General features: G+C 40.2%; 2 protein-coding genes across 2 annotated transcripts; one reads left to right on the top strand and one right to left on the bottom strand.

Annotated features, from left to right (window-relative positions):
- Positions 1-52,694: 52,694 nt before the first annotated feature.
- Positions 52,695-252,014, bottom strand: LOC149277366 (voltage-dependent calcium channel subunit alpha-2/delta-3-like). The gene is made up of 38 exons (XM_089503037.1): positions 251,902-252,014; positions 251,400-251,481; positions 215,737-215,853; positions 197,311-197,370; positions 184,638-184,800; positions 172,424-172,555; positions 171,723-171,783; positions 171,468-171,618; positions 169,067-169,141; positions 165,965-166,054; positions 164,492-164,605; positions 143,238-143,316; positions 140,507-140,640; positions 134,635-134,652; positions 130,555-130,626; positions 128,227-128,307; positions 126,914-126,988; positions 116,751-116,834; positions 114,352-114,423; positions 114,183-114,244; positions 113,940-114,007; positions 113,543-113,588; positions 113,361-113,458; positions 113,031-113,124; positions 112,492-112,587; positions 111,303-111,424; positions 107,002-107,082; positions 83,856-83,917; positions 83,322-83,366; positions 79,121-79,183; positions 72,008-72,078; positions 66,233-66,308; positions 65,941-65,993; positions 64,083-64,138; positions 63,380-63,491; positions 54,975-55,087; positions 53,202-53,284; positions 52,695-52,787 (listed from the first exon to the last, which is right to left on the bottom strand). The coding sequence occupies exons 1-38, from the start codon at positions 252,012-252,014 to the stop codon at positions 52,695-52,697; spliced, it is 3,267 nt and encodes a 1,088-aa protein (XP_089359163.1).
- LOC149277367 (leucine-rich repeat and transmembrane domain-containing protein 1-like) lies at positions 95,964-100,873 on the top strand. Its single transcript, XM_089503016.1, has 2 exons — positions 95,964-96,534; positions 100,422-100,873. Exons 1-2 carry the CDS (start codon positions 95,964-95,966, stop codon positions 100,871-100,873), a joined length of 1,023 nt encoding a protein of 340 aa, XP_089359142.1.
- Positions 252,015-288,358: the final 36,344 nt, after the last annotated feature.

Genomic DNA, 288,358 nt, shown 5'->3' with positions numbered 1-288,358 from the left:
TCTGGAATCCAAAGCTGCTTTTGCATTGTTGAGACCCCTCAATGAATATATAAACCCCATGTAGAGTTCATGTACATATTATTAGGTGTCACCCATGTCTAGAAGTCATGTTTTTGACTCAAATCAGCTTAAATTGGTTTTGTTTTAGTTTTTTCAGCCAACAAAATCTGAGCAGTGTTTGCAGATAATTAAATCATTCAGCACTTGGCGAACTTGATACCGGTTATCACAGAATGGAACGGTTACTGTTTACATTCTGATAACGACTTTCCCAATAACACGGGAACAGAAATCAAAGACCTATTAACCAAAACACGGCCTTAGATATCTTTCGAAAGTGTTGATTTTTAATTAATCACAAAATTATACTACTTTTTGTTTTTCTTTTCCTATTTGCAAAGGTGTCCCTACTCCAAAAACTTTGTGGCTGACGTGATTATAGAATTAAGGCAGATTAATGACGACTAATTCATTCTGCTTCTGGGTTATAAAATCCGAATAAAAGGAGTCCCTTGGTTTTCGTGAGGCAGCGAAACGCGTTAACTTCTCCTCTTCCTACTTCTGTTTCCTGCCTGCATTTCTATGTCTTTATTTCCCGCTGGAAATCCTTAAAGAATAGGTTGAAGGGGAACACTCACTGCTTTATTCATTCCTAGCATTAGATTCAAATATAGTTTCAAAAGTAACAAAAACTTTTTTAAAACCAGTTGTAGTTTTTTTCCCCGTAATATAATGTTTTCCGTCAGCTGCATATCAGCCGTTTGTATGATTCTCGCTCTGTTATCTGATCCCCAATCTACTAAACACCCCAACTCCTTATCATACTGCCTGTGGGGAACAATAGAATGGCTCAGTCTTAATCACCCAGCTGGACTCTTCGACTAATGAAAGTCTATGGAGGAACGGACTTCATTAGCATCGCCATAAAGCATCAGCTCAGTGTGGTGTTTGAGCCGGGAAAGTCACCCAAAATATCACATGACTGACAGCAACGGCGGCTCCAGGTCTGCAGATAAAGGGAGTTTAATGGGGACAAAATTAGATAAAATTATGTTTTTATACAGGGCTGGAGGGCTATTAGTGTATACAGTGCTGGGGGGTATATTACTGTATACTGTGGGGGGGGGGGTTCTTACTCTATACACTGCTGGGGAGTTATATTTCTGTATACAGCGCTGGGGGGGTTAAGGCTCACAGAGAAAAACATTTTTTATGAGACTTCCCCTTAAAAGTATATATTAACTTTGTAACAATGATAAGTAAATACACATTTCTCTGTTTGACGTTTTCTTATTGCTTATTTTGTAGATATATTTATTTTGTAAAGTTTCAATCCTTTTTTTTTATTGCTTTTATTTTTTTTACATGGTTAACAGTCATCATCTGGGTATATAATCTTTAATGGAATTTAGAGATTTTTTCAAATTTAGAAACATTTTGCTATCGTAACGACGTTACAAGGAACACAAGGAGAAATGATAAAATAATTGTGTGATTTAATAGAGACCCCCTTAAGAGACGGGAATGAATCCGCCGAGGTGGGACAGCTGGTTTTCTGTATACAGCGAGAAGTCATAGTGAAATCCGGCTTCTCAGCTCCAGCTGAATGTCGTCATTTAAACAAAAATGTTTTAAAACGACTGGAAATTGTTTTATTCCCCCATATTTAAAAGTGAACTGTTTATTCCACGTAACATATACAAGAGCAGGTGGTTTGGGTTCCTGCATGAAAAATGACACATTTTATTGTTTATATGATCTCAGGGCTCTAGAAAACAATGGAAAATTGATTTAAAAAATAAATATTTTCCATTATTTTTAATAGTTAAAAAAATATTATTGAAATATTCCTGCACAAATACAACAAGAAAGCCATAAATGTGCATTCTGTAAAATGTTATGGATGTTTCGTCGTCCTTTTTTTAATAAAATCATGTTTAAACTCAGCTTTTGTATAATATTTTCATGTTTAATTTCAAGTTGTTTTTTTTTATAAATATATTTGTTCTGTCCTTGGAATAAAACGCGTCGAGGAGGATGTTTGGAATTCTGATCTTCTCGTCATTGGAAACTAACGGCAGGTTATTCCAATATTCTCAGCGGAGGATTCTCTAAACCGGGAATATCATAAGTGAAGAGGGAGACCTAAAAATAGACAAAACGATGAATTATGCCAATTGTGCTTTAAATGGCGACTGATTTGAAAGCCAATAACATCAGTATTTTTCTAAAGCCGGACGAAATATGCCGTGCAGCACTGCGGAATATTACGGCTAAAGCAATAAATACTAATAATAATACTACAAATAATAACAATAATAATGATAACAATAATAATAATAACATTAATAATAATTGTGATGATGATGATAATAATAATACTACTAATAATAGCATTAATAGCAATAATAATAATAATGATAGTAATAATAACAGAAATAATAATAACAATAAGAGTAACATTAATAATAATGATTCTAATGATGATAATAATAATATAATAACAATAATATAATATAATAATAATAGTAATAATAACAAAAATAAAAACAATAATAATAATAATAACAGAAATAATAATAATTACGATAATGATAATAATAATAAAAATAATGATAATAACAATAATAATAATTGTGTATTTGATGCTTTCAAAGGCATTTAACGCAAAGAATATCTAACTAAGAAATTGTGCTTTAACATTTATAAGCCAGACTCACCTGTGTTCAAGCAGGAATGCCTGGGGACAATAAGCCCTCATTCCTCACTCAATTCTTGTTTTCTTAATATATACCGTATATATATAAATAGTATTTAACCCTTTGTGAGAATTATGGCCCCTCCAGTACAGAATTGGGTAAAGCACTGACCTCCAACCTTCCCCATACATTTGGGTGCATTTTTGGTTGATAATTGAGTCCGGATATTATGATGTCATCTATCGACGCAATCTGTATGTCATAGAAAATAAGCGCCCGAGACGGAGACTGGCACCGGATTGGTGATAAAACCCCGAAGCCTTTACATCGCCTCTACAATAAAGTATTTATAAGCTTTGATAATGGATTAAAAGCATTTTCATTCCCTCCGTTTAGACGGCCGGCGCAGAAATCCTTTATATTCTAAACTGAATTTCAAAATGAAAAGCACATGGAATAAAAACCCAAATCCCAACAAATCCCACAATCATTCCAACGTTTTTTACGCTTTAAAGCTTCCGGCTCGATTTTTATTGGAGATAACGGAGCCGCCGGATTAGCCCCGCACTTTGTGACCTTGTGAGCGCCGTGTGTTATTTCGGGGCCGATAGGGCCACCCTCGCATACAAGCTGGCTAACCCCGGAGACGTCAGAGTTACTGCTTGGAGAGCGTCCGCAGACCGTGACAGGCTGGCACGGGGCCGGATACTTGACGGCCTGGCTTCGGGCCCCGGGCTCTAGCTGACAGACGTCTCTGCAAAGCTCTGATGAATAGGATCTGGCAGGTCACGCCGCGCGTAGACTGACTTACTGAGAAAAATGCGTAGCAGCCTCCCTGAGCCTGACCCGGCTGGCCTGCCGCCCAAAACACAGATCAACTCCTTTTCGCACCTCTCCTCCCCGCGCGGCTCGCACAGCACATATACGGCTAGCATGTAGGTGCGACTGACGCTTTTACACCGAGCTACCAGAACGTTCTGCACGACGAGTCTATAAGAACAAAATAATCAACCTTTCTGGGTCGTCCTGCCGATTTCTCGTTGGAAACAAAGACATAAAATTAGATTTTTACCACTAGAATCAGAATAAAAAAGTTGTAGTTTTTGCCCCGTAATATAAAGTTTCCAGGCAGCCGCATATCAGCCGTTTGTATGATTCTCGCTCTGTTATCTGACCCCCGATCTACTAAACCCCCGACTCCTTATCATACTGCCTGTGGGGAATAATAGAATGGCTCAGTCTTAATCACCCAGTCTGTTACAGGGTCACCGTACCCAAGGCTGGGACCCCTGTTTGAGGGCTGAGGAATCACCAGTCAGTCCCTCATACGGATAGCACTCAGCTATCCACGGATCATCCAGACCACCATTCGTAGCAAACCAAGAAGAACTCTCTTTATTACAAACACACAGAACTTTATACAATCTCAATGCAATGTGTACCGAACCCAACCCCCAATCCCATCACTCACATCCCATCACAAATCCCATCAGTATACAGGGGATGTATCAGGTGAGGGGATTACAGAATACAATGGGTTCCCCCACCTGTGTTATCCCCCCTGTAGTGCAGGTGCCGTCTGGGCAGACAGGGCTGTGCTGGCTGATTAAGAGCCCCAGCCAGATTATAGGATCGTCTCTTTGAAGGCTGGGGCTGCAGCCACATCAGTCTCTGGGCCGGTTACACAATAAACACAATATAATATATTACCGGGTCACAGTATACAGAACCGGACACAAAAGTGCTCCGTGACCCGGCTAAACTTCATATGACACATGAGCCAGCTAGCCTGGCCCTGTCACAGGGTTATATTACTGTATACAGTGCTAGGGGGGTTATATTACTGTATACAGCGCTAGGGTTATATTACTGTATACAGCGCTGGGGGTTATATTACTGTATACAGTGCTGGGGGGTTATATTACTGTATACAGCGCTAGGGTTATATTACTGTATACAGCGCTAGGGTTATATTATTGTATACAGCGCTGGGGGTTATATTACTGTATACAGCGCTAGGGTTATATTACTGTATACAGCGCTGGGGGTTATATTATTGTATACAGCGCTGGGGGGTTATATTACTGTATACAGCGCTGGGGGTTATATTACTGTATACAGTGCTAGGGGGGTTATATTACTGTATACAGCGCTAGGGTTATATTACTGTATACAGCGCTGGGGGTTATATTACTGTATACAGTGCTGGGGGGTTATATTACTGTATACAGCGCTAGGGTTATATTACTGTATACAGCGCTAGGGTTATATTATTGTATACAGCGCTGGGGGTTATATTACTGTATACAGCGCTAGGGTTATATTACTGTATACAGCGCTGGGGGTTATATTATTGTATACAGCGCTGGGGGGTTATATTACTGTATACAGCGCTGGGGGTTATATTACTGTATACAGTGCTTTGGGTTTTATTACTGTATACAGCGCTGGGGGGTTATATTACTGTATACAGCGCTGGGGGTTATATTACTGTATACAGCGCTGGGGGTTATATTACTGTATACAGCGCTGGGGGTTATATTACTGTATACAGCGCTGGGGGTTATATTACTGTATACAGTGCTGGGGGGTTATATTACTGTATACAGCGCTAGGGTTATATTACTGTATACAGCGCTAGGGTTATATTATTGTATACAGCGCTGGGGGTTATATTACTGTATACAGCGCTAGGGTTATATTACTGTATACAGCGCTGGGGGTTATATTATTGTATACAGCGCTGGGGGGTTATATTACTGTATACAGCGCTGGGGGTTATATTACTGTATACAGTGCTTTGGGTTTTATTACTGTATACAGCGCTGGGGGGTTATATTACTGTATACAGCGTGGGGGGTTATATTACTGTATACAGCGCTGGGGGTTATATTACTGTATACAGCGCTGGGGGGTTATATTACTGTATACAGCACTGGGGGGGTTATATTACTGTATACAGTGCTGGGGGTTATATTACTGTATACAGCGCTGGGGGTTATATTACTGTATACAGCACTGGGGGGGTTATATTACTGTATACAGTGCTGGGGGTTATATTACTGTATACAGCACTGGGGGGGTTATATTACTGTATACAGTGCTAGGGGGGTTATATTACTGTATACAGCGCTAGGGTTATATTACTGTATACAGTGCTGGGGGTTATATTACTGTATACAGTGCTGGGGGGTTATATTACTGTATACAGCGCTAGGGTTATATTACTGTATACAGCGCTAGGGTTATATTATTGTATACAGCGCTGGGGGTTATATTACTGTATACAGCGCTAGGGTTATATTACTGTATACAGCGCTGGGGGTTATATTATTGTATACAGCGCTGGGGGGTTATATTACTGTATACAGCGCTGGGGGTTATATTACTGTATACAGTGCTTTGGGTTTTATTACTGTATACAGCGCTGGGGGGTTATATTACTGTATACAGCGTGGGGGGTTATATTACTGTATACAGCGCTGGGGGTTATATTACTGTATACAGCGCTGGGGGGTTATATTACTGTATACAGTGCTTTGGGTTTTATTACTGTATACAGCGCTGGGGGGTTATATTACTGTATACAGCGTGGGGGGTTATATTACTGTATACAGTGCTGGGGGTTATATTACTGTATACAGCGCTGGGGGTTATATTACTGTATACAGCACTGGGGGGGTTATATTACTGTATACAGTGCTGGGGGTTATATTACTGTATACAGCGCTGAGGGTTATATTACTGTATACAGCACTGGGGGGGTTATATTATTGTATACAGCGCTAGGGGGGTTATATTACTGTATACAGCGCTAGGGTTATATTACTGTATACAGCGCTGGGGGTTATATTATTGTATACAGCGCTGAGGGTTATATTACTGTATACAGCACTGGGGGGGTTATATTACTGTATACAGCGCTGGGGGTTATATTACTGTATACAGCGCTGGGGGTTATATTACTGTATACAGCGCTGGGGGTTATATTACTGTATACAGCGCTGGGGGTTATATTACTGTATACAGCGCTAGGGTTATATTACTGTATACAGCGCTGGGGGGTATATTACTGTATACAGTGCTGGGGGTTATTACTGTATACAGCGCTAGGGGGGTTATATTACTGTATACAGCGCTAGGGTTATATTACTGTATACAGCGCTGGGGGTTATATTATTGTATACAGCGCTGGGGGTTATATTACTGTATACAGTGCTGGGGGGTTATATTACTGTATACAGCGCTAGGGTTATATTACTGTATACAGCGCTGGGGGTTATATTATTGTATACAGCGCTGGGGGTTATATTACTGTATACAGTGCTGGGGGGTTATATTACTGTATACAGCGCTAGGGTTATATTACTGTATACAGCGCTGGGGGTTATATTACTGTATACAGCGCTGGGGGTTATATTACTGTATACAGCGCTGGGGGGGTTATATTACTGTATACAGCGCTGGGGGGTTATATTACTGTATACAGCGCTAGGGTTATATTACTGTATACAGCGCTGGGGGTTATATTATTGTATACAGCGCTGGGGGTTATATTACTGTATACAGTGCTGGGGGGTTATATTACTGTATACAGCGCTAGGGTTATATTACTGTATACAGCGCTGGGGGTTATATTATTGTATACAGCGCTGGGGGTTATATTACTGTATACAGTGCTGGGGGGTTATATTACTGTATACAGCGCTAGGGTTATATTACTGTATACAGCGCTATACAGCGGTTTGTGATAAACGTGGCGATTGTAGTCGCTATGGTGATTCTTCATAACACCTCCCCCCCCCGTCCGTCTATCAATCTGTCCGTCATCTTTCTATCCCGTGTGTCAGAAGAGTTGCTTTTACATTCAGATGGTGAAATCTCCGGGGATTACGGTGGAATTTAGAACCCAATCCATTCTTTAAAATAAATCTCGAAAGTAATTTCTGAATCGTTATTTCAAGTAGCTGTTGATAAATATGTTTGGCGAGCGCACGCATTCCTGGCTGATTTAGCCTTAGAAATAACAGTCACTTCAGACGGTTTAGGATAATCCCTGCGCGGATACGCGGGGTGAGCCGTCACAAAAACACGGGATTAAGAAAAAGTTACTTTAAAAGGGATATTAATGGATAAATAAGAGGGCGTTTCCCGCACTCATTTACAGCACTTTTTGGATCAAACCGCGCTTAGTTACAAAACTGGAAACATCTGAGCGGCTTAATGCACTCGTTCCGGGGCGCTTGGGCATCTGGCGTGCCGGGGCTTTAAAGCGGAGCCTAAACGAGGACTTAATATTATACAGAAAGCTACGCGAAGGTTTTATTTTATGTAAATAAACCGATTTCAATGGAAACTGCGCCAAAATCTATAAAAGAGAAGAGTATTTACTAAACAGAGCCCCGTTTTTAACTGTCTGGGGCTTATTCGCTAAACGGTGAACGGGAGGAGGTTTGAGGCGTTTCACCTCCACAGTTACATCTAAAATAAGATAATTCATAAAATTTTACATAAATGAGAAGAGCCGATCCTGGTGAATTTCTTTGATTAAAGGAACATAATATTTTAACCCCCTCCCTCCCTAATGATTCGCTGGCGGCTGAATGAACCTGTCCGCTGTAATGTAAAGAAATATATATTATCCAGCCGCCCGTAGCGGAGACCCCCGATGCCCTTCTCAGGGACCCCAGGAGCTGTGAGCCTCACGGGAATTGCCAGCTCTGGGGCTGCCGGCTCTCCAGTTCCCCGTTTCGGTATTTTTTATCTCGTTTCGTTGATCCCATAAAGTAACCAAATAACAATAAGTATTCACAGGCAACAATCAGTGACTGGAGGGAGGGCAGCGGGAGAAACGAATGGAAGAAGCGCCTACGTCCACAGCAACCAATAGAATTGTCCGTTCGGATTCGTACAAATCTTAATCTTGATGAGTTTTGGTAAATTCATCAATTGAAATGTCCGAAAAAACAGAGGAGGGAGAAGGAAGTTTCTGCACTCCAAGGATCCATCTTATTTATTCTGGGGGAGCCTCGGTGGGCAACGGCTGTCCCATTTCTCTACTCGGGGAGAGGGTGTACGCCGGAGAGGACGGGATAAGGGAGAGGAGAGCTGGGAGAAGAAGACATAGAAGAACGAGAAGAGGAGCTGCAGAGAAGGAAGCAGAGATGCGGAAGCGGCGGTCGGAGGAGGTAGGGAGACATTGAGAGAATGTAAGAGAAAGTGTGAGTGAATGAAAGTGAATTTGGTTTCCGAATGAAAAGGAAGGGATCAAGAAACAAAAACAACATTTTTGGTCCATTTCACAAGTCTAGTAACCAATAAGAGGGGCACCTACTATCTCCATGTTATTCTGTGGACCAATCAGAGGAGCACCTGCCTCTTCCATGTTACGCTATGGGCATCGACACAAGCTTAACCTCTGTATGTGGCCACCTGGTCCCGGAGATTCCTCTTCCCTCCTCTGGCATCCCTCTCTCCCCACCCTCCACTCGGTGAGATATCTATATATAATAAGCTGGGAGAGATATGAAGCCTTTATGTCTTATTATATATATATATATACTGGGCAGACAGAACTTGCCCCAAAGTCTCCATTTGGGGCATCCACGATTACCCTGACAATGCCCCTGTCTCGGAGGGTCTTAGCAACATTACGAGTGCTGCGCCCCTATCGTACACTCAGTAACCCAAAGCCGGCACTGCGGGTCACACTAGACTCCTGCAGAACCTCTTGATGGGCAGAAATCCCAAGTGAGACGGGTCGCCAGCCGCGTGTATCCGGGCTCGATTAACTCGACTGACGTAAGCGCTTTTGGCGCAATCGCAGCCTGGTCTATAACCATTAGAGCGTTACACGAAAAAGGCTTGTTTTAGGTTTGGCAATAAATGCTAAATTATTTATAACAAACTGTGAAATATGTTGTAAACACGCCGAAAATAAAACAGTCGAGTCCGCCTGGGGTTCTTCCAAAAAATTCTACAATGTTTACTTCAAGAAATAATGCGTTTAACCCTAAAATCGCAGGGCGGGCGGCAGGTTCATCGGAGAGCCAAGCTTCAAAAAAAAAAACCTCCCGGGATTAATTATGTCTCTTTATGCAACTTTTTAACATAAAAGCTTCAGTTTTTCAGATGACTGAACAAACCACAAGCAGCGTTTCAGCCTGAGCCAAATTATACGGGAGAGAAGTAATGTGAGGGTAATTACAGGAGGGGCAATAGATTTCCTGGAATAGAGGTGTTTTTTTAATGTCCGCTCCCAGCTTTATGTGACCTCTCTCGGCGTCCTCATTTTGGGTTAAACATATCAAAAAATCCAGAAAAGAACCACCTGATTCCCGCAATATTTCACAATTCGCTGCGTAAGAAAAAAAAACTATTTCTATCAAAAACAGAACCTGCCTGATCGGCCCCATCTGGCCCCCGTCTAGTCGCCCGTTTCCCCTGCTGTAAAGACTCAAACCTTAATCAGTCGTCGGTCTCGTCTTAGATTCAGGAGCCGTATGTCTATCCCGCGCATGTTTAATACCCTCACTGTATTACCCTCTACCACTTCTGCTGGGAGGCTGTTCCACTTATCTACCACCCTCTCAGTAGAAAAACTATTTAGAAGGGTGGAACCAAAGCAAGTATTACTGAAAACATCCAGGAATGGGTTTAATGCATTTGCTGAAAGTCGTTAATATGTAAGTGATGCGTCGCGGTGCATTCAATGCTCTTTTGAACTTAATACTAAGAAGAATGGCTTTATTAAGTGCTGTGCGAAGTATCACGTCTAATCTTTTCTAGGAATCTCGCTGCTTATGGGTTCACAGGCGACTTTTTGGTCTCTAATTTGCTTCCCCTAATTATCTGTCACTTTCTACGCCGACTCTTCTTCAAATTCCTTCTGGGTTTTCCAAAGTCACCTAAAATAAGCAAAAACCCGAAATGTATTTTAGATTCTAAAATTCTATCTGCAGTCTCTCATCCAATATTTATATTTAAAGTACAAAATCACCAAACCAGTGCCTATGGAGTCGTTGGTACATGCACCGGCAACAGATCAGAGAAGGGAGAGGTCACTGCAGGGGCAGAAGGTGCGGGGATCTCCTAAAAAGTATTGATGCTTCTGAATTGAAAAGAAGATAATATTCCCTTTAATAAGTATCCCTGGGGCTCACAAAGGCATCTACTCACTAAAGTGCTTGCAGATTGGCAAGTAAATGACAGCAGCAATCTCGCACGAGTTGGACAAAAGTTTTACTGGCCTTTACGCCCAGTAGATTTCTATACAAACTTGCATGCCCTCGCCCGTAACTCACAAAATGTAAAGTTGCAGGCACTTGCACGAGCTCACAAACAGCTTGCTGTTAGTGAATTGTTTTGGCCATATGGGGAAGGGGGCAAATGCTGGATATGCCCTGCCACTCTACATGAGCTACATGGGCATAAAAACATTTAGGATACAGGACGTTTAGGGTACAGGTGAGGGGCATAAACTTCAATCAATCTATGAATTTAACTGACATAAAAATGCAGAGTCACAGGGATAACGAGATCAAAACACGAGGATTCCTTTCAGTATCGCCCCTTTAATGTGCTTTTTCTATTACAATGCAACTGAATTATACTCAAAATGTCAATTACATTTTATTAATTTCCTTGAAAACAGTTTTGTCCGTTCTTATTTTGCAGGAGGAAGGTGATTTTTGGGGACTGTTTGGTTTAGACGGGGATTTATAGTAGGGCCTTGTGTAGCGAACGATGCTTCGAGGCTGTTTATTGCGCGTATCAGTGCGGCCGTTGTAAATTGTAGCAGAATTCTAAAAGTGGAAAATCTTAAAATATTTTTGTGGGAGAGACCGGCTACTTGTATTATCCAATAATACCAAATTTGTTCCATTTATGTGGCAGTTTCGTTCTGGAATCTATCTGCCTTCCCATAACCGACTTCTGAATTTTCCGCTGTGCCAATTGGCCGGCGTTCCCCCCGGCGCTCTCTCTCCCCGCTCCCGGAGGTGAGAATACTGGAGACGCGACCAACTCTGACACCCATTTCTCACATCTGTTTATATCGCTTGCTACAGTTTCATGTTTCTCCCGGAGAACTGAATAATCTGCCATTCATCCGAACTTCCACCAGTAAGAGGCATTTGGAAATTGTGCCACTGTTTAAAATCTGGGTCACAAATGAAAATTATTAAAATAATTAAAAATAACAATCAATATTAACGAAGAAACTCATTTACCCCTCCTGGGCATCGGAGAAAAATCCTGGCTAATGAGCTGACTTATTGTCAATTTTGTAACATTGTATTATTTGAGGTTGCACATTTTTTGTTGTTGATTTTTTTTGGTGATTTAAATGCTTGTAGGTGACCCATATGCCGCAAAACTAAAAATAACATGTTTTTTCCTTTTGCCTTATGTGCCGTGTTCTGTTCGTTCTTTGACCGGGAGAAGTCAGAAGGAGCAGCTTCCGTGTTTCCATTCCTGATGGTCCACAGTACTCAGTAGCGATGGTAGAGTTGTATTGTTCCAGTGTTCCGTGGTATAAAAGGCTCATTGCTATGTCTCTAATTGCCTGGTTGGATGCAGGAACATCTCCAGCCATTGGGGACGTGCGACTTCTTATCATCACGAGTTCCGGCCATTAGGTGGAAGCCACGATCTGGGCCCTCAAGGCTTTCTTGACACTTAAACAGAAGCCCCAAAAAGTTGGTGATTGGGGACAATTATGTGACATCACTTTCTGCTTCTGGAAGGCAGCTTCACTAAACAGGAGTGAATGCCAACGTCCATAAGGCTTTAGTCTTTACCTTCGACACAGAAATTTGGAGATCCATCACTATTGGGATCCCGTGTGGAGTACATGATATCCTAGACAGGGGTGGCCTTTTCTGGCTCCCCCATAGGCAGCTGTATATATTTCCTATAGGTAGAGCCAGCTCTGGCCACTAGGCATCTGCTGTCTTCAATAAAACCTCGTTGGACAGGTGCGTGATACTTTACAACGAGAAACAGGTTAGGGTTTCATCCTTAATGGACAACGGTATTGTCAGGGATAATAACAGTTAATAATAATAATAATAATAACAATAATAATAATAATATTTGAATGGCTCTAAAGAAGGAATATGCTGGGATATGGAATAATGCGTAATGTGGTTTTAATGAACCCAAAATATTTCTTGTATTGTTCATAATTTATAATAAATTTAAAAGTTTGAACAATAAAGCAAAAATCTCAACAAAAATGACAGCACTTCTTATCATCCAATTCGTGATTCAAGTAGAGAACCTACCAGTCTGTATCATCCATGTATTCAAAACCTCTAAGAATCGCTCATTATTCCTAAATTTAAATAAACATCACTATTTTACATTTATTTTGGAAAGACGGTAGGACTATCAGAGCTTCTTACATTTTGGGATAAAAAAGGAATTCTAAGAAGTATTTTTTTTAGAGTATATTGGAATAACTCAATATTTGGAGCAGCTGAAATAAATTTACATACAGTAGTGAAGCCTCGCGAGGGTGGAAGGTCCACTTTAACTGATTTCTTACTCCGGCGTTATGACGACTTCTGTTTCTCTTTAGGAAAGAGTAGGCATGAAATAAAATGTCTACGGTCCTGGTAGTATCAGGTAATTGCATTATAATCTGTGGATAAATCCCATATGATTCCAGTCCCAGTCTCCTTTGAAATCTACTTTTTAAAAATATGTCAACAATTTTCAAAATATGATTTTATTTCCTCAATAACCAATTAAGTATCGTTACGTTTCGGGTTGACGTTGAACATTTGCGATTTGCTCGTGGCTCGTATGTTACAAAGTAATTTCTGGGTTCAGAGGGAAATCGGGTACAGCCCTTAAATATACGTGATATTATACAGATGGTAACCTGGATCGCAACCTTCAAAATTAATTTCAGATATTTGGGCTTTTGAACTTTTAGTAATTCCAGATTCGCTGAAATCAGGAGGCAAAACCGTTAATTTCTTCCCCTATATTTTAAAACCATTGGAGGGGGGAAATAATTCCTCTGCTTTCCTCTTTGTAAGGGAATCATCTGATGATGTTACGTAATGCGACAGGAGGCTTTAAGTAAATTTTTGGGATATTTATAGAATATTAGTCATTTCCCCCCCCTTTTTTTGCCTTAATTTAAAAAATATTTCCAATTTTCTTTTTATAATCAATATTATTGCTTACTGTGGATATTCTGCATTCTGTGTTCTTCTCAAAATGTACAAATAGATAAAATTAAAAAAAATTGAAATTCCGAATCTTTTTAGAAAAATAATTTTTTTTCAATTTAGAATTTTTTGGAAAACATACATTTCTTTAATTTAGTTTGCATTTATTGAAGATTGGCTGAAAAGCCTTATTTGCCTTTATAATCCTAGAAGACCTGGGTCTAAGTAGCGTCTATAGAGGCAAAGCCATTACAGGAAGAACTTTGATATTTGGGTAAGGATTTTATTTTCGGGATAGGGAACCTTTTGTTCCGATCTAGAAGTTCTGCTATATATACAGCAGATTCCGCTGTATTATTCATTGCCGTAAGTTTGGAATTCTTTTCCAAAATGTTCCATTTTCTGAAACATACTTTGTTTTTCTTCGAGGGTTTATTCTCGGACAGCCTGTCGCAGCCTAAGACTTGTTCTGGCTCTGAAGGCAAACATTTATCAGATCGTGCAATTCGTGTTTTTAATTCGTGTTCCTTTACAGAAAGTAAATTTCTCAATTACTCCAAATAAATGACCCGTCATCTTTTATGGTATAAAAAGGGTGGCATTTCCCACGGGATAATTCTCTTCCCGCTGAATCACGTACAGCATTATTTTTAGTCCAGAAACTCATTATTTTGTGTTTTTGCTGCCTCGTTAATCTATCATTCTATTACCCAAAGTGAAATTTGAGCGATCGAGACCCAACAGCTTCCCTTTTGCTTAGTGAATATAGCAAGCGTTAACCAACATGGCCTGCTCACCTCTCATGACACTCAGCCAGATGCAATAAGGCACCCAACACACATCCGCAGTACTGTACCACCTGCGATCTCATAGGTCAGCCTGGGTTGACCTTTTTTTAGGTTATGTTAAAATATTCTTTAAAATAAAAAGTTTTTTTCTCCAAGGGATTTCTGGCTTCTCTGCTGTTTTTGGCCAAGTTTTGCAGCCAGAAGAAGCTTAGAGAAGCTCTCCGAGGTGTCTTCACCATGCATTATCCTTATAATACGGTTACATTGTTTAAAGGACACTTGTTATTATTCCTATAAATATGTATTCCCACACCTGCCCCGGGTTTATCCTGCAAACACAAACATATAAATCTCAGCGACGTTTTGGCAGAAGGTAACCCCGTTTAATACGTCCTCGAGGATGCGAAAACACAGGTGGTGCCGATCACTCCGAAAATTGTGACCTCTCACATCATGACTGTTTCTAAAAATGGGGGAGTTCCAAATAATAATAATAATAATCATAATGAGACAATATGTGTTGTTTCATATAAAGATCAAATTAACTATGGCACCTACAGCATCAAACGTGAGTGATCTACTCTGTATGTGTTTGGACGCATGTGCTTGAGCTTTATATTGTTTGAAGTACAGTAGCGAAGTAACGAAGGCACCACTTAAGGTTTATGAAAAATAAATTCTTCCTCCTAAACCTGGTCCTGAAGGGACATCATAATTAAGCTTCAATGAGAAGCTGGTAACCTGCAAAGAATTTGAATTCTGCATGAAATCCAAAAAGTTTGTTGTGTTGGGGAAGTAAAATCCACCGTCTTTGACCCCTGCCGAGCAGACATCACCCAAGTGTTGGGGTCGGATTTGACTCTACTGGCCCAAGTCCTTTGTCAGCCAGGCTTTGCCTCCCACTTGAGGTTTGGTTAAGATACAATATCTCGTGGTGCACAATATCTCCAAGACACGTGAGCTCATTGAGTTGGGGAAGAAAGCTCACTGGTCTCGGACCCTTCTGAACCGGCATCACCAGAATACCGAGGACAGATCCTACTCTACTGGTCTAAGATCCTCAGTCTGCCGGTCTTTGCCTCCTGTTAATTATCGAGGTTTGGTTGAAATGCTGGTGTCTACAATCCCCCCACGATGAAGAAGGTCCCATGCCTTGGATCTCCACCACAACTGAGGTTGTTTGAGGACCGTATTATTCAAAATAAAACAAAATAAGGGAAACTGCGGTCGAATGAAAAGAAAAATCAGCGATCTCAAACGAAAACTATAAAAAGCTGAATAGTAGTATTGGGCAAAGTTACAAAACTTTGATCAATCATTCCATCTTCCAGACTACAATTCCCACCATCAGGCTGCTGACCAACAAGGACGATGCTCGGCATCCCAGTCCTACTATCCCCAACGACATTAACCTGGATACTCAAAGAATGTTCTTTGCTAATTATTTAATATTTGCTAATCAACGAGAAGTTAGAAACGAGCAATCAGATGTTTCCAGGCTGACGCGCAGCTTGAGTTTAAGTAGATGCTTTTTTTTTTTTTTTTTTTTTTTGTTTAATTGCTAAACCTTCTTTAAAGTTTTGGCTAGACCGAGTATTATTCACAGATGTTTCGTAAACTGAAGACCACATGAAACTCTTCTTCAGAGACACTGACATAAAATAAATTCCTCTGCAATCAGAGCATTGGAGGGAAGACAGATGATTTGGGGTAAAAATGTACCGGTGGTGAAATGCGTGGTATTAATAGGAACTGGAAAAAAGGTCTTTAAAATCATAGGAAAATGCCCCAAAAATATATGTATAGAATGGTGTCCATTAAACTCTGATATCAAACATAGAATCTGCCGGCAGATCGGCCCCATCCGGCCCCCGTCTAGTCGCCCGTTTCTCCTGCTGTAACGACGCAAACCTTAATCAGTCGTTGGTCTCGTCTTAGATTCAGGAGCCGTATGTCTATCCCATGCATGTTTAATACCCTCACTGTATTACCCTCTACCACCTCTGCTGGGAGGCTGTTCCGCTTAGCTACTCACAGTAACTCAAGCAGTCGCTGACCAATGGAGATTAACCTTTGACCTGAAGAGTTTGCTCTCACTAGATATATTTCTCAAAGCGTAATCAGAATCTTGATCAGCACGTTAAGTGTTCTTGCCACTTTTAATGATGTTGAATTGCAGATCATTTCGGAGCGAAACGCTTGAGTGGCTGTTGGTCCAAAACCAGCTCCTTGTCCTGAAATCATCACCGGCTAATATGATTGGGATACTTTGTGCGGAGCGATGATGTCATTGCACTAATCAGAAAACCTGGAATTTTGGATCATTAGAAAGGAAGATAAAGCCAAAAATTAATGGAAAAAACAACAAACAGATGTGCATGAAAAACAGACAAAATCGAATTAAAAAATTTCATTATCTGCGCTCAAAAATCTATGCCAGAGAAGCCAAAAGATAATATTTTAAAGTCAAAAAGCTTGATGAGAAAACGTTTTCTGATGATGTGATATAAAAAGACTCTTTTTTTAGAGGAAGAATTCTTTTTGGCTGTGATTATTTATCAGAGAGTTAAATAGTAACGAGATATAATGCGGTCCGAGAACAAAGTGAAATCACTGCTGGGAGGAGGAATAAAGAGAGCTTAGCGGAGAGTGACCTCCAAACCCCCCCCCCCCCCGTCTGACACGCCATCTCCCAAACTAGATTTTTTTGCAACTCAAGAGGGGACTTTTCTCCCATTTGGAGCAATCCACGGAATCCGCAATAATAAGATTTTTTTAATTTTTCCCCCCCAAAATAACTACTTTTTAAAATAGTATAAAATGCAAAGGATTAATGTAACAAAATCTAGATTTATTTCAAATGCTGGGAAGACTTAGATTCAGAAGCCTCATGCCATGGGATAGCCTTTACCTCTTCTGTATATAGTCTTTTAAATAATAATCCTAAAATAATAGTGGGAAAACGTATATGAAATATGCTCACTGCAGGGTGCATCATTTAAATATTATCCAGATTCCTCTCCGCAGCCCTAGAAATCTCCCGTATCCTTAAATTTATTTGTCATTTGCCGATTATAAATTCTCTGGAAAGTCCTCCAGGGAAATGTTAGTCTCATGACGTATAACTGAATTACTTTTCTACATTTTGATGCATTTTAGGGGAAATGTATGAAATTTATTGTACGAAAATCAAAATTGCATTAATGATGTGCAGGCGAAGGGTTTTTTTTTGCATAAAATCTATCACCTTTATGTTTTTTTGTTTTTTTTTACCGATCCTCTGTGGTCTGTGGCTGTAATAATCGCTTTGATTAATGTGACTGACCACTGGATGTCACCAGAAGCCATAAATAACCTCACGCTATTGAGGGTAAAATATTTATTTTATTTTAAAAATAAATAATATGGAACTGGTAAAAAAAACCAAAATCACAACGAGCTCTTAGAAAAATCTAAAAAAAACCCCCAACCAATTCTAAAAAAGTTCAAAATAAAAATATATAATAATAAGTTTTTTCATTGCTATGACTTGGGACTGATACAGAACACAGAAGATAAAAGGTATCGGTATGACAGCAAAAAGTATCCAGACCATAACGCCTTTCACAATATATATGTTGAAATGAAAGCAATTTTTTAAAATGTTTTTTGACTTTTTTTTTTTTACAAACTTTGAAATTCTTCCGAACTTCTGATGATAAGTTCATTTTAACCCATTCCTGGTGAATAAACCTCTAAACCATTTAAAGTGTGTGTTTATAACATTTGTATATTTTTGTTGTGCAGAGAGTAGTTTTGTATATAAAAAAAATGTAATTGAAAATTTTTGCCTTTTTTTTTTTTTTTTTTTTTTTTTTTTTTTTTTTTTTTTTTTAACCAGGTAAAGTCATGGAATTTCCACAAATGTTTAAGGGGGTATTTTGGAGGAACGTAAAGCTTTGAGTATAAAATATAAATGGGTAACTCTAAACTTTCTTTTCCAATAAAGAAAATAGTTAGTGTGTGTATGTGTGTTCTGCAGAGTACATCACACCTTTGCACAGTTCAGGAAAAGTTCATCCGTTGCGTTGTGGAACCCGAGCAGCAGATACTCTGTAACATTTATCGCACGCAGTGTTACATATTTCTAATGCTACATATTTATAGGTATGATTTAAAGCAAAAGAAACATTCAGGAAACAAATGTATTTCCGCTGCCAAGAAATGAAATTTGTTATTCTGCTAAAGTGTTTAAACGGAGCTGTAGATTCCAGAGCGCAGCCCGTTTTTAGGGTGCAAACCTTGGAGCGATTATGGAGTGTAGAACATTAGTAACTGTCAGCTTATAGAGACATTTTTCTTATGTGAAACCCGAGTCAAAAATTCTCTTTCTGTGGAAACCTACAGCTGGGCGACACATCGTTCAACTACTGCGAGGGATGATCCGCCGGCGAGCGAGAACGTCTCTGTTATTCTATTCTCAAGTCAAAGCAGGGATTCCGGCCAAGATGTCTTCTCGCTTGGGCTTAGAAGACACGTAACACCATGAATTGGAGCGCTCCCTCCAACCACCCTCTGCAGAGTATAATGGTGGAGTGGGAGATACCCTCATCCGTGACATTGCCGTACCTGTGAACGAGCGGACCCCGAGACTCTTGACACATTAACCCTTTAATAACATATTGTGATGATGCTATGTAGAGAGTCATCGAATGTGTTACCCAAATGGCTCTAATACTGGTCGTCATGGAAACCTTGACTTGTCATTATTGAGTCACCTGCTTTTAAGCGGAGAGATCAACCATAACATACTGGGAGAAAAAGCAACAACTGAGAGTCAACTCCAGACTTGAGATTGGGGCAAAAACTCTGAGACTCTGGGTCAAACCCCGAGAGTTTCCAGGTATGGACATTTCCCTTCGATGTCACGACTTATTTTTAGGGAATGGGTGAGGCTATAAACCGGATAGGCAGGATTTCATGAGACGTTGAATGACCAAACAGACAATCATATGTCTACTGTCTCTGCATGAAGATTGACAATCTCTCTGGATGTCTAATATCCATCAGTCCCAGCCTTGGCTTTCGGTAGACCAGGTGTTGTTCCTTAAGACAAATACAATGAATAATTTTCTCTGGAGATTAAATGAACACTGGATGGCGTGGAGTCTAGAATACAGTTTTTGAGCCTTTTGGTAGAAAAGAGGAGTTTTCATGAAATTTGATATCATCTCAATTGAAGATTTGTGAAGGTTTCCCAGTCATTCATAGACCAAGCCTCTTTCTCATCGGAATATTCCGGCACAAAACAATCCAACCTTCCTTTCTAGGAATTTGAGTGCTTTTACCAGTATGGCTTATCTTAAATACTGTGACCCAAGGGCAGTGAAACGCAAGGCTTAAACTCAATGGATCTGGAATCCGTTTGAATTAAAACCTAACGTTCTAGACCTGAAAATTAGGCAGAGATGAAAGTAGAAGCAGTAGTGGAGTCCGCAGGATGGGAGAAGACTTCAAAAGAGAATAAAAAACATAATGGAGAGGATAAGAGATGGGCTGATACATTTATTTAAGTGCCCATCATAAATGATGTCAATTTAGACTAAGCTCTACAGATAGAAATAAGCATGCAGAAAGGTTAATGTAACCATCGTATCTGCCACATATAATCAGGGAAAATGATGCCACATGATGCATTTGGTAGATCTGCAAATTACTGGGATTTTGGAAATAGACTTCGTGGCTCCGGGGAGAAGAATTGGAACAATTTCCCAGATAAAGAACATACTGGTCTGGGAAGCGATGCTGGGTTATTTCCACGGTCACCCGTATATCAACTCGTTATATTTGGCGTAATGTATGTAATAAGGATAAGCTAGAATAAGTTATGAGTGAGATCACGGAGCTCCGAGGGGCAACTTGTGATGTAGTTACTGCATTCAGATGGGATCTTTGTCACGTACACATCTGGTACTAAAAGGGTTAAGAGCAAATTTTAAGGGACACCCTATACTTGATGATATGATATAGCCAATTTCTTAAGTTGGAACAAAATTATCCTGCTTATCTGAAAGCATATAGGCCTAAATGGGGGAAGACGTTACCTGTTGCGCACATCACTTCCTGTGGAGTCCGTAGGCATGTTTCCGAGAGTGGAAAATGTATCAAACAGGAGAGTAATACATTGATACATTGGATAATTTACCTTTGGGTTCTATGATGGTCTCAGTGGGTGAGACTGTAACAATGGGGTGATAATGTCAATCCATTGTACAGCGCAGCGGAATATGATGGCGATATGTAAATCAATAAATAACAATAATAGATATTAATATTTATTTAAGGGACAGACCACATCCCGTCACACTGATCTGAGGGTGTATATTTGACCTCATTTTAAAGCCAGCAAATATGGCTAGAGGGGAATATTATCCTTGATAATAAATATAATAAATGTTATGCTGATAAAAAAATATTTTTCATTTTTTTTTATAGCAAATTAAACTACAGATATTCACCAAAAAAGAATGTCCCATAAAAAATTCTTTATATTATTCATGCACCAGGATAGACAAATAATCAGATTTAGACTTGAAAAGGATTATTTCCACAATACTGGAAAAAATATATATATACATCATTAATCACTACAAGAAAGACTAATTACCCGGCGTAATTACTGAGGAATTGTTGCTGCGAATGTTTTAATTGTTAGTTTTGGAATAACGCTGTTAATAATTTGGACAGTAAAGCTATATGAATGCATCGTACGTTTTTTTGGGGGGGTCAATATGTTTTATTTCAGGAGCGGCCAATCCTCTGTAAGAAATGATTTATTTGATATTTGGAATTTGATATAAAAATATGTTGGATTTCTTCTTCTATAATTAGCCTTACAAAGTGATGTCATCACAGATGTGAATTTGTATTTCCTTTAGATCGAAAGGGGAGGATGACTTAACTGCGAGAGGAGAAAATGCAGCATTTTTGGAGGAGCAAAATTACAAAGAATCCTTTAGAAGTAGAAGATTGCCTGACAATCCATCGTGAATGGCGACATCCCAATTCCTTCTCTTCGATGACATCACAGCAGTGAACTGGAGCTGCCATTAATGGAAGTTCATTGAACGTTCATTTATAGGAATAGAAAGGCATACAAAGAGAGACCCCCGTCTAGTCACCCGTTTCCCTGCTGTAACGACGCAAACCTTTTTCAGTCGTTGGTCTCACCTTAGATTCAGGAGCCGTATGTCTATCCCATGCATGCGCGGGGGGGGGAGGGCGCAGGTGACTCCGCAGTAGTAGGTTGGGATCTTCCATATAGGATGTGGCCTGCAGTGTAGATACGACTCCACACCATGTAAGAGAGGGAAGGGGGGCGACGGACAGAATGAGGAGGTGAGGGAGAGAGTGAATTTGTATGTGTATTGTGTTAGAGTGTGTTAGAGTGTTAGAGTGTGTGTGTCAGTGTAGAATGTTAGCATGTATGTGTAAGCATATGGTGTTCAAGTATGCATGATACTATAAAGTATATGATATTATAGTGTGTGTGTGTGAACGTATGGTGTAATTATGTGTTAATGTATGGTGTAAGCACGACTATGTGTGTCAGCATACAGTGTTTGTGTGTATTTGTGTCTGGTGTTAGCATGTGTGTGTTAGTGTATGCTTTTAGAGTGTCAGGGATGAGGCGAGTGAGAAGAGAAGAGGGGTAATTAAGTATCGTGTTAGAATGATTGTCAACAAAATGTCTCAAACTGTATGAGTTTAATCAAACATGTCGTAAGAACGTATACAGCAGATATATTTCTCCCAGGTAATGGTTTCTGCCGTAATGGTTTTATTTTGAATCCATGAGGCTTAAAGGGGGGTCCCGCTAACTTTACAGCCACATTTTTATTATGTAAATCGCTGAATCAGGCGGATATTATTCATATTTCATATGGTTAAAGGAGCAAAACTGTTTTCTATTTCTTATTATCGTTTCCTCCTTTTTATTGTATTTCATTTCCTTATTTCATGGCTTAGGGATAATATAACCGATTATTTGTTATATTCCTAAAATAGAATAACGAGTCCAATTCCCTTAGATTGTAAGCTTTTACGAACACATTGTTTTGTTAGATTTCTCCATTTTGGGATATGATCATTAAAATAATTAAAACACCTGGTGAGATCATCTCCAATGTTTAAAAATCGCCATTAACTTTTAATAGTTTAAAGCTGCTGTTCCACCAACGCTATCGAAATACAGCATTAGAAACCTAATTTCTATTACTTTTGAAAGCTGAGAATTATTTTAAGGAATAATTCTTTAATCATTCAAAATTTGGCCTCACGTATAATTTTTGCCTGGCGTATTTAATTGCCACGTGATCTACAAGGCAAGCACTGATAGGCTGTTGCCATACAAACTGAAGCAACCTTCTTACAAAAAGTGTTGTTTCTATGCAATTAAACATACAGATTGTAGAATAAAGTGGCAGATCTGATGATTTTTGGTGTCTTAGTGCACTAGGGGGCAATTTATCTTTAAATAGCACCTTAAAGACGTCACCCAAGTTCCCTTCAGCCTTCGAGTGATTAAAACGTTTCTCCATAGGAGTTGTTTTTGTGACAATGGGGACGGGATAAACGGTATAAACTCTGTTTGCGAATAACAGAACAGGGGAGTTGTTATGGCATCGTACCCGCTGAGCCAAGTTTCTCCGGTAATGATATGCTCAGCATCTGTTTTCTGGGCGTTTGTGTAAATAGTGTGCGTTTCTCTTGTTTTCTCATAAAATTTGATTAGTTCTTACTGTTTTTTTCCCCCTCAGCCTTCTCTGGAATCAATTTCTTACATGGAGGCTGCCTTTCTTTGATATTGAAGTCCATTGTATTTCATGTAACTTTAAACAGACACAAAGCAGCTTCACGGAAGACGCAATTATTGTAGCGAAGGATTCCTTTCTGCATGTGATTTACCCTTTGGTTATAAACCTGTATTTCGTTGAATTCTATAAACAAAAACAGCACGGAACTGGCATCTTTTATACCCCCCCCTCCCCACCAGGATAGCCATTATAACATGACTTAGACAAAAGATCTCTTTTTGGGGACAATGAAAGCCTTATTTTGCTTCTATTTTCTGTGTTTTCTGCAATAATACATTTTTGTTTTCGGGGAAAATGTCAGCCGGGTGAATTCTCGATACTGTATCAGTTCTGCTTCCAATTAAATCCATGGCAGGCACACAGCCGTAGCTACAGAATGGTTAATGTAAGCGCTTGTTGTCATTAATTACATAATACATGATTAATGAGCTTCCTTGCAGGTAATTGGAGGGAGTAGCGGAATAACATATTTCCCTCGATATGGAATTATGATCCATCGAGTGACCGCCCGTGGAATGATAATATTTGATTTGCGGCAGAAATCGGTTTACATTAAAGTCAAAAATGTTAATGATGCTAAGACTCTAATCTGAGGGGTGAGGGGCGTTACAGGTTCAGAGGGATCCGTGTTTCGCAGGGGGAGAGGGGGCAGATTTTTTTGGCAGGGGGTCACATTGAATACCTGTCTATTTTCTGCTGTGCTTGGAGGCAGCAAGGACCAGAGAACCGACCATGAAGTCTAAGAGTTGGGAATTGGGTAACAATGTGTCATTTTCCTCTTCTGTTGGTTGGTGGGTAGAATGTGGCGGGTCCAGAAATCTGTGAGGATACAGCTGCCATCAGCCTAGAATAATCCATTTCATGATATGAAGCCTCTCCTTTATCTCACTTCTCCTAATGGCCTGCTCTACTATGAACATAGAGTGTTTTGTACCCTTAGTCCCCCCCTAGGGGCAGGGACCACCAAGGAGGAACAGTTCTTGACCATGACACCGTCAACTGTGCATTATGTAGGGCCAGATCAGTCCTTCTCGAAGGAGAACCTCATTTGGGTCGAACCTTCTCTCCAGCTGAAATCGGGAACTCGAAGTCTTCTGCATCTCCCGCTTTAGTGAATAAACCCTGTAGACTTGGTCTGCTTTGGTTGTAAGCAGCATGCATGGCCGAGCGCCCTCTGTTTACTTACACACTTCTCATGAGTGGCAGATGTACAGTGAAGGAGAACAGGCGCTTGCATCTAGGGGCAACAAGGCATTTAAATGTATGTTGTGAAGACACGATCTTTAAAGCAATGCGAGGTTCTCACTCTGATTCTGAAGGGGTTAAAAAAATACAATCATTCCATAGGGAAAATCTACCTGTTTAAATACATGGGTTCAGAAAGGGTTAATATCGCAATTATTCTGTATAAAAAAAACACCTAATTAAAACACCGTATTAAATTGTAATTTTCAGTAATTAGAGGCATTTTCGTGTCCCGGTTTCACGCATTTACCCCGAATAAACTTCAAATAACTTTTCTCACTGATCTGCAGCCAATCTGCTGATTACAGCCGTTGCACAATATGATATATGTTCTTATGTCACAAATACGTCTCGATTTCAGCATTTTATTTTTCCTGTTTATACATTAAGTGAAGTGGAGATCAGCCAAGGTAAAGTATATACAGGTAATATATAATGTGCGATACAATCTGACGGTTAAACCGGCTAAAAACAGCTCTTAAAATTTCGATCGATCCCAACATTAATCTCTGCTTTGGATTGCAAGTTTAACTATTTCACTGCCAGCGACGAGATCTGACCAAATGTAACACGATTAAAGAATTTTTCCTAAAGAAAGATCTGGGCATTTAAAAAAATCTGCTGAAATCTTGTTTGTGATATCTTTGCCTTGATTTCTAATGGAGCTGGACAAGATGGCGTCGGCCAACAGCTGGCTCAATCCAGCTCAACGAGAGTGGAAGAATGCAGGAGCCAGGTGGCTCTTGTGGCTCTAAAGTCTCTGGTGGCTCTGGAGTTTCTGGTGGCTCTGGTGGCTATCGAGGCTCTGGTGGCTCCGGAGACTCAGGAGCCTCTGGTGGCTCTGGTGCCTCTGAAGGCTCTTGTAATAAATATAAATCAACTATTAATCTCCAAGGACAAGGTTATATATCCCGGGATTTAAAGGTGCTTTCTACAGCTCTGGTGACTATCGAGGCTCTGGTGGCTCTGGAGTCTCTGGTGGCTCTGAAGGCTCTGGAGTCTCTGGTGGCTCTGGTGCCTCTGAAGGCTCTGGTGACTATTGAGGTTCTGGTGGCTCTGGAGTCTCTGGTGGCTCTGAAGGCTCTGGAGTCTCTGGTGGCTATGGAGGCTCCTCCAATTTAAGACCTTTCAACCAATCAAAAAGTGTCTGCTTTTGTGTCACATGGTAAAAAAAAATATTCCTCACAAAATGTATAAACTAGGCAAAATTCTACATGATTAAAAAATTATTTAAAAAAGGATCTGGGAAATTGGGAGAAATCTTACTTGCTTTATATGTTGGCGTTGGTTTCTAACTTAGTTGGAGAAGATGCCGGGAGGCTCTGGTGGCTCCTCTCATTTTCCCAGCTTGCGTGATGTTTAATGTTTAATGACGTTTAATGTGTCGCTCAACCAGGAAGTGTACTTTAGTCGAATGTTTCAAAGGATCAACTTGACTTTGATTCCTCTTTAAGGATACTCGGTTTATTTTTCTGCACTTTGCTTTTGGACTCTTTACAAATAATTCACTTTTTGGCCATAAATCGCTGTAAGGTTTTGAGCCATTCTTATGCCAAAACTTTATGTATTATTTTCCCACAAAATATAGAATTCCTCTTATGGGGTTGTGTTGGAACCGGCAGTATAATTTAGGGAAGTTATTTGCTGGATCAAAACATCAAACTTTTTCAATTCAGTTTTTTGTAATTGTAGCTGGATTTCTAAATCACTGTAAAAATCCATGTGTTAGCGCCCTGGAGGATTTTTCCAATAAATCTCCAATATGTGTGCATTTTTTATAAATAAATTAAACTTATTGTAAAAAAAAATGTTCTTTTACCCATAAAGTTATTTCTAGCTGTTAAACTTTACAAATATTTGCAAAAGTGAAAATTAATAAATTTCCCCATTTCTGATTGGAAAAGAAATTGAGCACATGTGTGATTTCATTGGATTAATAGAAACATAAAGCAGTGAACATTTTTCCTAAATTCTTTAAGAATACAAATATTTATAACATTCACGTGAGATCCAAAATCATTTTTGTTAAATTAAGCTGTAAACCAATACTTTTTGGCAACCATTCCTACCTACAAAACAAAACACCCATTACTTCTCCAACTGGTTTATTCTCAAGATTTCTTGAAATGCCCCCAGGTGGAGGGGGGGGGGGGGATTGCTGATTAAAGGGCCATTTCTTTTTTTCCCTATTGCCAAAAAAACAATGACCGCCGGGGTAAGGTTTAGCTGGATTTACTGCTGATAATTCTTTATATAAGAAACTCGGTGTATTTTTTCTACTTTTTTATTTACTTATAAAAAAAAAAAGTTATGAAACTGGTCTGGAGAAACCTGATCTCTGCATTATTAATAAAATAATTTAATCATCTTGTAATTCTGTGAGTAAACTTTGGCCACACACGTTTGTTTCAAAATTCATTTGTGGAGACATTTTTTTCCCACTTATTTGCTTGCATTGGCTAAACTAAATATATACCATAATTAATAATAATAAAAAAAAATGTGTGCCCCTGGCGCCCCTATCGAGAATAAAAATAACAGAAGGAAATGGGTCGGTTTCAATCTGGTGCTCAGCTGAGGGGACTTGGTGCCACCAACCACGGCTAGAAGTCTGAAGCCAACCCAACTACTACTAGAATATAAACCCCATCATGGAAGAACGTTCATACCATAAACTTTGGGGGTATAAAGCCAATCTAATTACCACTGGAATCAAAACCCCATTATCAAAGACCATTGATACCCCAAATTTATGGAGGCATAAAGCCTGCCAGTCCTCCTCACATCAAAGCATGTTAGTTCCATTACTGGTGACCCTCATGGGTGGTCTTGGGTCACCATTTATTCTTATTTCATTGCCTATGGCTTTTTCCCATTAAAAGCTCTGTAATCATCACTCTCTGTCATTATCCCTCATTTACATTTCACATTTATCTCCATAACTTTATCTCCCAGATGGTAAACATTGCCATGCAGCAGAGGATCATAGGAACGTTAGTCCATCGGCCGGAGGACAGGCACAGCTTGCTACAAGAGAGAAGAGGAATTAGTGATGACCCCACGTTACAGACTTTAACATGTATGTGACATGTCAGATTACACATTATCGATACTGCATGGGGCATACGCTGAGTATTTTGGGGCCATTTCCACATTTTTGGATATTATGGACCAGGCTGGCAGGCAGGTTTGGGATTTAATGATAAATGTATAGCCCGGTCTGATCGTTATCATCCTACGGTTCACGTAGTAACGCACACACTGGGCTTTCCTTCTCACCCGGCCGCTCGTAGAAATCATTTACATTGTGGACGCGCGGGGCGTCTCGCGCTCGACTCCGCTGTTTACCAATCATATTTTGGCTTTGTTGCCGTGACCGGAAGGAATCCGGAACGAAACGAGCAGCATTTCTACGACACAAGCGTTTTGGCTCCCACAGAACTCGCATTACTTTCTAGAAACCTGGTTTTATTAGATTAAGCCGGCTTTTCTGGCAGCCATAAAGTAGGAAAAAACCCTAAAATCAAGGTGCGTTAAAATATGCCGAGCCGCGGCTCATTCCCTGACATACGGAATGTTATTAATAATAATAATAATAATAAGATAAAGCGCTACAATGTGACAAACAAGATCTTTTGCTGCAATTGACACTGATACCCCATTGTCTTTATTACTTATGAGCTCATGCCTGTTACCCCAGCTACATACCTGATGATGGAATAATGTGCTTATATGCTCACATATATATCATACATATGCAGGGTAGTAGTGGGTGATGGTGGGGCAGATGAAGACCCTTGGTGGTAACCAGAATACAAAATATTTGCCATGGTTTTACTTTGATGGGGTGGTGGTGGAGAAGTGGAACAGCATCCCAGCAGAGGTGGTAGAGGGTAATACAGTGAGGGTATTAAACATGCATGGGACAGACATACGGCTCCTGAATCTAAGACGAGACCGACGACTGATTAAATTTTGAGTCGTTACAGCAGGAGAAACGGGCGACTAGACGGGGGCCGGATGGGGCCGACCTGTTGGTAAATTCGAAGTATCCACTGTTATTTTAAGGTGTTTTATCATCGGTAGAACTGCAGGGACGTTCCTGGGGCGACCTGCCCTCTGATACTGTACAGCGCTGTGTATATGGAGCTCATAGCAGGAGTACGGGGCTGGCGCGTCTCTCTCTCGATGCCCGGCCCAGATACCGAATCTGCAACTGCTTTAAATTTCATTCTGGGCTGGAAGAGGATAATTTATGACTTCTGGCACGAAACAAAACACTGGTATATTTCAGCTTCTCTAAACAAAATGCGGCGTTCGAGACGTTGTGAGGGATGGAGAGGTCGTGAGAATTTATTCCGCCCTCCGGTAAAAAGGGCTTTAAAGGAACAATATCAAAAAATCATTTACAAGATTCCGTTACATTTAAACATCTTCTTCCCAAACGCCAGAAAAACTAAATCCGTAAAGCTTTCCTCTACTAAACGCGGCGTCACGATGAGACGGGGTCTGTGTGACTTCAAAGGGAGTTATTGTTACTTTGTAATCCAGAAATGCAATTTGTAATCTGTAGTAAATATGAGGGAAAAAAGGGGAAAATGCATTATGATGATGTTTTTTTTTGACATATTATACCCATCATTTTTAATACATTTTTTATAGCTTTTACTTAAAGCTCATAAAAGTTATAAGGTGGGGGGAAGGTGGGGTTATAACAAAATAGGTGGGGCTTCGTGAGCTAAGGGTGGGGTTAATATTAAACTCCACCCCCACACCCAGTGACGTATTCTGGCTTGAGCCTAGGGTATAAGTTTTAGGGAGAGGCAGCATATTAGGGAGCCAATCACCTTCTTGTGCAACCAGGGCCCCTGTGACGCCATTGCTCGATGTGCCGGTTAGAAGAGATGTCACCCCAGGCGGCTCATTAACTCCGTGCTGGAGTAGCCCTCACTGTTCACCTTCACCCAGCCCCACATGTCCTTAAAAGGAGAAGCGACAGGGTATGATGTCATCTGCAGGCGCTAAGCAGTAACGATGACAGCGTGGTGTGAGCTTTGGTCTAGAGCAGCACTAAAGTCCACAAGTCACTTCTCATATCCAGTAAAAGGGGGTCCTCTAGGCAGCGAGTGATTTACATTATGGGGGGTCAATGTGACCCAAAGACATTTACTCTCCTTAATCTTCCGTCACTAAACCTAAAACAAATATTAATAATAACCTCCGCGTTTTCAGGAGCTTCAGCTGTTTGCTTGAAATACATAAATATGAAATTTCAGTAGAAACGTCGCAATTTGACCCAACACGACTCCTGCCTAGAACTCGATATTTATGTTTGGGTAACTCAATTATATTCTTCGGATCCCCTCACAATAATATTACAACAGCTGTTTACCAGATACTAACAACCTCCAACTTTGCAAGGAGCATCCAAGATTTTATATAACTATCTGTGACCCTTTTCCGCGCAGGTCACTGTTTTTCCTGGCAGAAAGCGATATTTTTTTCTAATTTTTTTAAAAAAAAATTATTGATTTTCTGCAATTTTACTCATTATCACTGCAGATGTCCAAGTGAAGGAGGCTGATTGCAGTAGCGCTACCATATGGCTGAATCTTACAGATAATAATCATACATTTTCTTGGCTATCGCTGCCTTATTGTATCCTGATCTGTCCCGTTGGAGCCCTCAATCTCTTTTTTTTCATTTCTTTTTTTTTTCATTTCTTTTTTTTTTCTTTAACATTTTTTTTACAAAACAGTTACATTATAACGTGTCACTTCTATATTCACGTTCAGCTTCAAAATCGAATTAATTTAAATTAAAAAAGTCCCAAAAAAGAGAAAAATATGATCTTCTATGATATCTTGGACAGATATAAATCCTGGAATCAAACTCCCATCTTCTCAGCCAGCATGTGGTTAGTAGAACCCATACACACACATAAGATAATAATTCCATTTATTCTGATTAGATGTAGAGGACTATAATAGCACTCATCGAAAAAGATATGAGCCAGAAAAACTTCCCAAGAAAAGATTTTTTTTAAATGATTATTTTTCTTTAAAAGTAAAAAAATAAATAAATAAAAGTTTTAATCCTAATTTATATTACGTTTAAATACATTCATTTCTAGAGCACCAGTAAGGACGGTTACAATATGGAGACAATAAAAGTTAACAATAACATTAAACAAGATACGACTTAATGAGATTGATACAAGTTAATTTGTACTCATACAGAAGAGCTTACAATCTAATGACGCGAATGCTGAAATATTCCCAGTATAATATATTGCAATTTTCCAATGTTATTATTATATTTTTTATTTTCCATTATCTGGTTGGCACAGTCTCTTTATTAGCGAATAGCCTGATGCTCGCTGTCGGGTCAGGGTGTTGGGAGTTGGTCTCCTTGCATTCCTGCTGATTTGGGGAATCGTTTCAGACGGCGCAGGGGAGCCGCTGTTTATCCGGCTAGGAGTGATCTGGCATCGGAAAATGTCGGACCGTTGCTTTGGTTTAACGGTTGTTCACCCCTCTCCCTCTCTCTCTCTCTCTCTCTCTCTCTGCTGGGGGTTTCGGGGGGCCATTGACCTGACATCATTCTAGGAATTCTCTAATTAAAATAGCATTTTACTGCTTATTATAGTGCAGGTTGGATTAATGAGGACCTGGCATGTCCGCGATCACCTATAGCATTATATATATATATATATATATATATATATACAGAATACAGTATATACAGTATATGTGTGTGAATATCAATATTTAGCTTATTTATTTGTAAATAAACAAAAATATCCATTTGTGCCTTCATTTAAAAATAGTCAAATTTCATCTGTCTTGGAATTAAATCCCAGTCTAGCTGCTGTTGAACTTCTAATAGTATTTAGGACCTGCGTCGGCTTTTCTCCCTGTTTGCCGAGTCAAACACCACTTTAGATTGTAAGCTCTTTGAGCAAGGCCCTCCTCGCATTTTGTTTCTGTCCCAATTTGTTATTTGATACACTATTTGTCCTGTTTACCCATCGTACAGCACTGCGGAATATGACGGTCTTATATAAAACGATAAATAGTAAATAAATAATAATAATAATTCATAATAATAATTATAAAAAATAATTTCTCCCCAAAATACTTTTTTTCTCGTCATTTAATGAATCAGCTGGTTTATTAAAAGTAGGTTGGTGGGAGCTTTGTGATTGAGAAGGGATTATATATCTTGAATTATTCTCTCGGATTGGGCTGTCTCGGTCTCTAGGGTCATGTCTCCTAAACAGGACAGTCTTTCCGTGTTCTTCCTGCCAGATGATTCATCGACGTTTGCAGACTCCGAAGTAAATCCATATGGGCCGTGAGCCCAATAGGAGGATCCACGCTCAGCGCACTGCTCTATATGTTTGGGCTGCTTGTGATCGCCATTGATTTTTGAATTGGATTTCCTGGGGATTTTACTCTTCGGGGTCCAATCCGAACAAACATTTCACCCATATACTTTCTATTTTTCGACACAATTCTTCCTGTTTTTCTGGTATCCTATTTTACTTGCGGTTATAAACTTTGTGACACTTATTGATACAATCGCAATAAGAGTATTTGAAACAAAAATGTCACCGCCGCGTCGCCAGATGTTTTTGTTTCGGGTTTTCTGCTTCCCGGAGGGACCCCTGGTTCTCACAAACGCTGTTTGGTAGTATAACTCCCTGGGTGGCCTCCACGCAAAACTGTCATTTACTCCTCAAATTATGAATTGGTCTGCACGCTTATTAAATTATGTATTTTTAAAACTCTATAAATGGGTGCAGGCGCGTTGAAACCTATAAACCTGCGGTGTGTCTGCAATTTTAGTTCAGGTTGAATGAAACGTCTGGTTTAACAGCCTGTGTGAGAACGCAGGAACCCAACACTATTCTGCGACTCCATTTTTTGGTGTGTTAATAACGGAAGAAGCAATTGCCTTCAGCTGGGTTTCTGTAAATGCGATAAAGTCTCGTAAACGCTCATTACTTAGCAGGAAAGTTAAAATGGAGCCGTTTCCAAATTCCATTTGAAAACTACCCGCCAAGGGTGCCAATTAATGCCATATGCTGTGATGTTTATCCAGTGGTGTGGATACCTGTCCCCCGGGAGCCGTCTCCGGGCTACCGATCCATTTCATTAAAGACCGAAGAGCCAAATACCTCCTGATGTCTATTCGCTATTTGAATTGGCAGAGTGGAGGTGAGAAGGTCTGCGTGTCAATAACGGGACGCGTTTCGCTTCCGAGACTTTGATTTCCCTTAAATGAAATCATAAAGATTAATTTGTAAATTCTGCCAAAAGAAATGTTTTCATCTTCCTTTCGACAGCTTCTCATAAATCTCCCCGATGCCTCTTTATTAGTAAACGTATCCTGTAGGTGACTTCATTTTACAATCATATTTAACGAAACGAGCGACGTTTATAATAATGCATGGATATGGATACTTCTCTTGGTGGTTGGCAAAATGGTTCTTTTTTACTAAAACGTTCTATTTCTTCTTATAGCCCTTTTCTTATAGTTCTTTCAAAACCCATTTGGAAATTGACGATAAAGACGTCCAATAACATTTTCCAATAATATTCCATTTTTGGGGGTCATTCTTTAGTCACATATTACAATGTTCAGCTGCTCTTACGATGGGGGAAGAAATGGCATAAAGAAGGAAAAAGGGTTCCATAACACTGTTTGACCTATTTATAATAAGAAAGGGCATTAATTAGAATCCCACAAAACCTCTCCTTTTCCTATGAGCGCAAACCCAATTTCCTCGGCTATTCCTCATTACTAAATTCTTTGCCCGCGCGGCCACCACTTCTATAGCTTTTGTCATTTGACACATGGTATTAGCTGCTGTTACATATTGGCTTTGCTTCGACTGAGGTTTCAAGTAAAGTTTGCCTATAAATCCCAGCTGGCTCCTTTGCGCATGAAAAATCTACTTTCTTCTGGCTTCCGTTGGATCCGATTTTGCTTCCAAAGCAGATTTGTGAAGTTCCCACAGTTTAAAATTCCCTGAGATATCAAAAATGCACCAGTTTTATGCCATTGACATTAATGATAATAAGAAAGTGAGGCTCCAGTCCCTAGAGCGCGCTCAGAACGCTTTATGCAAATCATTACAAGCAATGCACTCCGAAGACGATAAACTCAACCTATTCCAAATTATAGGAGCCAACCATCATTCTTAATGACCACTGGAGCAAACAGAAGAAAGATAGAAGAAAGAAGAAACAGAGAACAAAAAGATGATTGAATGAGGAAAAGAAGACGCGGAGAAGGCAGAAGAAACAGAAGAAGAAAGAAAAACAGAGAACAAGAAGAAGAGCGAAGGAGAAGAAGAAGCGGAGACACAGAGAAGGCCAGAAGACATTGACAGAGAGTATGAGAGAGCGTGTGAGAGTGTGTGAGAGTATGAGAGAGCGTGTGAGAGTGTGTGAGAGTATGTGAGAGCGTGTGAGAGTATGTGAGAGCGTGTGAGAGTATGAGAGAGCGTGTGAGAGTGTGTGAGAGTATGAGAGAGCGTGTGAGAGCGTGTGAGAGTATGAGAGAGCGTGTGAGAGCGTGTGAGAGTGAGAGTGAAAAAGCCCAAAAAAATGCAAACAGAAATGAGTTTCATTGTGGCTCCTCCTTATTTTCCGACTTCGGAACAAATTGACAAATAAAAAATAAAGGAATGTACAACCTTTTGTGATTTAATAAATTATACTTTTTGCTTTATATGTAACAACTCTTTTTCGTGTGTTTTGCATGATCTGAAGATGAAAGAAGATGAAATTCTCTGTTTCGAAGCTGGAGGTTCTTGGAATTCCAGCCGGATTCGGAGAGGGTTACCGAAATCTTTTCTTCCTCTGTGTTTCAGGTGCCAGGAAGGAGAGCTGATACCCCTTCGGAACGGGATGTCTTTATTTTATTTTGCGTGTAATAAGGTAATAGAAGGGAAAGGTTCAAGCCAGAGGGTTAATGTAACCACACATTTTCATGTTTTGTATATAAACGGTAATTTTATTCTATACAGATTTCAGGCTGAAGTTAAGAGGTTTATAGTCAGTGTTATTTTGCCAAAATCGTCTAATTTTCTATTAAAATTGTACTACCCCACCCCTGTACACTGGATTGTCAGCGTTTCTGCCGTATTTATCCCCCTCTTAACTCAAAACAATTCACAGACGCAATCACTTCCAGATTGTAATACATGCAGAATTTATCTCTATTATCCTTTAAAAATGGTAAACGTTTCGAAAACGTTGTCAGTTTCCAGCCAACTGACTTATTCTCATCTGTGATAAAATAGGCTTCATATGGATGGCCTCGGTCACGCGGAAGAATATGGCAGACAAGGAAATCGGATGATAGAACCGGAAGGTTCTTCCGAGGTAAGACAATGTTTCTCTCCAGCTTATGTCCATTGGTGGAACAAAAATGATGTAAAAACAGCTAAAAGTTCAACCTTGATATTTTCCAGGATCCCTATGGTTAGTTTTTAACCCTCAATGCTCAATGATTCCCCGGGGAATATCTGCTGCCAACTGCAGAACGCACCTTAAAACTGTAACTTCCTAATCTAATGCCAACCCGATATCATTATTTATTTATTTCATTTATTTATTTATTTAATGTATTTATTATTTATATTTGTTAGAATTTTTTTTTTTTTTAACATTCGAATGCGTGCTTGTTTTAATAATGCCTTTAATATCGGGAGAAGCAGTCATTTGTACTTTACAGTTAATTAGCGTTAGCTCGGGGGATTTAATTAGTGGAACTTTCGAACTAAAAGGTTTTGACTTAGAAGATTTTTATATCCCTCTCTTTATATTAATTAATGCTGCGTTTGTAGCCGGGAGGGGAATGTAAGGCTTCCAGATGCAGCAGCCGCAAGGAGGCCATGTGAAAAAAGCGCTGTTGTGTGAGCATGAACACGATGTGATTCCATTAACACGTTCCTGGCGCATGAACTGGATGCGTGAGATGGAATGCAGGATGTCCATGTCATGTACTGACCCAGAGCTTCCCTAAAGGTCATAATTGGTTAATTTAAATGGTAACCAACCCATTCCCCTTATGGCAGAACCTTACTCTATAGCGCTACATGAATGAAGGACATGCGCATGAACAAATATTACATTAAAATAACTTGTTACACTGTTACAGGGAGCCGGTTGTATCAATGAAATGAATTACGGTGCTGCGTTTTGGCACGCGTGTGTTAATATGTAACATAACTTTATGCTGCTGAGAATTTAAAAGGCGATGGAGTAGAATTTCTATGCACAGGGACACACGGCGGTTCGTTTACTAAACCTGGAATTATTAGATGGAATTCCTCTTATTACCTGGCCCAGTATGGAGTCACGAGATAGGAAGAGACTTCATTAAAGGGATTGAGATTTCCAACCCATCAGCTGTCGATGAGCCAGAATTTAAAATTCCATGTGTTGCATCCTAAGCTGAACTTTATAGAATTCCAATTTATTCCAACTCGCTCTTGGCGAATAATCAGGCCGAGGACCAGGTTGTTGGACCAGATTCGTCGACATAGATTTCCCTCTAAAACTCAAGTGACAACCTTTGGTCGACCATCCCGCCATTCCGAAACCTCTAGACTGGCAATTAAAAGATTCTGTCTAAATAGCCTTTATTGTTCCGAGTCACAGAAGCTTCTGCAGTTCCCCTCCAGACCCCTGTTCTGGTTTGAATTTTTCTGGTGCTATCATCAAAGTTTCACGTTCCTTTCTTCTCCTTTAACATTTGATCCTTTCTGTTTGCAGCACAGAGTCTGTTTGCCAACTTAATAGTACTAATCTCAAATTGGACGGAATCCTTGGTTTATTCGATCATCCAAGTATCTTATATCCATAATAAAACATAATGGTCCCAGGCTAATAGTTCTGTTATTTCTGGGAAGCTTTTAGCTCTTACCATTTGTTTCCTTTCCGTCGGCCAGTGTCAAACGCACCAAACAAGCTTCTTTCGATTGTGTGGAAGAGAAATCCGATTATCCTGGAATTTTCCAAAGCTAAAAAAGATCCTTTATGTTATAAAAAAAGGAATATAATGTAAAAATTCACAAGATCACATTTTTGTTAAATATCGTGAGGGTCACTGAGAAATGATCACTACCTGTTTTCGCTGAAATGGGAGTTTTGGAGCAACAAAATGATTATAATATTATCAACAAAAAGTAACACAACACACACAATGGACTAAAATTAAATGAACACAAAGTGGGGTTCAGAGTTGTTTGGTAGACAAGGAACAAAAAGTCACAAAAGGCAAAAAAACACCTAAAACATTAGGTTTATATATAAAAGTTGCAAAAATAAAAAAATCCATTATGCAGTTAAAGTTAGGTTCCAGTCCCTAATTACTGGTGGGATTGCTGACTCTAAAGGCAAAAGGGCAAAGAATTCTGGTGGTTATAAATAATCTCTTGTCCCTTGACTTGGGTTTAATATCGGCAGAGATATCTGCGAGAGTGATTGGTTATTATGACAAGGATATTCCGTCAACTGAAGAGCTGTCTAAAGTCTAGAGACGCCTCCATAGATTTAGTTGATTGGGGAAGGACTTTCCATGCGCGCGTTTAACTTCCTGACTCTGCTAAACCACAGGAAGTGGGGAAGGCAACCTAAAACAGCTCCCCCATGGCAGCACGGATAGTGTTATGCACCTTATGAAAAAAAAGAACATTGCGTTGTTATTTTTAGATTGTGATTTTGCAAGAATTAATTAAAAGCAGGACCTCAAAAAAAGACACTTTATGTCAAACTGTCTTTTCACAATTGGTTTGAGACGAGTTGTTTGATGTAACAGTCAGGACATCATTAAAGATTGCATCTTGTTTCTGGGCATCTGCTCTGTTCAGATCCCAAAGTTGATGACTTCCTAAACGGGCAGTTTTTTGGTCCATTTGGTTTTCTCACTGTTGTTTTGTGTAAACCAATATACTTAAATTGGACACTTATCTGCTTCAATTATCTACTTCATCCAAACCACAAGACGTAACAGAGGGGTGGAAGCCACGCTGAATGCTTTCATGTGGTCGGCTCCCACAGGGGAATACGTTTGCTTAATATCCATATGTTTAATATCATCAATACGATTTAGGTTGGAGGGGAAGCATCAAGATCAACGGCCTGTTTAAGATATCAGAAAATGTCCTTAGAATGTTAATGATTCCGGTTACAAACTCTTAGAACTGGGATTCTTCATAAACAAATATTTTAGTTGCCCGAGAAGCAGTTGTGATGAAGGGATTTCAGGTATTAATGACTGGATCGTCTAATACCTCAAGGAGGTGTGTGGGTAGAAGACCACCGGGAGGTGAAGGGGGGGAAACAGGGCTGTAGAACCTCGTTGAAGTCTCCCCCCCCAGTATGTCTTGAAGATGATGAGGACCTTGGAACTATCCTTGGTGGATCTATAACAGCTGGAAATGGGATGAAAGAGTCTTCTCTATAAAATTAAAGAATGTTTACTTTCTCCAAAGAGACAAAGAAGCTCCTGAAATAATATTTTTTTTAAAAACATTTATAAAAGTTAATAATTTATGCTTTTATGGAATAGTCAGTGATTGTTAAGTTTTCTAATTTATTTATTTAAGTTTGGATATCCTGGCATGGGTCTCTGACACGGAAAGAGTTAAATGAATTCCATTTTTGAATACATTTTGTATATTTTGTTATTTTCCCCACTGGTTATAAAGTTTGCCATATTTCGAAGGCCCTAAACGTGTGCTTCTTTACTGATACAACGACTTTGTTCCAATAATGAAGCAAAGTAATGGAATCCCCAACATTCTAATAATACAAAAAGGATCGAGACCACAGCTTTCTGTTGACACAGAATCCATACCCTAATTTATCTTCCACATCCACCAAAAAAGTTCACCTTTCTACGGCGCGGTTACATATACATTGTAGCACGGAGAACAGGCAACGTGGCACCCAGAGGTTTGATGCTTCCGATGTCCGTGACATCATTCTGGAAATGCAGTGTCAACTTTCTCTGGAGCTCGCTGGGTTAATATTAATTCTTTGGGATGATAATTGCTTGAGAAACGATTTTTTTTCTCGGCATCTAACACAAAGTCCTTTTATCCTTTTCAGAAATCTAAAGATTGAATTTCGCCTTGTGGTATAGAAAACAAATACACAAACCACACCCAGACTTTCAGCCTCCGTGAAACAAAGTTACCGTATAGTTTGGCTTCACACAATAACTACTGTGCTGCTTTCTCAAGGAGTCCGAGCAGACGGGCCTCCCGATACCATTCCTTGAGTTTTTGGAGCCCTCGCTAGAGCTTTCAACAGATCCTCGAATCATTATTGGTCTTCTAAAGAGGAGAAGAAATGACTAAAACCCTTCGTTATCAGCAAATTTCAATCTCAATTTCTAGGTCATGGTAGCAAAATCCAAAATTAATGGGAAACAAATTCCAGCTTTAGCTCAACTTAAAACTACAGCCCCAAAGGTCAACGTCCAAGAGTCCACATTACGAACCGGTTAACTAAATACTCACAATGGTGGTCTGAGATTGTGTATGGAAAACAAAATATTGTTTTTTTCTATTATTTTTTCATTTGATTTTTTTTGTCTTGAGGCATAAAAACAAAACCACAAAAAGTAAAAAAAAAAAAGCCTGTGTAACAGTTTCCACTGTTAAAAAAAAAATAAATTAAAAAATAATCCACAACCTCTGGTCGACCGACAAAAAAATTTGACCACACGGACCTTCTCCGATTTAAAAAAAAAAAAAGGTAAAATCTGTCAATTGGAGTAGCAATCCAATAATATTTCAATGTTTTTCTCTGATCAGCCACTAATTGGATGCAGTCATGCGAACAAAAACATAAATAAAAAGCCAAACACAACAAAAAATATAATAACCGGAAAAAAAATGTTCAGGAAGTCCCATGGCAGCCTCCTGTAGTTTGACGGTACAATACACACAGAAGTACTCAATTATCACCCTTCTAGATTGACTGCAATTGCAGCCAAAAGAAAATCAAAACTTATTAACTTAAGCATTTATTTCCACTTTGGAGACCGAAGCTAAAGCGCGTCGTTGTTTTGATCATTAGCAATGCAGAATTCGTCAATCTCATGCAGTATTTTTTTTTTTTTTAAATGTTGCTTCCTGGTAAAATAATTTTATATTAGGGTCGTAAACATAGTTTTCATCTTCTTTCCACCAAAAGTGAAATATACTTTTCCAACTTGTCAAGATTTCCAATGATAAACTTCAAATTTTATAAACTCAGGCATCTGGAACCAAAAAAACAAAGAAAACTCAAATCGGTTAATGTTTTACAGATTTAAAGATTATCTAAATCCAACTGGAGGACATTTAGTAAATACGTCTTCCAGTGTTTTAAGGGCTCAAAGTAATAACAAATATATTGGCACAAAGAGACAGACTTTAGAAAGCGAGTTCATTAAATAAAAGACGCAGGATGATTAGTTAGTTACTTAATTTCTAGAGTCTGTGATGAGCGGAAAGAGCCGTTGGACGTGAAAGGAGGAGACCTCATGTTCCGGTCATGGTGGTGGTAGGACGCGATATATATGTCTCGGGCGGACAGCTAAACTCTGGCCAGGGGTGCTTTACCAAAACACTGTGTGTATTATTATTTGTGAAGATCCCAAAAAAGAGACAGAAAAAGTCAGGAATAGAGGAATAATTGTTTGATGTTTCGTGACATTGTAATCAGGCCGAAACCCAGCTGGGTTATGATGATATTCATGAATATGCTATAATATTTAATGTTGCACCAACACACTTCCGAGATCTCTTTAAGGTTTTGTTTGAGATCATACAAGATCGCAGCATGATAGAGGAGAAAGGGTTCTTCTCAGGGTAGATGAACTTTAAGGTTCAAGACAAATAAACTCTGGGTGCTCCTTGTCTGCACTCAATGAAAGGAGTATGTGAAGGAACTCCGGACATCTGTCTACAGGTCATAGGGGTTTAAAATACTTTGACGCCCTAGGATTTGGACCAAAACCATAGCTTCTGTCCATGTGAACTCACAGCACTGAATGTTATCAGTAATCATGTCGTGGGTAACTGATCTCAAACGCTTCCAATCCACGCACCATTCAGTATAAAACAATGTAGTTGTCTATATTATTTCTTCTTATGCGTGGAATCCCATCTTTCCAGCAGTTATCTCACACATTGATCGTTTCTAATGACCGGGTGACCTCCTGTTACCTGAGTTGATGTTGTTATTTAGGCTGTCATCTTTTTGCCCAAAAGCAAAGCCTTGTCAGCCCAAGTTCACTGTACGTTCTCCAGTCTATGACTCACAAACAGATCACATCGTAGAAGATTCCCTGAAGGGGCAGCTAAAAACTGCTGGATACATTTTTGGCTACAAATGATCCCGAGTTCCATAACCGTGAGGTCAGAGGTGGATGAGGACATGAGAAAAACACGATGACCCAAAACTGGCCCTCGAGCCGCTTGGCCCGTTTGGCCCCTTAGGCTCTTATCTCTCATCAATTTAACATCTTGACTTTTGTTGATTTGAGGTCTTTAAATCATTTAGCGATAATCGCAAGATTAAATACGTTTCAAAAGCCAAGGTTCTTTTGGTGGAAATCCTATTATTTAAGATAATAAATCTAATTTAAATTGAGTTTAAAATGCAGAAAAAAACCTTCTTTTCATATGTATTTGTTTGGTACTTAAAGTCCATGAAGAAGTCAACCTCTGTCAACCAAACTGAATCCCGACGATTCAAATCCCCAAATCCCCAAATCAGAACAGCATTTATGTAAAAGCCGTGGCTGCTTCACCAACAGCATTGTCTCCCAGTTTTGTGCCTTTAAAAAAAAAAAAAAAAGTATATATAAATGTAAACATTGTAGCCGTGGGCAAAGGGGCAATTAAGGACTCAGCCGAGGACCAACACTGTTGCATTTTGTAGGTGGGGGGCTGAGACTCCTATATGGAATTGAATATACATTGAGTGCAGATTTGTTGACTTGTCTGAGGTCAACATTAACGTAAAAGACTGAGTTCTCCGAGCTCAAAATGGCACTGATAGCGTTTCATGTCGGCCAATCAGTCCAAACATGTTTGGATTCCGCGTTACGAGGCAATCAAGAAAACCATTAGCATTAAATGTAAAGTCTGTATTCTTAGCATGATGGAAAGGATGGAAATCTCATTTTACATTGATAAAACGCACCCTCGTGTAAGAAAACCTCAAAGACGTTCGCACAGAACGAGGTTTTAGGAGCCGCCGAGCGCGGCTAAAGTGCATTTTTGAGCCATGAAATTCATTTAACATATGGCAACTATTATGTGTTGTTAACTGCACATCTTACAAGATTTTTAACAGAAAAGAATTTAGCAGCTATATATTTAACATACTTCACAATAACAAACCGCAAGCTCTTAAGGAGAAAACAAAAAAAAAAAGCCAAGACATTGGATTTACAAGTTGCGGAGAAGAAAGGTCTGAAACAGATTGCGGCTCCTAATCGCGGCTCTTTTGGCCCTATTCTGTTTCATGCTTTTTTTTTATAAGGCATATGCTTCCTGTTTTTATATAAAAGGCTCAATCCGTGTAGCATGAAAGGCCATTGTATTTTACCCCTTTTCATAGCTTCCCAATCCGTAAAAAGTGCCCCGGAGATCGGTGCGTCTAATAAACGCGGATATCGGAAAATTCCTGCTCGCTCTCTCCCTTCTGCTCCCAAAATATATCATTAACATCGGTGATTTGGAAAGACGCCCTGATGTTTTCCGCAGCTCTGTGTAACCGGCCAGCAATAAAGAAAGAGAGGAAGATGGATAAAGACCGATTCAAAGGGTGGGGAGTCATATTGGACAGTCTTGGACCGGCAGAGGTTTGCAGGAGGTCGCAGTGACTCATGGCAAATTCTCATTCATCCTAATACCCTTAGATAAGGGGGTATCATACATTTCATACCCTTAGATACGGGGTATCATTCCTTTCATACCTTTAGATACAGGGGTATCGTACCTTTTATACACTTAGATAAGGGGGTATCATACCTTTAATACCCTTAGATACGGGGTATCATTCCTTTCATACCTTTAGATACAGGGGTATCGTACCTTTTATACACTTAGATAAGGGGGTATCATACCTTTAATACCCTTAGATAAGGGGTATCGTACCTTTCATGCCCTTAGATATGAGGGTATCGTACCTTTCATACCTTTAGATACGGGTTATCGTACCTTTCATACCCTTAGATATGGGGGTATCGTACCTTTGATACCCCTAGATATGGGGTATCCTACCATTTATACCCTTAGATACGGGGGTATCATAGCTTTCATACCCTTGGATGCAATCTATTATATTTCTGTTAAATTGATCATATTGTTGATTTTAAATCTAATCCGTGTTCATCATCGGAGCGGCTTTACATGTTGATGAATGATGTGTTCTTCGTGTAAAAGGTTCTTTTCCGAGACACCCGCGCATGATGTGTTTGTTCATAGGAGGATGGGCGAGGAACTCATACAGCTTAGGCACAAGAAATATGCGAAGTCAGTAAAACTTAATGGAGAAACAACTCTGAATGCCAGTGCCCAGCGCTCTGCCAACTTGGTAAAATTTATCTGCTCAAGCCGGTCCGAGGCACGCTCGTTTAATGTTGTCCTTGTCTCATGTTGTAAAGCTGAATAAGTGCCCCCTGTGGTCTCTCCAATGTGGGAAAAACCACAAGGAAGTTGAAACGCGCTTCAATGAACTCTGGAGGGTCATCAAAAGAAGATGGAAACCACCAAGCTGTGAAAGTCTTGGACCCGGCGCATTCGCTCTACGATGGAAAGCTTGAACGCCCTTACGCTTTAATAGAAGAACAGCTGCCTTAATAGGACAAAAAGATGTCCAACAAAAAAAAAACTGAGTATTTTTGGAATATTGGCTAATGTTGCCTAATTTCTTTAACTACTTACTGCAAGTCAGATACCGTCAAAGCCATAGGCCTTCCTCAGCCATATATTCACCTTTCATGCTGCCTCCTCCCCGTTGGTTGGCGTCTACATCACATTAAAAGGCAAGCCATGTCTTTAAGACACAGTGTTCCAGTGTATGATGTCATATCCTGGCGCTCCATGTCTAAGCGGGGCGCGGCACCTGCTACTGCGAGTCTATGGAGGATGTGCTGAGTCGGCACGGCCTCCATAGTGTAAATGAGCCGGTTGGGGAGATCGAAGATCTCTCCTCTAACCAGCCATTGAGCAGCAGGACATTAGGGAGCCTGATCGCCCAAGGGGACAATTGGACCTGCCCCTCTAGGATTCTTCGCAAACACCTAATTAAAATAGAAATTTCACACTATAAAATGTAAATATTATATAAAAGTATCTTCACCGGCTAATTTTGCTCCCAATAACTGGTACATTTGCCTCCTACGAGTTGTTTCAGGCACCTGAAGTTCATCGATTCGTTCTGTACTTCTTCACCACTAACCGCGATGGAACTGGAGAACTTGGACACCAATTCATTAGAACTGCGCTTCCGCTCTGACGTTTATGAAAAGATTACATTTTTTTTATTGTATTTTTTTACACTTTGAAAGAGAACGTTACAGTCTAATATCTCACCATCTGTTTGGCAGACAGATCCATCGAGAAAAATTCTAGGCGGCTCGGTGTGATTTTCCTACTATTGACAGATCCAAGAAAGTTTTCTGTTAGTTTCCTACTGGGATCCATATTTCTATAAAATGGTGATGGTTTTAATAACCTCCCGCATGTTAATATTGCAGAATAAACGGATTGATTCAACGATCTCTACAGCAGACGCTCTACAGCGCTCTAAGCGAAGAAAACTAACACAGGTTGTCCGATAGCCGACGACTATATTACGTTTCCGAACTCTATGCTTAACCTTTAACTAGCCAGGTGGCTACTTGATGGCTTCAATCTATAAATTTAACCCGTCATTCCCCCCCCAAAAAAATAAAGCTACTATGATTCACCTAATCATGAATGGGTTAAAATGTAGGATAATCCATCTACCTTAAAAGTGGACGGAACTATAGCCGAAAACCGAGAAGAACCAAGAATCCAAAAACTAACATCCATGGCGGAGGATAAAATAATTTCTTGGAGGAAACTCAAATTTTAATGCATATATTTAGGTGATGGGCTGTGACATCATAGTAACCTTTTTATGGATTAAAAGTTACTCTACAATTGATTAAGTTCTGCAAAAAGTAATCGCGTGATGAAACAAGACCTTAAAAGTGTAGATACATTAAATACAGTAATAAAAAACAAATTATGATTGCCGTGGAGCTTTATAAGATACATAAATTAATCATAAACTCATAACCCGGACTGTCTCACCGGTGACTCTCACCAACCGGCTTCACTAATAACCCAACGCGTTTCTGAGCAGACGGTAACATTTCATTGTATTCGAAGATATAGAACACAAGATGGACTGGTATGTTTTTTACTATTAAAGGTTTTTCTATTAAAATTAGATTTTTAGCAGAGTTTTAGTCGAACAAAAATCATATATCTTTTCACCCGCTTGTGTTCCGATACCATGGAGCAACCGAAACGTCTTACTTGTTTCTACAAGGAACCAAATATATTAATTCCAAAGAGGTCCATGTGTTCTCTTTATCTGTTGATGAATAGTTTTGGGCTCGTATCCTCTGAAATACACGCCGCTTCCAGTAAGACCGACCACAAGGCAAACGCTCCTTTTATAGATGCAGAAATTCTCCTTTTCAGTAAAAGAAAACCTTTAAAAGTCTTGAGATCCAGGAATCCTAAAAAAAACCAAACGGATGATCCGGCCAATAAATCTTAGAAAGGCTCTGATGGGGCAGTTTAATAAACGAGGTCTCAATGAGTTGGTGAAATGTAAATAACGGTCATTCTCTATAACCGCGTGAATCCCGCTTTAATGCCCAAAGGATGGATACCCGGGTATTTTGGTGGTAACCGTACTTTTGGGTACCAAACCTCACGCAGGTTGGTTATTTATAGAAAGAGTGTTCGCTTTATGGGCCATCTATCCCAAGATGCTAGAGTAGTAAGGAGCTCCATCACATGCGCGGCTAAATCGCCCAAAGCATCAAAGTGCCGCAGGTCGATTGAGGACATGCTCTTATTCCAGGAGGATTATTTGGATTATCTCATGGTTTACGACTTTTATTCACAGATAGTTATTAAAATGGTTGAAACGCGAGCCGCCGGGTAATAATAACCTCCGATAATGTACAAAAACCATCAAATTGTTACATTCTGCAGCGCGATGTGGGGTTAATAAGAACAGATTAATATTATTCTTTTACTCCCATTAAGGTCTATTAAGGTTTGAGTCTTTACAGCAAGAGAAACGGCGAATGGACGGGGGCCGGACGGAGCCGATCTACCGGCAGGTTCTGGGTTTCAGTGCGGTTCTCTCTATATCATATCCATCGAGTGCTCAATGTTCCCATGACGGGCCGGTCGCCTTAGAGGTAACGCTGTTAATAAGTTAAACTACAAAGTGCTTTCTTTTTATTAGAATCCAGTAAATGTATAATATTTTGCAGCTTGAAATGAATAATCTCCCATCTGCGCCGAGACAATTAGATTAGACTTTTCTTGTCTCTTAAGGATCATTTTTCTGAAAACCGACTTTTTTAAAAAAAAAATGAAAAGACAATGACGAGATGTTGCGAGATGTGCTTTTATTTGAACGGATTTGCCCAATTTCCTCACTTGTAGCGAGTTCACTCGGAGTAAAGTACAAATTCTTCCGAGATGAAATCATAGTTTAATTAAGATAGAAATCTCTTGGATCGTATAGAAATTTGTATTTTTGTTCGGTTTGCGGAATGTCACGGCAATGAGTTCTCTGCTTATCTTAACGCGAAGATGTTTTTTGGATATTTCCCCTCAATCCGCTTCAACAGATACAACAAAAAAAAAAGAATAAAAAAAAAGAAACAATAAAAGAATACGAGGCGCAGAACGTTCAGGAAGCCGCTTCATTTTTTCCCGTCCTGTAATTAAATGTCTTTTTGTGCTTTTCGTGTCCTTTGAACGTTGTTTTGAAGTTCTATAAAAGAGAGGTGTTAATGCTGTTTAGTCTTTAATATGGAGATGCAGGGTTTGGGAGGAGAACGTTAAACACGCATTCCTCTCAATGCCAAAAAATGGTCATTTTGTCTTATTTTTTGTTTTTTGTCCCTTTTATATACATGAGGGGGTCATGCTAGACATTCGGCAGGACTATTGTTCCTGGACCTAAGATCCATGAGGCTACGCATGAGATTTAGGTCTCTATGAGACCACCGGCTTCTCTCCATCATGAGACCACCAGACTCAGGAGATGCTTATTGGTACCCCTGAGCCTATAACTTGTACCAAGACATAAAGTAAAGTGGATAAAAAGCTGATATTGGCGTAAGAAGTGTAAGCTCTCTGGCCAAAACACCAAGCAATATTACACTATATTATGTAAGGTTAGATATAAAGGGACTCAGGGTTTTCACATGCATTCTACCAGACCAATGGTTGGAAGGTTTCTAGGTGGTAGCATTTCTCATACCGCCGATATTTTTTGGGGGGCAAATTAGGACATCTATGTTTAGGGGGTATGGTAAGAGGTGGGGCAGGGCCAGAAGTGGGTGGGGTTGGAGGTGTGGCCAGTCACCTACTTTACCCAATGATTTACACCTCCATGCTCTGTGTCGCAAGGTGGCAACTAAGGAGCAGCAACTGCAGCCCCTGCTGTGACTTCATTGCTAGGAGCTCCCCGAAAAGGTCCATGACTCTAACTGCCCACAAAATTGGGATGGTGGGGCAACTATTGGGCGACAGAGGTGCATTCCCCAAAAATTAGGACCAACCTGTGACAACAGTGAGGTGACCTCTAAGCGCACGCTGCCCGGTCAGTCGGTGAATGCACGTGGCATATACTAATTTGGGGGGGCGTTTCTCTTTAAAACCACCAAGCAATATGGCGATCGCGATCAACAGGAACTCTCGGAGATGCACAAAGACAACACCATTAGGCCACCCACAAATGCGACGGCAACATTCAACCCAACCGTCGTTAACAACAAGATAATTATTCACAAAAATGTTTTATCCATTAAAATGTTAACATAATGAATCGCTCTTCCTCTAACAAATAAAATATTGGTCTGAAAAAATGTAATAAAGAAATTGGCAGTCATCTCCGTAAGACGGATTTACCCCTGTCGGATGCCCCGGGATTTATGAGACGCGCTGAGTCAGCGCCGATAGCTCCCATCGCACGGGACGTTTGTGGGTTTGGTAAAGCCATCGATAAATAACGCTGTCCCGGACGTAAAAGAATATACAGCCGGAGACGGACGCGTCAGATGGTTTCTTCATGAGGTTTCCTAATGCAGAATCATTCTGCTTGTGGGACATCATTTTAGAAAATCCAACTTAATTAAAGTACATGATTTTTTTTTTGTAGGATAAGAGGATTCATTACTTTTGTTTTTTTCCTCTGGGAAATAAGATTTCACATATTTCCTAACGTATAGGTTTTTTTTGTTGTTTTTCATTGAATGTGGTGTTGTCGGGGAAGCATTTCAACATTTAACCGACCAATTCAGGATCTGGTAAAATATTACTAGGCCTTCCTCTATACAACCGGGAACATCAAAACTTTTGCCCATTTTTACAAAAAAATCAAAATCAAGTGAATGAAAAAAAAAGAAAATTCTAATATAATACTAATAACTGTCCCAAAGTCTCCCAGCAATTTTTTTCCATGGCAAATAAAAAATTGTTGACATATTTTATGTTTATCATCATAAATTATGATACTTTTTGTGTGAATTGGGTTTAAGAAAACCAACAGTTTTTCGTCGATAAACAAAATGACCGGAATATTGGAAGAATTCCTCGTTTTAGCCGTAGAGTTATTTATTTGGACAAATGTGGATAATATAATCAGTTTGAGGGATTAGCGATACTTCCGCTCGAAGCATTGACTTCCTCCCAACGTCTTTCTTCATCAATTAGCGCAGATAAGCGAATAAATTCAGCTACAGAGCTCACGGCTGCATCGTGCTGTTTGGGGTCAAAGCAAAATGTATATTCGCCACATTAAAAGAGCGCGCACCTTTGATCGATAGGACGTTCTTTCAAAAGAACCCTGTGATTCATTCTAATTATTGCCGACCTTTGAGTTCTACCATGTTTATTAATCTAAACACGAACAAGAACTGCTTTCTTATCAAAACAGATATGACATTACAAGCAGAAAGACTTATAACTTCTCTCTGCTTTTTTTGGAAATCCAGCCAAATTTGGCTTTTGGAAACACTGCCCTAATTTCTCAGACAGAATCATTCCAGAAAAGAAAAAAAAAACAGAGTTTGCCAACAAACATATACAAAGTTCAAATGATGTCATGTTGTGTAGTTTCGTTGCTGTGTTTTTTTTCGCATACATCGCATAAACAGTCTGGGTTTCCATCGCAAGGAGCAGCCGAGTTCTTTAACTCCAAGTTTAACGGTCAAGCGTCGGCCGCTCTTTGCGTTCGTCACAAAATCAATCAAACGGCAACAATGTATTGGTTTTGGGGCGGCCAAGCATCATCGTGATGATGTCAGAATGTATTTAACCTCAAAGAAGAACAATGATGTCACAATGGCCGATAAAAGTAATATATGTATATATATATATATTAAACATCTAAATTAGAAAACCAAAAATATTATATGTATAATACAATAAAAGATATAATATAATATGAACACAAAGAAATGTATGCATTAAAGTGCAGTTATAGGATTGGGAAAGGATGAAACCCCACAGCCATTTAAATAAGGAAAAATTAAACTACCTCCGACATGTTACTCATACAAACACAAGTGTGAAACTTTAATAAAAAAATTGCTCTGTGATGAAATATATGTATTTGTTCCAAAATGTCATTTATTTAACCCATTTGGAAGGTCTATTTTTGGCTACATCAGATCCCCCAACAGCGTGGTTTATTATTATAGTTATGACTTTTTTTGCCCATTTTATGGTGTAATGATTTTTCTATTAGTCATATTTTTTTTCTCACGTAAAATTTATGCAACAACTTGGAAATTGCATTTATTGGTAGTTTAAGGTATTAGGGAAAGATGATTTAAAAAAAAAAAATGTAAAAAAAAAAAGAAGAGATTTTTTTTCTTAACCTAATTGGATCTTTCGACTTACCCTAAAAAAGCAAAAATTCTTAGTATATCAACTAACTCTGTGTGTCTAGATATACATTTTTATATATATATATATATATATGTATGTATCTTTTTTTTTTTCTTTAAAAATCCTCGTTCTGGAATTAAAACAAATGTGTTTATATCTTGGAAGGTATTTTGAATTTTGTTTGCCTACCTTCCCAACCGATATAATTTCTCTGATTCTGTGTAAATAAACTCATATAAAACACATTTTTTTTGTGGAATGTTTAAAAAAAAATTGAATCACATGTGGGGCACTTAAAATAGGTCTCACCAATTAGGAAATACTTCAGGTAACGTTTCGTATGAAGCCTGCTCCATATAAATAGTTTTTTTACAAGATTAGACAGCTGGTCCCACCTCTGTTTGGACTGGAAATAAACCAATTTTTGCCAAACAATTCCGTGTATTTCTAGTTGAATCCCACACAAATGGCCGGCGTTCAAATGACTCATAAGCCCATATTTTGAAAAATTGCCTAAATTTTGCCTTTATAAATAAAAATTTTTTGGGGGGGTGTTTGAGGTGAATGGATTTCAATCTGAAACATATCATGTGCGTTTTACGAATACGCCCAGAAATTGGAAAATTACCAAATTTCTGCCAAATCATTTCATGCCTATCACTAATCAAGTGGCTAAATAAATAATAAAATAATTATTTATACAAAAATACAATTTAAATTCTAGGAAGATTTACAATAACATTTCAGAGAATTCTCTAATGTAACATTTCCACTAAATAATAATTATTATATATATGATTTATTAAATTATAAAGCGTCATCATATTTCTTAATTATATATTATATTTATACTTTAATTACTACTTTGTTAAATAAGCCTTTAATTATACATTTTAACAAGATGAGCACAATGTTTAGCACTCTAATCAGATTAATGTGTTTCTGGCAATCTTTTTTACTGTAAAAATGCAATAAATAAAAATTCTTTTTTTTTATGCAAGGGTTCGTTATTTGATCTTTTTATTATACAATTATTTAAGTCTCAGTAGCAATGATGACAATAAAATATTAATGAATATATTAATAATTAATAGATGTAAACCGTTGATGCCTTTACGTGCGGAGTTTAAATTTTTGTGAATGTTTTAAGGCGTTGATTAAAAATGTATTAAAAATTAAACTAAAGAGAAAACCAGGAAATATATTTTTTTCTTAATAACAACATTTATTACACAACTATGTTAAAAAAGTTAGTAACTTCTAAAGACAGGTCAAGATAATTATTTTGTATTAAATGTATTAAGTATTTATTCTAATTATTTAATTACCATTAATACATTTTTTTAAAGGTGATTTTTAAACCAATTTATATAAAATGGCTATTTTTGGGCTGTCGTATTTTTGGGATGAAATTCTCTTTGTGGCCGGGTTTATAAGGATCAGCCGTCCCCAGCGCCACAATAAATATTTTTCATCTTTTTTTAACTGTTTAAAAACCAATATCCAGTTTCTATGTTTATTTTATATATATAATTGTTTAATAATTCTACTGATGGTTGTGGTTCATGTGAGTAGATATTCTCCAGCTCGCACTCAAACAAGGGAGATCATGATAAAAAATGATGAATTTTTGCCTGAACTCTCAGAGAGAACCTGAGAAAAGTGTTAAACCTGATGAGTTGCGACTTGATTTCACTTGAAACTTCACGTTTTTCGGTGTTTGCTTTTGGAGTTATTGTGGCCCCCCTTTTGAATGAAAAAGGCTCAGTGCGCAGGAACGGTGTATCTGCCCCGGGGTAAAGCTCAGAGATTGGTTAGTTTTGTCGTTCAACAATATAAACCGGCCAAATTGGGTGAAAAATAGTGAAGATATTTAAAAACAAAGTTAATTACAGAAATAGACATTCTACTCCTCGGATCCATCCAGACAACCCCCTCCTCGATCCTCATCACCATACCTGGGAGCTCTCAAGATTTCACCCTAAGTCTCACGCTTTTTGCCCCAATCTCAGGCTGAAGGGGCAGATTCTCGGGTCACACAGTCTGGGGCTATGACTCCTTCCTACCCCCCCTGCTGGGATCATATATAAGACTCCCTATTGGTGCTTTTGCTCCCGGTATGTTATGGCTGATATCCCTGCTTGAATGCAGGTGACTCAATTAAGTGTATCTTTAAATAGTGACTAGTCAAGGTTTCCATGACGACCGACCAGTATCAGAGCGAATTGGGTAGCACATCTGGTGAGTCGCTACATCGATTCTTCACAATGGGCTACTAAAGGGTTAATATGTCTCAGGGGCCGCTCATTTAGAAAGTTCCCAGCCCGTTGCCGTGACGCCTGTAAGAACGGAGTGAATGAAACGAATTGGCGGCAGCAGAGTTGTGATTTTGATATACTTTATTTATAAAGTACACCATTTTAAAGTATTGGATGGGCTGAAGCAGAGCATGATGATCGCCGGCGCCTGTCGTCCAGGGTATGATGGGAAGTGATTTAGTGAATTGAGAATTCACGTCTGCATGAGCTTCTCAGGGGGACGTAATAGTCTTGTGTTCTTTCAATATATCTTTCAGAGGTTTTTTTTCTCCCCCCAACAGTTTTAAAGTCATGAAATGCTGATGTTTTGACTTAATTTCTGTTCTTCTTTACGGCACCAACAGTCCCGAGTCACAGTTTCTCCGTGTGTCGCATGCCGCGTCTTTGTCTCCGTCAAGGTCACCTTGAGATGTACATCATTAGAAGAGATAGCAGCATCGTTAAGGGCTGAGAACTAAGGCCAAATGCTCCGCCACATTCTCTTGCGTTCTCCTAAAAAAAAACAAAAAACAGACTAAACACAGAATTTCCCGGCAGATCGGCCCCATTCGGCCCCCGTCTTGTCACCCGTTTCTCCTGCTGTAAAGATTCAAACCCTAATCAAGTTGTTGGTCTCGTTTTAGATTCAGGAGCCATACGCCTATCCCATGCATGTTTAATACCCTCACTGTATTACCCTCTACCACCTCTGCCGGGAGGCTGTTCCACTTATCCCCCACCGCTCAAACATATCTATACAGTCTTCACACGACTTGACTGCCTAATATTTTGTTAAAAAGGAGGTAGAAACCCCCTGTAGTTTTCCTTTAACAGCTCTGTCTGCTTGATTACTGTTCCTAATTTTATATAGAATCCTATATATTGTATAAAAGGTTTTTCAAGGCATTAAGATGAAGAAACGGTTACCTCGGGATGAAATCCATGACAGGATTCTGGCCGTCTGCGGATCTTCTGCGATTTTAAACGTTCACATTTGAGGGATTCATTATGTACAGAGGAGTTAAGGCAGAAATCACTGAATACGGATACTTTGTTATCTTACTTCAGAAGTCGATGGATTTGTTTAAATGAGACTCACATTAATAACTCTTCATTTCCTGATCTTATATTAAAGATGTCCGCTTGTGACATCATCAGGGATATAAAGCAATCGATTCTAGCAAATAAAATATCCTAGAAAAGCAGGAAAAAAAATCTAACAAATTAAAAGAATATTGTAAAGGATTCCTTTACCCATCTTACTGCCGATCGACAACCAGGAGAAGACGGCCAAAGATGAAAAGGATACAGAGTTACACAAGTTTTCCAAACTTCAGAGGTTTCTACCTGATTCCATCGTTACAAGAGACCTCTAAAGTCCTTAAATAACTTTGTATCCTTTTCAGTGATTGCCCAATAACTGGTAACATTGGTGCCAACCTCGACGGAAGACTCCAGAGTCACCTTTTCAAACAGATACTCATCAAGAGTCTACATGAAGAATGTCAGCGCCTGTGATGTGATCCAGAGAAATGATACAAAGTACCATGAAAGATGATTGTGTCATAGTCAGGTGTGTGGTTTAACCTTATGAGGGTCACAGCGGAGAAGTAACAAGTTCCAAAGACTTAAATATAGACTACATAGCATCAGGCGAGGTCTTCACCACCGACCAAGCCCAGAGGAAGCTCAAGCACTAACGTCCTCAAACTCCGGAGCATTTATTGCTTATTCCCACCGTAGGAAGATTGAACAAACCCAGAGCAATAATAGCTCCCGATGAATGCTTCCTTCTGTACTTAACCTCTTTTAACCTTGTTGATGATTATGTTGCCAGTCGAAACTGTGGTTTTGTGGTGTTGACACCTGTCGAACCAAATATGTTCACCGACTCAATGAAAATGAACAGCTGTCAGATAAACGTGGCCCCTGCACAGCCTGTTCTTCTGGAAGACCAAAGAAAAAAATGATCTGCCCACCGTCGGCTGATTTCCTTAGATCCAGATAACGACAGATACGTTAGATTTAATCAGCTTCTCATCACGTCAAGGAAGTTGCGAGGAAAATACTCACCGCTCTGTCACTAGCAAGTGTACAATAAACAGGCGGAAAATGATCTCATACGGCCTAAGGCTGAGGTCTAGATCCACGAAGGAGATGTCTCTCCAGAGAGAAGAATGACTGGAGTTCACCAGCTGGGAAAAGCTCCATGTATTAAACGTTTAGAGACCCCCTTCGACGAACCAGAAGACCTCCCCGTGGCAGTGAAAATAATGATACATATTACATTCATTTTGGAACTTGGAATTCAGACTTAATCAAATATAAATTAATTATTAATTAATTAATTTCTGAATGACCCCTACTGAAAAATGGATAAATGTAGCCTTATTGTATCGTTTACTAAGAAGCTCCAAGGTATTCCAACGTGGTGACTTTAAGGAGCCGCTATTTCGAAATAAGACTAAAGGAACTGATTATAGGTTTTAGTTATTATAGAAAAACGCATATCGTGGAATAATTTATTAGCGAGGATATCGGCTGCAACCCGGATCCCAAAATGCTAATTATTATATTTCCGCAGTTTATTAAGCGATGCCCCCCGAAGTGAAGAGCTGTGAGCGTCTTTAAATTCTCGGACGTTGGGTTTGATCTGATTGTAGCTTCTGAGGCTTCTGCTACATTTATAATAAAGGATATACCTAATTTCGATGGGTGCCATAGTAATGGGGGCGACGGAGCTGCAGCTGCATACATTGTCCACCACGACCATGAAGAGGTTGCTACTCGGAATTTGCTGGATCACAAAAGATCTGAAAAAACAAAAAAAAGTCAATCTACAAAAAAGCTGTTTTGCGTATGTTTTTAAAAATAACGTATGTGACGTGTGTGTATTGATTAGGTCAAATTCTAAGAGGGTAGAAAGCCGCCATTTTCATGGAAAAGGTTATGACATCACTAAGCAGATATTCACAGTCTCCACAAAACCTTTTCGGGAATGAGAGTTCCCTCTTGCTTTTGGTTCTGTTAAAAGTATCAGCAGATGTTACCTTCCAGTAAAAACATTTCCGTATTACCATACCATAAGTACATGATACGGTTTAGAATGAACCAATACATGTTTTTAGCTGGTTAATAAACAATACATAATCCGTAGGGAAAAAATAAAATTGGGGTAATTGAGAAAAATACCAAATGTGTTTCAAAAAGCAATAGTTATTTTGTGACATCAAATGACAAAAATCTCCTTAACCTGACTTAATGTGTTACATATTACGAATCACAGAGAATCATGGGAATTGTAGTCCAGTAGGGTTCGGAGACGCAGGCTGGCGACCCCCCCCCCTCACTTGTATAATTAATACATTCAGCCCTGGCAGCTGCAGCTTTAACGCTTTCTCTCTCGCGCTTTTCCGAAGGAAGTTCTATTTTGTTTCAAAATTGACTTCAAGCCAAGTAAAAAAAACATTTAAAAAAAAACGTGCAAATGCTTTCCTCCTAACGAGCGCGGCGGGAAAGCGAACCTCGGCATCTCGTTTAAATTGAGATAACTCCGATATTATCTTTTCAAAGTCAACACTTCATCAGAAACATATTACAAAGCAAAGAAACAGGGACTACGTCCAGTAGCCGGCAAAAAAAAAAAAAAGAAATAAGAAAAGAAAAATGTTCCGAAATTCCTCGCGCGTTCTTTTGGGGCGAAATTAGGGGAAATCTTAATTTAATGTCTTTGAGCGAGTGGAAGATGAAAGATTTTTTAAAATGTTTAAGAATCTTCTTTCTACCTCGAGACGTCTCTAATAAGTCAGCTAGGTGGCTGCGTGTGTTTTTTTCCGCATTTATGGCACAATGAGAGGAACTGTAGTTTATAAATGTACAAAAAGTGTAAATGGTGGAGCAGCCGAGCTGACATCATACGGCTGTAACTTGTGTGGTTTTGCGGATTTCTGTGTGGGTGAAAGGAGGCCGTTTCAAGGAAAGAGAAAAATTCCTTAAAGAGAAAAAAAAAGGTCAATTTTCATAAACTAGTGTACCCCACAGCGTTATAAATAAATCAGTAATTTACAAAAAAAAATCAGCATATTAAGCCAAAATTTGAAATAAACCAGTCCTTCTCTTAGACGTATTTGTTGTGCACGAAAATCTATCTATATCACAGGAGATATAATAATTGAATACATCTTTTGTGTTTTAGGCTTTTTTTTTGTTTATTAATTAGACTTGTCTATAAAACCGATTGAAAAAAAAATTGTAATTAATACCTTTGTAATTGTTACTAAAATAAAAGGATTTTATGAGCATTCAATTATTACTAAAACGTGGCATTTTTTTAAAAGAAATATATATATATATAATACGGACGTGTAAATATTAATTCTGTTCCCCCCCCCCCATAAAATTAAGGGAAAGTAAATTTTTTATATCTTTTTTTAACGCGCTCCTAAAAGCGTCGAAACAGAGCAATATTGCTACAGATTCCAAACACAAGTACGTGACCTTCAATAGCTTAGCTGTTATAGTTTTGGCTTTGTGCAAACATGGTCCCTGGTGCCAAACCATGTGGTGTTTTTCTACTGTAGGCGCATGTCCACGAGGGCCTAGCGGAGACCAACAAATTCATATTATATTAACCTAAGCTTGGATACGCTTGGATACGCCGGAACCCCGAGTCCCCTGAGAAGAAACCAGACTCGACTTCTAAGCTTGGATCACGCCGCAATGTTAGAAGCTTTATAATTATACTTTATTATTTTAATGTCTGTGTTCAACTCAATTGTACATTATTTTTATTATATTTTTTATATTTTTTTTGGGCGCTTTTAGCCAGGACACGCTGCGGCAGGACAATGAGCGCACTACCACCTCTTCCATTCATTTTCCATAAGCGCTAACAAGTTTTAACGCGGCCCTTGTTCATTTTGGTTCAATAATATAATCTGGGAAGGGAACTGGCAAACTTAACCGACCACTCTTCCAAAATCAGTAGAAACTGAAAAAAAAAAACGACCATAATTCCCTGGGTAGATTTTTTTTTTTCTATTCATAATGCATGCGCAGGGAACCGCTGTACACTACTGTTTAAAGTATATGGAACCGCTGGTGAGCCATAATTGCTAAAATTACATAGGGGCGTAAAACTGCACAAATATACAAATTGATAGAAGTGGATGACAGGGTCTGGGATATCCAGGACTCTCTGGGGATTATTGAAAGAGCGGATAAAATCTGCTAGAAATCTAAGCGTGATTCTAACATAGCTGGAGGATCGGGAGCGAACGTAGAAATGGGACAATATCGGGGAACGAGGTCAAGGATTTAGTCTCAGGAGAATCTGGCAGACTTGGTGTGAAGATTGGCAGAAAATGTTCTTTTCATTAACCTACCTAAAATAGGAACATTTTACATCGAATACTGGGGTTAAAAAGTATAAAAGGAGCGTCAATTAAAATAATTGTAAAATGGCGGGCTGGATCAGGGACAGAATGCTTAAAATAATTAGTAATTAGAAGATTGCGGAAATTATTTAAATTCTTTTTTTTTTAAGACTATGGTTTACCGCGGTTTAAGAATCAGAGTCATAGAAATCCTCGGAGGACTTAAAGGCCTTGGAGCAGAGGTGGCAGGGTAGGGATGAGTAACCCTAGAAAATCAATGTCATGACCACCATATTCTCCTAAACCTGTGAGGTTTAACTGTAACCATTGGCGGCTGTGTTGGCTACCATTTGGACGCATGGAATACAAGATGGATGGGACTGGACAAGACTAACCTTATATTGTACCCTCACCAGTCCTGGCTTAGGTCTAGGGCAGCAGGTCCTGGGTTGGCTGTCCCTATCCTGGGAAACGGACTACTGGGCTCCGCTGTATATTCATTCTTCTTCAGTATGTCGGACCCCAGTCCTTAGCCTTTGTGAGGAGGCGCACGAGAATATAATTTCATGACCCAACACTCCGCATACCCAGCAAGAGTAAGAGATCAAGATACCTTCCATGGGGTAGCAGGAAGCAACTGAGGACACAGCGGAGACCCCCAGTATACACCATTGACCCTCTAAGACATTCAAGGCTGGCCAAGGTTGTCATCATGGAAAAAGAAATGTTATTTATTAACGGAGACATCGTAGACATTGAGTTTTATCAGAAAGGCTTCCTCTTATGCTGTTTGTAGGTAAACAAGATGGCTGACCCCGTATTCTTACTTATGGTTGGAGTAATTACTTCACATTAACTCCATTTTTCAAACTTTCATGATGAAAGCAAATCATCAAAACACTGGATGTATTCTAAAGAAAAAAAAAAAGTTTCAGCGCCGGGGTATTTTGTTACAAAATATGAAGAAATATTTGAAAAGATGTCTTTTACATTTTGAATTGCATTCTAGTGTCTTGAATCGGCTACACGGCCAGCCAACGCTGCCAGGTTTAGAATTAACAGGAACGCATTCATTCATGGAGCCGTATTTAACCATCTGTAGAAAAATAATCTCCGCTTGAAAATTTTAATAAGCTAATATGATTTTGGAAACAACGGCGACTTTCTCTTTCTAAGGCACTTCAAAAACTTGGTCAGTGACACCGTCAAAGCGAAAACGTGTCTCCTCTAATACAGTCAGGTTTTTCACCGGCGTTGGCAATTAGGGCTGTTGGAGAACTGGAGTTTTGCCCAAAAAGCAAATTTGGCTCGTTCTGTCAGCTTCGCATGTTTGCTAATGCAAGCTGAGTGCGACACGAAGATCTGCTTCAATTTCAGGTCCAAACTACACAGGCTTACATTAACGAGGGACGGCAGATGAGACTACAAGGGAGGAGTAATGAATGAGACTACAAGGTCCCCTTGTGTTAGACCCACGAAAAACAAGTTTAAATCATCACATTCCTTTAAACGAGTTACTTTTTAAGACTCGCAGAGCATCCAAAATTTAGTTGACCCAGAAGAACTTGTAGAAGAACTAGATGGAAACTCTTTGAGTTCACCATTTTTTTTTCTAAAGCAGTTGCATGGAGGTAAGAGGGCATTAGATGTTGGCAGAAGGATTTGGCAGCTGTTATCTTTGGCCAGACCCAAAATAAGTGAATTTATCAGCGTCGGGGGACACCGATAATTAGTTTGTAGATAGCTCTGGGCAAGAAATAAAGCAAAGCAATGCTGAAGACCTGGTCAGAGTCAAGGAAGCACTTAGGGGAGCCCTAAGACACAACAGGAAGTTAACAAAACAAAATGGCTTCCTCTGGTCTGTTGAAGAAATCTGCCCCCGTTCCTGGTCCAGCGAACACACGCTAGTCTTTTCTTTTTATATAATGAGAGATATGTTTATGTGAATATTTCAATATTCTCCATCATGTTCCAAAAAACATATTTTATTTGCCGTTTTCTTTTACATTAGACCTCCCCTTCCTTCTCATTCTTCACGTTTGATGAGATGAAGGAGATCAGCTGTTCCATAAATGTTTCCTCCACCCGTGGAGCCGACAACTCAAGACAAGAAGACGCATCGGCTACCGACAAGCCGTGATCTATTGGAGCTGAAGATTTTTCGGAATGCAGTATTGATGAATAACATTTGGAGCTGAAGCCTTACAGAAATACCTCGGCTGGGCTTTTTACTTCAGTCTCGCGGAGAGAGAAGATATTTATTGTTGCTGTGTGAATAGAAGTTGTATTTTGTGCTTCTCTTCACATATAGTAATAGTAGCAGATCGATAAGATCATTTTCCCTCTTTTTCTTTGCCTTTGAGGACGGTGGGGTTCTTTTCAGAATAGGGGGGGGTTCTTTTCATAATCATTTATCACTTTGCGCTAATAAGGAGAGAGTCGGACTCTTCCTCAGACTTCGGAGAGATAACGAAGACTTTAAGTCAACAGGGAAGAGGAGAATAGGGGACATGGAAGGATTTGTGGCTATCCTAACCTAATAGAGCCCTATGGCACCTACCTTCTCCGTAAACCAAGTCACCCCACCCCACGTCGTCACTGATAAAGGATACGATGTTATTAATTATTTAAGCCAACTTTATGGAGACGTCATTTCACACACCAAGCATTTTTTGAGCCGGAAGCCTAAGTTGTTTCCTGTCCAAGTTGCCAGCCTTAATTATTTAAATGCCATTTGTCTAGAGAGCTAATTCCCATCGCAGACGAATAATGAAACTTATATTACACGACAAAAAGAAAATATTACCGAGACCGGCCAGCCCTTTAAATGTAATGAGGTTTTTATGTTAATTGATCTCATTTTACGTTCTGTCAATGTAATGAGACTGTACAGCATGTCTGATTGTACCATGCAGCTTGGCCAAAAGTCTGCCGGATCACGGACCGCATTCAGTGATAAATGTATGCATTCCGGACACCGGCTCTTTTACATTCCATTCAATGTGTGTTTTATTGCGGCCAATTAGAAAGCAGCTGTCTTATGAAAACCCCTAAAACCTGCAAAAATATAATATTTCAGCCAAACCAATCACATAAAATTTTTTGAAAAATCAGGAGTCTACGAGTAGTGAAGCCCGGATCATAGCTCCTTTGGTGACAGTCTTTCCAACTTTTTAAGGCAGTAACACATCCTAACGACTCCTTATCATACTGCCTGATGGAAACAATAGAATGGCTCGGTCTTAGCCAGGCACTCTGACTAATGAAAGTCTATGGAGGAATGGACTTCATTAGCATCGCCATAAAGCATCAGCTCAGTGTGGTGTTTGAGCCGGGAAAGCCACCCAAAATATCACATGACTGACAGCAAAGGCGGCTCCAGGTCTGCAGATAAAGGGAGTTTATTGGAACAAAATGAGATAAAACCAGACATTACTGTATACAGCGCTGGGGGTTATATTACTGTATACAGTGCTGGGGGTTATATTACTGTATACAGTGCTGGGGGGTTATATTACTGTATACAGCGCTGGGGGTTATATTACTGTATACAGTGCTGGGGGTTATATTACTGTATACAGCGCTGGGGGGGATTATATTACTGTATACAGCGCTGGGGGTTATATTACTGTATACAGCACTGGGGGTTATATTACTGTATACAGTGCTGGGGGTTATATTACTGTATACAGCGCTGGGGGTTATATTACTGTATACAGTGCTGGGGGTTATATTACTGTATACAGCGCTGGGGGGGATTATATTACTGTATACAGCGCTGGGGGTTATATTACTGTATACAGCACTGGGGGTTATATTACTGTATACAGCGCTGGGGGTTATATTACTGTATACAGCGCTGGGGGTTATTACTGTATACAGCGCTGGGGATTATATTACTGTATACAGCGCTGGGGGTTATATTACTGTATACAGCGCTGGGGGTTATTACTGTATACAGCGCTGGGGTTATATTACTGTATACAGCGCTGGGGGGGTTATATTACTGTATACAGTGCTGGGGGTTATTACTGTATACAGCGCTGGGGGTTATATTACTGTATACAGCGCTGGGGGTTATATTACTGTATACAGCGCTGGGGGTTATTACTGTATACAGCGCTGGGGGTTATATTACTGTATACAGGGCTGGGGGTTATATTACTGTATACAGCGCTGGGGGGGTTATATTACTGTATACAGGGCTGGGGGTTATCACTGTATACAGGGCTGGGGGTTATTACTGTATACAGCACTTTTTTTCCATGGGTCTTTTCACAATAAAAGCGTTTTTTTCTACATTTTTTACGTCTTGATGTATTTGGGTTGAAAGCTCATTATTTATTAATAGGACCAGTCGATAATTCTTCATTAGCCACGGCCTGTGGACTGCCCAACATTCTGAAATTTGTATTTGAATTTGTCTGCAGGTTTTTGTGCTGATTAATGCTTCAACTTCTCCCTGGCACCTAAAGGGTTAAATATGGATGCGATTGCGAAGAAATGGCTTTGTTCATCTTACGGTAATTAAACACATTAAACGGTGCTCCGTGGAGCTCGGTGGATCGGAGCGGAATGTGTCGGCTCGCCCGGAGGAGGCGCGAGGTTTTGTGGTTGCCTAAAATAGAGACGCATCGGGGCTTGGAATCTAGAATCTCGCGTTTGGTCAAAGGTAGAAAACGTCTCTATCGCAAAGAACAAGCGGCTCCGTTTATTTCAGGACCTTTCATGGATGCGGGGTCTGAAATGAAACGCGTTTCTGTTTATCTGAAAGACAATACGGCGATTGTTAAAGGCCGTCCCGAGAGTTTGGGCGATCATTGTGTTCCCATTAGAGGTTTATCGGGGGGGGGGGGGGGGCGGTGGTATAGTTTATGGCTTCCTGCTGGAATATTTGCAAATAATGGACGCCTTGAAGCCAGTTTGGTTGCGCTCTGAAAGACACAAATGTTTTCTTTACAAATAAAAAAAGATCTTAGTCCCCCTTAAATGCTATAATTTGCACTTGACTCCGTTTCCAACGACTCGCAGACCAAATGCTGAGTGGTTACTTTGGAAAGAGATTCTGTGACCTAAAATTACCCTAAAAAGCCAAGGTTTTAAATCTGTTCTGTTTATTCTGAATCAGGGATATATTTCCAGGCCTCGAAGAGATTCTCAATCAGAAATCATTATTATTATTATTATTATTATTATTATTATTATTTGTTTTTATTATTATTGTTATATATATATATATAGCGCCATCATATTCCGCAGCTTTGGCTTTAAGTGTAAAAAGGCGTTGGCCTTAAATGTAAAAATCCAATGTTTATTAGACTATTTTTTGCACTTGCTGTATAGAACGCTTCCTGTGCATCATGTGATGCAACAGGAAGTGATGAGTGATGCGTTAATGCTTCTTCATGTCTGATGCAAAATATTCATATAGTACACATCCAGCGCTTATTCACTAAACAGTGAGTTACATTAAAGCATGGTATCTTATTCAACTATAATTCATAGATCATATGTTTCAGCTCATTTGTAACAAATTCCATGGATTCCATGTTAGTTCAGGCGTCGGATCTTAACTCACAACTTCGATATTCTTATTGCTGCCTAAACTATATCTTCATTCTAACCTGTTCAGAAATTAACTAGTTATGTGCCATATAATTTTTACAGGAGTTTACCAGACCCTTCCATGCCTTAACCCCTCATACTATACGGTCTACGGCAGATGCTTACTTGGTACAATCATCACAAGCTATGGTGCCTGTGGTCTCTTTTATTGTGCGCTCGGATACAAACGCTGGATACTCTGTATCACACGGCTCCAGGGTCTGTTTCAGTCTTTGTGCTGCAAGAGAACAGAGAGAAGATCCCTCTAAGACTTTCTAAATAATAATCTACAAATGTGATGTTTTAGTGAACAGAAACTGTAATAGTTAAATATGTATTTTCTGGGTTTCGCCCCCAGGTGACCACTTTAGGGTACTGCAGCTTCATTTGCGTGATCCAAACATTAAAGCAATACTTAAAAACAAGTGCTTTAGCAGAAATCTAGGGTGCTGAGGGTCTTGGGATGCCAACATAACAGTCACTCATCAAATATCTTTATTCAATTTATTGCGCAAATCTGTTTCTCCCTGGGTGATATAATAGCATTTTTGTAGATTTATAGAATTATATTCTGAAGCATTAAATGACATAATTTTTAAGAAATATCTCCATTCACCATAATTTTAAAAAATATTCTACATCCACAGCGCCGATGCTGTTACAAAGTATCAAGGAGGCAGAGTTACTTTGGCCTTTTCTAAAATACGTTGGAATAAAACATTTAATTATTGGAAAATGACCAAATTATAATTATTACAAATAAACGGTACATAAACTGTAATAAGTCATTTAGTTTAGTATCCAATTAAATTGTAGGGAAATCTCTTACCTTTTACAGAATGCCCTGAATTCCACCAACTGCATAGATTAAATTCTACAAGAAATCTGAAAAAAAAATGTTTAGAATGACTCCCCCAATTCATCCAACATTGATGAAAATTCACACAGGCACGCTCGGCACCAAAAATACACAACGTAGATTTTATGGTTTTTAGGTTAATTCTAAATATGATAAACAAGCTCAATGTGGATCTAACCGAAACGGTGGCAATGCAGGCATTCTGCAAAAGTAATGCTCTATCTGCGTTGGCCGCGTAATTTGGTAGAAGCCGAGAATTTGGTGGGACCGGCATCATATAACGGAGAGAAAAATATTTACCAAGAGACCACAGTTCTCTAGAATATAATTTTGCCTGTTTTTCTAAAATGATTATTATTAGTTATTATTAGCACAGCTCACAATGGATTGATAAGGATGCATGGGCGCTGGTCTACTTAATATGGTGTAGGGCCAAAGGTCTAAGGTCTCCCTGTGCCAGTTGCTGTGTTGTGTACTTGTTTTTCATTAGTTTGACAAGAACTCAGATGGATAGATTGTTTCTGGCCAAGACACAAGACCTCGTATCAAATAGTCTCCACGAACAGTCTGGGTTCCCAACGTCTTCTTATATCAGCCGTTCACATATGATTAGCCTTCGCTACCCGAACACTGAAGGCTTATACATGTTTTGAGTAGATAAAGAATTGGGGAAAATATTAAATAAGACATTCTATAGAAATTCAATCTCTGAACTTGGCTTTGGTGTTCCTATAATTTGTAAGAGCTGATAGAAAAATGATATGCAGTGGGAATAGATTATATTTAAGAACCATGAAACCCAGTTTGTATGGCAGCGCGGAACGGGGTCAGATTATTGCAAGATGTTTGGAAGACGTAGACTTCCCATCCAATGGTCAAAGGCATTGCCGATTTCACGTACATTCTAAAGCTAAAGCAACCTATTTTGGGGACGTAAATATACTATTCCAATGCTATTAAAACACAGAAAATTAGCAACATTTTCAGAGCTCTCTTTTCCATAAAACGAATATCTGAATCTTATTATTTCTCAAAAAAATATAATATGAATAAGATACCCAAATATCTAATGTTCAACAAAGAGTTAATGCATGATTTGCGTGTTTGATCAACACCTGAGCAGTAGACATGGTTCTGGTTTAAAATTACCCATTTTAAGGAACACAAAATCACATAGTAAAGAAATGACTCACAGAGATGATAGAAGCCCACCCAGGCTGACAAAAACTGGCATTCATTACCCATCAGACAAACAACCTCAATAAATATATATTGCTTTCAATATTATCTCTAGGCAGGTCAAGACTCCAAGACTTAAAGAGCCATTCCAGCTTTAATGTCTCCCTCGTAAGACATCCTATTGTCAGATCTCCTGCATTATAGGGCTGTGAAAATTTCCTCATATCCAAAAAACAGCCAGAAATCGGGTTTTTCTACCATGTAGTTTCTGCCTCTGTAACCACGCTTGTAATGACTGAAATGTATTCCATGTGAGCGCTTGTGATGTCCACGTCCGCTTTTATGTCTTTGTTCCCGACAGAGTTATCATGGAAGACTAACCAGATACTAGACGTTTGCACATGGACCAAAAATTGATTCAGACACAATTTTTGTCCATTTCTTGGTCCATTGGAAGCAGAGATGGGGAAGCTCTTGTCAGAGAAAGTAGGGAGAAAGAAAAGAAAAAATACAGCAAAGAAAACATTCTAAGGGTTCTCCATCATTTCCTTTGGGGCTCCCTCTTCCTTTTCAGACATTCGTATGAATTAACCCCATTTACTAATAATCAGTGGGATCCGAAAAGACATGATATTTAGGTTATACTTACAAGATCAGCTCTGTCATTATCCATTTCACTGCAGCGAAAAATGCGTTATATGGCTGAAAATCAAAGAGAAATGCTTTATACTCCTTTAATAAATATTAAGAATTTAAAGCTCAGTAATATTTTGTATATGTGAACAATATTTAGGACCCATCAATCAACCAAATTCATAATCAAACAAAAAACTTTTCAAAAAATCATGTGAATAATGAGCTACTCGAGATACACAACATAAAAAACAAGGCTACGCAGTTGGTGATCTTTTAGCCACGGATTGTCCACTAATTATACTCACATCCAATAAACTATGGGCACTGTCGCTGCTCTCTTTATTAGTCCGACACATGGCTTGGTAATCATACAGCGTAATCCTAACAGAGGAAACAAAATCCAATTTTACAGCAGAAATAAATACAAAAATAAAAGCAGAGAATATATTTGTTACACCCAAATCCAACCAAATAGTGATATAAATAAATAAATATATATATATAAATACTGAAATAAAAATTCTATTTAATACATGAAATTGTTAACCAGAGCAGCAGTCAGCTAATGAATGAGCCTTCAATGAAGGATTTGTGAATGAGTTCATCTGGGAATGGATTTGAATGAAAGTAAGCGAGTTCTTAAGACGTCACTAATTGTCTGAAAATTGTTGATATGCTATTTAATTTCTCTAAAAATCTTAAAATGAGTCAACAGATTTGGTGAGTGGGACACTGGCCAAATGTTCGCAGCTGATGTAGAACGGACATCGAGTCGGAGAGTAACCCAACACCCAGTCCCTTAATTGTGTCTTTACTGGGACAACTTGATCCCAACTTGTTTTTTGTGCATAAAAATAAACGGAAGGGAAGTAACAGAGCCGAGCAGTTGTCTCCTTCTCAGATTATTGCTACTATGTGCTCCATGTGACTTGGATTCCAGTAGTTCAGAGGTTAAATCCATCCAGCCCTGTTGGATATTTTGATACAAGGAGCCAGAAGAGAAATGCGTGAGATTCTTGCATCCCGCATTACGCTCTTATTGCGATACATTGTATCCACCATTTCTGCATTTTCTGGAAACACAAATTCGATTGTTGTGCAGAAACATTATTGCTACAAAATAAAACACATTTACATTCCATTCCATTTATAGATCGCCAACGGGTTCTGTTCCTCTGTTACAAAAGGGGGAGTGAAAACTAACATTAAAAATATATAAAATGGACAATAATTAACGTGCGTTAAGACAGGAGGAGAAGGGAGCCCTGCTCTCCTAATATAATCTAACATTTCATTCTTAAAGCTTTTGTTATGTGATGACGTCACCTCTTCCAACTCTAAAAATCTACCATAATCATTTTAAACCTGAATTTAAAAAAAAAATATAAAAAAAAAAAAAAAGCTTAAATATAAGTTAGATAATTAACATTTTAGATAATACTTATCCCTTCTATTGATAGATGTCCTAGTCACTACTTTGTCTTCTGTCAATAGACTTTGTATTTAGGAAATAAATAAATCCAGTATATGTCACTTTAACAGAGAAAACTGAAATCGCTGCAATAGCATCAAAAAACTATAATTTTGTTATATTTTAATGATGGTTCTGCGGCAACCTGGCTCATTTCCTGTTGATTATAGCCGATGAACGTTATAATTGATGGTTTTTCTTTCAGAACTAAATATAAAACCATTAATGGAGTTTCAGCCCAGTCTGGGCAATGGCGGCGCACCCAGAGTGCCGCTTTGCGTTGTAATCATCGCCGCTGGCCTTTTAGTGGTTAATGATATGTTTGGGGGGGGAGTAAAACGCTTGCTTTCTTCAGACACGCAAAACCATAACCAAGAAACTTTTCATTATATATATATTTATAAATGATGACCTTATTATGACTGTAGGGTAAAAGATTAACCCTTCCCACCTCCTCCCAAAATGATAGGAAACAGGGGTCCAGTATAAGCATCATCAGTTTATAGGAGGGGGCAGCCTTCCCACGTCCCCCCCATTATATAGCTTAGACAAAAAGTAAAGCAACGTTAACCAAGTTTTATTGAGGATTTTTAGCTATTGTAAGCAAATTGGCATCCAGAGGCATTAGGATGTTTAGCAGCAAAAAGCTGATTTTTTAGAAATCCTCTCCAATCCTCGTTCTGATTTGTTGCCGACTCGAGATAATCTTCCATCTACCCCAAATATTATTGATTTCTCTTGCGGTATTAACCTTTGCCCGGGCTGCTGGAAAGTTAAGCCTCTCTTTGTATATAGAAGCACTTCGGTGGATGCCCCCCGGGATTTCCTTGCTTCAGTCTCACAGCCCGACCTCTTGTTCCACCGAAATCTCCCTCTTTGCGAAGTTATGGAATAATTATCTTTGAGTGGCTGAGTCTCGGTTTATGTTCTGAGATGTTTACAATGTTTACATATAAAGCCAAGATCGCTTTCGTTCATTAAAGCCATAATACTCCGCGTTAAGAAGCGCCACGTCAGTTTTACCCTAAAAGGGGTAAAAAAAATAGCATATTTCGCTGTCACCCAGCTGTGAAAACACCAAAAAGTTTATCACAGAAATCTTTAGGGTTCCTTCGAACATAACGGAATTCTGTGCAACATTTTTTCGCTTTTATAAATAGAATTCAGGATATTAATATATATTAGATATTTTTAGAGATTTGGGGGGGACAATGTTTTTCGTGCTCATCATATCACAAACGATGTTTCCAGAGCAGGATGTGGCCGGTGCCGAGGAAAATGTCTTCCCCCTGAAAATATTCCCACATCATTAGCTTGTTGTCTATAGATTTGTATCACGAGCCGGACTTTCTGGCAGACAAATTACTTTTTTCACATTAATTCCTCATTTACAATTATTTACACTGAAATCTACTCCCTATAGCTCCTTTCTACAATCCCCCCCAGTTCTCTCTTACACCTTTTAACCCATTCCAGCCCCTGATTCCAGTGCATTCTTCAACCCCACGACCATTTTTATGGCGCATAAAAAGTATCTTTTCCTCCTTGTCGCTTTTAACCCCTTCAGGACAAAGCCCGTGCATGTACGTGCTCACAATGCATTGTCATTAATGGCTTTAAGTACAACCCATTGTCCCTTGTGGGTTTTTAGAAAATTGAGCCCCCCAACCAAACTTTTATCGAACATCATTGGCCTCTCATAATCAATCAAAAGTAAGAGGGATGGATACTCATGTTTCATAGCATCAGGCACTCAAAGAGTTAATGTTTTTAAGCTAAGACGTGAAAGCGTTCATTGTGAGCGTCACATATGATATACATGAGTATCACGGCTGTGTCATGCTTGTCACTTTAAAATGCTTTTAAATCGGCATATTTGGGGATTACAGATTTTTTTTTTTACGATTTAAAGCCCCCGGGCAAATTCGGCATTTTTCTCCGTTCGCCGAGCCGGGTCTGATTGAAAGCTCTGACAAATTGCTGAGTAAGAAAGCGTGCCCCCGAGGAAAATACCTCGAGACGCAGATCAATGGCGAGGAAGACGTCTCCGCGCTGGCCGGGCCGCGTTCCTGCGCAGGAATGTTTACATTGAGCGCCGTGTAAAGACCTCAACGCCGCTTGACGGGGAGAATAAAGGAAATTTGAGTAATTAACCGACTACAAAGCCTTCCCCTCCCTTTGATGTGCGCTGACTTTTCAGCCGAGGATTGATCGGTGAATTGATTTAACGCAAAAATAAAAACTGCATGTTAATCCTCGCCTTGATGGATCCTCCAACCGCACTTTGTGGCAATAAAGTAAAAAAATGTATATCCCGGCTGCTGATTAAATAATATTACATAGAGATATTTACGTTTGCGCACAGTATGTACCCTTCCTTTTTTCTCTCCGTTTGATTTTTTGGTATTTTTTATTACATTGGATATTAAATCCCAGAGCAGACAGTCATTTGAAGACTCTTGAGTAACGCAGAGGTTTCTGCAGTCATAAAAGAGACTAATGTGTCAAACGAGGTCGTGCGTCTCAATCCATATCCACTCCTGCGAGGCATTTATTCCCTACGGCCTTCAAGGTGACTTTTTGTCCAGTAAAACATCTTTGATCTCCCCAACCGGCCCATTTCCACTAGACTTGGGAGCCGGCGAAGCCTTCGTGTTCGTCTTCGGGGGGGGGGGGGAATCTTCGGATTCTGTGAATATTTTCCCGTTCCTGCGTGTTTTGGGGCAAATATTCGAATATGTTCTTCGTATTCATTTTTCTCTTCGTTTTCTTCGTTTCCCAGTCTCTTTAGTGTGAATGGGAAAAGGGCAGCTGCTCTTCATTGGTTGCTGCCAGACGAGCCACCTGCCGGCGGCCAATAGAGTCGCTCTTACAGACCTTTAGCTCCTGGTGAGATCCTACGGATTCCCATATTAACCCCTGCTATACTACGGAAGACTTAAGATAGGGTAGACGCAGTGACTTGTATGGGGGGGGGACCAAGGAAGTTTATCTAGGAGATATTTAGGGATTTTGTAGGCTAGTATTTATATATATTTATATATAGAGGAACATAAAGAAACAAAGATTCTTTGTCATCGACCAATATCTTTAAGTACTTACCACCAAGAGAACCGACTAATTAATAATTAACGTTAATAATAAAAATTACAAGCAAAGGGCAACACTAAAAAAAAGCACCAAAAGTATAAGCACTATTATAAACCCTCAACTTTAGATAATTAGGAACAGATCTTTATTTTTTTTTTTTTAAACAAGATATTTTAATGCTTAGTTTTTGTGCACTTTAGATAAAAGCTTTACTAAAGTAAAGAATTTATATATTTATACACCGAAGATTTATGCAAAATCCAAAGCATGTAATAAGCCTCCATAATAACAAGAAAATCCGTGTGCAGCATTTTGGTGGATGATGGCTTGGTCTCATTCCAGGACCTCGCTAGGGAGCTGAGAATTATTTCCCACCATATAATAAGTGCATAATGTAAGATATTCCATGTAAGACTGCACACGGCGGCGATTACGCAACCTTTTCTTGGCTCTCGATACTTGGCTTTGCCTCTGCTCTTTTTTAAGGGTACACCAACAAAATCTATCCACTGACGTCAAATAATATATCTGCCAGGTTTGGGGGTTCAAATTAATTCACGAAGGAGGGAAATTAGAAATGTAAGATTAACAACGCCTGGTTAAATATATAGACTACAATTCCTATCATCCCCGGTGTAGCAATCCCTTTGAAATCCGTTATCTTGAATATCAGAGGCAGCAATTAGCTTCTTAGGTTTAATTATTCTTTGTATCCGAACGGTATTTGTGTTTGAGATTTACAAGCTTTGATATCGCGTCCAAGAAGATTCTTGTATAATAACATTATTACCTTTTTTTTGATCTTTCTTGATGATATCATCTTTGTTCTTGGATAATTGTGGTTAAGTTAAACTTGATGCCATTTTGTACAATGTTCCTTATGAGAATGTTCCTTTGATATTAGCATTTACCTGATTATAAAGAGTTTGGCCGACATAATAGTCATGGACTGAAGAGGACTTTAAATCAACATTGAAAGAAAGCATCCAGCTTGTGCGTTCAAGAAGTTGCAGCCAAAATATTACCTTCCCGCATGAAATATTATCTTGAGACGAACACAATGTAAAGACATATTTTCCAAACATTCCAAAATGCCAGGTATTTGAAATCTCGTTTTGCTTTTTACCATATGCTGCGGGAACAAATTATTCTTTGAACATTCTGAGCACTGGAGAGGAAGTTAAGAGCGCACAGCAGGAAGTTAAGAGCGCACATGGATATTGCTTCCCCCAGTCCAGAAACAAAATTTCAAACACATCACATTTTTGTTTTTTTTTTAAATATGTTCTTATATAACACTAATGGTTAGGACTTAATGGTCCTTTAGGCATGGAATATGAGTTAGATTAGTTTTTACTTTTTGTTCCATTTAGCAGATGAGGCAATCCACAAAAGCCAAGGGCTAGACGGGTGAACGTTGGCCCGTAAGCCAAATCTACGCTCATGGCCAATAGCCTGAAAATACAACAGGCCCTTGCCATCAAATGGGCATAATGTCCTAAATTCCAAAAAGTCTTACCTCTTAAACGAGCCCATTGTTAATAATTTACTCATCACTGCTCCTTCAACTTCACCAAAAAAGCTCCCAGTCTAAAAAAAAGCACAAAAGAACAAAATTAAGTGAGAAAAAAACAATATTAGAAGCCAAAATTCTATTAATCACTCTACTTGTGCTGACTAGACCTGGGCAGAAAGAGCTGGAAACCAAAATAACTTTTTTTTTTTTACATCAAAAAACAAAAACGGGGACCCACGGAGCAGAGGCAGGGGGGATATAGCAAAAAAATTTCCTTAATTTGGATTGTTTTAAATTAAAATAGTTAACATTGAAATCATGAAAGAATGTTGATAGTGCCGAGAAGATGAAATAAAATCTCCGGCTGTCATCTTGTTGTCAATATTAATTGTATGTGAGCAGCGTGATCCTCCTTGTTCTGAAGATGATTAACATGCGGGAGCAGCCAACGTTTCTGCCGCAGACAATGAGGAGCGTTGGGACTGATTATCCAATCAGCACGAAATGCCAGATATTCCTTTTTTCTTTAAATTACATTTTTTCTTGAAATTAATCTCTTCACGATGCTGTAGACATTATTGGAATTATACACAAAATAAAACGAGTTTCTCTGAAATAAATTATATTGTTTAAAAGATACCAACAAAGGCGTTCTTTGAAACGTTGGTTGGTATAGAATAGCAGAACATTCCTCCTCATTCATTTCTTATACCAGGGATGTTGTCATGAGGGCACCTGGGAACTTTCCTGGTTTCACCCGGAGTCTCCGGAGGAAGTGCTGCTACTCAGATCTCCGGGGCACCCTGCGCTTTATCCTGGGGGAGGAGCAGTGTTAAGCCATGCCCACTCCCCTGAAATTCTAGGAGGTCTGGAGCTAGCCCCGCCTTTATTGGCAGCCAGTCCTATCCTTATTTGTGGTTGGTCACATCTCTCACTAAGCCACTCCCTCGGAAGAGGGGGAGCTCTAGGTAGCCTTACCTGGAAAGTTCACAGGCATGGTCATGTGATATCTAGGCCCCACCCCTGCTTATAAACCAAACCACTTTATGGCAAGTCTCCTCCTCATAGACATTCATTAACCCTCAGGGGACACCAAGATGCAAAACAAATATAAAATACATATGCAAAAAGACATAAATATTTCTAACTATAACTAAAAATATGTTTTTGTGCAGAGGAGCTGAAATCTCCATGGGCTCGTTGGACCAGAATTTGCATTATTTAAAAAACAAGAATTACTGATTTTTTTTGTAATATTAATACAACTCTGGATATGTATAGCTGTGAAATGTAATATTTTTTGTAATATTAATACAACTCGTGAATAGTATAGCTGTGAAATGTTAATTATACCATTAGGGAATTAGGGTTGAATTTGTGGTTAATACAGAAAATCCTTTTTATGTGTTTATTCTCCCAAAGAGTTAATTGTGTCCTCTGCCACGAAAACATTCCAGAGTCAGGTTGATGAAGGAAGGTGCGCCCCGTCCTTCAAGATGAATGAATCCCTCGCTATTTGTGTATTCTAAGGAACGTCTCTCACCTGAGTTATTCTCTTACAGGTGGAGAAGCCTATTGGTCGATCTTCACAGGAGACACTTCGCATTTCAAAGAGAAAGTATTATCTTTTTACCAGGAAATAACTTAGATCGCTTTCCAACATACTCGGGTGGGGTGGCTGGTGGGCGCATGTCCAACCTCTCTGTTTTACGTGCATTTCAACTAAAGTTACTCTTTGAACAACGTGGATTAAAGTGATTGAGCAGAGAAATGCCAGGCCTTGTTAATTAAACAAAATGTAGCATTAATTAAATGTTTTATTAGGTAATCTTCCGTGTCTTCTTCACAATATGATGATGATGATGATGATGATGACTCATATTCATGGAATGTATTCATTAACACAGCTCTCTGTATATTTTTTTGATGTCACTGATGTCACATGTGTGAGGTGTGTGATGTCATAAGGTCCGATGCACAAGGTGTGTGATGTCCCATGCACAGGTTGTGTGATGTCATTGATGGCCCAGGCACAGCGTGTGTGATGTCATTGGTGCCGCAGACGCAGGGTGTGTGATGTCATTGACGCCCTATGTACAGGGTTTGTGATGTCATTGATGCCCCATACTCAGGGTGTGTAATGTCATTGATGCTCAATGCACAGGGTGTGTGATATCATGGATATCCCCTGTACAAGGTGTGTGTGATGTCACTGATGTTCCATTCACAGGGTGTTTGATATCACTGAGACACCATGCGTCGGGTGTGTGTGATGTCACTGATGCCCCATGCACAGCTTGTGTGTGATGTCACACGACTTATGGACAGACAGTGATTTCCTTCATTCCTGCAAACCTGTTCATCAAATTAACGGGGTCACCAACCTGCCACAACCAGGTGCTTATAGTGTGTGTGTCGAGCCCACCTTAACCCTAACAGCCCCTAAACCATCCTATTTCCTCCTCCGCCTTCTGCGCCTCTACGCGTATCTTCGATGAGAGGATTTTTTACTATCAGGAATTCCGAATATTCCGAAAAAAAGAAACTCCACTTAATTGGGAAAGGCCATGTTAGACGAGGTCCCGAATCCACATCATTTCTGAATATAAATGTCTGTCTTAATTAAGTATTTTCCGATGAGGGGCTTGACGAGCTCTTTGGGTGACGCTTGCGGATAATGTAAACGATCCACCCAGAACTGACAGCATAAACTATGAATTCCTACCACAGAAATCTCACGAAATCAGCCGTTCCATAGGAAAAAAAAAAACCCTACTTCTACTCGATATGGTTAATGTTTTCTGAAAAGGTTCATTGTTCCTTCCAAGTGAAATTTTTTGACCGGTATATCAAATGTCTCGTAATTTTTACAGGAGGAGCTCAGAAAAGGAAAGACCACCAAGCTTTGAATTGTTTATTAGTGACTGTCTGAGTAAGTCGCCTTCGGCAAAAGGAAATATCTCCTCTACCGCTAATAATTGGTTAAACAACATAAATTTGGGAGATTAAGTTTCCTCTGGAAGGTTATGTCATATTATGAATCTGCTCCATTGTCGCAGCCGAAAGCCTCCACCGTGCTCCTCGCAGCCAATGATTGGGATTTCTGTATAATTAAACGGCTAAATTAGAGACGTATTCCCGGGGTCGACTCCTTCTTAAGTGTAATAATTAAATGTATGTTTATATTAGAATCGGAATGCTATTTCAAGTCATTTTCGTTCACGTTTGACACTTCCTGTAAGCGTTAAGTAAATATTTAGGGCCCTGCTGAAATTCCAGTAAAGACAGCAAATTTTTTGTGCGTTTCACACAGAAGCGGTTCAGTGTATCAATTTTATTACGAGTTCTGGTCTCTTATATATATATATATATATATATATATATATATATATCTTTACTATCGAACAGGTGAGCTTTTTTCCCCACCTAGTTATTCATTACGGCTTAAAAACTGATGATGCGTCATTATTTTTTCAAGTAGATAACAATCTATCGTGAGCCTCATTATACAGGTTTTGCCCTCGTTTTGAGTCATCCGTAAAAGCAATTTGTAAAAAAGTTTTGAAAAAATACAAAATCAACAGCCAATTATGCATAACTGGTCATTTGTGCCATGTATCAATTAATCTTTTATAATTATTACTATTAATTTTTTTAAAACATATTTTTACTAATATATTTATAATTTTTACTCGAACAGCTGACCTTTGCCTTGTTTTTTTTTTACTGTTGGTGCTTAAAAGCTGATGATTTTATTTTCATGAATTTTTTGAGTAGCTGTAGTCTATCGTGAGCCTCATTATACTAACTATTTGTCAAAGGATCTAAAAAAAAATAATAAAAAAATCAACGGCCGATGATGAAAGACACGGTGGGGTGCATGATGGGCAATCCGGAGCCATGTAAAGTGTCGACGTGTCATTTACAGTTTTTTGTTGTTTTAAAAAAATGACATTTTTGTGCTGATTTAACATTTGCTTTAATCGACTGGTCTGTTTTAATTTAATGGGAGAAAGAAGAATTAGGTCAAAATGTCCTGGATTTTATCCCGACAGATGTAGAAAGGATTCCAAAAGCTGTAAATTATATATTTATTGAAAAGGCCGAGAAATTTATTGAATAAAGGCCATTTATTAAAATGTACGTGCTTCTGTCAGCACTCCCGCACTGAAATAAGTAAGAAGGGAAGTAAAAATCACCCTATTAACATATTGGAGGAATTTAATCTCTTAATCTCTGTTTTAGAATTTTAGCCTCGGAGAAGCAGAGGATTTCTAGCTACAAAATATCCAATTAAAAAGATTTTTATGTAACTGGTAAAAGAATGTTAGTGTAACAGGATAAAACTGGATACTTCGTCGCGTGTTTCTCTATCCAAGCTACATATAAATCTGCATGACTTGTAATTAAAGAAATGTCTCTTTATGATTATTTATCTGTGTTTACGGAGATGAAAGGAGAAGCGAAGCCTGGGTTGTTGGCACCGACTCGCTGGTTGTGATCGGCCCCGCTGGCGGACGTGCCCGTACAGGTGCGATGGGGTTCAGATGCTCAGAGATGCGGTCTGAAAAAAGGAAATCTCTATATTGGGGGAGAATTTTATATTTTTGGGGTTTCAGGTTGGTTAAGGATGGATTTATGTGACGTTCTCCCCAAAGACCATGTGTGACCCCTCTTTCTCTGAGACAAGAAATCCGCTTGATGAGTGTAATATGGCTGGGAAATTGATAAAACACCGTGGGGATTGAGTAAAATGCGAAGGACAGGGATTTTCCTGCGGGTAGAAAAGCATGTATGTGATATACGGCCCGTGGCATAATGTGACTTGGACATAGATATAAAATGTTGCCTATACTGTAGAGTCTTGGATCCAGGAGAGGGCAATAGCCAGGGCTAGCATGTTCTCATTGAAACCCAAGTTCTTTTCGACCCAGGATTTTCTGAAACTAATGAGTTTTTCCCCCAAAAATGGGTATTTTCCAGTTGGTGAGCAGACCTCCAGGGGGTAGAGTCTCTAAGAATACAGATTTCATCAGATTTGTACCCATAATAGAAGGGGGTGCCAATGAAATGCAATAACTCTGTCTAAGCATATTTAGTAATGGACTTCCAAACCAAGAGGGTGGCCTGAAAGGGGTTAAAACTAAGGAGCCTGAGGAAAAAAACATACATATCTTCAGATAAAAGGATCAGCCGGGGTCATGGTTTGCATTAAATCTATTAAGGTTATTATCTCTTGAGCAATCTTTGGGAGAGTCATTGATCAGACTCTGTGATTTGTAATCCTATCTGCCCTAATTTAGGAAATGTCCTTCAAAGAATGAAGAGGAGCCTCCGTCTCTGCCTCATGGGGGGGGGGTTTATACAAATGAGAAACAAACCTCTCTCCAACGGATACATCCCTGAGGTCACTGCCCCTGTGATGTCGCAGGACGCACCTTTCTACAGGTATACAACGTTTCATCAAAGTCAGAAGACATGAAATAACATTAAACCCTTAAAGGTGTAAAAGGTAAGCGTCAGCCAATCACAGGCTGGCATTAATGTTCTGGAAATAAGCGACCCCATTCAAAAACAGAAATGTTTTTTTTTCAAACATAACTATGGGGGTTCATTAAAGTGGACGCAGAATCACGAGCTCATACAATTAGGATTAAACAGAATAAAAGAATATGCGAAGTCACGGCGAGTGTGAGCAGGTGCGGGAGATGCTTAGCACTCGAATTCTCGCTACTACCAGTTTTCCCGCTGCTTACCCCTGAGTTTTATGGCTGCTAAACCAGTCCCTGTCTGAATATAACTGTGACTGGGGAAGAAATGGGTAAACTGGGGTGAAACTGGTGAAAAATGGGAGCGGCTCTAGGACCACTTCTGTCAAACGATACGAGGGCTTTAATTTGGAGGCTACAGGCCTTATACTTTGGGCCACATTATACCCAAATCTGCTTTTAACAAAGATACCCGTAAGAGTCTTCGCTCCGCCAGCAAGTTAATTAAAGGCATCTTCGCGTGCAGGGCTGTAATTATATGGATTTAAAATGTATATCAGATAGGAATTATCTTTCTGAGAGCGCAGAAATCATACGGCGGGGAAAAAGAAACCCTTATCCGCGATATGAGTGGCAGGAGCTTAACAACCGTATCGCTCATACGAAAAGGGGAGTGCGAGGCTTTAACACACGGGGCGATCGGAGAAGAGACGGGGAGAGCGGAGAAGTGATGGGGTGAGCGGAGAGGTGACGGGGTGAGCAGAGAAGAGACGGGGTGAGCGGAGAAGAGACGGGGCGAGTGGAGAAGTGACGGAGTGAGCAGAGAGGTGACGGGGCGAGCGGAGAAAAGACGGGGTGAGCGGAGAAGAGACGGGGGAGCGGAGAAGAGACGGGGCGAGCGGACAAGTGACGGGGCGAGCAGACAAGTGACGGGGCGAGCGGAGAAGAGATGGCGCTCGCTGCCCATTAACTTCACCCGCTAAATGTTACATTCCGCAGCAGTACGGCGACACGTCACCCCCAGAGACATGCTGATGTCTTCACGTGACAAAATACCAGATTCCGCTACAATGCGGCGGATCATCTCCCGCGGGGTTCATCAAACTGACACATGTGTCCTGATCATCAGAGACATGAGACCCCCGGCGTTATCCGGCTCTACTGTGCTGCTTACTGCAGAAATACAAGTAAAAATATTGTTGCTGATACAGAAAAGTAATGTTTTTCTAAAAAAAATAATAATAATAATTCTAACAACAGAATTTTAAGACTTCTTGGTCTAGAAAGTCCGAACCCTCCGTAGAAATAACAATCACGGCAAGTTCTGTCCTGTTAGTAGATATTTTTTTCAAAGACTCATTATCCTAAAGTCATGTGACGCAAGGAGAGAGCACTGATAGGTCACAAGAATTGATTGCCATAGCAACAGAATAGTAATTCATGCACCTTTCAGTAATATTATGACAAAAAAAATCCAAATGACCAGTATATTAAAAAATACTAAACAAGATGCCACAGAGATGAACCCGAGATCTTGTTAATAAAAGACAGTAACAGTCCGACCGCAGAATTTAGTTTGATCCAAAAAAATGAAGTATTTCTAAAATGTGACAGTTTTTTGCCTTACCTGTCTGTAATCCTCTGATACCAGAATAAATCCATTATTGTCAATGAGGTAACAGTTGATAACCTAAGGAAACATCACAAAAGTTCATTTTAGGGTTATTTAAAATTTTCATTATTTAGGAAGAATAAATTTTACGGTGAAATAGTGAAAATATGCCGCGTAGCTTCATAATTCAGGTTACAAGTTATTACCGCCAAGCTCTAAAATAGCTTCAATTAGGGCTTTATATTTATAAATATTTATACATTTATCTATCCGTTTGGAAATAAAATAAAAATATAAAATATATTTAAATACAATTTTACCACCAAAGAATATTTTTTTTCTTTATTTATTATATATATATATATATTATTATTTTTTTGTGGAGTGACTGTATTTCTTCACCTTGGGTGATATATGACGGCCGCTCATCCGGATTTGTCTCCGTTAATCAATGTATCCTTTCAAACAATGCGGAACGACCCGACGCAGACAATACGTCCATTTATTTATCGCTCTATCTCCGGGATTGAGCTGATTCAGCAAAATGGATCTGAGATTTTTTCGAAAATCGCCGTTTTTTTTTTGTGTGGGCTTTAATCACGGATATAATCGCTTTCCATAGATTGCGCAAAAGAATGTTTTCAATTTGTTTAGTAAGCGCTCGCGTCTGGAAGCGTTTCCTGTCTGTCGGCATGATTATATTAAAATATTCGGGAAGGAGCACTTAGCGCAGGAATGGAAGATAACTCGCAATTATCGGATGGGTCTTTTCTGAAAATGCTTGCATTTGTTAATCACGGTGGTTTTAATCACGTCGCCCAAAATGTTTCTTTTTTGGTCGCACAAAATGTTTCAATTTCATGCAGGACCTTAAAGAGAACGTCTGAAATGTTTCTTGCCTAAATAAGTCCTTATTTATAGAGCGAAGGGTATATTTACCACGGCTTACAGCCTCTTGGGTGTGCCACGAAAACTCACTTTGGGAGATTCTTCTTTGTTTGGTGTTTTTGTCCTTTTTGACTAAAAATGCTAAAAATTAAAGGGATGTGAAAGAACCAGAAGCGGCAGGGATAACTCGGTGGCGCTGGCACTTTAAGGCCAACGGCTGGCAAATGATACCCGTCCAACCACCGGCTGCATATAACCTTTTTATACTCGTGCACCGTGGGTATCCAACCGGTTGCCGCACATTGCTGGACCCGATCTGCCGCCGGCGGCGCACTGGGCACAGATGGCCAGACCCGAGAAGAGGCCACAACCATGATGTCATCAATCATTTTCCTCTTGACAAACAAGGCTACCTTGACAAAAAAATGTCCTCTAATTTTCATAAAGGTCAATTTAAAATCAGCTAAAATAATATATATTTTTATTTTTTTTAAAAAAGCTTTTTCCCACTTTTTGGTTGTTTCTAATAAGTTTTCAGCAGTCATGAATAATAAATTACTACACAAAAGGATCAGGACATTTCACGTCACCTGGCAAGTGGGCTACATCACCTTTATCTTAAAACCTCCGACCTCCTTAGCCAAAAAACTGAAAATTCAGCCCTAAAATGTGCGTATTAGTGATTTTTTTTAAATTAATCTTTGTGGACAGACTCTAGCTGAATGCCATTAGGTTAGCGGTAATAGCACATTAATGAAATCATTGTGTCAGCGCGGAGCCCTAACAAGGGGGAAGGTAATATTTTTTAAATGCCGGTGGAATGAGTGGGGTGCCGGGGGTTTATGGAAGGCGGGGGTCCCATAGGCCTCTTTAAGGCTTTCAAACTGTGTTTTTAATTGGACGCTGAAGTAAAGGCTGTCGCTGTACGGTTTCTGGTAGCTCGGGCCTATAAAAGTAGTTTAGCTTAATAACGTCTTTCACTGCTACTTAAACCACTTTGCGAGCTTAGAAGGACGGTAATGAAACACAAATGTATCATTTGCCGCAGGACGACTTCTCTGGGATTCAAAGGGTTACAGAGACCCTTAAATAGGACACGATGATTTCATCAACACGCTCCCTAAAAACCATTCTCCTCGATGACCCGGGATATATATTTTTTCTTTTGTTCCCAGAGAGGTAGACAAAGACTTTCACGTGGAAAAAAAAAAGTTTGCTTTTCAAAATAGCTTCCGCATTTGTGATTGAAACTGCAAGAAATCAACTTAAAAAAAAAGAAAGAAAGCAAAAATGAAAAAGGAAGTGGTTGATGGGGAATTATCCGTAAGATTTATTGGGGGGAATATTTTCTTACGTGGTCTTCCGGTTAAAGTGGAATTTTTATTGGTTCAACAATGCAAGCGGCGAGGGACACAATGTATCTCTGAAAACCGAAACGGCAACCTGTTTCTATCCGTCCTGAAAAGTGTGACCTACGGGTGTTATAGAATCAGCGTATTGTAAAGATTAGAACATTAGAATATTATTTATTATTGTTATTATTTCTTGATATAGCACCATCATATTCTGCAGCGCTGTACAGATACGGGATTCCATAACATACAAAGTAACTAAATATGTAGATATAGTATCAGTGGATTAAAACCCGTGTGACATGTTTTGATTTAGATCCCTTGGGTTGCCTTCTCTGGGGGGTTTTCCATTTCTAAAATCCCCATTGTTGGTGGTGGATGAGTTGCTTGGCTCGGGGCAAAGGAAGGGTTACTGCCGGTAATGTCTTATTTCGGGTCGGCAGATTCTCCAGCTGATGAACCGCAGCGGACGCGATCTAAAGTGAAAACCCGCGTTCTGTGTCGATTAGTGATAAACCTTGGCATGAACCCGCTGAAGAAACTATTTGAGGCCAAGAGACGACAGCCCTCGTAACGGGCAGGCGCTGGCAAAGAGAGAGGATCATTAGGAGGTGGAACGGTTGTGCAGGGAACCCCATGGACCCCAAGTTTAAATGGAGGCTTCATCCCATAATGGATTAGACTACCAGGAATTTATTAATCTGCCCCAACAGAACCGCTTACTAAACCGGACTGCTGATCGATCGTTTCCTCCTAGCTGTGGGATAAAATTGGATCAGACATCAAACCAAAGCTAAAGCCCTTCTAAAGGCATTTTTGATAATGGACCGGGTTATTTTTGGCCGGACCTGTCTCCTGCGGCTTTGCTCCGTGTAACATTATAGCTTTCATTGTACTTATTAATCTAAATGGAACTTTTGTTGGAAAAGAAAACCAGCGAATGATTCAAGAAATACTTTTCTGATCAAAACATAGCATTGCACAAATCTTTCTATAATTAATCATTTTATGGCCTAAAAAACACCTTCATTTGATATAATAACATCTTTTTGTGACATTCGTAAATGAGGGCTGTTTGTCAAGGTCAGTCAATGTTATAATATCATAAAAGTGATATCGCGGGGATTATGGGGAGGATATAATTAAACTGATTATTCTCGCTAATCAAAAGTAGATGACATATGAAAGGCGGGATAGAAGAATAATAATAACTCAACAGAACCGTCATGAAACGGGATATTTCAACAAGAGAATGAGATTAAAATACAGCTCGCCTATCGGCCCCTTATCTCCTTATCGCTAGCACCTGTAATAGGTTTGTGAAAAAAATATGTTTTCGGATGACAATTAGCATTTTTTATTGTTATTAATCCACATTGAGACTTTCTAACACGGAAGCACTATATATATATATATATATATATATATTGCTGTATGTTTTAACCTTTCGAGTGCCGTATGGTCAGCAGACTGTATAGATCAAAGTCACGTTTCTCTATAAACCTCAAGCAGAGGCATTTTTCCTTTAGAAGATAAATGGGCTGAGATGTGCAAATTAGAAATGGTCTAATTCTTGCATTTTACTATTATGTTTCTGTTTGTTGGTGGTGCTTCTTATCAGACGGTATCATGGGAGCCGCCATCTTGCTGCCCCGCCGCGGGGTATAAATCGCCCGTTGCCCTGAGGTATCTGTGATAATAGCGTTACGGAGGGACCTGCGGGGCCGGAAACAATCGCTAGTGCTAGAGGCTCATGCGCCGTCCACTAAAACAACGCGGGGAGAAAACAGGAAGTGGCTTCCAACTTCCTGCTTGGGCTGATGGGAGAGAACAGGAAGCGGCTTACAACTTCCTGCTCGGGCTGACCAATGGGATTCCAATGCTGTCTACACTGAAGGATCATGGGAAAGCATTGAAAATTTGCATGAAATTGCATGCCGCGATTATGATATATTTTATTACAATGTGATACTCACTTCATCATCGCAACTTTTAGAACATTTTCCATCGAGAGACGCGCACTGCAAAGAAGCAAACAGAGGTCACGAGTGTGCATATATGACAGCCAATTACGTCTTCTGGGTTTTTTTTTATACCCTTTTACAACATTTTACAAAAAAGAACAACACCTTTACCATCCTGAAAAAGTACGCATTTTGCATAAAAAAATAAAATGGTCGATCAAGATAAGATTTTCCCATTTTCAATCAGTTCAGGTACGAAAACTGAAGTAACATGCGTTCGGATGAAACCTTTAAAAGCAGAAGGGTCTTACGGACTCGATATAATCTGCTTAAACATCTACATATTGGTGATACGGGAAATTCCCAAATTGCGTTCCGTGTTTAAATAAATTCCCTGCAATAAGATTAGGTCACCTTCCAAATATGGGGAGAAACCAAACGTTTGTCGTAAAAAAAAAAATAGTTAAAAATTAGAATTTCTCTTGCTGTAATAAACTCGACGAATTTGAAAAATGCTTTGAAGACGGACATCTGATTTTAACTTACCTGTCTGCTGGCGATCCAAAATTTCCTCTGGAAAAATTCAAGTTTCATTTGAATACCAACAGCTGGAACAAATTAAAAAAAAAAGCTAAACGTCAGACATTAAAAGGGACCAAAAAATGCATGACAAAGCCGTTCCTGTACACCACTTAACGGGGAAAGGCATTTATTTTTTCCAGTTTTGTTGTGAGTCAAACTAATCACCTCATTTAAAGTGCGTGGATCGCTTTTTCTGTAGGAACCGGCGGGTGTTCTTATTTTTTTACTGGCGCTAAGCCGTTTATTGTAGATGCCGCGCCACTTACTACATTTACGTTGGCGCTGAATGATCTTGGCTTCTACAGAGCAAATAGTTACGTTTGGTCGGTAAAAACCTTCTTTTTACGTTACAATGTAAGCCGGTCAGTGGGGCATTCCCTGGACGGAGGGGTAAGACGCCCCTTTTATACCAACCCAATTCCGCCAATGCTGGCTCCATAGACTCTTTCTACCTTGAGGCTAAACAGTCCTGCCATCTTATGCCAGACTGGGCTGCGTTGGGTGCAGAGATGGCAATGACGGCCATGTTTTAAATTACCTTAATATTCAAAGTTGCTTTTTAATTAACCAAACCCCATCATTAAAGGCATCTTTGTATTAAAAAACAGGAAAGTTCCATGACCTATATACCCCCGTGCACTGGGGTAAGAACAAGAGGTGGGCAAGAACCTTCACTCATGATCTGTTCGATTACGTTACGAGCCATTAAGAATCGTTCTTTTGAATCAATTAACGAATAATCTCTCTCAGAAGCCTATTTTTTTCCCTTCTCTAATACACGGAAGGGTAAACACGGTGACGTCCAATCACATCGTCCAGCGTTATATCTGATGTGCGGATTATATTTTCATTTTTTTGATGGTTTTGCTGTAATGGTTATTAATCCCCAGCCATGACATTTTAAGACTGGATGGTAGCGCAGCAGAATTAGACAAATTAACGGGTTCCTGAAAACTGTAGGCAATAAAAATTCAACCGTACGACGCGGACCCTGAACTGGTTCTCAGGGTGCCTGTCAGGTACAAATAAGTTCACAGAATATCCTGAACCAAGGCGATAAATAACATTTGAAAGAGCAATATGTCTTCCTCGACTGCTTGGGACCCCATCCAGCCTGACGGACCAGTTACAGAGATACAGAAATATTCTGGATTACTACCCTCTGATTGGCCGTGGGTACATCACCCAGCCAATGAGAAGTTAAAGATAAAGCACACGGTGTCCCAAAAATAAAATGCCCGTTGCCCGTACATGCCTCAACTCGGGTGGAAGTGTTTTCGATCGCGGGTACCGCCTGCCAACGTGAGATACTTTGTATTAACCTACGGCAGGGAGCTGAATAATCTTTCAAAACGGGTGATATTTCCTCTTTGTTTGTGAAATTGTTACAAAGTGACATCGTTAATTTGGTTGAGAAAAAGACAAATAGTCCATCAAGTTCAACCATTCCACAAACCCATATTAGTGGATCCAGAAGAAGACCTTCGAGCAAAGCTGACGTATTTCCCCAAACCGAACACAACCGCTCTATGTACCCTGTTTAAAAACGCCATGTTATATTTGAACAATCACATCACTTTCTCTAATGAATCCTGTCATCGGAACATGTTTCTGTAAATCCTCTAACCCTCTTCAAAGCGACCCCAGCCCTCGCCGCGGAGGCCACTTGCATTTCAAATTTGTTTTACAGATCAAAGTTTAAGTGTAAACTCGCTGTTACCCTTTATGTCAAACATATGGGGCATTGTGCGTGCGCGGAAGCCCCCGTTACGAAAATATTTAACCAGATTCCTTTTGGAATCAGCGTCTTTCTTCACCTGGATTTGAATTTGTACATTCGTCGGGTTATGTGTTCCTTTAGAATGTTAGATCAAAAGGGGAGCGAGACGCGTTATGATTAAAAGAGACAGAGAAGAAATGGTTCCTCGTCACTTCTGAATAATCGTTACAGGAGATCTGTCTACGGAGCGTTTGTTCTGAGATTGTTCCGTTCTATCGCTCGCCGTAAAATGGAATGTTTCTGTTTAACTTTTGGAGACTTTTTGGAATGTTGATTGAAAATAGAGGAATACTCGGGAGATACTCGGTGAGCGCGGTGGACGTGACCTCATAAATAGGCAAGGCGTCGGGACGTGACCGAACGAGATCGCCCTCCGCTTCTCCAATGGCTCTTGGAGTTGGGTTATTATAGCTGAAAATTTTGTTGGAGAATTGTAACATTTCAGGAAAAAGGGGCAGCTGATGTTCTAGGTGGGTCCGGATCATTGCCTGAAGCCATAATTTGCTAGAACGGGGCTTTGAGGGTAAACACATTTTCCTTAAAAAAAAAAGTTCTTCATCCATGTGAAAACTTTTTTTTTCTACGATTGCATCTTGAATTGGGACATTGAGGTTTAAATGATTTGAAGATGTGCGTGCAATCCTTTCATCATCGCCATGGGAACGTGAATCAGTGGGTAAGGATGTCTACTCCAGAAAGACCTTCGGCGATCTGGCAGCGGCTGGGACTTGGTGTCCTGGCGAGGAGGTGAATCAGAACCCCCAGGATAGACACGAGAGAGGAAATTCACCGTCAGGTGGACAACGTCGCCGTCCATGACTACGACTCGTTCACTTCTCCTGTCTGGACTAAATTAACCATAATAAAACAATACTAGGCCAACAAGCCATTTAGAGCCAAAAAATCTCTGGCACACAGTGGGTTAAAAGGTTTGATATATAAATAATATAGATGATAGCTGTAAACGGCAAGTTTAGCAAGAAAGCAGGGGGAACAATTCGTTTCTTGCAGCGAAAATTTATATTCCCAGAGCTATTCCCAGGGAGAGAGAAAGAGAGGCGGAAAAACATCTTCGCTGATCATTCGATGCTCTGAACCGATCGCTTATTTTAGGGGAAATATTTATGAAATATTAACGGGGACACGCGATCTGGAGGTTATTGGGTTTAATTCCGTAACGAGTCTAAAAACCAAGTGCAAAGGTCCTGGAAATATTTTCAAGGCGATGGCAGAACTTATTTCCATATTTGGTGAAAGAGGTCTTCTCTATTTGCCCCAAAAACCAGCCGCCGTCGGAAAAGGGAGGCAGATAGAAGAGGCTCCGAAATAAAGAATCACAATGACTTCCAGAAGTTCGGTATAAACCAGATACGAGGATCGGGCAAAAAGATGATTCTGCAATTTACTCCAAGCCTCAAATGGTCTTAACATGACTTCCAACCACTCTAACAGAACCCGGCGGGTTGAGAGGACCCTTCATCTCGCGGGGCTCGGGGCATCTGCCCTTCTTACCCCACAGAACCGTCCCACCAGGTTCAGCGGCCACATCCAGAAGTATTTGGTTGTCTTTTGGTGGATACTTTTACTTACCAACAAGATTAAGATTAAGATTAATATTCCGTGATTATAAACATTTGATAAGATCTTTAAGAATTTCATATTTATTTATTTATTTATTTTTGTTACAATCACACTTAAACTCAGTTTTCGCATACTTTTTTTCGATTTCGCAGTCTTGGTTATATATCTCTGACGATTCCTTGAAGGCTTTTTTATTCCCTGATGAAAAGAGATTTTTAAGTGCTATAATTTGACTCGATCCGACCTCCAGCCACAAAAGGGCGAAGTCCAACTCGCTCCGTTCAAACCTCAGCCTGAGAGACTGTGCGTATTTATACGAGGTCTTCGCCGGCCTTAGAAAAACAAGCGAATATTTAATTTCCATGCGAAAGGCTAAAAAGCGGCGTTTGCTCAGAGTAAAACCTAAGCACTTCCAACTGGGACCGCGTACGGCATTTACAAATATTTTTTAAGTGCCACATGTGCCTAAACCCTGCGCAAACAAGATGATATCAACGAAACCTCATACAGACACAAGACGCTTCTTTCAGCCTCGACCCGCGTTTACTTTGGTAGAGCTGATCTCCTTTCATTCTACTATCGTTAAACTTTTTTTCATTATTATTATTATTTTTCCTTCAAATGATTTTATCCTAGCAGGGAAACGGTTTAAAATAGAGATTATATGGATGGAGACGTTGGACCGTTTATTGTTTGTGTTTATAAAGGAGATTATCATAATTTAGGCATATTTACTAAGAGCAGAAGCAAACAAATTCCTAGATACATTAGATTCTATCCTGACGATGAACCGCGGTCCGGATATCGGACCATAAAGGGGTCTGGCGCCCCGCGGAAAAGTTATAGCTCTGCCCCACGTAGCCTTATTTCCATAATTTTCATGTTTTTGGAATGTTCTCGAATTAAAGTCTAATTAATACTTTCCAATGTCTTGTTCATCCTGGTGGCATAGAAAGAGTTAATTCTGCATTACCCAAATTCAGCCCTTTTTGCAGTGTTTTCTAGTGAAATACTAGGTCCCCTTATATCCCGAGAGCGGCTGACAAGGCTTCGCCTGTTTGAGCCGTACTCAGTCCCATCGTGTTTTGTTTAAGCTCCACAAACTGCAGCCAAATGTTCCCTAATTACATTACTAAGGCAAACGTTTACGCCGCTCCTTACCGGCGGATCTCCGCCATCGAGTACAGCTTGGAACCCGTTGGCTGAACCAAAATCAAAGACGTCGACTATTTGAGTCCAAAGAGAGAGAAAAAAAATCCTCAATAGCCTTAAAAATGCAGAATATTAATTTCTTCGCTGGCAGAAGGTCCGGCCGGGCATCGTGGCAGCAAATGGATCTGAAACACGTGCCATGGAGACCGAATTCCTGGGCCTAACCCTGCACCTGCCTTCTAGAATATGGCTTTCCCGTGCTGTATGGGAATCGCAGGGTTAAAGAACCCATAGACATAACTATGAACGTTGGAAATTCTCTGTCCCCCCAATATTAACCGTTTAACAGCCAATCACACAGATCCTATTGCAGTGACCAAGGGTGACAGCCGAAGGGTTCTAATAATGGTCCACATGGACCATGAATGGTCAGAAGGTAAAGATATCGTGAACAATGTCACCTGTATTCAAGCAGGGATTCCAGCTGTGATATAGTAGGGAGGATGGTACCTCCGCATCACTCCCATGCGTATAATGGAAACCAGGAGCCTCCAGCACAGCGTCTGTAGAGAGATCGTTGTAGGACGGTGTGGACACGTCTAGGAACCAATGAGACCTAATCAACGGACCAACGAGGTCCAAGAGACAGTCAGTACTTTTACTCTCCAGATGGTTAAAGAGAATTCTCTCTTACGCACCTCTAAGGGGTTAAACAGAATCAGGTTTTGTTTGGAACGGAACCAAGTTCATCGCCATTCAAATTCATGTAAATAAAGCTTTGCCAGCCGGCTTCGCTGCCAAGGTAAAAGGTAGAGGGTCCGGCTCGGCCCCTGAGCTGATCTATAAAGGACACCTGCTGGGAGTCTTTGTGCCCAGAACACCTGCTCAGAGCCGTCTGCCAGGGCCGGGAGGACAGACAGGACGCAGAACGCGCCGGCTGCATACGTAACGTCACAGAAATCCTTGAGGGTAAATGAACGTTTTTCCTGATTACCGGTCGATCAACATGAAAAATGCATTCCGCGCTGTGATACAAAGTAACCCCGACACATCAACTTCACTGCGTCTCCACAGAGACATTAAGCTGCAGAACGCGCCGGCGGGGACTGCGGTTCACATATTTGTGACGGGTGTTGGATTTATGGTCAGTAATGATACAGTATCGGGGGAACTGCCGGGTCCCCTAAACAAAAACAAAGATTTCTTCGTGAAACATTTAGGAATTCTTTTTATGTAACCAAAGACAATAAGACTTCTGATGATATTATGAATATTCAACATGGAATTTAACAGTTTAGGGGTATTTGGGGAGGGGATTTACCCCTCAGCCCAACACACACACTTTCTCCTTAGCATTGAATATAATAAAAGAAAGTTTAAAAAAAAAAATATATGATTTAGAGCAGCTGTGTTAGTGTGTATGTGTGACTGTGTGTGTATATGACTGCGTGTGTGTATGTGACTGTGTGTGTATGTGACTGTGTGTGTATGTGACTGTGTGTGTGTAACTGTGCATGGAATTATGTGACTGTGTGTGTGTGATTATGTATGTGTATGTGTGACTGTGTGTGTATGTGACTGTGTGTGTGTGTGTAACTGTGCATGGGATTATGTGACTGTGTGTGATTATCTATGTGTATGTGTGACTGTGTGTGTATGTGACTGTGTGTGTATGTGACTGTGTGTGTGTGTGTGTGTGTAACTGTGCATGGGATAATGTGACTGTGTGTGTGTGATTATGTATGTGTATGTGTGACTGTGTGTGTATGTGACTGTGTGTGTGTGTTAGTGTGCATGTGTCACGAGAGGAGGTCCAATGGGATGGCACCATGAGTTACCGCACTGGGAGACACCAACCCTAGTGGCCCTACTGCCACTCAGCTGTCATACTCATTAAGTGTGGAGTGTCCCTTTAAATGTTATCGATCATAAGACAGGTGTACAAATTCATCATTCAAACACCTTCAAAGCGGGCATTTTTAAAAAAAACACAAATTCACGTTTTTTTTCAGCTATGATTATTCACATCATTTTTTTGGTGATGGATCGCTTTTTATAAAAAATAACCCTTAAAGTATTTCCTTTGTACCTAAAAAAAAAAAAAGTACCATAATTTCATTTTATTTTTTCTTTCTCTGGGAAAATTCACTTTTCTTGATGTCATTATTTTGAAATAATTAGGATTTATTTTTTTTTGGAATCTGCCAAATAAAACAATTAAAAGAAAGAAAATAATGAATATAATACACCTGTACACACAGTCTGCATGGGACGTCCGGGAAAAACTGTAAATCGGCCCAAATAAATTGGCTGCTATCGATACACATGGAACACGTTTACTGCGCATACTGCGGGCGTTCCAATTTGGCTAATAATTAAGTGCTTTTTAAACAATATTTAATATTTATATATTTCTGACCTAGGACTTTTGTTCAGGATGAATTCTAAGTTAATAATGCTGCTTAGTTTCATGGTAACAATGGTTCTTTTTAATCAGCTATTGGATTACATATTAAATGATATTTTAATATTTTTTGTTATATTTTGTATAATTATTTATATTCTTTTTTGTTATGCCAGCAGAAATTATTGTCTCCTCCGTAAATAAATAAAACCCTTCCAGTAGACATTTATCTTTAGCTTATTCTATAAGATTTTGTTTTAATAAAAATATTTCAGAATCAGAAAAGGCTACACTGTAACTCTTTAAATCACACCTTTCACACTTAAAATCTGACCCGGAATTTCACCTATTTTTTTTCGTGGTGCTCAGCATGATGTTGGAAACAAGTCTTCCGTTATTGCCGGGAGAGGCACATGTGGTTTAACTTAGTATGACCTTGTCCCGTGAACATCTTTCAATTTGTTCGATGCTAAAAATAATGCATTTGCAACCGAAGGGGATTAAGGAAAAGAAAGATTCCATTCAGATTCTGCCCGCTGCGTCAGAATGGAGGTTTTATTAAGATACGAGTCCTGGCAGCGCGGGATTAATCATAATTTACTCTCTTATCGAACCCTTTAACCCTTCTGTGAAAGGCACGGACTGTAATAAATTACTCTGCGGCTGAAAGTTCTTTAGCGGCGAAACTAAAAGGTGCAAAAAGATAACCTGTCAATACTGATCGACTGCTCAAAACACTCTTAAATAAGGTGAAATTGGGTATATTTTTTGTAAATTTCACCAAATTTATGGGATCTTTATAAAAGGGGTGTGTGTGTAAATGAAGAATAACATAGAAAATGTTGGGGGTCCCTATGACTTCTGCACAGCATACAGGTGAATAAATGACGGAGGAGATAACAGGGATCAAAAGCTGGATTTTAATATTAACCTGTGATTTATCCTGCAGTGCCCCTGCTTACATGCTGTCCTGAGGGACCAACCCCCGAGGAACGCCAACAGCCTGATTATAACATCCATCAATTTATTATTCGCCTCCTTCTCGAGAGGTGGCACTGATGAGGGCCCAAAGTTGTAACTCTTTTGAATGGAATTTGGCTTTTTAGCATAAATAACCAGCATAATGTAACTATTTTTAGTAAAAATATCATTAAAAAATATATTTCATCTTTTAAAACATGAGCCAGAAGGCAGATTTTGTATTTTCTGAGTAATCCAGGCGCTGCCTTCTATGGATTAACATTAAAATTACACAAAGCCTGTTTATCACCTCGATTTGTTACATCCGGCCATATCGCCCCCCCCCCCCCACCGTATCCTATATACAGAGGGGCATCGGTCATGGACAGAGTAACCCGTTCACTGCCGGTGGTCATCGTCACATGAGGCACCCTTTAAAGCAGATCCGAGGAGCGCTCGAGTGCGGAGTAATTTGAGGTATCTCTGGTAAGTATGCGTTTGTAGTAAACACAAGTGGCCGGCTATATTTATCTACGACACGGGGCTCGGAAAAATTGTCTGATCCCCTTTAGAAGAGGAGAGCGGCCCTTGTGTTGGAACATATCAACGTCATGTCAGCTCAATGAGAGGGACCTCCCGACGCGGCCAAATAATAGGTCCTGGCAGAGCAGGCGAGCGTGTCGTGGAAGCAGCACGAACCTCATGCAAATCGCTGTCCTTGCCACATACAAAGCTTTAAGCATTGCGTCCGATCGCACCCCGACCGACGTCGAGAGACACCTGATCCAACGATTGAAAGGGATTCTAAAGCAGCACGGGATTAAAAGGCAGCTTTTTGCGTGTCGGTGTATGAGTGTGTGTATGTGTGTATGAGTGTGTGTATGAGTGTGTGTATGAGTGTGTGTATGTGCGTGTATGTGTGAGCGTGTATGTGTGTGAGCGTGTGTGTGACCTGGATTTCTGGCAGATTAAACACGAGAAAGGGGTTAGCTCTGGAGGACGGGATTTGCAAGTTACAGCTGTCTCGGGCGAGGTGACAGATATCCCCTCCACGGCCTGTTGATTGAGCAGACAAGACTCTCTCTCTCTTTCTCTCTCTCTCTCCCCGGCGGGGTATGGAAGGAGCCGTAAGGGTTGGCACATAATCTTTGGAAACACAAAAATAACCAGTTGTGTCTGTGATGGGTCGTTCGCAACAGTCGAAGTTTACGCTCAGCGAGACGAAGCCTTTCTAAAGGTCAAAAGCAAAGATGGATTGACAAGAAGTCGGGAGACGGTCAGCGCTTTTCTTTTTTTCTTTCCTTTTTTTTTAATGTTGCAGAAAAATTTGCAACCCGACAGACAGAGGGCAGCCATGAGAGGTGAGAAAAATATACATTTATATTTAAAGGAATGCTAACATTGTCAACACTCAATTTCCTGGAGTTTCTTGTGAAATTCAGAAGAATTTTCTCCCCAGAGACTCCAGTAACTGAACGTATAAAACTCATGAATAGTGTAAGCGTGTGCGTGTGTGCGTGTGCACGGATAACCACAAAAACACAAACTCACACACATCACATGTATGCACTCGCCCAAACACATACATTCACAAAAAATATAGAACTTTGGGGGGAAAAAGAAAAAAAATAAATTAATTCACATTAAAGTCACTGTAAATCAGCATGACAACAATTAGATTAATAATAGCAAATTACCCATATTTAATTTATATTGATTCTATATTTTTAGCTATATCTACTGCTGAACTGGTGCAGATCGAAAGATCGCATGTTATGGATATAATATAATATTTTAATTTATTTATTTTTTTGTGAATATAATATAAATAATAATAATAATAATATATTTTAAAAATGCTTTTTTTATATTCTTCACAAATCAATATTTAGAATTACAAATGTTAAAAGTCTGTGTCGGAAAGAGACATTAGAAAAGAGTTCTAGTTTTGTGTTTTTTCATTTTTTTTATATATATAACCAGATAATTAAATATTTTTTTTTTATGAGAAAGGAAATAAAATCCATTTTAACAAAAAGATCATTTTACCAAAGTCAAAGGTATTAAAATCACAGCCATCGACTTTGAGGATAGGTCATGTCGTGGCGGATTAAATGTCACTTTGTTATTCTATGACCTCATTTATCATTGTAACAGTTGCACGTGACAAATGTTTTAACAGCAGCTAAAGGACAAGTTCAAGTATTTCAGATAAAGGGAAGTCGTTCAGGAAGAACAAACCGGCTCTGACAAATTCCTCAACAAACAGAAAAATGTCCCAACTTGCTGATGTGACTTTGCTCTTTTCTTTCAATGTTATTCAATTTTTTATGGGAAAAAAAAAAAAGAATTTACCAGTAGATCAGCCCCATCTAGTCGCTCCTTTCTTCTGCTGTGAAGACTCGAACCATAATCAGTCGTCTGTTCAGGAGCCGTATGTCTATCCCATGCATGGTTAATACCCTCACTGTATTACCCTCTACTGCTTCTGCTGGGAGGCTGTTCCACTTATCTACCACCCTCTCAGTAAAGTATTTCATCTAAACCTCTAACCCTCTAGTTTTAGATTATGGACTTTTGTTGTTACATTTATCCTCCTAAGAAATAAACTTTTGAGTATTTTGAGTATTTTCTAATATAAATCAACATTTTAATGCCAAAATTAAAAATAATAATAATAAAAAATTTCCAGTAAAATTTCTAGTAGAATAAAATAATTACTGAGCGCGATTTGATTCACTGCCACGGGGTTATGTCGTGAAAGGTGTGTGTCTTGTATTCAGATGTATAATGATCACTAGTATTTGTCATCTTAATTAAAAAAGAGCATTTATTCCGGACTGACTAATAAATAAATAAATATATCAAAGCGGGGGGATTATCTCTGCTGCCTCCAATATGCAGGCGACCAAACGCAGTTATTATACATGAATGTTGGAGGATCCTCGGTGCATCTGTCAAGTAGTCACAATGTGTCATGATGACGCTTGGCTTTCATAACCCTCGGAGTGCACAGCGCCCCCAGCAGGCAGCATTAATATTATTTATCGATTTATATATATATATAGCGCCGTCATATTCCGCAGCGCTGCAAAAACAGGACGCAACAAGTAGTGGATAACAGAACAATTTGGGGAAACCCAGATGGCAAATCAAATGATTTAATGACTCAATTAATTACTTAGGAGTTATAGAGTTAAAGAGTTAGGGAGTTATTAATTAACTTATGTGTTCCGGTTTCATATCCCCAAAAGCCCACGTCACAAACCCCGTAAAGCAGTACAGTAAGTGTGTAAAAGTGCGCTCCCTCGGTGACCCAATGGCCATGATATATGTCCTTTATGCCATAGACGTGAACATGAAAACCAGCGCTATTCCTTACGCAAACATAAACAGACGGAAAGCAAAGATTTACTTGCACTTTGCTCTGCTGGGAAGGGAAGCGTAGATTTGGAAAAGACTTCAGCCGCAGCTTGGAGCCGCTCAGTGTGTGATCCAGGTCAAAGTTATGTTATTCAGTCACTCAACGCGATCAGTCAAAGCGAGTGCGTGTTTGTGTGTGTGTGTTCAGTGACACACATGAAGCATAACAACCCCCTACTGGGGCAGATTAAAGTATTAGAAACCATCTTCTGATTTTAGAATGTTAAGGAACGGGATCAATATCTGTAGCTTCAGGCGCAACAACAAACGGGATACATTGTTCCAAAGAGGCGGGTAACATGTTGGAGAACCTTATAGAGAGTAACTCGTTGGGCGAGGAGTTCCGCTGTAAAGTGGATTCCAGTAACTACCGGGTACAGCTTGATACTTACCATCTGCCCCTTTTGCCCCTCATTAAAGATGGCCCAACGCTTAATAAAACAAGGCCAATTATCATGGATTTTGAGCATTGGAACCCCTCTGCTCAACCATTTCCAGAATAGTTGATAGAGCAGAATTGTTACAAAGAACTGTACCAGATTCATATTAGTATTTGCACATATTTAGTTTCTGGCAGGAAAATGCTAAATTCTTACAGATATCTAGAAATGATTAATATCATATGTGCTCTTCAGCTGCGAAGAATTTATAACGGGCCAAACCGGGGCGAAATTCCATGTGCAGAAAATGTATGTTTATTATAAATTGATTCTAAGAGCTCCGTCTAACCTGAGTATTTCTTATAGGTGGAGTGATATTCTTGTCGAGTTTCATGTGGCTTTTACACGTGGCCCGGGGATGCCCAGACGTTTGCAAGTGCCTGACCCCCGCGAAGACGGTGGACTGCAGCTATCGAGGGCTTCTGGAAATCCCGAATCACTTCCCCCCGCAAACGCAAATACTCTACATGCAGGGTAACCAGATTCGGATTATCAACCACACGTCGTTCGCAAGTGTTCCTGGACTCAAAATTCTAGACTTGTCCAACAACTCCGTATCACTGGTGTCGCCCCACGCGTTCCACTTGCTGAGGTCTCTACAGATCTTGAATCTCTCCAATAACTTCATCCACTATCTCGAGAACCAAGTGTTCATTTCACTCCTTGACCTGAAGGAGCTGGACCTCTCGTCCAACAGAATCTTTGGTTTGCCCGAATCTCTAGGAAATAATATACGGAACCTCACGTTCCTTGGAGTGAAACACAACCGGCTACAAAGGATGGACAAGTCGCTCTTGGAGTCCTTTACAAGTCTGAAAGTCTTCCTCATTAGAGACAATCCTTGGCAGTGCAATTGTCATACGATGGGTCTAAAATTCTGGCTGGAAAACTTTTTATATAAAGGTCAGTAGAGCCAAGTAGTAGCCTGTAGTCTTGGTGGCTTATGGGGGGTCTACAATTTAGCCTTGGAAGGGGCTAATGAAGTATATAACCCCAAAACCGTATGGATTATATACAAATGGCTTTAGATAGTTCACATAGTTCCGTTCACGTGTGGCTAGATGGGTTAGAAAACACACAAGGAACCCGTGTCCCTAGACCTTCATATAATTCACGTGGTAAGAAGGATGTGAAAACACGAGAGGAACCCAGGGGGTTAAAAGAAACTAAGAGTCCGTTTCAAAAATTCTTGTCAAATATTCAACTTGATATAATCAGCATTCCACAAAATTGGATGGAATCTCTAAATACGGATAATAGAATTTGAAAGTATTTATTTAGCCTGTCAGTCATACCGAAGCCTTTGCACGTTGAGCCCGTCCACGATATCATTTCGGGTTCTCTTAACTCTTATTAAGCTCGGTGATTAGGAAGTCCGTATTTTATTAAAATGACACATGTCATTTTATTAACAAAACAGAAAGATTGGAAAACTTTACCATGATATAACCTTCAAAAGTGAGAACGATTATTAGAGTTGAAGTTTTAATAGGAAATGTCTTTCTACATCACTGGTTAACAGGTGATGGTCCCTGTGAAGTTTGTTGATCCCCCTGTCCCCTCTCTCCTCCCCTGATGCCCCTCTTTCCTCCCCTGAGCACCCCTTTCCTCCCCCAATGTCTCCCCTGATGTCCCACTCTCTCCTCCCCTGATGCCCCTCTCTCCTCCCCTGATGCCCCTCTCTCCTCCTCTGATGCCCCTCTCTCCTCCTCTGTTGGCCCCCCTTTCCTCCCCTGATGCCCCTCTTTTCTAGGAGGTCAGAGTGTTTGCTGGGTATGAGGGTATCGCAAGGTTCTACAGCCCTAAAAGCCCCGATAATGTGTGTAGAAACAGCAGGAAACGGCTTTTTAAATTAAACGGGGCAAATAAACCCCATTATTGTTCCTCTAAATGCCCCGCCCAGTTAAACAAATAGCCCCGCCCAGCCCCGCCCCTAACCACACCCCAAAAACAACTGGCCATTGTGAATGATAATTGATCACTTTAACAATGAAAAAGTAATTAAACTCCAAGTCCCTTCGTTTTGCTTGTAATTGCGCATGATCTGTACAAGAAACAGTAGTCAGTTTTCCAAACATCCCATTTTCACAGCTCATCGGCCAAAACATTTAATTACATTTTTTGGAAAAATAATTCTCCCTCTGTAAGATTGAATTTCTTCTATTAATTCCCGGTCCCTGTTAAAACATTAATGTGTTATAACTCCTTCTTTTTCGTGGCATTTTTCCCAAAGAAATGAGAAAGAGAGAAATTAAATGCTATGAAAATTGGATTTGGACCTCCATTTTATTAAGAAATAATCATGTTTCTCAATAAAAGAATAAATGATACCAGATGTTTGTATGATGAGATATAAAGCACGTAATCTTCAATAAACATACAACACCGGCTAATATTTCCTATTTTCCACTTCTGGCTAGTTGGTAAAAATGACAAAAAAAATTTTTACCACAAAAATTATCCTTTACTGGGATATAAATCTACAAATTCATCCGATTCCAGAAACTCCAAGCAAGTTTACTATTAATTCATAAAATAAAAAAAAATGACTAAATAATTAAGAAATATCTTCAGGAAATGTTGTTATAGACATCTTAAAAAACCTTATTTTTTTCCTATAATTAATCTGTAAATTAAAAGGAAATGTATTTATTTTGATAGATCCAAGTAGTTTTAATAACATTAATAGTGATCCAACCAATCCCGGTGTAGGAATGTCCACAGTGGGGGTGTTTCCTAGTAAAGGGGTGGAGTTCCATAAAATGGCAGACGTCAGGCAAGTTACAATTTATTACTACCTAAAATGAAAATATGGAAATATATTCAGCTGACTCATTGATTGAGTTTTTGAGGTGAGTCCGCCATATTGGATTATTTTACAAATTTCTAAACCTCAATTTTTAGAGAGTGCGAGGGGTTATCTGACCTCAATTCCCAAAAGTTTATTTCTAAATTGGTGTCTTTTTTGGAAAGTAATAATTCTATGGTTTAAATATTGGATTTCCGGTAGCAGAGACCACCTCTTGCCGGTGCTGGCCGGATGAACATTCACTAACGTCTAGATAATTTATCAGCTCAAGAATGGTCTTCTTGAAGGAACCCAATGGAGTCTTTTAGGCTAATTATAGCTTTTTTCATTTTCGTTGGGTAACCGGGGGCTGTTCCATTTTATATCATTTGTGAGAGGTTTACGCACGGCGTGTAGACACGGGAGATGTGTTTATCGAGGAGAGATCTGGGGTTAGAAATAAAAAAGAAAAGAGAACACCGTGCACAAAAACTGTAGAGTGTTTTGAAACCAAATCTACACAAATAATACACGAAGGCCCAACATTAACGACAAGACCTCCATCGCCTGTTTATGTAGCTTGGAATACGAGGACTTGGTTCCAATACGACTTCAGTTCTCCCTGTTTTTTACATTATGCACAAACGGCAAAAAGCTAATGTCTTTTGTCAAATAACTGTCTCTGCGCAGCGTCTAAACCATGTTCCAGATTATAATCAGGAGTCTGACAGGAGCATTATGGAAATGTGCGATACAAAACATCTTATTAATAGGAAGGTTTTAAGGAAAGTGCGGTGATGGCTGCCCTGGGAACAGCGCCGGACTTCCCATGTAGCTGAGTGCTCTCCTGATACTGGGAGCACAGCTGCGTAACATTGAAGTACATTAAAAGTTATATTTTATGTACCGGTATTTGACTCCCCTCCAGAAAAAAAAACCCCGCTTATATTCAGGATAAACTGGGGTATGAAGAAACCAACCAAATACCAGGTCCAGAACTTGTAAGGTCTATCAACCGGTCAGCGGCAGCATGCAGTGGAAGGTCAGGGCCTTCATATTTTGTTTCTGGGATAGAGCCATATTGTTACTTATTTCATATTTCTGATTTGTATGTATTTCTGTCTGTCTATTAGTGATGGAGGGCCTTAGGTTCTTAGAAAAATTTGAACCTATCCCCAACTTAATTAATTCTAATACCCGGCCGGGCTTAACAAACATCTGCCTAGTTACCCGCTGCATGGTACCCCGTTGGGCGTCCCCTGCTCTGTAGGACCCTGTTGGGCGTCCCCTGCTCTGTAGGACCCAGTTGGGTGTCCCCTGTTCTGTAGGACCCAGTTGGGCGTCCCCTGCTCTGTAGCACCCTGTTGGGCGTCCCCTGCTCTGTAGGACCCCATTGGGCGCCCCCTGCTCTGTAGGACCCCGTTGGGCGTCCCCTGCTCTGTAGGACCCAGTTGGGAGCCCCCTGCTCTGTAGGACCCAGTTGGAAAAAAGGCCTTCCAATCTTATATTTTCATTCTTTTCGTTAGTTTCTAAGCAAAGAGTTCTGTGGTTCCATTAATTCAGTCTACAGGAGTATTTTTCTTTGTTAACACCACAAATTGTAGCGAGAGGCCTGAGAGGTTCTGCCAAAAGGCATTTGGCAGGAGCAGTTTGTATTTTCTGTGTTGAATCTGCCCATAAATAAGAAAAAAGCTCCATGAAAATTAATTTTTTATGTCCAGACGTTCAGCATATAAAGTTCGGCAAGGTGGGAAAGAGCCTGGGTGCTTATAATATCTGCGTCGCCTGCCAGATAAATGGTTATTGTCCACATCTCTACGTTAAGTAGTACTTTATCCAATTTGTTGAGTTTTTTTAGATATTAGACAAAATGCAGAAGTTTAACCTCAAAAATGCTCTATTTACCATACAATTCATAACAAATATAATGTTTGCATGGGCTGGTAGAGTTTTTGTAAAAAAATAATAGTTATTTTGACATTATTTGGTCTTCTGCTCTCAGGCGGAACGATTGACGAGCTGATTTGCAACAGCCCCAAGAACCAGAGAGGAAAAGACCTTCTGACGCTTCCTCTCGATATCTTCAAGGGTTGTCCACCTGCATCTTCTCCATCTCTGATGACCAACACCCATCACCGCAGCGTTGAGCACCGAAGCAACAGCCGACACGGGTTTCACGGGGACCACGCGGATGGCAGCATCCTCCCAGAGTGTGAACCGAAAGCCAAAGCTCGGCCGGTCAGCCTGCGACATGCCATAGCCACCGTCGTCATCACTGGAGTTGTTTGTGGAATTGTGTGTCTAATGATGTTGGCTGCGGCCGTCTACGGCTGTGCTTACGCTGCAATTATGGCTAAATACCACAGGGAACTTAAGGAAGTGGAGCACTTGGCCCCGGCAGGGGAACATGGGAGCCCAGAGGAGAGAGAACCACTTGATAGGTCCTTGGCGTGATCTGCGTTTTGCAGTTGGTTACTTAGATGTTGTGGGGGGGGGGGGGGGAGAATTTTGTAGGCTAGTGGAAAACGAGCAAAAACAATAACGGCGAACTTGTAACTTTCCACCCAAAGATATTCACGCGAATGTTCAAAACTTTGATTCTGAGCTTTCGACAGTAAAATAATCCATAACTTAGATCTTAGATAAAGTAAAATGAAAGTAAATCTCAGTTATTCGTTGAAATTCTTTTTTTATTGTAATTAATCTTGTATTGCGATGTACTTTTCAGTTCTAACTATTTAAATTAAAATGACCCCTTTGGAACCAGCCGAGATCCCTGACCCCTATTTCTCTATAGTATTGATGACCGTCAGGGACCTTCACGCTGCGTATTTTGTGTGATTATGTTTTCTAGAGAAATCTTAAAGCTCTGGAGCATCAATGGGTCGGACACGTCGATGTCGTATTAGAACTTAGTTGGATCCAAAAATTACTTGAATGCACCAGAAACGATAAAATAACCCTCTTGAAAATAAAATAAAAATTCTGTTCACAAAATAAAAAAAAGAAGATTGTTATTGTAGCAGTTGGGATGTTACTGATACGGGTGGCCGTCATTTAGAGGATTAAATCCGAAAAGGTCATAAATACCGGAGGTTACGCAATTCCTAAATATGTGGAATTCTTAGTCGGATTGGCATCCCTCGCAAACGGCTTCACATCTGGAGGACGCCGCACTAATGACATGGAACGTGCAACAACCCGCAACCGACAGCGACTGATAACCCGCACGTGACGCTCTTTCTAGAACTCAAAGGAAGGGAATGTCAGCTGGTACAGAGGCGATTCTGGGAGAGAACCTGCTGACTTCTGGCTGGCTGAGGGTTAAGGGAATTATAGTTTGTAAAACAGATGAAAAGCTTCATACAGACGATCCAAGAGATCTTCGGAAGGTCGTTAAATGAATAAATTAAATACGCTTCTGCCCTTGTCATTTCCGACGGAGAAGAAGAGAAGCCCCACGATGTATCAGGACTTCGATATCCAAGAACCCTATAGATCCCATACAGAGAACGTCTTTGTCGGGGTGCTTTTGAAATCAAGAGCCCCCCAAAAATTGAATGACCCCAAAGTTAATGCGTCTTGATTTGTTTATAAACAATGTTCATTCTCCTTAGTGGCAGAGATGCACGAATCCCATCACTAAATCATTCCTTATATATATTATTATTATTTTCTAATATTTCCCAGTGAAAGGATCATCTATGACTTTGGATAAAAATCATTATTTATTTACTAAAAATCAATACACCCAATAAATGAACATCTAGACAATTGTGGGTTCCCTATTAATAGATAAACAACCCCCCCCTTTTGATCTGATCTGCGATTCCCAAACATTCATCTCGGTGGTAAGTACAGAACGTCTCTTAAGGTGAAATTCATGCTTGAAAGTCCGTTTATAGCCAAAACCGACACAATCTTGGTTATAAATAATTGGACGCTGAAGCACATTTCACAAATAGCATTCGAGACGGGAATCCAGTGTCACTCGGGGGGGGGGGGGGCATTCAATATCACCGAAAAACATTAACTGTAATTAATCTATTATTATTAATATTATTATTATTGTTATTATTAATATTATTAATAATAAAAATATTATTTATATTATTATTATTATTATTTGTAACGTTTAGCGCATGTACTCAAACCTCCTTCCCAGACTTCGGGTGTCAGTTATAAAATTACTAACGTAAATCTATGAATCTTATATTATCAGAAAATGTGGGTGGAAAAGACCAAGAATCCCCGCAAAACACACATGAGTAGGAAATGAAATCACAAACGGGAGTCTGAAAACCCAAAGGGGGAGTTAGATTTATCTTTCAAATAAATATAAATAATATAATAAATAAATAATATGGAAATTAAGTTCTTAAAAATACCTTTAAAACATCTTCAAAAAGGTGAAAAAAAACTACAGTCTCCAAGTGCAGTTTTGGGGTATTTTTGAAGTGTTTTTGTAACCATGTCGTGTGTCTCCTTGCGCTGCTGGAACGAGTTATTAGCTTCTTGTGTTTTATTTTAAGGACGAGGACATGTAACTTTTTCAATTAACGGCGACTTAATAAATAAAGGATTATTATTTTCCACCATGTGTTCCTGTCCGTTCTGCCCCCCCCCGGATGGAAGTCATTCCGTGGGACGCGTCTACAGCCCGTCAGTCCTGGGGAAGCCTCGGGTATTCGTGGCAAACATTAAAGGACGATGGTCTACTTAATGACAGAACGACGCCGCTCTGTCCTATGGCGGAATTCCATGTTGTTTTGTTTTTTTGTTCTTTTAAACGTTTGGTGACTTGGCAGAAAAACATACAAAACTTTTTTTTTTCTCTTGATTTTTACTTATTAAGCAACTTTTTTGAAGGGGAAACTGTCATGGTATTTTTGCAGAGTTATATTTACATGAAAACATTTCCTTAAACCTCAGAAAGCTGGTTAAAGATCAATTTTGTTATCAATAAAATGAGAAAAGATTTTATAACCGGATACATTTTCCGTACACGAAGAAGCCGAGGATGCGAGAATTCTGCGCACGCATTTCTCCTTTAAAGATTAGGTTTCAAGCTGCTGCATGCATTTACTGCGAGATCAGTGATCTGCCAACACTACATCTATATATATAACAGAAAGCCAGACCCTGCCGGCAGATCGGCCCCATCCGGCCCCCGTCTAGTCGCCCGTTTCTCCTGCTGTAAAGACTCAGACCTTAATCAGTCGTTGGTCTCGTCCTAAATTCAGGAGCCGTATGTCTATCCCATGCATGTTTAATACCCTCACTGTATTACCCTCTACCACCTCTGGTGGGAGGCTGTTCCACCAATCTCCCACCCTCTCAGTAAAGTAGAAAAATACTTTGAATACTCAGTAAAGGATAGCCCCAGCTTATGCTCCAAATGCGGCTGTTGTAAAAACAATTTAAAGCAGAGGAAATTAAAATTCCCCGTTTCGCATGTCATACAAAATAATCTCTTTTTTTTTTCATTTAAAGTTGGTAATTTTATCTAAAACCGCTAACTAAATACCTATTTCCAATTTCAAAAATGTTTGTGGTGACCTTATTCCAGCTACAGAGTCCGGCATATCCTGAATTGTTATCTATTTTTACCCCCTTCCAGAATGACTATAAGTAACATAACACTGAATGGCTGTTTACTGTAGATTAATTTGGGAACGCGCATGAGCTCCGTTCTGTCTCGTGAGAGCTTTGGCTTTTAATACAGAAGCACGGAGCCTTTAGAATGCCATTTTATGCCTAAAATAAGCTGGGGGCATGTGACTGCCTGAGAGTCGGGGCAACTCAGTCCAAGCGACATGGAAGGCTACTAAAAGAATTCAGCTGATGCCCCGATGAAGGTCATTATGGCCAAAACGTCACCTTATTTATTTATTTATAATCCAAATAATTTTATTATTTCATTGTGAATTATTTCAAAAGAAGCTTAAAAAGGATCCATCAATGGCTTTATTGGTGCCTTTAGGACTAGTAGGATCTGATGAGAAGAGATGCAGAGAGGATAAAAAGTCAGTCGGGCTTCTCAGGGTTCTAAACCTGTTACAATTTAACTAGAATTTAAGTCATGCACTAAAACTCAGACCTTCTGGATGAATAGAAGTGAAAGTAGTCCAATAACTCTGAAATAGAGAGACCGCCTCTTCTGTACGCGCTCTTTTACTTCCGTATTCCGTCTCTTTCACGTACAGTTAATATCTCCATCGTTAGGGTCATGAACCACAAATTACCCATCGGAACAGAGCGGCAGAGAAAAGGGAAATCAAAATAGATTTCGACGCGGAGGCATTAGGATGGTTTTATGTGGAGTACGAGACGGAGGCGAAGCATCGTTCACGGCATTTATTACCGAAGGCTGAAAGGGTTTGCAGATTATTACAACCCGTCAGCGCCTTAGCGCATGTTAATGAGCTGATTCGCGCGTCACGACCCACCACAGAGCTCGTCCTTTTACTGACTCATTTAGAATGGAAGTGAAGCAGTCTCACTTCAGCAAAGCCGTCATGTTCCATTAATCAGAGGGAATTATTTTACATTTCGGAGCAGGAAATAAATGTCACAGCGTGAACTGCCGGGATCTACGCTCCCGTTAACAGTAAACGATCCCCTTGTTCCTTGTCATAAAAGCTGAGTCTGGATGAGCCTGCGCCCGGACTGTCGGATTGCGTTGGATCAACATATTATAGATTGTGAGCTCCTTTGAGCGGAGCCCTCCTCTTCTTTTGTTCCTTTTCAAGTTGTGAAATGGTGCCCCTTTTGTTAGACTTGTGCAAATGGACCAGAAATGATTCTCACTATTTTTTTCCTTTTGTTTTTGGTCCATTTGGTTTCGGAAAACAAATTTTGTTTCCTGCCCTTTCAGTTCAGACGGACGATTGGGAGGGCTTTTTCCATTCACTCTCTCAACTCTCACTCATGCTCTCCCACACTCTCACTCACGCTCTTTGATGCTCTATTGATTGGAGGAATGGTGGAGAGGGTATACCCAGAGGCTCCGCCCTTTCGTTTTTGTTCACGGGGAGGCCAGAATAATGAAGATTCATGGAGAAAGAGAAGCGTTTCTGTACCCATCTTTCTCCATGAATCAATCTTCATTGTTCTGCTCTCTCAGTACACTTCTGTAAAAGGGCAGAACCACAGGAACAACCCCCCCCCATTCCTCCAATCAGAGCAGAGGGTGTGTAGGCTCCGTCCTTTTGTGGAAGTTCACCGAGAGGCCAGGTTCATGGAGAAGCCGGAAGAGAAAAAAACTCAAGAAAATTCATATGAAAATTCTGAGCTCGTTTTCATTCGTTTCGTTTGAGTCCCTCCTCGTTTTCGGACATTCGTAAGTATTTAAGAAATTGGTAAATTTAGTTAAAATCGAAATTTGTACGGATCCGCTGTTTGCTATGTCCTGTTTACCCCGTTGTATGGCATTCCAACATTGAATATAGCTTAGTCCTGGTCTGTAAATGTCCTGAATATTACATTATCAGCTCTGTACACAAAATAAACCCACATAATGAAATGTATCGATTAAACAAGTTACATTATTTATTAGAAACCCCCCTTATGTGTATCACATGGGATCATCCATGTTAACTTCCTGTTTTCAGCATCTTTATGATTATAGATATTTTAAATTAAAAAAGTTCTGGCATACCCTCCAATCACTGTTGATTTTAACATCCCCGCGGTCTTGATATATTTCTTTTTCTGTCAGAAGAGTCAGATGACTCGATATTTGCCAACCACAGAACCCGGCTTGACCCTTAATGACGCATTTCACGTTTTTTTATTTTTTTTATGTTAAACCAAGTCTCGAAGCTGGCCGAGCGCACGGCCAATACAAACGCCCAACCAGTTGTTCCATCCCTTAGTCCTATTTTTGTCTCCCATCTTCAACATACATTTACAAATAAAATAAATGTATAAAAAAGAAAGTACGTGTTTGTGAGGACCAGAAGTGGATATTTTCGCTGTGATGTGGAAACAGATTTTGATCCAAGAATCCGATTGTATTTTATGGATCTCTGGAAATGTGAGGTTACCCCTGGCTCCGGTAACAGAGAAATACAGTAGTCGCAACGTGCAGCCGAGCCGTGATATTATCGTACAAATGAATTATAGAACATATCGCTTGGTGGTTCCCGGACCGTGCAATTTGCGGGGTCTCCTAACTAGCAGTTTAGTAATATGAAATATGGAAATGTCACAGAAATTGCACCATTCAAACACTCTTGAATTTAAGGCATTAGACCACTAAATTACTATTATCGTGATTATTTAATGAATCACTAATGCAAAGCCAAACGTCTTGTTTTTTGGGGTTTACCAGAGCAAGACAGATGAGCAATTGTTTCCCAGAGAACTTCAAACATTTTGGACGGCACAACATGTATCTAGTGGGTGATTTAAATACCCACCATGGACCCGAGAGGTTTTCATGGTATCGTTTGTTACATTGCATGGAATTCACTTTTTTTTTATTGCTTTTATAGTTACAGAATTTTACAAACTACCCCGAGGCTGTAGTGGGATTGTCGGCGTTGGAGAATATAAGGGGAAGAATACAGAAGGCGTACCTGCCACCACGGGGGATTTCCTGTCGTCTAGAAGCTGAACCGCGGTGCTGGCCGTAACCACGTTACTTTTGTTTTCTGATCCTGAAAATATAAAAGAGAAGGTTTTGCTACAACCGGGGCAAGAAAGAGAATCGAAAACCATATGGAGTTTAATATATAATATATATAATATATATCTAATGAGGCTATAGTGTAACAATGTAACAAATATGTTTCTATTTCCTGTTTCGGGGGGGACAGTGGATTTGCTGCCTCTGTTGGATAGAACCTGGTACCTACAGAATACCCCCGAAAACGAACCCTCTGCCCAACAGAGACTTGAAATCAAATTTGTCAATAATAAAGAAAGTAGAAGCACAAAAGAGCATTTATCTGCGCAAACAGCTGCAAGAATGAATTACCGGTACATGGCATTTTCCTTCATTTATGAAGACGAAATCCGTGCTTTTAAACCCAGAAAGTGGGCAGCTGAGTTGAGAATTGCCCCCCAATAGCTATCTTTACATACAGCACAGAATATAAAGATCTATAGGTCCTTGGTGCTGCGCAGCTTTAACACGTTATGAAAATAAAATCTGTATTTTGGGATAAGTATCTTAGGAAATGGAAGTAGAACCCCCCCGTGGAAATATACTGTGGGTCTGGATAGCGCCCAACTGCGATTACATTGTTACTATAATTTTACGAGTACAGCACGCCCCGTTTAGGATGGGAAAATTGCAGAGAACGGGCGAAAAATCAAAGGAGGATGTTTAGTGCCTAGTCCAGATGCAACGATACATGAAATTGTGGACATCTGTCAGCGAGGAGTGATTCACGGCGTCTTATCCTCAACCCGCCGCACAATCCTTTACAGCTCGTTGTTTAAAACACCTCGACGCCTCAGTGCGGAGACGCAAGGAGAAAATATTTTCGGCCATCACCCCACATCGACGGGGTGACATCTGACCCCTCGTATTTTGTCCGTGAATGGTAAATAACTTAACGGAATTCTATTCTTGTAACAACTCAACGCTAATCCCGTTCCTATAACTCATACGGTAGGCATAAAAAATTCAAGATGTTGCGTCTCGAATCCCCCATATTTATTACAAGCGAAAAGACCATAACTTTTCAAGAGTTTAACGTCCGGTAGTAGCGTGGGCTTCGCGGAGCGCCGTTAACCTGACATGAGCTATGGGTAAATCTCCAGGCACGCTAGCCCTTGGCTGATTCTGCGCAACGCGAATGATTTATATTAGGAATAGTCTTCTTAGCCAAATTATGAAAGCCTTATATCTATCTCAGGACACCATCCTCCCGTTTATCTGGATATTCTCAACTGGAGATATCTTGGCCGCGGTATCAAAAGTTCATAGAAAAAAGGAACATTGTTTTTTTGGTTTTTTTTTTTTTGCTCCTCAACAAAAAAAGACTTTATTATGCATTTCTGAAGGGCGAGATCTCGAAATCTGCATTTGCTGTTCGCCAGATGCAGGATAATTACGCGGAAACGTTTGAAACGAGTAACTAATTTTCTGTATCAAACAAAAAAACAACCAAAAAAAAAAAAAGTTAAAAACTCTCTTCTCAGAGTGAACAGAAATTGGCAAAACGTTAACGATGAGAACATAAAACAGATGAATGATCTTTACGGGGCGAAGGGAAATAACACTCTGCGTATTAATAATATCACCTAATGCTTACGCCAATAAACCCCAAAGAAAAGTGACGCGGGGGTCTGAGTGGTAACAATTCATCTTCAAAGAGAGGGCCGTGGATACGTTGAGAGGGTACTTTTTGGGGGAGTTAAATATCTTTTGATTATACACTTAATACCGGATGTTATTCAAATATCAGTAAAAAGAATAAATATATATAATTTTTTTGAATTTTCCAATCCGTTTTCTGTTTTTATCAAGACGGGGAGAAAAGATAAATTATGAGGCCAGCAATTCCATCATGTCTGGGAATTATTCTTTTTATTTAATTTCAGGTCAATGGACCCGATGAAGGTTTTTAGCCAACCAATGGGAAAGTTCACTCTGGAGGAATTAAATAGTGGCCGCTACCCAAAAATGTCCGGTTCTCAATTGGAAACCAGTCTTGATTTTGTGTCAGTTATTGGGAATTTATCCAGTCCCTTGTCTAATGTTACCGTGCAGTCTACCATTTCAACCGCGATCTTTACGTCCTTTGCCTTTTACCCTTGCGAGTATATTGGCTGCCAAAGCTGATAATCCATGGCACCAAAAAATGCGCCACATTTACAGGAAAATATCATTTTTATTATGAAATATGAATTTACTTCCCTTATCTATCAGAACCTTGATGTTTTGGGTGACTTTCCCAAACACCACACTGAGCTGATGCTTTATGGCAATGCTAATGAAGTCCATTCCTCCATAGACGTTCATAAGTCAGAGAGTCTGACTGTGTGATTAAGACCGAGCCATTCTATTGTTTCCCACTGGCAGTATGATAAGGAGTCGGGGGGGTTGTCTAGCAGATTGGGGCTCAGATAACTGAGAGAGAACTCATACAAATTGGTGATATGCAGCTAAAAAAACCTTATTTTTTACCTAGTAATAGTATATTTCAGTGGGGTTACTGGGGCAATCACTTGGCTTGTTCAGTGTACAGAAACACCCTAAAAACAGCATCACTCATAGGCCAGACACCAACAAATGACCCGTTGGATGCATTTCGAAGGAATTGCGTCTATGGAAGGAGAAGATCTGCGAAGTAACGAAAGAATCCGCGTTCAGATTTTCATGGGAGAATTACTTGAAAGTGCGGGGAAATTCTGCATGGAGAAGCCGGGAGGTCCAAAGTCGATGAAGTCATTAAATCAGGGTAATCTTCACTCTTTCTCTTTCTTTTTTTTAAATCCTATTTGTGTATTTAAGGTACTTTTCAGAATTTATGACTTGGTGCTATGCCCTGAAATCTGGTTTTATGAATAGGCCGAAGTGGGTGGAGAAGGAGAATATTAATTTTGGGAAACATGTTAGTTTCATTTTATTTTTCATTAAAATTTGCGTCCAGGGACCCCGAGAATTTTGCGAGTCGTGTATTCTGTCTCGCTAATCTCCCTTATCCTGCAGGAAGATGATACATTTGCTAGAACGATCATTTGGAACGCAGGACCTCATTTATATGCAAGTTATCGTCCGAATAGAGGGATTCTGAATTAAAACAACCGGACTGGAATCCGTCAGTGTGACAGCGACTTTGATTCATACATCTGTCACTAATGATGATCCCGCATTGTGTGGGGTTTCGGTAATTTTCGGGAACAGAATGAGTCAATTAGACATCGAAACAAATGTGCGTTTGACACCCCGAGGAAATATGGCAGGGGAGTCCATAGCTCATCGGCGAATAAATTCTCTCTGCTCGGGATTTGCTCAGAGTGTTTTTGGAAAACTTTCATAAATGGAGTTAGCAAATGTTGGGGATTTTAAATTATTTTCCTTAAGAAAAAAAAAATATATAAATGAATCTTTCTACTCCCCCCCCCCCGTGTCAAAATAAGACAATGGAACGTCTCGCATGGAATCCGCCGTTAGCTGGCTAAAAACGGGGAAAATAAATCATCCGTTAAAAAAAAAAACAACAAAAAAAAGTACATGTGAAAGCTATTGAAATGAATATGATAATGTTCTAGATACGTGTGCTGAACCCCCATGAATCGACAAACACACATGGAGATTGTCGGCGGTGAACTTTTCTACCGCGAGGAATTGTTTAGAAATCAGCTTTATTTATACGATGCGGATCTGAATCCTGGATGTTTGCTGCTAATGAGGATTTACACCGCTAAATCATTAACATATTCCTCCCGGGGGGTAAAATGAGGGCCAAACTGTTTTATGTGAATTTCAGGTTTAAGAAAATTGTTTTCTAATTCCAAATTGTGCGGATTTTGCACTTTTATACTCTTCTGTACTTTTTTATATTCTTACCCATGGCCAGATAGCTGAGAGTTGTGAGAGTTAGAAATGCTATCGAGTGGCTAATACATATACATTTATATATCCTTTATCGTCATCACGCGGCTGTAGGGTGAATTTTTGTACATAGACGCTCCCACTTTTGTAAGCCCGCGTGGTCCATGTATTTTCACCTCGTGTTACAATGTATCTAGACGAGAAGTCCTTCATTTAGAACTTGGACCAACTCGTTTCACAACGACGTCACCAAAACGTACAAATATATATCTTCGCGTTAAGGACAAAACCTGTCTGTTTCGGACGTCTTACACGTCGTCGGGCAATAGTTCTACCGAAATATAATTCCTATATAGTATAATTACCGACCTGTGCTAAACGGGATGGAATAGACAAAACTGCCGGGGATCTGCTCTGCGGCTCTCCGATACCAAAGCGGAAAATGGTCAGCGTTAAAAATGCTCTCCTTGTCTTCAGACGTAAGGAAATCTCTTGAAAAAGAAGGAGACGGGAGAGAAAATCAGTCTGCGGTCGGTCACGTTGAACACTTTACCAAAATAATAACGCAGAGATATATAACGCAGAGATATATAACGCAGAGATATATAACGCAGAGATATATAACGCAGAGATATATAATGCAGTATATGAGGAGCGCAGAGAAGTTTAAATAAACCAAGTCACCGCTGAACATATCCCATAGCAGGCTTTATATTGAGCTTCCCCATGACAGCTACAACAAACTGCTATTATATGGGGCTCATGGTCACCACAATAAGAACCATTTGGGTTTATATTCCAGAATTATATATATATATTATTATATTCCAGAATTATATATATTATTATATTCCAGAATTATATATATTATTATATTCCAGAATTATATATATATTATTATATTCCAGAATTATATATATTATTATATTCCAGAATTATATATATATATTATTATATTATATTAAGGGTTTTGGGATTTTCGCAGGGAACATTCATGATTCTGGAGACACCACAGCTCAAGAATGATTCGAGACGGGCGGCTGGAAATGGCAAACACATGGGACTCCACAAAGGGGCCACTTATTTTAGACTGTCAGGTATAGCATTTAACGTGACTTAGTGAAACCAGTGGGTATAACAGCTGGATTCTGCAACCGCCATCCAACAGGTGCCAGATTATACCTCCCACCGGCTTTAACACAACAGGACCTGAGATGGAGAACTCCGATACGTTCGCCAGGTCCTGTTACGTAAAACCTAAAAAGTATCCATGAACATTTCACGTTGCACCTGCCTCGTTCCTGATTGTCCCTTAATTTCGGGGTTAATTTTTTAATTACATGGTTGATGAGACTTGGGGAATTTGGTGGTAGAAGCCGTCCGAGCACACACGTAATACTCAACACCTGCCTATTTATGAAGAGTTTTTCTGTTCCATCAGCCGCGGTGAAGTAACGCTCGGTGACGGGAAGCCGCCTCTCCGGAGCCAGAAATAGATGACTCCCTGCTTTGGGACCCATAATCGGGTCATATTATCCAGCAATGAAATGTCACTTACTGATTAGTGCGCTGCTCCGGACCCACAAACAAGTTCACGCGTGTGAGGCCGGTGCGTGTTCCCAGAAAGGCAACTTCAACGCCCTTGTCTGAATTCCTGAAATACAAAGAAACCCGCGAGAGTTCCTTGCAGCCATGAAGGCCTTGCGCCTGATGTTGTTGGCCCTTTTCACGACTTATATTGTACATTTAACGTGATTTCTGTAACACACATTTGTGTAATTTGTGATATACACCCGAAACAATCTATAGTCTCAAATAAAGACACAATAAACCCTGACACTACTAAAAATGAAAGTAACACACAGTACTGACACAGCTTCAATTGAGTTTTTAATGATTGGGAGCGGTCATGTAGGCAGCCATTTTGTTCCTGTAAGAACCGCCCATTTTTCTCACCACAGTTAGGTTCCACCCGGTGATATCCCTGATTCAGTAACACACAGATTATATAGCAGTGATTATTATCATCAACACAAACCTTTTTGATGGCGCCTCGATAAACGCAAACTGTAAGACCTGTATAATGGGTTCACTTACTCTGATTTATTCAGCGCTAGGCTGGTCCAATATGCCTCCAGGGGGGCGCTAACGACCGCATCAAACAGCACTTCCTGTATTAACTCCTTGTCACCTGGATACAAACACAGAAAAACTATTATTATTATTATTTTTCTGGGGTTATCTGAAAATCTAGGATATCGGCCGCTAAATCTGAAGGATGGCATTTTAAGACTAGCTTTATTTAATCAGCAGGTAATGTGATTATTGATTTTGTATAAATCTCTGGATTTGGGGATCCTCCAGCAGAGAAATCGTCATAGTGTGACAGGCGCGTAAATCCAGCGGTTATTTGCGTTCCGTACTCACACTGAAGTAATGGCTCTTTTCCTGTGAGGTAGATTTTTATAGCTTCTAACTGAGATAAGTGACGGTGCCCCGGATGCAAATCAGTGTTACAGTACGACCTGCAGAAAGACGGGGTTAAAATCCCATTAATCAGTCTTCGGGGGGGGGGTATTTTCACGTGAAACACGTTGTTGTGAACCTACCACTCGTCGGCCAACGAAACCTCCGGGTGATCCAAATCGTGCAAACCTAGAAAAGAGACATTGCAAAAATGATACATTATTTCTCCGGATTTCCTATTAAATAAGGTTGTTCTACTGCCGCTCAGGATAATGGGAATTGTCTCGTCCTAGAGAACATAACTGAACTCGGCCGACAGATCCTCTACCGCGTCTCCGAGACAGGGGGGAGCGAGGAATAAAAATAATTTGCAGGATAATCATTTGCCTGAACCAGCCTGAGAAGTGGAAAGGACAGGAGGTGTCGGGGAACGGACATTGCTGGAGTGATGAATCCGGAATCAACGAAAAACATATTTATAAAATAAAACCTTGATTTTTAAATCAAAATTGTTGACCAAGCGCATTTCACTCGTCTTACCGTCCTCGATGGTCACATTCCCTTTGAAGAAGTATTTTCCGTGGCCTCTGGAGAGAACTACTCCCAAACTGTGTGATAAGAAGAAAGAATGATCGGTTTATTGACTAAATGCCCCATGAACGACTTCCCCGAGCCTCGTCACGGATGCTCTGCCTCCGCCTGATTCACGGCTCAAAGACTTTCTCAGATCCAATTTATTTTGAGGAAACGATTAGTTACAACGAGAAAACTTTTAGGAAATACCTGAAAGGCGTCCCCTTGATGTCGGTGTAATAATAATCGTTTGTCATCACTAGAACGCGTTTCTGGAACAGAGAAAGAGAAGAAAAAAAACATTAAAAAAACCTGTTTCTGATTTATATATTTTTAGCAAATCTTTGCCGAGTAAATCCAGCCGGCACTGACGTCTCACCCCTTTGTCAACCGTCTTTTTGACTTCCATCGAGAATTTTCCAGTTTTTCTGTTGACCATCGCGTTTCGCAGCTAAGAGCAAAAAAAAAAAAAAAAAAAAAAAAGAGACTACATTTCTATTATTTTTTCTATAAAAATTGGAGACAACAGTCAAAAAAAAGGATTTAGCAATAGAATATGAGAAACATTTTGAGATAAAAATGTCATTTTATTTGAATCTGCGAAGTAAAGCAGCATGTTGGGTATTGTGACTCATGTATCGCATTTTAGGCTTAGATGTTTCTTATAGAATTCCGACTCTTGTTCTGCGTCGGAGACAATTTATGAACAATGCTCTACTGAATGTCGTCGATGACAATATGTCTCCGATCGGTCAATAAAAGCCGCCCCGGAGCGCTGAGGCGACGTCATAGAAGCCGTTCAAATGCTTTGTCTGCTCGGTAAATTAACGCTCGACCTGAATTTTACTTCCATTCAAAAATTGCATTAATGGGAGTTTATAGTCATTCTTTTCGGCTCCAGCAGAAGTCTGAGCGTTCCCCCACACCTATAATTTTGGGGTTTCATAATATTTTATGTGCAAGACCTTAATTACGGACGCCAGCACCATCATTAAACAGCATGGGAAGCGTTTTGCAATCATCAATTAAATACACATTGTTTAATGCAATTTCGAACACAAAAGGCTGAGCTAAGAGCGATAATAAATAAGTAACAGAAAACGTTAATTGTTTCGGGGGAAAACTGAATACAACTGTATGTTTTTTTTATCCAAGGAGCTAGTTGTTGAACTTGTTTCACGAACAAAAAAAAAAATCACGTTTTTTAAGGTGTCAGCCAAGTCATTTGCAAAACTGAGCATTTTTATTTTGTTTTCTACATTTCCTGATATTTGGTTCCACACGGGCCACCGAGAAGCCAAAAATAATCAATTTATATTCTAAATACACAATATTATACAATATATACAAAAATAGAGGAATTTATGATTTAACCTAAAATATTTTTCTGATCGTAGTCGATAATCTTATGATTTCATTCATTCATTCATTCATTTTGTGTTTCATTCATGAATTTGGCTAAATCCCACATTTTGGTCGCTCAAACCGAAACGCAGAGATCGACCCAACTCTGCCGGCTGAATAAAACTGAATTTGCTGACTTTATCTTAAATTTTCCTGCCAGTTAGAACCTTTTGCTGATTTTTACAGCATACAAATAATTCATGTTTTTTTTTAAATAATTAACTGTTTTTGGGGGGGGAGTTGAGTGATTTTCTTTCAGCGAGGACGCACGGACACTATCGGCAGTCGGAGCCGTCGGACACACGCAGTTCGGGAAGCCGTGCCAGCTACGAATGCCTCCAAGAATATTTTTCCTCGAACGTTTTCACCCCATAAAAGTCTTTTTAATAAGATTTCGGAGACCTGTCAGTGGTAAATATTCCTTAAGGAACTGCTCCAAATATGTGGTAAGTCAATTAACAGAGCTTCGCAGCGGTTCCTTCTCCCGTTTAAGAGGAGATAATGGTCAACGTGCCAGAGAGTCCAACATAGTCAGAGAGTCCCAGCAACATTACGACTTTGGAATGTCAATTAAGTAGCAAGTTCCTTGCCCATTCGTTTAAACCCCCCCCCCCTCCCGAAACCGGATATTTAATGGACCAAAATGTAAAAAGAAAAAAAATAATAATAAATAATAAAAAAATATATATATATATATATATAATATTAAATCATATAATTAAGACAGCAAATAATTTCCTACATAATGACTTTAGTATTAATACATATAGAAAATTGCGTTTTAACATAAAAATGGTACATGAACATCTGTTGCTGCCGGGCCTTGAAGCATATTCCGCTAATATCTATTTCAAATTCGATTTCTTGGTAATTGCATAAAAATCCCGTAAAGATTTTATTGCCAATAGAGACACTAAAATACACGCTTACTGCATTTCCAGGGGTTAATGTGACAAAGTCTTTCATTCTGATTTGCAGCTGCGATTTGGGACAAACCGGGTCTGTTCATAAAAAATAATCCCGAGATTGTCGGATAATTGGCTGGAATCATTCAGTGGCAATAAATGGATTTGTAGTTCTGCCTCCAGCTGCCCTAATAGACCATTAAAAAATATATGTATTTATTTTTGAGGGGAATAAGGGGTCCCTGCAAATGTAGCTACCAAGAGGCTCGACATAGACATGCGTTTGTTATATGTCTGAGTTTACAGCACGCAAGCGACGCGTGTGCATGGTACATAATCAATGGGAGGTTGGGATAAAAAGACTAAAAATGGTGAAACGACACACAAAAATATATCATACGGATACGAGAGACAGACGTTCCAACCCAACAATAATCGTAAAAAGGGATTACGGAATAAAATAATTTACCACGTCGTCTCGATCTTCCCATTCAACCTCAGATAAGTCGACGCTGCTGTAATTGGGTTTTCTTCTCTTTTTCCCCTCTTCATACTAATGAAAAATAGGAAAGGTTTGTTTAAAACACAATATTGAGTGAGCCATTCAAAAATAATAAATTTAAAATAATTTCAAAAAATAATAATTCTCTAAATGATCTTTTATCGACTTCAGTATTCCTATTAATCATCCATTCAATGGAGGACTAAACACTTCAAGACGTCGCCAAAAAGTTTGGGATGTTTTTGGGTTTCCTGAATAATCCAGAATATTGTCAGAATATGAAAAGATTTCATTTTCCAAGAATTTTGACTTTGGTAATTTTCACTTTTGGTAGCCATGGAGGCCACCGTCCGGCTTTAGACAGCCAATGGGTTAACTGATTATCTGTTTGCAACATTGTAGCAACACAAAGATACAGATCTTGGTCCCATAAATCTACCTTTTGGTAGCCAAGTTTGTAGCGAAAGATAAACTTTCGAGACCTCAAAGACCCGTCTTATGTCAGATGGCGAGAGTTTTAGTTCAACAATAAATAAATTAACCCCCAATGAATTTTCCGAAGCAGTCGTTACTGATAACGTATCAAAAAGCACAAAATTCCAAATATAATCGCTTGATATTTATGGTTTGCAGTACAAAATACATTGTAATCAAAATTTTGGGTGAAAATCTGTCGTCGGCCGGCGAGTCGGCCGCGCTCGGGCGAGGCAGGTGAGATCGCGTATTAATCATAGCGTTAGAATGGCGTTCCTGTCGCAGGCGGCCGTGTAATTATCACAGGCGTGGGCTGACACTGAGCCAATGCCCTTCACTAAATTGATACCGGGCGCTGAGTGACTTTTAGAGGCCAAGGGAGGCTAATTCGGAGTCGGGTTCTCTCCAATTCACTATTTTTATGTACAGAGAAAATTGAAACCCAAATAAGTTGTGCAATTCAACTAAAAAGACCCCAAAACCTCTGTCCTTTCATCTTCCGTTCATTCATTTTACAACCCGGAGCCAGATGAATTCACAACAAAATTATTTTTAAAAAGTTATATTAAATTATTTCACATTTTAATTGATCCTCTAGTGTTATTATTATTAATATTATTATTATTTATAGTATATATATTATTAGAGTGTTTTCTTGTTGTATTTATGACATTTCTATGTAAGATTTTACATTATTATATGTTTTATACTTAAAATTTAATTGTAAGATATTTTGATTAAATGTATTACATATTTGGGAAACTCTGCCCTCTACTGAGCACTGAATAAAAGCGATAGAAAACATCCAATATTATTATTATTTCTATTCCAAATCCATGTCTGTCCTCCTCCAAAAATTGACTATGATGCCCTCTTACTATATAAATGCTCTACATTGGACTTCTTTCCCTATTTTCTCTAAACTGCCCTTCTCTATCCCCATATTACTCTATACTGCCCCTTCTCCCCATATTACTATATGGCGCCCCCCTCACCCTCATATCACCCTATACTGCCCCTTCTCCCCATATTACTTTATGGTGCCCTTCTCACCCTCATATAACTCGATCTCGGTATCTTTAGGAAGCCATTTTAAGAACCTTTACCGTATTACAGTCTGGCCTGGAACGCTGGGCCTCAGCCTCGATTGCAAAATGTCTACATATTTTCCAAAAATAGACAATATGACTATTTTTACTTATGGATAGCTGTGGCTTTTATATTTTTATGCTTCGGACAGCTATTTCAGCAATATTAACGGATCTGAAGACACAAGTATTTTATACATTCCAGTTGGCTTTTTGCCTTGATGTCTAGACTCCGGTCAGGTAGGGCATTGTAAATGTTTTGGCCTGAAATCCCATGTTGGGTCATTACTGTGCTCCTTTTGGATACACAGGATACCGAAGCCCTAACACCTCGCTCTGTAAAAACACGGATGTGGGAGATTGGAGATATTTTTGAGATGAGAAACCACAATGTTTGGGTTGATGAGGCTCGCACCTGTCTGTTGGGGTTAATGGCAGTTTGTGTGGGTGTTTAATATCAAGCTTTTTATTTTAGCGGATTAAACATCAAAACACGTTGGATAAAACCGGCTCCGTTAGCAAATATTTCCATGGCAGGATTAACGGGTTCGTCCTCGTGTTTTGTATCTAGACTCGGTTGGCTTGGGCATTATCTTGGTGTAGATGTCATGTCAGGATCTGGACACCGGAGAAGAAGACAATGTTATCTCTCAAAAAATGGGAAAAATAAGCATTGTGCCAAACAAAAAAAAACGTTACAGGAAAAAAATATTATGTTTCTTATCTCGGTGAAATGTAGCTGGATGTTGGCCACGTCACGGAAATGTCACCGTGGAAAGTGATTGAATGTAACAGGCTGTCTCCAATAATGTATCAAAGAAAAAAAGAATAAAAGAGAAGAAACGCAGACAATAAGAGGAAAGAGGCAAATAATTCCGTAAGAAACCGCACAGCTTCTATAAGACTTTACACATATTTAATATCCCGAAGATTATTTACTAGTTACATCGTTAGCACTGCCCTTCTCTCCTTCATTACCAAGTATTGTCACTCTTCCACATTACTAAGGTTCTTCTCTCTCCTCCATTGCTTACTACTGCCCTTCTCTCCATTATTACATACTACTGCCCTTCTCTCTATTATTTCTTACTACTGCCCTTCTCTCTATTATTACTTACTACTGCCCTTCTCTCCATTATTACATACTACTGCCCTTCTCTCTATTATTACTTACTACTGCCTCTCTCTCCATTATTACTTACTACTGCCCTTCTCTCTATTATTACTTACTTCTGCCCTTCTCTCTATTATTACTTACTACTGCCCTTCTCTCCATTATTACTTACTACTGCCCTTCTGTCCATTAATACTTACTACTGCCCTTCTCTCTATTATAACTTACTACTGCCCTTCTCTCCATTATTACTTACTACTGCCCATCTCTCTATTATTACTCCCTACTGTCCTTCTCTCCATTATTACTTACTACTGCCCTTCTCTCTATTATTACTTACTACTGCCATTCTCTCCATTATTACTTACTACTGCCCTTCTCTCTATTATTACTTACTACGCCCCTTCTCTCCATTATTACTTACTGCTGCCCATCTCTCTATTATTACTCCCTACTGCCATTCTCTCCATTATTACTTACTACTGCCCTTCTCTCTATTATTACTTACTACGGCCCTTCTCTCCATTATTACTTACTGCTGCCCTTCTCTCTATTATTACTTACTACTGCCGTTCTCTCTATTATTACTTACTACTGCCCCTCTCTCCATTATTACTTACTACTGCCCTTCTCTCTATTATTACTTACTACTGCCCTTCTCTCCATTATTACCTACTACTGCCCTTCACTCTATTATTACTTACTACTGCCCTTCTCTCCATTATTACTTACTACTGCCCATATCTCTATTATTACTCCCTACTGCCCTTCTTTCCATTATTACTTACTACTGCCCTTCTCTCTATTATTACTTACTACTGCCATTCTCTCCATTATTACTTACTACTGCCCTTCTCTCTATTATTACTTACTACTGCCGTTCTCTCTCCCAGAGTGTAAACACTGTCATCCCCTCTCTCCCTTAATATTAACTACTGTCTTTTTCTCTCTCTCCCTCTCTCTCTCAGAGTATTAACACTGCCCTTCTCTCTCCCTCATCACAATCTACTACCCTTTTCACCCCCACATTACTTAATATACCCATTCTCTCTTCAATCATAATATCCTCATTTTACACTCATATTATACATTTTTTCTTCCATAGTAACACTTCCCACTATTTGTTAAACAGAGGTCACGACGCCAGCCACAATCTGCCACGGCACACGCGCTGATGGTTGAGTAAAGAAACAAGAAACAAGAATGTTTTTTAATAGCTGGGAAACTGGGCAACATATTCCCCAAAACAGAGCGCGGGATCGCTCTCCGAAACAAAAGCCGGCATTCAGGAAACGCAGGAAATTCCTGCAGTTTAATAGCCGATTATTAGGTATACACTGGTGGTCTTATTGAAAAGTCTGAATTCTAGGTTTTTTCGAGGCAGTAGCACCTGGACGGGAGGAATATTTGCTGATTATCCGTGGGTTTGACGATAGCCCAAGCGATGTGAGTAACTACCTTCTAAAATATATACCTATAATACCTTTATAATATGTCATGGGACCAGAAATTATGACATTTTTAACAGCAGAAGACTCATTGGCCTCCAAAAACTCTCAGGATTATAAATATTGATACATTCCAACCCTTTAAATGATACATTGTACAGCACTATGGAATATGATGGCACTATATATAATAATAATCATAATCATAATTTCTATTATGTTATACATCATCAGTCTACAGATTGATCAGCCCGGATTATCACCTTCTCCTGCTTCTCAGGAGATGCTTTTCTGAAAGACGTCTTTGTTTTATGTAAAATCTAGAAATCCAGTTATTTCCAACAATCACACCCATTTATTTTGACTGCCCAACTAGGGACATAGATCACATAGTATATAGCGCCACCGTATTCAGTGGTGTTGTCTAGTGGTTAAAGAGGACATGGCAAGCAGTGCATCACATAATAATTTGGACAGAAACAAAAGGCAAGGAGGGCCTTGATCAAAGGAGCTTACAATCTAGTTTACAATCTACATGAGCCCCACCGGTTATATTGTATCAAAGTGTAACATTTTTCGCACCACTGGGAGAATCCATCTGGATTTCAGAACTCCTCAATCATGAATGTATTTAAAGCTTTGGTGGACTCCTATCTCTCCTGGGGTCTGGAAGGTGGAGAGAGAGAGAGAGAGAGAGAGAGAGAGAGAGAGAGGTGCGATAATAAGAGTCGAGTCCTTTTCCAGAATTTGCCACGGAGGGAACGACAAGACGCGTCTCTGCCAAAGAAAAAGAATCCTTAAAGATCAACTCAACACTTAGAACTTTAGCGCCGTTGACAAGAGTTCCAAGGCCCTGCGTAGCTGGTATTCAGACGCAAAGAGCGGGACATCGATCGGGATTAGAGCGTCAGTAGCGGAGGCAATAGCGGCGCATTGCGTATGTTGCTTTGTCCTTTGCAACAATGAGTTAAAAAAATGCAGCCTAAAAAAGAATTGCCTACTGTACTATCCAGGTGCTTAAATATTAGGGTATTAGGTTTAGCGTATTGTAACCGAACGCTGACTGCCGAGCGATATTCCACGCGGGCGATTGGTACAAAATCTCGCCCCCCCCTGCATTCCTCATACCTTTCCATTCAGGAACCCAAGTAGGGACGAGCATCTGCCTTTAATTATTTTGGATTCAGGAAGAAATAATGCAAAAAATATGTTTGTTTTAAGACCAACCGGCCCCAAACCTTCTGCTCTACATCGGGAAGAACTTTTGGTAAAAGTCAAACAAAGGAGAAAGAGAAGCTGGCGGACGGCAAACAAACATTTCTCGCGTGATTCACTTCGCTCCGCAAACCCCGTTATTATTACCACAATTTACAAAACCTTCCATTATGTCGCAAAAGGTATGTAATTTCATGTTGATAATTAGACAGAGTCCTAATCACAGAACACAAACCCAAAATGGGGAGGGGGGGCAAAATAGGTGGTTCCTAGGCAACCGCTTATCTCCCCAGAACATCGTCACCTTCCCAGGAATTTTCATTTCGCGTCATTTCTTCTTTTTTTTATATTTATGGAATGTTTTAAAGAAAAATAAAGGAAAATATTTATTTATTCTATTCCACCCCAAAAAAAAGCTTCAATGCACTAAAGATTTGGTCAAAACTTCTGAACTTTTTGAATTAAAAAAAAAAAAAAAGTTTATAAATGAATTTCCACCAAAAATCCTCAATGGTCGAAAGATTGAATTTTCCGATTTTACGCAGTAGATTCACACGTTTCGGAATCATCTGAATATCGCTGTCGGCCGCAGCTGTAGAGTTGCCAAGCACCGCGCGGAAAGGGTAAGTGGAGGTTATCGGAATCTACGGAGGAACTCCCCGGAGAGATACGAGATTCGCATGCTGACACTAAGTGGAGCATTAACAGCTCTGCAGAGAGTCGGATCCTTCTTGTCTTCTTGTATCAGGAGAAAATAATTCTTATAGTTATAGAAGATAAGATAAAGAGTTACAATTCATCTTTTTATTTGAGGCCCGTGGCCGCCATTGTGGTCGGACACAGAGTGGAAGGAGTCACGGTGACTCGGTTTTGGGTCATTTTATAATGTTTTTTTTTTAATGCAGGGTAATTTTTTTAAACCTAGCCATAAAATGATATTCTTCACGCCGGTTTATCTTAGCAGATCAACGTCATCCTCACGCCCTATACATAAAACGATGACATCATAATTAAATATTTTATTAATTGCTAAATTAAGTTTTTTTTATTATATTTGGGGCTTTTGTCCTTTTATAGTCTATGTCTTTTAATACTAAAGAGAAAATAATCATGAGATTATATCATTGAACTAATCCTGCCACAGTCCAGAAAACGTCCCCCCCCCAAACGAGAGACCTGAAGTCAAGGAGGATTTGACCAATTAAAAAAAAAAAAAGAAAAAAATCTTGTTGATAATTCTCATAATTTTTGAGAAGTTAGGACGTTCCCTAAACTTTCCACAAGGAGACGTAAACAGAGGTTATTTAGAATAAATGAAACCCGGCAGCTGACTAGTTATGGGGGGCATCGTTCTTTAATAAAGAGATTTAACAAAATTTTAAAGGAGGAGAAAAGTTACAACAAGAGACACTAGAGGGTCAGAGACTGAGATGGAATGGAAGGAAGTTTTACTTTACTGAGAGGGTGGTAGATAAGTGGAACAGCCTCCCAGCAGAAGTGGTAGAGGGTAATACAGTGAGGGTATTAAACAATGCCGGGAGACCTTGTATCCCTAGTACTTTTAAAAAAATATATATATTAATTAGGGAACTTGATAATGTTTTTTTTCTACTATATTTCTAATTATTAGAAATATAGCATTTTATTATTAAACGAGGGAAAACCAGCTTCGCACTTTGCCGGTTTTTTTTAGAAAGTATCAAAGGATTTGCTTCCCAGAATTTTTCCTATTTTTCTAGTTGTTTTTTTTTATTTATAGATTTCATTGGCCACATTTTTTTCTTTCAAAAGAAATCAAAAACTGCTATAAATAATGCAGCTCGCAGTTCCCTCTAAAGCATCGCCTTTAATATTAAAGCTGACATATAACATAAATCTCGTAAAAAAAAAGGGGGTATTTATGTATTTTAAAAGTGGCTTATTTTAAATGCAAGCTGGTAGGGGGGGAAAAAGGGCTCTAATCCCTTTAACTTTGATTTTATGAACGGTAAACAGTAAATGAATTACATTCCAAAACACACTTTTAAGTTTAAAAAAAGTTAAAGTAGAAAAAAAAATCTCATTTTGATCAAGATGCGGACAAAAAAGAAAAAAACTCGGCTCGTTCTGCATACCTGAGAAATTGCATCAAATGTTTTGGCGTGTTCCGACCGAACGCAGCATTACACATTGTAAACAGATGTATGTTACCAAACCTGACTTGGAACAATAAAAGAAAATATATCAACTACCGGGAGATTCGCATCAGAACTCCTAAGGAAAGGGCTTTATGGTAAGAAAGGATTATCATAATGCTTTATTTTTTAAAAAACCTAAAGCGCGAGGATTTAGAAAGTATAGTTTTTATCCCCAGTGAAATGATTGCGTTCTGGGTTTTAAGCTCTTTCAGATGTCCCGAGGATGTCTGAGAAGCTCCTGGGTGGTTGCGTTGCAGGAGTTTGTGTTCGCTTTATCAATGAGCCGTAAATCATTTCCAATCAGCTGATAATGTTGCTGGGGGGGTGGGGTAAATGTTAGGGGGATGAGAAACCCTGATTAGATCCTGAATTTTATGGCCCGGTGGACAGTTTGAGCTCAGAGCAACATTTAAAAGTAGCCCCCATAACACCATTGCCATGATATCCTCCTGAGCTATACTGCCCCCTGGAGCATGGGAGGGGTACTTCGGGCACTCCTAAACCCCAAAGCTGTTTTGGAACTTGAAGACAAAGTAAAGCTATACACACATGTCCAAATAGCACCAAATTAATACCTTTAAATAATATATATATATATATATATATAAAAATAAGGATTTTGTTTTATAGCCAAGAACCCCAATTTATCCAACAAGTAGTCCTACTAACATACCATTAACTTTAAACACCCCCAATTTAATCAGAAGCACTACATTGTGGACCCATATAACAGCGTAACCAAATTAATGCAGCTTGTTAATAATTATATTATTCATTGGGTTTTTTTTCTATTCTAACTATAATTAATAAAAAAACAAATATAACAAAGCTGTTACAACTAGAAAAGATGGACATAAATATTATATTTAATATATATTGTATATTGTATTGTGTTTACTGGTCTGCTAGACAGGTTTTTTTTCTGTAGTACAGAAAATTGAGAAGAATAATTGGTTTCCCAATGTCATAAATATGATTTTCAGATCAGATCCTCTATCCTTTTAGTGTTAGAATCTTAAAGAATAAAATATTAAATACCATTCTTTGCATTCTCCAGGTTACACACAAATATATATATATATATATATATATATATATATATATATATATATATATATATATATAAAAAATGTAAACCTGGAATAAATCAATTTTCAGATCTGGTTTGAATAAATCAGAAAATCAAATTAGCTGGAAAAAAAAGTCAAAATGTAACTTTGTTCGCGGCAGTGCAGCAGCGCCACCTAGTGGTGCATCAGAGAACTGCGAGCGAGTGGGGTTTAATGTAACTTTTATATAAATCCATAAGGAAAGTCACTGTAAACCCTGGATTACAGAAATATGGAAATTTTCAGCCCCATCTAGTCTGCTTGTTCTTCTGCTGTAAAGATTCAGTCTACTCACTGTATCACCCTCTGTTTAAGTAAAGCTGGCGTGAGTATGAATCCGGGAAGCCATTTTATCACAAGAACAAAATAAGCATATTTTACGGATAAAGCAGAAATCCGTATGATTACGCGCTGAGGAAGCAGACGCTATAAACTTCTGTCTCTGCAATGAAATAAGCAGTTAGTGTGTAATGATAGTCCTTCTATTTAAAGCATCCTGGGAACACGACTGCAGCTAAACTGTCCTGGAAAACACTTTCCCCAAGCTCCGCCACCGGCCGGCGGATGCGATTTCCTCCACATTATGGGAATCTTAAAATAAAAAAACTCTTTTAATTATTTATTGCACTCTATTCCGGTTCCAAGAATTCTTATAAATTACCCCACCGTGGTAAATTCATTTGAAAATTTCCACTGTTGACTCATTTTTGACCCAAATTGAAAATTCTCGGTAAAAAGTGATTGTATGATAGCAGCACGAATTAACAAGAGAATAACACGGACATTGTCCCATTAAACATGTTCATGACGTTATTTATATTTGGGCTCTAAGTACCAACAGATTGCCCTTATTTGAAGAGGACATCGACTAACATGGTGGACAATGGTGGACATTGGGTTTCTCTCCTTTCAACATCAAAATAAAAAGTCAGTGCTGATACAGCGATATTTGGGGAAACGGGAACTGGGTTTCTATGGATATTCAACATTCTGAGTATTGACTCAATGTTCTTAGGATGGAGTTAAACAAATCTTAGTATTTTCCTATCTGTCTTCCTGCCCAAAGTTGACTATTAAGGTCCATGCTGACGTTCTGATTATCTTCTGGCCACCTAGGGCCCTAATGGCATCTTCTTAAAGCTCTGGGCTCTTGAATTGTGTCTCGGAGGTTCCTTTCGGGGCATTTTTGAGGCTCCACCTTAAAGATTGGATGTGAAAAGTTTATATTTACATGATTTAACAAATGCCCAGAAATGTTAAGACTTTATAGGAACCTAACTAACTATCTGATCTGGACGCTGGTCCAAGTAGGGTAGGTAAATTTCTTTATGACACATGAAGCTATTTACAAAAACTTAGTTTTTTTTGTTTTCGAAATTTTAATTTAAATTTTAAGCGATATTTTCTTCTGCTGTTTAGCTGATCATATTACCCTTTTTTTGACCATCCTTTGCTTTTTTTTGTATGGAGCGAAACTGAAATAAAACAGAATTCTGAAAACTCACCAAAGGCCTGAGTTCCGGGTGCGTTAAAATATAACCATTGTTTGTGATTGCAAATGCGTAACCGTGAATTCCCAGCTGAAACGGAAACAGGAAAAAGAGATAGATTAGCTAAGAATGCATGCGTCCGCGCATGTTACATTAAAATACAAAAAATCACAAAGAAGGCTGGGATAATGCACATTTATTACACCTCTTCAATGAGCGAACATGTTATTTAATCTAACATTTTCTTGCATTTAGCATTTAAACCTTTCTCGTGTTGCTACTTCCTGTATCATGGAGACCTGGAGGACATTAACTTCCTGTGGGGTGAGTTCGATCCTAACTGATATCATCATAGAGAGGTATCTTTTGAGACAAACAGGAAATCATGCCAGACCTCCAGCTTTCCATGATGCAGGAAAAGGTGCTGAAGAAAAGGTTTTATCAGAAAAACCTCAGAAATAGGGACTATCGACATAGGCGGTGAGCATAAAATACATGCAAGGAAAACATTACGTTCTTAATAACTTATTTTGTTTTGTGCTCAGATTATTGTCTATGTGTTTTCACATTAAAGGTATTACATCATAAATCAACGTTACAGGATCCGCTTACTTCATAAACCTGGGATGAGGACCTAGGAGGGGAAAAAGCCCCAGGTGGTTTACAACGTTTCCCCGCCAGCCACAGGACGACACCTGGGCTCCATTCGCATCACATTCCATCTGGTTTCGCCTAACGTTCCAATGGAACCTTTTATTTAACATTTACTAGAGCGATCGGGAGCAAAGAGACTCGCCCAAGAACGGAAGGCAAACATTAGCTACTCAATAATAAAAAGATTTTTATAACGCGATGACATAGATGATCCGGTAATAGTTATGGAGCTGGTTTTTAAAGTATGCGATCAAAAAAGTAAATAATGGGGACTGTTCTCTGCCTTAAAATGGCTATAATTCTGAAGCCAGAACATTAAACATCCCCAAAAATTATCCAACACCATACTTTTTTCTTTTTTTTACAGCACCGGGGAGGGTCCAACGACTGCCAGGTATTAACTGCAACTCTAACGCCTATTTTAATTGGACCAGAAATTGAACATCTTAAAAATGTTATTCCAGTTTAGTACAAGGAATATTTTACGAGATTATTTTGTAATTTGGCACATACAGAAAAAGTAAATTCCTTTGGATTTTTCTCTTTCATGCCAGGACTCACCTGTAATGGTATTTGACAGGTCTAATTTACGCCGGGGACCCTCAGGCGCACTAGGACTGGGTGTGGCGGGAGAGAGACATAAATAGGTAAGCAGGGACTTCTTGAAGATTTACCTTATATTTTGGAATTGCCTTTAAAAGTTCTTTCACGGGAACATCTGTGCCAACGACACCTAGCAGAACCCCCTTTGATCTCTGTTCAAAATAAGAAATGAAAAAATACAGGCTTCTTAGGATGTAAACAATCGATGCTAAAACATTACAGCCCTTCGCTAATTATTTTCACGTTGTCATAAATCTCTTACAGTGCACAGACGACCAAAACGCTTTGTTCTGCCGACGTTTCAAAGACGCTGATGGATATGAAGGCGGATTACGTGAGCGAACCCAGCTGTCGCTGCGCCTCTGTCTGAAACACTTTCCCGCACCAGAAATGTATCGACTGCAATCATGAAATCCGTATCTCTAGAAACAATCAGCCCAAACCGGACACGTCTCTCGCCTGCAATTAAACCGGCGATTTTTATTCTATTTAACGCGGCCAACTGTTTTAACTGCGAAAAATGTAAAACCGCACCATTTGGTGGTTGTTATAACAAAAAAAACAAAAAACCCTCAGCTTGTTATGACAACATACTTTGATACATTTTTACCATGATGTCAATAAAGTCCATATGTGTGAAGGGAAATCTAACCCTTTAAATGCCAGGCCAGTGCCTTGCCTACCCACCGTCATCTAAAGGGTTAAGTTATATAATGAAGTAGCATTAGGAAATTAGTTCTTACACATTGGTCACCTGTGTTCAAGGAAGAATGTCCATTCCAATTTACCAGCAGTTAAAGCAGGTATATTATTTCATATTCATAATGAAATGGTTAACATTGTGACACCAAGGACCTGGCAAAACAAAAGCCATGAATCCCAAGACACTGGTCTGTGAAAGATTTAGGATTGAACCCTTTCTAAGTTCTGTACCCCCCATGGAGGAATTTTTGGGTCAGTAAGGAATTAGGGGCATTGGTCACCCACATAACGAATTTTAGATTACTTAACATGTTTAATGGGACAAAAATGTCCGTCCCTGCTGTTTACTGGATCCAGTTACCCCCAAATCCCAAATGACAGATTGAGATACCTAAAAAATACTCCAAACCCCCCAACATACCTAGCAACACCTTTTGGGTCTTGATATAGCAAAACCCAAAAGAACAAGAAATCAGGTAAATTGCAACTTTTTCTTTTAATTGCCCAGACGGCACATGTTATTCTGGTAATCGCCAGATGTTTTCTAAAACATTTTGATATAAAGATCAAAGAATTTCGAAAAGGCTCTGAAAATCTGCCAACATTGTAAATTATCACCAATCTGCGTTTCCACGATGTTGGCAAATACATTTCTACCCTAATATTACAAAACAGTAAATGAAGTGGATGACTTTGCACGGAATAAAATATTTATGGTAAATTAAGATTTAAGGGTAATATATTTTGCAGACGCATAACAGGTCCAGCTAAATTTTGTACCAGGAATCGTCAGGGTATTTGCAATGACATTTTCCTAATAGAATAGGGAGAACATGGACTTCATTATAAAAAATCCAAGTTAGTTACATTTTAAAACTTAACTTTAGTGCCCAGTGGCAGGGTGGCTTGGGGGCTCTGCACTGGGAGGCACAAACGCAGCGGAGTCACTTAAGGTGAGGTTACGTGACCCTGTAGGTGAGCAGCCAGAGACAAAGCTGCCAATGAGGTAAGAGGAGAAATTCAGTATGTGTGTTAGAATGAGAATCTATGTATAAGTGAATGTGAGAATGAATGTGTAAGCATTTGTGTGTTAGCATGAACGTGTATATGGGAGTGTGTGTGTGTTAGCATGAATGTGTATGTGGGAGTGTTTGTGTGGTAGCATGAATGTGTGTTAAAATGTGTAATTTTGTGTGTGTAAGTATGGATTTGTATGTGTAAGTTTGTGTGTGTAAGCATGGATGTGTATGTGCAAGTGTTTGTGGGTGAGCAAAAATGTGTATATGTAAGTGGCATGAGAGGGAATGTGTGCTAGCATGAGGGTGTATGTATGTGTACTAGTGTATATGTTGGAAGGGGGCATGGGCCGATGGGGCCCCTTGGCTTTACACCCCACCCCCCAGGGCAGAAGGTGCCAGCCCTCCCCTGTTAGTGCCGAAGCCTCAAGATCCTATTATTCTCCCTTAAATCTTTGACATGGGCCTGTTTTATTGATTGGTTGTTCCAGCCAACTAGTTTCATGAAGCCAACAATGGGGGATACTCAAGCATCAGATGGTCTCTCAGGTATTTGGGGGATCTGGAAGAAAGATATTTTCAAAGTCATCAAAAATAGGAAAAGTTAAGCACAGGAAAATATAATAAATGACAGCAAATTCCATGACTGAGATATATTTTGTGGGGTTAGCGGTTACTTACAGTTTCATTATGTTTACTGAATACCGGCATCGCAACCGTCGTCATCAAAACTAAGCCCTGATCGTCCGCCAGCTGAACATAAACAAAAGACAAAAGCGACTTTCAAACAATTAAAGAAATTAACAAGAGATTCCACAATGTAACAGAGAGTCGGGGTGGAGGCGGCCGGTGGGAGGAATTAATGAGGTTTTGGTGCAATTAAGACAAAAAGAATACAAATCCATTGGATAAAACATGTGACGGAACTTTACACGCAACACGAGAGATGATTCTGATCGAACGCACATCTTTTTATTGCCAGTAATGGTTTTAAAGCCGCCATATGGCAACTGGTTATTTTTTTTAATAATGTGTTTTTATTATGACTTAATTTGTGGAAGATGTAGTTCTGAATTACGTTTTAGATGACAGTGGGATCCTTATTAGCTCCGGTGTCACAATCATACATTCCTAATTTGAGGTTATAATTATATAAGTGCCCCAATCATTCATGAATTACGATGTGTGCTAAATATCACGCAGATCAGCGGGAACCAAAATAACGGAAAACGCAAGATCAGATTCATGAGCTTTGGGGCATTTTGAAAAATTGGGAGATAGTTTGGGGGATTTCCATAACGGATAAGAAAGTGGGGTCTTCAGGTGTCGCTCCTGCTGCCTCATCATTTTTTTAATGGGAAGACCATAAATAACTGGGGAATGTACAAGCAGAAGCTTTCAGGTGGGGGATGGCTTCCCAAATTACGTTACCTGGTTGGGCATGGACGAGTACCCAGAGTTCAGATTCCGAGGGACTCAAAGTCCAAAAGATCTAAAGCTTTGTCTTTTTTTTTTTTTTTTTTTTTATATTTCTTACTTTTTTAGTTTTCAATAATATTAATAAAAATAACTCTTTCAGAAATATCAGTAATAGAAAAAGCAAACAATTGTATTTATTAATAGAACAAAACACTAACACAGTAGGGTGATGCACATTTAACATAGAAACAATGTTTCGATAATAGACATAAAACATTTTACAAGAACCATTAATACTTTGCGGGTAATCTGCCTATTTTTATACTATTTCACATCTATTTTGTCATGATAAAATATTTATTTTTCTTTTTTCTCTAAATAGTGAAACAATTGAAGTTATGGTCAATTATATTCACTTATTTATTTGCTATCTGGCCTGAATTCAGTGATATGGACAATATGACAGAACCAGACAACACGGTTTAAATTTAAAAGAAAAACACTAAATTCACATTTTTATGAACAATTTAACGTTCTTACAAATGATGAATGGGGCTATCACAGGGGTCTCCGCACTCTTCTCTCATAGGTTGTCTGCTCTAACAGGCAGCCAATGAGAAAGCAGGGGTGTTACACCAAGTTCCAGACTTTATTTCTGTTCGAGCGAAATGTAGACCAATATATTTTTCTGTTATGGACAATGGGGCGAGGACAATGTATCCGGAACATTCGCCCCTTATGTAGATGCGACATACAGAATGCAATGCTTCACAAACAACATTATGAACAATGTAACAAACAGGCACACGGTAACAATGTGTGATGGGAAAACGTGTTTCTGTTCTGAGGACAATACCATGTGATTCATCTTTAGAATGGTGAAAAGTTTTATGTTCTTGATTCCTGTAGCTGTACCTGTCATTTTCTATCGTGTATTCAATAACTTTTTAGCTTTGATGTCACTTTAATTCCCATCTGTGATGTGATTATTTGTAATGTGATTTACATTTAAACATATAACAGATGTTTCTTGGGTTCCTAGAATGATTCCGGGCACAATTGTTTCTGATCATTAATGACAGACTTCGTTGATAATAGGAATGGGATATCATTACATATAAATACCGCTTATCGATTGTCCGAAGCTGTCCCCTAAACTCGCTATTTTATGGTTGGAAAAAAAATAATACAAATGTCCTTCTTGGGTTAGAAACATAGATATCATTATGATATTTCTGGTCCCCAGTGACAGAAAACTCAGCTCTTTGGAGTTCTACCCATTGGATGACATAGGGGTGCGAAACGCGTCGGCTTGGAATATTTTGCACACCTCTTTGGCACTCAAGGAGGCAAACACGTAGAATGAAGCAAAAGCATGATGTAAGGGCTCAAAAACTGCTAAAACATGGTTGCAGCGAGAAAAAACGAGGACATAAAACATTACTTACACAAGGTATAGGGTAACAAAGGAAAAGAAAAACAAAGACGCTATCAGGACATTAATGGACACAAACGACAGCCAACATTTGTCTTTTACATTGTAATGGAGACAAGATCCCTTTCGTTAGTAACTGTACGGAGTTAAAGCACTGTGTATGTAGGGCGATTTGTGGATTCGATAATCTAGAAACCAAGGCTTAGTACGCTGTTCCCTTACAGGACGGTCCATGGTTTCGTTGGGTTGACTCCTTGCTGAAAGTCCGAGCACTCTACAGCTCGGTATCATATTGGTTAATTATATTTTTCCTACATTTTATTCCAAATCTTTTCTTGACCTGATCTGATTTCCAGATTCTTCGAGTGCGGACTCCGACCTGACGTTGTGGTGGCAACGGGATCTTATACCATGCGTGGGACCCATAGACCGCCCCCTATGCCTGTAAAATGTCCCATATTCATCTAACGCACACCCGACTTCTACGATGTGAACTGAAGTTTGCCACGGGACCAGCTCCAGATACAGGTCTGCTCACAAACGTATTAAAGGGGCAGAATTTCTACGTGAGATGTGTATGTTCTGGAATATTGTCTCCTTTATTTCTGTGTTTCAGACACCAACAAACAGAGAAGACATGATACGAGACAAGCGATGGGTCCAGCTAAAGGCGAGGAATTCTGCTCTTTCATAAACTGGAGATTATTCTGGCCCTTTAAGAAGTCATTATTTCTGAAATAGGAAAGCCAATAGTAAGCTCTTCAGGCCAGGAAAAGATTGACCTGACAAACTGCTATTGTCAGCATTTCCTGAATCTAGAATTCCTGGAACGTGAAGGACGTCTTTGTCATAACACATCAAAGCAGAGCATTTCCACATCAAAACTGCTTGAAATGTTGATAGAAAAGAAAACACTTTTGAAGAAAATATAAAAATTCCAGTCTAATCGCTACAAGCCTGGGCACCAGGTGACACGCCGTCCCTTTTAATATCCATTTAACGACGTCCATCAAGTTGAAGCCATTTTTACAAGGTTATCTCTGATAGTTACTGTGCCTGCGGAGACTGTAAAAGCCATGTCCTCGGCCCCTGATTAACGTTCCTTACCTTAATCTGGTAAAATGACACCGAATTGCCCCCCACGCGTTTAACTTAACGTGGAATGGTACGTAGTGACTCAATGCGTTGGTTGAATGCGCCATGCAGTCCCTAGAAGACTCTCTGAGCACACGTGTATTCTATCGTATGATCGACCTCTCAAACATATGTGACACACAGGAAACAGCAGGGGTGACGATGTTCGGGGGTCACACGTAATGCCAAAGGACGTTACAATCCACTCCGTGATGATACAGACATGTATGATGCGGGAACACATGAAGTGACGGGAATTACTCATATGGAACCGTATTGCTACATTTCATAGACGTGTCGGTGGTAACTGTAGCAATCGTTCCAAGGGTGACACTTCCAAGACATGTGTCTGAATGTGTTTTAGTTACACGAAGCAATAAAACAATTCCTTGTACAGTGGATACTGGGTTAATTATCACTAAACAGTGCTAAACCGTACCCCTAAACGTATTACACGCAGGGGAAAACCGTTTTCCGAGACCCTCGGGTCAACGAGAAGCCATTGAGGGCCACAAGCACTGTTCAGCCAGCCTTGCAACGAAATGTTTTATCCTATATCGTTAATTAATAGGGGTTACTATTAATTACGGTTATCCAATTCGACTCGATTAGTGTTGAGGTTAATGAACTATGTAAAATAAAGCTGAATCAATATTAGTCTTATTGTGGGGAATTACCCTAATTACCACTGTACCAGGTGGAACATTATAGACATGCAAAAAAAAATCAATTATTTAGTCAATGAGTTAACAGAATTATTATTATTTTTTTACCTTTTGAGCCTGAGGGAGCTGAAAAAACAAACAAAACAGAATTCATTTAGTGTATCTTATTTTATTTTTAATATCACCCTAATGTTTAAGATACTTTTTTAGGAGCCATGTTGTTAGGATTAATGTGTTTTGGGGTTTTTTTTGCGTCTTGTGAGTAAAAAAAAGGGACATCGTGTTTTGCGCTAAATGAAAGGCAAAAATGTATGTGGAAATTAATCTAGCAAATACGCAATAAAAATAATAAAAATATTATAAAAATAAAGCTTTTCCAGTTAAAAGTAAGGAAGCATGAAATGTAAGGTGATTTTTTATCCCCTGTTGTTTATATTTAAAATTCTGGGGCAGTTGTATTGCCTGGAAAATTAACTTTTACTTTTTTTTAACAAAAAATGGCTGCCTTGTCCTAGTTCTGCACCCATGTGTGAGCCCTGGCGGCTATCTTTATGAACAAGTATAAGTTATGGTGCTGTTTCTTAAGAGTTAAAAATGGCCACATGTGAAATTTTGGCTTGGCCTGTTAGAATTACGGGGTTTAAACATTTCTGTGAGCTCAGTGTTATTTCTGGAAGCTTACCCAAAGAGCTTACAATCGTTCTGTAACGGATCAGAAGACTATTCCATGTCCTTCCCACCTTTCTATTTGTACAAACATCCTGAAAATGTCTATTCCTAGACCAGTACACAAAAGTTGTTATAGTACAAGGAGGTCACAGAGTCCCTTCTACAGAAGTCAAAGCGACGGACAGACTTTTTACACAAGGTATCTTCTTGAACCTAACATGCAATAGTTTTTTTTTTCTATGATGTCACTCAAAAAGGCTAAATTGTGGGATTTTTGTATTTTATATCTCCATAACGACAGTTGGTGATACAATGTAACAGCTGAATCCCAGCGTAAGGTTTCCTACGACAGTATAGAACGTACGACTGTTCCATAAATATGAGTCTGAGTGATGAAGCTTGTAGAGCCGAAGGAGACATTGCCCGGGGTGCTTTTAAAAATGCATGAGGGAAGAGTCGTTTTGGTTCTTGAGTCTGTGTCTCTCGCATCCCGCTGTAACACAGAGGAATTGTAACATCTGATAGCGTCCTACTCTAGGAGACAAACCTTAAAGATCTGTCAAAACACATTTTTTTTTTTTTGAGAAATTCCAGGTTTAGGTCCGGTTCACTAGCATTCAACGGCCTAATCTTATTGGAGAAGCATTAGGAACTGACAATTATTCTTTCGGAAACTTTCACGACTTCGTCTTATTTTTTTGACGTTTATTTAGCAGCCGAGATGACGGCGTCAGTGGGATGACATGCGGTGTCCTGCTGGTGTGAAATGGAACGGATGCCTTGAGTGACACGGATAAGAAAACGTTTTCACGGCTTACTACACTTATCTCGGGAGTTGGGCTTGGTAAATAAGTGGCAAATGGAACAAAATGCCACACGTTAAAATATAATGTTTATAAACCTATATGCTCATCATATAAAAGAAAAAGCCATAATAGTTACCTTCCACGAAGTGCCCACAATACCCATCTGCTTACTTTTTATTATCTAAATATTAGATATCTTTTGGATTTTCTCTGATTCTAGCTAATTTGACATCTACCATTTAGCCTACAGGTTTCCAAAGGGCTTGAGAAGCACTAGAGGCGGCTTTTATTGGGCTTTTTAATCGCCACAATGGTTTAGGATGATCAGGCTCAGTATGGTGGATTTTGGGTTTCCCAGGATTGGATTTAAGAGCTCCACAAGTTATGGTTTTCAGTCTTCTCCTGTCAGCAGCTCAGTCAGCCGTTCTCTGTTTCTGAAAGATTCTTAGGTGAGACGATCCTTGAACCCATTGTGGACCTTCAGAGCCAAAGCTGAAAACGTCTTTGGGATCAAATGTTGAAGGGACATCAACTTTGGGCAGCAACAACATAGAACTTGTCCTCTGTCAAGTCAAAGTGTCACCTTCACAAAATGGTCATGGCCCATCTCATTTGTGTCATACCGCCAACCCACTGAAGAATCTTAGTCCTTATTCTACGTGTTCTTAAATCCTAAACCGGCTTTCTCCTGTGAATCTGGCCTGCTTCCAAGAAGAACATACATAGCCATTAATCATAAGATCTCTTCTGAGGATTTATTTTGCCTCCTCGATCCAACTACCCAGAAGACGACCCCTTTTACAAAATTTTGGGTTGGTGCAAAACAGTTATTGAATAAACTCATGATTTCAGCAACAAAAAAAAACCCTTTTTGACAAAAAATGTGATGTTTGAAGCCCAAACAAATTGGGTCCTAAAGGGACTGGGTAGACATTGGAGGACGGGTGGCACAGCACCAGCAAAAGTTGGCTCTGGAAGTCTCTTTGAAGTAAATTAGAAGTTCTTGACTGCAAGATAATTTTATTCTATAACAAGGTTGAGGCTCAAATTACGACTATTTATTTTCTTCCTACCTTTGAAGATCTGGGAACTGCTGCACAAAGACAGTGTCACGTCTGCAGCTTTTAACTTTGTATCTCCAAATGATTCAGCCCAAAAAGAATAATAATAAGTAACAGTATTATTAATACCCCTTCATGTACGAGCATGGGGTGTTCTACCAGCCTTTCAAGGCGACTGCATTAGTTCTTGAGCGTGCAAAGTTGTTTTGTGGAATACAGAGAAGATAATGATTATTCCGATGGGCCGATCCAAGCGCCCCACCTTAGGTTGGTGACTTTAACAAGACCTGTCGCCAATGATTAAAGGGAATTTAAGTCAGAGCTAGAACATCTGAACAAAAAAAGGACAATAGAGTATAATCTCATGAATGGTTGGGCGGTGATAAGTAACCCTTATCATAAATCAGAGAATAATCCTTACTCATAGGAATTTCAAATTCCTAAACTATTGCTACATTTCCATTCGCATTCTATGCTATTCACAGCATCAGATTGTGAGACGTCATTCAGAAACGTTACAATAACCGGTTGGCGTTCCGGTGAAATCTTGGTGATCTACAGGACTGACCAAATTCTCCATCTTCCCAAAAAGTACTTTTCAGTGTTTTCTTCATTTAGATTTTTTTTCTTCTTATTCTCTGCCACGAGACAATATTTTTGGATTTCGATGGAACTTAGAATTGATAACCAAGGAATTAGAACCGATTTAGGTTGCGTTCCCATGGATTTCTTCTACTAGTGAATGTTGGATGTGGCCTGATGCCCGCTTGGCCCCGTAGAGTTGGAAAATCCGTCATTTCCCCTACAGGTGAAGCCAATAAACATCATTGCTGCTTTTACGCCACAATTACAATGAAATCATTAATGGGTTTCAACGGAAACAAAGTACTTTAATATTTATAGCCAAAGTCAAAGTACGTATAGCTCCGGTGGCAAGATGTGAAGCGTCGCAGCGCGTCCCACATGTTCTCAACACTGTTTCGAGAACTCGGGAGGCTATTAAATTTAATGAACCCATCTGCTAGGAGATGGAGGACCGGGCATAATCAGTTTCCTTGGAGCCATTTAATACAGATGGCGGGGCGCGATCTACATACCCAGCAGGGAACGCCGCGTTCCCCTCGGAGTGCGCGTGGCTCCGGTTTGATGTTTTGAAGATCTTTTTTGATCTGCTCCATTTTATTAAACAAACACTACATACAAAGATTCACTCGGGAAACGGGGATATCATTAAAATAAATAATTCCAGTGCTTTTAAAAGTTTTTGCACAATTAATGCTGTGCGCTGAATCTATGAAACTGCGATATGAACACAAAATAAAAATTGGCATTTATCAGAAATCAAGGGATTTTTAGAAGACCAAACTTTGAGCACAAAGTCGGAATGGCGTCACTACTTCCGTCATCGGCCTGATACAAATCTGCATATCTGGGTGACAGAAGCAGCGGGGACTCCGCATGCAATTACGTTTTTTTTTAACGTGGAACGGACTAATTCTCTGTATCCTTTGACACTCGCTTTTAGTTCTGATGAGCACCCACTGAGCTTTCCACTTCTCGGGCTGGAAGGTTTGACTGACATATTGCGTTCGATGAGAGTCGAGCGTCGGTAAGGACTTTGATTGATTCTTTTGTTCTAAAGTGAATTTTGTGGCGTTCCATTGGAAAGCCAAAGGAAAAAAAAATCGTATATATTTTTTTAAAATATTCACACTTTCTGCCCCACGGACCCTTTATGGGCTTTTGGGTTGCTGTAGCTTCACTATAATATATAGATTGTTTTAGCTCTAAAAGATCACATGCTAAAAAACAAAATGACCTCCTATTAACTGACTGATGTATGCTGGGTGTTTGCATAAACCTGGGCTCAGTTTTTCTGGGATTTTTTTTAGTTATTAGAGACGTATTGTATTGATCTCTCTGGGGAGTCTTAAAAGAAAAAAAAATCAACGGTTTTTCTATGAAAATATTCAATGTTTTTTTTTCTTAAGAATTTAATAACTTTGGAAAGGTTTATAGAATTATTTTTGGAGTGACTTGCATCAGCATTTGATCCAATTCATGCGAAGGCCTGTAAAAATACTGTATTATGTTAACAAATAACCGGTAATAAGGAGCTATCCATCATTTGGTTAAACTAAATTGATATTCTATGAGCCCAATAATTTGTTCCACATTTTCAAGTTTTTTAGTAGCGGCTAAATCATTGGAAATTCAATAAAGATTTTTTTTTCTTTTTTTTTTTTTTTTTATCCTAAATCAGAAACATTACCTAGAGGTTCCTGAGATAATATAACATTATACGATATGTCTGCATCGCTCCGTATGGTTTAGGATCACCTATTTATTAAAATGTATCTATATCAGGACTATGACAAAGGCATATTTACCATTAGATACTAATAAACCCCAAAAATATATTAAAAAAAGGTTTTACTTAAAAAAAAATATATATATAAAACATACACACTTTTAAAATGATTCTTTCTAGATTTAAAACTATTAATTAAATATTTTTTATGCTCTCGTATGGCATAAAGTTATTCTATCCTCTTCTCAAATGATGTATCTTTCGCCCGTTTTCGCCCAATCAGAATACAGCTTTATGGCATAAATTCCTTAACTGGCTGTTAAGCATTGGCCCCCTACCTCCAAACTGCCTTCCTCCCCCTTTTAGCCCGAAGACCACCAATGCACAGATATTAATGACCCGTAGTTTGTGAACACATGACATGCGCGGGGCTTGTGACATGTAGGATGTTATGGAGAATTATGAGAAGTTCCTGTCCTCCGTATCTTCCAACTTGAAGAGCGACGCGGGTTTACCGTTTAGTAGATCTGAGATTGCGGATCCTAAAATGCATTATACTTCCAGCATGTAATAACAATGATCTATAATTGGCCTCTTAAAATAATAATAAAATGGGTGAAAATATCGGTGATATGGAAAAATTCTTAGTTTGAGAAAGCAGACAAGCCAGTCGGGTACTGGGGGAAAAAGTCATTAGGACTCTTCATCCAAACACAGGACTACATTCTAACCCTAAGGCCATGAAAGCAAAATTACACAAAAAGGAGCGATTTTTTATATATATTTTTTTTTAGATATTTTTTATATTTAAATTTAAAGTATTTCTTTAAAAATCTAACAATGTTTCCAATTTGCTTTTTAGTCATTCCTATCGATGACCTTTTTCATCAGCTTGGTGTTATATCTTCAAATATTTGGAATACAATTAAAGTTGAAGAGATACAGTGTTTGGAGAGCCAGACGTATCTTATTTCCAGCTTAATTATCCGGTGCTGTGATGAATACGTCTGCGCCATAAACAGTTTCCAGAATAAACAGCGCTAATATAATGCATGCGCCGGTGGATCTGATAAAGCCTTGGCCGAGAATACCAAGTTAAATTAAGTGCAGACAAGAGCTAATGCGATACTTACTGTGCTGTCGACATAAGCCTCTGTCCATATAATGTCATGTTCCTGATCAATAACTTTTGGCCGACTCAAGACATGAAGGTAAGCCATGACGTTCTCCTGCACGTCAGCCAAGGTGGATATCTGGGTAAAGAAACCTGTCGAGAAAACAATACATACATATAATGCAATGCACTGAAATGAGGAAGGGGCCCCTGGGCTACGCAGGGTGCCTACTTAGGACTCTCTCTTTATCACACTTGTTGTCTCTTCAGGTTTGGGTGGAACAGAGTGATGAGCTATGATGTCATATCTCAGTGCTCAGCCACTAAGACCTAGAGAGATCCCCAATTTCCCCTTTTTATAAACAAAGGACCCCTGAAAATACCCCTGTCCGTTCAAACTCTGAGGGCTTACAGGAAAATGAAAGGATCTCCTCTATTTCACTAAGAAGTCGAGTGGTCGTTCAAATTAGGATTTATCTCGACTAACCAGACTCCAGTCGCAGGCCCCCACATGCTAACGCTTGCAAAACAACTTGTAGATTCACTGACTTAACAGCATGCGAGTGCCTAAGACTTTACATTTTTGATTCACAGGCGAGAGCATTCAAGATCATTGTGAACTCACATGTCCTCGCCTGTATCTGGCAAACCCTCCACCTCACTATGTTATATAAATACATTTAAAAAAAAATAATTACATTAAAACAAAAAGAAACGGGGTTCCCAGGCGCCAACTAACAGGTTTCCCTCCTTCTTCCTCCACCTTGTGCACAGTAGAGAGAGGGTAATTAATTAACCTTTGAGGGGATATTCCTGTAAATAATCTAAAAAAACATATTGGAGACATCAACCTCGATCCATGCCTGCACTTCCGCCCCCATCATGTTCACAGTGCGGAGGGGGTAAATTAAAGTAATGCCCCTTGGGGGCATCTTTGTCCACCTTCTCCAGCCTATTGGGATGAAGGGGGTTTTAAATGAATGCAGCCCCATTTGGAGGGCCACAGACTCTATAAAGTGCGCCTCCCCCTCTCAATCCTCATCCTGACAATTAACCATTTTAGATCAATTTCCTACATTTGTGAAAAGTAAGAGAACAGGCATTTTGGTTTTCTTTACTTTTTGTCGCTTAGCAGCCGCCATCAAATACTGCAAGACCATACATATCGTAGAAGCTTCCGGCACGGGTGACAATGAAAAAAACGCAATTCTTGTACCAAACAGGGTATTGCTGTTCTAATGTGTTGTAAAGAAAATGCTACAGATTAAACCCACGTTGTCTTTCGTCTTAGAAACATAGAGCCTGCCTGCAGATCGGCCCCATCCGGCCCCCGTCTAGTCTCCCATTTCTCCTGCTGTAAAGACACTCAAACCTTAATCAGTCGTTGGTCTCGTCTTGGATTCAGGAGCCGTATGTCTATCCCATGCATGTTTAATACCCTCACTGTATTACCCTCTACCACTTCTACTGGGAGGCTGTTCCACTTATCTACCACCCTATTTATATTCAGGAGCCATATGCCTATCCCGTGCTATTACTAATAATTCTTCATAGGTAAATCGCTGCAAGGAAACATAACCACAAGGTGCAATGTCTGGGGTCTATTAATCCCCCCGCCCAGGGAAGCAAAGTAGGTAGTTAGGGCCCCGCCGCTTGCATCTGATGATAACCTTTTCTATATCCGCAGAGCGCAGGGATTTCTAAACCCAACGCCGATTGTTCAGCTTAAACCCCTCTTCATAGGAAGCGATAAAGCCGCATTCTCCGCTGATTACTCTCCACCGTCACCTTTTTCTGTGTTTATTATTAAAGATCTGATCCAAATCTTCTAATTTTTTCGTCGTTTAACTTTCAGAGAAATCCTCAGCCGCGAGTCGTCGGGAAAATTGACCGTCAGCTCTGGAACGCGCCGGGACTTCTGCCTCTTGATTGTTTTAATGTATTTAAAATGGGCTGCCGCTACGCGCCATTAAACCCCCTTTCCCAGAAGACGCGTCCTACTTCTCCATCGCATGTAACGGAGGAGCGCGAGCCGCTTGCACTCTCACATTAGAAGAGAAGGTAGTCACGGCGTCCCCGGTGATCGATTGCCCAGACAAGGGCATCGCTGTCCGCGGCTCAGTCGGGTGGAAAACCTGCAGACTGTCATAAACCGCGCGGCGCGCTCAGGAGGGAAATGAACCTCCGATAAAATTGATTTTAGTTCCGCTGACCTGTTTCACTGCAGCGTGTTTAGTTCATGCGCGCCTCGGATTAAACCGCAGCAGAGCTACTGAACCAAGACGCAAATTATATCTCCTCTCACACCGTCCTCTAACCCCCCCGCCGGAAGCGGAGGATACACGCGGGGTATAAATGAAGCCTTTATGGTGGGAATGAAACTGAAATCCGCACAAATGCAGGCAGGTATCTAAAGGAGCCATAAAATATCGGGAGTGTCGGCGGGTATGAAAAGGTGTAAATGCGTGCAATATTCCCGGACAGGGGTGCAGGACCAAAAAACTATATTTTATAAAAATTCCAAACACGCTCAGCAACATTTCAAATTCTTCTTGTCCTCCAGAAAAAAATGCAAAAATATAATAAAATAGCCCAAAATAGGTTTAGTTACGCACTTTGGAGGCATTTGTCGAAAGCCCCGCATCTACAGGAATAACGTATATGATTAAAGGAGCCTGCAGTGTTTATTAATCATTTTAAATAAAAGTGTAGAAAACAGGGTTCAACGCGAACAAAACACATAAACGCACCTTTGTTAGCGCACGCCATCCACTTCAGGTTATCGGCGAACGCCGCTTCTCTTCCAATCAAATAGGTGAATATCCGGACCTAAAAATAAAGAAATTGCAAAAGGGGTTTCTATAGCAACTTGGCTTCATTGGGTGGGAAATGCATTTTGATGAATAATTTGGGGATTGAAAAAAAACAACATTTTTTTAAATGATTAAATTGGTCGGCAGCTTTCCATTGGCCGTGGTAGGCATTCGTAGTAGCACCTAAGAGTCTCGAGGCAGCAAAGCAGATACCGTGGCTGAAAGTACGAAACGCAAACCAACAAAGACTTGAAGACTAAACTCAGGACCAGCTCTAAATTATGTCTTTGAATGTAATTAATAAGTAAATTACAGAATTTTTACCAAAAAATACCCAATCTGTGCAGCCTAGAATTTAATTTAATTTTTTTTAGTAAGAAAGTCCCTGTTTTTGTGGAACACGATGAGAAATTCCATCTGGATCCCTGAAGAAGCAGATCTGATACCCGCTGTCGCTGTCATAGAACCTCTGATAGAACCCTGCATGAAATTGTATCATCTATTCATCGCAAATCAGTCCAAATTCGGGATTTCTTTGCTTTTTATGTTATTTTATTTATGAAGAAATTTGAATTTGATGTCTTCTTCCCCTTAATAATGCGGTGCGGTCATTACGCTTATTATTGGAATAAGTAACCACTAACTAAGGGAAATGTCAAACATGTTACAGCCAAAGACCCGTTTCCCTTCATATTTAATGATTTCCAGTTGCTCAAAGAGCCACGTGTTTTGTCCACCAAGTGAGTTGGCCGCGGGATCGGGAACTTCTGAACACCGTTCTGCTATCGCTACTATTTATTGAGCAATCGTCGTGAACCAAAAGGGATGGCGATCATCTGTTTCATCTACAGAAGCCAACAAAAAAAAACCTAAGAATTTTAATTGACTGAATTTTACATGATCAATGGATTTCCGTCTCATTTAGTACATTCCAACCAAGAGACCCCTCTCTGAAACAAATTAAGTTTGTGATTTATCAAAGTCCCAGCTTCAAAGTACATTCGCAAGACAAAAAGCCAACCAAAGCTTAATCAAAGCAAAATCATTTTCTTATTTTTGTTCTTCATCAAACAATTTGTCCTAAAAAATAAAAATGTCTTTTTTTGAACGTAGATGGAGAGCGGGGTATGCCGGGTCTGTACAATGTTACTCATTTGGGATAAATATCTTTATTTGGATGATTTCCCTGATAATTCCTCGAAAGCCTTTTCAGAGAAGGAGAGTGCATGATAATTCATTTCACTTTGATTTTATCATCTCGTTACTTAGTAACACATTTACTCATTTGTTATTATCCGTTAGGTTTGCATCATTCTTGAAAATGTTTGAACTCGGCCCCCAACGTTTCTTTTTTATGTTTTATCTTCATTCTGGCCCCCAGACCGGCTTTTATCCCCATCACAATAACTTATAATGCTGAGGGTGCGACTCGTCTTAATGGTTCAGTGTTTAATCTACAGAATATGGTTTATAACCAAAAAATAAAGTAACATTTTCTTTTCATGTGTTGTGAAATGATATTACTAGATCGTGGAATTATTATGACATTTTGGTGCTTTTAGATACAAATAATTATATTTTAAGACGGCTCAGAATATGTAGGTATGACCTCAGCCTCGGCATAAGGACCTTGATTCCTTGGTTTAATACGGTGTATTCCCAGGGGCCACACAATTAACAAGTTTCTCTACCCAACATCCTCCCTCTGTCTAGACTATAAAGGATCTCCAAACCTATCTTTAAAGTACCTATTGGTACCCCATTCAGTAAAAATTAAGTCTATTACAATAAGCTCTCAATCAATAAACACATTCTGTATGAACAATCTGGTAAAAAATTTTTGCATTTATACATCACTTCCTTTACAGAAGCTGCCTGACATTGAGCACTATTCTGTGTGTTCTTCATTATAATCTATGTTCCTCTCTGTATTTTGCATATTTTGTGTATTTTGTTCGTGTTTTTCTTTCACTCTGAGGCTACCTGAGGGTTGTTTGACAATCTCTCCAACTCCCCTGAGTTTTTTGACCCTATACTTTAGTTTTGGTGAAAGGGACATCGTTTGTGGAAACTTCAGCCTTATCTATTAATTAATAAGAATCACAGCCTCCTAGTAAATAGTAAAAAAAAACAACTGAGATTTACCACGGAGTGGGTAAGAAAATAAAAACTTGCTTTAAGAAAATAATTCAAACAATGTATCGGTCAAAAATGTAAAAATTTAGTAAAAAACTAGAATGAATCATTAAAAACCATTAAATGTAATCGAGTTAGTAGAAGATTCCCTTCGAGATCAGAGTTGTTTACAGTAAAGGCTACGTTTGGGTCATTCCTCAGCTTTTTCCAATCTTATTAGTTTTGCAGATTTATTGAAATGGAGAAAAAGAAAAACGCTTATTCAGCATTACTTGGTAGCGGCTACTAAGGAGCAGCCCTTATCTCTATTCATGCGCGTTTCAGACATTTCTAGGGGGCAGGGGTCGGCATGGCACCAAAAATGGCAGATTTATAGGCAGAGCAGGCTACTAATACGTTGTGATACCCATCTGTGGACTAACATTAAAGTTAATTACAGTCAAAATTATAGAGAAGGCTGCTTTTTAAAGAAAAAAAAGATATTTATTGTCAGCGGCAAACCCCTAGGGTTGAGTTTTTAAAGTTTCAAAATTCTTTGAAGCAATAATTCAATTGACAAAAAAAGTTTAGAGTGAATCCATTGGACAATTTTGAGATCGGAGGATCTTTAGGGAAGAAGATTTACTGCAGGCGACTGCTGTCCGGTGACACTTATTCCCCCCTGATACATTCCGGAGACACTTACAGATAAAGCTTCGATACAATTCCAGCCGTAACACAACCGCCGACACGGAACAGCCCCTAGTGGGCGCTCTATTCTGGAATCAAACAACCGGAAGCACAACAATTATCACAAAGGACCCACATCGGTTCCTGGGGCGCGTTAAACACTGACGTGGGGCAAATAGTGGCACGAAAAGCCCAATTATTATAGAAAATAATATTGAATCCTTTGCACAATGAAACGATACAAATGAGTGAGACGTCCAGCCCAAAAACGTGCGATGTGAGGTTAGATTTCGGTAACAGGATACGTTTTGTTAACCCTTTGTTTGGTTTTATCCTTTTAGGCAAGACTTAACTCGGAGGGGAGTAGACTTCTTCCTGACGTCCAGGGATTTTCCACCATATTTCTACATTTCTTATTTTTCTTATATTTTGTAATTTTATTAACCTGTTCAGCCTGAGTTTGTCCGCACCGAGAGCTCTGATTGTCTCAACTGCTCCTTAAACTGCACTTAAAACATTTTAGTAAAAGCAAACGGATGCGCCTCATCCCCTTTATTACATGGCTGCGCTGCCCAATATGCAAATTAATGGTTATCATGTCTGCATTCACGCAGTTAAACACTAATAATCTGCCCCCCCTCCCCGAACGGGGATATTTGCCACACCTTGCCATTCAAAGGGTTAAGAGGTAAAATAGCTCTCATGTACTCTATCTATATATATTTTTTTCACAATAATATTATTTAAGTTATTAAAAATTAATCTCACTAAATCCTTTTTTTTCTTCCTAGAGTGAGATTTAGAGGCGATAAATATTTTATTTTCTAGCCTAATTAGCGGCAGTTACCTAACTCTATCTGCTGAAAGGGCCCCAGGGCCGAGCGTTAACCTTTGTCTATCCCACATCCTATAAGCGAAGTCAGAACAAGCGGCAATTAGACGATTCCAATTGCTCCAAAATAGAATTTCTATTATCGTCTCATTAAAGACCGAAATCTTTACCCCCCCAAAGGCCGGCTCGGAAAAGGCAAATTATCCGCCGCCCGATGCGTTTCTCTGTGTCGGCCGCACGAAGCGCCTCGCTGCCAGGCTAACGGAGATCATATTTAAGTCAAATTAATGAGATCTCAAATTAGTCCAGCTGCCCCCTTGGCACAAGGAAAGTGACAAACGTCTGAGCTCTGGGCTGACGTGTGGAACACAGCTGTTTGTTAACATGCGCCATAGGCTATGCAGCTGCCGAGGAGCCTGATTACATTAAAATATGGAAATCTCTGAATATGGAGATGAAAAAAAACACTTAAAACGCCCTTATCTACAGCAAAAAGGGCTGGAGACCTCCCGGGGCACTCGGGGGCTTCTTACATAGAAATGGGGGCAGTTGGAAGCTCCACTGGAGGGTTAGGATACTAATTGCAAGCTCTGTGGTCCGGAAGGTGAAGTTCCTGCTAGGTTCTTGAAACCCGCCATAAGGACGCTGAGACGTACCCAGCGTGTACCGTAAACTGGATTCAATTATACCCCCGGATCTGTGTCTGGCAGAGAGATAAAGGACAGATGTGAATAATCGGGGACGGGCTACCCCTGCACTCCAGCTGCCACCGGTCATTCCCACTGCATTTTATTTGCTTTTTGGATGGCTTTGCATAGTGGGATTTATAGCCCATAATAGCCGTGGGGGGTAGGTGTTATCGATCTCAGCATTCATCCCTCTGGTGTCCCCATCCCTGTAGCTTGAAAACTACGAGGCAATAAGTTTATGGATAACTAAAACTTATCCACTAGCTGCTCTCTGTACACACAACCCTTCTACAAGTGGTGACATCACATGGATCGTATGTGCTGCTATGACATCATGGCAGCTTATAAGAAGGAACTTACTAAGGAGTCTATAAAGATGTGTGATATGGGGGGGGATAATCAAGAATGTTTGTTATCTGCCTTTTACGGCTGGAAATAACTGTTTCAGTTTACTTTGAAAATAAAAACACTTACTGTGTGCAGAAGATCGAATGCCAGTGATTCGAAAGATAACGTCTGACCCTCAGGGGGTAAATCCTCACTTTAAAGCCCAATGACAAGTAAATTACCTCTGAAAGTAATGGGAACCCCCGCAGGTTCCACTCCCAAAACGGTTGGATCAGAGATCCTTAAAGAGATGATAATGCTCAGAGTACATGGAACATGCGCGTTTTATCTGAAAATCGACCAGCAAGAAAAGTTAAAAAATGTACGTGTCACAGATTTCAATTTCAACCCCGTAAGATATACAGCAGTGACTTATAACTACTAAGAGGGATGATGACCGTAGACAAGCAAACATTTACGTGTTAATCAATCAACCATATAAGAGGAAATGAAGTCACATGATGTCAAACACCAAACAGGAAATTAAATTGTATGATGTCAGACAATAAACAGGAAATTAAACCTCAAACTCCTCGTCTTTTTATAGCGTCTTTTGTCTTTTTTCTCCCTTGAATTTTACCCTGGATGAAAACTTGGGAAAGTTTAAACAAAATGTATTAATTTTTTTTTAAATTTTTCTTTAGATTTACCCATCAATAACACGCACGATTCTAGAATTCTTATCAGAATGTTACCAGGTGCCACAACAACCGCCCAAAGCATACAAAACGCTGATTACAATATAAATGAACCCTGGAAAAAGTGTTTGTTTCTTCTTCTCACCTGTTTAATAAATAAATCTAAAAATGGACCCTCTGGGGAGTGTTAATAGGGGCGCAAACTATTTAAGCATTAATCTTCTCTGCGGTGGTTAGTTGCGTAGAAAGCAATGTTTAAATTATATGAGAAAGGCGCGTATTCCCTGAGAGTCACGTGAGTTCCCATCCATCCAACGCTTCGGTAATAGCTTTCAAAACTAAATTAGTAAAGCGGAAGGCGAGAAGATGATTGAGGATTCGCTTTCTGTGTTCCACGCAAAAGCAAATTAAAAGATTTAAAAGCCTCAAGGAAAATGTGTTGTCAAATGATGTTTCTGATGTGTTTACCAGACACCGAAATGATAAAGCTGGAGGAAAGAGAACGTCCTCTAGAATTTGCAGGCTGAGGACGAACGGGCTTTATCCTGGGAACAGGAGAGACGACAATGACTTCGTTTAAGGGATAACATTTGAAACTAGACCAATGTTTGGAAGCCATCTTGAAAATGAAGATGCGTTGGAAACGTTGACTTCTTTTCTTCAGTGGAGTTTCGACCCAACAAAAATAGCGAATACCCTCGTTCGTTAAAATTATCTTTGGAAAAAAGTTCTATATTTCAGGCAAAAAAAACCCTGTTCTTCTGTTACTGTTCTCTGCTCCCAGGAATGACATCGATCATCGCCCACATCTGAAAGATCTGCTTGACTAAAATCCCAATCAATGTATTTTTTCGCCTTCTCCCTTGAAGGCTCTCTTCGGGATTAAACCAGCAGCGACCGTGCCATGCTACCGGCAGCCTGACCCAATGGACTTGCCGGTGGGCCAAAGCGGTTCAATGTATGCCATTGGGAAATGCAGCAGATTGGGATATCCTTCATCTTCATAAGAAAACTGGACATCAGCCCACGGGAGAGTTGGGTCTTTATCAAAGTTGATACCTTGTATTGGGTCAACATAAAAAAAATATAAAGTTACAAAAACTTTCGGGATCCCATAGATGGAAATCCCACCAGAAGAAGAGACATCGGAGGTCTTAAAAGCTTAATTAACTTTACAATGTTTTTCTTCTATTGGCCGAATAAAAAAGTATGAACTCCAACTAAAAACTCTACTGTGAAATGTACAAAACTACAGGCATCGCAGTGCCGATTTTTTTTTATTTTCTTGGCAAAAAGAGATTATTAACTAGCAATTATTACGAAAACACAAAGCGACATCGTTAAATCATTCCTCGCTATCTCTTATCCAACACTTTTCAGCTTTACAATTCATTAAAGAGGCTGTAATGACAAAATAATTGCAGCGCGGTATTTATTATTACGAGGGCTGCCAACATTTTGACAGCAATGTACGAAACGGGGATTATAAAAACTCTTAAACAGATACTAGGTTTCATTTGGGAGATGACTCTTCTAGTTAACTAAATGTTTACATTTTTTTATTTTATAATGTATTTTTAGAATAGATCAGCTTTTTTGGAGGGTCCTCCATCATTTTTCATATTCGGAGTATTTGTTCTGTGTATTTGTATTACGGGGCCCTAAGAGTTTGCAATATTTCTGGATTTTTTGGCTAGATTAGCCCTCTGTCTTGGGGTTCCCAAGTGGACAAGTGTCGGTTCATAGACTTTCCACGGGACGCCCAGAACCTTTAGAGTGGCTCCTAGGCCTACGCCAGGGCATCGGTACCAGCCGGGTCCTCGGCACCGGCGCCCTTACTGCTGAGCACCAGGATATGACATCATATGAGGGCGCTCTGTCCTCACAAGCTGCACCACAGTGTTATTAGGCTGGTTGGGGAGATCCCTGATCTCCTATTAAGCAGTGATGCTATAGGGAGCCCGATCACCCAAGAGGGCCATTGGCTCCCTGTTATGTGGCAAATGACCTCCCCCCCGGTCCTGCCTCCTTAGGTCTAGTTGGCCAGAATACACCACTGAGGACACCAAAGGGTTAAACCAACCATGTGAATATCACGGCAAATTGTTACATTTTAACCAGATACCGAATCCTAAGCTTTAAATAAATTGCTGTAATTATCATATCGGAAAAAAAAAAAAAAAAAAGGGAAAGCAGGAAACTGCACAGTGATTGGCAGCGAAATATTCCTCCGCTCCGTGGCGCCCGGTGTGAGATAAGCAGAACAAGCCCCTGGTAAATATTTAGAACTGCCGAGGCGATCTGCCCCGGACATCAGAGGTCTGCTTTCTGTCGTAATCAACGACTTAATTCCGTTACCGTGATGGGATCGTTACTTTCATAGAATTCATCCGGGAACAGAAATCTCAGACGATTCCTGTTTAGCATTCGAAAATATAATATGTTGATTAATAATATCTAATGAGACCTGCGGGCTATGCGAGTTCGGTTTACATGCGCGGCTGTCAGGGGGGCTTTCTGGCGGCCCTCCATATGCTCCGTGTGATCCGCCAGTCTGTTAGACATTCATGCCGGTGACTTGCGGACTTACCTGAATCATCATGTTCCTTTCTTAGAACAGAGAGCGTTCTGACATGAAGAATTTAGCTTATTATATAACCCGTCGCAGGAATTGTGTCTGCGATAGGTATGCGTGTTTTTGGTCCTATGGGGAGGAAAAAAATCTGAAATTCTTAGAACTCGACTGACCCTCTCAATCAGCACATACCTATTATATGTGTCCAAAAGACTTTTTATTGGCAAGCGTCCCACATTCTGGAGTGAAAAGCGCTTTTCCCGTCTCACATGCTGGATGTTTTTATTTAGCCAGTCAATTCGTTTAAATCTATCAATGATTCTCGGATCGGAGCGCCAGCCGTATAACGTTTCTCAGACCGAGCTATAATCACACAACAGCCAAACGGCGTCAGAAGTTCAGAACATCATTCTCTGCAGAGAGGAATAATAATAAAAAATATATATATAGATATAGCTACAAAACGGTTCCGATACAATACGGGTTCCGGACCATTCTGACCATACTCATAAGGTACGGCAACGGTACCCCGTAACACTAAGTCGGGTGCCGTGGCGGCACAGCATGGAGATTTTCCAGTAACCGTAGTGCCCACGTAATACGATTTGCCCGACCACGGGGTAATAGGGCGGAAAAAGCCTTCACTGTGAGCTGCAGGGCTCTGTCCGAGCTAAGAAGGAGGGAAGGCAAGGGAGAGATCTGTTAGCCGCAGGGGTGATAGGACAGAGTGTGAATGAATCTGCAAGCATAGGATGATGCAAGTGAGTGCGTGTGTAAGTATATGGTGTTAGAGCCAGTATGTGTGTATTTTTATGGTGTTAGAGTGAGTGTGTGTGTAAGTGTATGGTGTTAGAGTCAGTATGTGTGTATTTTTATGGTGTTAGAGTGAGTGTGTGTGTAAGTGTATGGTGTTAGAGCCAGTATGTGTGTATTTTTATGGTGTTAGCTTGTGGATGAGTATATGGTGTTAGCATGTGTGTGTGTAAGTGTTTGGTATTTGCATGTGGGTGTATATGTTAGTATATGCTATTAGAGTGATTGTGTGTGTTAATATTTGGTCTCAGCATGTGTGCGTGTCAGTGCATCCTGTCAGTGTGAGTGAGTATGTCAGTGAATGCTCTTAGTGTGAGTGAGTGTGTCAGTGAATGCTGTTAGTGTGAGTGAGTGTGTCAGTGCATGCTGTTAGTGTGAGTGAGTGTGTTAGTGTATGCTGTTAGTGTGAGTGAGTGTGTCAGTGTATGCTGTTAGAGTGTCCAGAGTGTCCTTACTCTTAGTGGTGCAAGGGTAAGAAGAGAGGGTTAGTGTGTGTATGTGTAAGTGTATGGTGTTAGATTGAGTTAGTTTATGTTACTATGTTTGTGTTTTACTTACGGAGGGTTTTAAAGAAATAACTGCACCCGGGGGCCACTAACTCTCATCTCACCTCTGATAACCTAAATCAGCACCAAATTTAAAGCCAGGATATATTTTTCTTAAACTCTTCCTAAAACAAAGTATTAATAGCTGTGTTTTTGGTAATTAGCTTCTTCGCACAGAGACCCTACTCTTGTATATATTCTATATATTATAAATATTATATCTTATTTCTCAGAAGGAATAATTTGTGCCGCGTTGCTCAGCTTCTCCATCTGGGCTGCTTGCAATTTTGTTTCGCTTAAAAAAATGGAAAACATAGATTTTAAGTTGTTTGACTGCTGGAATTTGTCCGATTTTTGATGTTTTATTGCAGATGTGAAATACACTTTGCCTGGCAGAACACTCGGCTTTGAATACAGAGACCAATTTTACTCTTTCTGTTGTAAGACGGAAACATATGTTACAAGTGGGGTTTATGTCATTTTAATGAAAGGACACAGAAATGTTCTGAATGCCCCAAAACGTATGACCTTTTAGAATTTTTCCCCTTAAAACTAGACCTGCTATCCTTATCCGATTACAAATTCCTTGCATTCCACTCATTAAATCATACAATAATATTTAAAAAAATAATTAACTTTAAATAAAATAAATATAAAATACATAAAAAAAATCACATTAATAAATATATATATATATTAAATAAATGCTTCAGAATCCTTCGGAATCATTTATCGGGGGGCTTTTTGATATATCTTATAAATGTCTGCCATGTTGATCTCTAGAATTAATGAAACTGATAATTCACTTTTTTTCACTCTTCTATAGAAACTTAACCGCTGTTGCCAGATTCAACTGAAGAACAACCTTTTATAACTCTTTATAATCCTCAACTACTCTTAATTTCCATGACCCTGCTTGCTGTATTTCTATTGGTTAATCTTATATTCCACAGCTAGCCAATAAGAACAGTTGAACAAATGCAGGTCTCGGCTTGGGGTATAAGATAGTAACTCAAAAAAATATAAATAAAATATTCCATTCCAATGTAAGGTTTGTGACATTTGTGGCGGAATTTTCCCTCCTATTTAGAAGCAGACGTTCGGATAAAGACTTTCCCAATAATATTTTATAATAGCTCTAGATCGTAAGCTTATGAGCCAAGCTCTCTGCGCCTGATGTACAGGTTTGTCTTGGTCCTGTCGGTTCTGGTTTCGTCAGACCCTTTGAATGGCGGGACTGTAAGAAGCGCTGCGCTATATAAATAAAAGACAATAATAATAATATACTAATACTACTACTAATAATATAATAATGATAATAATCCTAATAATAATATAATAATAATGATAATAATAATGATGATGATAATAGTAATAATAAAAATAATAATAATAATCCTAATAATAATATAATAATAATGATAAGTATATTATTATTATCATTATCATTATCAATATAATAATAATGATAATAATAATATACTAATACTACTAATAATAATATAATAATGATAATAATCCTAATAATAATATAATACTAATGATAATAATAATAATGATGATGATAATAGTAATAATAATAATAATTGCTGCTGCAATCATACAGTAACCTGAAAAACTAATCCCAGCCGGCAACACAAAGCCGGGAGACGCGCCGAAACCCAACGAAATAGCAAAATACAGACACAAGATGGCAGTAAGGGTAAAAAAAACCCGGCGAGCAAAATAACTACGCTTCTCACGCTGCTCCTCATTTAACGTTAAGTTTGAAGTTTGCAAAATCCGGAAAAAAACATTTTATTGAACGTTTCTTCTTCTTGTTTTTATTACAGACGGAGCATTTGTTTCATAAAAAATTCACGAAAGACTCCGACGCATAAATACGAATAAATGCAAGATATCAATAAAAAGCAGACACATAACCTGCCGGCAGATCGGCCCCATCCGGCCCCCGTATAGTTGCCTGTTTCTCTTGCTGTAACGACTCAAACCTTAATCAGTCGTTGGTCTCGTCTTAGATTCAGGAGCCGTATGTCTATCCCATGCATGTTTAATACCCTCACAGTGTTACTACATCTGCTGGGAGGCTGTTCCACTTATTCACCACACTATCACTAAAGTAAAAGATGTATAGAATGAAAAAATGAATTAATAAGTGCGCCGTTACAATACAAAATCCTTCACTAAAAATCCGATTCTGTGATGAAAGTAACACCTGGAACTAAATATTTATCCCTCAATTACAATGTAACAAAGTGTTTACACGCAGCCATCATATCTCCCATCATGCTCTTCACTGCCTGCTTTTGATGGCACCTGTGATAGTTTGGGAAGTTACTTTACCCAGATTTAGACTTTACTGTCATTAACTAACCGGATATCACAGAGGCGCATAAATCAGTTTGTACCTCGTTTACCGAAAGACGTTATAATTTGACGGACGCTCGCGGAATTGGACGGACACTCGCGGAATATCTAAAGTCCGAGGGCCGCTCCAATTCCCGGAGGACGCGGCTTCACATCCAAAATCCGTAATTACAACGGGCACTCCTGATTGTTTCACCGCGGGCAATCAAATCGTACATTTCTACGGCGAGTTAAGACCTTATCCCCTTCCCGTAAGTAGATCGTTACCGGGACAAAGCCCAAAACCCAGGAATAATTCTACAATGTTTCAAATCGATGTCGGAAATTTTAATTCGCTCAACCATCTGGTCCTCTTCATCGTTTAATTCAGACACAGTTATAATGAAATTACTTTTCAAAAGCTGTTAAATTCAAAAAAAAAATAAAAAAATACAAGCTGTAGCTGAAACTAAAAGAACCTGAGAACCTAAAAGGTAAATTATCAGTCATTATCTTGAAGAATCATTTAAAGTTTTTATTTTGTTTGTTTTAAAGAAGCCATGATTTTGATTTTTTAGTCGCCAATTCAACGGATTCCTTCATCCATCTGATGTTGATTTACCCCAAAAAAGGGCAAATCTGTGTCACCGCCCTTGTTTTGTGACTGTTACTTTGTGACTTCGTACACTCGGGAGCCTCTTTAATCTTGGCTGTAAAATGAAGTCCATCCATATGTGCTGCAGAAATTACGATTTTACATCGATTGTGACCTCTATTTGTTAACAAGCTACAAAGAAAGACATCATTTGCCCAAATTTCCTCTCTTTCACACCAAAAAATGTAAAAAGCTCTAAACATTAAATGGTGTTATTCCGCATTGTCACCCATCGGTCTAGCTGCTGTTCGGTCCTGCGGCGCGGATCGAGCTCCGTCATGCGTGAGCAAATCGCTTCCCTCCGCAGTCTCCCTCGCACCGAAGGGCCAGAATGCGACAGCATTATCCGTGCCACCGGTGCGATTCATTACGGCCCCGACCATCTCGGAAGGGTTCCTGTGATTTATTACGGCTTAGAGTTCGGCACCGGCGGTAAGGACATGTAAATGCTCTGCGAAGCTTGCAGGGTCTTGTAGGAAATACAATATAATACAAAAGACTCCGGGGCAATAAATGTCGCATGGAAGGGGCCAAAGCTTCTACCCTACATTAGAAAGTTATTAAAGTGTCAGAGAAGATTCTATTTGTAAAATCATTACTTTGTGATAGAGTGTGAGAGAACATAATAGAGTGAATGAGAGGGTGAGAGAGTGAATAAGAGTGTTATAGAGTATGAGAGAGCATGAGAGAGTGAATGAGAGTGTGATAGAGTATGACAGAGTGTAAGAGAACATGATAGAGTGAATGAGAGGGTGAGAGAGTGAATAAGAGTGTTATAGAGTATGAGAGAGCATGAGAGAGTGAATGAGAGTGTGATAGAGTATGACAGAGTGAATGAGAACGTGAGAGAGTGAATAAGAGTGTGAGAGAGCATGAGAGGGTGTGAGTGAGGCTAAGTAGCAACAAATTTTGTATGTAAATACAAAAAGCACTCTGAATTTCGGTAACCGTTGGGCTCCAATTAAATATTATTTTCAGGAAGAAATCCGGTGTTTACATCACGGCCTATCGAGTGAGTTATCGTTTCAGATAAGGAGTAAAGTCTTGCCTGCTTTTCATTGGGTGACTCACGTGGTTCATGTTTAACGTAATATTACCGTCCAAGCACCTCCACGTTAATGTCTGACCAACGGGCTGAGAGGAGGGGATTTCATTCGAAACGTTTGTGAAAATCCAATCAGATTTTAAAAAACAAAGAACAGAAAATATTAGGTTTATTAAGAAAACACGAAGCCATAACGGACGGTGCGTTCTGTGACGAGACTAACAAGATAACCACATCCTATCAGAAAACCAAACAGTGGTGACCCCAGGTGCTCTTTGGAGTTCATTTCATCCAATTTGTCGAGCTTTTTAAATAAAGGTTCTGCTGATTTACCGGTGGATTTTGACTCAGTCACGCATCGTGTGGACAGATGCTCGCTAATGTTTTAAGTGCATTTAAAAACACTTAAATTTGTTGAAAATAAAAGTCCTGAGATGTTTTCACCCGGAATGTGTAAATTAAGAAAGCATGACATCATTGGCTCTACGTCTGTCGATGATGTCATAACCTCACCAAAACATATGGAAAAACACAAAGATTTTTATCAACAGATCATAAAAAGTGGTACTTTTTAAAGCCTTTGCGATATCATTTTAAGATTTTAAGAGGATTTTATCATAAATTTTTTGATCCACAATTAAATATTAACATGAACATGAATTATTATTTTTTTCATAGGAGTTGGAAGGATGGTTGGTTGGGTAAGTAACATGTTTCACGACTCGACAGCACGTTATATATCACCCTCATATAGATAAAAATTAAAGAAATAAAGAAAATAAAGAAATGTCTAGAAGAAAGCCAACAATGGCGGATGATTCTGTAATAAATAATTGCCCCGACCCAAGCGGTTGTTGACGGTTCTCGGGCAGAGGACCTCGCGGGAACCTGAACGTTTGGAAGGTTAATGTAGCATTTGATCGCCACATGTTAAAGAAAATACACGCGGAGGAACGACGTGCGGAGCCAATAAACTGATTTCCGAAGTGAGCGATGTCATAATTAACTCTTTACAGCAGAATTTTTTTTATAGTTGGAACAGAAATGTTCAGGAGAAACGCTCAACGAAACGTCCTTTAAATGGATACATAAAAGTCTTGAGGATCCGGAGGACTTCGTACGGCAGGACCCCGGGTCCCTTCTTAGAACTTTAACTAAATTGAGAGCTTATTTGTTCGGTTGTAAAACTGATTGCCTGTTTTGGAAACGGATTATGCTAAAGATTATGGAAGGATTTAGACAATAATTTGAAATGTGGTTTATGTTCCCCAGATGGAAAACACATTCCCTGTAGACACAACATCCTTTTTTTTACAGTAACTTTGCGTTTCGAGCAAACGGCCTTGAAGATATGACAGAGTCTGTTTGATTTGCAGCCGTGCCTGGATACCACGCTGTCCACATTGCTTCCAGATCGTGCCGTATATTCCGTCCATTCGAGCCGCCGTGCCAATGTGATTATGAAAGCTAATCTCCAATAAGAAATTTAAAATATTTTCGTCTTGCAGATCTGAATGTGTCCAGATGTTCAGGTTGAAACGATGCGTTATTTATATCGGACCCCTTTGAATGCAGAAACAGACTTTTTTTTGTGGACCGTTCATGCCAGGTATGACGCGATGCTCAGAACTCTACATGAGTTTTAAAGATGGAATCATAAATTATTCACTATATTCTTAAGGCGTATAAAGACAAGTGGCATTTACTTATCCGAAAATACCATATTTGGGCTAATGTTGAAGAAATAGACATGAATAGACATGGCCAACGTGTATCTGGTTTCGGTGGACTGTATCAGTTGGGTCTCACCATGGGATTGGTATTAAATATGAAAATAGATGTGAACTTCATCACCTGATTAATAAGAATCCAACCTGCCGCTGGAGCAGGACATTAGTTGCGTATGGAGCCATGTTGGCCAACAGCCCACTGGGCATTTACTGGTCTGTCAGAGGGCCGGTCTAGGCCTATCTATGAATCCATTGGCACTTAATCATTGATAGGGGCGGTGAAAGTGGTTATGTTTAGGGTGAAGAGGTTGCGCATGGTTAGCCAGATTTACCCCACTTTTGACCCAAATCTATTGATCCAAAAATTACAGAGCGTCTGGAGTTCTGAGCTTAGGAAACCACAGATATTATAACCCGTAAGATATATACCGTTAGTCTCGCAGCGTTGCATTCAGCCGAGGCAGTCCGCTCCCTGTAAGCAGCACAATGTTATCATTTACCGTTCTATCGGACATAGAAATGATTGCTGATTCTTAAATCACAGCTCGGGAAGCGAAGACATTCAAGGAGCTTTTGAGAAGTCCCTGATTTATATCTTACTATTCACCGGCCAGGAAAAGATAATGCTTTTATTGAGTGTCCACCAGAAAACAATTACTAAGGGAAACTATTTTAATGAGCATGTGGATTGGGACAGTAAAAAAAAATGGTTTCCATTATACCGAGCTTCGGAGGAATAAAATGAGCTCGAGAATCTTTGTTGTGGAAATGACATTTTTAAATTGCTCTAAATAATCAGATCTTAACACATTGAACATCGGGGGGCTTGTTCAGCACAACACAAAGCGTCCCTGGCACCCCAACGGTTACAAAAGAAAATAAAATATAATATATATTAAAAAAAAAAACATTTTGACAAAAGATTAAACCCATCAGGGCACCGAAGGCCATCTGTTTTACAGCAAAGTTAATGTAGCAAGGTGATGGAGCGTCTGTTTAACTGATGTAGCTGAACTAAAGATTACAAAGCAAACTCAATCACATTAATAAACGTCACATATTAAAATTATATTTATAGAAGCTAAATATTAACATGAACAAAGACTGGGAAGTGGCAATAGGCAGAGACGATCGCTAAGGGTTAATTTATTACTCGTTAGAGAAAATTTTAGGGAGCCAGACCTTAAAAACGATCTTTTATTTTTACTAAGCTCTACATTTTACAATTCTTGACTCTCGATGAATATTTATAAGGGCATTTGCATATTAAATAGATTATGATATATAAATATAAATAAAATATATTAAAATAACAATACAATGGTAGCAGTCGTCTTACTTTCCTGATCTCGTGATTATTCCTCCCTGTTAAGTTTTGTCTCACCTGATGTTAAGTTGCTGATTGTTTCTGATTTGTTCAGGCAGCCTTTGTAAAGATGGGGGGGGGCCCTCAGGACGGAAAATTGATCAGATAATGTTGGCTCTGCCACAGACTGCCACCAAACACAACTTTCTTTTGGTCAAATTATTATCTAAATATCCCCAAAACAGTTACATTGATTGATAAAGAAATAGGTGGTCTCAAAGTATTTAATTATGTGATATTATCTGGCAGCGGCACTGTTCTCTGTATGTATTTGCTCTTCTCTACATGCAGGGGGCGATAACGAGCAGCTTGTAAATTGTCTTTAATAAAATGTTACAAAGGAAACAGAACAGCTCTAATGTTCGAAAAACAGGAATATGACGATAACCGTTCGTCTCCTTTGGAATTAACATCACATCAAACTTAAAATCATTTCCAGACAATGGATTCCCTGAAATTCATTTTAATCCAACCATAGAGTGGAGAAATCCCAGATAATAAAAATCAAATTGACTGTTCCTTCCAGCAACTAAATTACAACAGGCTTTATTTATTAAACACTCCAACATTTGAGCCCTAATTGAATTAAGCCACGTGCTTTTGTCAGACGGATAAAAATAAACTGATGAGCTCATTCCTGCCCTTGGTGGATGTTAGAATCGCTCAAGAAAACATTTTGGGTAAAAACAATGAAAAAAAAATAAATTTCCTCTATGTAATTGTCCGAAACAGACATTTTATTGTTCCTTTAACAGGGGTGGGGGGGCTGAATCATCCAAAAGACACAAAGTAATGTTTTGGAACTTGTTGATATTGTTAATGTGTGTAGACATTATGAAAGTAATGTTTACAAAAAATGGTTCTCAGTTTGACAAAAATTGCATTTATTTACACTTTTTCTGTCCGGGGAAGGAACTTTTATGCATTGGGAATTTGAAGGTGTTTTTTTGAATTTCTGTTCTAATTTTTTGGGCTAAAAACAAACGAATTAATTGGAATGCTGCATAACGTTTAGTATAAATCTGATTTAATGTTAAGCAGCTTTGTTACAGTAGTTTATTGTTGTACCGATTGGATTTAAGACTTTTGATTTATTTAACTTTCAATTAGTCTTATTTGGGTCTATTCCTAAAAAGTTGAGTGGTCAGTTAAGTGTTGCATGCCATCACTCACTAATCCGTGAGTTGGTTATGGGTGTCTGCAACTTTACAATTTGTGAGTTACAGGCGAGGACATGAACATTCAGTGTGCATTTTAGCTTCCTCGCATTATAATAAAATAAAAAAAGAAATAAAAATAAATTAAATGGAGGTCTACAAGACCCTCTCTAAACCAAAAGGAGGAAAAAGGTTTTCCCCTCTTCTTCCCTCACCACATCCGTAATTAAATAAATCTGTGTTTTAGGTTTGCCTGTCTGTTTCAACCTGTAGGAGATTAAAAACAAACAGATATTGTAATAAATAACATTATTTGACCCAACTGATTTCAGGGACTTTAAGGCATAGATCCTTCAAGGCCTGTAAGGGGTTAATCCTTTGCCGTAATGAAAACAGTCTGGACATTAAAATAGTCTGCACCTTGTTAGAATGAGCTCGTAAGATATTGAGACTAATGTAACTGCCTGTGAGGTTCCAACCGTATAACTCAGGGCTCTGAATGAACGCGTGACAAGTCTATTCGGCCGGCCAGAGATTTGGAGATAGAAGCTGACAATAGCCGAGCGCCGTGATTTAATGACAGGACATAAAAAAATCTCTGAACAATCTACTCCATCGTGTCCTTTATCCTGGAATCACAAACTCTCTCTTCTGTAGTCAGAATGTAAAATATAGTCAGATGGATACAAAAGGCGGATAAATTATGGAGCCGCTTTACAGACGCTACAAATACCAATTCTCAGAGACTGAGAGAGAGAATGAAAAATGTCTCGTGTAACATTTAGAGGAAGAAACATCAATTTAATAAGAGAATAGAGAAAAGGGACATTTAATTTACTGGATCCCCGTCTCTATGCAAAATCAGCATTTTCTTTAATTGTGGAAATACTGCTACAATCGTATGGAGGATTTGGGTCCAACAAGATGGGAACGTCCACCAAGAAGAGGATTTATATTCATGGAAGAAGCCCCAGCGAGTCCGGCGCGTCTATTTCTCTACATGAAAACTATTTCATATTCACCTTTAAAGCCATAATAGATATATATTTAGTTCCCGTAGTTAATAGATTATTCCATATCTTCCCAGGAAGTAAAATGTATAAAACGTTAAACACGTGTAAGCGTGTTTCCCGATCTCTCTGTGTAATCCACACGGTAAGTTACAAAGTATCACAAAAACCCTCCCGACCCGATCAGTGCAAACTCCACCACTATATTCAAATACATCAAATGTAGCCAGAAATGCACAAAAAAATAGAATGAAAAACAGCTGTAATATATTCCTCCATAAGAAATTCTTGCATGTTTACATTCCCTTGCTGTATTATCCTTCACCGTGTCTGCTGGGAGCCTGTTCCACTTATCTACCACCCTCTCAGTAAAGTAAGAGTTCCTTACAGTCCCTCTAAAATAGGGTGATAGTTTTATGTGATAATGACCACTGGGCTTAATAGGAATCGTGCACTTTATCTATTTCATATAGAACAAGTCTTGGGGCCCAGAAAGCTAATAAAGTAGAAAGCTTTCTGGATAGAACAGAAGATAAGTTAAGAAATAATAATTTTCCATACCCTCAGGGGTTGGGGGGGTAAATGTAGCCAACGCATTTCGAAATCTGTACCTTACGTTAATGGGAATGTAGGAGCCTCGTATTAGTAGAAATGTGAGGATTTCACCCAAATTCCGGGGCGTGAAGCATATCCAGTGTTTATATAGAAGATATGCGATGGTTTGGGTTACATTCGGAAGGAAGTGCTATATACACGCTTTATAAATGATCGTATTTACATAATAAGACCCTTTAATAAGCCGTCACAGCCATTTATTCCCAGCAGTTGGAGAGACGGAAAGGACGTTCGGTTTAATTTGGATTAATGTTTTTCTCATGCTGGATAACAAAATGCTTTAGTCTCCTAAACGTCTTTTTATGAAATGAAATATGTCCCGTTCTGGCAGACCTCGCTAGAAAGGGATTCTGAAATGTCTCATTTTATTTATTTATTTTATATATTTTAGAAATAAAAAAAAACAACATTTGGCATCTGTACAAAAAAACCCCGAGTGCGTCGGCCTCAGCGGCACAAAAATTAAATATTCTGGAAATTATCTGGATTTTTTTTATGCGCGAACAATATATTTAATATTATTTTTTATGATATAAATATACTATAGCTGCTTATCCTCGTCTCACCCTGTCCGCCGTGACATGTTTTTAGATGCTAAACAGTTTACAGCAATAGTATACGCCGTAAACTTATAAATAATAATAATTGGAGGAAAAGTTCAATATTTTGGTGGGAAATAAAGATAGAATTAATTAATTTTAATATATTCCTTTTTATATATTCATTTTATAGAATAAGCATCAGGACAGGCCAACGTCTTTCTTGGTTGAAAGGACCCCTGACAGATGTAAAGATAAATGGATGGAGTTGGTTAGGAAGAGCGTGGTCGGCGTAGTTATGATGGGTGGTGGATGGTCAGAAGTTGGCGCAAGGTGACCACCATTTGCGGCCAGCATGAGAACTTTGGAGAACCCATTACAGATTTGTTGGTGTCTTGGGTTTTTTGTTACTTTTCCGGTTAAACTATTCAATTTGTGAGCTGAAAACCTCATTGTTAAATTTTTTTGTTACTCTTCCCCGGAAGCGTTTGAAATCCTTTACCAGCTTCTTGTACTTTTTGTTAAGAAAAGGAAACAAATGGAAGATCAGAGACAATAGTTTGCCTGCCTGTTGTCGCGTTTCACCAATTATCCTCTCTGTTCCTTTTGATGTTCTTTAATCAAGCTGCACACAAAACCCAAAATGTGTCTTTCTTTCCCTCTCTGTGTTAAAGATGACATCAGCGACCCAGGACATCAAACATCTCAGCAATTACATCACTTAAAGATGAGGTTTCATCTCTGGAAACACATATCATAGACTGGTTTCAACGTAGAGAAAGGACTTAAAAAGCCCGCATTGTTATAGATAATTACAAACAAATTGAAGGAAATAAACATGTTTGACGGGCGAAGGACCTTTATCTTATCACGGCTGTACTGGAGAGATTTTCCAGAAGCAAATGTGTTTCGTTGGACAACCGTGGTGCAAAGTTCTAAATACTGAACAATGAGTGGAAACATTCCATCGGACTTCATGAGAGTTCTAAACTTAGAACTTTGTTTCCCTTGTTTATTCTTTTCCACCACTCAGAGAAATCCTTTCCAAAAGCTTTATACGAGTCCATAACACAAATCCAAACCCATCCGACACCCAATCATCTAATTCACGCAGTCTTATTTCAGTATCCAATGTTTTACTGGTCTCTCTGTATTGAGAATTAGTTTGGTAGTTTAGGGTCTTCTACATTAGATAAAGTGCCATGCGGTCTTTAACCCATTGTATACCAGAGTGGAGATTAAGACATTGCGTCCCCCACCGTTCGTCACAAAGAAAACATTGGAACTGGCATTCGGTGGCCCTTACCAGAAACGTCCTGATTCTCCTTCATCAGAAAGCCCAGGGGCCACGCTGTGTTCGGTGCAAGCTTCATTGCGGTCAAAGGGTCGGAGTAGAAACCTAGAAACATTCCTCAAACCTGGCTTTATGAGCGGCTTTACTCACCTTTCGATCCGGCCAGTTGTATTTGGCGAATATGGTGTCGTATGTATCCACAGCGCCATCTGCGATGAGCATTATAGCCTGGCTACAAATGCTTCCTTCCCCTGTATGGTTAAACTGAAAGGAGAAAATAATCCTATTAGCACTGAGCCATCCCGACTAAACTAACACGAAACATCTATAAAGCGCAATATATCGATATCCAACCCAAATCTGCATCGTAACAACGGCCACAGTCCGTAAATCATAATACGACTTCCAAACGTATCATCAAAAAGTCTCCCAACTGCTACATTTATTGTTGCGATCAAAGAACTAAAATTCTGGAATCTTTTTGGGGAAACTGCATACATTTTCTATATTTCTGCAAATGCTGGGGGTAATTCTCGTTACGTGATATACAACGCTCATCATTTTTCCAGGACCCTCCACCATCACGTATGACATTCAGCCTTTTCTGGGGGGGGGGTTGTTATAAATAATATTTTCAGCAACCGAAAACATATTTACCAAACTAAATCCATTCTTCTGAAAACTTAAACTCTCAGCCGTTCCCTCACATCGTCCTCGCTCAACATTTTTTCCATCTTATTTTATTATTTTATTTACCTTCAAAACCTCTTTATTTTTCTCCAAATAATGAATTCCGACAACCAGACTAATAGCCTCATTATTTACAGATTTACATTTATCAAATAGTTTTGGGAAGTACAGAGTATTTTTTTTTTTGTTCCATGCCAACGATGACAATTTATTTTACAAAGAAAGAGAATGAAACGAATTCAGCAGTTACCCAGCGAGCGAGCGCGGCGCGCCCTGACATTTAAAGCATTTGGTGGTGATCGGCGGACTTTGAAATGTCACAAACTATAATTGGCTGAAAAAAAAAGAGATTGAGATTATAATCACCGCTAACGTGATTACTGCGCATGTCACCGGATACAGTAACTGCCACCCAAAAGAGGTCTGGAAGGACGGAGCCTCGAGGAGGTGTTGGGTAGACTCGTGCTGAAAAGGCGGTGTATTTATAGATGTCTTTGGAATAAATTAGTGTCAGCGTGCGCGCGGGGAAACGTTACAATTGCAAAAAAACACATAATTACACATAATGGCACTGATCCAAATTCAATTGTTGATTAACCGCCCTTCTCGAAGCACAGAAAGTGTCAACATCTCCGGAGAACGGGGATTATTTTGACATCTGAAGCTGAGAAACTGCTAATATTAATAATCGTTCCACCATTCTAAAAAAATGGCTGGAGGAGGGAGAGTGACTGCAACAGAATATATAAGAAAGGGTCCAAATATATTAAAAATAAAAAGCTTTAGGTAGAAAAAAAATGGGTCTGGGACGAGAGATTTTGGAGCCATCGACCAGAAGAGGCTTTCTTAGGACTGGACTTGAGAGAAACGTCGTGGCAGCAAATTAACATTAAAAACGTAAGAAATGGGGAATTCACATTTAGAGATCCTTACCTCGCTGAGTAGGTCGAAAGCCTCGCTCAACGCCATGTCCAGCATCCCAATCCCCTTTGCGGACAGCTTGTCCAAGTGCTCCCTGAAATGCTGAAACGGGCAGAAAAGGTCAATTTAAGAACTTTTAGACTTTTTCACAACAAATTGCTGCGGGCGCACCGACGCGTTTGAAGCCGTTTTTGTGATCAGTGACATCATGACATCCGTGACATCAGTGACCAGGAGATTCTGGGTACAAATAGCATTTTCCCTGTAAAAGTTCTCATGGGGCAGAAAGCTGAAACTCCCACCTATTTTAGAATACGGGTCCAAAGTTTTTACCCAAATTTGCTTGTTTCTGCAATTTGACTCCAGCTTGGTATTTTCTGCAACTAGGCATAAACCAGGCAATTTTGGGAAATATTTATTATTTTCAATATTTATTAGTTTCAATTTCCTATAAATTTGTATTTTTTTGTATTAAATGTGCAGTTATCAGGTATTTCTAGGGTTTCAGGACCATATAAATTGGGGGGTTTGTGGACAGCAAACACAGAGAGCGTTAGCATCGTCTTTGGTAGGCAGGCGCGTCTCAGACATGGCTTTTCCGGAGTTATGAAACCGTATTAATGTTTCTGCTGACCCGCTAAACGCAGTTCACCCAGCTCAATACTCAGCAATAGCCGAAAGGTAAGCAAACGCTTAGTTTACCCAAATAAAGTCTCCAGGCGTAAATACGTTAAGCCATTTAACCGAGATGACATTTCTCTAACCCAGAGATGCAGAAGTGAAGAATTAGAACATATCTGTGCGGTTAACGGCAACATTTATTCCTCGGATACGGAGACAGAGCCACCATGTGTGACCGCGATATAACGGAGACTGAGCTGTCGCCGGCGGGGTGACTCAAATGTATGAAGGGGCAAGAACATGGAGCCCCCAATGCATTAAAGGAACCAGAAAGAATGTGAATTTACTTCAATCTCATGGTTTTAGGGCTGAAGGGTCACACAGTCCAAAGCTGGCTGTTTCCAGTTCTATGATACATGAGATACTATGATAGTTGGTGCTTTTACTGCCAGTATGTTATGGCTGATATCCCTACTTGAATCGAGGTGACTCAAATAAGAGCATCTTTAAGGTTGGGGGCAAAATTTGGTGACTTTAACATAGAATCCTAATAGTAATGGGATAGGATAACAAAGGGTTAATATTTTAAAGCTCATCTAGAACGTTCCCAGGTATGAGTTGGACCCCAAGGATAATAATTAATATCTTTAGACAAAGATTCCCCTGGGCAGCCAGAACATTTATAAGCCGTATGAAAGCGGACGGATCATCCACCCAGCACTCATGAATACGATGTTTATCAGACACACAGATGCAACATAATAACAAAGTTCAACTGCCGGATTATCATTTCTGGGGTATTGTTTGATATAAAAAGAAGCAGCATTTGTGCCGGCGTCTTTATCCGCGGTGACGTTGTTTTCAGTTGGTGGGTATCGGAGCGCTTTGTTACATGTCCTCGCTCGTATCTCGCGCAGCGTATCCCTGGAATCCATCAAGCCCGCTTCTTCATTTCTATTCCTTTTTTTTTTTTATAAAACATTTTATCCAAACTAGATTTTACACGCTATGGGCTTTAATAAATTCTAGCGTTCTGTTCAGGGGCCTGACAAGGAGCCCGATACCGGGAAGTGATTGTAAACACGGGGCGGAATTAATTCAATGTTTTCCTTTTTCGATATCGTTGGCGGCCGTCGCTCGTCTGTTTTATTTCTCACATTGTTGTTCTTTGAATCGTTTGTTTTTTTCCCGATAAAATGAAATCCCTTTTTACATATTCCGCGTCCAGCCGCATGAATCTAATGTAAAACTTCTCTTCCGAAGAGAAGGTATATTGTCGCCGTTTCTATCGCGTCCTGCAGGTAACCAGTCGTAAAAATGGAACCATTAGAAAATTTGGCTGTTCATGAAAACGCTTTTCACAGCTGTGAGTTTGAATGGTATCGGGAGGTGTATCAAATGCGGGGGATAATGGTCTGTATTAAACGATGATGAAAGCTATTCAGGTGTTCTTGCAAATATTATATGACATAAACCTCTGTTACGGGCTTTCAAAGAAAATTCAACACGTCTCTCGCAAAGCGCTAACAGAATGTTCTGTGAGAGAGGGGGAGATGACAGCTCGCGTACACATACATTAAAGCTTAGGACCTGCCGATATCAACCGGCTGACAGACGTCTTATGAAAGGAGAAAAGAACATTTATAGAGCTGGAAAAATGTGACCTAAATCATATTTTGAATGGGGGGGGGCAGAAGGATAATTCTTGGTCTTTGTTTGATCTTCGGGCTAAATAATGAAGTCATTTTGGAGAAAGGATATTGTTTTATATCTATCTAAAAAGAAAGAAACGTATAGACCAAGAGATGTTTGCGATATTTTATGAAGTCATCATGTGCATGATGATGTCAGCAGGTTGTGTTTGTGAATACCTCCATGGGGAGAAAAAAGCTATTTGCTTCTGATAAAAGTGATCGTTTACGAGACGAATCTTCATATACTCTGATCTCACATTTATTTTACGCTCGCAAACCTCAAACACCCGATCAGCCAATTAGCACCGGCCGCAAAACCGTCAGAATTTAGAAATGCTTTTGGGTTATTTTTCATTTAAACAGCCGGCAAATTCCTCAAAGGAAGAAAATTCAAGTAAAAAGAAGAGAGATCCATTCATTCTCCAACAATCTCTGTAACATCGAAATGAATGAATCTGTTCTTCTTAGATACGGACATTATTTAGAATTGATGGCCACCTCGCTGGTTCCTCGCACTCCCAATGTCAGGTAAAGCAATAAATTCCCATTTCCTTACCTTTTTCAGCATGTGGGGCCAGAATTTTAAAAATGTTGGCTGTTTAGGGAGCTTTTTCACTCTTACTTCTCTAATTATCGTAGCGTTAAAGTTAAATAACAGAGTCCCATTTATAATGTTGGTAGATTTGGGGGTAAAAACATTTTCAGCTGATAAATCCAACAATGTGTTCAGGAGTGCAGAACCTTCACATAAATACCCAGGGGGCATCCCCCCCCCTCCTCCCAGAGATTGGCTTCTTACCTCCTTGTTGTTTCTGTCGGCTTGTACCAACGTCCGGTTCAGGCACGGCTCTACGTACTGCAGCTCCTCGTTATACTGTGAAGGGCGGGAAAATGCAGAATATTAAGAAACGCAATAAAAATAAATATCTACTTTCTGAGAATTTTCAAGAAATAAATCCAATTCTATGCATTTTCAAAAACAACAAAACAATTGGAAAAGACATTAAGAGTCTACAGAAGCGTTAGCATTTGGGACAAGGAATCCTCGTGGATTAAAGATCCGCGATGATACATAATTGCCGTGTTCTGATCGAAAGATTCCATATGGAAGATATGTTTGGAAACGGGGGGGGTTACATGACTTAAGATAAGACATTTCCACAATTCATTGTTTAAACACTTTTTACTAAAGACTTTTCTATGTTTAATGTTTTAGTTTTGACATCATAAAAAAAAACTTTCCTACTCTGGAGTTCTGGGTTCCTCGATAATAAAGCCACCAATTTAATGCATGGCTTCGACTTCGTACGAGAATAACTTTGCTGCGAAGGCATTGAGGGTCATGGACTGTTGGCTAAATCTTAGGCACTAATACAAAAGCCCATTTTCAGCCTCAAATAACCAAATAGCTTTATATTTTATAGCGGTTTTTTTTTCCTGGGTGATATTTATAAGCTTTCAGATAATTCCTTCCAGCAGTAGAGGGAGAGGTTAAGCCGGTAACGGAATGAAAGTCCGCATAAGAGAGACAGAAGGCTCTCCTAAACTTAAGACAAGGACCAAGTAAGGTTTGAGGTCTTCCAGCGGCCGCCAAACGGCTCTTATCTGCCGTGAAATTGTTTCTATGTTAAATATATCACCGCATTCTCAACTCAAATGGATTTTATTTCAAGTGGATACAATTTCTCTGAAAATGACATTTCTTGTGTTTTTCACTTCGAAGGATAAATTGTATCGTCTGCGAATCTCCTTCTAGATAATGTATCTCAGCTGACGAGAGCTTTTTAAGCATAATAAAGGGAATCCATCAACATAAGGAAGACTCAACATTTTACTTTAAGATTGAACGAAAACGGAAAGAAAAAATAAATGACATCAACAGCGGACCAAAAAATCTATCAATAAACCCAACCTGCTCGCCGTGAAAATCATTTTATGTATGAATTCATCGTCGTTCCGTTTTAAATGATCACCTATGGACCAAGTAGAATACAACATAGAAACATACAACATGTTAACACTAAATCTACACATCTACTGTAGCGTTGTCTGTTTTTTTGGCCTCGTTGATGTAGTGGTTGGCACAGTCCTCAAGTCCATGATACGGAGTTAAAAGGTCCTCTGTGTCTATGAAGCATTTCTCATGAAAAGTCAACCTCGACATTTTTTTCAGACAAACCCCTGAGTTTTAGTAAATTTAATTCATTTGCATGACATAAGTAGAAAAATTCTTTCAATCTGGGTTTGAAATTAAAAAAAAATATATATTCATTCATTTAAAAATAATCAGTTTGAGGGTAATAATAATAATTATCCTAATATGGTTATTTAAATACCGTAATTACTCAGATCACTAATTTGTATAACCTTAAGAAAATCGTCATGTGCGTCCTGATTATCTGTTTAGTTAAAGAATAATAAAATTTAGCACAAATGAAAAGATCATCGTAATTAGGTCTGGGTAATAAAAAGCGTCTAGTAATTACGCATCGAGTAATTAAAGATTAATAACCAAGATAAGGGATCTAACTCTGCATTACAGTATACTTCGCGTTAATGATTTCTATTGGACGCTTGTATTTGTTCTAAGTAGTTTGTAGCGAGGAAATAGCCAAGAAAGTAATAAAATGGGAAAAATAACATTTTCTGGCCTTCCCCATGCGCTAGGACACGAGGCATGTAGGTATGCAAATCAAAGAGTAAAAATTATGATTTTTCTTAACGTGATTTTTTTGGGTGAATTTTAGCAACATTTCTCATAAATTAGAAGACACAGTTAATATGTTATTAACCTGTATTTTATTTAAAAGATACCAATAAATATTGATGAACAAAATTCAGTAATTTGTAACCTTTACATGACAAGCAAACAAAGTTATGTGAAAAAAAGAGTATTTTTAGGAAGGTTATTGCTCAAAACAAGCAAAATTGATCAAACATGTCACATTTCAAGTAGAAAGGCTGTATACCACTAGCGGAAGAAAGAAAAAAAACTCAAGATGTCCTGAAATAGCCGCGTATCTCGTTAGCTGGACTTTTTTTAAAAGATCTGCCGACGGAGGGAGGTATAGACGAGTTGGACGCGTTTTGTTAAATTAAAATCGATTGAAGACAGAAATAAGTGAATTTGAAGTACGGGGGTCTCTAGAGGGGGCCTGGTCACATAAAAGAAGGAAAGCGAAGAAACAAGGGTTACTTACAGCAATTATGTTGAAGAAGTCATCATCCCCCAGCGTGTCTAAAATAGACGATACCGTTTGCTTGGCAATTGTCAAGCGCAGTCCTTTCATGCTGCCGCTGACGTCAACCAGAATAACCACGTCTTTTGGAGAAGTGGCTGCCTGAATGTACCTGAATTCAATAGAAATCTGTGAATCTTTCCTTGACATTACATTTTTATCTTTTTTTATTTTTATTTTTTTTTTGAATTATCACTTGTTGACTGCGTTACCTACCATTTACGGTTCCTGCAGTCAAACGCGATGACCCCGTTCTCATCTGGTTCCCATTTAATGCCTACAAACAAGAAAAAGGAGAATTTTATTTTTTTATGGGAAAAAAAAACAACCAACAAGACCCTCGTGTTTTCCTAATAAATCTCAACAAAAATCCACGTAGAATGAAAAAAATATATTTTTAATATTATCGTAACATATTTGTAATTGGTGAGGGACAGAAAATAGCTGGGTTTTTTTAGCAGACCAGGGAAAAAATTGACTTATTTATTTACGTTTATTCCACCTAAAAGCAGCACCTGATGTCTCACAGCATTCAGAAGCATAACAGAAAAACATTCGGATGTTGACGAGGGGGAAATTAAATGCTTAAATTAAATCTTAATTTCCTTTGAGGTTGAAAACCTTTATTTGTTAAATTTCTTAAAAAAGCCCTTTTATGAAGTCCTTTTAATGATAGTTTTAGAAGATTATTAGGCAAACACTTCCGTAAAAAGAGTAAACTAAAGAAATTAATTGGTAAATAACCAAAAATCTTAGTGAGAATCTGAATACTTCACGGCAAGTGCGTTACGCACATTGTTTGATAAACCAAATAGAAATCTTTACATTTCATTTTATGTATTTTTTTTTTGTCCAGAGATTGTATAATTTAAGGCGATCGCACCTAGGAATGCTTACATCATATTTTCTTTTCTTACCTGGATACTGTCGAAAAAACCCCTTTGCGCTTCCAAAATATTGCCAAATAAGAGAAGGGTCACGGTCAAAGTTGTCGACAAACACCTTATTTAATGATTCAGACCAATAAATCCCGTTTACTATTTCCGGATCTGAAAAAAGCCAGAAGTTAATCTGTTACAAAACAGAACCCTTTTTGTGAATTACGAGGTGAGGAAGTCTGTCAATGTTACTTTATATCAACTATGAGCATAAACGTTATTTTATTTGTAAACATTTCTAGGGTCAATTATTAACTGGCTTGTGGGGTCAACCGTAGGCATACGAAGAAGATATATGGGGGACCATGAGGACTTAACAAGGGTTATACATCGACATGGACATAACAGACATTTCTCCTACTCTACTTCACTAAGTAACTCCAATGGTCCAAGGGCAGGGATGGGCTGGCCCAGAGGGCAGGGAAGAAATTACCCCCCTGGGCAGGTCCAAGATTCTTCAAACAGGGCCGGTCGGACTTGGGCCGGCTCACTTATGAAGGCATAAGATTGGGTTGTAATATTTCACAGGAAAAGTAATGGAAACCGTGGTCCTCGTGTTGACAATTCGCCCAACCCAAAGAGTCCAAAGAAGTTTGTTATCCATTTAGTGGAAAAGACAGAACTCATGAGACCAGTTTATTGGAAAGACCTTCGACCTGTCTGCAGACCATGGCAGCTCATAAAAGAATTGGAACCTCCTTGGGATATGAGAGAGAGACTTAAATGATCAATTCCACCCCCTAACCCTCCCCCCACAAAATGGCCAAATCGGCCCTTTTTGAACACAGAGAAAAATTTGTAAGACTCATTTTAAAAAAAAATAAAAAAAACCTGCATTGTTGGATTTTAGTATTTTTCGTGGCGATGTAACAACAGTAATTTCAGGTAATTTCATGCATGACTTCACTCTCTATCTATGAAACACCAGGTACCGACCTTACTCTGAGAATACTAAGCGTTCCCGTACAGAAATCACGGAGTTATTACAATGTGTCCATTTTGCAAAATGAAAATTCTGTTTTAAGTAGAAATGCAATGTAGCATAAAAGCTAAAAATCACGAATTCTGGATGAAATGGCGAGAATGTTTAATGTCGTCTCATCGCAACCAAATGTGCTTAATATTTTGTCTTAATATATTGGACAAGTTCCCCTGCAACGACAGACGAATTCCTTACGACTCTATGAAGTCATCAAAACTCACCGGAGGGAATGGATTCTCAATTATTGGCTGAACTTCTACTTGCTACAAATTGGAAAATCTATCCCGATCCATTGAAATTCCTCCGGGAATCTTCCATGACCTAATCTGTTCAATCTGAATTGTGTATTCAGTGGATCAAACTCCTTATATTTAAGAATTTCTACCCAAAGTGAAAGATGAATTCATTCATGCTAAAAAAAAAAAATCAGTACATTTCTGTTTCAACACAATCTGATCATCTTTATTTTTCTAGTAAAAATCCCTATTTTTGTCTGGTTTGTTTGAAGAATTACTGGAGCCCAAATGGCTGCTGGGTCGGAACATGGACAGTAGAACATTAGAACCCCATGTAGCCAAATAGATTAATGACGATCGTGTATCCCCTTTCCCATTGGCTGACAGTGTTCTGATCTGAATTTTTTTTACTCAGACAGACGCAACTTGTTTTATATCAAATAACGGAAAGGTTTTTCGTCATCATCTTTTTTTTCAGGTTTCTTACATGAAATGTTGACGTGCCTACAGATGATAAGACTTCCGTAACGGAGGTTCGTTAACCCTGCGTGATATAATCATAGAGGGAGCGATGTCCAGACTCTGAACTTTCAGGAATAAGTGAAGAACCTCTAAATCAGTGCTTTACATTATATGCCAGTATAAACTCAACCCCATCATTAACAGTGTCCACAAAAAATAAATTAGTTTTAGGTAATTAAAAAATGTAATTTAGGCTTCTGTTGCCTTTAGTAAAGTAAACATTGAGAAGTGTAAAATATACAATTTTAAATCGATTTCTATCCCTAAACTGGAAGGAAATGATTTTCTACAGACAGCGACAATGTATCATTGTGTTCCTGGCGAGATGACTTCTGATTATCGGCCAAATTTAATAAAAGTACCATGTCGACTACAGCATTGACGGATCTATCAAATATATTTACCACGGATAGTGGGAATGTTTAGATCAATTTAGGAGCTGTCATTCTCCGATTGGTCAGGAGATACACGGCTGAAAGATTAGCAAAAACATGAAACTCGTAAATTGAACAAGCGCAATAGCGACGCGTCGGAGACATGAATGATGGCAAAAGGGAATGGTTTGTACAATGAGCCGACTAGAGATTGTATCACAGATAATGCGTCAACCAAACAGGCTGCAGAGATGTTCTGACCCAGACCCAACCTTGGTGTGCACCATTGGACCGCGTGCATTTGGAACGGTCTTGGAGAAGTTAGAATTTTGTTTGCTAAGAGGTCACATGATGTGAGAATCGGAATTCTAAGAAACACTTCCGCTAAAAGTTCTCTCTCCTTTTTTGGACTTTCTTTGCTTTTTTCCTGTGTAAAATGTTCGTTTTCCCAAACTCTAATCGTCAAAAACAGCTTGTCAAAATATCAAATTTTGGTTAGTTTTGGATGTCAGGGGATTTGCCAAAATCCTTCATTTGCGTTTCAATATTTTAACATGAAACATGGTCTGCGGTCTCGAGGAACATAATGTTTAACACACAGACTGGTAAAAAAAATGGAAATTTGTGAACATGGACTTTGGAAATGACTTTCTGTAGCTGCAATATGTAATGGAAATGGATAAATATTATAATCCCAGCTTGAAAATAAAATTCTGCCACAGAGATTGGCTTTTATTGTCGGTCCAAAATCACATAATCTACAGAATGCGGTAAGTAGATCCCAATAGGTTTCCCGATTCACCACAAACGTCACATTTTTGAGCTCATTGTGTCTTATTTCCCACCACAAGCTGGCATTTTATACAAACACTCAACAGATACGAAAATCATGGATAAACCGAAGCCGTGACGCTCCTGCGCTCCTCAACCTCCAAACCACCGTTCCCATGCAGATGCTGTCATCTCGCACGTCCTGAAGCTTGTGGTAACATAAAACATCTGTTTTACCCCCAATGTATCTGATTGTGTTAAACGACAGAAAGTAAATGCAACATTTGATGGGTTAATGGAATGCGATCAACTCCTCTGAGGCACCAACCGCAGAGCTTCTGCTATGAGAACGGCCGCGCTAATCCCTAAAAGTTACGGAATAATTCCTTCTTTTTTTAAGTTAGAAGCGTGGGAGATATCAGAAGATCGATATTTATCAGAGAGACGGTGAAGCCATCCAAATGTAACACAACGCTACCATCTGAATGGAGGAATAGAGCACTGCCCAACTTTAGGGTTAAAAATCAGAGCGTTTGGAAGAAAATGAAGTTTAGGAAAGAGTCTGATGGAGAAAAGTGGGGAAATTTGTTAGCCGACCGAGGATGAACAGATCATGGAAGGCACCGACTACTATGTCACACTGTAAAATCCGACGGTCACTCAGCCCTAACTTGGATGTTACTTTTGCTAAGTAACGTATCTTTTGTTCTCATTCAACAATTAAATTCTAATACATTCGCCGAGCTTATGTGCACAGAAATGGTTAATTGGATACTAATTAAAAAACAGTAAAATAGCAAATGTAACAAAAGAGTCAGAAAATGCTGTTAAATATACTATGAAAAATGTTACCAGATATATTTTATTACTTACTATTATTACTTTCATTTTTGGTAGGGAAAGTATTAATGTTGAATTTTCATAATAGCTTCTTTATCATAACGTATGTTGGATTCTAGAAGTCAAAATTCTCCTACTTGAATTTAATTGATATAAAAAAAAGTCTCCTAGAGGTAGAGCGCGGGTTCTGAAATGTTCCAGATTGCCCAAATTATTATTATAACACCCGTCACGAGGTATGTTCCTGACATTTCAGCGTTTAGTAAATTCTACGTCTTGGACATTATAATCGCTGTTCGGAGACCCAGACATCGGAGATCTTTGTAGGAATAAAGAAATGGCCGAAGGAGGAGAGATTTGGGAAAAGATCGGCCCAGCGCAGCGTGAGTAGAACCAGATGGAAAACTGGAGAACTCTCAATGTCTTTGTCTGGAAGCCAAGACGTATAAAGCATGAAGCAACTTGGTATGACAAACCTCTCGCTACCTTGGCCTTGAAGTTAGGTCCCAACTATCACTTGACAAGCAGAAAATAAACAGCCTCTCACGCACGCTGGCAGCGCATAAAGCGAGGTTATGGGAACGTGGGTTCGCTGGAATTAAAAGCAGAGAATATTCATGTGCAGCGCAATTCTACGTGATAAGGATAAAACCTCACATACAACTTCCATTACCTGCAACCGCGATATTTACAGCGTATTCTAAAGTAACCCATTAAACGCTGCTTACAAAGAAATCAAATATTAAAACCGACGAGGTTTGATTATTTCATGAATTGCAAACGTGGGAATTCATTTTAAAAAAAACTTTAAAAAAGTATTTACAAAATAGTTAACAACAATTGAGGATGGTGACAGATATGTAAAAGTATTTTTTGTGTGCTGTGAATGTATTGTTTAAGTTCTCAGTATGATTAGAAAAACACAATCCTTCTATTTCAAATACCAACATCTCGTTAATTCAAACAATCCACCGACTTTAAAGACAGAGAACTGAACCCGGGATTTCAAAAGGAAATCAAATTACAATGAAAAGTTTTTCAACATAACATATTTTGTCCCGTAAATGGTGTCTATAGAACAGGGGATTTTACATTTTACAGGTGGATGGATACTTTTTTTAGGTTACAAAGTAATCAGAAAACAATTAAATTCCTTCCATTTGTTTATTAATTGAAAAGATGAGAACCCAACTTGTGTTGGGTATTTTTGAAAAGTTGTATCAGTAAATGTTCTTCTTCAGAACCCGTTAATCAGCCACACTATAAAAAGGAGTGTGCATAATGACATCATCTGATCCCTTGTAGTAATAGGAAACAGTGTGTGATGTCATATGTAAGTCGATCCAAAACATTGTGGAATTATCAAACATTCGATCAATTAAATTGTATTTCTTGCAGTCTGTAAAACTTATTTGCTATATATGATTTTTATATTATTATTATTAATATTATTATTATTATTATGTTTATATTTTTAGTAATGGAAACAATCAAAAGGTCAATATAAACAGTAATATATGCTATAAAAAAAGGATTTAATTGAACTAAAATAATTTTTGATAATTTTGGATTAAGAAAAGGATGTTAGAAAAACATCATCCTTAAATTACTGAGAATTTGTTATTATTTGGTTATTTTTTCATTATGAATTTTAATGAAATCTACAAAGTACTGACTATTGATAATGAGGTCAGATTTCAGAACCAGAAGAGTGGATTTGTTTGCTCATAATGAACGAGTTTTTAATCATGGAATAGTAATTTGCATAATCAATGGCATTTCTGCAAACAGCTAATTGAAAGAGTTTAATCAACAAAGTTTTCAGTAAAAAAAAGATCAACAAAATGTATAGATTTTTGTGTCTGTAGTTTTTAAAGATCAGACTTTCATACACAAAGTTAAACACAATTAGAATATTAAAATATATTGGAAGGAAATTTGCAAACCTATCAGACTGAAAACTTTTTTCCAACAAACGTTTTAAAGAAAAATTCAACTCAATGCAGGTTTAATGCTAAATAATATGACGTTAAAACATGTTGATGATGGATATGATGGAAAAGACCCCTTTCTTCCATTTTATTGTGTACCAAAACCCATTCATTTCTCTCCGGTGAAAAGTAGTTAAAGAAAGTCATTATCTGCCTGTCATATCAGGAACATTCCGGACGATTCGGGTCTGTGGGATATGTAACGGAATCGAATGCTAATGTATGAGAGACGGGAAAAAAAAGTCAACGAGAAGAGATCAGCTTCACTGAGCGGGTTTGGCTTCAAGACAACACTCAACGCAAACGACGAGTAAGATCTGAGAGAAATGTAGCGGGATGGCAGAAAGAGTGTATGGAGGCCAACGTTACGTATCGATCATAAACATGGATTTCAGCCCAGTTCTAATTAATGATGTAGAAATAGCTTTCAATTTGTCTGAACGGGCAACTTTTTTGTGCAATGTCCCCCATTTTGATCTAAGCAGGCAATTCATGTTTTTTTAAAACCATCCAAATGTATGATAATAGATGAGGGCCTAATTCATACTAGAGATTCAATAATCACGGCCTCGGCGGATGGGCTTTATAAGCAGGTGAGAGATCTACAACCGGTTAAAGATCCCCGGGGGACGCAGCGAGAGGATGAGACTCGGGGGTTCTTCTCCCCAATCATTCCTGCCCCTCAAACAGGATGAGCAACATTCATTGAGAATAGGGTGGGAGATGACTTAATGGGACCTCCAAAGGCAAAAGGTCAATCGTTTGTATTCCGTTTGTTCTAGAACACTGTAGTTAAGGGGTAATTTAGCTCCTTTGCCTCACAATGGGAAGGGGGGGGGAGTTTGCCAAGTTCTCATCAGATTTTTACTTCTGTTCCGTTCACTGTTCTAAATATATCCTGGACGCGCTTACTCTGTTTATACTCATATAACATTGGCACACATGGATCTGTCTTTGGACCTGTTAACATGTTCTCCATTTACCCAGCAGAGGTGGTAGAGGGTAATACAGTGAGGGTATTAAACATGCATGGGATAGACATACGGCTCCTGAATCCAAGACGAGACCAACGACTGATTAAGGTTTGAGTCTTTACAGCAGGAGAAACGGGAGACTAAACAGGGGCCGGATGGGGGCCGATCTACCGGTGGGTTCTACGTTTATGTATACTTCCTATTGTTTCAAGGAATTTTGAATAATGCACGATCTCTTTCTGACCAAACTTAAATAAACTATATTATATAAATTATCTCAAATTTAGAATTTTCTAAATCTAAGACATATCATGTATTTATATTAATTTGTTGTTTTTTTTTACTTTATATGTTTTTGGTTTTTTTGTCTTTGGCGAAAACAAGAGAATATGTGAATCAATTTGCATAAGTAGGCAGAGACTTTGTCATATTTTCCTCTTGAAATGAAGTCATAAATATCCGTTTTCACGAAATTGTTTCCAAAGCCATATTTATTTCAATAAATTTTTACGGTAATGACCTCCCCCGTGGGATCCGAGAATAAAGCAATCACTCTACGTGACAATAAACACATTTCTGACTGTTCTGAAAATATTGTTTAATGAAAAAAAAGCAGCGCTGAGCAATAATATCAAATATATAAAAATATAGGAAAATACAAAACTTGTAATACCTAATAAACTCGGTAAAATTACTTTTCAAAATTAAAATAAAAACACAAAACATCCATTATTGATCAGAAATATATATCCATTGATATTCCAGAGCAGATATCATTTCATTAAGAGCAGCAAAGGATTTTAATTCACCTCATAGTTGTTTTGAATGTACAGGAAGTGTGTCCTGCTTACCGTGATGTCACTTCCTGCTCCTGTCATGGCTGACTGCGGTGCCCACTAAAAGCAGCTCTCCGATAAGCTGCTATTATTTATAAAAGCAGTTAAAAATATATATATATCAATGTAGAATTCTGAACTATATTTAAAGGGCTGTTGTTTTTGAGGCATTTTATAATAAATATTACAGTATTGATAAGAGGGACGCCCCCGTTTTTTTTCTTGTATAAGAATGCTTTTCATCACCAGGTCTCTTTGTTTTGGATTGATCTCCAAATATCATTTAACTTTTCTGATTCAGATTTATTCGACTAAAGAAATCCTTGGAAGTTTCAGGTCTGTCATGAAATATTTGCACACAATGCTTTCTCCGAGACGCGCCGAGAGACGAGCGCATTCACCGACGGCTGATAAATTCAGACAATAATCAAAGCTTATGCTGGCGGAGGAGAAGAATCCTCCGAGTGCCTGAAAAGATATTGAAACATGATGAACCGGAGCCATTCCTTGATTAGGTGGGTTTTTCAATTTGCCAGTTAAAAGGACCTATGAATATCATTCGCTCTCGCTTCCCTTCTCCAAATGGCTGTTAAGCTAAGATTACCTATTTTCCAGAAAATTAGAACTAAAAAAAACATATGAAAATACAGAAAAAGACACATCCGCAGCTGGTAAAAGAAGATTTAAAACCAGATAAGAGTTCCAGAATTTTTTTTTAATAAAATCTAATATTTTGATAGTTCTCCCTTGACATTCTGGAATACAATTGATAAGGGACACCAACATTTGTGTTCTTTTTCTATGAATAAAAAAAAGCATAAATATAATTTTTAGGGCTTTAGGGGTAAAGCAATGATTGTGTCCGAGTAACTATTTTTTGTACTGTTTCTGTGAAAGGTCTGTGTGATTTTAATCATTATTACGGAAATAAAATGTGTCCCTTTTTCGCAGATTCTGCATCTTACAATTCTCTATACTGAATAAAACAATGCAACGGAGTCTTAAAGATTAGAAAATTCTAGAAAAGCCACACTGGGAGCCGTCGTCTTAACTTCCTACTCTCAGGATCTGCGTTTCTCACTATTAAGTTATCGCTGCCCCGTCGCTAAGTTGCTGATTGTTGCTGATTGGTTCAGGCAGCCCTGAGATGTCGGAGAAGAAGGGAGTGAAATTCAAGGACATGAAATTGAATCGATGAGGCTGGCTCTGCCACAAGCTGCCATCGCCCTTAGCCTCCATGATGTCCCATTGCAATAGATCCATCTCCACCAGGTACAAAAAAAATACCCAAAATTGAGCATCTTGTTATATTAAAAAGTGCCGTAAATTGTGCGTTTCTATGTTTATTTTTTATTCGGAACGATTTTCATTAAGAGAAACGATGATGTTTTTGCAGCCCATGTGTTAACTATCTAAGGTTATTCCTTCGGCTCCGAATAATTTGAATAAAACCACTTGTGGTTTTCGAAAAGGGCCCAAACTGACTCATTTAAATTCTTTGTGCATATTTCCGAGGCAGGTTGATTTATACGATGCTTACTACAAATACGGGCTGGAGTACACAGTGGAAAAAAAGAAACGTCCCCGGGGGGTTCCTGGGAATATAAACCTTTCCAATCAATTAATATATCACTTATTACAGCGGACAAACTGAAAGTCTCTTTTTTTGTGATAAACAGCCATAAAATACTAAAAAGACAAAAAATTAATTCTGTTTTTTTTTTCCAGAACAGGGTCACTTTTTGAAATCAATCACATGTTCAGATTTTAACCCTTAGTGTTGAGATATGAACCTGGTAGAAAATGTGTGGGCTCAAAGCGATCCTTTTTGGGGGTCTCCCAACTCTGTGGTGCTGAATGAAAGACCTTTATAACGGGCATTATATGTTCATTGAACCAGGTCACATTTTAAACAGTGATTTTTTTGAAGTCTGGCATAAGATGATTAAACAAAAATGTTTTCATTACACCCTTTGGACATAATGTGACTACCAGGTAAATGCATGCGCTGCCTACGCTACATATCTGATGACATCCACAATGTGAAAAATAAGGGTATAAGATTGTTACATTTTGGATCCCAAAGCTGTGATATTTTTCAGTATTTTTTCTTTGAGTTGCAAAATAACTCTAAACAATGTAATAAAAAACCTTAAATCCCAACTATGTTTTATGTATCCATTTTCTCATTTTTTTTTAACTATGTATCCATTTTCCCGTCCCTCACTTAGAAAAGGTACATAATTATGATCGTTGGATTTCTAATTTTCTACAGATCTGGAAGACCAATTTAGACTTTAAAAAATATATATTTATATCTGGTCATTAGAAGACTGGCGTACCTATTATCCATGAATAATCCACAGAACACCGAAAGCATTTTATCTGTAAGAAAATAATTCCATACAAAAAGCTGAAGGGTTTAGACAACGACGTAAGGGATTGATTCTGAATCAGAAACTCTATTAGTGGAATTTTTTGAATTAAGAAAAAATATTGAAATCTTCAGCTCACAAAGATACTGGTGAGACGTTCACCGTCTTTAGTGGTTAGGTTAGGTTTAATAGAATTCCAGCCGGCAATACTGACTTAAACCCTGGGGTCACCCGACTGGCAACAATCTGCAACGGCTAAACCACATTCTCTGCAGAATGGAATAACAATGTTTCTCGTAAAACGGATTGAAATAGTTATCTCTGGAAATTAAATTTATCCTGCGCCATAACTTTATCCACTATATCGATAAGGACCGTGTCGCCCTCTTTGTTTTCATGCTGTGCGCTTTTTTGCATGCATCGTAACAAGAGAAATGGAAACGAGATGCGGAACACTAATGGCACTGAGGCTAAGACAAAAAATAAGAATAATACTAATTTCAAACATTTCAAACTCTGTCAATAAATGAAAGTAAAGAAATATCTATATACAGTATCCATTATAAAACAGGGTCCTACGCCATCATATATCCCCCTTAATTATTTTACTTCTACTTATAAATATCAGATAGGTCACTGTAACAAATAACTAGTGTATTCGGTCCAAAAAAGCAGAATTTGTCAAATTCCCTAAGTTAACGTGATAATTATCTTATTTTTCCATCGACCCCCTTTAATCAGGTCATGCATAGCAAATATTTTTAGCTCCAGAGAGTTGGATCGAGTAGTAGGAGGCTTTAAATTATTTCCAAAGTCCAGCTGTTCTCTATTCAGTAGCATCTCTGCATTTATTATGTGTTTTGGAACAGACTCAATATTCTATATTCCAAATGGAAAAAAAGAAAATATCAGGGGGAAAAACATACCGCACGGCAAGATCCTAAACAATAAAACTGTACACAGTAACCCCCTATATAGTAGGGATTTCTCAATCAGAGATAACATAGAAGCTGCTGTGGGACTACAATTCCTACCATGCTTTGATTTCCATCAATATAGAAGGAAGGCTCTCCATTGGCCAACCATTGGTCAAAATGAGCATCATACGAAATGATGGACTTACAATGCTTCTTAATGCATTGTCCATGTTTATTGTAAAATGTTGTCTCCTGGATGCCAGTGGGGCCTATAACTCAGAACGGGTTTTGTGTGGCCCTCTTGGACAGTGATAGTGTTTATTATATTAAATCATTAATTAAATATATGAGCCTTATGGAAGTAATCAGAAGCCTTTACATTAAGATGTTGGCAGTAATATGAAGGACCAAGTCTCCTCTGCACAAACCATTTATTACTCCACATATAGGGAGCCAGTAACCCAAAGATATGGTCTTTAAAGCCAACTACTAATTGAATTTCTTGGGCAGCAAAGTTTCAAGAGCCCACAGGAACTATGGAAAGTCGTTTCTCTAGGAGTTTGTGAGTTGATGTTTCTGGTGGCCATTGGCTGAAATTAGTCAAACATGGAGAAAAATGCCATGATGTTTCCTACGCTTAAAGTTGAAGGTGCAGAATAAACTCAAAAACCCATCCGTTCACATATTTTTAATTCATTTTACAAACAAATTCACCCATTGTCTGATATCAGCTAGGTCAGGGATCACAAACGATGGGAAATTCTCCAACGCAGCGACCTGACCATCTGTAATAAATCATGCTAACAGATGTCGTCCTCGAAGCAGCTCGCAGCTCCCTTAAATCATGGAACGCCATAAGTACAAAAAGGTCTGGCACATTTGGGAAAATACCAAAACCACTATGAATTCAGGACAAGTGTTAGACAAAATAAAATACTATCCTCTGGCCTTTCATACGTCGGCCATTTGTACAGAAAATCCCTCGACTGACGGCACTTTTGGATACAGTCCCATTGGAATAAACTCAGGATAGTAACTGCTTCTTTGTAATATAATGATATTATCAGTATAGGCAATTAGGTTCATCGGTGCCTGGGGGAGAAGACTGGGCATGATTGGCCCTTTAAAAACCAGTACTATTAAAGTTTTGTGCTAATTTTGGTTATAATGGGGACTGCGATTGGGAAAATCATTTAACTGTCCAAGAATATTAAATCAGACACTCACCATTCACGTTGCATCCTACATTACAGTAAATAGCCCCAAAAAAGAAGCCCCTAATTGTAGACTTTAACCATAAGCAGATGTTTGGATTTCTTCTATACGATATATATTGGAGAGGACGGCTTGCGTCTGTTGGACGAGCGATACGTACCTTTGTTGTAGACGTTCGTTGGCACTTGGACGTCACTCAAAGTGATATTAACAGGCAGATTATTAAAATGATCATTGGGTAACAATAAAAACTCTTTTCCGAGGTCGACGTAATTCCCATCTTCATCTCTTTCATTGATTAGAACAGCATTGAAGTATTCGTACTAAAAAAAGGAAAAAAAAATACAATAAATGGTTAATTCATAAAATGAGATGAAATGATTCTATTACCTAAATTGACATGATTCAATTTGTTTGTACAATGGTTTTAAAAACCTGATTTTGCATAATGTCCCCTCAATTATCAGACATCGAGATGTTTAAGAGTAACTCCTATAAAATCCAGATGTTGACCATAATAATTTTTTATTAAAATGTTTCATAAATAATCAGCACTTCTATGTTATTTAGCCAACAAAAAGCACACGATAGTTTAGAAATAGGTTGTTTTTTGGTTTTCTACTTTACTCCAATTATTACTTAAACTGAAAACACATATTTCATATATATCATAAAACAAAAGTTGGGGGGTTTTTATTAAAAAAAAGAAAAAGTATTTTCATGTATACAGGTTACAAACAACCCCAAAAAAACTCCACCAAAATTAATTCTGTGTGAATGGAAAAAAGCAAATTCAAGTTTTATCAAGTCTTACAAAGCTTTAAATATTTATTTGGAAATATTCCTAAATATTGTATTTCTATAGTATTTTTTTTAAGGCTCGAGGCAATTAATTTAAGAAGCACCTGGTCCCCCGAATAACTGTTTATTGAAGGTGGATTCTATTTCTTGCAGAGGGCATTGCGTCCTCTGAGATCCCAAAGTAATTTACAGTTTACTTTCTTCAGGAATAGGATAAACAAGAGTGGTTTTGACAAATATATTGATTATTTTTGACCTAGTACAAAAAAAAAAGACGCCAGAGGAATCCTAATCCCTCTTTACTCAATCTTATCTCTGGGTGATAGTTGGACGCAGAGCGGAGACGAGGTGCTAATTATCACAGATAAAGCTAATAAAAATGGCCGCACGTTTCTTAGCAGATCTCTAAGAGTTTAATCCTATTTTATAATTACAATGGGGGGGAAAACTCGTTAAAACTCCTTAAAGCATAAAAATCAACACTTTTGATTTCAGTGAATCGACTTCTACTGGAGAGAAAAAGGGGAATATTATGCAGGAAAATATATTTTGGGAGCAGAAAGAACAAAACTAAATTTATATGCCACAAAGATTTATATTTTTAGCAGACAAAGTTTAGAGAAGGTAAAAGCCATCCACACGCTTAATCCAAACACACCGAGCGTCATTTCTTGGGGGGATACAGACAGATAGGGGGCAAAAAGGCAACCGCCCAATGCATTTCATGCCTTTTTTTGTTGTTTTTATTTTAAAAAATACCACTCCCATCACTCCTGTGTTCCAATGGCACATTGTTTTCGCTGACCCTAAACTTTTGAATGGTACTGTATATATATATATATATATATAGTTGTACAATAATATATATCAACAGCACAAGGGAGAACTCTATAAGTCACCAATAACTAATTGTCAATAATGGCAACAATGTTTCAGAAGTTGGATCTTGATCCATGGAACACAATTGGCGTAGCTCCAATAATCTTTATATCCACATAACTTTTAATGCATATCTTTACATCGCATTTAAACGCAGCACCTGCTTTTTTTTAGACGTAAGAATGGGATTCACTGAAAACAATTCATTTTAAAACATGTTTAACACAAAATGCTTTATCATTTAAATGCTTAGCTGCCAATGACCAGAGGTCAGCAATAAACATAAGATTCACAAAGTATTACGATAACTCACTAAATAAATAGATTTATTTTTTTTACATTTTGAAGTAGGAAACAATGCATCAACATAACAAAGCGTCAGCAAAATGGTTGCAAATGTTTTTTTGTTGTTGTATTAAGTTAAAAAAAAAAAGATACAAAAGAGTTATTAACAGAAAGGAGGTAACTCAGAAAGTGAATAACAGCGAATAACAAAAGTTACAAAAGAAAAAATAGATAAAAAACAGAAATATCTCGGTCCAGATTTACGAAATAAACTAAAATGTATCTCTTTTTTCTGCTGCAGTCAATGTCAAGGTCGAAGGCGCCTGATCTGCCGGAAGGTTCCAGGTTTCTTTGTTCTATATTGTATTCGAAAATGTAAACCTCTCTTCTGTCAGTAGAATCGTGGACCATCAGCTACACCCGTAATACTTTATCAAGGACTGTCTTCCATGTTGAAGAACCTTCTAGTGTCTGACCTGAACCCAAACAGTTAGAAGAGTAAAAATCTTCTTCATTCTCTCTGGAGATACTCGTCCTATCAGTCCGAGCACAGAGGTTACTTGACCTCTAGAAGATATTTCCCCAAATGTCGGTCTTCGGGTCTCTTTGGAAATTTCCAAGACCTCTCAGTGGATATGCGTCCCAATTAAGGGTCTGGAAGTCACAATGGGTGAATTTTGTTTTTTTTAATAAAATTAGCCACTAATGGATAGCCAATGAGAACATCAAGTATCACAAATGCCGACGCAAACATCAAAGTGCTGATTGTTTTTATTAATAAAATAACAAGTAAATGTCATGTTTTGTCACCATTCATGAGAAAAAGAAAACAAAATTAAATTATATGAATTTGTTCACAGCCAATGCTTGCTACTTGAATGATCATCCATTTATTAGAACCCAAAGTAATGGATTTTAAATTACTGGTTTAATGGGTAATTAATATTTTTAATGTACCTTACCATTGTGATTACTTTTATGCAAATTTGTAATGATAATGGTCTACGATACTATTAACTTCATCTGTCATAATTTTGGCGTGCGAATATCCTTGGTTACGCTCCGTAGGTCACTTCAAACACTCATTGTGTCTTTTTTAACTCTTCATGTTACATAGTTTTTTTTATATTTTTCTATATTTTTTATATTTTCTGGCAAATATTTAGAACTGATGGATTGATTATAAAATGAAGCAAGTATTTGATATGTTTAAATTTCATTTAACTTTTATTTTTAAAAAATTTAGTTCTGCTTGAATTTGTTATTGTGATGAAAAATGAATAAGGGCAAAGTTTGAACCCATAATAAATAAATAAATACTAATTTGCATTAATGCTCATAGTATATTAAAACTACAATATTTTAGTAACATAATTTGGGGGTACTTCTGATATTTGTAACAAAAGATTTTAACCCAACCCAGAAACAAAGATTCAAGATATCTTAAATAAAACAGCCAATCAGGAAGCGGGTAGTTGCGCATGCTGGGTTACATCTTACATGTATACATATATTCATGGAGAAGATGGCATCTTAAATAGGAAACAGTATTTGGACCCAATTGGGCTTTTCTCAGAAAAATAGGGCAGCGTACAATAAATCAGACTCCAAGATCCGCTACAACAATTAGCGTGGAATCCACCCGGAAAACAATCTTTCAGGATGTATATTTTTTGATTCTTCTCTTTTGGTATCAGAAGAAGCAGCAGGTTGAAGTCGCTGCGGAGAATGCAGGCCGGATCTGTCGGAATTAACAGGTCCCTATTCTAATTTCGATCTGTCAGCCTCCAGCCCACCGATACCCGGCGGCCAGTCTCTAACTTTTAATTACTTTTCCTTTCATTGATCTGGTGAATGATCGCCGCTGTTTTTCAAAGTCCTTATAAAATTCTCTTCCTTTACGTTTATTTCTCAGATAATGATCTATTTGCTGATTCTTCTGTTATCTCTCCACTTAATCATACATTTTCTAGCTGCAAGCGCTTCCGTTTACTGGCCCTCGACACGGAAAAGGCGTCCGGAAGCCTATCTTCCCACAATACTGCCCGCTCTCAATGCCTATCTTCCCACAATACCGCCCGCTCTCAATGCCTATCTTCCCACAATACCGCCCGCTCTCAATGCCTATCTTCCCACAATACCGCCCGCTCTCAATGCCTATCTTCCCACAATACCGCCCGCTCTCAATGGCTATCTTCCCAAAATACTGCCAACTCTTAATGCCTATCTTCCCAAAATACTGCCAACTCTTAATGCCTATCTTCCCACAATACCCCCTACTCTCAACACCTATCTTCCCACAATACCCCCTACTCTCAATGCCTATCTTCCCACAATACCCCCTACTCTCAACACCTATCTTCCCACAATACCCCCTACTCTCAATGCCTATCTTCCCAAAATACCCTCTACTATCAACACCTATCTTCCCACAATACCGCCAGCTCTCAACGCCTATCTTCCCACAATACCCCCTACTCCGTAGATCCTTTGGCTCATGGCCCTAATTCTAATTCCTTGCATTATTGGCGATTGAGCCAATACAATCCTGAGAATGCAGACTTGTTCACCGGTGCAGGTTTATATCGATTTACTTTATCAAAAAACAACCTCATGAGGCTGTGAGAAGGGCCCTGCGTGGGTTACGGTGACACAGACCCGATAGGCCATGTGCAGGGTACCCGACGCGAATCGCCTGCCATTTACATACAAAACACCGAAACATTACAGAAAATAATAAGTAACTAAAAACAATCTCATGAAAATACAAACATAAAGAGAGCGACAGATGTGTGCCGGAGATGAGTTATACAGACACCGGGGGTCAACCAAGCGCATCTACACAGCACCAAGTACCAACACGGCCTTTACCATAACGTCTTCCTATTAAAGGACTTTACCATTTCTATAACTTGAAAAAGAAAATCTATTTCTAAATGGGTTACATTTTTAGTAGTCGTTGGAGGGGAAATTAAATGATGTCAAAAATGCACAAAAAAATATCAGCATTTATTTAAGGTTATAAGGAAACTGAACACTAGATCCGAACTGGAATCTGCCTTTTATTTATTGTTTTTGATCCCTACAGGGCAATTCCGTCCATAAATCGCCCCCCCCCCCCCGCGACTCTATATACCAAACCTCGGCCCAAGTCTGCCATCTAGTGGAATCCGTCGGCGCTGTCCATGCGAGTAATTAATTTCATGTCGGGGGCTTCGAATTCTAATCCAAAGCAACACCGACTGGTTTGTCAGGAGTTGACATCTCTAATTGCCAAAAAAAGGGTTTCTAGTTCTTTGAAATGTTTTGGATTTGAGATTTTCTGCAAAAACAGAGCGTTCCGGAAGCGTCCTCTGCAGCGGCGCGATAAGGGGATTTATAAACTCTCGCTACACCCAGAAGAAGCATTGTCTTCTGAAAATCTCTTCTGCTTTCCGTCACGAGACGTTGACTAATAATCTGAATTTATAAGCATGAAAAAGTGAGACGTTTTGGAACTTTCCGAGTGAAAATATCCACTTACTGCATCAAGAGAGGAATAAGAACAAAAAGAAAGAAAACCAGCATTTGAACAAAAAAAAAAAGACATCCTCCGTTGTGTTTCTTTTTATGTTCCGCAGGAATATTAGACGGATAGATGATTGATACACGTAGACTTTTCACAGAAGCTCAATAACCTTGGCGCTGTTACCAAAAACTCAAATATCGCCTTGTTTAATTAACTTTCTTCTAATACGAGAGCTTATTCCGTCTTGGCTCAGTGAACCTGCGCATGCAGACAGGATAATTAGAGTCAAGGGATAAATCATGAAGGTTTTACACCTGACAGTAAGCAGAGGGAGCCGGGCCTACGGCCAGAATAAGGCAGGGACGCGCAGTCCCACCGCCAAGGATGATGGGCATTGTAGTCAGGGCCTGGCTAATCGTCGTCTTGGTTCTTTAAACACAATAATATTTTTTTTAAAATAGAGATAGGCATTAAATATAAATCTTATGGGGGTTGCAATAAGTTTGCTGAGGATACTGAGAGTAAATCCCAGCAGCTGGAAGCTCAGACCCCGAGTCTCTTCCACGACAGCAGATCTGGAGTGGGGTATTCTGAAAGCGGGAGAAAAAGGGGAAATAACCCCAAAATGCAGCAGAAGTGACTTTATACGAGGACATGGACAGCTGTGATCTAGAAGTAATATGTACGGCTTGGAGGATGGAGGGGGGGGGGAGAGAGACTTTAAACACATAAAGGTACTTAACAAAGGACAAGAGGGAAGCTTATTACTACTGCTGGGAGGCTGTTCCACTTATCTACCACCCTCTCAGTAAAGTAAAACTTCCTTCCATTCCATCTCAGCCTCTGACCCTCTAGTGTCAGATTCTGGCCTCTTGTTGTGACTATAATGCCCACCATCCCTGGTGGTCCAAACGAGAAAGAGAAAAATTGTAAAAGAAGAAGCTGCCATGAGAATTTGCTTTGTGGATCCAGAGAATAAATAAATAAATAAATATATAAATAAATAAATACATTGTAACCATTGGTACCGGTGAAGCAGGAGAGCTGCAGCTTAAACTCTATAAAGCACATTTACAGCCACTTCTTATTGTTTAACATAAAAACAATCATCTAAAATTAACCGTATTGTGCACCAAACCCATTTATTCAGTTCCTCGGGTGCGGATACCGTGAAGTGGTCGCCACACAGAGAAAGAACAAAAGACTTCTGTGCTTTGTAATCTATCAATGTCTGGAGTCAAAACAGCAGCGCAGGAACATCTCGCTGCACGGAAATGGCCTGAAATTGCTTGTGCTGCATGCATACCCAGGAGCGCATGCCAGTGCTAAAGTACCATAATAAATATAATTATCGGCTTAGATAAGAGGGACGCTTTGGACAGAGACGGGAAAATAGAGAGAGAGAGAGAGAGGCTTACATTAGTAATACCAGAACAGAAAGATAAGAGCGCTCGGCAAACCCAGAGAAAATGTGTGCTTTCACGAGAAATCTTCGCTTAATGTCAGACTCCAGACAGAAGCGAACCTCACACCGGTAACTGCCAAAAAAATAAATATTGTAGAATCTATTAACTATTAACAAAGTGGGGGTTTGTTTTTACTTGTGGTTTATAAGACTTTATATACAAAGAAAAGGGAATATTAGGTAACAATGTAATGGAAAACAAAAGGCTGATTCTTAGGTTTTTTTCTTATTGATTTTCTTTATTAACATTTTGGGAACTCTCAGCGGTAAACAGTTCAGGGTTTTCACTTTGTGAGTCGTGATACAGAGTCTTTGCTCTATGACATCACAAACATTAGAACGCTCGCTGGTAAGCAGTTCTGGGTTGTCACATTGTAAGCCATGTGATTTAGAATCTTTGCTCTATGACATCACAATCGTTAGAACACTCACGGCAGGAATAAAAGGGCTGCGCGGACACATTTTCCTTGACAGTGTTGAGGAGAAGTGACTTGGTGAACTGCAGCCATGCCGATTCAGGGATGCTGTAGAATCTGTCTGGAACTTTTCGATAATTCGAGCAATGTGGCAGCCGTTCACTGCGGACACACGTTCCATCACGAGTGTATACAGCAGTGGTTTGGCTCTGCCCGGACAAAATCATGTCCACAATGTCAGACCCTTGTGATCTGCAGCCGCCAGCTAATCAGAAAGCTGTATTTTGATGTTGGAGAAGAGGATCCCACTCCTGATGCTGGACAGCTAAAGGAGGAGGTAGACCGCCTGAACGCCCGTCTACTCTCAGCAAAGAAGGAGCAGGCACAATGGATGGAGCTGGCTTTAGTAATGTGCAACATTGTCGAGCTGAAAGATAACGACATAGATGCTTTACAGAAGCAGCTTAGAGAGATGAAGACACAATGCTCAGGCCTCCAAGAACAACTGAGCGGCTTTGAGCGACAGCAAATGGAGACCAAAGCCGCCATGGAAGAGGAGATGAGTGCATTCCGCAAGCAACAGCTGGAAGCCAAAGCCGCCATGGATGAAGAACTGCGTGCTTTTCACAAGCAGAAGTTGGAAGCCAAAGCCGCCATGGGTGAAGCAGAGGTGCTAAGACAGAAGATGACAACTATGGAGAGCACGGAGAAGCTGCTGACACAGGAGTTGGACACCTTGAAAAAGGAATTACGTTTGTGTAATGGCAGGGCTCAAAAGGCTGATGCTGAATATCGGAAGGAGCTCGGTGCCACCCAGGTGGCTCTCAGTGACTTCCACAATGAGCTTAGCATCAGCCAGGAGGGGATACAAAGGGCCACTCAAGTTATCACGCGCTTGAAGAACAAAGTGCAGGTCCTGCAGAAACCCCGCAGCTCACCACCAACGGCCAACCAAACCAGCAGTCGTGGGACAGTTAATTGCCCGACTTCCCCAAGACTCAAGCCTACAGAGCTGAAGTTCTTGGAATCTTTGGTTAAACGTCTAATTCCCCCCAAAACATCTGAGGAAGCCATAAATCCTCCAGCATTTGTGACGCCTGAGATCAATGGATCTCAGGGAACAACTTTAACCCAAACATCACCTTCTACACCCGACAACAAATGAACTTCTTCCGGGTTGTAGTTCGTGTGAAGACTTATGGTTAGGAGATACTTTACATCATTTTCAACACCGATAACAACTGAACCCCTTTCTGGGTTGTAAGTCGAGACAAACCTCATGGTTGGTAACAAATAAATCATTTAACATCTTACGTTGTACGATTAGTTCCTTTTACATTTCTCTGGCGCCCAAAGAAAATTAAAACTGGTGTTACGGCTTTTTGCAGACGATACAAAGATCTGCAACAGGGTAGACATTCCTGGCGGGACAAACCAAACGGCTCACGGTGTAAATAAATAAAAAGAATGGTTCCATGCTGATAATCGTAAAATAACGCACTTGGGAGTCCAAACCCAAAATATAGAAATAGGGCACTGAGCTGCCGGCGGGAATAGGGGGATTTGGGAGTGAGGGCTTTAAGGTGGGCATGCACTCCATGCACTAAAACTTTGCGAAAAGCAGGTAGGGTGCTGGGTTCTATAACTTGGGCAATAGTAGATTCTAATCTTTCAGAATAAACATTAAATAATAAACTTCAAATCGGATACCAGGGGTTATATTATGTTTTTGATGTAATAATAATAATAATAATAATAATAATCTCATCTCAAATGTCAAGAGTACGGTATGTTTTGAGACTCTATGGCTGAATTTGACACACAAACAGTGTATATATATATATAAAATATATATATATATATATATATATATATATATATATATATATATACCGTATTCATAGATACACAGATGACCAGATACACATTTTTGATTTTTTTTCAACTCCAACATAATCACCATATTTTCATGCAGTTGAAAAAAAATCAAAAAAGTAACATTTAAAAAATAAAAGAACTGGACCGTATGATGTTATTTTGGGGACTTATTATGAGTAAGGGCTGGGAAAGCTCCCGGAGCGTCTGCGACTTTCCCGAGCCCGGTCACTATAGTGTTAATGATTGACCCGTCTTAATGTTAATGGAAGATCCAGGGCAGAGTCTAACGGGCCGAGAAACGGTAATTTCAGTTATTAGGGAACCTCGTGGGGAAGGAACGACTGTTCTTTTCTCTAAAGGTTATAGTCTGTAAATCAGAAACCAGAAAATGGAACCAAAAAAAAGATTCCCCCGAAGAGTTTTATTTATTTATTTACCGGGACGTCGGCCGGCGGCCTTTCTTCACCATATCTATGGAGTCGTCCCAAACGTAGGAATCAGTGAAATAAATGTCTGAATCGTTTCATTTAATCAATGGCATAAAAAATACAATATTCTAATATTTCACACTGCATGAAAAGCAAAGTAAATTTACCCCTCATAGGCATCCCATGGTCTAAGTTACCCCCATCGCTGTATACAGTAATAACCCCAGCACTGTATACAGTAATATAACCCCCAGTGCTGGGTGATTAAGTCATTCTGTTGTTCCCAGCAGGCAGTATGATAAGAAGTCGGGGTGTTTAGTAGATCGGGGATCAGATAACAGAGCGAGAATCATACAAACGGCTGATATGCAGCCGCCTGAAAACTTTATATTACGGGGCCAAAACTGCAACTGGGTTGTAGTCATTATGATTTAGTGAATTGAATAATGTAATGTGCTGCTGAAAATCGTATATATATTATGTAAGAATTATATATATATGTATATAATGTTAAAGAATTACTATATCTGCGAGTAGAAATACTGAATTACAAGTGAAAGAAATATACATCTGTTGTGGAAGCTTTTTCCTCCCCGCGCTCCTCCGATAAATCACTCTTGGTTTGTGGATAGGAGTTTTGGGAAGAACGAGGGTTTGAGTCTGAAGATGCTGAATTGATTAATCTACGGGTTTTTTTTAAATGTCATAATTCAGTTTAGATTGTGTAACCTGTCACCTCTGCGTCCTCACATCGATTCCAGCTCCATTATTTCTTAGAAATTAAAGTTTTGGACAAAAGAAGAAAGTTTTGAGTGAAAAAATTAATGGAAGAAGAAAAGGGTTTTGGAAATCGATCAATAAGACGTCCAATGATAAAAGAAATTGATATTTTATCAAATGTGATATTCACAGTTTTATCTTTTTCGGCGATTATGCAAACTAGTGTATGTTTGTATGTTACGTTGTATGTTAGTGTGTGTAAGTATGTTACAGTGTGTCAGTGTATACATTGTGTAAGTATGTTAGTATGTATGTTAGTGAGTATGTTTCTATGTTACGTTGTATGTATGATTATGTTAGTGCGTGTGTAAGTATGTTACAATGATTAGGAGAAGGCCCTGGCACTTTTTGGTACACCACTGAGTATACTATCCGCATTCTCTTTGGTTTACTGAGATTATCGATAATTTTCGGTGTCATATAACGAATAATCTAGCGTTTGGCATCAGATCTGGGCCCGGAGGAAATCCCGGAGACTTCCCCAGATCCCTGGCAGTCTGCAGGTTGATCCAGGAGGGACTTTTCCACCAAATCATTGGCGTCGTTATTTTCCTTCCAGCCGAGGGCACCATCAGATTTTTGATGAAGAACAAATATTCTCTGGCAGGGTTGCAGAGGGGTCGCCGGAACTAAGATTAACAATCGATCAGCGTTAATGGACCGTACCGGCAATAAACCAAGGCCTAGGCAAAGATATGACTGTCTCCCAACGCTACCGGAAAATGATTTCCTAAGGAGGAGGACATCAATGCGGAGAATAACCACCGATGAATATTTATTATCCCAGTATGAAGATCCCGCCTATTTCTTTCTAATTTTTCTTAAATAAGTTCCTAAAAGAGACTCTCGGTATTAAGGAATGAAAAAATAAAATTAAAAAGTTGATAAAACATAAAAAAAAAAATCTGTCAAAACTAACATTGCTTGGAAAATCTCTCCAAAGACATGAATTCAATTATCTTTAAGTATTTAAATATTAAAATGAAACTCATGTGAAATGTGTGTAGATAACAGCCCCGTTACAGTAATCATTATTTATATGTTCATAGACATTTTCCTGAAGGCTCAAAGTGTTTTTTTAAGCATTTAAAAAGAAAATGTGAGATCAATAATTTAGTTCTGTAGGAACCTAAATGAAGTCTTTAGTCTGAGGACCCGAGGGGAAGCAGAGCATCTTCTCTGCTCATGAAAAATTATTAAAGTTTTATTAAAGCTTTTATTCTGTAAATTCAACTCTGAAGTTTATTTTAGAATTTCCAGATGGCTTTGGGTGGTCTTTTGGGTTCGTATTGCCCATTTCTTTCTGTAATTTCCAAATTCAAGCGCTGCGGAAATTGTTGGCGCTAAAAAATCAAAAATAATAATAAAAATAATAATACTAATTATTTAAAATATATCTGGAGTGGGGAAGCCAATGCTATAAGGAGGGCACGCGGGACGAGGAGTCGTTGTCCCCAGCTGTCTCTTAACCGAGTAAAGAGGAATAAATGCTTTAGGGACCTCGGAGATCTCTTTTTCAGATAGAAGAGACTTTTGAGTTCCCACAAGCTTATATAATGTTACAACTTTATCTATGTTGCCCAATTAAAAGGTATCAACTTCAGCTAAAGACGCCATCATCTCTATGGTTATATCCATTTTAATGGTAAAGTGACTTAAACCTGTTTTACAGGGTCACACACCGGCACATAATGGAAGCTCAGTTGGCCGAGTTCCCGGCCACCAATGGAACCATTTCTATGGCTTTTAAGACCATTTATAACAACCGTGTTTTCTGTCCAACCAGGTTCCAGTAACGGCGACCATAAGACGAGCGGGCAAAGGTTCTTGTATAGGACATTGTATAGAAATACTGATTATTGGAAGACACGTTATCTGCTCTCACTGTTAATGTTCATTTTGCCTTTTATTATAAAGCAAAAATAATAATTTTTTTGTTTTTTAACAAAAAAAAACAAAACAAATAACCCGGCAGTAATTATTTAACCCCCGACCTATAGAATCACTTGAATCTTTTTCAGAATCATGAATGTTGGGTGAATGTTAATTGCTACCCCACTCGATACACACACAACGTATCAAGTGTATTGTGTAGCGATTGTGTTATCGTGCGGACATTCTGGGAAAAACTTAGAAGCACTATAAGAAAAATCAGAAATAGAAAAATAAATGTGCAAATCATCCTGTAATTCATAAAATAATTTACTTTCTCGGGACTGAATGTTCTGAATCAATCTCTAGTTGTTATTGTTAATTTTCTCGGGAGATAGAAATGAATAATTCTTTTATAATATATATATATATATAAAAAAAGTATTTGTTTGTCTTATTTTATTTTCCCACAATGCTTTGGTCCACCTGAATTAAAGTAAGTCTATCGGAGAAAATATTACCTGCAGGTTGGCATCAAATTCATGTTTCAGGTGGGCTTCTTCGGCAGCTTCGACGAGTCTCTGAAGGAAAGACAGAAACTGGAATTAGTGAAATTCACCTATAGAGGAGTCAATGAAACTCGTAAACCGAGGGGAGGAAAAGTTACGCCGCAAAAAGAAACCCCGTCAATCCCAGGGGTCTTCAAGTGCACTAATTTCTTTAATAATCTCACAACCGGACCCCATAATCCTCAATGTGTGATTAACACGAAGCATAATGAGTAGCGAGAATTAATTACATTTCCACCCAAACTTGTCCTAATTCCCTGAACGCAGCACAAGGATCAATAACCGACGTGGCTTCTATAGGTTAAAAATTACGGAGGCTTTTACCATCAAATAAAACTTCATGTTTCTGTGCGTACAGAAAGTTATTGATCTTACTCGAGCCATAGAGTCAGGGTCATCAATCATATTACGACGCGCTGAGCCATTGATTACTGTAAGATAATGATGTAAGAGTAATTCATAGTGATGGTTATTGCCGGTGTGATGCGATATTGATTCATCATTTATTAAGTCTCTTCCGTTGTTCTGCTGGAATGAAAAGCGTACATCATAGCTGGTCATTATGAAAGCAAAATTATGCGCTGAGGTCATCAGTGTGTTTTATGTTTATTGATGGTAAAAAGTTCAGTGGGAAGGACAAAAACAGCTATACACACAAAGGGTTAAATCTGCGTGGTGTCTTTGTTTCCAAAGGGAATTAGCCTCGGCTTTTTGAAGATGTTGAGATGGGACCTTTAGTGGTTCTTTAATCTTTTCTTATTCTACTTTTGACTACGTCGACTCTTGGCCAACAAGGTCCCATCCCTTCAATCCACCTCAGCATTAAGCTAAGACGATCTCTCTGGTTTCTCCAGGCTTATTTCACGGAAAAACATTACATTTTGGTAAAAAAGACTGTATTTTAGGCCTATAAACTGACCAGGGACAAGAAGATGTAGAGTTTTGTCTGGAAGCTGTGAATTATGTCAAGCCAAATAGTTCCGTTTATAAGAACCGTCTCTCCCAATGAAGACATTTTGCCCCATAAAGTCCACACTTCTAGTGCATTGTCTATAATTTATAAAAAAGGTAATTATTTACAGAATCCTTAAATTTCGGTGAACAATCACCGCCTCTTGCACGTCGCAAAACTCCAGCAACTCCTCATCAGCTGTCCAGTTTACAGTTCGCGTGAATAATACATTTCCACTCAGAATTTCTTCTCTAAATGTCAAAAGTACGAGACGCTGGCAAACGCCCCTTAAATAACAGTAAACCTTCTGACAATAAAAAGGAAAGAAGAATTTTCAGTGGTTACAGAATAAAAGTATTCCGGGAACTTTCGGAGCATTTTGTTACTTAGAACATTCTCTTATTTTCTTTTGATAAATTACGTTGAACTTGAAAGGTTAAAAGGGGATTTTTAATGCCGCGGGGTGACGTTCGGCTCAGAGGACCCTGATTCCTTCGGACAATGGTCTTTGTCATACCTTCTTGAGAATGTTTGATGATCATTCAGAACAATCAGGTGCCATACTTGTTGTAAATATCTTATGTATGTTACACAATTATTTTTATAAAAAACTCATTAACAAAAAAGGTCAAAAACATGTGGTTGCGCTTTACGAGGGTTTCAGGTCTTCTCCAAGGCTATGGTGACCTAGAACGGCCTCCAAAGGATGATCCTTTCTTACTCTTAAGAGACTCAGGCTGCTTCTGTGCATATAAAAGGCTATCGATATTCGTGGCCGCCATAACTTTATCTCCGGAAGGTGGTCCTACGGAAATCTCTGCTGTTTCTGGAGAACGTTGATGTATGGCAGATGATTGACAGGCTTCAGGAACGTGTCCTGATTTCTGCGCATGGGCTGGGGGTGGCATATTAACACTTATTAACTCTTCTAGTCCAGTTTGGGAAGGATTATGTTCTTATGACGTCTTAACGTCTTCATCTTCTAAGATATAAAAAAAAAATACACCTCTAAATGCCAATATGCTTTTTGGTTAATTCCCTAGTTGTTGGAGACGACTTTCAAACTCAACACTACAAAAAAACATTAAAGAAAGGGAAAAAGTGTTACATTGTTTATGTGGAAAAAAGTATTTCTTGGTATAAAAAAAAATGATTGAAATAGAGCTCAGTGAGTCATTAACTAAAAGTGAATCATCCGATTTGTACCAAATATTGCAAAACAGAAGACGAGCACCAGGAAATCGCATTAATCAGACGCCGTTTGTTGTCATTGAGGAGAGAAAAAAATATGTTTTTCTGCTGCCAGACGAAACTAAGCCAGTCCTCCTGATTCATCAAGCCGTGGTGTAACATAGTGCCTAATGACCTATAATTACGCATCTGGAGAGATACTGCTAAAAACACAGGCTTGGCTATAAATAAGAGGCCGCGAGTGTTTACTTAGGCTACAGATCTGATAAAACCCAACAAATGCCGCAAAAATATCCGTAACACAACAATCTGCGGCATTATAAAGACATTATCGGCAACACAACCTCGTCAGACACACTCAAATTACGATAAGATACAAATGATGCAATTAATGTGTATCCCATTATACTGCATAAAACCGATTACCTAAAAAAACATAATCAACAGATTTCCAAATTATTTACAGTCATGGGGGATCGGTTTTTATAATCACATCATTTTTCCGTAATTTATGGATTTAGCCTTTTATTGCCTGTCTGCCAATCGGGGCACCTTCAGAAATCTTGGGGCCCAGTAGAAACCTAAAAGATATCTCCTTTGAGATGCTCCATCCCACCACCCCATGCTCCTGCCACCGACCCATCTCATACTTGCAATAGGGCCGCCATTTTTATCAAGATGGCGGAAAACTATTAATTTTAGGTCACAAAGATCCCCTTTAGGGTGGCTCTACATGAGATGGCAGCAACATTTTCAGCCATTTTTAATGCATTTGCTCCCCATGGAGGAAGAAAGATCCCATCCTGATAATCAGGTCACAAGACAAGAGATCCGCAGACAGCTCGGCTCAGCGGCTCGTAAAAGAGGTTTGGGTTTAAACTGCAATTCTATAAAACTCCAGAGCTCAATGTGTTATTTATTCAACTAAATTACACAGCTTGGAAAACATCCTCTATGGGGACTAAGCTCTTCAGGCCACTACAATATCAATTAATCCCACTTTCTGTTTACAGCGAGAAAAATTCCAATTAAAACAGCTTAACTCCCTGTTCGTGATTCAACAAAAACCCAATAAAAGGTCACATCGGTCCCTAGACAGTTTGCGATTTAGCGGTTATGTACTTCATGAAAACTCTTGTCAGTTGCGTAGATCAAATAGCAAAGGGTTAACTGCTTGATACACAGATTTATCACCAAATTCTGAAAAGGGACTTCTTTCCATACGTTCCATACGGATGGGAATATATAGCGTTATGTGCATGAATAAATGCATTCAATTCTAAGACTAACGGCGAATGCGATGGAGTTTGGGATCGGTATTCCGAGCCAGTCTCCTCTCTGAGTTCCGACCAAATCTCTGACCGGACTCTGAACAACCTGATTAACGGAATCCCGCAGAAACTCAGCCAACGTGACAGAGCATCGGAAACCGAAAACACGTTCCGGGCAGAAAAAACACAATCCAGGGACCAGGAGGTCTTCGAAACCCTTGGCTTTCCAGTTCCAAAGCTACGAGTCCAAAGTGAGGCAGCTGCTACAAAATATCACATTGGATGCCGCGAAAGGAGTAAATGTAGCACTTTGCTTCGATACATTATATCCGACCATATCCTCAGGATATGAATTACTCAGATGGTTCCTTTCCCAGCTTCACACAACCCAGATGATATAACGTTAATAAAAATACCTATCAATAAACAAGATTTCAGACATCGAGAAATGAACTATTATATTTAACGTACGCAGCGAGTGCGTAAGACATATTTCTCCTGTTGGTCTTCGCCCACAAGATGGAACGTTATCAGTTAAATGAAGATTTATATCTTAAGAGAATTAAGATCACGCTGACTGCTAAACTCCTCTATGAATCGCAGATGAATAAAGTATTTGAAATTGCTGTTTTGACTGTTGAGTGGGTGACAGGCTCGGTTTATCCGTGACAGCTGTCTGGGCTAATCAACGCCTCCTGAACCAGCTCAATGAATCTTTAGTGGGGTAATAAAAATGCGCCAAAGGTTTAGGAGCGTCAGCAGACAGGACGGTGCTGAGTATCATCGCCCGGCCGCGTGAACCAGCTGGACTCCCCAACAGGTCAGAGGCACCGGGTAACATATGATGGCTGATAAAGTGAGAGAGACGGAATTCACTGCAGCTTCCCCCTAAAATATTCAGATACTTTCTAATGGCGGAACGCAGGGAATTATTTCATTCTTTCGCCTCCTCGTTTTGCTTGAGAATGAAAATGCTGTCCGGTTTTACCAGAGTGTCGCTCAAAACAAACAAACTTTCCGGATTCTAAACCAAACTGTGAATAGGAGACCACCAGCCCTGAGCCTCTGAAAACCCCGACACGCCGCGTTTAAAGGCTGATTTCCGCCAGCTAGAGAAACAAACATGTTTAATATTTGATGCCGTAATTAAATATCAACATCTGTGCAGGAGCTGCCAAGACTTGTAACGGCAACCGAGATCTCCTTAAAGCTTTAATAGCCGAACAGTAATCATGAAGCTCAATCAAATTATTAAGATCTCCGTTCAGTTTTAAAGCCAGTCCTGTCACATTTCTAAATTCTCAACGCGGCATCCGTGTCGCCGCGGTTTCCAGGATTTAAGATCTCCGGTTAATTTGTAACAATTTAATTCGTCTCGTCGCAATTTCCCCCGGTATTCTGTAAATGGTGGAAAGCGAAGCTTGTGTTACGCAGGAGTGATGATGTCCACATCGTGACCCATATGATGCAGATAGGGTTGTTGCATGCGCTGTGATGTCACAAGTAGAGGTTAAGCCAAAGCCCCCGAAAAATGACTTTCCAGAACGTCTACAAACTTTAACGTTCCCTCCTGCAGTTGCGCTGATTTGTCGAAAAGCCACAAGTGTTTGCAATTTGTCCAAAGGAAAGAAAATGTCACCAACGCTTCAGAAAACGTAGGATAAAAATATACGGGAGACATTTTAAAACATAGTCTGTGCAAGGCAATAAAGAGCTTTTTATAAAATATCACCATTTTAAAAATGTCACAAAAAAAATCTGATTTTTAAACTATTCTGGAAAGATGGAGGCTTTTTAATATTTTCATATAAATTAGCCCAATTCGAAGGCTAAGAATTATTAAAGACTCTAAACTTGGTAGCCCCTTACGTATTACCCCAAATGTAAAGAAGAAAGAGCCTTAAGTGACCCAAAAAGTCAGTGGTCTTTCGTTGGCCGTGAGCCCCTTTTATTAGACGCGGAATGAGAAATGCTCCAGTTCAAAGTATCTAAAAGTTATTACAGAAAAATTACTTAGAACTTGTTGAATTCCAACTGTAGGAAACAGTATCCAAAAATGATCCAAAAAAGCAGATCCCTATCCACTAAATATTTGAAGGTTTGTCTCAGGCTCTAAATTTTTAGTTCTAAAGTTGTTTTTTTTTAAAAAAAAAACAAAAAAACTCAATGGCGAGGTTTTAAAACTAAATAGCACAAAGATCAAAGAGTTCGGCTAAAGGTAAGGACAGCTAAATATTTTAATTATATCTCATTACAGTAATGGAATCGCTAATGGACCAAAATGGATCCAAACTGGCTCTTTTTAACGGCAGCAGCCAGCATGGGGCTAAGAGAAGCAGTAATTTGCTTCGGTAACATTTTGTACATTAAGACCTCGATCATTCGCGGTGTTTCAAAAAGTCCTCAAAAAGACAATTTTGCCCCACGGGCGGAAAACTGGTCATTACGTCATTTATTCCGGAGAATAAAATAGGGTTTAGTGTTATTATTATATGATGAGGTTTCTTTCTGAAGTAACGAAGCAGGTTGTCTTTTCATGTATTAGATAATGTCCGTTAGACACAAAAAAAAATTAATTATAATATACAGAAAATTCTATAAATTCAAAGAGAAAGAGAATAAATAGGAGAAATATCTAATGCATTCTTCCTTTATAACAAAACATGTCGCGGTTTGTATGAAATGGGTAGCAATGGCGCCAATAACTGACACTTTTTTAGTCTGCTGGTCTAAATAATGTGAGTTGGACTTGGTTGAGGTCTTTGAACAATAGCTGCTGTGATTGGCTGACAGGTGCTGTCCCTGAATGAAGCTGTGCTTGAATGACAGCATCAGGGATTGGCCAAGGGATCCCTCCTTGAATGAACAGCGTCTGGATTGGTCAATGGATCCTTCCTTGAAAGAAGAGCATCAGGGATTGGTCAAGGGATCCATCCTTGAATGAACAGTGTCTGGGATTGGTCGAGAGAGCCTTCGCTGACGTTAGCACCGCTGATTCACGGCAGGAACAAAAGACATTGAAAATCTAATTGTTTTGTGGAAGAAAAGCTAAGAATCAGATCTTCAAAGTGTTCCTTATTTCATAAAACATCCGTCGGTGATTGTGGTTCTGATATTTGTGCCAACTACCGCTTTAACTCGAGTGGCCTACTCAACACACAATACGCGATCCATCGCACTTTCTCCGAAGTAACTAATCTCTGAGTCGTTGTCAGCAATCCCCCGAATCTATTAATTATGCTGCATGGTACATGACCGGCCAGAAGCCTTCCTTAATACACAATAACGCCTCTGTCATCCTCCTGGCTGAATAAAGTAAAAAGCAATTTAGGCATGAAGGTTATCGGAGCCGTGATGGTGTTTTATGTGGATTGGGAGCTGTAATTATGACTTTTATTAACAATGCAATCATAGCTGTAGTGTCTGCTATATATTACCCAGAATCCCATGACACGCTCGCTCTAATATGTCTTTCATGCTTAACTCTTTGTCAACTGCATTGAGCAAACGCTCATTATATATAATAACTTGAAAATTATATCACAGCGTATGGATTTTTACTTAATTCGTCATGTGATGAGGTTCCTTTAAATTCTCAGACAAAAAAGCCGAAAGAGACATCGTTATCCACTTACAAGCACACGAAAATAGGTATTTCCAAACAACTTAAACAGCCAGACTGCTCCTCAAATGTTTAGAACAGTTACGGAATCGCATTGTCTCTCGCCAGCATGCAGGTAAAATTAATAAACGATCCTCATTCATAAAAAAATCCATTTAATTCATTATAAGAAAATAATTTACAGACAAATCAGGAATAATTAATCAAACGATAGCGAGCAATTAAATGAATTCATCGATAGATAAAAATGCTAAAAGTATCATCCCGGGTCCTTTAAATTTCAATCAGAATAGAAAGATTTATGGTTTAAGGTAAAATTATCACAAGTGACCTCAAACAGTAAATAAATCATTTGGTCTAATTTGTGTATTCATTTTTTATATATTTTTTAAAATTTCTGGTTTACAGACAAAAAACGTATTAAATCCACCTAATTTTTTTTTTACATTTTTATTCTGTTGGAATGGATTCTCACGGAGGGGGTCGCTTCTTTCTAAGGCAAGACATCTGTATATTTTCATTTTGCGAGACCGCCAGCTGCCAAGCTCAAAATATTAACATTTGCAAATTAGACCGTAGAATAAACTGAGAATTATATTCACCCAGGAAATGTTTAAGAAATCCGTCGGTTCGGGGATATTTGGACGGAGCAGATGTGCCGATTCTGTAAAGTGAAAGACGGTCTGTCTAATCTTTAAATTTTCCTTATGGGGGGGAAAAAAAATCTATGGGTTTTTAATATCACCGGGGACTGTCGGCGCCTATCGAGAGACTTTGAATTGGAACAGATGCTCACTCGCTACGGTCTTCAAACAGTGCCCTGTATTAAAACACCACAAAGGGAGGAAAATAGTATGTAATATATCAAAATTATATTTATAACAAAAAAAAAATAGCTAATTTTTTATAACAAAGTCCGGAATATTTGGCTGTTAAAAAGTGGAGAATAATGTCGATGAGGAGACGGAAAATTTAATTTAATGAATTGTGAGCGTTGGAGACTATCTGGGTCTCTTCTTCAGGCGTATTACGCTATACTTTTGACAGGAAAAAAATAAAAGTCTATAAATGTTGAGGTTTCCAATCTTTTTGATACTTCTCTAGCGATTCCTTGTTTGGTTTCGCGTGATTCTGGCCGGATAGCGCAGGTACGCCCAACATAAGCTGCCAAGTTATCATTCACGGTATAAATTCAAGGTTAGAACTTGACACCAATAAAGATTTATTAAGTATGAAATATGATATCAGCAATGTCTTTGCGGTGACCCCGGCCGGCTAATATTGTCTCTTTTAAAGCTTGGAAGTATCTGCGAAAGATAAAAAGGACCTCGTAATACTGTTTAAAAATGTTACAGATTTTTATTTGAAATAAAGTGTAATAAAAAAGGACCATAAAATGGCACCATGTGGTTTAAAGCTGAATATATAAAGCATAAAATATAACCCTTGGTTCTTTTAATAAAATAAAGATTATTTTTAAGAAGAGTGTAAATTCTAATTTTACCCTATTTTACCCTACGAGGCATTCGGTTGGTTACAGAACGAGAGAGAGAGAGATCCCTGCAGAAGAGTTTTATTGGATAATTAAATGTACCCTATGCTGATTGGTCGAGACGGCCAGGTGTTGTCTTGACGCAATGAGAGTTCTATTGGCAAGCCGTGGTTTTTAACGTCCCGTCGGCTGTCGGTACAGTCACAGGCAGAGAGCGGATGTAACAGTCTCAAGATGAACAACGCGTCCTCACAGCTAAACTATTAATGGTGTCAGAGGCTGGGACTGGCCAAGGACTCGTTGAAGGCAGATTAAGGCCATATTCCTGGTTGAGTTGGATATTATTAATGGATGCCAACTGGAGCTGCACCAGAACTGGAACGTCCGAGAGACACACTCTTCGCCCGCTCATCCCAATGTAGGAGCTTCTGTTTTCTGCAGGCTCTGGTTTGGCTCTTATCTCGCTTTTTTCCAGTTTGTCCACGCAGGCAGCTTTCTTCATCGTCAGATAGAACAGATACACAAGATATTAATCAAGGGAACATCGGAATTTATTACGGCCACCAAAACCCCCCCGAACAAAGGTATTTAGATCCTTGGCGTTATATGTACCCCCCCCAAAAAAAAAAATAGTCACGGAGGGACATCATACTTTTATGTTGACCATTTTTTCTACAGTGGTCCAGAATGCCTGGGCGTTCCCATGATCCTCCTCTCCTGCCAGACGTGGTTACAATTAAGTAGGTTGGATGCATCCGATTTTCAGTGTTATATGGAGGATCCATGTCTCGAATGCACTGATATTTAACCAAAACATCAAAAAACCCACCGTGAGCGAGACAATGAAATGTAAATGCTGTTGAGCCGACGTGCTTCAGCGATGATCTCTGAGCTGCAGTTATGAGATATCGTCCGGCTATCTTTCAAAGACTGAGAAGGAAGAGAAGACGATTCTAATGCATGAGAGACGCTGCACTCACGCTCCTTGGCCATCAAAGGGATGGGGAGCCATCTGCCAGGGTTCTGCAATGTTTAGATATACGCTTTATAAACTGTAACAGTCCTGAGTGGAAACAGCAAAGGATACATTATCAAACTCAAGTGGTTTGGGGGTGCTTTGAACCCCAGTTTGGCCATTTGGCCCAAGATCGTCCCATGGTATAAGGTATCAGGAAGCTCCTTTTTGTGGGTTCAGGAGTTCTTGTGCCATGAAATGGACTTTACATGAAATGCTAGCGGGACGAGGAGTAAAGGACGGAATCTTTTTGAAAATATTTTTTTTAATCCTTAAAAAACGAAATCAGTGACAGCGTCTGGGGTTAAAATACTCTTCTGTTTCAGAGATTATTACTGAATCCCCCGGTTTAGCTTCGTTCAGATTCGAGATCCGTGCTTCGCGATGCCCGGATACCACGGTCTCTCCGCCGCATGAGAGAGCACACGCTGGCCTGGAGAACATAAATCAAGAAGATTTGTACACTCCATAAATTGGAGACATCCAAAAGTTATGAATATATGAGAACAAATAGCTGTTTGCCGCGTTCCGCGCACCTGATGTTTCACGGAGGCGTCTTCTAAATAAATCGCAGGTACCGCGGGATGTAACGCTTCGACTCGTCGCTGTTTGAGGTTAGAATTTACATCTGAGATACACGAGAACGTAAATCATCTTCTCAATCGGCTTTCCGCATTCTGATTTGAATAAGAAACTGTCGGCGGAGAGCGAAAGCGGATATTATAATAATAAACGTTCATGGGAAAGAGACCAAGGGATGTTACAGAAACCCGCCCTGTCCATCACGGCCCTTTGAAGACATCGCAAGTTCCTTCAATTTCCCAATGAGGAGAACTGCTTTCTGGAATTCTGATTCACTTATCTCTATAAATTCTTTAAAATGAAATTTTTTTATATCCCACTAACACCAAATACGCTCATTATACGCCCCGTGCGGCACATTTTCATAAAACATCCAATTATATCATCTAGTCCGTAAATACGACACATTTTAGCAACTGACCTACATGTTGCTTTACATTTTAATTGAAATATTAACAATTAAAAAATATACATATTTCTTACGCTTCCTCCTTTCGTGAAGCCGTTTTGTTTTAAGAAACATGATCCCCCCCCAAAGGTGATTTTTTTTTCTTTCAGAAAATTCAAGACACTAAATAGAAAAGGATAAATTAGCTAGCAACCAAAATTGTTCCCCCTCTTTAATAATACGAGCCGGTTACCATGGCAACCTGAAGGTCCAAACAAGATAAAAGGAAAATGAGATGTGCAATTGGATGAAACATGAAAGTTGTGAAAAAATTATCGGAAGGAGATGGAATTCCAAACATAATTACCGCGGATGCTTCAAAAGGGGGCGAAAATGCGGACACCGAATAAGCCTGATTAAGGAAAGGTTCGTCTCGAATGAAAGAAGAAAGAAATGTGTGCGGACTTCTACTTTTACAAAAACTTTACTTTTTCTGTAATAAAAAATAGACGAATCGGATCAAGGATTTGAGATATTTTGGAGTTTTCGTTTTAGCTCAAATTTCGTGAAAATCATATGCAACATTTTACACTTTCTATTCCTGAGGTCACCAGGAGCGGCCGCTTTCGTGAGATCTGATTGGTTAAATGACTTTCTCGTAGTGGTTTTCATTGGACTTGATGGATAAAACCCCAGCAACGTCTCGGCACCAAGGGCTCTTTGGCCAGAAATAATCGGCATTCATCCCGCAAGCTGGGTGGCCCCTTCCCTCTATGAAAGATTTCAGTGATCCTAACCCTTTCCATGAGCGGGGGAGACCAAGGAGACCCCGGCATCCAACAGGCCTTTTGGGTTTGGAGAGAAGGCAGGGGTAACATATCCCTTTGGGGGAGTTTGATGGATGATAGGCATCGGTGTTCTCCTGTTCCTCATAAAAGTCTGCGATGCTGGATGGTGTCATGGGGGGGTATTTTTATATATTGACCTCTAAAAAGGCATCTTCACCGTCTACAAGAAACGTCGGGCGTTGGGTCCCCCTTGTGTATCGAAGAGAGATTTTTTGACCTTTAGACCGCAGAAGAAGACATGCGGTCCTTGCGGCATCCCCACATCATCAAGAATAGCGTTTATAACAAAAATGACATCATTTTCTTCTTTGCATTATCCAAGTGGTTTTATTCTCCTACCCAGGAGATGAGTTACTTCCATGACCCTCGATACCTAAATGCTGCATGGATTTGGGGGGAAGGCGCAGAGAGGGTTCGGGAGCGGAAGCCCGGGGTCGGGGAGAGCGGAAGCCCGGGGTCGGGGAGAGCGGAAGCCCGGCGTCGGGGAGAGCGGAAGCCCGGGGTCGGGGAGAGCGGAAGCCCGGGGTCGGGGAGAGCGGAAGCCCGGCGTCGGGGAGAGCGGAAGCCCGGGGTCGGGGAGAGTGGAAGCCCGGGGTTGGGGAGAGCGGAAGCCCGGGGTCGGGGAGAGCGGAAGCCCGGCGTCAGGGAGAGCGGAAGCCCGGGGTCGGGGAGAGCGGAAGCCCGGGGTCGGGGAGAGCGGAAGCCCGGGGACGGGGAGAGCGGAAGCCCGGGATCGGGGAGAGCGGAAGCCCAGGGTCGGGGAGAGCGGAAGCCCAGGGTCGGGGAGAGCGGAAGCCCAGGGACGGGAAGAGCGGAAGCCCGGGGTCAGGGAGAGCGGAAGCCCAGGGTCGGGGAGAGCGGAAGTCCAGGGACGGGGAGAGCGCTCTCGTGGAGGGTTATCATGTAACAGCGTGTATCCGTGTGACGATGCGCCCGGCAGAGTATGAAGTTTCAAATTATGTTCACTTGTGGGTATAATTACATCTTTTATTTTATTCCATGAAGGGAAGAAATGCAGATTCATTGGTCGCATTGTTCCGTTTATTACTTTCTCTCTTGTTGCTATAAATTGTGGTATTTTTTCTCCCCGGTGAATGCATCGCAGAATAATGTAAGGAATGATATTATTTGCCAGCGTATTCATGCAGTCGCTCTTTGTACTCCATTGATTGCTGTCATTTCAGCTTCTCGGTGAAACACAGAATCATCAGCAGACTACAATTTATGGTACAGTTTGGAAAATGTTTACCTCTCTCATGCAACACAATTTTGATTGCAATTTGCTTGCATTGTCTGTCCTCTGAGAGCGCTTACAGGGGATCGAATGGGCCGATTCCATCGTGGCAGAGCGGCGAGGCGGCTATGAGACGAGAGGATGATCTCTTATCCGCAAACACCTTAATGACCCTCACCCCACCCAAAGCCCTCCACAAGGAGGCGCGTTTCAAAGAGTTAACAGGCAAGGGATGGATCCAGGAGATCCATAGATACAAACCACAGAATGCTAAATGCTACAAAGTAACTCTATATAGTGGAGGCCCTATGAGGTCATCACGTAATAATGTAGCGGACATGGGGAGACACCTCCATGGGGACGCCATCGACCAGCAGGACCGAGCCGCCAGGTGTATACCTAATGTGAGTATTAATCTAAGCTTCAACGGCGTCTTACTCCGCCGGTGGCTTAGGGCCGGGGTGCCGGGTGTGCAAGGTGATACGAATGCCAACCTCCTACTCCTCCTGTGTGGGATCCTTCGCATGCTCCTGCCAGTATCATGGAAAGATCAGGCTAATGACCGGTATTAGCCATTTTACCCAGTAGCGTATTCGGGGCTAGGCCGACTAAGCCTAGGATGTCTAGAGGGTGGCAGTTTCCCTGCTGCCAAACCAGGGGGTATATCGCCCTTTTGGGGGATCAGGCCCCCCAGTATCCCACAGTATCCCACTGCCCAATCTTTGCTCCCCCAACTGGCCCATTTACACGATGGGGGCCGCGCTAACTCAGCATAGCCACCATAGTTTGGATTGGACGTCATCTCCAGGCACTCTGTGTCTTAAAGCCACGGCGCACCTTTTAAAGCAATGCAGACTCCGACAATGAGGGGGGCAGCTGGGGGCATCGCTGGTTTTTACCCTCATTCCCTGAACCGCCATGTTGGCGCAAAGACAAAATCTTTTACACAAAATCCTTAAAAGTTTTAGGGCTCGTAAGGATTTCTGTATATAATCTCCTTATAACGTGCGAAGGCAGAGCAGCTACATTTAGCTGGCAACTGATTCCCATAAAAAAAATACAAATTAAATATTCTCAGAAAAAAACCTTTAATTTGTTTACAACAATTAACAATTACAGACAATTTCCTCTGTTTTATCGTGGCGGATTCTGTCATTTCTCGCTATTTATAAACGCAATTAGCTGATTCACCATCGTTTTCTTCCACCCACAAACATTTTTAAATGTTTCCCCCTAAAAATAAGTTTCCGATACCGTGCTTAATTTTGTGCAGATTTCTGCCTGGAATTATCGCAGAAACCGCTCCACGATCTAAATATGATTGACGCGAGCTTAATCCCGTGATAGCGATCGCCGGCCCCCGTCCGAGAGCCCTCAGAGGAGCCGAGCCGAAAATGAAATAAAATAAAAATTACGGAAAGGAGGTTATTTTTTATCTTTAACCTAAATTCTGCAGAATATTTCAGGAGGCTGCGTAATTAGACAATTTATATTATATTATAATTATAAAGTTATCAGGTATTTAAAGCTGCTGTTCCACTTAGCAAAACATTTTTTATTGCACTCTCTGGTATGTTAAGCAAACAAACCTCCACCGGTGTATACGTCGCTTCGATACATCCCAGTTAACATAGAAACCCAGAACCTGCCGGCAGATCGGCCCCATCCGGCCCCCGTCTAGTCGTTGGCCTAGATTCAGGAGCCGTATGTCTATCCCATGCATGTTTAATACCCTCACTGTATTACCCTCTACCACCTCTGCTGGGAGGCTGTTCCACTTATCCACCACCCTCTCAGTAAAGTAAATCCCCTTACATTTCATTTCATCTTCCTGCAGCTCCTTCCCTTTTCTTGTAAAAGTTTTGATTTCTCTGGGAATTGCACCCTCTGATTCCCCCAACATTAAGTCTCTGCGCCGCCCTCGAGCCGTTCCACGTTCTGTGGGAAGATTATGGATTTTCTATGGATTTTCTTTACATTTTATCGCATTTTAGCTCTTTGCTCTCGTCTTCCCGGCAGAAATCTGCAGTAAGGAAGCCAAATGACTGCATAAAACGTAATTGGTTCGATACGATGCGTCCTACCCCATGCCGCGCAGGGTGCCGCATCCGTTGGTGTCTAATGATTTCAGATACACCCAGAAAACATATTGGAAATACATTGCCCTTTGTGACCCCCAGGAATGCACGGGAAGCAGGAACATAGATGAAAACATGCGCTATATACCCTTCCTGCGCTTAACCCTCGGAGCCCCAGAGTACTATGCAGAAAATAAATTTCCAACCTGTGCTTAAGGGGTTAAATAAACCTCAACATGGAACTTTATTGATGTACATATAATGGGAGATAATTGCAGTAGATTACTTAACCCCTTCACAACAATGCATTGTCATTAATAGGGTTAATGCATTGTCGTTAAGGGGTTAATATACCATAAAAGCGCAATCGGACCATATAGACGATACGCTGAGCATCGTGAGATAAACATTATTTCCATAAATAATAGAAATCTTAGTAAATGAATGTATTTACAAAAACGTTTCTACGCTGCCCCCTCGCCGCAAAGTCTCAAGATATCCTTCGCAGACATAACAAAAAAATCTCTCGCCGTTACAATGTATTCTTATTTCTTGGCTGAACAATCGCATCGCGCATTTATTTCTAGAGGAAGATTTAAAAACAAAAAATCCTTTAAATTTGGCTTCTGTTTTTAAATCTTCCTTTAAAAGTAAAAATAAGACGGCACTGGAGACCGGTAACGAATCCGCCCAGCGGAGCGGGAAGGACGCCAGACCTACTTTCTTCCACTTCGCCCCCAAAACTTGCTTCCCGGAGTTCGTTTGATAGAATAGAACAGAAATGAAAAGCACCTTGAGAAGGCGGCTGCTGCGCGTGGACTTTTGTGATAAAAAAGCTTTGAATTCCCAGGCTTCCCGAGCTAAGCCGCGTCGGGGAACTGAACTGCGAATATCCCAAAACTGAATTATTGTACTCAGCAATTACTTTCTGCCGCGCCGCTGTAAAGGGGACTCGGAAACGCGTGGAACGCGCGGAACGGCGGCAATTATAGCATAAAAAAAAAACGCGTTTCATGTTTCCAGTGCAAAAAAACATACAAAAAAGAGCAAAACCTAAAAAAGCATAAAAGGCAGAAACATTCAGATTCCGGTGTCGCTGCCAGAATAATAACAACCAATAAATACACGAAACAAAGAAAGAATTCAGAGCATAACCAGCGAATATAAAAATAAAATGTAATAAATATTTATGGTATTTGCTTTCTTTCATGTTTTTAGCGACCAATAAAATTTTTATAGATTCTCTTTATTACACAAGAGATCAAACGAGGGCAACTCAGCTTTTAACACAAATAATTGTGCGTATTAAAATGACCTTTAACTCGTGCTTTTTACTAATCAATCGCCATCATTATTCTGGAGAGATTTTACTGAAAATTTCACTCAGGAAGAGCTGAGGTCGGTGGCAGCCCATGGCAGAGCCAGAATTATCTGATCATTTTCCTGCCTGTCTCCCTTCTCTTATCTCCAGGATTGCCTCAACCAATCAGAAACAATCAGCAACTTAACAGTAAGAGAGAGAGGTGATGGAGACGAATAATCGCAGAGATCCGGAGAACGAGAAGTAAAGATCCCGCACATAAAATTCTAATATAAATATATTTCTTGTTTTAATCTGTAAATACCGTTATTTAGTGTAGGATCTGGGGGGAAAGGGACAGATTTCATAACAAAATAATCAAAATGGAATAATTATAGAAAAATTCAGTCTGCCCCAGATAAGGGTAATAAATAAGGCATGGCGGTTCGTTGGATCGGTCCTGTGTGAGCTGCTTGTAGAAAAGCTGTTTGTTACGGCGTGCGAAGCCCAATCATTCTCTTTAACTGCAATCAGGTCCACACACCAAAGGCCACGCGGGTCTGCGCTCTCTGTACCCCTAGCCCAATGTGGAATGGAGCTACATCCTTCTTCATCTGTCTCCTTTTTACTATGTATACCTTTGGAACATGACATCATACAATGGTAACTAAGGAAACCATAAATCATACATCCTACAATGGTTGTCTTAGTTACCTGCCTCTTTTGGACTACACTCATAAGCCTCAAGAGTCAGACCATGACATCATCAGATGGTTATCTTGGAGCACTAAGAGAATATCTGATAATGACATCAGATGGACCGGCCCATCAGCCAATAGTAAACCAGAAGGTCTCCGCAAACTAACACAAAGTTACGGGAAGGTATGGAGGAGAGAAGTGGCAGACCCAGCATCCCCACAACACAAAGATGCTTTTTCTTCCGATGCATAGATTTTTGGGGGTCTTTGCCTGTATATGACATCTTTCTGTCTTCTCTCCTGCAGTTTTAAACACCCCCCACGCCCGGCCCCGGTACTCTCACAGTTAAAAGTAAACAGGCAGAAAATATATATTTATATAAAAATACGATTGGTTTTCGTTTGAAGTCTTATTTCAACAATGAGCCGAGCTTTGATGCGTAATTGCACAAAATAGGTTTATTTCAGTTGTTTCAAGGAACTCTTTAAAAAAGCCGGGTTTAATTCAAAGACTTGAGTTAATATTTCCATAAGAATTTTTTTTTTTCCTGTTATTCAACACGATTGTGGTAAAAGTGCTGAAACGTGCTTTTATGCTCAATTTATGATTGTACATTAAGCCTTAATAAAAGAGACAGGGAGGGAAGCTTTGGGAGCAGAAATATCTGCTTTTAAGAGATGCGAGGCACAAATCCCGAGCCGTGGAGCTCTTACGTTAATTGTCATCACTTTGTCTGACATTAATGTTTATTTCTAGATGTAGAAGAAACAGCATTAGAAGCAAACGCTTTCATTTCGAGAAATCTCAGCTGACAGAATAATTCCACCACCCGAAAATACCTATAAATACACAACAAACAAGTCTATGTAAAGATGACTTGAAAATGTTAAGTGGGTTTATGGTCGGCTAGAGTGCTATTTCCTAACACGCAGACAATAAAGAGAAATGGATCCTTCCGGGAAGTAGGCTTTGGGAATGGACTCCATGTTGGGTTGTTGCAGAGAGAAATCCGAGGTTGGATAACAATGGTCTTCGGAAGGCAAGGAACCTTCTGACCCGTGAGTTCTGAAGGACATTTAGAACTTCGATCACAGTAGATTGGCCTGGGCCCATTTGCAAAATTACCAGGGCTAAACCAAGAATGGCGGCCATCACTGTGGAGTCCACATATAAAGGATCAGACCAATACGTTTTTTCATGGCTACTTGGGTTTTTTCCATTTGTGGTGGAATTAGACTCTACTCAGAAGCAACTTAGTTGAATTCATATAAGATATTGTGCCCTTCTCATGAGGAAGACAACTAGAAAACCCATGGTAATACGAAGTAAAGCATTAAACATCACAGACGCGTTACACCAATGACAGGAGCCATTCTGCATTCTACACCAATGGAAAACCATCGAGAAGATGGACCAACCGGAACCAAAACATAACCATAACATTAGCCCATTGCTCCTCACCAATCAACATCACATTGTTCTTGGTAAGTTTTATTAAAGAGGCTTCTCAAGACAACGAGACAATCAAACAGGAAGTGACATCACGTAATGATTACCCTTCCTGTTCAACCCAACCTATGGAATGCTGACACACAAAACAGGTCCGTTGGCTTTTTTCCAGATTAATGCATTTTTTGGGTGACTCTTCGGCACTCGAGGAACTCATTTTACTAAGAACATCATTTATTATAAATTATAATACCAACCCGGACCGCTTCGGCCTTTTTGTGGAACATTTCTTCCATGTCCTTGGCGAGTTTTTTGACGAGATGAAGTCCGTCGATTTCTTCTATGGAAACCTCCTTCTCAAATTCTTTGTATTTCTGAAAAAAAAAATTTGATGTAAATATTAGAATTTATTGTCACAAAACAACATTTATGTCATTTTCAACATTTTTCAATATTTGGCACGGCTCTACGATTCGCCAAAATAAATTAAGAAAAATTAAGGAAAAAAATACCATGCAGACAATGATATTGTTCATTTTAATAAATTGGCTCTACGTTTCCAATTAGTTCTATCACTCCCAGTTATCATTAATAACGAAACCACTAATTCATTCATTATTTATTAAAGTGTTTTTAAACAAAAAAAATAACCATTTTAACGGGCGAAGTCCAATCAATCAAAGCTCGGCTGTGGCAGTCGGATATTTCGAGTGTCCGAAGACTTAATATTAAAATTGTAAAAAAAAGGTTATCTGTAAGATAAAAAATAAAATGATTGGTAACCGCAAATGCTAAAGTGCACAGAAATGGAAATGAAGGTTTTATCTGGAAATAATTTCTGATACGATCGTTCTCGCTTCCGTCGTGTTACTTTCCTCTGACGACACTTAAAAGAAGTTAATTAATTTCAACTCAAAGTCACATTTTATTGAATCACATTTTTGATTTTCATCAAAACGTTCAAATAAAACCTATTCCCGAAAACCTGGAATGTGGAAAATTAATTATTCTTTCAGGTCTCCCAGTTTTACATCATATTTATTAAAAAGTGTGATATCCGATCAGTTTAAGATCAGACGGAACTGTTTAAAATGTTGTGGATTCTAATATTTCTATTTTTTTTTTGTTTCCATTATATGGAGTTGCGGTTTTCGGGCATAGCTACATCTCTAGCTAACGCCAGCCACCACGAGGCTACTGTCACTGTGCATACTGGGAATTGTAGTTCAAATTACCAGTAACAGCCTATCAATGGGGGGGCACATCATAAACCCCCCATCAAAAATAACAACCAAACTATCTCGACATGAGTCAATTTATTGAGCAAGCTGCACAATGCCTGCTCTACACAGGAAAAGCTGAACGGCATAAAAAATCAATTACGCTTCAAGGATTTCTTTTTGTTAACGCGTTTCGAGTCTTTTGAATAGATTCCCGCTTTTCACCAGACTCGGAAGTGGAAACGCGTCAGGGCGATGTCCTTTTTTGGGCCGGAACGGTGACAAATAACCCAGCCCTCTATTTAAATCATGAAAAAGAAATGAAAGGCAGAAAGATACCTAGGCGTACAGATTAATGCAGAACATCAAGAAATGAATTCAGTTCCCGGGGCGCCTGCAGCTCCTGGTCTCTACCTTATTTAAAAATAAAGCTCCTGCAGGAATAGTGTGAGGGGCAGAGAAGAAAGCCGAATACATTTGCATTCTTGTTGTAGAACAAAGACTTATTTTCTTGCAGCAATGATAATCCTAACTGTGTGAACTTCATTCATTCCCTGTCCTTCTATCTCGATAATCATTATCCGAACCATTCAGCAAATCCCCGCAGAACGCGCGGACAATCAGCCTTCTCCAAGTATATGGAAGCCGCTATCATTAGAACAGCCACGGAACACGGAACACGCTACCTTTATTAAGAACCGTACATCTATACTGGCACTCGCATTAATGGTGGATACTCTGTAGCTGCGCAGGTGCATCTGTTTTGTCTAAAGTGAAGTTTTCATCAAATTGTTTTTCAAGATACGCTCTCCAAATCTGTAAGACAGGGACAGATGCTCTGGGGGTGACTACACCTCAAAACCAGTAAACTTCCCAATGTAAGTAAGGAACTAGTGGGGTAAAACCCAGCTAAATGCAGCAGCAAAAGCGCTGAAAAACAAACTGTAATTGGTCTATTTGGGAGAAATCCAAAATGTATTGGCCACCCCCAGCATACACTCAATGGGGCTCACCAAATGAAATACATTTAAATCCATGTGGAGGAACCTAAGTGAGGATCTAGTCTCTGTGTATCCAACCACCGACTCTGTTAGCGCTACACTGCCCCGTGTGGCCGTATGTGCAACTGCAAAAAAATGCTCACGATCTTCAAATCAGCCGCCGACCAAGATATTAATCATGGAAAACGACTAAATTTACGTTGGTTTACAATAATGTAAAAATATTATTAGTAATATTGCCTATTTAAATTTTGTTTGTACAAACTGTTGAAGAAAAGGATTTTTGGATAATTTTACGTATAGGTTTTATTTAGTAGCCACTTCTGACCCAGACGGTGATATAAATCTGGCTGGATGTCATTATCTCAACATTCCTACTAGACCAGCAAATTGAAATCCAAAACCCACGACTACATTATGATTAAAGCGTCGCGTGGAGTCAGCTGGAAGGTATCAGAGTCGATATATCTGCATATCAAGAGGATTCCTGACATCGCATCTGTATGCTAATCTATGTTAGAAGATTGTCAGTGACGTGCTGTCCCAGTAGAGTCATGTAGAAGACATTTCCCCTCCCCCCCCCCAAAACGGAAAAGCGTTAAGGATCGATGCTTTCAAGTGATAAAAAAAAATGCCTGCAGATTGCAGTGGGTTTAGGAAAAGTCAAAGGAGTTGTGCTGTGATCAGATAATTGTGTGGATTCCACGCCACCCAGGACCACTCACGGTGCTTTTTTTAAATTGATGAAGGAATAGAAACCCAGGACTCGCCAGCAGATCGGCCCCATTCGGCCCTCGTCTCTCTTGCTGTAAAGACTCAAACCTTAATCAGTCGTTGGTCTTAGATTCAGGAGCCGTATGTCTATCCCATGCATGTTTAATACCCTCACTGTATTACACTCTACCACCTCTGCTGGGAGGCTATTCCACTTATCTACCACCCTCAAAGCAATATCCTAAACATGATTCACAAAGTCAAAAATGTATTTTCATTATAAATAATAGTAGCCATTAACATATAAATATAAAGTATATAACGTTATACAGATAAATAATATAAAATAAATATAACGTATCAACGTCTGCAGAAGCAATTCCTCTGACACAATTATAACGCGTTCTCATCCAATACGTTTCACTTTTTCCTCTTGAAAATGGAAAGCAGACCTTTTTATTTGTGTATCCAGAACAGGGAAATCTGGGTCAAACAGATGTTACATATGTCTGAGATAACGCAGCAATCGCTTCCCATTATTTACAAGACTCCGACTAAGCTGAGCCTCCTCCTTCAAACTAACAGATCATTTGCATTCACAGAGATCTCCGGAGAACACAAAGTGTCCGCTTAACGGCAGAAAAGCTTCCAGCTGCTCCAATCATCAAATGAAATCCAAAAACTCTTCCTCAGAACCAAGACGCGTTCACCGAATTTACCCCGCTTGTCCCCGATCGCATAAATGCCTCATTCAAAAGTATAGAAAGCACCCTAAAAAGAGCTTGCGAATGAATCAAGCGCTTGAAATGGGTGTGGCTTATTCTAAAACGGGTGGGGTTATGATAGAAGTGGGTGGGGTTAGGATAAACGTAGGTTGGGTTCTTTGATTTGTGGGGGGGTTTAGGGGTCAGGATTATCACAGCCATGGGGAACGTGGGGCAGATGCTGCAAGTGCCTCTAGTTGAGGGGTGAGCTCAAGCTCCCCTCTATCAAAGGCTCCGCACCCCGTTCCAAGTGGATACCCAAGACAGGACCCCAGACCCTGCCCCTGGCGCCTAAAGTCCTAATTACAGCTTTGGGTGATATTTTTTTTATTTCAGACTTGGCCCTGGGGTCGAAGGTCAATCCAATTCATGAGATCTGTTTTAAGCTCAATTTCTTTGAGAAATAATTTACATTCAAATCAATTAAAAATCAGCATTCGGCACAAAGCCAACATTTTTACAAGATTAGGAAAAAAAAATATATATATATAAATATACATTTTATTGAGGCTACAGTTTGAGGTTTTGGTATAAAATGCTTTCGATGAACGGTTCGTGTTTTTTGTGCATATGGCGTAATAAATCCCCTCTCTACGCGTCATATAACTGGTGCTGAGAAGTCATCGGGAAGATCGGGATATTAGTTTAAGGACGGGAAACTTGATCCTTCTAACCTTGCTCGATGCGGAAGTCCATTAAGAGATCACGGAGTAAAAATCGCCGTCCCTGAGGGGTTCGGGTAAATGACCTCCTCGCTAACTAAAGATAGTAAATAAACTGAGAATCCAGCGGGGAAACGAGATTATTCCGTGGACTGCGACCTTGCGATTTTCCTGAACTGCAGAAGAGAAGACGGAAACTCCATCCTTTCACTTATTTAACACAAAGTGAAGAAATCGAGAATCCTCGCCTCACTTTATTGATAAACGACGGAAAACAGGAAATGCTACAGGAAGCCTTTGGTTTTAAGGTGGATGATGTCATAACGGGCAAATGTTTGTAAACTATTTTTTTTTTTACCTGATGGTTCTTTTATAGTTTTTAAGTAAAGATAAATTGCAGGGGTAAAGGCACAAAACTTGGGGTAGAAGGGAGAAGATCCAAGTGGATCTAAAATAATCAGAAGAACAGGTTTTAATAATAATAATAATAATAATAATAATAATGTATCGTTTTTGGTATTTCTGGTTAACAAATATGCATAATTCCAACAAATTGTTTTTTTAAACCTATTGACTCGCATAGTAAAGAGTTTGGGGGTCACTTCCTGGCTGGCAGCGGGGCAGACGAAGCTTCTCCATGCTTTTAAATTTCACTTCTGATTTTTTTTGGTTCACGCCGGCTCAGAGTTACAATCCAACATTTTGGTTTTGTTCAGAAAATTGAATTACATTTTTTTGCGTGAAACACAATTTTTGAAGCAGCGTAGAGGATTGGGGAACGTTGATGTTTATGAAGGTATCTCGGGGAGTTGTATTTTTCCTTCTGAATTAATACATTCTTGTAAATGTTTATATTAAGTGTATGTAAGGGGACAAAAATGTTATTTTTACCGAGCTGCCTCCGAGTCCTGCACCGGTTATTATAGATAACAAAAGCATACAAAAAATCAGAAGCCAACCAATAAAGATCAAGGGAAGCAAAAAAACATATTTTTAAGGGAAATAGAAAGTACAAAATAGTAAAACATAGGATCTCGAGAATATTTTAGGTCGCAGTTGAGGTCATTTTGAGGGCGACACATAATTTGCTCCACAGCCCACCCCGACCATTAGCTCCGTTTTAAATATAATCTCGACCTTCCCGGAAAAGTCATTAAGGCATTTCCAGCCACATATAACAATTATTTCTCCCAATTATTTTGGCCCTTTAGGTCATTTTTCTCATTGTGCACATTTTGAAAATGCTTCTAAAAATAACAATTTAAAGGCAGAGCTGAAGATCTCCGTTTTAACGGAAATGATTAGAAAGCTCAGACAGGTGATGCTGTCCGTTTGGTACATGCGCAGATAGCGTCCTGCGATTTCAGACCCTTTAATAAACAAATCCTCATCCATTTTTCCAATAACCTCTTATCTAAAATATGGATTTTGGATTATTCAGTGTTTTTTACTTCTTCTCTCTTTTTCTTATTCTCCTGGAGGACGAGCTTTCTTTTGGACAAATCATGCTAACACACACACATGCTCACACACACACACACGCTCACACACACACGCTCACACACATGCTCACACACACACACGCTCACACACACACACGCTCACACACACGCTAAGACACACATGCTCACACACACACACGCTCACACACACACGCTCACACACACCCCCGCTCACACACACACCCGCTCACACACACACACGCTCACACACACACGCTCACACACGCAAACACATCGAATGCAACATCTTATAAACTTATAATTAAAAGGTTAATATCAGAACACCGCTCTGATCAGTCCCCGGCCCTCGAGCGGACGCAGCAAAGGACTCTTCTAACTAATAAGGTGTACAGAATGGGAAGCGTCCATCGCCCGCACGTCATCTCCATAAAGGTTGAATTTGTCCTCAACCTCACTCCTGTCTGACTCAGATGGTATTAAGGACTTCCATTATAAAATGATCCGTCAGTGACAGTAATTACAACATCCATCGACCCGGCTGCCGGTTTGGGATGAAATCGTAAGGAGCTGCGCGGAGACCGACCGCCCCCCCACCCCCACCCCCCCGCGATCATAAGAGCAAAAATTCCGCAGAGTCCTCCTCAATTACCCGTTGACTGGATCGTTCCGCTCCATTGCTTTTAACTGCCGCAGAATTACATTTGCATGAAGAGTTGACTGATTGCAAGGAAAACCCGGTGCAACTTCTAAAAACGTAAAGAAAAAATATGCCAACGTCTGCAAAATCCTCTGCAAACACCTAAAATTATTACCCCGCGTGGTGTTAATCAGAGAATCTAATTATATTTGTTATTACATCGCTTCTGGGTGAGGAGACGCACGCGGCGCGGAGAAAGCTCATTTTACGGTGGCTGCTCATACAGCACTCGGTGAGGGGGGGGGATTGTTACGGCAACGAGCGGAGGCGTCACGCCAACAACACTAAATGTCTTTGGAAACGCGGCTCCGTGGGGTAACTCCTCTCCGTCACCTCAACCATCACTCCAATGCTCCATTCATCCCCAGGGAACGTTCACGGGTTACAGCGTATCGCTGAAGGGGCTCGGTGCGCAGCACAGAATATTTTTGGAGTTGGGAATATTTTTCTCTCCCCGTTGGGCTCTGTATTCACGAGCAAAAAGTTCCAGCGAATTCCACCAAATATGTCTGGTTTTCAGGATATAAAATCTGGAAAGCGAACGCTGTGCGTTTTTTTATCTTGTGACCGGTAACAGACGCACCGTCAGACAGGCAGGGAATCGCTTGACATGCGCCTGCCGAAGCCCTGGGAGCAGCAATGGCTTCCCGCTGCCACAACAACTACTTCTCCTCGGGGGGGGGCGCGTTTGGCTGACTGCGAGAAGCTGAGACACCGCACATGGATGAAATGAGTCCGGGACGAACGTTTGTATGACCAAGATATTCCACGATTACACGGGAAGGAAAAGAAAAATAAAATGCAAAAAAAAATTATATATTTTTTACTTTTTTTCTGGCCTTATTGCATTGGGCACTTTGTGCAAATAAAATCACCAATATTGATAAAATACTCGTTTTATATTATTGGATGATTATAATTATTATTACAATTATGTTTTAAGTGAAGCCCATTAATCCAGATGTTATTCTTATGGGGGATTTGGGGGCTTTGGGGATACTTTTAGTGAGTGTCTTCCCCCCAAAACTTTGGAATATGAAAGGATATGGGGGTCCAGATCCAGGAACGGGACAAAGAAACTCAAGGGAACACCGACCGCCGAGACTGTAACGAGAGAAATTTACATAAATCTGGCCCTGAAGCCATACGGGGAGGAAGGGAGAGGAAGGGAGAGGACGGGAGAGGAAGGGAGAGGATGGGAGAGGAAGGGAGAGGACAGGAGAGGATGGGAAAGGAAGGGAGAGGAAGGGAGAGGACGGGAGAGGAAGGGAGAGGATGGGAGAGGAAGGGAGAGGATGGGAGAGGAAGGGAGAGGAAGGGAGAGGACGGGAGAGGAAGGGAGAGGACGGGAGAGGAAGGGAGAGGACGGGAGAGGACGGGAGAGGAAGGGAGAGGACGGGAGAGGAAGGGAGAGGACAGGAGAGGAAGGGAGAGGACGGGAGAGGACGGGAGAGATGACCAAAGAACCGTTGATGGATGTCAGATGAGCGACAAACTCAGGCCTGAGATCCGCACCGCGCGGTAATCAATCAACTCTCGCCGTTCACTTCTAGAGGGAAAGAGCTGCTAAATCCAGCGTAACCGACGCTGAACGCCCACATAGTTCGGCTTCGTGTGACATTTTTCATCTAAATTGATTTTGAAACAATACCTGCTCGTTCTCTGTACACTTTACAGATATTTGCAAATACCCAGAAGCTGTCATTATTATCGTTCTACGCCAACCCGGCGACCCCCCGAGCATAAAATAAAGTCACTTTCTGTCATTTGTAAATCAACAGCAGATACCGCCGGGTTTTATAAAAGTTATTAACACAGGAGAGTCGGCCCCAAATAAAGGGGAATTTGCAAGAAATGATCTCTGTTTCTACAGGGTTTTTATTCACTAAAGCGTTTTCTGGCTGACCCCAAGAAGAGATGATGCAGCTGAAGTCCCTGAGCTGAACACTCAGATAAATCGCTCTTATGATAAATACAAGGATTTTATGACAGTAGAGCGACGTCCCTTTAACCACAAATTCACAGCTTTCGTTATAAGATGTAAAAATGCGTTATTGATCCCTGATCAGCGATCGGCTCTGTATAATTGTGAAACGTCACCGGTTCTGAGATCTGTCGGGTGCGATGTCTTCACTTCAGAGAAAAGCCGCCGACGGGATGGAAAAAGCCAAACAAGAAGAGACGGGCGCGTTAAGAGAGCGGCAGGAAGGAGATTTCAGAGCCAGGAACCGCGATGCGCTCAGCGGACGGGACGTTTCGGGGCCAGTAATGCGTTTTATTGATTTTACACAAAGTGCATTTAACCAAAAATGCTGACTAATGACATAGAGTCAGAACAACGAAGTCTACAAAAAAACAATAAAAAAAAAAAAAAAAAAAAAAGCCGCTCCTGGATTTTTGGGATTCCACCATCTTCTTCCCAAAACGTTTGGTCTTCCCAAAACGTTGGTATCTTATATTATTATAAGATTAAGTAATAGGATGAAGGAATAAATCATTCCCTAAAGAACTGGAATTGGCATCGCTACCAATCGTACGGCCCGAAGAATATTCTACGGTGATACAACTGTTTAATGATGTAACTGATGACATCATGATGACTGATGACATCATTCATAATAACCATACTGGGGACTATTTTCCATATTACACATAAAACAAAGCTGTTTGGGAGTAGTTATATGACGATGGGGTCTTTAGTCAAAGGGGGTACCTTATATTTGGCCAACTGAGAAGAAGAGACCTCCAAGGTCCTAAAAGCTTATACGACTTTTTCTATATTTGCCCAATAAAAGTTACCGCCATTCAGTCACAAATAATACTTTATGAGTTTAAAGCAGTTAAACCAAAATAGTGGTTCATTTAAAATATATATTTTTATAATTATAACAGACAAAGGATCCAGTCATGATGAAAATGACTATCCTGACAGCCTACATGTCAAACTCACAATCATTTTTTTAAAAAAAACCAAATACTTAAATTCTTTATATGAGAGCAGCCAGGGCCCATTTCCCCATTTTTTCAACCCATTTCAGTAGTAGAATGATATGTAAATGGTTACAATTTTGTTCCAGGACTCAAGGGGTGGACATTTTCTTAAATAAAACTCTGTTTATTTTTCTCTTTTTTTATTTCGGTTGCGTAATATAATTAATATTCAGACCATTTATGCCTGCGCGAGAGAGAGCGTTTATGCAGATTCTGGCTCCTGATTATACCGACGCACTGGAGGCTTTTCTTAGCTGCCTTTAGCAATTAGAGTGTCAGGTGATTACTTTACAGTCTGAATAAAGCGGGATTGATTGTGATCGTCTTTAAAATGTTCCTTTTACATTTTATTATTGTTAAAAATGAGCCATTATGAAAATGTCTCTTAATAAGCCCTTCTCTGCCCCATCGCTTTCACCGTAATAAATATATTAAGATAAGAAGAGGCTCCTTTTTTTGTCTCTTCGTTCCAACTTTGAAAGAACTTTCTTGAAATGCAAATGTAATTATAAAAAAAAATCAATCACGGTGAATTGCTTTATTGCATTCTTTCATAAAATGTGACATTTAAAACCTTAACTGTCCTTAATTCCGATTACTACACGGTGCATATGATGAAAAAAATTAACTTAAGCAGGACTCGGGAGTAAGCTGAGATAGTAACATAATAGCAGAAAATAAATACAATTTGGACATAAAATTTCTCCCAAATCATGAATTTTCGGATGGTCTCCGTGATGCTCCATACTGCCCCCTCTGATAATCTGGTCAACTAAGGTATTACAGCCCGTTCTGCATACAGATAGAAGTTCGTCTACAACATGCGCCTCCCCAATACTTTCTTCTCCCATCTGTCCTCCTCTTCCTAAACTCTCTCCCCACTCCCCCAATCTTGGCATCATATCCACGAGTAAATACTTCATTTTATTATTTTTCCTGCTGTAAAGACTCAAATCTTACTCAGCCGTTGGTCTCGTCTTAGATTGAGGAGCCGTATGTCTATCCCATGCAGATCTTTGTGCTCTTTCCAATCAATTATCACTTTACTTTACGAAACAAAATACTTTATAGATTTTTCTGTATTAATTGTATTACGAAATATGTAAGATGGTTGCTGTTTACTCAGCTGGGAGACCCCCGGGCGTTTATTAGCCAATCAGATAATTGCAGCGAATCCCCCCCCCCGCCCGATGTATTCGATATATAATCATAAATGGTAACTTTCATGCTCAGTCTGGATTCCACGCACCGTTTCTGCTGTTTTCGCACCGAAAGGACCCTTGACTCGGCAGCAATAAACCGGCTCTGTGATGCGAATCACGAGATCTCTACGCTTCGCTGAAAATGATTATTTCCCAAACGCTCCCGAACGGCCGCTCCGGGACCATCTCGGTGACAAACGCTAAAACTACTCCTCCCAGGACACCAAGAACTGACTTTGGACTGTAATTCAAACACCCGCTGGCGATGAAACCATTTAGACGGTGTGTACTACACTGTTTTTTTGTGAGGTTTCCACATTTTTATTTTTTTTAAACAAATAGCCGAACGTCTCAAACTGCAGCACAAACCGCAGAGAGCTAAAAAGAAACGCGATGGCGGTGAAATTATATTATTATTTATTGGTTCTTCAGACTTCGGAACATACAGGGAAATAAATGGCTTTAACCCATTCTCTGCCACACGTCTTTATAGAGGGGCATAAATAATACTCTATAGGGTCTCATAGGGAATACCAGGACTGGGATAGTGACGTGAGCTGCGGCTGCTCATATCCAGTTATGTCATTGGTGGCCACCGGCCTTAAAGTGTCATGGCCGCCTCTTGGCCCCCAGTCCGGCCCTGGGTAATCCACACATCTGGACGAATGTGTTACAATATTACACATTACAGAAAATCGGTTCAGCTTCAGGCAAATTCAGCAAAGTCTATAAATTACAAATAAATCCAATTACTGCTGAATCGTTACAATGTAGCAACTACACTAAAAGTTTCTTTTCGCATCCCGATAAATCAGGCCTGCATAAAAATATTCTATATCACGGACTATTGCGATCATAGAACATTCTAGCCAACCCCCTTTCGGGGGACTTCAGGTAAATAGAAAACAAAAATAATATGATTTAAGTTATTATATGTCGATACCTAGAAAACACATTACGGACTTCATCTAACTTTTGGCGGTTGAAATATTTGGACTTCAAAGGTCAGAATTATTATAACCGTGGGTTTTAACAAGAAAAAAATGAAGCCTTTTTTTCAACTAAGTGTGATATGAACTGTTTGTCCAAATTGTTAAAATCCCGCATTATTCACACGAGGAAAAAGGCTCCTATTAAATGTAGAGCAAAAAAAATTAGCTATTTGGTGCTTTTTTTAAAAGTTCTTTTTTCCTGGAAAATAAAGTAGTTAGAAAATGGCAGACTTCATAATCATTATGTCACTTACTTTTTTCTTGTATAAAAGAGTAAAAAAAAAAAGGCATCCGGCTAAGAGGCAGAATAGAAAATTGAAATGCAATTTCCCTGGGCCTTATTACGGTAACATTATAGAAAAGCGGAGCTCGCCACCCCTCGCCGACTCAAATTACAGCACAGCGCATGCTGGCGAGCCCATTTTTCTGTGTCCTTTTGGTGTTACGACATTTCGGCCTTTGGAACGTGCTATTTCTATTATTTAGTGCTGATGTTGTATTATTTTATGCTATTATCGAGCATTGGCTGGTGGCTTAAATAGCCAATCTTCCAAAACAGTTCGCGGAACGCGCAGCTGAGCCTAAAAAAAAAACCGTATACAGCTAATCCAGCGGACGAAATAAAAACGCGTGTGATTAGAACCACGGCAAATAGCAAGGAAAAGGCTCTTATCTGCTCCACACAGATGGACTTTTATCCAAACGCTAAAGCCGGGTAAAGTTCTCCCGTAAACAGAACTTGGTGGGGATCGGTTGTAAAGTTTGGACGAGTCCTTCGAAGGGTTCAGCTCCAAAGTCTTTAAAATTGGGCATTGTGTAGAACAGCGAAGGCTTTAACATGTAAAGTTCAAAATTCAAAGTTACGGATTAAAGGTTTTTTTGTATTAATGGAGGAGGCTGATTTGGGTTCTTGAGGTGCTCTTCAGATCTTCCAGTTTCTGGTCTCCAACATTTCATTTTTGACCACGAAGAGAACGTAACCCTAATTATTATAGCACAAAAAAGTAAATGTTGCACTAACTTTTTTAAACAAATTAATATATTTTTTGGTAAAGGGTCTTAGTTTTACTGCTGTGTTGCTCATTACAATAAGCACAGAAAACTCCAGGTAGAAGTTTTGGAACCCCTGACGTCTGGGAGTCGTCGGGGAGATGGAAATACCATTTTCTAAACATGAGATCATTAACCAGGCCTCCCGGAGCACTTCAGCAAAAGGGCGGAGCTTCCGCGCACAAGTCTCTCTCCAATTGGAGAAATGGGGGAGAGGCTGTTCCCGTGGCCCCTCCCCTTTGTGGAAGTTTTCCAAGAGGCCAGAATATTGCAGAAGGATTCGCGGAGAAAGAGAAGAGTTTCTTCACCTTTCTTTCCCCACAAATTCATCTACATTATTCTGGCCTTTTGGAGCACTTCCACAAAAGGGAGGAGCCAAGGGACAGCCCCTCCCCCATTTCTCCAATTGGGGAGAGGGTGTGCGCAGAAGCTCCTCCCTTTGGTGGAGAGGCTCCGGGAGGCCTGGTTAATGGAGCAGATAGAGGAGTGAAGCGGACAAAGTCAGAAGAACAAGAAGAGGCTAGAGAAGCGGAGCTGGGGAAGAGGAGTCCAGGACATGGAAGCAGTTGTTGGAGATGGTTGGAAGACGTATGTGAGAGAGAGTGAGAGCATGAGTGAGAGCATGAGAGAGAGTGAGAGCATGACAAGAAGAGTGAGAGGGAAAAAATGCAAGAAAATTGGTTTTCATTTGTTTTTTGGGGGTCCCTCTTCGTTTTCAAATATTCACGAATCAATGAAATTGGCGAATTTTGTTAAAATTAGTACGAATCCAAATGCACAAATCTCATATTTACAATAAAACACTAAGATCTTACAACAGCTTTAAACCCGATGGGATTGGCCATAAACAGTGCTTTAGCTGATCCATGTTCATCGAATCCTTTAATATAATAATTTTAGGGACATCAATCAATTAATCAGCAGAAGTGCAAAAAAATATTTATGACCTTTTGCTGGAGACGACAAAGACTTTTGTTGCATTTGGTATAAAATGATTCTTTATTTTAGCTGCTTTCTCTCTTTATTAATGTTATTTTTTTATGTGATTCTTTGGTTTATGCAGCACATCCAGACAGTCCATTACATTTCGATAAAAACGCAGAAATTGAAGTCCAGGGGACAGGAATTGTGATAAGCGGTGGAAATAACGCCGTGTAAACAAGCTCCGATATTAATGTTTGTTCCTGACTGCCGCGTCTGAAAATAGGGCAGGTTTTATATTTACACAAATTCTGTTAATATTCTGCTAATATTTCCAAATCTTTGAAAATATCGGATGGATAAATTTAGAAGTAATTATTATAAAGTAAATATTTACGTTATATCGATAACGTTCTATTCTAGAATGCTCGGCTCGCATTCTCACAGGAAAGTCTAGTTCTACTTCTTGCTGGACTACAACTCCCATCATTGCAGCCACGGCCTGTGTGGGGATTGCGGTTTCCAATGAATATGTATGACAACAAAAGCTGAGGAGCAGAGTAGATACCTGGAATAGCCTCCCAGTGGAAGTAGTACATGCAGAGTTCCGGAAAGCTCCAGATGTTCATGAAGCTAATGCTAACGAACAAGGAGATGATCGTAAAGCACAGACTAGGCTGGTTCCTTTCCTGTGAATCTGTTTGCGCACAATGGGTTAACACCAGTTCCAGGAAATGAACAACAAATTGCTTGCCCCCAAATGTTTAATTACATCTTTCCTCTAATCCGTTCCCGTTTAACCATTTAGAAGGCATTCGGAGCAACAATCACTAATTAGAGAAATTAGGAGATAATGTTATTGTATCAACCGAGCCAACGCGTTGAAGGTTATGTCCTCAAGGCAATGAGTGGGGAGGACTAAACTTGTATCCGTACCCTATAAGAAACATTGTTTCCGTCTCAGCGATATATTAATTAAGAGACTTTATGTGTGATTTTACTCGCAATGTTTGATATATGGGATTCCGCTCATGAAGGAAGCATTATAACACGGCCCGTGGGCATCTCCGGCTCCACCTGTGTCACGGAGCAGACGATCATCGCGCCGTTAATATTCTGTTATTCTTTATGACCCTGCTTATGTTAACAAAGTCCTTTCCTCTATAGACTTCCATTAGTTAGAATGTCCATCTGGGTGACTTAGACTGAGCCATTCTATTGTTTACCACAAGACAGCATGGAAATGACTGAGGTCTTGCCTTCACACAGTTTTCACCAATTCTTTTATTTTTTTCATTAAAATAAATTACTAACTCTGATCCGTTGCATTTTCCTTGTTTTCTTTTTAGGCATTTAATGTTTGGAGTCATTTATTGCTGAGTCTGAGTTGTGTTGGAGGTAATTATGAGTTGCATTATCTCCCTGCCGGTGTTGATGAGATGGAGGCCACAGACCTTCTGGTATTGACCGCAGACTGATGAAGGCTGATTCTATTAAACAGAACATTTTCCAAGGAAGGGACTCGCCGGTAAACGTTATTAACAAGATAAGTGTCAGCCGCTAAGTGGACATCTCTGCCGAACGCCGAGGCTGAAACCTCTGGATTAGCGCCGTAATCAAATAAAACGAGGCCAGAAATACAGATCCGTGTGATATAATACGGAGTCGGAGGAGGTCTCCATCTCCTGCGTCCCATGTCCTGCCAAGCTGTGGGGGCCGTGCCCTCTCCACCATGTCTTCCTCAGCTGATATAATGAAACATTATCGTGATTGCCGAGCTGATTCGGTGATATTATGAGTAATAATTTGGTGTTTTTAAGTTATTTTAGTTTGGGGTAATTATTGACATTCTGATTGGTGGGTTCCACATGTTGAATAATGATTGGGTGGGTTTTTTGGGGGACCAAGCTTTATGATGGACGTTTTAACGAAGGACCTGTAAGCAGTATGAACTCTCGCATGTCGTCTCGTGGACCCCCAGCCCACCTTCATTCCTGCAGCATCTGAATTTAGATGCAAAAATTCCCAAACCGGTGGAAAGAGTCAGAACCTCCTTGTAAGAGCCGCGTCTTTGGCTCTTGTCTTCAGTGGAAACGCGAAGGGGAAGCGTTCTTCTACGGGAAGTCGCGTCGCTTTAAACTATTAAAGAGTCAGGGAAGCAGCAAAAGGTTTCAAATCAAAGCTGAGACGCGACGCTCACAGGCCGAGGCGGGCTGTCTTTGCTGGACGCCGTTACTTTGCGAGTGAAAATCTTCTGATGCAGCGACACATTTTTGGACATCTGGATAAATACGATTTATCTCTGTGCCGGGAAGCTAAAGCCACCGCTGTGACTGAAGGGGAAAAGAGCATCCAGAAATAGCCCTTTTTGGCGCAATCTTGACCTTTTCTTCTCCCCTACTGCTTATTAGCCTCGGTGAAGTGGCTCCTGACAGCATCTCTGCCTCCCAAGGAGCTCATTAACCCCGCTCCTACCGATTAGTTTCAGAACTTGCCTTAATACCCCCTCCAGTATTGTCTCTCCTTATGGATACCAACAGCATTTACCCTCCGCGTTCCCACAAAACTTTATTTAATTTTACGAGCTCTCATCTCGCGTTTGCTGCTGAAAAGTAATCTGGTGATTAATGTCATCGGAGTAATTGGTGTCAAATGTTTATTCATCGCGTATTTCCAATTTCTTTGTCGAAATTCCTCCTCGTACCGTAAATATAGGCCTATCGTGTTCCACCTGACAGTTTGATTAATGATGTTCCCCGCTAGATCCTCTCGCACAATAAGCGCTATAAACTATTGTTCGTGTCGTTCCTTTTACCCCAGAATCCAAGCCGATTTGTAATAAAGACAACAAAAGATACAAACATTTCCGTTCAAATATCTCCTTGCGGACGTTCTAGGCTACCTCATTCTAGGCTCGGTGGGAGCGTTTCTGGAGGAGCTCGGAGAGAAAAAAACACAACTAATGTTAAAGCGTTAAGGTAATCTGTAATTTCATGGCAAATTACATGAAAGACTTTATCGTCCGAATGAAATCGTCCGGATATGATTAGCAGCGGAAGCGTAAGACCGGCTTGGCCCGTCCAGGACCTGTCTGCGCGTGGACTAATTTCATGGCAGCTTTACAAGCCCGCAACATGATTTTTTTTGTAAGGTTTTTCCATAATCTAATATCTATTACAGTGAAATTTTTATTTAAACCCTACAAATGTCCGAGGACGTCACAGTTCTTACCCCCGCCTTGTTCTACACTCAAGTTGTTATTGTAATTCAGCTTTTTATTTATTTAACAAGCTTGTTGCTCGAAAAGTCATTTCCACTTAAAAAATAAAGAAATATAAAATAATGCACTAAAATACAAACACGGGCTAATTTTCAGTTAAATGTTAAGTATAAAAAACACAAGTTGTATAAATTGGTGTTTTGTTTTCTCTTTCTTAACACTAATAAAAGTAGTACCAAAAGTTACAAGAAAAAAGGAAATATGTTACAATTGTGGCTCTTTTTGTTACATTGTATAAACCTGATGACTGAAACATTAGACTTAGAGATTCGTGCTTACAGTAGGAAAGTAAAATTAGGCGTATACCCCATTTTGTTATAAATAAGTTCTTTTATTCATACTATATTATATTTATTACAATAATAATAATAATAATAATTAGTAGTAGCAGTATTATTACTATTATTATTTTATGCCACAGGGGTTAATTCTTTAATAACTGGAGTTGGGTAAATTAGCGTTTTATATTTTGGCGCTGGCAGCCATATTGTTGGGCCGCGGCCGCGCATGACCTAAAAGCCAATAATTGTTGCCGAATAACATTTATTTTATTTGTCCAGAAGGGAGGTTATGAGTTAAAGGGACTAACCAACCTTTTTATGGCAAAAACGCAGCCGGAACGCTGAGAAAAAGAGGTTCGAGTTTTCTCTTTCTTCTTTAACATCGCTCCTCGTCTTCCTCCGATCTCAGAAAATTATCTCTGAAATGTTCATTTGGATCAAAGGGATGTCAGGCTGCACAACACAATTACCTCGCCTAAGAGCCATTGTTTTTAAATAAGTTTCAGCTGATGTATAATTATTATAGCTTTGCCAATCTTCCACATTGAGAGTCATCGGAGGTTGCTATGACAACGGGTTCCTTCTGTAGTTTCCACTCTTAGCAGAAACGTGCGATTGTGTATAAATTAATATTCCTATCTGTTAGAATCAAGGCCTCCACGCAGTATCTTTGGCAAGAAATTGATTTGGGAAAGAGTTTGATTTCACTCGGTTTTGCGAGGGTTAAGTTCGGTGGATAAGCTGCTACTTTTTGTAACATTGTTTTTGCCCAAAAATTACAAAAAAATAATTATTTGATTTAAAGATAATAATTCCCTGTCGTGTTTGAGACTGAATTCCCAAACATGTGAAGCTAAGGATACCGTGGGTTACATAGAACCCGCCGGCAGATCGGCCCCATCCGGCCCCCGTCTAGTCTGTCTTTTTCTCCTGCTGTAAAGACTCAAACCTTAATCAGTCGTTGGTCTCGTCTTAGATTCAGGAGCTGTATGTCTATCCCATGCATGTTTAATACCCTCACTGTATTACCCTCTACCACTTCTGCTGGGAGACTGTTCCACTTATTTACCACCCGCTCTGTGGGAATACTGGGGAGAAAATTGCACCTGGCATGTGTGTGGCTTTCAAGATTTCTATAAGGGATGTCCGAAAGTTTGTCTGAGATAACAACCATCAGAAACATAATTCTTGCTAAATGTCCGAATCCTTCTTGGATATTCTTCTTTCGTCTTGTAAAATCTCATTCGATTTTTTTTGCCGGGAACACTAAATTGTCACGTGACATAAAGATGGTCATTGATAGGCTGTTTACATAGAAACCGAAGAAACTTCTTGTGCTGTTTCTCTATCATTTCTATGAAGATGGATTTACATGAACCCCAGAAAAAAAGCCAATTTTATGTTTTAAGAAAAATAATTTTACTTTTTATGATTGTAAATCAAATTTTTTTTTAAAAAATGTGCGTTGCGTTTTCTCAATGTAAATATTTTTAAAGATTTCTTTCTAAATTATGCAAAACAGTTTCTGGTCCGTCCGAGTCCTCCGTGCAGATGAATCGCAGACGCGGTGAGATCGCTGGCTCGTTGTGAGCTCGGAATCGACCGTCTGACAGATGGCCGGCTGCCGTAACGAGGTGGTAGGGTCTCTAATTAAATCCGGGGTCGCTGAGATGTTTGGGAAGATGACGCCACATTTTATTAATTACCGAGGTTCCTTATGGTCACTGACATTTATTTGCATATTTACTGAATATATTGCCTGAAATAAACTTCTCATTAACGCGTCGATCCGGCCTTTCGGACCTCGCCGTGCAGCGGGACAAAGACGCGTCTGAACTCAATTCTCCAACGTATCCCCGAGGACGTATCTTTACTCACAAATTTCAATATTTTGACTTTCATTTGCTTAGAAAATACCAGCAGATTCTACAGAGGAGTTTAACCCCTTAATGACAAAATGCATTGTTTTCAATGGGTTTAGGGACCGCCCATTGTCCTTAAGGGGTTAATACTCAGATCACAGTTATTTACGATTTTTTTTTTACCCTATTTTGTTCTAGCGTTAAAGTCATAGAAATCACAAACTTAGCTTTTTTTATTTATATTTCATGTCCGCAGTTGTCGGCTGGAACAGACAGGTCTGAAGGTGTAATTACCTGTCTCAAGCTGCTGTCCGTAACTGCAGGATAACTAAGTAATATGAGTGCTTCATTTAGAGCGTAAGCTCCAGGAGAGTGGAATAATGCCGTGGGGTGTATACATAGGGGCAGTATCTGGACTGCCAGTCTCTGCTGATAGTGGCTGAGGGAGCTGGGTTATGACATCATACCTCGGAACATTCAGCCAATAATTAAAAAAAAGACATGAAAGGCAAGAAGACAATACCCTGGGATCAGATTGTCACTCGTCGCAGGCAAGGTGCCGCAATAAGTCACGTTTTATCAAGAATACATTTATCAATTTAGCACGAACTCCCTCGTCTATAAATAATTGAATCATGAGGGTAATGGGAAGAAAAATGCTTCCAAAGATTCTTTGCACATATTAAATATACAATATATTCAAATTCTTGCTCTAATATAATTAAAATTGCTACCTTCCGCGCAGAATTAGCCAATTCTTGCCACTCGTACAGTAAATCATTAGACAGGGTACACGTTGTGATAATTCTCTATTATACGCTTTCAGGTTGAGACACTAATAATCTCCGCGAGGAAGTCTGAACATATTCAGGTTTCTGGCACGATAATTTCGTATTGTCACAGTTGTTACCAAGATTAGAGATAAGAGAAAAATATTCTGGAGCTTAAAACTCCTAAACTTCATGACCATAGAGCACGTTATATATTTATTATGTAATGTTTTCTTATAAAACCACCTGTAGCCACGCTGGATAGTGCTCCATTTGGGGGGGAAATCAAAGTTATTGAGAAATAGTGTTTCTGGCTTCTGTCACATGCACCGTTTAAGGATAAAACCTTCATCATATCTCGGTCTAGTCTTACGTCATTGATTACTTTGATTACCCTGAAAATAAAAGGTCTACGTGGAAATGTATTAATTTGGAATTTTTGGAACCTCCAGGAGATACATTGTAACTTTAGAATGACGTTTATTTTTTTGTAACCTTTAAGAAAACGATTCTGTAGACCTTACTGATAATGTCTGGTGGAGACCTATATTATCCACATAATTAAACTCAAAATGTACCATATAAAGTATTCTTGGTTCTAACCATGATATTTTTTATTAAAAAAAATATATCAAAAAATAAAAAAAAAAACAGATCAGTTGAGTGGTTAGCATTCTGTTATTAGACTATACACACTGACATGATGGCCGTCGTTGGTGAATGTCCCATTATTGGGCCGTTGCTTCCCAACATGATAGTTGGGGGTTTTCTACTGTTTTTTAAAACCAACAATAGTCACTGGAAATTGTCAAAAAAGTGAATTTTACTCACCGTGAAGACGCTCTGCAGCAGAAAGGAGAAAAAGAAGACATGTTAATGTCTATCAAACCTACAGACACAACAGAGAAAATCAAAATAAATCTACGTCCATGAATTATAGCATCAGCATCTAGTGACATAACTGATCGTATGATGTCATAAATTTTTTATACCAATAAAAGCCAGACACAGGAATCTGCAGAATTGATTGAGCCCACAATGGAAGCACAAATTCAACCAACTCTTCTTTATAAGAACTAAACATTTTATAGAAAAATGGGAAAAAATCATCATTTGGAATTGTGGTTTTTATTTACACATCCTCTAGGGAAAAACCCACATAAAAAGAAATTGGTGTTATGCTGGAAACGGGGCACCGACCACATGGATTTTACATAATTATACAGCGGAGTGTTGGCCGCTTTCTCCTGCCAAGGTAACTACAAGACGGAACCTCATGGATGTCACTAGAAATGACACATTGACGTTAAAAAGCACAAGAAAATGAAACAAAAGGGATGTCTTTCTATTAGAATTACCGAGCCGGGCATCTGTTTGGTTCTGATATATTTTGGTCTTTTGCAGAAATTGATGATGGCGGACGAGAGAGAAATGGCACCAATCTCAACAGGGAATTTGAACAATAAATCACATTTTTGCCGCGGGAATATTTCAGGAGCAATAACAAAGATTCTCAGGTTTGTTTTTATTCGTTTTTTTTAGGATCTATAAATTACATTTAATTCCGCTTTATTAATACAAAACAGCGATACAGAGGAGCGTTTTTAATATATTTTTTTATTCAAATCTCCCACATTTAATGATTTTCGGAACTTGGCTTTTCTTTGATGCTGCCACCTTGTGAAAATTAGAATGAATAACAGGGTTACTATGAAGTACACCAGTTTCAAAATATTTAAAAATGGGGGAAGAAATGTTTCCATAACTAACTTTGTGAGTAACGTGAATTGCACCAAAACACATAAAATATTAAAAGGAAAGACTTTTACTAACATTTATTCAGACGCCATTCACATCACTGCTATCAATCCCTGTGGTCATTATTTTGTTTTGTCTTTAGGATTTACAACGACAAAACAATTAAAATAATTGTAATATAAAACACTTGAGTTTATGTATTAAGAGTAATTATTATTATTAAAAATTGAGCAATCGCCATTCGCATTTGGTTCCAATTTGACCATATTTCCCCAGAAATCCTGTCTATCCAGCACCATATTAAACCCAGAGAAGACCAGAGAAGTCCAACCAAGTCTATCTCTTAAGGACAACCGTTCACGATATTAAATCCCAAATCTTTGAGGTCTTGAAGGTATATGTGACTCGTACGCCGTACTCTATACATGTTGGTTTCTTGTAAGCCGGCTCCGTAAGTTCTTTTGGACTTGTCTTTGTCTTGAAGGAACATATCCTCTGGGGCTTGGGGTGAACGTGTGGTCGCGTTAGAAGCATATGGTTGCAAAACCAACACACGCTAATTATTAGCTGAGATCTAATTGCAGTATCGGTGTTCTCGATTTGGTGTAATTGACCAATGAAGACATCACGGTCCGCTTCCCATCGCAATTAAAATATAAAAAGCTCACCCCTTCCAAAATAAAAATCTTCATACATAACCGACCCCACTACCTGTGTCTTAAAGGAATGGCCGCTATTTAATAACAACCGGACGCTACATCAGGGGTGCTTTAAATACCCCTCCGACACAATGGTGCCAAGTCCATGTGACCTCACAAGTACGCATCATAATAAGAGAATGGGGAAAGAATAATGTATCTGAGAAATATAAATATTCGTTTTCTCTCTTTTCACATTTTAGTGGTAGAATCTCCTATAACGTGTTTTTTAGACAATTTTTAAGACTTAGTAACAAAATTGAAATTCCACGCAAGAAATTTGCTGCTAAGTTCAGAAGAATGGGTTGTCAGTGAAACCTTAATTGACTAATTTAGTGTTTCCTTTATCTCTCCCTCTGGATCCAAATGCCTTAAATGAATATATTTAAATCTGTGGTCTGTTAAATGTGACATTTATCAATGTGACAAGAAAGTAATGAGTATCTTAGAAATTCCATTTTATTTTGTTTATGGGCGTTCATGACGCAGAAGTTCATTCAGCTGAGTGGAGAGACGTATGATCCTGTGTGATATTCATATATTTCTTTGTGAATATATTTCGCCGGACATAGAACGAGATACAAATGGATACAAAATAAGTCATTTTGATCTCTACTAAACAAGATGCAAATGGGTGCCAAACAAGGAAGCCATTTGGGGCAAATATAAATACTTTTCATCCATTTTGTGCTATTTCCTGAAAAGTTATTAATCACCAAAAAAATCTACTACTTCTTAGTGAACGCAACTTTTTATTTTCTCTGCTGTATCAAAACTATATCAAGGTCAACATTCTGTTTCCGGTTTCATTGGTGAAATACGTTTATTTCCCGGGGGTTTGTTTTCTTATAATTTGGTTTTTAGTGAGAAAACGTGTCTTCCTTTTCCCAATAAGACATATATTTCAACATCAATGCCCATTTAAAGGCAATTGTATGTTGCAGGCCTGGCGGCGCCGAAGACCCGGTAGAAGCAGTTTACTGCGATGCTGCCGCAGAGGTTACAGAGAAAGAATAAAATTCACGTTGGCATCTTTATAGCCCTCAACGACATAAAAAGCATGTCTCTTCCTCGATACACGTCCACTAACAGCGAGTAATCCGTCCGTACGACCCTACGACATTCCTCTTTGATTGCAATGTATCAATTTCACACCCATTAACCTCTTTGTTGCTGGAGAGAGACAAACTGCGCTGACCTACGTGGGAGGACATGATCCATGAGTCTTTCAGCATCTTCTAGGATTGTACAGACCTCCTACCCTCCCCTTTTCGCATCCTATTTTCCCTGCTGAAAAGATAGCCTTCACGCACCACTGAGTAATGCTTGAGTTTTAATATCTTGAGTGAAGGAGTGATATATCATCACTCGATCTACTCGTTGGCTTATACTAATAGAGGAGAGATAGAATTCATCCAGCATGCGTTTCCATGCCGGCCCAGAAATCACTGACGTTGTGTTCAATATTCTGGTACCTGTAAGCAATTACAGACGAGCAGATTAGAAAAAATCATTAAATTAGGGGTTTTGACACCAACAGAAACACGGTGTATAAAATGTCTTCCCTTCCAAAGAAATGTCGTCCAAGGCACTGGTTGGGCTTCTATTATGGAAACTTCTTTAAGTTGCTCATTGCCCATCACGGCAACCTTTCAGGATCTCCTCTCACCTAAGCTAATGGTTTTTCCATTCAAATTAGTGGATTTATGGTAATGGGTGGCCACTGACTGACTTGAGACAGAAATGCCGCCATGTTGAAGGTGGCTGAAAATGCTCAAGGAGAAACTCTACTTCTTTGGTTGGAGCATTGAGCGCCTGCATTCATCCCCCTTTGATTGCTTCCATTCGCCAGTGAGATACATGGCCTCCATTTGGCTAGTAACTTATAAGACATTGTAAACACTACATATTTTTGTTGCTTTTTAAAATTTTGCTATTAGTTATAATGAGGACATTAGCGGAAACTAAATATTTTTTTCCAGCCTCAGCTTCTGTCCGTTGGGACCCAAACCCATAATTTCCTCTGGACACAAGATGGAGTTACTGCAGCGAATCCTGTCTGGAGGCGAGGCATTAATCATTGCTCCCACGATGGGCACGGCTTCATGAAGCAAAGCTATGATAGACAGCTCTGATCCCCAAGAGATTCTGCAGCAGCTGCTGAAGTTTATTGCAAGCCAGACCAGTCTAACCCCTTCTCCATGCCAAATAACAGCCGAGAAAAAGAAAATCACTAACTGAATGCAATACGCAAATTCTATCAGTCGACACGCATGCCAGACCTCGCTACATAACCTCAGTGCTCGTCACGCCATAATAATATATTAATATAAAACAATATAATTATATATCATAATATAATAATAATATAATTATTTAATTAATATAAAATATAATAATATATTAATATAATACATTAAATAAATATTGAATTCATATACATTTTCGGGTAGAGCCTAATACTAGAATTTTCAGATATTGAAGGGACAGTAATGGGTTCAAAGAGCCGAGCATTTGTCTAAGAGGCATATATAACGAGTATTTGGTATCCAGTAGGTCTCTCTGTAAGACTGGAGCGGTTGTCGGGATGTCTCCGTGTAGCTTGGCTCACACCGGAATTGAATCAGGCATTAAATATACTGATGACCAAATGCTTAGCGGGTGAAAATGTAAAGGCGCGGTGGGCCAAGCAGCCGGTCTATGAGCCATGAAAGCACAAAAAGGCGCTATATAAATTGTTCAGATCATTCTGCATCTAAATGCTGCTCTCTGCTCCAAATAGATAATACCACCTGCCACGTGCACACATTTAAAATCTAAATAAGTCGTCATTGTTTTACATTTTAGGACGAGCAACGCTTGATAAAATGCCTTTTATAAGCAGCTCGCTACGTGTGGTCTTCCGTATCCAACTGAAAATTATCAATAACGGCTTCGCAATAAGAAAAAAGCTTTTAAAAGTTGCCAACTGGCAGCGATAATTCAGTCTGCCGGGGGAGAGGGTTTAGAGAACGGAACAGCAGCTAAAGGGACGTTGGACACAATTGTAAAATCAGGGAGAGGAGAATTATTATACCACCGGCGGCAGATTATATCGCCTCCGTGACTGACAATAAAATTCAGAAAAGCTGTTTTTCTGGAAACAGTAAATATTATGAGAGCCGTTCAGCTCTGCTCCCTCTGCAGAAGGTCCGAGCGTCATCAGAACGGGCCGCGGTAATACCGATTGTGTAAAAAAAGAATATTTGTAATCATCAAAGGATTTTAATCAGCAATAAAATTTACAGTATAAAGTTCCCTGGGTTTTTTTTAAACAGGGGTACTGTTGAATTATTTAAGAACTTTTTCTGTAATGTTAGGGTTTGGGAAGAAAAATGCTAGGCATGTGGGAGAGTTAGGGTTAAGGGGTGTTTGGGGAGAGTTAAGGGTATAATCTGCTCCCTTTGTTAAAGTTTAAATGTATATTAAGGGTTAATATTAACCAACCATTACAGCCCCCCCCCTGCAGTAAATGGGGTTATGATGTCTTGTAGTTCAGTAAGATCAAGACAGGAAGTCACCGTATGCTGTAAGGTCAAAGCAGGAAGTCACTGTGTGCGGTAAGGTCAAAGCAGGAAGTCACTGTGGTATAGTACGTTCAAGACAGGAAGTAACTGTAATGCTGTAAGGTCAAAGCAGGAAGTTGCTGTAGAGCAGTGAGATCAAGACAGGAAGTCACTGTAGTAAAGTAAGATGATGACAGGAAGTGACAACTGCTCAAATTCAGTGAGGCAGGAGAAGATGGCAGAACAGATAGAAGTGAAGGTAGAGCAGTAACAAATGAAGCAAGGAAGGAAGAGAGTAAAGCAGAACATGAGTCTAACATAGATTTAGCAAAGACATGAAGTAGGGAAAGCTCAGCTAGAAGTAGACAAGATGTGGAGAAAGCTAACAAGACAGGAAGTGGAGGCAGCTCAAACATAGCACTACAGGAAGTCAAGATAACACAGACAGGACGTGGAGGCAGCTCAAACATAGCACTACAGGAAGTCAAGATAACACAGACAGGACGTGGAGGCAGCACATCTGAAGCACAACAGGAAATCCAGGTGGCACAGTCAGGAAATGGAACCCGTTCAGAAACAGGTGAGATTTTGTGCATTTACCTGGTTTGTAAATAGGTTATATACAATAAGATTAATGTATAGATTCAAACTATACTTTTAACTATAAATTGTTAAATATGAGGCAACAAACAGATTAAAAGAGCAGAAAATAACATTTTATATAATTAAATACACTTCAGGTTTTGGATTTAGGAATCATGATGTTTCTCAAACATGCCTTGATTTCATGTCATTAATCAGTATTCAGCAATTTCTCAATTATAGTGATTAGGAATTAGTTGAATTCTCTTTCATTCATATTAAATTAACAGAAATATAATGTTAATGTAAGATCTCCCGCCTTAAAAAAACAAAGGTATTTAAACAAAACCTCAGTCTTTTTGTCGCGGTTGATACTATGTTACTCCTGATACCATGCAGCGGACCCGTCCGTTCGCATTCATGCTGCCCGGTCTTTAAACTCATAAGCAACGCGCCTGCATGAATTAGGATTCCTCATTCTTTCTCGTCTCTGTTCTCATGTTAATCTCTGCTTTCTTGGGATTTTCCTCGAGCGCTGCTGGCACCAGCCCCAATTTTATTGGCAAATTCAGAAAAATATAATTTGAAAATACAACGCCTTGTCGTGTTAATCCGACCTCTAATACTCAACAAGAAACTTCAATATTAATGTAGATTCCTCGAGGTACATCTTTTTTTTTTTTTTTTTTAACTTATTTCATTATTTTCTGAAGTAAAAGCGTCACCCAGAAGCGAGCAGCTCACTCAAGGACACGCGTTGAGAGCTATCACATTTATATAAATTCTATTCAAATATGTTTGAGTTTCGCTGTGCAGGAATCTACATTAAGCCCATGACATCATCAACAGAAAAATGGGGAAAAAGTGATTCATTGTAACCAAACAATATTTATTAACTGTGATTCCCTTTACTTAAGAGACCCTTCCATGCCTCAAAATAGACAAAATCCTTTTATCCTATTTCTGAATAAAATAATGTATTTATGTTGTTAAAAAAATAGATTGTATAAATTCATTATAATTTTTGGAGTTTGTTGGTAATTCCAAGCTTATTTCGGTAATTATTATTTGAAGGGAGGCGTTAATGCTCTCTACATCCGGACACGTTGATGGACAGATTCCCTTATAATAGAAAGTAGGAGAGCGGCTTTTATATCATGTAAAAGTAACAGTCTATCTGCATCTGTCGGATTTATTGCCTCTCTCTCTCTCTCTCTTTCTCTCTCTCTGTCTCTCTCTCTCTCTCTCTCTCGCTCTCTCTCTATGTAATGTACCGTTGGTGAGTTTTGTCCCCTCTGGCAGAAGGTATAAGGAAGAAATATGACCCGTAAATAGAATAATGTATCAGAGCACGAGTGTAAGAAATAGACCGGCAATTTTTAGTCCAGAGGTCAAAGAGGAGTTGGACCTTAGAAGTTCTAGAGCCTGTGTTTGAGAAAAGGGGGTTCTAGCAGTAAATTTTTGGGGTTTTGGGATCTTGCGCTTATTTTGGAATGTTACGTCGAAACGCTGTAGCGGAGCCCTCTGTTTTCGGGACGTAGGTAGACATCGGTGGGCGGAACTCACTGACATAAGTGGGCGGTCCTGTTGACATAAGTGGGCGGTCCTGTTGATATAAGTGGGCGGTCCTGTTGACATAGGTGGCCGGTCTTGTTGATGTAAGTGGACAGTCCTGTTGACGTAGGTGGGCAGTCCTGCTCCCGAAACTTGGAGCCTCCGGGTGAAACCCAGATTTCTTAGGAATGCTTATTGCCCCCGATCATAAGGTCTGTATGATTGCGGTACATATTATGTGACTGCACTTATTATACTCTGTAGTTATTGTGCTGTAAACTGTAAAGCACCGAGTACATCTGTTAGCTTTGAATACAAATATACATAAAAATTCCTCGATATTCTCACTTTATTCGTAATGAAATTCTGACGTAGAACCGGATAGCTGAAGAAATCGTCCGTTATAAACCTATTCTTGTATTTTCATGCTTTTTGTCGTCCTATTTTTGTTTTTGTTGAGAAACAAAGAAAAATAGCAGAATTTTAGAAATAATGAAACGCCGGCGGCTTTTCCCGAACATATTGCAAAGCGAAATCTAGCAGCGGAACATCTGAGTTCCGCGCATGAGCGAGGCAGGTTTTACGGTTCACTAAAAATCCAAAGTGAGTAAGAGTAGCTGGGGGCTGTAACCCAGTTAAAATGATATCTGAAATGCAGCTAAAGTGCCACCGAACATCATGTTTCCGTATTGTGGGGAGGAACGCCTCTGCATTAGAGGGAATGTCAGACCGGGAGCTGTGATTTGCTGGTTACGCGGTGTCACCGCAAAAAGAGGTCTGCGGTAATTGAAACGGTTTTAAGGGAAAATCAGTCGTCTGATACAGACGGCACGATGTATACGGCCTGCGATCATCAGAACCGCAGAGAAACGCGTCTGTCAGGAAGCATCAGAGTTCCAAGTTAGTTGTGTGCAACCCTTTTGTTACATTATCGTTCCTTGGGTCTCATATGCAAATGAACTGCTCCAGCGAAGAACAAGTGATTTGCATGTGAGGCTGCAATCATTATAGAGAAAGAAATCTTTTTATCTTTTTCTTGATAAATACCTGCATTTCATTTGTGAAAATGTTCCTAGGTTATGGAAGATCCGTGGGCTTAACAAGGATAATCAGCCTCGTCTACACCAAGTGCAGCCTAGGAACTGTCGAGGTTTCCCGTCAAGTCTTATCATTTTCTTGGCATTTTTCCCACTCTCAGGGTAAATAGGGAGATTCTCGGGGTCCTGGGGTAAATAGGGCAGATTATCAGATTTTTACCTGCCCCCTCTGGATCCCCAGCTGAGGGAGATGCACTAGCAGTGTGTGTGTGTGTGTGTGCGTGTATGTGTGTGTATGAGTGTGTATATGTATGTGTGTTTGTGTGCATGTGTGTGGTAGTGTGTGCGTGAGCATGTGTGTGTGTGTGCATATGTGTATGTATGTGTGGGGGTGTATATGTGTGTGAGCATATGTGTGTATATGTATGTGTGTTCGTGTGCATATGTCTTTGTGTGTATATGTGTGTGGTAGTGTGTATATGTGTGTGGTAGTGTGTATATGTCTGTGTGTGTGTGCACACGTGTGTATCTCAGACTCAGGCTTTTTTCAACCCCATAAATTAACCCATGAAGGGCAGCAATGTGTCTCCTGGGGACACTCAGGGGCCCTGGAGCTAGCTGTATCTTGGGAAAGCTCCCTGTTGGATACAGTAATACCCTCATTAATCCAATATCAGTACAACAATACAATGATACTTTGCCCTCTTATGAATTAACACTTTGTGGGGTAATTTTGCTGCCCGGATGCAGGTGGTACTTGGGACTGGATTTTAAAGAAAGTGGGTTTTTTTCGTTATACGGTTTTCTGCACTTTGGCCGGATTGCAGTAATGGGCAGTTTTTTCTGGAGTGACCTTTTTTGCTGGTCGCACTCATCCAGAAAATTGCAATTTCTCATAACCGACCCTTAATATACCCAGCGCTGGATCGCTTTCCCTCCAGAGCTTAACTCTCATTAAAGCCCCTGGAATGGCTGAACTGTTGTGGGGCCAAACAGCTGGGACGGCACGCAGTAGCGGGAACCCCAAAATATTCTTTGGTTTCCAACCCCCATCTTCTCGCACCATTTTACATCTAAACTCAAATGTACTCGTTATAAACAATCAGACCAATCAGATAATGAATAGATCGTGTTCTTTATGCATTATATATATATCTCATGCACCGTCATACATGTTCCTGCCCTGTCTCCCGGCATGAGCTGCTATTATTGAGTGTCTGCTCTCAGTGATACTCGGTAGTATTATTGGACATACAGTTGACCAGTTCTGGGCTCTGACAATCATCGTGCCGAGTGTCTCTGGCCTATTTAAACCGCCATCTGTTAACAGAGCAAACGGATCAGATGTTTTCGCTTTGTATCCAGACCAAATAAATTGAAATACAAAAAAAATGGAGGAGGAAAAAATCTCATGTGGGTTTTTAACAGACGACGGCGGAGACCGCACTGGATGTTTGGAACTCACAGAACAGCAAAAACACATTTAGAGCAAAACATTCCCCGCGTTCGTCAGAGATTAATTATCACAACCAAATGATAAGTTCACCATCTGACGATCTAGAACTCTGCTCATTTGGGGGGAATATTTACTGTCTATAAAACTATGGAAAGGGTTATAGAACGGAAGTCAGATTTGGGAAGGAAAGAGGAGAAAATAGTAAATAACTGTAACAAATTAAAAAGTAGTATCTGTGAGTAAACGCAGTTAGCATGTGTGTTACTGTATGATGTTTGAGTGTGTGTTAGTGCATGGTGTTAGTGTGAGTGTGTGTGTGTCAGTTTATGGTTTTAGAGAGTGTTTGTGTATGTTAGTGTTGAGTATGTGTGTCAGTATGTGGATGTGAGTGAGCGTGGGTGTTTATGTATGGTGTTAGTGTGAGTGTGTGTGTCAGCTTATGTTTTTAGAGAGTGTTTGCATATGTTAGTGTAGAGTAGAGTAGAACGAGGGAAATGCTGACGTTTACTGCCAATTATAACACGAGTGTGCGTGTGTTTGATTCCATATCATGTATGACTTGTGTTATTCAACAGTAATGCATGCTTACAGCAGCGAAGGAGTTAACCCTTAATTATCACCTGCCGTTAATTAGCATACGTGTGTGCGGACAGCCTTCGTTCCTGCGGAATATTGATTAGAAGTCGCTTTGCTTAAGGTTAATCAGCATGGACCGGGCTTCGGATGGCGCATCTCTCTTCAGATCTCGCTGCCTTCTCAGCCGGGCGATTTGCATGGAGATTCGGCGGGTTTAACCTTGAAATATTAGCACTTCGCAATACAGAGAGTGGAAAACGACGGTATTAAACGCATGAAACCGCAGAATTAGCATTCATTTCTCTTCAAGAGGTGTGTTTTTCTGCTTGGACACTTCCACTTGGAAAGTACGTGTTCTGATTATTCCCCAGATAATGGATTTTCAGAAATCATTCAGGACGGAATTTTTAAAACTTGCGCAGCGCTTGCTGACTTTAAAAAAACAGCAAATCTATTTTATTTGCAAAAATATTATATTCCTCATTTCTGCATTCTATCAATGCTTTGCGCCGCTTCTCCGGGTCGGGGTATCCTGAGATGCCCCACTCCCCATACATCTCCCCCCTTAAATGGGGACGTGTCCCGCGATGTCAGAGGGAAGAGGGAACGCCCACTAGCGAAATTAGAGGGAACGCCCACTGGCGTCGGCAGGACCACCCATGTACCTCAGTGGGACCGCCCACAGGAATCTCTATCAGTGTGAGACAAGTGATGAGCTTCTCCCGTGGAAGTTCAGACAAAACGTATCAGTCAGGACTCATGATTATGGTTTTTATATTACGGTTCTTCCTCTTAGATATATTTTAGGGTTTTTAGGGTTTTTTGTTACTGTTTGAAGGATTCTCTGGACGTTTTCACAAACAGCTGGCTAAGTTACCTGTTCAGCAATTACCTTTGGGCTGATGAACCAGGTATTTATATCTTTACATGCGGCAGCGTTTAAGGAATTGCATATATTTAGAACAAGTATTTTATCGCCGTTGATGTCACCTAACAGCAAAGCACCGAACGCCACTGAACAACAACCTTGGAAAAGACATATTTTGGGTTACCCCCAAATCATTGTGAGGTTCAGGTGGAAGTTCTTCCCATCAACTCACCTGAAGACTCAAATACAATGGGCAAAAAAGTAACAATTTGTTCCCGGGGTAGTTACCAAGGAAAACCCACAAATTCACGGACGCCTTCGAAAAAAGTGAAAGCACTTCCTGAACTATTGCTGCCACCTAACAAAAACGTCGCAACAAGCAAATACCTCCCAATGGTTCAAAATTATTTATTTTGTAGTAATTCTCAATATTCTGGTTTACATCATGATCTTTCCTAGATAATTGACTAAAAAAACTATATATATAATTATTATTTTTTGAAATTACAATGTAGCGTGTGTTAGCGTGTGTTAGCGTGTGTTAGCATGCGTGCCTGATGGAGATATCTGCTTTTTATCCATGAAAACTGAAGTGTATAGCCAGCTTTAGCCACTGTAACCAAAAAGCTTACAATCTATAAGTATTTAGATTAAATAGGAGCTTAAACCTCAGAAGTATCCTAATATTTTTTTAAAATCTTTTTATATATATATATATATATATTTATATATATATTTGATATACCTGCTATCCTGAGTATTTTTTTTTACCTATTGTTAAAATGCCCTTTAAGTTATTTTTGGAGGAATTCTGCTAATCACGTGATAAGGAGCTTCAGTATAAGGACGAAACCTGATACACCTTCAATTTAAGGGAAAAACAGAGGACATGCCATTCACCCCTAAAATCTAAAGGGGAATCAATATGTCTGCCTTGAGACAAAAAGGCTGGGTAATTATTCAAATAATTATTACCAATAATGTATACAGCGCTACGGAATCTGCTGGTGCTATATAAATAATTAAAATATCATATATAGAGCAGGAAATTCTAAATTCTGAGCCTAACACTAAATCATTTTCTGTGCTTTCTGTGATTCTTTTTTTTATTAAAAACCAAACAAAATCCACCTGCGTTTCACACCATATGGGGTTTTAAATTCTTTTTATGAGAAGCAGGATTTTTGCGCATGGTTTGGGGGCGGCATGTAGAAGAATGATACTTATAACTGCAACTTTTTGATACATTAATACATTTGCTTGTTAAGGGACAGTTCCCTTTTCTTCTTGACGCAGAGGCCGCGCTGTTCGTAGGGAAGGATATCAGACAAAATAAATACCATGTTTTTGGTTAAAGGTGCAGGGAGGAGGTATTATTTGTGACCCTAAATGAAGGCGCCTATGGTTTGCTAGTAAACACGAGCCATTTGGCCCATCCGGTCCGGGGTTGGCGTAGGAGCTCACACTTGACCCTTGGACTTGTCGTGTGTCCAGAAAAGGTCTACATCCGGCCATATCAGGGAATAAAGGTGCCATGTTGTCACCTGCCGTCCTCTAGTCATCGGGGCTTTTAATTGGGGCAATAGTGATAGAGGGTCTGGTGGCTGGGGTCTGACCTGCCTGCTTCCACCACTCTGCGAGGAGTCCAACCAAAACTCAACGTATCTCCTCGGGCCACCGATCAATAATGATCGAGTTACAAAACGTTTTACTGGAAATCTACAAAACCCTGGAGCTCATTTCCCGCCTGCACCCTGCCACGGCCCGGCTTCACGGCCCGGCTTATTTCCCATTCGTTTAGCATTTAAAACGACGCGTGTGGAATGAAATAAGAAGCCTCCAGAGCCAAAGGCTCCATCCATTAACCATCCAGCATGGGAACGCGGCGTTCGGTTTGGTGCAAGCTCGGTGCATTCTGGGATATGTAGTTCTAATCTCGAGCCTTCCAGAAGCCAAGCTCCGGGTGTCGGTGGCAGTTGGACAGGAGCCGGAGCGCGCTCCCCGGGAAAAAGATTAATAGACGCGGATAATCGAAATTTAGGCCAATTTATTAGTGTTTGAGTCGAGACGCGGGCCAGGAAAAGGCAGCCGCGCGGAAATCGCACATAAATTAGGAAGAGAAGGTTCCGGGACCTCAGACGTGTTGATATTGTTCCACGGATACAATTATTACCATATTGGCACAATGGGGAGAAGATAAGCTTTTCTGTGTTTGCACGGAGCCGATTGTGTCATTCACCTATTACGGGAGTGACAGCCAATTCCGTGGCCTTTACAGCACCTGCGCGCCAGCGGCTGCCATGATAACGGATGATAATTACTTTTTAAGCAACTGTAAAAAAGATTAAGAGGATCGCGGTGGAATCTCTACGCCGGCGGGGGGGTTGACAGTTAATACACGTACTTTCTCTACCATGTAATGGAATTTACAAAACCCCAGCGGGACCACCGGCGATTGCCAGGGGCCACGGGGGCCACCAAAACGAGGGGGGTAAATCCATTATTAGAGACTGCGGGGAATACCGTGATACGTAACGTTCTGACTCTCGGAATTCAATAAAGACAATAAGTTAAAGACGTCCCGAGAGCACAGACTCCTCCGACACATGCTTGAAAGCCTACCAAAACCCAAAGCTACCTGCTTGAACTCAGGTTGTGGAGATGATTAGTTTCTTCCCACGCGGTTTCCGTAATCTGCGCTCCGCGTTCCTATAACGGACATTATTTTTAACTCTTCGCGCTCTCACGCGATGGCTGAATTCTCCAGACGCTCTACGTTTACAGCCTGATCGTTAGACCCCAGAATCGCGAAGCATTGGCACGGACTCATCGAGGCGCACTTGGCGCCGCACTCTGATTGGCCGTAATTGTTTTGCGGAATGTCGCCCGCTTCTTTTTACTTTCTGAGATTTAAGCAGCTGCAGAAAATCATTCATTTCTTTCACTTGAAAGCCGCGGATACGGCGATTGTGAAACGGCACATTTTCCTGCAAAAAAAGGCTCTTTTGTATACAGAAGAAGTATCTTTTTCATAAAGTATTTTTCAAGCTGTATATGCAGTATTTTTTAATAACCAGATTTTAAAGGGGGGAATTTAACGGCAAATCCGGAGCCGCGTCACCTTCTGCAGCTACGGTGCGCCAAAAGACGCTCAATGGGTTAATAAGAGCGACAATTAGGTAAATTCCCGTTAACTGCCCAAGAAGTATCATTCGCAGGTCAGTGACTCCTTCCGGCTGCGGTAAGTGGGACCCTTAACCCTTTCATTGTCAGAGTGGCTTCTAACAGAGCGGGGCCCTGGGGCTAACAGATGGTTAATCTTCTCGGAACATCAGTAGAAACCTTTTCGTGCTCCATTAACCGTTAGCTTTTTGTTGTAATGAGTTAGCCGGGATAATTTAGGTTGACAGCGGGAGGTTTTTTTCTTTTTGTGTTTTTTGTGCTTTTTTTTTTGTATGGAGCTAATAAACAATATTTCAGCGTCTTCGTTATTTCCAGCGGTAATTTAGATTTAGACACATATTCCCCCTGTAAGTCGCTGCGCCAATGGCCGGGGTTATTACCTAACGGCGCGGCTGAGCTAGGAGATAACCAAATTCATTTTCTCTTATCTGCCGTGATGTAATACATCCCGGCTCTGGATCCACATGACTGGAGAATAATGCGTTTGCAAGAACTGCAGATGACAAACAATGAAGCCGGCTCCCGTCTCGTGCGCCATGCGCGCCCATCCACCACCGCCATGCCCAGGGACGGCAAAACAAGCGCTAATTCGGCTTCGGAATTAAGTGGGCAATTTCCAGTCTACCAGCTGTTAGCATCCACAAACATGCGCGTCCAATGCTGGGCGGCCAGGCTCTTTTACAATTAAGTGTAATTACTTCATTAAACGGTTGTGGGGGGGGGGGCTAACGAGCGGTTGGTATTCTGAGACCCCCGGGCGCTGGTGGTCTACTGAAGACATCGCGAGGCTTACCTTCTGCAGGAGCTGGGAGCCCGAGTACTTAGCTGCTATGGATTTGATCTCCCCTCCGAACGCCGAGGCCCAGAGCTTCACCCTACGGAGAAAAGACGCAGAAAAGCAACGTGAGACCCCCATCCCAGGAAAAATCCATTCCCTGTCCCCAGGAACGAGCCGCGGCCGACCCGTTAACCCCGCCGCATGTTCTAATCTGTGCTAAAAAAAAAAAGGCCATCTCGTCATCCGGACCTCGGTGCGGCGGCTCCATGCAGATCCGCTCTGTTTGCCGCAGTTAAACGTCGCGTGGATGGGGGACACGGCTGACAACATTAAACTGCCGCCTGCAATAAAGCCACGGATGAAACGCAGCGCAGGTAAAAGGAAAAGTCGCGATGTGTTCTTCGGATGGCTGCACGATAAACAATCACATCTGCGCCACCGCAAACTTGCCTCCTAGCAGATAAGTTCTTGGCGTGATATCAGCCATGAAATATACGCGATGGCGAGAAATACTCACATAGACAGCGGGATCTGCTGCTCCGATCCGACCACTTGCTTTAGCGTCGTATTCAAGGATATCCAAAAGAAAAAGACCCAAAAAGTACATGAAATATTCCAAAAAGCTTGCATCTTTATTTATTTGTTTTCGGATGGTTGGTGGCAAAAGAGAGAGAGAGACGGCAGTCTAAAGTCACTGTGCCGTATGTCAGGTCCGAGAGACGGCAGTCCGAAGGCAGGGTGCTGTATGTCGGGTCCTAGAGAGATGCAATATGAAGGCAGGGTGCTGTATGTCGGGTCCTAGAGAGATGCAATACGAAGGCAGGGTGCTGTATGTCGGGTCCTAAAGACGGCAGTCTGAAGGCAGGTGCTGTATGTTGAGTCCACTGCGAAAATCAGGTCAGAAAAACTTATTAGACATCCATCACAGAATTCTTAAGGGGATGAGAGGAGAAAGAAAAGACTGCAGAGAGTTTTGCGTCCTTGGAAACCGGCAGCTCTTCGTGGTAACACTGCAGACCCGAGCGTGTAGTTCTGTGCAACTCCGCAGTAAGCAGCGTACTGTACTCACTCCGGTGACCTCCTGCTACTTCAAAGTGCCCTTAGCAGGGGGAGAACGCAGACTATTGATCCCGACCGCGCTGTCTCCTTACAATCGCTGCTCGTTTCAGAGAGAAAGCCGCCTCGGGGTTATCCTCTCTCCGGCTTTTCATCCCATATCAAGACACGTTCGGCAGGAGCGGGATCCGGCAACTAATGCGAAACTGCTGACGAGCGGCAACGAGAGAACTTGGAGGAGATGGACGAGGAGGAAAAGAGAAAAAGAAGTCAAGTGGAGGGGAGCGCAAGAAGGAATTAGCACAAAGTGCTAGGAGCAGGGAGCGATGCGTTGGAAGGAAAGCCTCTGGGAGGATTGTCCGTGGGATGAATGCAGGGGGTGTTACGCTGACAATGGCTCAGGGGAGAGGCTGACATGAGGGACAGTGAACACCCACAGAAGACTTTCCCCCCAATTCATTCGGCGCTCGCACTGCGGAGGGGCTTTTGTTGTCAGATCAGTAGAGAGAATGAACTCAGCCACAGGAACGGCGCTCGTGCCGAGAGAGAGCCGAGGCGACCGCCGGGAGGAAAATCCCACCCTGGCCGGCGTGTCATGCTGGGATCGTCGGCAGGGCTGGGCGGCATCCGCTATTTTTCGGGGGGCAGAATCCTGCTTTTGACGAACGGCGTTCCTTCTGCACGAGGGGAGGCTGTGTCTGTGGCGGGGGGGGTTGTTGTTTTTTGTTTTGTTTTTGCATCAATCCGGAGCGCTGCAGCGACTCGGGTATCAAGGAATTAGAAAGTAAAAAAAAAAAAAAGGAAAGGAAAATGCAGCGTTTCTAGATCGATGCCGCCTAAGTGACTCGAGCCGACGAATAAATTATTAATTTAGGCTTCGAGGAGGAATCCCTTCGGTGAACCGAGCGGGGTCTCGTAGAAGAGCTCAGACACTAGATATATATAAATATACTTATCTATCTATATATATATATATATATATATCCCCGTCTGTGATACACATCTTAATGATTATTAACCCTTGGCGTGCCAGGAGGAAGTATAACTGACTTCATTACCTGCTCTCCACACAAAAAGAAAAGAGTCATTCGTTACCGAACACAAAATAATTACACAAAAAAATAATAATAATTGGCCCAATTACGCTAGAAAATTACACGTTTGCTACAAGACAGCAAATGCTTTTCTACTTGATTTAATGATTCCTTTTAACTCTTTCCTTTCTGCGCTACTTCCACGGAAAAGTGCCTAACGGGACTGATCATTATGTTCATTTCTGCTGGGTGAAAATACTCCAAATTGCTGAAACGTTTATAATTGGGTAAATCCGTGAGCGAGCGGGGTTTAGGACCCCAGCGCGGATCCAGGTATGGTCCGATTTAGAGAGCTACTTGAAAGCTGAAAGGCTTAAGAAGCGAGGATGACATCATGTGTCCAAATACCCCCCCCCCCCGGATAAGAGGCTGGGAATTTGCCATTTTAGCATAATACGGGGGGCGACCGCGGGGAATATTCTGCAAACTGTGGGTTTAATGCTACTCCTGCGCGTATCACCAGGTGCACACTTTACCTACAGGCGAAATGCGTGGCTACGCATGAGCGGCTCGCCATGTATAATGAATTATCCGCCTCTTTGCACACACGCCGCAAACAGCCTCTCCTTCTGCTTCATTCCAGGGTCACAAAAAAGGCTGAAGAATGGATATCATCTCTCTCCTACTCCGCCGAGCATCGCATCGCAATCAGAGAAAAAAAATAGCCCCCCGGATACGTACGTAGATAACGAGGGGTTAATTTGCTAATTATAACGCTGGACATTTGCGCTCAGCCTTGGGACTTCTCCATTAATTAGAGGGGAGGCGGTAAATATTCTATAGATCCGGTGGTTGCACTCGCTGAACGTCGCATAACGGGGGGTCTCCAAATACACAAAAAAATATCCATCAGGGAAAGGGTTAATGTTCTCCAATACGTCCTTATATGGGGGACGATCTGTTGGAGGTTTATGAACAAAAAAAGCATACGGAAAATGTACAGCGCTGCGCAGTATGATGGCGCTATATAAATCAACAAATAATAATAATACCAAGTATCGTAAATAATCGCTAATCCTCAGAACTGTTAAAAAGACACAAAATTCAAACATCTCCCCGACCTCGAAAGGTTAAACTTTGGGTTACGTATAAAAAGTTATAGCGGCGCGAGGTTCTGGGTGACATTTCTCCTGTCGCTCGCGTCCTACATTCAGGAGCCATCTTCCTAGCCCTTGTATGTTTAAAATCCCTCACTGTATTAGCAGCTGCCACTTCTGCTGGGAGGCTGTTCCACTTATCTACTACATAGAAACCTAGGACCTGCCAGCAGATCAGCCCTGTCGGCCCGTCTAGTCGCCCGTTTCTCCTGCTGTAAAAACTCAGACCTTAATCGTTCGTTAGTCTCGTCTTTTAGAAAATTCTGCTTTGCAGAAAAGTAGTAGATACCTTGAATAGACTTCAGTGGAAGCAGCAGAGTCAAACAAGGAACGCAAGGAAGCTTAGGGTGTGCGTAGAGCTCTCCTAGAGAATGAATGGAGTAAACTCAATTCAAGCAGGGAATATAGACGGGCCAATATATATAATATAAGGTATATGTTTGCTGTGGCAACACAGTAAGACCTTGGTAATCCGTATCCCGCCAGGTGAGAGAAACGGGTTTACTGCCATAAAGCAAAACGCCGCGCAGGGGTAAGCAGACGGACCAAGAAATGGCGTGAATGGAGAGCTGTAACGACATTTAACACAACCTCACCGCGCTCCAACGCCGCGGCTCCCCAAACGGAACATTTATTTATTTATGATCCTCGTGTATCCGGGAGGCTCGAAAACGTCCGCCCTATAAACCGGCGAGTGTCGAGGGGACTTGTCCTGTCCTCGCTGCGTCCGGTTGGGTATCAGACCCTCCGAGTCTCCCGGTTATATGACCGATACTCCCTGCGCGGGTTAAGGTGGTCGGAGGTCTTTGGGATCTGGGGCGGGGGGGCTTCGCGTTGGTAACGTTTCCAGTCGGGTTCCGCGGGCCGGTTAATTCAATGCCGTCGGGGTCTCGGTTTCCCCGGGTGAAGCTCATTGGGGTTATTGAGATGTTAATTTAAAAAGAACAATAAACCAGTCGGGGACGTTTGTGTTCTTTTGTAATTTGCGCTCCTTCTATGAGCAGAAGTCACGTAATTATCCCGCCTCAGATTGCACCACTTGACCTGCTGTTTTATATCGCATCCTGACATCCAACGCGTGGCATTTACCCCCCTCCCACGGCGCGTCTTTATCTGCCCCCCTCCCAAAGTCTGTGTCGGTTCTTCCATCTGTTTGCCCCCCCCGCGCGCCAAGCACTCTCAAACTCACAAGACGCTCTCAGCCTTACACCGGTGAACACGTCGGATAAATCTAATATTTACACAAAACGTAAACCCAAATCCTATTTAAAAAACACTTTATTATTATTATTATTATTATTAATTTCTCTCGAAATTCTAAAAAGTTACTTTTTCCTCGAGATACAATTATCTACAGGGTATATTTTGGAGATTTTATAGGTTTTTACGGTTTTTTTTCGAAAGGAATTTTGTGAACTGAATTATTAAACAAATTGGGAACCTTGTTGATAAAGTAGAATGATGGAAATACTTTCGGTGAATTCTGCTTCTCTCGCTAAGTGGAACTGCTTTAACAATACATTAGCGGCCTAATCTAATTCACGAGAGTCAATTATCTCACGGCGGATAAAATCCATTGTGGGCTCGCTCCTCCAGCAGTTTATGGCTTTGTAAATAAGTCCGGCTCTCGCCGTTCTGTCATTAACAGATAAAAGGCTGAGCTGCCCCAACCCGACCCCCCCCCCTGAGATTGGACAAAAACAGAAAAGAAATCAATTACACCCCCCCAACGCCCCTCCGAAACCTTTCAAAGGCCTGATATAGAGATGCGGCTTTTTTAATAACATTAAACATTTTATTTCAAAAAGTTTCAATGTTTTTGGTAACATTTTTCTTGATGCGGAACCTGACATTGCAAGTTTTTTTTCTGAATGGGGTCATTTTTCTTAAATAAATTCGTAAATAATAATGAATCAATTAATAATATTATGAATAGGCATTTATTCGCGGTATTTATTCTTAATATCCGCTGTAGTTTTCCTGGCCAGGGACCGCCTACGAAGCAGGGCACCGCATGAACAGACGCCATGGAACGTAACCCGACGCGTTTGCTTCTTTTTTAATATGGAACTTTGACAAAGGAGATTTCTAAAATGAAGCAAAACGAAAACAGGGCCACAGAAGAGTGATTTAAAACACACGTTCTGCTAGACCCGACGCGTTCTACTCTTGGGATTTTCAGATTTCTTAACATTCTAAGAGATTTGCATGAAATTTATGATTTGGATTTTGGATTAGCGGTTTCCTTTATCTATAACACAATAAATAAAAGGGTAAAACTGTAATTTTGTTGAAATGATCCCATCCGTGTAAACTGCGGAGGGTCCGGTGGTCTTCAGGGCTATGGACCGCGCATTTTACAAGGGCTACATATCTTGTCTGCCCCAATCCCGACGCTTTGTTCTCATTATTCCCGGATCCTAACCTTCCTTGGGATTCCACAAAACCCCGGACCTGCAGAAAACACATAAAACACATAGTAACAAGCTGGATCATTACGCATCCTTTTGATCCGTATTAACATTAGCTGCCTAATTAATATGCAAATACATGCAAAATGCAATCTCAACGAGCAAAATCAGGCTGCGTCTCGTTATGGATGCGGAACTTAAAATAAATAGATAAAATAATATAAAAAAATGTAATACACTAAAACTAATCTGCTAATGAACCTTTATAATTTATCATTAGCCGATATTAATAGAATAGCAACAGATTCCGCTGAGCCGTATAACGAGGCTACAGATAAAAAAACAACATAAAAAAGAGAGAGAATGCGTGGAGTGCCCTCGTCTCCGGAGCTCACGATCTAAGCGTATCTTGGGGTTCAGTCCAACGAGGAGTAATTCACAGCCATTGAACGATCAAGTCGTAACACGCTCAATTTTCCAAGTCTTTATTGAATCTGAGCAGGGGGTCTGCGTCGTAACATTCGATATGCGCTCGCGGGAGAGAATCTGGATTTCCACCGCGGAAAAAAATGTCCTTTACGGACAGGACGCGGCTTAAATATTCACGGGGGGGGGCCCGGCCGCGACACGAGAAACGTCACAAACAAATTTATTTAACGGAAACCCGAAAAAAAAGAACGCGTTTTCAGTGTCGCCGGGGGATCTGTCCGTCTCATTTAATATTGTTTTCATATATCTTCATTTATTCCCAATCATTGTAAACGATCCGGCTCGCTATCGCGCATGCATCAGCTTAAAGATGAACATATCTGCAGACAGGTGAATTATTCTCCTACCCTAAAGCTGCCCATTTCGTCGTACGTGGGGTTTTGTTTTTTTTTTTCTATTTTATTTTTCTATCTCTCTGTTGTTTTGAGAAAATCGCTGAAAATTAAAAAAAAAAAAAGTATCGGGGAATGAGATGCCAGCGAAGAATAATAGCAGACATTATAACGCGAATGGCTGGGATGTGATTGGATTTCACTGAAGCACCAGAAGCTTTATAGATAACAGTTTGTTAGATTTTCTTTTAATTTTACCGGCTGATTTTATTATCGGCTTTCTGCTCGGTGCAAATTATAAAAAGATAATGTCAGCATAATACCGGAGTCCATAAACCTTACAGGAGACGAATGACCCTGATATTAACACAGAGTCCTTATATCTCCCGGTCTCTGCTCCGGCGGCTCTCTCGCCAGCAGCTCGGACGTCAGATCGGAGGACGGAGTCTGTCTCAATGGCGGGTGTCTGGGGTCTTCTAGGTTTTGGGGGGTACGAGCTTTGGGGCTGGAGATGGCGGTTCCTTTCGATTACCTTCTAGTCTCTCCATGATTGTTCCATGCAAAGCGTTTGTTTGATGGAATGATGGCGGTGCCCCCCAAACACCCGAGAGCTTTCATTCCAGCCATAGGGTCTGCAAGGGGATAAGTCTAAGACTCAATAAAGCAGCCTGCGTCCTTACGAGACCCAACGCAGACCCCAATCTCCAGCTATAGAGCCCCCCAGACACCCAACGCACACATCACCAAAGTCGTACATTCACCCGCGGGTGGCAAGGATCATGATTGGTCGCTTAGTTCCACCAATAGCATGCGATTAACGGAAAGAGGCAAAAAGGGCTAGTGCTACAACGCATTAGTTGTATTATTCCTACGTGAAATAAAAATTATCAAAAAATGGGTTTTTAAGGTTAAAATGGGATCCCTGTTTGTTTCTTTAGCCTGAAATATTAATATAATTATTCAGCGGTTTATGTTCCGCGCTGCTGTATCGTCCAGTAGTAGCTCAGAAGAGGACCTCGACCCCAGCTGTCCACGTGGACCTCCTCTATCCGGAGTAGTGTTTGTGGCTCAAATATTTACCTTTTTAAACTAGAAATATCTGTGTTTCTAAGGTTTGAATTAATTAGGAAACCGGTTTCTGCTGGGTTTTGGGGATTTGGTGCCACGTTTTTAATCCCTTGAATGAACAATCGTTTTTGTGTATTTCTCTGAGGCTTGGCGATCAGATTGTAGGATTTCGAGAACTATTTGCCGCCCCTCTTTCCAGGAGGTCGCAGGACGCAGCGACACGGAGTTTATTGCAATTTACAGCTCAGATAAGATAGAGATCTCTCTGGAAAGTAACAATGTTTCCAAAAGAAACACATTGTAGCAATTTTCTGCCGCGCCGCTCCGAGACATTGTTCACACTGACCTTAAAGACATTAAAATCTCCAAACAAAATGAAACGGAAGTTAATGGGATAATACGGGGCGGAAAAAGCAGCCACAGCCAGGACTTTCCTGCGTCGACTTAAATCTCTAGTTTTGAGTCTAATTGATTTCTCGCTGTATGCATAATGTACGAGGGGGGCCGAGAGCCGGGGGTATAAAGGGACAGGTAACTGGGGTAGGAGCGGATTAATTTGTCACAGGCCAGCTGAATTAAAGTTTTAACCATTGTCACCTGCTGAGAGGGTGTGGTGGATGAGTGGAACAGCCTCCCAGCAGAGGTGGTAGAGGGTAATACAGTGAGGGGATTAAACATGCATGGGATAGACATACGGCTCCTGAATCTAAGACGAGACCACCAACTGATTAAGGTTTGAGTCGTTACAGCAGGAGAAACGGGAGACTAGACGGGGGACGGATGGGGCCGATCTGCGGGTAATTCCACATATGGCCACTGGGGCACAAACTTTGTATTGCACCAATCTACCCATTTCCTAGGAATTGAGCCAAAATTCAAGACAAGAACTTCCTTAGGAATGAGGAAGAATGAAAGATTTTACGTTTTTTATGTATTTTTTACTTTTTTAAGTTATTTTCACAGCGTAGAAGTGTTTCGCGCTTCACGCGACGCCTCGTTCTATTGGCTGTTATTTCATTCTTACCCATTCCACAAATCACATTCCAAGAGGTTCGGAAAAATTATAATATATATGACTCTGGAAATTGTATGAATTTGACGTTTCTTCTGTTAATATTTTTATTCTAACTTTTCAGTTATGATACGAGAACATTAACCATTTCAGTGCCGGGTGTGGAAGGGATACCTTGTATTCCATATGTTTCTAGGTTCTAGTGTTCTGAATGCATTCTGTGTATATCGCGCCCCGCTTCGTTTCGGTTCACCCCCCAGGGGTAATTAGGATCCATTATGTGTCTTCTTAGCTGAGTAAGTACTCATTTTTACATCACAGTCAGACTAGAATGAGTTTTACTGCAAATCCTACGATAAAGCGAGGAAAGCCGTCTCCTTAACATGTTTGGCTGATAGCTAAATCCATAGCTATTGAAGGAAGCGAGAGGATCGGAGAGTCCCCAGGGCCGCACGGAAGGGAAACAGCGAGATAACCTTCTGCGCTCGCTTTATGATTACGCCGGGCAGGTCACTTACTAGAAGTCGTAATAAAATAATCTGACCTAATTCTTCCTGCGCAGATTTACATTGTATCCTCAGAGCTCCGATGGATCTGTTACAATAGGAGGAGAGAATGAACAATGACATCAAAGGATACAAAATTACCAATAAGATTAACACACATTAAGACAGACAGATACAGGAGGAGATGGGGACTCTGGTCTTGTGAGTTTACAATCTATTGATATGCTTTTCTGAGTAAATTATAGGGATGGATCTCGAAGCCGGCGTGTGGTCACCTCATGCTCTCAGACGTGAGCTTCTACCTCTGTGACAGGAGACGCGTCGGAGCTTTACTGCCCTATAAAAAAGTGGGGTTCCTCTTCCTGGACTTGGTGCAGATACTCCCGAGGCACCTGATCCTTCACTTGTAAAGGATTTGTAGTTCTCCGTGACTGTTGTCCATCCATAAAAAACTCAGTTTTAATTAAAATTAAAAAATGTTTAAAAAATAAAGAATTTAAATGGCGTTTTATGGGGTTTATGGCCGATCGCCTGACGCGTTTTATTCTCAAACATGAAAACAATGTTCCTGGAGCTCTGCGTCTGAAGTTCTACTCTATCTGCTCAGTTTCTGCGAACCAGGCTTGTTTTTATTGTTTCGCGTCACCTTCTGTCTCCGGATTTGCTGCCAAGACTGCCTTGAGTCGGCCGTACTGAAGAAGGCATCTCTCCCTGCGCAACCAGGAGCAGATCGCACAAACGACAACTGGAGCGCTGCCCGTCCCCCTCCAAACCTCGCAGGCTTTCCAAGGTCTGGGTGTTTTTACTTCTGGTATATGATCTCCATGGCAGCATTTCTCGTTACTAAGGATAAAACCCTAAAAAAATATTCTTCTTAAAGGCAGGAGCCTGCAGTGACCTCTAGAGAGGCGCATTTACTGCACAACGTCAGGGTGTCCAGTGACCCAAAAGGACCGGCATGTAGAGCAGAAATTCTGCGGCCTCGGAATACTCAGAATATTCTGAAAATCCCAGAACACTCGGAAAACTTGGAATACTCGGAATACTTGTAGTTATTACGGAAGGACGATGCACTCTGGTGGCCATCCTTTCCCAGGTGTGTTGCTTGAAATCAGGATGACTCCGGCCGGAAGCAGCTGCGTCACCCGGCCTCATCCATTTTTAAGCATTTTCTGTTTCCGTAACTCTTTTCATTTCTCCATTTTTCAAACAGAAAACATATTGTTTATATTCCATATTGGAGACAAAGACTCTGCGCAGGATTTAGACCATGGAGGCGGAGACCTGGATTTTATATCATGGGGGGGGCTTATAAAACATGTCGATAAACACGTTTTTAATATATTTACAATTATTTCTAATATATAGAAAAAATATCCATTTATTTCTGAAGTTCAGGGGTGTACAATAAACCGAGCAGACTATTCTTACACAATCATTTAATCCGCGGCCGCGTCTTAACGTCATGTAAATAGTAAGTAAGTGATCCAGAGGAAAAGCCGCGCATGTTGGAAGCCCCAGCCACTGACCAATGAAATGAAGACAACACACGGGTGACTGGACAGAATCGCCACGTTATGGCATTGATACAGAAGCCACTGGCCCATGTCTGCTAAACCCGTCACACCTTCCATTCATTAAATCTGGGCACTTCTCATCATTTCCTATATCTGTTTCACTTTATGAAGCAGAGAACGTCCGCATGTGGAATGGCTGCCGTTACATGTAAAGACATCTTGCGTGTAGCCTCGCGGTCTTCATTGAATTTAACCCTACATTGGCAGCGGAGATATTAGCAAAAAGCGTTTGAAATCCTGAATTCCTTTGTTCTTGTATTTTTCACGCTAGCGATTCCTTTGGCGTTTCTATAAAACCTTTCATAGCGCAGTCATTTCTTTCCCCAGTCACTTTTTACACATCATTAACTATCCTTTCCTCAGCATTTTTATAATTAATTTCTGGTGGCTGCGATATTGCCGATGGCTCCGTGACCCCCCTCTTATAAACAGACCCTTGAAAGCTCCTCCGCCGCTACAAATCACTTCAACCAACAAAAAAAAAAATTAAAACCTCCCAAACTGCAGACTGTCTCCCCGTATGCTGTCGATATTCCATAATTCCATTAAGATACGAAGGTTCTGGGGCCGCCACATACCGTAGGTATTACTCGCTTCATTTAGGTTTTTATCTGTAGATCATAATCAGTCTCTGAAAAAAATCACAAAACACCGCGGGTCTCCGGTATAAATAATAAAGTATCGTTACTTATTAAGGACGCCGCGCTCGGATTCCATTAATAGATGCGCTTTTAGAAATACGGAGCGGGACTGATTGCGCCAAAATTCTGTAAGTTGGGGTGGATGAATGCTTTAAAAATAATGAAAAACATTTAAAAAGGACAAATACACGTCTTGAATTGTCAGGAAACCCAGGGATGTCACTGGTGGGAAGGTCAATGTTCTTTGTTATGATGTCATGTTGTGATGTCATCAGTCTCTGCCCCTTTTTGCAGTAAGTTGATGATGTCGGGTTTAACTGGTTTCACTGTTTAATAAAGTCATATTTGTATTGTTTTCTCTAAGGAGTCCAAATTTTAAAAAGGGGGGATTATTGTTGGCTGGGGGGTATAGCTGTCACGAGCCCGTGCCAAAACTAGATCTCTTGTGCAGAGAAGGAGATTTGGGGGCAAAACAAGCCAGGTCAGGATTCCTCGAGTCCAAGAAATAGCAGCAAGATGGGCCAGGATATCAAATTACAGCAAAGAGAAAATGTCTGGAGGGACACACAGATGTAACAATACCAAAGGTCAGGCTTTAAATAGTCTAGAAAGCATCACTAATTATCACTAATAAGATCATGAAGGGGTCAAAGGTTGAAGGTCCCATGGATCCGCATCATAATGACGTCACACATGCACGCACGCAAATGATGTAATGATTTTGGGAATTACTGGCATTGTGGTTCAGTGAAGAGAGTCCTGTATCGGTCCATCGCATGAAAGAGGAACCCCCTAGATGTGGGGAGGGAGAGGAGGTCCCGGAGGACCTCCATGATCATCAGGTTTAGTCCTAACAATGGCGTAAATCACTAATTCACACTTGAGACACTTGGAAGGTTTTTTTGATGGTGGCTACAAAGAATAGCCTTGCCACCATGTTGGGGACCTCCGTACCTCGCTGAGGTTCCGGCACTCCTTGTGTTAGGATATCTCGGAATTCCAAGATTAAATAGATTGGTGCAGCTGCTGTGAAAATAAAACAACGTATTATATTTTGTGTTGCTTTAGTCAATCCCTTTAGAGAATTCCGTAAGCGAGCCGAGCCGCGTAGCAAGCAGACGATCGTAAGCCCCACTCCTCTCGAAGAGAAACAAGTAGAGACCATTAGCAGATGACTCCGTGGAACTACTCACCATGTCCTAATCCTTACTAAACATGGCTCTGTTGGGTGACAATCAAAATGAGTCTTTGAGCCAAGAAATGGAAACAGAATTAACCTTGGGCAAACGCTGCAAGATCTCGGGGCTTTGAAAGCATTATTACATCACATAGTCATACAACCTGACTTCATGTTCTCCGCTAATAAAACCCGTTCAGGAACATTCATGTTTAAGCTTTCTGTCCTTCGGCTATTTCATTCGTGTTTAAGATTTGGTCAAACTCCTGGGGCAAATTCGATTCTGCATTTTATAAATTCAGCTAATGTATAAATATAATCTCAGAAATACTACTCACGCCAATTCAGATGGTAATTGCGAACATTTGGGGTAAAAATCAAGTTGCGGATGGACATAAAATATTTTCTTTGTATTATTCATTCTAGCGACTCATTTCTTTTTGTAATAGAGTAATTTTGCTGGAAACTACCATTACCTCGCTGCTGGTTTCTAAAAAAGTAGGCGTGAGCCGAAGGGGCTTTATAAAGATGGTGGATGGCTGCACGCTCTCTATCTCATGATCTTAATTCCGGTAAGACACCCTTTCAGAAACATTTGGGAAATACTTGGACAAAGAAATAATTAGCAAAGCTTCTCTCTGTTTCTTACAAAGTTTTTTTTCTTAAAGGAAAGGCAAAGGACTCCAATAAATAACAACATAAAATGCGTAACCTTATATTTATCCGTGTTTAATGCTGGTAGCCATCGCACTAAAGTGATGAGTACGTGGCCAGCGTTTGTTTTTTCGACATTTGGATCATCAAGCAAGGCATTTCTGCCCGAAGTAGTAAACTTTCTTCAACCTTTTGGTGCCGGAAGAGCCTACTGTTAAAATTAGCCACCTGTAATCACAACGCGTTTTACCCTGCGTGGAAAGCAGGTTTTATTTATCGTTACTTCCTAGAAGCCGAAGGATTGACCAAGAAGTAATGTCTATATTTAAAGGTGAGATAATAACTCAGACAGACAGGTATCCTGCACCGATATCAGCTTGACGTGTGGGTGCCATTCAACGCAGAAAGGGGAATAAAAGAAAAAATACTAATAAAAAATAAATACAATAGTAACCAATTATCTGACGGTATTGGTAACAGCAGCTGGAGTTCCAGGGGTTAGCTGTCTGCGGTGCTGAAGTCACACGTTTCCGAGACAAATATTTGGTATTAAATTTGAACTCAATGTCGTCCCATCGACGAGCAGGAAAGTAACGACGCATCCTAAAGAAACGCTCGGCCGGACAAAAGTGTAAATCCGGGCGTCCGCGCGGCTTGACCTAAAGTGTCCTCGTCAGACGTACGGCAAAAGCACTCGTTGTCAGAAGGAAAGTTCTGGAACGTTTATAATTTGCATTTGGAAATCCCTCATTATTCCGGCACATCTGTGAACGCGGCGGCGCTCGGCTCCGTCCACCGCAGGGTCATTTCAAGAGCAATAATTACAAAGTTGCTTTGGACAATGTAATTGCTGGTTGGGTGTAAAGTGACCTCACAATCCTAAAGAGGACGGATATGAAGTAACAGCTGGAGCTGAGTCAGAAGCAGCCCCTTAAAGGGCTCTGGAAATCTAATCCCGTCTTTACTGCCTTTCACCAATTCCCAGATTACATAATATTTATCCCAAACGGGGTTAAATCTCTACTAATTCATCATCTTCACCAACTACGATTTAACACAGAAACCTGCCGGCAGATCGGCCCCCATCCGGCCCCCGTCCAGTCGCCCTTTTCTCCTGCTGTAAAGGCTCAAACCTTAATCAGTTGTTGGTCTCGTCTTAGATTCGGGAGCCATATGGCCTATCTGCTGGGAGACTGCTCCACTTATCTACTACCCTCCCATAAAGTAAAACTTCCTTACGTTATATGACCAATCCTAAATATTTCGGTATGTAGGAAAATCCACGAGGGTTTGAAATAAAATGTTTTAATATCCTATCAATTGGTGAAAAAATAGTCCTGCCTATCTAAAATGTCACCGTGGCCACAAAAGGACACTTACAGTTGATTTTTGACAAGTTCAACCTGACTTTTGGCCATTTTCATGGAATTTTTACTCAACCAGAAAGCTTTTTAACCCCTACCACCAGCGGACTCCCTCTGCACACAGATTTACTGACACGAGCGTCGCAGCCCTAATCCCGGAGGAGACGTGACATATGTCTCCACGAACGGCGCTCGGAATTACTTATTTATGGCCTTTTCTGCTTGACAAGAGGCAGCAAATATGCTTTTCAGCCAAAATTAGGCCGGTCGCAGCCAGAACGGACCCGGCGTCAAAACAAGTCCTCGGAAGAAACGAGAGTTTATCTGATGAGAGTAACCTGCAGAATAACTTTAAATTATAATAAGAGACCCGGGGGCTTCTGGAGCCAGGAATCCCCCCCACCCCGGGTATTACGAGTCTCTTCGATAATGGATACATTTTCTTCTAAAAGACTAATTGCAGATCAGATTTAACAAAGAAGGGCCGGATCCATAATATGTTTATATCGAGAGAAAACACCCTGCGTTCCCCTCTGAGCCCAAAGAGCCCTCCAACACGAAGGGGGACAAATAAATTAATGAGAGATTCCACTCGCTGGAGAGACGTCTCTCCGCTTAGTGAATATGGACTACGGGGTTACAGCAACCAACTGAGATTTCTGGCAGCCACTCTCAGCACTCTTAGCCAGTCCTAGGAGCCATAGTGAAGGACAAGAGCCAAGTGGCGAGGAACATGAGTTCATTAATCCCCGGAAGATATCATGCGAAGGAAAAGATTAAGAACAAAGTAACAAAAACTAAATTGTTAATAAAAGGAGCCCCCTGCGAATCCGACTCTCGTAATTAAACCAATTTTATTCCTTTGTGTCCAAGACGCAGAAATCTCTTCATAAGACGGCCCTCCGCACATCACGATAAATAAGATGTTTCTCACTTTCAATATATGTGAGCAATTAATTCCGGAGCACGTGGAACGACTCGGGGGGATTTATTATCCGATATATTCTTCCGTTATTAATTTAAATGACTTTTCTGCCGAGGCTGGCTCCGCCTTGGTGATTTTAGCAAATATTTCTCCGCGCTGAGATTCCGCAGCTTTCTGAACGGATTTTTGATCTCCGCGTTTGTATTCACACAGATTTCATTTTAACCAAACTATGTACAATTTCTATGAATGTCTGAAAACGAAGTGGGACGATGAAACCAATGGTAATGAAAGAGAATTTTTGGTTTGTTTGTGGATCGGAGGTGGGTTATTGTTTTTTTGTGTTGTGTGGAAGGTTTAGTGTTATTGTGATGAACAAGTTAAAATGTCCGAGTGCTGGAGGGGGTTCTAGACTGTGAGTTTCCCGTGGGGGGCATCATAGAAGTGATTGGGGAACATTGGGAAGGGACAGGATTCTGCCCTCCTTTGTGGTTGGACCAATAGTGGAAGAGAGAGAAGAAGGACCAATAGCAGAAGAGAGAGCAGAGGATTCCTTCCTTCCTTCCTGTGTGGTTGGACCAACAAGAGAGAAAGGTTAAACCAATAGCAGAAGATGGAGGGGAGAGGAAGCCAGCTCCTCGATTGTCGCCATCTTCACAGAGGAGCTCCAGGTTATGACATTATATCCCGGTGCTCTGTGTCTTAAAATGATGCAGGCGCTCGGCTCAGCCTCCATAGTGGAAATGGGCTAGTTGAGGAGATCAGAGATGTCCATTGGGCACACTGGGCAGCGGCACCACGAAGCAGCAGATCACCCAAGAGACAAGCAGGGGCACTGACACCCCCCACACACGTTATTGTAATTTACATTCAGACAGATATTATAGTAAATATTGGAAACCAGACTTGAGAAACCCGCCGCGTTTTATCAGAACGAAACCCGGTCAGAAATTCTGAGACCTCCGTGCAGAACAAAGGAAACTTCATGCTTTCACAGACCCGAGAGAGCTAATGAGGTGACTGGAAATATGTCGATAGTTTTAATTGTTTTCCAACATTTTTAGTTATATTTTCAGCAAAAGCCATTCCAGTCCCTGCATCTCGTTGCTGCCCCCTATTGGCTGCGCGTTCAGAGCTTGTTACATAATGTCCGCGGTTCAGGACGGGGTTTGGTTGTTGCGATTGTCAGCCCTGTCCCTAGCGTAGGACCGTTAATCGACACCAAAGGCCGTTGATAACTTGCAACATAGAGTTTAAAAGACAGAAAGTGACTGCTTTGGGAAGATTCCACCAGAAAAATCCAAAATCAGAAGAGCTCCTAACCCTTTGAAGACATGATTGACGTGAAACACGTATCTCGGCCCCAAAAGAGTTAAAACGAAATCAATCCGTAAAGAAAATATTTTTGGTTCATCTCCGTAGGACAAATAAACCACAGTTGAAGGAGTTTGCGCTGAGCCGGAAAATTCACTGCCGGACAGAACTGGGCGCATTCAACTTACATCTGCCCCGTTGATGATAACTTAACTCCCGATGTTCCAGCTGCGCAGACACCGCCACAAGCCAAGTATCGCTCTGGCCCATCCTCTCCCATCGAGCTGCCAGCAACAAATTAGGGAGATTTAGCTTGGCCGATGCTTTAGCAGCTGCACTGGCCACTCGTCTAATGACTTTCCTTCCAAATTCTACAAAAGCTTCCGTCCAAATGGTCACATTTAGTGAAGCTTCGCCATATCTCGACTCTCGTGGCCTCACTCAATGCCAGCTCCTTTATATGCATAACCAACTTAACCCTTTACTGACTTAAGCAGCTCAGCCAATATTTTTTTTTCCTTATTACCGTTCAGTGCACCGATTGGATACATTGTTTCTGCGTATTGATCAACATTTAGCAACAATGTTACAATGTAGGTGATCATAATGTGAGCATTTCTGCAAGACCGGTCCAACTGGGGGAGATGAAGTCAAAGCCTAATTAATCCCTGGATCAATGAACCAGTGGCCATAACCTTTCGTGAACTGAAGGTACGGGTGGAATTTCGGTTCACGATCTAGATCAGTGGTCCTTAAATTATATTTCTTACAAAAGAAGATTTTAAAATAGGGTTATTTAATTCTCCAAGGACTTACGATAAAGGTCTCTGATCTTGCAGAGCGTCTCGGTGATGAGCCGTGTTTCTTTGGATAGCCCGCATGTTGTGAAGCGCTCTCACTTTTACCGCCCCGGAGGATTCATTTCCCATGTGGAATAAATCTGAGATCTCAACAAATTCCTGAATCACCTGAAATTTACTCTGCGGAATATATTTCCAGCACAGACTTTCTTCTGTATCCTTGAAGAAGCAAAGGGTCATCCTCACGCATCTTTGAATAACGTTCCGAAATGTGGAGAACAATCAGAAGGGACGATCATATCTTTTCACACGGAGAAATACTTTGCTGACTCTGCTAAATCCTCGTGGTAGGAAGACAAAGGGAACGCCTCTGACTTTTTTTAATTTCGAATTGCATAGAACGGTTTTGAATATAACCCATGGAATTGGATACTTCAGGGGAACAGTTCAACTAACGAAGGTCTAGGACAAAGGACATAGAAAACAAATCTGAGACACTCAACCGACAACGGACATTCGCTTCATAACCTGTCTCACGGGGCGTCTCTGCTTTGGAGCGTCTCAACTTTTAGGTCTCTTGCGCCATTACAGGGGAAGAATCTCCATCATAATATCAGTCCGGTCCCTTTCTTTCTTGCGCCTAGAGGAATACCAACCGAACCCCGCCGACAAGGCCAATGAAAGGCGAAACCTACGCCTGGGGTTTGTTGGTTCCCAGGCGGTGGAGAAATTTGCCTCCCCTTCTGGTTCTGGACTGCCCTGGGCGATGCGTTGGAATATCTCTGATAGATAAATAGTGGAATCTGTTTTTTTGGTGAAGTAATAATAACTCTGTAAATTAAACATTTTTCTTTGTGGAAAAGGGGATGTTTGGCGCTGCTGCCGGATCCTTTTCAGCCAAACCGCTGAGCTCAGCAAATCCCGGCTCAGCCGCGCAGTCACAGCGAAGACTGGACTTTATCGCGACCTTTCCTGAACTAAAAGCCCTTATCCCGCAGAAAGCGCGGCATTACACACAACGCTAAGGATTAATCTTCCCAAAGGCTTTACGCAGCCGGCTCTGCCATCCCTGTAATACACGTGTAATTACCCTTTTTATATTACCAAATATGCATGGCAATATATAAAAAAAAGTTCAACAGAGGCAACCCTTTCAGTGCCAGAGGGGGTGAATCCTATAAAGACAGCCCAGAGCCATTAAGAGGCTTAAAACAGGGAATCTTTCTGATAAACTCCACCTAATTCTTGGAATTTGATCCCTTTTTTGGACATATATCCCCCTAAGAAAAGGGTTTTCAAGAGCATTTGCCCCGCCTTCTTTACGACATCATCATTTGACACCATATGCATATGACACGTTTCAACGGATAATAGTTCGTTTGCATACATGGACATAAATAAATGAGAAAAGGTCATGAGGCTGTGACGGGTGATGGGAGTTGTAGTGCTTTATTGTCCCTTACTGTGAATGAGACCCGGTACCGCACTGCTCCGGTGTCTTCCAGTTTGCCCCGGATTCCCGTTCATGAACACAATAAACATCGCAACAAAAAGACTTAGCGAAATGCAGCCGGAGCATCTGCTTAGAAATTTCCATTACAATTCCTTATCGCAATGCAGGTCTTCACGCTGAGCGCTTAGTAAAACTAATTTCTGGGCTGCATTACCAGCGTGAGTTAGAATAAGTGCGTCTCAGGCAAATGCCTGCGCGCCACAGATCCCTGCGATTCCTCATAATCCCTTTCTATAAACTTAAGCTCTCTCAGTGGAAATATTTGGGATCTGACGCTGGAATAATGTTCGTTGTGCAATTGCATCCAAAACGTAACACGTAAAACAGACACATCAAGACCCAGCGCGTGCTAAAGTCCGATAAGACAGAGAAAACGAACGCATCGAGCTACTTCCTGTTCCAAATGTGATCTGCTGAGCAAGTGCACCAGAAAATAGCTTCCCCCTGACCAACATAAAACAAGAAATGCTATTGAAAAATGCTTTCTTTCGTGTGGTATGATTATTAATGCACTTGAAGTATAAACCTGTTCTATTGTAACATAAGTTCCATTTAACCTTTCACATGGACAAAAGTCAAGGAATTTAATTTATTTTAAGAATGAAGATTCAGTGGTAGACTGTGAAAAATATTAGTTACTTTTACTTGCAGAAAATACTCTTGGGATGTTCACTGTTTATCCGAGGAACGTTAACATACAATATGAAAGTCTGACATGTTAGCGGCAGCTTCATGCCCCCGGAAAGTCATCAGATGGGCGAAAGTGTCCTGACTTCTGCCAAAGGAACCGTGCTAGATAATCAGTTCGAAACCAGGTGCAACACACAAACTCACCATCTAAAGTTTCATGTACCTCAAAGACTGCCTAACATACATTCCATCTCCTTCTCTTTCGGTGTAGGATGTTCTAGATAATGCAACCTATATGTACTCAATATGTATACAATATGTCATTTAAAGGTGCTGTTCCACTTATAAACATATCTGGGTACTCTCTGGGTTTTTTGAAGGGGCTGATTCTCAGGGGCACAGAGTCAGGATCAGTCTCCTTCTCACCCCACTCCCCGCTGGGATCATACATAAGACGCCCAGTTGGTGCTTTTGCACCCAGTATGTTATGGATGATATCCCTGCTTGAATGCTGGTGACTCCATTAAGTGTATCTTTAAATAATGACACGTTCCATGATGGCCGGTATTAGCACTCTTTAGGTAACATATTTGGCGAATCTTCACGATGGGCGATTAAAGGGTTAATATTTCTAGTATCTCAGGTTCGGCTCTTTGAGAAAGTTCCCAGGTATCTCTCACGTGCTGTTTGCTGAACTCAAGTAAATCTGAGCGGATCTGTGGCCTTATCCCTCCCTGCGAGGGTTTAATCTCTCAAAAACAACACGGTAACATTTAAGAAGTGTTTTCAGTTTCCATGGCAACAAACAATAAAGTGTATTTAATGAAACATAGCAATATTGTAACATAGGAAGGTAGTAGCATCGCGGAGAACGTGGAACGTCGGGCAGGAATATTCCACAAAGCAGGGAAATCATACGAATCGTACAGCGACACCACCTACACAAGGCAACATTTGGGACATGCGCAGAATCCTGGCCGCTAAACTATTTCTATGCCAGGATTTCTGTGAAAATACAGCGCTCATAAAAATAAACTTTTTTATTTTTTATTTTGAAATGTTAACATTTTCTTTAAAACTTCTGATGAGGAGAATTCTAGTGAAGAGGTTTCATTATGTCTGTCATTGGAATGATTAAAATCCATTAATAATTTACCAATCGGTTGCCGTCAAGGGGTTAAATGAAACGCCGGCATACGGTTATTCAGAGTAAATGTTCCGTTTTAAACGCAGCACCTGTGAGCAAAGTTTATGCCCCCGTTTTCCTTGGACACCAAGTTTAAATCCGGACACCCAATAGAAAAACGCATCGAATGCGGGAACCGCGGTTCTTTGTCATCAATAAAATAAAAATCTATATTATAAAGAATGAAGCAAAATGCGAATATGAGTTTAAGACTCTTTTAATGCTACCTTAACAAACTATCTTAACGAACTATCTTAACGAACTATCTTAACGAACTTTCTTAACGAACTTTCTGCTGTGAACTATGTTCAGTCCGCATCGTTCCGCGATGATCTCAGAAGGAACGTGCAAAGTAAAGTCACTGAGTAGGGAGTTCAGGTTCCTCAGCATCCAAATATTCCTCCTGTTCTTCCTCATCCGCTAAATCTTCTGCTAAATCCCCGTTCCCGGCAGCCTCGTAGCCGGCCGGAGGGACACGGAAGTCATAAAATGCTGCTGCGTCGGGGTTTTTGAGCAGCTCTTCCAAAATGCTGTCTGCCTGACGCTCATCGTCTTGGTCTCCTGGACGGCTGAAGATGATTTCTATCGCCAGGATTTCTAGCAACAGCAAGGAAAGCAGAAGCGTCGCTGCCCAGAGTTTACGGTTCTCATGCGCAGCCTCCATGCAGTTCATTTGCTCCTCCAGTTGTTGTTTCTGAAGTTTGAGGTTCTCCTCGTACTCTCGGAGTCTCTGGACGAGGGCCTCGTCGGTCACGGTGTCATTGTCACTTGGCAGAAGGAATGGGCGGTGGACAATGGCGCTAACCAAAAGCACACAAACCTTGAAAATAGCGGAATACATGGTGGACCTGAAAAGAGAGAAATATGGTGAAAAAAATGCTTCGAAAAATTGGCCTAAAGAACACAGACGCTCAATCTAACTCCATACAGGTGCCCATACCGGACGAGGGGGCTTCATTTAACAGTAAATAAAAATGAGACTCAGGTGACCTCTGATAAAAACAGGGATCGTACCGCTAAATAATGGAAGAACGGCCCTATTTATCCGGCGTCATCACAGGAGGAGTAAAGCCGCTCATCACAGGTCTTCCCCTCGGTATAAAGGGCATTGCCAGGTGCAAATTAGGCGGCACTTACCTTTCCCTACTACTGTAAATGTAAAATAAAAGTCAGGGAGACGCTACTCAGCGCCCCCCCCCCCCCCCCGCTAGGGGGCGCTAACAAGCTGATTAACTCTGAACAATCTCCGACTCGGATCTCCTCTCGCAAGTCAATTGTTTTCCTCTTGCAAGTGAATTCTCCTCTCTAGTGCTGCTCGGTAAAGTGTCGCTAGCAGTAGTGGTGAGTGGCTGTGCGCTCCTCCTGTTTACAGCTTCCTGCCTCTGTGACATCATAGAGCATGCCTGCCTCGGTGACATCACAGTGCATGCCTGCCTCGGTGACATCTCGGAGCATGCCCAGGCGAAGCTAATGGTTGCTATGATACGGAAGGAGGCAGAAAACAAAGTAAAGGCCAAATATGAGAGCTTTTTAGCTGCTTAGAAGACGGAGCCTTATATGTTTAGGGTCATGTAACTGCACGGACGTGTAAATGTGTTTTTGCTTCGGCTTTAGTACTTTTAATGGTCAGAAATTCTGCTTTTTTAGGTTATTGAGCAGTCCCAGAATCCAAGGGCTCGCTTACCTTTTCCGCCAGCGCTGTGAATGTTTAATGAGTGTTTTCAATGAAGACTGGAAAGGTTATGATTATTATGATTATTTGCACGTTATCAGCGGGGGGGCGTTGTGTTTGTCTGTAATTCTGACTTATATATACGCACGTTGGCCTCTGTGAATGGAAGCATCACAAAGTATCCTTCTAAGTATCACAAAGTTCCAGTTACGTTTGACTTCAGTTCGGGTGATAATGGCTTTGTGTTTGGTCAAAATAGTAATAAATCTTTCAGCATTTCAGAGTGAATTAAATGTTTGTTTTAATTTGTGAAATACTTTAGAATATCTAACAATAAAAAGATTTAATGATATTTCACAAACATCCGATTAAAAAACTTCAAATTTACATTACCGAGTCATTAACCCGTTTTATCTCTATCACAATGGCATTTCCCATTTTTATTTGCCAACCTGCCCCCCAGTTATGCCTTATACCTCCCTATATAACACTCTGCCCCCCAGATATGCCTTATACCCCCCTATATAACACTCTGCCCCCCAGTTATGCCTTATACCTCCCTATATAACACTCTGCCCCCCAGATATGCCTTATACCCCCTATATGTCACTCTGCCCCCCAGGTATGCCTTATACCCCCCTATATGCCACTCTGCCCCAAATATGCCTTATACCCCCCTATATGCCACTCTGCCCCCCAGATATGCCTTATACCTCCTATATGCCACTCTGCCTTCCTGATATGCCACTTTGCCCCAATATGTCTAATAACCCCTGATATGCCTTATACCCCCTATATGCCACTGTGCCCCCTGATCTGCCTTACACCCCCTGGTATTACTTATGCCCCCTCCCATATATATATACCCATTTACATTAAATTATATATATATATATAACATCATATATTCTTCTGTGTGAATCCCCCCCCCCGACTCGAAACCAGGTGCAACACACAAACTCACCATCTAAATTTCCATGTACCTCAAAGACTGCCTAACATACATTCCATCTCCTTCTCTTTCGGTGTAGGATGTTCTAGATAATGCAACCTATATGCTTCCTCTGGGGGTTCTAGACTTTCGAGGTTATTAAGTAAAAAAAAAGAAGGTTTAGGGAACTTGAAACACTGGGAGAAGTCCAAGAGCCCTTTGTATAGCTGTGGCCCCACCATGGGCCCTTTGCAAGTGCTTAAGCCTTTTGACCGGCAGTGCCACCGGCACAACACAAGTCAGGAACCGGTTTGGTCTCCAATATGACAACTGGTCGTTGGATGTGTTTTGAAAAGTTGGGATTTGATGGGATTTGACGATTATTCTCGTCCTTTATGTACTCGGCTCCCTGGCGCAGTTTTCATTACCCCCGGCTGTGAGTGTTAAACCAAATCCCCGTCTCTCTCCGATGTACTCAATATGTATACAATATGTCATTTAAAGGTGCTGTTCCACTTATAAACATATCTGGGTACTCACTGGGTTTTTTGAAGGGGCTGATTCTCAGGGGCACAGAGTCAGGATCAGTCTCCTTCTCACCCCACTCCCCGCTGGGATCATACATAAGACGCCCAGTTGGTGCTTTTGCACCCAGTATGTTATGGATGATATCCCTGCTTGAATGCTGGTGACTCCATTAAGTGTATCTTCAAATAATGACACGTTCCATGATGGCCGGTATTAGCACTCTTTAGGTAACATATTTGGCGAATCTTCACGATGGGCGATTAAAGGGTTAATATTTCTAGTATCTCAGGTTCGGCTCTTTGAGAAAGTTCCCAGGTATCTCTCACGTGCTGTTTGCTGAACTCAAGTAAATCTTAGCGGATCTGTGGCCTTATCCCTCCCCGCGAGGGTTTAATCTCTCAAAAACAACACGGTAACATTTAAGAAGTGTTTTCAGTTTCCATGGCAACAAACAATAAAGTGTATTTAATGAAACATAGCAATATTGTAACATAGGAAGGTAGTAGCATCGCGGAGAACGTGGAACGTCGGGCAGGAATATTCCACAAAGCAGGGAAATCATACGAATCGTACAGCGACACCACCTACACAAGGCAACATTTGGGACATGCGCAGAATCCTGGCCGCTAAACTATTTCTATGCCAGGATTTCTGTGAAAATACAGCGCTCATAAAAATAAACTTTTTTATTTTTTATTTTGAAATGTTAACATTTTCTTTAAAACTTCTGATGAGGAGAATTCTAGTGAAGAGGTTTCATTATGTCTGTCATTGGAATGATTAAAATCCATTAATAATTTACCAATCGGTTGCCGTCAAGGGGTTAAATGAAACGCCGGCATACGGTTATTCAGTAAATGCTCCGTTTTAAACGCTGCACCTGTGAGCAAAGTTTATGCCCCCGTTTTCCTTGGACACCAAGTTTAAATCCGGACACCCAATAGAAAAACGCATCGAATGCGGGAACCGCGGTTCTTTGTCATCAATAAAATAAAAATCTATATTATAAAGAATGAAGCAAAATGCGAATATGAGTTTAAGACTCTTTTAATGCTACCTTAACAAACTATCTTAACGAACTATCTTAACGAACTATCTTAACGAACTTTCTTAACGAACTTTCTGCTGTGAACTATGTTCAGTCCGCATCGTTCCGCGATGATCTCAGAAGGAACGTGCAAAGTAAAGTCACTGAGTAGGGAGTTCAGGTTCCTCAGCATCCAAATATTCCTCCTGTTCTTCCTCATCCGCTAAATCTTCTGCTAAATCCCCGTTCCCGGCAGCCTCGTAGCCGGCCGGAGGGACACGGAAGTCATAAAATGCTGCTGCGTCTGGGTTTTTGAGCAGCTCTTCCAAAATGCTGTCTGCCTGACGCTCATCGTCTTGGTCTCCTGGACGGCTGAAGATGATTTCTATCGCCAGGATTTCTAGCAACAGCAAGGAAAGCAGAAGCGTCGCTGCCCAGAGGTTACGGTTCTCATGCGCAGCCTCCATGCAGTTCATTTGCTCCTCCAGTTGTTGTTTCTGAAGTTTGAGGTTCTCCTCGTACTCTCGGAGTCTCTGGACGAGGGCCTCGTCGGTCACGGTGTCATTGTCACTTGGCAGAAGGAATGGGCGGTGGACAATGGCGCTAACCAAAAGCACACAAACCTTGAAAATAGCGGAATACATGGTGGACCTGAAAAGAGAGAAATATGGTGAAAAAAATGCTTCGAAAAATTGGCCTAAAGAACACAGACGCTCAATCTAACTCCATACAGGTGCCCATACCGGACGAGGGGGCTTCATTTAACAGTAAATAAAAATGAGACTCAGGTGACCTCTGATAAAAACAGGGATCGTACCGCTAAATAATGGAAGAACGGCCCTATTTATCCGGCGTCATCACAGGAGGAGTAAAGCCGCTCATCACAGGTCTTCCCCTCGGTATAAAGGGCATTGCCAGGTGCAAATTAGGCGGCACTTACCTTTCCCTACTACTGTAAATGTAGAATAATAGTCAGGGAGACGCTACTCAGCGCCCCCCCCCTCCCCGCTAGGGGGCGCTAACAAGCTGATTAACTCTGAACAATCTCCGACTCGGATCTCCTCTCGCAAGTCAATTGTTTTCCTCTTGCAAGTGAATTCTCCTCTCTAGTGCTGCTCGGTAAAGTGTCGCTAGCAGTAGTGGTGAGTGGCTGTGCGTTCCTCCTGTTTACAGCTGCCTGCCTCTGTGACATCATAGAGCATGCCTGCCTCGGTGACATCACAGTGCATGCCTGCCTCGGTGACATCTCGGAGCATGCCCAGGCGAAGCTAATGGTTGCTATGATACGGAAGGAGGCAGAAAACAAAGTAAAGGCCAAATATGAGAGCTTTTTAGCTGCTTAGAAGACGGAGCCTTATATGTTTAGGGTCATGTAACTGCACGGACGTGTAAATGTGTTTTTGCTTCGGCTTTAGTACTTTTAATGGTCAGAAATTCTGCTTTTTTAGGTTATTGAGCAGTCCCAGAATCCAAGGGCTCGCTTACCTTTTCCGCCAGCGCTGTGAATGTTTAATGAGTGTTTTCAATAAAGACTGGAAAGGTTATGATTATTATTATTATTTGCACGTTATCAGCGGGGGGGCGTTGTGTTTGTCTGTAATTCTGACTTATATATACGCACGTTGGCCTCTGTGAATGGAAGCATCACAAAGTATCCTTCTAAGTATCACAAAGTTCCAGTTACGTTTGACTTCAGTTCGGGTGATAATGGCTTTGTGTTTGGTCAAAATAGTAATAAATCTTTCAGCATTTCAGAGTGAATTAAATGTTTGTTTTAATTTGTGAAATACTTTAGAATATCTAACAATAAAAAGATTTAATGATATTTCACAAACATCCGATTAAAAAACTTCAAATTTACATTACCGAGTCATTAACCCGTTTTATCTCTATCACAATGGCATTTCCCATTTTTATTTGCCAACCTGCCCCCCAGTTATGCCTTATACCTCCCTATATAACACTCTGCCCCCCAGATATGCCTTATACCCCCCTATATAACACTCTGCCCCCCAGTTATGCCTTATACCTCCCTATATAACACTCTGCCCCCCAGATATGCCTTATACCCCCCTATATGCCACTCTGCCCCCCAGATATGCCTTATACCTCCTATATGCCACTCTGCCTTCCTGATATGCCACTTTGCCCCAATATGTCTAATAACCCCTGATATGCCTTATACCCCCTATATGCCACTGTGCCCCCTGATCTGCCTTACACCCCCCTGGTATTACTTATGCCCCCTCCCATATATATATACCCATTTACATTAAATTTTATATATATATAACATCATATATTCTTCTGTGTGAATCCCCCCCCCCCCGACTCTACAAAAGGATATAAAGCAAATGAGAAATGATTGTACAGGGTTAAAAATGTAGAAATTAAACGGTTAATAAACACATTCCCGCGATTTCCTCCGTTACGTCTTCACCTTTACTTATTATATGTTTATTACAGCATTAACCCTTTCATTGCCTAGCTGGCCCCTCCGAAATATCAACCCCTCCCCCAAATGATTACTTTCAAATAAATCTCTGCAATAAAACATGAAGACGTCGCCTGCCGTTCCTTCCACGCGCACTTTATTTATTTATTAAGACGTTTCACGAACATTCTAATTATGGTAATCCAGATGTATTTAGGAAAATCCGAGATAAAAAAAAAAGACTAACGTATTTGTGGCAGAAAATCGTCGCTGACATCTGAGGCCGCGCTGTATGTTCCGTATCAATTTTTTTTAATAAAAAAAATCCTTTTTTAATTTTTAAGCTCCTGAGCCGCAGCTCATTAGACGTGCAGAGCCGCTTCCCGACAAACAGCAAACTTCAGATTATTAGCAAAAAAATAAAAATGACTAATTGACGCGCCTGACGGAAAATAATGAAAGCGTTTCTTGGCGGCTTGGATTTTTTGATACGCGAAGCAGCGCAGAAGGCGGTGCCAAGAAATGACCTCCCCGGCAGGATGAGATGGGGGCCGGGTGGGGCCGATCTGCCGCAAGATTCTATGTCACTCGTTTATTGATTACGGCATCCATGGAAACCCCGTCCGGTTGAACCCAACTGAACCCTCCGATCCGCTCTCTCGGGACACATTTCTTGGTTCACATTTTTTGTCTGATCTGACCAAAAAAGGGCAAAAAAGTAAGTTTTTTGGCTACTCGTAAACATTACATCATGACGTTTTTATATTTCATCGGCCCATAAACTCTGCAGCCGGACTCCGATGATTCAAATAAAAGAAGCTGCGTTACCTTCATAAAAACGGAAATGGAAATCGATCAAAGCCGCCGGACCGCCGTATAAAATCATCAGAAGGCGGCCTGGCCCGGAATTTGCACCCCAGACCTGTTTTTGTTCCTTGTGGTTCAGGATACTTGGCAGGGAGACCTCTGTGTCCTCTCATGCCTACAATAAACTACAAAGAGAACATTCTGCGGGTCTCTCACCAGCTGCCGCCCCGGCACAATCTGCCCCCCGATCCATCTCCGCCGCCGTTTTATTCTCTTGTTTTGTTCTGCGGTTGAAGCTTCTGCTCCGTCTTCTAATAAACGCCATATTTTTCTGCGAGTTCAGCACCAAAGAGCGACGAGAATCAATGGGAAGAAATTACGCGCCGGGCGGCAGGCAATAAGGCACTTATTCAGCGGGATTCGTTGGGCTCTATCACCGACGCCGAGGTCTCTTACACCTTATCTGCCGGGAATGAGACGCCGGCGATTCCAAACACTCAGCAAACTCGGGCTCTGATCACGAATCATGAAGCGCAGGTCACAACCGGCCTCCCTTCTACAGGCGGAGGCGGGGGGGGGCTCTACGTCCACGAGGAACCGACATTCATTCATCTCTAAGGCGCCCATAGGCTCCACGACGCTCGCAGAACTCGTAAATCCCATCACACTCAGCCAGCCACGGCTGGCAAATACATTCCGAGAATTGTTCTGAAAGCCACCAGCGCCCCCTGTCACCTGGTTTTAGTAAAATTCAGATGTTAAAAGCATCAGATTCACATCTGTCCCAAACCTGCATCATTTATGGGTTTTTTTTGTTTTATTTTTGCTGCGAGTGTAATTTTTTCCAAACGTTTTACAAGATTTTTTGCTCAAAATAACAGATCCTGCGGCTTCCGGAACGCATTGTCCTAGGGGGGAGGGGCTGTAAATATATTTGCATATTAAATATTTTTAAATTCTTGTTTAATATTTGCTGCGATTCAAGTCTGGGATTTTGTTACTTTTGTTTTTAAGTGAATTCTCAAGATTCTAAACATTTTTATATCTGTCGAGGGAAATAACTGAGCGTATCGGTGAAAATCAACCCAAAACCATCTGTGGAAAAAATGTGGAAAAAGTTGACGTGTTAAATTTGTAATAATCCGGTGGAATTCTTCTTCACACAAACTCGTAAAAAAAACACCTTTGAGGGTTTTTTTCTTGGGGGTGGGGGGCAACTTAATTTTATACAGATGTGTATTTTGGGGGTTTTTTTTATATTGGCTGATTTAATGATTATTTTAGTATGAATGACTGACAGCCTCTTGTGAAGGTGCTTATCAGAATTTTACCCCCGAGTGGGGTATCTAAACGCCTCTATTAGGTGGGGTTTATCGCTCGTCAGTAATAACCGGTGGGAAATGGTTTTATATTTTACGTTTCAGTAACAATTATATCAGATGATGTCATTTGAACAGAAATAATTCTGGCTGATATAATAATTCTCTCTTTATTATTTTTTGCCCCCGTGGTGCAGCTTTTATGCCCCAGGAGGGCAGATACTTTCCTTGTCTGCAAGTCCCCAAAATATTATATATAGTACAGCAATAAAAGAAAATACCGTCTTGTCTTTCCGGCGGCTATCACTTGACGGATAATGAGGCGTAAAAACAGATATTATGCGATGAACATTTTGACGGATTGACTGCTGAAACTGCTCGGGGCAAATCAGAGGGAGTGCGGTGAAACCTCGTATCCGTCACACTTCCACCATTCGTGAAATAAGAGTCGCCGGCCCTTAATGCGCATCGCCATTAGCTTCAAAGGAACATTAATTGGTAAATACTGAAGGGTGATGAGTATTGATTACAATAACGTTACTTTCCTCTACAGCTCGACTGATTTGTTTATTAGATCTCTACCTCTACAGTTAATGCCCCCCCCCGGCTGATGTTCACGTGAGTGTAGAGGATGATAATGGAGGGAGAAAGTGTGTGTACGGTGTTAGAGTAAGTCGGTGTATGTGTCCGTGTGTGAGTCTAAGTCCGCGTGTGTTAATATATGGCATAAGTGTGTGTGTGTTAGTGTATCTGTGAGTGTATGGTGTTGGCGTGTATGTGTGTTAGTGTATGGTGTTAGAATGAGTACATGCATCAGTATATGGGGTTAAAGTGTGTGTGTTAGTGAATGGTGTTAGCATGTGTGTGTCAGTGTATGGTGTTTAAGTGTGAGGGTGACCCTAGGGTTAGTGGTGCATGGAGAGAGAGTGTGTGTATGTTTAAGTACATGGTATTAGAGTGTTAGTTCATTTGGTTTGCGTGTTATTAGTTATATGGGGGGATATGGTTACTCCAGAAATACTGCACTCAGGCTTCAGTAAACCTAAGCTCCCCCCTGCATTCCAACCAGAACGAATGTCTGACGCTGTCTATGATATCATATTTCAGGACATGCAACTCCTGGTATGTTAAGGATCTCTGGAATGTCCCCACCCACGAGGAACTGGCCACGGGAAGGGGTCCACTATTGATGGAGACCCTCCCTATATAGTGAAATAGATGTGAAACCAAATGTCTTTGAGAAAAGTTCAATTTCCAAATAATTGAATATTATTATCGGCGCTTCCACCGGCGACCAGCACTCCCTCCGCGGGCTTAACTTCTACGTTATTTTCAGTTTATCCATAAAACATCTTCAGCACCTGCCTCCAGAAAGTAACAATATTTATTACTCATTTCCGTAATCCTCACACCTGCAGCAAAGCACAATGTTTAATCATAGCGTTAAGTTTGCATAAGTTAGGCGGGGGGGATGAACGTCTCCAGAGTCATCTCATTCCACACCTGAGAACAAGGTTCCTCCTCAACATTTCCTTCTTTATCTGCTTTTTTTCTGGAGAAAGATGCATTTGTTTGTGATAATATTGGTGTTCCGAGACGTCCTTCCTTCACACAATCCGGAGGAATCGGACGGGCGAGATGCTCTGCGGACCGCCGGGAAATTGCTGATGCGCGGCCTCCCTTCTAGAAGAAGTTGCTGTTACTGCAGACCGACTCGGACAACATTGGAAGCCACAAGGTGCTGATCTCGACATATTTAAAAGGTTAAAGTCGGAGGGCACAGTTTGCTGCTTCGTTGGGACCTTCGTGGTCCGGCAATATCCAAGAATCGATTTAGAAGAAAACATTTCTATCTTATAGGAGGACAAATCCTTAAAGACGCAAATTGATGGATTCTGGAATCCTGAAGCTATTTTAACTCTGGAGAGGATTGTAAGGGGACGGGTTCCACGTCCAAATCCCCGACCATCGTTATCAGTTTGAGGAAGATGAAGCGGCATGGAGACCGGTGCACAAAGAGTGGAAAGTCCTTGTGCTGAGAAACGCTGTCTGTGGAAGATGAGTTACGACTTTTCCAAAGGAGCGGCCATTTTGTAGGACAGGTCGTAAATCGAGATCGGGCAGACTCCAGTTTGCTGGCAAGCGTTCAACATCCGCGGATTAGGTGGAATCCAAAGACCCAGAAACATCTCGGAAACAAAGCGCAGATGTGTTCCCCCCTGATAAGAATGCGACGGGCGCACCTCTAACCGATCGGCTGGGATTTGTTGGCTGGGTTTTCTTTTTCCAGAAAATTGTGGACTTTGAGACAGAAGGAGGGAACGCAAAAAAAATATAGAAAAAGAAGACTCGGCTGTGGAGTTTAGAATTTCTCTTCTATAAACCCAATTATTGATGAAATCTTTTTAATAAAATGATTAGAAATATCCAAGGCTTGTATTTTTCAGTTTGTTCGAATGCATTATAAAATAAATGATGTTTGTGAGAATCTGGTTTCAGGCCTCAGTCCACATTTACGTAACTCGACATATAATTCATAAACCCAAAAGTTAATTCTGTTAAAGGAACTTTGCAAAACTCTCCTGACATCTGTCATTATCACAGGCAGACGTGACTGAATAGTATCGTGTCATTTAAATCATTTCAGTTCCCCTTTTTCATTTATATCCATCATTTTTTGCACTTTTCTCAGCTTTGAGTGATAAATTCTGCGTTGGACAGAGTGTCCTTCGTACGGTGACCGTCTCTGGTACTCTGGAGACACCTAGTGGTGGAATAGGGGAACAGCAGATCTTGGTTCCCTACAACATTCGCTTTTAGAAGGTTTTTCGAAAGGTAAGAAAATTAAATATAGAACGCAAGAGCGTTAATCTGAAACCAATGCTGTTATTTGAGATACCCAATGCACAAAGACTGGAGTGCGGGGTAGCCAACGTCTTAACGCTGCTGAGTTATGAGCGTCCCTGGGAACTTTCTTACTGAGCTGATCCTGGGACTCTTTAAAAATGAACCCTTTAATAGCCCGTCGTGAAGATTATATTTTGTGACTCAGCAAACGAGTTACCCGAATGGAAACATTGACTTGTTATCATTTTAAGATACATTTAATGGAGTCACTTGCAGTCACGCAGAGATATCCACCATAACATACTGGTATCTAGAGCATCACTTGGGAGTCCTATATGTGTAGAATAGGAAGAAGTCAGCTCCAGACTGTGTGCCCCGAGAATCTACCCCTTTAATGTAAGACTCGGGGTCAAGCCCTGAGAGACCCTCTAAACTACTATGAGTTACTATGAGTTACACGACCTAAAGAGTAGATTCTGCCCCAATCAGTAATCGTATCTAGAACAGCTACGTAAAGGTGCACAGAATGTATCGAGGAGGCTAAAGTCAGAATATTAAGGATATGGAGGCTGACTGTATCATATTAACCCTTTCATGGGAAGTGTCACAAAGTGTCCAGAAACGATACAGATACGCGTCAGAGACCACCAAATACCATGAAACACGAATTTAAATCCGATCCTCGATGACACAGACAATTCTCACAGTCTCTCTGTCTGGAAAGCAAAATACAAGTTTATGTTTCTACATGAAAAGAGAGGTTTCCCACTTCGATACAGTAACTATCAGACAATGGCGGAACCCCAAAAACTACTCAAATCGTTCCGGGCAGTCGGAAGGAGATGCGTAAATGAAAGTTTATCGAGTGCTGCTACATGATCCTCAGATGCTGACCCTGACAGATGGAAATCCATTATTAATGCTCATTAGCAGCCCGCGGCAGCTTTCTGCGATGCAAAGAGAGAGGAAAGAAGACACCTCGCTAAAATAATTAGTTTCCCCGTCACAACTTATGAAGAAAAAAACTGTTTCTAGACAGGGTTCAAAGAAATTAGTCGCTCCATTCAAAGCATTTGAGGTTTCTTGATCTGCGTTACATTGTACTGCATGAAGATATATTAAACCTGAAATGTTATTTACATACGTGTGCGTGTATCGGCGGAGTGACAGATTCAGTACATGGGATGTGAGCGCAGACTCGTTACATACTTCAGGTAGACAATCAATTGTCCATAAATCAAGCCCAGGGAGGTTTAATATGTGAAGGACAAGGCCCTTCTTGGTCCTTTAAGGGACAATCATGGTGGACCTAACTTGGTCCTAGACTGAAGCCCTTTAGAACCTCATTCCAGCTGAGGTCCAAGCCAAACATTATAAGGGACTCACATCGTGCATTGGATGCCACACGGCCCATGAGGAGAAGCCGGGACCAGAAAGGCGCCTGGTCGCTGTCAATGGTGGTCCTGCTTCTCCTCTGCTATTTACTGTTGATGAGTTCTTTGCCACTCATCTAACGAGTTATAAGGACCAGACTTTGGCACGTGGACCAAAAACGATCCAGACAAATGTTTTGTTTTTAGACTTCCATACAAATTAATGAATTTATTGAAATTCATTAAAATTAAAATTCGGACAACTCCAAATAAGGTCACAAGGACGGGATTATTCGTTACAGGTTGTCAGAGAAATCAGAGGCCATTTTGGGGTCAGGAAGGAATTTCCCTCCTTTTTATTTAATCGGAAATCTCTTTGATTGGGGGGTTTTCTTCTTCTGGGTCAACGACGAGGTGGAACACGACGGACTATTCAGGAGAGTTACTGGCGGGAGTTTGTACGACACACATTATTAACGTTAATAACATCTATACAACAAATTTCTCTGTCCTAAACTTTTTGGGGTTTTTTTAGTTTTAAAGGAATCTTAAATTATCTTCCGAAGCCGAGGGCTTCGCGGTCTCTTATTCACCCGGCTGATCTTCGGAAAGAAACTACTTTTTATTCCACCGCCTACAAAATTTCTTCTTTCCTTTTTGCCGGAATGACTTTTCTAAATGTATGTGTAACCTTTTCCTCGGCTCCCGCCGTCTAATTGGTGGACAGCCGCTGCGCCTTCACTAATTGATATGTTTTATTTTAAATGTTCTTTTTAAAAAAAAATAGAATCCAATGTTTGGCACGTGTGACCCTCGCTTAACCCCTTCTATGCATCAAATTTAGTATAAAATGCCTTTGTTGGTTAAAGATCTGACTTAATCCACAGGTTCTATCCGCATAGCGAAATTGAAATAAAAAACCCACTTTATTCTGTGCCACGAGCGACCAGGTTTTCATTTTTATTTATTTTTTTACTCATTTGTCAGAGATTTAGGGGGGGGTGTTCTTTACAGACGCATTCAGTATTCTCCCCATAAATCACTAATTCTACCTTTCCCTGGGAATCGAGAGGCCGGTAAAGCGCTAACAGAAAGCCATCGAGGCGGACGTTCTGCCGCGCAGGACAAACGATGTTAAATTCTCGTTCCAGCTGCTTCTCTCCGCTTCCATTCAATTTCCCGAGCGGTTCGGCAGCGAGGCTTTACTTGATATTCTTAAAGGATTTGAGGCATTTATGTTCTTTCAAATAAGCCAATTTTCAATTTAGCTTCATTCAGCAACCTACAAACCCCTGTCTGCGAGGCATTTGCGGGTTTTGAGCAGGTGGGATTTTTTTTGGGGGGGAGGCATAAAATGCAAGTTTAGCAAATCCTTTGATGGAACGTGAGCTGAAGCGCATCAAACGCCGGCTCCCTCCGAGCAAATACATGAAAGGTAAGGAGAGTCGGGCTGACTCGGCTACACTGCGATCCCCGTTTTAATGAAGGTCTCCGTTATCCTGTTTGTAGCTGGAGGGCGGACGAAAGACGCGTGAAATTACCCGCCGCGTGTGATTGGTTGCACCAGAGAAATCATTATAAAATTCTGAGCTGAAAACAAAGAATTTAAGAACCACACATTCTACAAAGGGTTAATCAGTGCGAAAGAAGTTAACGTGTCTATAGACGCCAGAGATATTTAGACCCTACAGTATTCCTGCTCCATTTTACACTGGTTGGACACCTCTTGGGATCAGAATGACCCATCATGCACTCTTCGATTAGACGTGAAGTCTGGGCCCGCAGCTTCCAGGAGTCGTCGTTATTTCACTCTGAGGACTCCATTGTGTTAATGGTTGGAGGAGAACCTGGTTGGAGGAAGACAGTGGGAGAGGAAGGCCCTGCATGGAAGTTGGAGGATATGATGGGTTGAGGCTGGGGGGGGATTCTAGGTAGAGGCTTGTAGGAGATTTTCGGCAGAGACCGGAGAGAGACGTTAGGTGGAGGCTGGTAGGAGATGTTTGATAGAGGCTGGGTGGAGATGGGTTGAGGTCAACGGAAGATGCTAGGTGGAAGCTGGTGGCAGATGCTAGGTGGAGGCTGGGATAGATAAGTGGAGACTGGAGGAAGTAGTTGGATGGAGGCTTGGGAAGATGTTTGTTGGGGGTCAAAGCAATATGCTGTGTGGAAGCTGGAGGCAGATGCTAGAAGGAGGCAAGGGGGGATATTGGGAGAAAGCTCGGGGGAGATTTCAGGTGGAGGCTGGGGGGAGATGTCAGGTGGGGGCTGGGGGGAGATGTCCGGTGGAGGCCGGGGGGATTAGTCAGGTGGAGTCTGGGGGGAAATGTCAGGTGGAGTCTGGGGGGAGATGTTTGGTAGAGGCTGGGGGGAGATGTCAGGTGGTGGCTGGGGGGAGAGATGAGGTGGGGGCTGGGAAGATGGAGTCACTGATAATGGCACAGAGATCAGGAAATTCTTGAATCAGTTTAATGGACGGCTTCCAGCTCCTTCTCTCCCTCCCTTTATGGGGTTATTAATATTCCGCCATTTATTTTTCATTTAAACGAATCACAATATTCATTAGATTTATTTTTAATGCAACATTAAACATGAAGCCCAATCACAATTAGAGAACTTTTATATTTCTAATCAGCGATATGAGAGCATTAATGATCCTGCAAAACGAGACCGACCTCGACTTAACCCCCGCAAACCCTCATTATTTTATATTTATCTTCAGACACGTATTACTAATAATTTCCTGTGCGCCCCGATGGGGTACATTGATTACATGTTGGGGTAATTTGGATGATTCAGACTTCAGGGGGTCTGTCGAGATTTTAGATGATACACACCAAAAAACTGAAATATACAAATTTTCATCAGATCCAAGTTTATTTAAAGCACCTGGAATTACATCGATATATAGAACTTTCCGGCAGATCGGCCCCATCCAGCCCCCGTCTAATCGCCCGTTTCTCCTGCTGTAAAGACTCAAACCTTAATCAGTCGTTGGTCTCGTCTTAGATTCAGGAGCCGTATGTCTATCCCATGTATGTTTAATACTCTCACTGTATTACCTTCTACCACCTCTACTGGGAGACTGTTCCACTTATCTACCATCCTCTCAATAAAAGTAAAACTCTTACATTGCACCTTTTGGCCTTAGTTAATAAAATTAATATAATTATAAGCATTCATAGTAATAGTA

Source organism: Sceloporus occidentalis, unplaced genomic scaffold (assembly GCF_023333645.1).
Source record: "Sceloporus occidentalis isolate IW3139 unplaced genomic scaffold, rSceOcc1.0.p SCAF_216, whole genome shotgun sequence".
NCBI lineage: Eukaryota > Metazoa > Chordata > Lepidosauria > Squamata > Phrynosomatidae > Sceloporus > Sceloporus occidentalis.
Note: the sequence above shows the minus strand (reverse complement) of the source record. Positions and strands in the feature narration are given on the sequence as shown.

Bases quoted from the DNA above. Each gene is read 5' to 3' on its own strand.
- LOC149277367 (XM_089503016.1), top strand. From the start codon at position 95,964: ATGTGGCTTTTACACGTGGCCCGGGGATGCCCAGACGTTTGCAAGTGC. The intron at 96,535-100,421 runs GTCAGTAGAGCC...TTCTGCTCTCAG, and splicing joins GGAAAACTTTTTATATAAAG to GCGGAACGATTGACGAGCTG.
- LOC149277366 (XM_089503037.1), bottom strand. From the start codon at position 252,014: ATGCAAGCTTTTTGGAATATTTCATGTACTTTTTGGGTCTTTTTCTTT. The intron at 72,079-79,120 runs GTAAGGCAAAAA...GCTTTTTTTTAG, and splicing joins TATCAGAGGATTACAGACAG to ACTGGGAGCTTTTTTGGTGA. The intron at 65,994-66,232 runs GTGAGTATAATT...TTTGATTTTCAG, and splicing joins GTGCCCATAGTTTATTGGAT to CCATATAACGCATTTTTCGC.